The sequence below is a fragment of the Mustelus asterias genome, chromosome 2, assembly GCF_964213995.1.
Source record: "Mustelus asterias chromosome 2, sMusAst1.hap1.1, whole genome shotgun sequence".
Taxonomy (NCBI): domain Eukaryota; kingdom Metazoa; phylum Chordata; class Chondrichthyes; order Carcharhiniformes; family Triakidae; genus Mustelus; species Mustelus asterias.
The window spans coordinates 117,979,315-118,191,409 of NC_135802.1; the positions used below are offsets into that span (position 1 = coordinate 117,979,315).

Genomic DNA, 212,095 nt, shown 5'->3' on the forward strand with positions numbered 1-212,095 from the left:
TTCAATCTGGCAACTTCCAAACTCTTGTAGAACTTCTCAACTATGAACTAGGTTCGTCTGGAAATGAAAAATCAAGTCAAGCTGAGTGGAATGGCAAATTCATCAACCCAGGGTCTTGAGGGTCCTTGGTTCCTGCTGTTTTTTTCATTACTGCAACAACTGGATGCTCCAGTTCCCCATTTACAACTGGGATCCCCACAACCAATCCAGGCGGATCTACATGTACTGCTGGAATCACCTGTTAATCCCTTTTGTCAGGCACTATCTCCTTCTCAGGTGGTCGACATGTTTCTCGATGCAACATCATTGCATCTCTACAATATAGGAAACCAGTCCTGAACTTTCCACGACCTTACCAGCCACCCATGCCAGTCCTGCTGCAAAATTTCTGACCATGACTAAATCCTCATCTCTGAAGATTCTCGTTCTTCCTTGAGTTGTGATTTTCTTACTGAGAGGCCTGCCTAGCATCCACTCTCCCCACCAAATTTGTAAATATCATATCCAAACATGTCCTTAACAATATCCCATTAGCAACTCAGATGGTGTGACCCCCATAGTCACATTTGGCGTGGTGTTACAAGACAACAGAAAGCTGGTAATCCTTAAAGGTAGAGGCCTATTTACTTATTTCTTCATTTCTTCACTTTCTGCTAATCCATTTGGTGCAGGGCAGTAAGGTGCTGACGGAACATCTGACAGAGGGGTCCGCGGTGCAGTAACCGAAGAGGAAAGAGTCGAATGGGACTCCTCCGGAAGGCCACTATCCTCGACTCGACATGTATGCCCAAGCCACTAGGAGGTGCGTCAATGTCAGATTCATTAGCGGCACGCAAAAGACAGCCCTGAATGTCACCCAAGCACAACGCAATGCCATCCGCGCTCTCAAGACCAACCGCAACATTGTCATCAAAGCAGCAAAGGAGGGACCACTGTCATACTGAACAGAACGGATTACTGCAAAGAAGTGAACCGACAACTGAACAATGAGGAACACTACAGACAGTTACCCACAGATTCGACCAAAGAACACACCCCCGTCAACTCAACAAACTGATCAAGACCTTTGATCCGGACCTTCAGAGCACCCTCCGTGCTCTCATCCCACGTACTCCCCACGTTGGAGATCGCTTCTGCCTCCCGAAGATACACAAGGCCAACACACCCGGCCGTCCCATTGTATCAGGCAATGGGACCCTATGTGAGAACCTCTCCGGCTACGTCGAGGGCATCCTGAAGTCCATTGTACAAAGAACCCCCAGCTTTTGTCGTGACACTCCGGACTTCCTCCAGAAACTCAGCGCACATGGAGCAGTTGAACCAGGAGCACTCCTCGTCACAATGGATGTCTCAGCACTCTACACCAGCATCCCCCACGCCGTCGGCATTGCTGCAACTACCTCAGTACTCAATGCCAACAACTGCCAATCTCCAGATGCAATTCTACAACTCATCCACTTCATCCTGGACCACAACGTCATCAGACTCACCATGGACTGCTCTCCAGAATCGCTTGCATTCTTGGACACACGCATTTCCATCAAGGACGGTCACCTCAGCACTTCACTGTACCACAAGCCCATGGATAACCTCACGATGCTCCACTTCTCCAGCTTCCACCCTAAACACGTTAAAGAAGCCATCCCCTACGGACAAGCCCTCCGTATACACAGGATCTGCTCAGATGAGTAGATTGCGACAGACACCTTAAGACGCTGAAAGACGCCCTCATAAGAACAGGATATGGCGCTCGACTTATCGATCGACAGTTCCAGCGTGCCACAGCGAAAAACCACATCAACCTCCTCAGAAGACAAACACGGGACACGGCGGACAGAGTATCCTTCGTCGTCCAGGACTTCCCCGGAGCAGAGAAGCTACGACATCTTCTCCGGAGCCTTCAACATTTCATCGATGAAGACAAACATCTCGCCAAGGCCATCCCCACACCCCCACTTTTTGCCTTCAAACAACCGCACAACCTCAAACAGACCATTGTCTGCAGCAAACTCCCCAGCCTTCAGGAGAACAGTGACCACGACCCCACACAACCTCTGCAAGACGTGCAGGATTATCGACACGGATGCCATCATCTCACGTGAGAACACCATCCACCAGGTACACAGTACATACTCTTGCAACTCGGCCAATGTTGTCTACCTGATACGCTGCAGGAAAGGATGTCCCGAGACATGGCACATTGGGGAGACCATGCAGACACTATGACAACGAATGAATGAACACTGCTCGACAATCATCAGGCAGGAGTGTTCCCTTCCAGTTAGGGTACACTTCAGCAGTCACAGGCATTCAGCCTCTGATCTTCGGGTAAGCGTTCTCAAAGGCGGCCTTCACGACACACGACAACGCAGAAACTGAGCAGAAACTGATAGCCAAGTTCCGCACACATGAGGACGGCTTAAACCGGGAACTTGGGTTCATGTCACACTATCTGTAACCCCCACGACTTGCCTGGGCTTGCAAAATTTCACTAACTGTCCTGGCTGGAGACAATGCACACCTCTTTAACCTGTGCTTGGCCCTCTCTCCACTCACATTGTCTGTACCTTTAAGACTTGATTACCTGTAAAGACTCGCATTCCAACCATTATCTTGTAAATTGAGTTTGTGTCTGTATTTGCCCTGTTTGTGAACACAAGTCTTCACGCACCCGATGAAGGAGCCCGAGACTCCGAAAGCTAGTGCCAAATAAACCTGTTGGACTTTAACCTGGTGTCGTGAGACTTCATACTGTGCTTATCCCAGTCCAATGCTGGCATCTCCACATCATTCCTGTCAATTACAGCCCCACTTCCCCTGCAGTATTAATCTTCTCCAATTTTCCTTGTCTTCAGCTCTAAGGAAGGGCCACCGTGACTTAAAACATTGACTCCATTCTCTCTCCACAGATGCTGTCAGACCCGCTGAGATTTTCCAGCATTTTCTGCTTTTGTTGCAACCCATGAGAACATACCTGTTAGCCAGAACTATTGGCAGTGGCCTTTCACACTCATTCTGCCTAGTCCCATGCAGCGTGAGATTGGGGCAGGGTGCGAAGGCAATAACTTTGTCTGACCTCTTTGTCCACTCTGCGTGAGAGTCCTCTTGGCCTCATGGCGCTTATCACCACCCCATTTCCAAGCCCCCACACTGCTCATGCAGCCTGGCATTTCACTGGACCCCATCCTGTGCTGACCCTGTGAATTTACCTGCTCCCACCCACTTCCTGTTGTCACTCTAGAAATCATAGAAGAAATCATAGAAACCCTACAGTGCAGAAGGAGGCCATTCGGCCCATCGAGTCTGCACCGACCACAATCCCACCCAGGCCCTACCCCCACATATTTACCCGCTAATCCCGCTAACCTACGCATCTCAGAACTCAAAGGGGCAATTTTTAACCTGGCCAATCAACCTAACCCGCACATCTTTTGGACGGTGGGAGGAAACCGGAGCACCCGGAGGAAACCCACGCAGACACAAGGAGAATGTGCAAACTCCACACAGACAGTGACCCGAGCCGGGAATCGAACCCGGGACCCTGGAGCTGTGAAGCAGCAGTGCTAACCACTGTGCTACCGCGCCGCCCTAGAAAGGCTATCCCTCCGAGGAAACACTGCCTGGACACCAACAAGGGAGACCCAAGAAGTGCAAAATCCACACCAAACAGCAGAACCATTGGAGACCGAGAGGATCAAAATAATAAAGTCCCACTAAGGTCTCCAGGCAGCTAACCCTCCCCCCTCCAATATCTAGACTCAACACCTCGGCGTGACATCATGTTAGCACGGAATGAATATTCAAAGAGGGTCTAAGTCCCGGCGGGATGGCTTGCAAATTAGATGTTAATGTATTGAAATGAAGTTCCCTACCCTCTTGGGCAGGAACTTCATTATGTCATGAGCGAAGCACATGGAAAATTGGGAAACAAGATCTCGCTGGCAATAATCTCGTTTCCTGACTTTGGACCAACACTGCCATTTATGCTGACACGGGCTCAAGATTCTGTCCTTAATCTTTTTCCATTTACACACTTTGTGGAGTGCATGCTATCCCAAAGGGAACAATTTTCTATATAACATTATACTGGTACAATTTTCCAGTTCTTCCCTCATAGAATTTCCCCTAACATCTTTGATAAAAAGGATGCTATGTCAATTGCCTTGACATGCACAAGACCCTCAGCAGCCATTTTACTATTCTCCTTATTTTCTCGACTTCCCAAGCCAAGGAGCAACTTTTCCTATTTTCACCCACAAGAAACATTATAAAACACACTGCATTTGAAAACCCATCACAAAGGTTTACACAAGATCCCTCACTAAAAACAAACAATTTAATATTCTTAGCATCATCCAAAAATGTAAATTCCAGCACATATTATCGTCTTTAATTTTCAAGATGTTTTGTTTGCCCATAAAATGTCCTGGATCTTGGGATGTTTCATTATAATACTCAGTCCTAAGACATCAAAACTTACATCCAGCTTTGTCTGTGTGCCCAGCCAGTTCAATTGTCCAACTAGACTTTGAAGTAGGTCTGTCGCAGCTTTGAAAGCATCTACATATTTTTGTGAGGAGCTCGTCTGATTGATTGCGATAAAGTTAACGATTTCTAAATAAGATTGTTGGTATGAAGTTGCATTAAAACTACACTGTTTCATTTCATTATATTTAAATGCCACTGAAGCCCAATTCCAAACTTTAACTTCTGTTCTAATTCTGTCAACAACATTGTTTTGAAACTTAGTACCACCCCATAAGAAGTCATCATCATGCATCATAAAGATGCCTGACAGTATCTCACCATGGCACTAGTAAAACATAACACCGATCTAACTGAAAATACCATACTTTGAAGCATTGTTCAAACTGTAGACACACTTATTTAACTACCAAAGTATTTCTTATACATCTGGTGCGTCCTCAGGAGGTTTGAAAAACACTTCCCTCTTGATATGATCCACTTGTAAAAATGCAACTTTTAAGTCCATTGACTTACACTCCAAATAAAATGTTGCCAAAAGGGCCAAAACAATTTTCAACATTACCTTTCCTGCTGTGAGTGAGTCCACTCTGACCCCATTATTTTCACGCATTCTTCAAAACCCTGAGTCACTAACCTAGTCCTGGACTTGTTAGATCCATCCAGTTGGACATTTTGCGTGCATATCCATTGATGCAATAATGCTGGCTGACCCTATCTCGGATTCTGAATACATAAGAAAACTCTCTCTACCTAACTCTTTCTGTTTAGCCTCCCATATAGCTTAATCACCTAATTTGTTGGCCATCACAAAAACTTCTCAGTTTTTATTATTTCTACTTTTATACTTTGTTGTGATGATTCTGCATTCTCCACTCTACTGTGTCAGCTTGTTAGAAAGCATCCTCTACTTGACTGTCAAAACCTTCCAGGCTGTTACTGATAAACCCCCTGTATACCCTAATTGAGGCCCTTTCTACTGGATGTGAACACTTCCTTATCCAGGATTCATTACCCGTACCATTACTGTAACTTGATCTATGCTCCCTTACTTTCCATTCTCATTCTCCATTCTACCCGTCCATGGCCTTCACTGCTTACCCATCGTCCTGGACATTGAACCAATTCTTATATTTTCCAGTAGATTTCCGTGCCCTTCCTGCTGTTGTCAATCTTTCCAGTTATTCAATCCTTATGGGCTATATGAAACCCAAGAACCCACTTTGGGCAGCTGACCTCTCGAAACAATAACTGTTTCCTGTTCATCACGTTCCACTTTTCTACCAGTATCTAACTCCTGATCTATCATATCCTGTCCCTCCAGCTCTGCCCTATAAAATATATGAGCATGCAATGTACATGGTGCTTCGCCATACCCTATCACATTGGTATCTGAAAATTCATAATTTATTCCAATGATACGTGAGGAATAGGTTTATATTGTTTGATTCTCATGTTGAATTCTCAGTTTTTCCCTCATGTCCTATAACTTTCTCTGGGACTTTCCATTCTCTATGCTCCTCTCTCTTGTAATAAACCAGATCACTGAAAATAAAGACTCCCTCAGATGGTCTTATGCAATGTTGCAACACTCTCGAACTCTTTTCTGAAACTTCAGCCTTGATAAAAGCTTTCCTGCCTGGATGCAAGGCATTCAAATGGGCAGAGAAAATAATTCTAATGGTTATTCCTTCTAAAGCAGGGGGAGCATCCAATAGAATAGAATAGAATAGAAACCCTACAGTGCAGAAGGAGGCCATTCGGCCCATCGAGTCTGCACCGACCACAATCCCACCCAGGCCCTATCCCCAAATATTTACCCGCTAATCCCTCTAACCTACACATCCCAGGACTCTAAGGGGCAATTTTTAACCTGGCCAATCAACCTATCCATCAACCTAATAGCACCGAAGGCAACTTTGGATTCCCACTATACACAAATTAGTGTGGGTTCTACCCCTCAACCATTTGCAAAAATGTTTCAGCATGTACTGCCCATGCCAACACTGTGTGCAACTTGCAAGCCAATAGGGCGCATGGTGGCTAACATTGCTGCCTCACAGCACCAGGGACCCTGGTTCAATTCCGTCCTTGGGTGACTGTCTATGTGGAGTTTGCATATTCTCCCTGTGTCTGCATGGGTTTCCTCCACGTGCTCCGGTTTCTTCCCACAGTCCAAAGATGTGCAAGTTAGGTTGACTGGCCATGGTATATTGCCCCTTAGTGCAGGGGTTTAACAAGGTAAATATATGGGGTTATGGGGATAGGGTCTGGGTGGGATTGTTGTCAGTGCAGACTTGATGGATTGAATGGCCTCCTTCTGCACTGTAAGGATTCTCTTCTATGATTCTCATATCTTATGTAACATAATGTCAATGACTGCATGACTCCTTCACATAAATCATTAGTGAACAGTCTCTCAGCCACAGTATTGACTATAATATTCAAATTTTCATATATATGTTGGAATTCATCATTTGTAAATTCTCTGCAATTATCCATCAAAAATGTTGTTGACATTCCTACGTCATTAAATTAGTGGCTAGTGGAAAACTTTCAACAGAGTGTGTTGGCGTTCTCCAGTATTTGACACAAATATCACACTGAGATGTGATTTGTTCAATAAGAGTTTCATATTCCCAATCAACTATGCCAGCATCCTGCAACAGTGCTTTCAACGTCTGTGAAGGACATGTGAATTGTCCATGTAATTTGCAATTTTTCTGGGACTTTCCATTCTCCATGCTCTTGTAATAAACCAAATCACTAGAAAAGAGACTCCCTTAGATGGTCTTATGAGATGTTGCAACGCTTTCCGAATTATTTTCTGAAACCTCAGCCTTGATAAAATCTTTCCTGCTTAGACGTAAGGCATTCAAATGGGCAGAGGAAATAAAGCAAACTCTTGTCAACCAAACTTTTATTTCTCAACACATCAGTACACTTTTCCACAAGAAAAATCTGGCTTCCTCAATGGTATGCAGTAATGCTCCAATCAAGTGAAATGTAAATCCACAGTTCCCCTGAATACAAGTGCTTTGTTAATTTCCATGTCTAGTTTCATCTGTGGTTTTTTTTCGGACTTTTTTAACGACAGAGGTATCTCAATGGAGACCACATCAAAACTAATGAAGAGACTTCTGCCAACTATCTTTCATGGAGAGGTACTCTTTTGATATACTTTCATGTATTTTCTTCCCCAAACCTAAAGCAAGTAGAGCTTTTCTACTCTTTAACCTTATTCTGATCTTGCTTGTCAAGAGATTCCAAGTAGCACTTGAGCCAACCCACCCCACACACTGCAGAGATGCAACTGCTATCCATCAGTTGCATCTCTGCAGTGTGTGGGGTGAGTTGGCTCAATTGCTACTTGGTGGGTTGCTATCCAACACTGCACAGTTGAATGACTCAGCAATCAAAATACTCATCAATTGATTCCCAGTAAGCAACAGTACAATTTCTTCAGGTCAGTCATCATCACCTTCTCAGTATTGGCATTGTCTGTTCCATGCCTTCTCTAAAAGACATGATTTTTCTAGTTCAGGCACGGTAGCACAGTGGTTAGCACTGCTGCTTCACAGCTCCAGGGTCCCGGGTTCGATTCCCGGCTCGGGTCACTGTCTGTGTGGAGTTTGCACATTCTCCTCGTGTCTGCGTGGGTTTCCTCCGGGTGCTCCGGTTTCCTCCCACAGTCCAAAGATGTGCGGGTTAGGTTGATTGGCTAGGTTAAAAAAATTGCCCCTTAGAGTCCTGGGATGCGTAGGTTAGAGGGATTAGCGGGTAAAATATGTGGGGGTAGGGCCTGTGTGGGATTGTGGTCGGTGCAGACTCGAATGGCCTCCTTCTGCACTGTAGGGTTTCTATGATTTCATTTGATATTTTTATAATGATATTTGGAATCATAACAATAAGCCCTGTTAATCATTCCTAGTGGATTTCTATGGTTCAAGCACTTATGATCACCATCGTAGACCCACTTTTTATCTTGATTCTGAAATTGGCTAAAAGTATGTCAATTTCCAGACTGCCTACCATCAACCCCATTTCTGTATTCAACCCTGCATCTAGTATTCAGGTGATTTTGACATTCAGCAACCATGTATTGCTCCATTCCTTACATCCCTGCAGAGTTGCCTGTATTTGATTTGAAAGTAGCTAGCAAGGGCTGCTTTCCCATAATGTTTTAGGGCAGCAGCCATTTGGTCCAAGAGAGAGACTTTTCCATGAAGTTGAACCCCTGTCAATACTAGGAATCTGTGCACAAACTAGTAACTTGAATGAAAGCACAATCTCGAGGTGAAACTTTGTCAATGTCTTATACAAGTTATCACTCTTCCATGAACTGATTGTCTGTTTTCTTAAATATACAAAATATTGGCCATGCTTTGTAGGCTTCCAACAGATCATCTTTCTTGTAAAACCCATCTATAATTTGTAATAAAATAATTAATCCATCCTTGATATCCAAGTCACCTATGTCCTGTTCCAAAATTACTTTCCTTATAACCAATTAATTTGCAAAATTAAAAAAAGAACCTCAAGGGGCAAACTTACCTTCTCGTCCCACTGGTTGATGGGTGGGGCGAGCTGGCAAGATCGTGAGAGAGGCAAAAAAATTGATTTCTTGCTTTTCGCTTACCAGCACTGGATATCCAGCGAGGTCAGCCTCATGCCCTTTCGCAAGACTTTTTGCACAGAATGGCATAAGATTAGACTTGTGGCTTCACTGAAAAAACAGATCTAAAACTCTGCTGTTATCATGTTCGTCCGGGACTTAGAATCTTTTTATAAGATCGCCCCCTCAGTGTTTGGTGTACTGACTCAATGACAATTAATGTGGTCTTAGATTATTGTCTCTACTGGTGGTTGCTTGAAGATTGGTTGTCGTCTGAGCCTTTTTTGAAAATAATGTTGTAATACAATCGGGCATTCCTCCTATATTTAAAAAAGATTGGGACTTGTTTGATGAACCTCTTCAATTACCACCCTCACTACTCTCATCAATGTCCTGTAAAATTGTAGCAAGACATCTTTGTCCCTGTACTCCTATCCCCTTGCAATAAAGGCCAACATACCATTTGGCTTGCTAACTGCTTGATGCACATGCATGCTAACTTTCTGCGTTCCTTGTACAGGCAACACCAAACATTTTTGAACATCGACATTTACAAGTTTCACACCTTTTACAAATCCTCTACTTTTCTATTCTTATAATCAAAGTGAGTAACCTCACACTTCCCCACATTATACTCCATCTGCCATCTTGTTGTCCACTCACTTAACTTGTCTATATCTCTTTGCAGCCTCGCGGCGTCTTCCCCACAGCTTATCTTTCCACCTAGCAATGTATCACCAGAAAACTTAGATATATTACTCTCTGTGTTCATCCAAGTAATTTATATAGATTGTAAATAGCTGTGGCCTCAGAATTGATCCTAGCAGCACTCCACTAAGCCAACTTAAAAATGCTCCATTTGTGCCCACTGCTTCTTGTCCCTTAACCAATCCTTTATCCATGCGAGTATATTGCCCACAACTCATGAACCCTTATTTTGGCTATTGACATTTAGTGTGCCACTTTATTAAATGGCTTTTATAAATCCAGGTATATAATTACATCTATCAGCTCCCCTTTTGTTCTACCCTACTAGTTACATCTTCAAAAAGCTTGAATAAATTTTTCAAACAGAATTTTTCTTTTGTAAATTCTATGATTCTATTGATCTATTGATTCTATGATTCTAAAACCATTTGACTTGTTCTAATTATGCTAAGCTTTTCTAAGTCTGTTTTCAACACTTCCTTAATGATAGATTCCAAAATTTTCAGACCAATTGTTGTTAATTTAACTGGCCTGTAGCTATCTGTTTTCTCTCTTCCTCCTTTCTTGAAAAGCAGTGTTACATTTGCTAACTTACAGGTTCATCATTCTTTTTTCTGTCTGTTATTAAATCCCACATGAACCACAGCAACCAGATCCTTCCCCTTGCACCTCAGGTTCATCTCCAACCACAGGAGTGGCACCAGGCATCACATTTGGAGCTGCCAGTCATGGTTGCAGAGATCTATAGATGAACAGTATCCATCTACCTGACCATATTTGATTTATTGTCACATGTATTAGTATACAGTGAAAAGTATTGTTTCTTGTGCGCTATACAGACAAAGCATACCGTACAAAGGGAAGGAAAGGAGAGAGTGCAGAATGTAGTGTTTTAGTCATAGAGAAAGATCAACTTAATGTGAGGTAGGTCCATTCAAAAGTCTAATGGCAGCAGGGAAGAAGCTGTTTTTGAGTCGGTTTGGTACTTGTCTTCAGACTTTATATCTTTTTCCCGATGGAAGGTGGAAGAGAGTATGTCCGGCGTGCGTGGAGTTCTTGATTATGCTGGCTGCTTTTTCAAGGCAGCGCGAAGTGTAGACAGAGTCAATGGATGGGAGACTGGTTCGTGTGATGAACTGGGCTTCATTCATGACCATTTGTAGTTTCTTGTGGTCTTGGACAGAGCAGGAGCCATACCAAGCTGTGATACAACCGGAAAGAATGATTTTTATGGTGCATTTGTAGAAGTAGGTGAGAGTTGTAGTGGACATGTCAAATTTCCTTAGTCTCCTGAGAAAGTAGAGGTGTGGTGGGCTTTCTTAACTACAGCGTCGGCTGTTGGTGATCTGGGCACCTACAAACTTGAAGCTCTCGACCATTTATACTTCGTCCCCATTGATGTAGACAGGGGCATGCCCTCCACTATACTTTCTGAAGTTGATGACTATCTCCTTCATTTTGTTGACACTGAGGGAGAGATTATTGTTGACGCACCAGTTTACCAGATTTTCTATCCCTTTCTTGTAGGAAGTCTAGGATCCAGTTGCAGAGGGAAGAGCTAAGCCCCAGGCAATGAAGTTTGGAGATGAGTCTCCTGTCACTATACAGTCTCCTATCACTACCACGTTCATTTGTGCTTCACCCACTTGAATGGCCTCCTGTACCATGATGCCATTGTCAGTCCTCTCATCCATCCTGCAGCCCTCCTCCTCACCACAGAGGTAGCAAGCAACTTATACCTTTTGGACAAAGTCAGGAGCTAAGGCGCCTTTTGTTCCATCTACCTGCCTGACTCGCAGCCACATATTATTGTCCCTGCATATTGACCAACTCTGAAGTTCTACTTAACCTAAGACTGCCTCCTGAAACAAAGTGTCCAGATAACTCTCCCTCTGCTTGATGTCCCACAACGTCTGCAACTTAGATTCCATCTCAGCAACCTGACCTAAAGCTACACAAACTGCAGAGATTTACTGCAGATATGGTTGGCTGGGATTGCAGTACATTCCACAGATTCCAAAATTCTTCAGTCATGGCACATCATCATCCCTGCCATGCCTGTTTAATTAATCAATCAGTCGTTAATATTTATTAATTTACACAGCAAAAGTAGTAGATTAAAGTCTCCTGGCTTATTCACAAAGAAAACTCACCTGCCACTGCAAGAGGGCAGAAATGGTGACGATAGATCATGCGTCGGCCAGATTTTTATTATTTTAGTGGTGACCAAGGAGACTCAATAGGAGAGGGGATCTCCCAACGTTGTGCATTGTTTCTCTATATCCTGCGTGTAACCTGAACCATCCCCTCGTGTAGTTGACTTGCTGGAGTGGCTGTGCATTGGCGCGCGCTCTGCCTTTGACTGGAGTATGTGCGCCGGCGGAGACCCCGCCCGCCTATGGGGCGCGTGCGTGTGTGCGCGCGCGCGCGGGGGAGGTGGGAGTGAGACGGTAACTGCGCCACGGCTGAGAGCGGAGCGAGCTGAGTCGGGCACGGTGCCCTGTCGGAGATAGGCGGCTGTCCATCCATACATCCGGAGTGCCGTGGCGGGGCGGCTGAACAGTGACCATGAGGATGTCGAGGAGAGCACAGCGCTCAGTGAAAGGAAGCGGCACCGGGGCCGGGGAGGAGGAGCGGGCTCGGCTGCCGCCGGTCAGGAATCCCTTTGTACATGACATCCGCTTCTCGGCGCTGCAGAAAGTCCAGGTGAGGAGACAGGGCAGCGAGCCCGAGCCGCCGGCCTCGGCACCCACCCTGCTGCAGAGCCCGGCCTCCCCCTCTCATGTTGCTCTCCTTTAGGCCCTGACAGTGATATCGCCACAACTGATGAGAGAGCCACAAGTGATGGGAAACAATCTCCTCAGCTCATAACCGCCTTACTTCAACCTCTCAGTTGCTGCAAACACAGTAGTCCAATTGTAGACGTGGGAAGAGTTGCATTTTTTAATTCATGTCAGCTTATTGTGATTTAGATCTTTTAGTATCTATAAAAGCATGGGGAGAGATTTCTGGCATAGATTGCAATTCATTTTTTTTTAGCCTAAAGCTATGTAAGGTGTCTTGTGATAGATTAAGAGAGCTATTATTGCCCAGTAAATAGCACAGACTTATAAAGTCTGAGTAGAAATGTAAAAGCAGCTGCGGTACATCCGTTATGTGTCTTGTAGTACTTGAGGCTTACAGCTTGTTTCCTTAAGGAAGCTCCCAGCTGTGAATAGTGTCCCTCTGGGAAACCAATGCGCACAATATTTAGCTTCCTGTTGTAGCACCAGATCATAGCGACGCCATTGCGAATTGCTTCACTAATTTTGAAGACATGACATTCTTAATTGGGTATTTACAATTTAAGGTATGTACGGTGGGCTTCTGACACTGCAACTGAGTGCAATATTTACCTGTTGAGGTTCAGGTACTCGGCGAGGTTTGATTATAACTGTGTGGTTTGTGATATTGCTATGGTACTCATTCGCGGAATAAAATCAATAGTGCATCTGTGGATTAAATTTCGTAGCCCCATATGTTACCTTATGTTCCTGAAAGGTAAGCTGCTAATGCATAATATCGTTAATCAGCCTTTACATGAGTGATCAGTTAAAGGCATTTGTGAGGCTCACCGTTTATAAGAGTAATAGGAGAATCGTTATTTAACAATGGTAATATTCTCATGGGATGTCATTTAACTGCAAATATGTTCTTGCTGATTCAACTGTGTGTGTTGATTCCATCGGCTTAGGGAGTTGCAGCTGGTGCTTCAGCACACTTGTAGATGCTGGTGACTAACTGATACGTGCACCATGCATTAGGTAAAAATATGAATTGACATTGTACAAATATATAAAGTACAAGAATAAGGTGTTGGGAATAAGAACAAAGAACAATACAGCACAGGAACAGGCCCTTCGGCCCTCCAAGCCCGCGCCGCTCCCCGGTCCAGGATTGAATTCTGAATCCAGGATCCCCGCCCAATTTTCCAGCCTATCTACATCCTAATATCCTATCCACCGAGCTGTCCCTCACAGCTACGATGCTTTGTTCTTCACAACCTATTAACTCACCCCCACCCCCCCATTCCAGACCATGTGATCTCCAGGGAGAGGCGAAAACCCAGAGTAAAAACCCCAGGGCCAATATGGGGAAAAAAAAATCTGGGAAATTCCTCTCCGACCCTCTGAGGCGATCGAAACGAGTCCAGGAAATCACACTGGCCCTGATCGGAAAATGCTTCCCAACCCTATTCATTTCCACTTCTGCTTTATGAACACCATCTGAATTCCCTGCCCCCGAGACAGGTTCCCAACTATCCGCAGTCTCGCTCTGTACTGGCACCAGCAAGATGATCATAGAATGAAGCCTTGAAACGAGAAACAAGAGAACAATTAGCCCGCGCCGCTCCCTGGTCCAAACTAGACCACTCTTTTGTATCCCTCCATTCCCACTCCGTTCATATTGCTGTCTAGATAAGTCTTAAACGTTCCCAGTGTGTCCGCCTCCACCACCTTGCCCGGCAACACATTCCAGGCCCCCACGACCCTCTGTGTGAAATATGTCCTCCTGATATCTGTGTTAAACCTCCCCCCCCTTCACCTTGAACCTATGACCCCTCGTGAATGTCACCACTGACCCGGGGAAAAGCTTCCCACCGTTCACCCTATCGATGCCTTTCATAATTTTATACACCTCTATTAAGTCTCCCCTCATCCTCCGTCTTTCCAAGGAGAACAACCCCAGTTTCCCCAATCTCTCCTCATAACCAAGCCCCTCCATACCAAGCAACATCCTGGTAAACCTCCTCTGTACTCTCTCCAAAGCCTCCACGTCCTTCTGGTAGTGTGGCGACCAGAACTGGACGCAGTATTCCAAATGCGGCCGAACCAACGTTCTATACATCTGCAACATCAGACCCCAACTTTTATACTCTATGCCCCGTCCTATAAAGGCAAGCATGCCATATGCCTTCTTCACCACCTTCTCCACCTGTGACGTCACCTTCAAAGATCTGTGGACTTGCACACCCAGGTCCCTCTGCGTCTCTACACCCTTTATGGTTCTTCCATTTATCGTGTAGCTCCTCCCTACATTATTCCCACCAAAATGCATCACTTCACATTTTTCAGGATTGAACTCCATCTGCCATTTCCTTGCCCAAATTTCCAGCCTATCTATATCCTTCTGTAGCCTCTGACAATGTTCCTCACTATCTGCAAGTCCTGCCAGTTTTGTGTCGTCCGCAAACTTACTGATCACCCCAGTTACTCCTTCTTCCAGATCATTTATATAAATCACAAACAGCAGAGGTCCCAATACAGAGCCCTGCGGTACACCACTAGTCACAGGCCTCCAGCCAGAAAAAGACCCTTCCACTACCACCCTCTGTCTTCTATGACCAAGCCAGTTCTCCACCCATCTAGCCACCTCCCCCTTTATCCCGTGAGATCCAACCTTTTTCACTAGCCTACCATGAGGGACTTTGTCAAACGCTTTACTAAAGTCCATATAGACGACATCCACGGCCCTTCCTTCGTCAACCATTTTGGTCACTTCTTCAAAAAACACCACCAGGTTAGTGAGGCATGACCTCCCTCTCACAAAACCATGCTGACTATCGTTTGAGTTTATTCCTTTCTAAATGCGCATACATCCTATCTCTAAGAATCTTCTCCAACAACTTCCCCACCACGGACGTCAAGCTCACCGGCCTATAATTACCCGGGTTATCCTTCCTACCCTTCTTAAATAACGGGACCACATTGGCTATCCTCCAATCCTCTGGGACCTCACCTGCGTCCAGTGACGAGACAAAGATTTGCGTCAGAGGCCCAACGATTTCACCTCTCGTCTCCCTGAGCAGCCTTGGATAGATTCCATCAGGCCCTGGGGATTTGTCAGTCTTTATATTCTCTAACAAACCTAACACTTCCTCCTTTGTAATGGAGATTTTCTCCAACGGTTCAACACTCCCCTCAGAGACACTCCCAGTCAACACATCCCTCTCCTTTGTGAATACCGACGCAAAGTATTCATTTAGGATCTCCCCTACTTCTTTGGGCTCCAAGCATAAGTCCCCACTTTTGTCCCTGAGAGGTCCGATTTTTTCCCTAACAACCCTTTTGTTCCTAACGTATGAATAAAATGCCTTGGGATTCTCCTTAATCCTGTCTGCCAAGAACATTTCGTGACCCCTTTTTGCTCTTCTAATTCCCCGTTTGAGTACTTTCCTACTTTCTTTGTACTCCTCCAGAGCTCCCTCCGTTTTTAGCTGCTTGGACCTAACATACGCCTCTCTTTTCTTTTTGACCAGTCCCTCAATTTCCCTGGTTATCCACGGTTCTCTAATCCTACCCTTCCTATCCTTTTTTACAGGCACATGCTTGTCCTGTAGCCCTAACAACCGTTCCTTAAAAGACTGCCACATACCAGATGTGGATTTACCCTCAAACAGCCTCTCCCAATCAAGAGCTGCCAATTTCTGCCTGATCCCACTAAAGTTAGCCTTCCCCCAATCCAACACCTTACCCTTGGGACACCACTCATCCTTTTCCATCACTATCCTAAAGCTAACAGACTTGTGGTCACTATTTGCCACATGTTCCCCTACCAAAACTTTGAAGACCTGACCGGGCTCATTCCCCAGTACCAGGTCCAGTATAGCCCCCTCTCTAGTCGGGCTGTCTACATATTGTTCCAACGAACCCTCCTGTACACATTTTACAAATTCCTCCCCATCCAGAGTCCCTGCCCTCAGCGATTTCCAGTCTATACCAGGGAAATTGAAGTCTCCCACTACAACAACCCTATTTTTCCTGCACCTATCCAGTATCTCCTGACATATCCATTCTTCCACTTCCCTTGGGCTGTTGGGGGGAATCTGAAATAAAAACAAAATGCCATAAATGTACATGTCTGGCAGCATTTGTGGAGAGGGAAACAATTAATTTCCAGATCGATGATCCTTCATTGAGATTTTTGAATGTTTATGATGTGATTTTTTTTTTTGGTATTCATTTGCCAGAGCCTTTACCGTATCACTAACTCGGTAGGCTGGAAAACATTTTCAAAAGTTCCAGAATCTTTTTGACTAGTAGCACGGTAGCACAGTGGTTAGCACTGCTGCTTCACAGCTCCAGGGTCCCGGGTTCGATTCCCGGCTCGGGTCACTGTCTGTGTGGAGTTTGCACATTCTCCTCGTGTCTGCGTGGGTTTCCTCCGGGTGCTCCGGTTTCCTCCCACAGTCCAAAGATGTGCAGGTTAAGTTGATTGGCCAGGTTAAAAATTGCCCCTGAGATGCGTAGATTAGTGGGTAAATATGTGGGGTAGGGCCTGGGTGGGATTGTGGTCGGTGCAGACTCGATGGGCCAAATGGCCTCCTTCTGCACTGTAGGGTTTCTATGATTCTATGAGTTCTCAATGTTTTGTTTCAAAATTGTGTTTGCAAACTTAATCCATTCGCAGCAAGTGAATGGCAAGGAAATTTAATGAGGACAAGTACTGAGTATAGGATGGAAACGTGGGCAGGCCAGATGATGAAACAACTTGATAAAATTGAAAGATACACAAGTCTCAGTAGACTTGACACTATGACCATCCAATGCGCAGAATAGCAATCAACAAAATTAATAGATCAATGAACTATATAAGTGATCAAACTGTATAGTGCTGTGGTAAGATCAAAACTTGAGTCCTGTGCCCAGTTATGGTTACCAAGGCACAAGTGACATAGTACAGAATCAAAAACTGCAAAGAAAACCCATGAGCTTCAATAGTTTGAACTACTAAGAAAGATCGAAAAATCCAAGTTTTTTTCTATCTTCGTGTGTGAGACTTGATATGTGAACTTAATGGCATGTGAAGGATGATAACTGGAAAATTATTTGAAATTCAATTGAGAATAGGAGAAGGAACTATAGGACTTGAGGATATTTTGGTATGGACATACAAAACAGGCTTGGCACGGTGACACAGCGGTTACCACTGCTGCCTTACAGCACCAGGGACCTGGGTTCAATTCCGACCTCGGGTGACTGTCTATGTGGAGTTTGCACATTCTCCCCGTGTCTGCGTGGGTTTCCTGCAGGTGCTCCGGTTTCCTCCCACAGTCCAAAAATGTGCGGGTTAGGTTGATTGGCCATGATAAATTGCCCCTTAATGTCACTGGGATTAGGAGGGTAAATATATGGGTTTTTTGGGGATAGGACAGGACCTGGGCGGGATTGTTGTCGGTGCAGGCTCGATAGGCCAACTCCTGCACTATAGAGTTCTATGAAAGTATTGTTTCTCTATTGTTTCTAGATTGTTTGGCTTTTGTCTGTAATACATTTATGATTTGTTACTATGGATTTTGTACAGCAAACAATATTTTGCTCTCTATTTTCTTTCATTATTCAAGCAGTATTGGTTTTGTTACGATTTTTTAAAAATGTCACAACATTGCCTTTGCTTTCCTGTTGGTGTAAAATTGATAATGAAAGGATAATTGTACTACGACAGATGGTGCAATTTGAATTCATTAAAAATCTGAAATTAAAAGTTGAATGACCATGGAATCATTGTCAATTGTCGTAAAAACCTACACGTGACTCCAGACTCACAGCAATAACTCTTCAATGCCTTCAGTTGTACCCAACCACAATGAAGTCTACAAAGGGAATGAAACCAAACCGACCACCCAGCATTGACCTAGGCACCAGAAACAACAAAGGCAAACCCAGTCCTGTCGACCCTCCAATGTCCTCCTTACTAACGTCTGGGGGTTTGTGTTAAAATTGACTTAAATAAAGCAACAGCTTAACATAATCATGCTGGTGGAATCATACCTTGCAGGTAACATCACCATTCCAGCAGATGTGGCAGCACAGTGGTATACAGTTGGGAGGTAGTTGCCCTGGGAAACATCAACATTGCCTCTGGGCCCCATGAAGTCTCAAAAATAGAATCACTATAGTGCACAAGGAGGCATTTTGGCCCATCGTGCCTGCGCTGACAACAATTCCACCCAGGCCCTATCCCTGTAACCCCATGTATTTACCCTGCTAATCCCCCTGACACTAAGGGGCAAATTATCATGGCCAATCAACCTAACTCGCACATCTTTTGGAGTGAGAGAAGAAACCAGAGCACCCAGAGGAAACCTGGCCAGACACGAGGACAATGTGCAAACTCCACACAGCCATCCTAGGCCAGAATTGAACCCAAATAGTTAGAGGTTTACAGTGTGGAAACAGGCCCTTCGGCCCAACTTGTCCATGTCCCCCTTTTTTTTCAAACCACTAAGCTCGTCCCAATTGCCTGCATTTGGCCCATATCCCTCTATACCCATCTTACCCATGTAACTGTCTAAATGCTTTTTCAAAGAGAAAATTATACCCGCCTCTACTACTACCCCTGGCAGCTAGTTTCAGACACTCGCCACCCTCTATGTGAAAAAATTGCCCCTCTGGACCCTTTTGTATTTCTCCCCTCTCACCTTAAACCAATGCCCTCTAGTTTTAGACTCCCCTACCTTTGGGAAAAGATGTTAACTATCTAGCTGATCTGTGTCCCTCATTATTTTATAGACTGCTATAAGATCACTCCTAAGTCTCCTATGTTCCAGGGAAAAAAAGTCCCAGTCTATCCAGCCTCTCCTTATAACTCAAACCCGGTAGCATCCTTGTAAATCTTTTATGCACCCTTTCTAGTTTAATATCCTTTCTATAATAGGGTGACCGGAACTGGACACAGTATTCCAAGTGTGGCCTTACCAATGTCTTATACAACTTCAACAAGACGTCCCAACTCCTGTATTCAATTTTCTGACCAATGAAACCAAGCATGCCGAATGCCTTCACCTCTCTGTCCACCTGTAACTCCACTTTCAAGAAACTATGAACCTCCCTGGTGCTATGAGGCAGCAGTGCTAACCACGGTGCCACCATGCTGCTAATGGGCAAGGCAACCTCCTGCTGATTACCTCAATTGATGAATTAGTTGAACATCACTTGGAGTGAGTCCTGAGTGTGGCAAGGACACAGGATGTACTCTGACTCGGGGGGGGGGGGGGGGGGGGGGTGGGGGGGGGATTGCAGCGACCATCTACAAGAGTGGCTCAGTAGCACCACGACTGACAAAGTTGGTCCTAAAGGACATTACTGCTTGGCTGGATCTGTGGCAGGTGGTGAGGAACCAACAAGAGGGAAAATCATACTTGACCTCGTCCTCACCAACCTTCCTGTCACAGATGCACCTATCCATAACTGTATTGATAGGATTGACCACTGCAAAGTCCTTGCGGAGACAAAGCCCATTTCACATTGAGGATACCTTCCATCATATTGTGTGGCATAAATTTCGACCAGATCAAGCAACTCAACACTGGGCAACCATGAGGGTGTGAGCCATCAGCAAGAGCAGAATTGTACTCGACCACAATCTGTAATCTCATGGCCTGGCATATTCCCCCAGTGTCATTACCACTAAGCCAGCGAGTCAACTTGAATGAAGAGTGCAGGATTGCTTGAATCAAGAGTGCAGGAATGCAGCACCAGGTATACCTAAAGATGAGTCTTAATTTGGTAAAGCCACAACACAGGCCTACTTGCATTCCGCCTAGCATAAGCAGCAAATGATGGACGGAGCTAAGCAATCCCACAATCAACATTTCTGATTTAAGCTCTGCAAGCCTAACACATCCAGCTGTGAATGGTGATGGATAATTAAACAACTCATTGGAGGTGGAGACTCCACAATATCCTATACTCGATGGGGAAGTCTAGCACATCAGTGCAAAAGATGATGCCGAAGCACTTGCTACAATCGTGAACCAGAAGTGCCGAGTGGATGACCCATCTCGTCTGGAGGTCCTCAGCATTGCATGCTAGTCTTAAGCCAATCCAATTCACTCCGTGATATCAAGAAATGACTGAACACACTGAATTCTGCAAAGGCTATGGGCCCTGATAGTATTCCAGCAATAAGACTTGTGCTCCTAGCCATGTCTAGCCAAGCTGTTCAAATACAGCCACAACACTGCATCTACCCAGCATTGTGGAAAATTGTCCAGCTTTGTCTTGCACACTAAAAGCAGGACAAGTCCAACCTAGCCAATTACAGCCCATCAGTCTAATCTTGATCATCAGTAAAATGACGAAAAGGGTCATCGATAGTGTGATCAAGTGGCACTTGCTTAGCCGCTTAGCATTAACCTTCTTACTGACGTTCAGTTTGGGATCTGCCAGGGGGGCGCCTCAGTTGCTGACCTCATTACAGTCTTTGTTCAATCATAGACAAAAGAGCTAAACTCCAATGATGAGGTGAGAGTGATTGCCCTTGAAATGAAGGCTACATTTGACTGAGTGTGGCATCCAGGAGCTCTAGCAAAACTGGAGTTAATGGGAATCGCGGAAAACTTTCCACTTGTTGGAGTTATAGCCAGCACAAAGAAGGATGATTGTGGTGGTTGGAAGTCAGTCATCTCAGCCCCAAGACATCACTGCAGGAGATCCTTGGGATCTCAAGGCCCAACCATCTTCAGCTGCCTCATCAGTGACTTTCCTTCGATCATAAGCTCAGAAGTGGGGATGTTCGATGATGACTGCGTAACATTCAGCACCATTCATGACTCCTCAGACACTGAAGCAGTCCATATCCAAGTGCAACACCACCTGGACGAAATCCAGGCTTGGGCTGACAAGTGGTAATATTCGTGCCACAGAAATGCCAAGCAATGACCCCCTCCAACAATAGAGAAGCTAACCATTGCCTCTTGAAATTTAATGGCATTACCATAGCTGAATCCCCAACTATCAACATCCATTATCATTAACTAAAAACTGAACTGCACAAGCCATATAAATACCCTGGCAATGAGCAGAGGCTAGGAATTCTGCAGCGAGTGATTCACCTCCTGACTCCCCAAAGCCTGTCCACAATGTACAATAAGAAGTTTAACAACACCAGGTTAAAGTCCAACAGGTTTATTTGGTAGCAAAAGCCACACAAGCTTTCGAGGCTCTGAGCCCCTTCTTCAGGTGAGTGGGAATTCTGTTCACAAACAGAACTTATAAGACACAGACTCAATTTACATGAATAATGGTTGGAATGCGAATACTTACAACTAATCCAGTCTTTAAGAAACAAAACAATGGGAGTGGAGAGAGCATCAAGACAGGCTAAAAAGATGTGTATTGTCTCCAGACAAGACAGCCAGTGAAACTCTGCAGGTCCACGCAACTGTGGGAGTTACAAATAGTGTGACATAAATGTGACGCTGAAAGATGCCCTCATAAGAACAGGATATGGCGCTAGACTCATTGATCAACAGTTCCAACGCGCCACAGCGAAAAACCGCACCGACCTCCTCAGAAGACAAACACGGGACACAGTGGACAGAGTACCCTTCGTTGTCCAGTACTTCCCCGGAGCGGAGAAGCTACGGCATCTCCTCCGGAGCCTTCAACATGTCATTGATGAAGACGAACATCTCGCCAAGGCCATCCCCACACCCCCACTTCTTGCCTTCAAACAACCGCACAACCTCAAACAGACCATTGTCCGCAGCAAACTACCCAGCCTTCAGGAGAACAGTGACCAAGACACCACACAACCCTGCCACAGCAACCTCTGCAAGACATGCCGGATCATCGACACAGATGCCATCATCTCACGTGAGAACACCATCCACCAGGTACACGGTACATACTCTTGCAACTCGGCCAATGTTGTCTACCTGATACGCTGCAAGAAAGGATGTCCCGAGGCATGGTACATTGGGGAAACTATGCAGACGCTGCGACAACGGATGAATGAACACCGCTCGACAATCACCAGGCAAGACTGTTCTCTTCCTGTTGGGGAGCACTTCAGCGGTCACGGGCATTCGGCCTCTGATATTCGGGTAAGCGTTCTCCAAGGCGGCCTTCGCGACACACGACAGCGCAGAGTCGCGGAGCAGAAACTGATAGCCAGGTTCCGCACACACAAGGACGGCCTCAACCGGGATATTGGGTTTATGTCACACTATTTCACATAAATATTTCTGCTTTTTTCCTCCTGAGTCTTTATCATGCGATCCTAGAATCAGAATTTATGTCACACTATTTGTAACTCCCACAGTTGCGTGGACCTGCAGAGTTTCACTGGCTGTCTTGTCTGGAGACAATACACATCTTTTTAGCCTGTCTTGATGCTCTCTCCACTCCCATTGTTTTGTTTCTTAAAGACTGGATTAGTTGTAAGTATTCGCATTCCAACCATTATTCATGTAAATTGAGTCTGTGTCTTATAAGTTCTGTTTGTGAACAGAATTCCCACTCACCTGAAGAAGGGGCTCAGAGCCTCGAAAGCTTGTGTGGCTTTTGCTACCAAATAAACCTGTTGGACTTTAACCTGGTGTTGTTAAACTTCTTACTGTGTTTACCCCAGTCCAACGCCGGCATCTCCACATCATGACTACCACAATGTACAAAGCATAAGTCAGGAGTGTGATGGAATACTTGCCTGATGCAGCTCCAACAACACGGCAACAACAGCTCCGGTGGCACGGTGGCATAGTGGTTGCACAGCACCAGGGACCCGGGTTCGATTTCTGGCTTGGGTCACTGTCTGTTTGGAGTTTGCACATTCTCCCCATGTCTGCGTGTGTTTCCTCCGGGTGCTCTGGTTTCCTCCCACAGTCCAAAGATATGCGGGTTAGGTGGATTGGCCATGCTAAATTGTCCCTTGGTGTCGGGGGGACTAGCTAGGGTAAATGCGCTGGGTTATGGGGAGAGGGCCTGGGTGGGATTGTAGTCGGTGCAGACTCGATGGGCCGAATGACCTCCTTCTGCACTGTATGATTCTATAACACTCTAAGCTCGACACCATCCAGGACAAAGCAACCTGCTTGATTGGCATTCCTTTAACAAACATCCACGCCCTCCACCACCAACACAGGATAGCAGCAGTGTGTATCATCCATAAGTTGCACTGCAGGAATTCACCAAGGTTCCTTAGGCGGCACCTTCCAAACCCAGGACCATTACCATCTGGAAGGATAAGGACAGCAAATACATGGGAACACCATCTGGAAATTCCCCTCCAAGCCACTCACCATCCTGATTTGGGAATATGTCGCCATTTTTTCACTGTCGCTGGGTCAAGATGCTTGGAATTTCCTTCCTAACAGCACTGTGGGTGTACTTAAACCACATGGACTGCAGCAGATCAAGAAGACTGCTCACTTCCACCTTCTCGAGGGCAACTGAGGATGGGCAATGAACTCTGGCTTTAGCCAGGGAAGCCCACATCCCATCAGTAAAAGTGGATTAACAAAGTGTAGAAATAATTTTGGTCACCTTTTACTATTTTATTATGTCTGTTTCTCATCCAGTCTTAATGTCATTGGTGATGTCGTGCAAAATGAGGGGGGGGTTTATGTGAATGGTTCATAGCCACTTGAAATTGCAAAAACATTGTTTTCATCTTGAACCGAGCACTTTTGGCTCAAGTGGTTTCTATGTACTATAACTTCAGAGTTTTGAGATTGCATTCTTTAACAGTTCCTTTTGCAAGGTTATATTCCAACAGTTTAGGTTCAAGTTTGGTTCAGTGGCTTCATTTATGACATTGAGGATCGCAAGTTATTTTCTATGTCTGGCAATCTATTCTTACTGTTGACATTACCATATTGCCTCATGAATACATAGCAGACTTCCAAGAGTGACTAATGGACTCGGCTCAGTGGGCCGGCTGTTTACTCAACCTAAAGGAGACCGCTACCTTTGTTTGATTTACAGTTTTATGAGAGTGTAATAAGTTTATCTTTCTTTTGAAGTGGTTTTCAATGTCTGTTTGGACAAATTAAGAGGTGTTAAGAGAACTGAAAGTTTCTTCAATGCGACTTCCACTGTCTGACAGTTGAGAATGTGACAGTTTTATGAGAATGTAAGAGGAACAATGTTTTTGAAAGGATTTTTGAATGGCTGACTTTCTCTTAAATTCATGGTGTTTCAAACACTTGCTGTCCCAGTAAACTGAGGTGGGCCTTCTAACCAGATGGCCCTGTCATCGCCTGCCTCTGTTGTGACTTCAGGAGGCGATGATCCCTGCCTCCCTGGATTGAGATTATGGGGAGTGGAAATACCCAGGAGTTGCGGAATTGGAAAAATTCTTGACTCCCGATTCCTGCACCAAAGATGAAAATCCAACCCCTTGTATTCCAAGGCCAAGCAATAAATATGTAATGCCAGCATAGACGGAAACAATAGTTACAGACTATATAGATTAGTTTACCCTTAATTTGAAGTCAACTAATTAAAAATATCTGAAAAACCAGAAAATATTTGTTTTTTTGCATTAAGTTTTGACTTTATATAGTTTTTGTTCAAATTGTATTATTCACATTTTTCATATAAAAAGCACTTGAATTTAGTTTACTGTAAGGAGTGAAATTGAAGCAAAATCATAGAGTAAATGGAAATGTTTTTGTCTCTGGTACATTTAATTGTCCTTTCTGACTCCACTATAAATGTTTTTTCACAGTCTTGGTGTTATGCATTCTCTGGAATCCATAAAACTTTAATACGTGAACATGGCTGCAATGATTTGGACATGCAGTGCAAATGAATTATCTGCGTGTTCTGAGCTAAGGACATAATCATATTAATTTTCAGCTTCTAGCTATGGAACTGTTGATCTAAAGAGAAAAGATGTGCCATGTTAATGAGCGCCAACACCTGAAAATGCTAATAGAAATGCAATGTGCACCTGCTCTGCTGTACAAACACAGAATCGTCTTGGCTAATAAAACTTTTGTTTATCCTTTTGATATGCAAGTGTCAGAATGTCACCTTCAGGGAAACGTAGATTAGTGAAATGGGAAGATGTGTGGCAGCCAATGCTTGATGCAGAAACGGATAAAGTGATACAATTTGGAAGGAAGAATGAGAGACAATATAAATTGGGTGGTATTATAAAGGGGGTGCAGGAACAGAGAACTAGGGATTCACATGCACAAATCTTTGGGAGATGGCAAGACTTGTCAATAACAAGATTTCTAACAGAAACCTTTGTTTCTTCGTTGGCCACTGGTGAGGTCCCAGAGGATTGGAGGATAGCCAATGTTGTCCCATTATTTAAGAAGGATAGCAAGGATAACCTGGATAATTATAGGCCAGTGAGCTTGATGTCAGTGATAGTGAAACTGTTGGAAAAGATTCTTAGGAATAGGATCGATAGACATTTGGAACTGAAAGGTCTTGTTAGCGACAGACAGCATGGTTTTGGACGGGGGAGGTCATGTCTCACTAATTTAATTGAGTTATTTGAGGAGGTGACAAAAATGATTGACGAGGGAAGGGCTGTAGATGTTGTCTACATGGACTTTAGTAAAGCATTTGACAAGGTCCCTCATGGCAGGCTGGTGCAAAAGATTAAATCTCAGGATCTGGATGAACTAGCTAGATGAATTCAGAACTGGTTTGTCCATAGAAGACAGAGGGTAGCGGTAGAAAGGTGTTTATCTGAATGGGAGTCTTTAACTAGTGGCGTTCCGCAGGGATCAGTATTGGGACCTCTGCTGTTTCTAATATATATAAATGACTTGGAAGAAAACATAGCTGGTCTGATTAGCAAGTTTGCGGATGATACTAAGATTGGCAGAGTTGCAGATAGTGATGAAGATTGCCAGAGAATACAGCAGGATATAGATAGGCTGGAACATTGGGCGGAGAAATGGCAGATGGAATTTAATCCAGACAAATGCGAGGTGATGCATTTTGGTAGATCCAATTAAGGTGGGAGCTATAAAATAAATGGCAGAACCATCAGGAGCATAGACACACAGACAGATCTGGGAGTACAGGTCCACAGATCTTTAAACGTGGCAGCACAGGTGGTGAAGAAAGCATATGGCATGCTTGCCTTCATTGGACGGGGCATTGAGTTTAAAGTTGGCAAATTATGTTACAGTTGTTACAGTTAGGCCACATTTGAAATACTGTATCCAATTCAGGTCACCACACTACCAGAAAGACATGGCGGCTTTGGAGAGAGTACAGAGAAAGTTTACCAGGTTGTTGCCTGGTGTGGAGGGTATTAGCTATGAGGAGAGATTGAATAAACTGGGAATGTTCTCCTTGGAAAGGCGGAGGCTGAGGGGCCACCTGATAGAAGTTTATAAAATTATGAGAGGTATAGATAGGGTGAACAGTTGGAAGCTTTTTCCCAGGGCAGAAATGACAATTACAAGGGGCACAAGTTCAAGATAAGGGAGAGAAAGGTTCAGTGGAGATGTGCAGGGGAATTTTTTTTACAGAGAGGGTGGTGGGGGCCTGGAACGCACTGCCAAGTGAGGTGGTTGAGGCAGTTACGTTAGCCACATTTAAGACTTATCTTGATAGAGATATGAGCAAACGGGGAATAGAGGAATATAAGCAGTTGGTTTAGATAGGTAAGTGTGATCGGTGCAGGCATGGAGGGCCGAAGGACCTGTTTCTGTGCTGTACTGTTTTTGGTTCTTCTCTGTAAAGCTGATAAAAGTGACAAGTTCTTGGATTTTCAGTAGAGGCATAGAGTATAAATACTCTATGCCTCTATTGAAAGTTGATGGAGTTAGACTAATTCTTTATAAATCGCTAGGCCTAAGCTGGAATATTGTGTCCAATTCTGGGTTCCAAACCTTTGGAAGAATTCCAAAATCTTGGAGAGAGTGCAGAAGAGATTTACTAGAATGATATCTGGGCTAATTGTGTGTAAATGCCAGAGAGGCTGTATATGTTCTCTTTTGAGCAGGCAAGCTATAAGGGAATATTTGATGATAATCAAAATTAGGGAAGGTTTTAATGCAATAAGTTAGGAGAAACCTGTTTTCACAAACAGAAGACTCAATTGCCATAAGAAACAGATTTGAACTAATTGGCAAAGAACTAATGAATGACTAGTTTTTTATGCAGAGAATTACGAAGTGTAATGCGCTACCTGAAGTGATGGTGGAAGCGGATGCAAAAATAACTTTCAAAACCAAGTTGTATATATGCTTGGAAATTAAATGTTTGGAAGAATATGGGGAAAGAGCAGGATGTGCAACTAGTTGTGTGTAGTTCTTTCAAAAAACTAGCATGGGTTCTATGGGCTGAATGGCCTACGCTGAATGATTCTATAATTCTTCAAAAAAGTACAAAATCCACATTCTTCAGAGTTAGTGACAGTCAGTATACATTAACGTGTTTGCCCCAAATACATTTTTGACAACTAGGTAAATGCTTGAGGGAGCAAGGAATAGAATATGTTGATGGAGTTAGCTGAAGAAGGATGAGAAGAGGCTTGTGTGGAATATAAAGATAGGCATGGTCCCATTGGACTTCTTGACCTGTTTCTGCACTGTAAATGCTTATAATTACACCAAGGTCCCATCTGCCCACCTTAGTCATCATTAAAGGTCTTCTTGCATGACCTAAAGGAATATTGAGTTCTCTTGCTGTCCTGAGCAGTATCTTTCCCTCGCAGCATAATCAGAAACCGATGAATTAATGATTCATCATTTGTTTTGTGTAAAATAATTGCCATGTTTACTTCAGAGCCATTAGGGGCCATATCCCAGAGATAGAAAGCACTTTGGGACGTTTTGAGACGTGCAACTAGAAATATATAAACAACCTTATTCTTGACCTTTATGAAAATCTTGATTCTTTAACATATTAATATAAAATTGATTGTAAGCTTGCAAAATGCCATAGAATCTGGAATGTCCCAATAGATTGGAAAATAGCAAATGCAAAGGGAGGAAGACAGAAAACAGGAAACTATAGACCAGTTAACTTCACATCCGTCATAGGGGAATTGATAGAGTTCATTATGAAGGAGGTTACAGCAAGATGCTTGGGAAATAATGGGATCATCATAGATGCCACATCAAAGGTTACTGTGCCAAATAAGAATGTTTGGTGCAGGGAGGGGTACGATATTAGAATAAAAAAAGGATTGATTAGCTAACAGGAAGCAGAGTATAGGGGTAAATAGGTATTTTTCAGTTTGGCAAGTTTTAACTGGTGGGATGCCACTATTTACAACCTGTGTCAATGACGTGGATAAAGGGACCAAATTAGTGGGTGCTGATGACACAAAGATGGGTAGGAAAGTAAGTTGTGACGATGAGGTAAAAGGCCTACAAAGGGATATAGAAAGGTTAAGTGAGTGGGCGAAAAATGGAAGATGGAACTTGTACCCACTTTGGCTGGAAGAACAGGAAAGCAGTGCACTATTTAAACAAAAAAAGATAGCAGAACCAGGTGGTACCGCGGGATCTGAAGTCCAGATTCATTTACCAGAATCCTGATACATATATCACAAAAGGCGAACATGAAAATGGATGTTGGTGTTTATTGAGAGGAGAATGGAATATAAAGTAAGGACATTTTACTGCAGCTATATGGGGCTCTGGTGAGACCATATCTGGAGTACTGTGTACTGGTTTGGTTTCCTTATTTGTAAAAGGATATAATTGCATTAGAAGCAGTTCATGGAAGGTTCACAACTTATTCATGGGATGAAAGGCTTACCTTGTGAGAAGTGGTTAAGTAGGATGGGCCTTTAACCGTTGGAGTTTAGAAGAATGAGAGGTGATTTATTGAAACAAAACATACTGAGAGGAGTTGACAGGATGGCTACTGGGAAGATGTTTCCTCTTGTGGCAGGAGACTAGAACTAGGGGCACAGCATGCAAATAAGAGGTCTCCTTTTTAAGGTTGAGATGAGAAGACTTTTCCTTTTGAGGATATTTGTCTATGGAATTCTCTTCCCCAGAAAGCAGTGGATTACTGAAATTATTGAGTTGAATTAGATAGATTTTTGATGGAGGAGGGCCATGGGGGACAGGCAATAAAGTGGAGTTCAGGCTACAATCAGGTCAATTATGATCTGAATGAATTGCAGAGCAGGCTCAAAGGGCTAATACTGTGAGCATATGTGACACTTTTTCAGTGAAGTGCTGAACAATGTTGTGTACGTTGTTAAATTGATAAATTACAAGTCATTTGCATATTTTTCACTAAATCCAGTTTGAATTGACCGTTCTGAACAATGGTTAAAATAAATCGTGATAAATGTTGCATCAGATAATGTTTTGTGATGGTGTGAATTATTAATTGTGGAATTGTTCAGTTCATGAAGTAATCCATGGCTGATGCATTTGATCAAATATCCATACTTTCGCTTAAAATATATTTATCTGCAGATTTCCAAAACACGTCAAAAGAAAGGAAAATAAATAAAATAAGAGAATTGATACTGAAAAAAAGTGATGCTTAATTGCATCCCTGCTGACTTTGCATCTGTTTTCATTGCATCTATTTGTAAAGCACTTTGGGACTTCTGGTTGCAAATGCGCATACATGTGCAAATTGTTATTGACCAAGTGATGTTGAAAGTCTGTTGTCCATCTACAGTATTAGCAAAGACCAAAATAAATCGGACCAGATTGCCATCCAATTTTTGCTTGCATGAATATGATTTTTTTTTCCCCGATCAGCTTTTTAATGACTTTCTAGTTATTACCCGACAAACAATGACACATTTCCATCATTTTGTAGAGTCCAACATTGACACTTTGAAAATCCACCATTTAAAATATATATGTTCTGACCTTCATGGCCAGTATGGGGCTTAAATAAAATTTGTACCGTATCATTTGGTGATTATACAAAGTTAGGCAGGAGGGTGGGCTGTGAGGTGGTTGCAAAGATGCTTCAGTGTGATTTGGACAGGCTGAGTGAATGGGCATATGCATGGCAGATGTAATATAATGTGGATAAACGTGAGGTTATCCACTCCAGTAGCCATAATAGGAAGGCAGATTATTATTTAAACGGGTGTAAATTGGGAGGTGGATACTCAGCAAGACCTTGGTGTCCTCGTGCATCGATTGCTGAAAGTGTGTGTACAGGTACAGCAGGCAGTAAAGAAGGCAAGTTGTATGTTGGCCTTCATAGCAAGAGGATTTGAGTATAGGAATAGGGATGCTTTATTGCAATTGTATAGGGCGTTAGTGAGGCCACACCTTGAATATTGTATGTAGTTTTGGTGTCCTTATGAGGAAGGCTGTCCTTTCTATAGTGGGAGTGCAGGGAAGGTTTACCAGGCTGATTCCTGGAGACAGACTAAGTCGGTTAGGATTGTATTAATTGGAGTTTAGAAGAGTGAGGGGATTTCGTAGAAACTTATAAAATCCTAACAGGGTTTAACAGGACAGATTCAGAAAGAACGTTCCTGATGGTGGGAGAGTCCAGAACTAGGGGTCATAGTTTTAGGATAATAATAGATAAACCTTTTAGGACTGAGGTGAAGAGAACTATCTTCACCCAGAGAGTGGTGAATCTGTGGTGTTCACTACCACAGAAATTAGTTGAGGCCAAAATATTGAGATTTCAAGAAGAAATTGGATATAGCTCTTGGGGCTAAAGGGAGCAAGGAATATGGGGAGAAGGCAGGATCAGGATATTGATTTTGATGATCAGCAATGATAATGAATGGCAGAAAAGGCTCAAAGCTGAATGGCCGCCTCCTGCTTTTATTTTCTATATTTTTATGTCGATGTAGAGCCATGATTGGAGGAGAAGCTAGCACACGAGCGATGGGACTGCTCCTCCAGTCTCGGATTCTGTCTCTCTCATGCTGGTTGCTCTTTCTCATCCAATCACAGGTTCCTTCTGTTCCTGCTCTTACAGCAGCATGGGCATGAGCAGGAAGGAAGGAATCTGTGATTGGAAGACCTGGAGCAGTTATTCCGGCTGGTCCTGCAGCTGCTGTGCAGGAATCTTTCACTGCACCACCACTAGTCATTTGACTTCTATGGGGGCTGAGGAGAAGAATCTGAAAATTAGTAGGAGTGGGTGTGGAAATCTCAGTCAGTAATGATGCCAGAGCAGGGGGTGGAAAAAGAGGGGATGAGTGAGCATGCTTAGGTGGGAATAAAGAAAAGGGTTGAGTGAGTGGGTGGGGGAGGGAGGGCATGAGTGGGAGGCTAAACGGGGAGAGGAGACCTGAGTGAGTGATGGGGAAGGGGTTTGGGAAGAGGTTGTTTTTTCAAATGGTACTTAGTGCACCGAAAGTCTCATTGAAAAACAAATATTTAAGACATGACCACACTATGGAATTGAGGGGCCATCTGATGCCCCCCTCCCTTTTGGCTTGGTCACTTCCTAGCAGGGCTCACCTATTTTCATGTTTCTATTTTATTTGTCTTTGACCCAATCATGACTCCTGGGATTAGCATCTTACCTAACCATTTTCTTCTTTTGTTTGACGTTGGAATCATATTTGACCTTGCTGCTTTTGAACCACAGGAAGAAAAACTTTGCATTCTCTGGTATTGACTGCGCAGTGATTGATGTTGAAAACATAAAAACACCTTGTTTTGCGAGGCTGGTTAAACATCCTGAACACACAAATAAATAATGTCAAATTGTTCTCTCACCAAGAGAACTGATGTAAATTTGCTTTGCCTGGATGAATACTTAACTCGCCCAACAATAGTGCAATTTTTTTTTGTGTTGTACACAACTATAGCTAACACACTTGTACTGTTTGGCGACACTTTGCATAGGATGTTAGCACCACTGGCAAGGCCAAGCATGTGTTCAACATTCCTAATTGTTCCTTGAGAAGATGAGCCACTTTGAACTGCTGCAATCCGTGTGGTGTTGGTGCTTCCACAGTGCTGTTTGGAAGGGAATTCCAGGATTTTGACCCAGTGCTGGTGAAGGAATAGTGATATAATTGGAATCAACAGGTGCTGGTGTTCCCATTGGTCTGTTGCCCTCCTCCCCCTACATGATAGAGGAGGCAGGTTTAGAGTGTACTCTTAAAGGAGGCTTGTTGCTGTGCATCTTGTGTATGTTTTGCACTGCTGTCACTTGAGGTAGTGGAGGGAAATAATGTTTAGGGTGATGGATGGGGTGCCAACCAAGCAGGTTGCTTTTATCCTGGGTGATGCTGAGCTTCCTGAGTGTTTTTGGAGCTGCACTCATCCCATTTAAAGTGGAGAAGTATTCCATTCCACTCCTGACTTGTCCTAACATGAGCTTTGTAGATGGTGGACCATCTTCCTTTGTGCTAGGTATAACTCCAACCAGTGGATAACCCCTTTCCCGATTTCCATTGACTTCAGTTTTGCTAGGGCTCCTTGATGCCATGCTCAGTCAAACACTGCCTTCACATGAGCAGTCAATCACTCCTTGTTCAGCTCTTTTGTTCATGTTTAAACCAAGGTCAGGTACTGATTGGCAATTCAAAAAGTGTAGTTACGTAATTGTATAGTTATTGGATGAACCCTGGACTTCCATCTAATGACCAGACATATTCCAGCAGCTAATGTAGAAGTTGATTTAAATCATCTATTATAGCAGACATCCAAAGTAAATAGATTTATTGAGCAGCATTTATACACATCTATTATTAAATGCCCTCCAGTTCAGTCCACTGCCCATTTCTCACTTCATTAACTTTCAATGTCATGATTTTTGTAATACATTGTGGTACGCTGACACATGATGACTGAAGTTGTGCTTAGCAGAATGCTGATTCTCCAGTTTAGTCTTCCCACTGGAGTTTGTCACCCAGCAACCTTCGTTTAAAACTCATCTACAACTATCTGCAAAAAGTGATGTTTTTATTAAAGTTAAGATTTTAATACTGAAAGTTGTTTCAAAAATCTGTTCCATTTTAAAATATAAAACTCTCAACAAATTAACCTAATGAAATCTTTTACGTTGAAAGCTGTGCCCCTCTATTTGTTGAAAGCTTTTCTGCTCGGGTCCTATCCCTGTCCATGCCTTGTTCACCTGTCTCCCCTGTCCTTGCTAATTTATTTTGATTTCGAATTCCCTCATGTCTTCTGTTTAATATAATATGTTTAATATAGTCACCCTCCTATTTAAATCCCTTTAGGGCCTCCCTTTTTCTTATTAATAATATTCACAAACTTACTTTCTCACCTGCCTCCTGCTCTCAGAAGAACTCTCCCTTTCTTTGGCTTCTTGTGTATCGATCGTTAGCTTTGTCCCAACATTTACACAGTAAGAAGTTTAACAACACCAGGTTAAAGTCCAACAGGTTTATTTGGTAGCAAAAGCCAACATTTACAGCCATACCTTCAGCCATCAGGGCCCAATGCCTGGAATTTCCTCCCTAAATGTCTTCACCTCGCCAATCCCCTTCACACTTTAGTCTCTCCTTAAAGCCCATCATCTGTTTAACCAAGTTTCTGGTTATCCTGCCAAATACATTATTTTTGCCTACGTTCGCTTTCAGAAAGTAGCTTTGGAAGTCTTTGGCCGGAATCTTACCACTGTTTACACCAGCAGAATTTTCCGATCCCGCTGTAGTCAAAGGAGTTTTGGCTGGCTGACAAATTTTCCGACTTCACTGCAGCGGGAGTTAAGTAGCATGAATGGCAGTTAAGATCACACCTTTTTTGTTTAAGGTGCTACATAAATACTGTGGGTGCTTTATCTTTTCATCGAATTGAGTAAAAATACTGATCCGCATTTAATTTTTATTGAAATCTATACTACAGTTTGACAGAAAATTCTGTGCATTGCTGGATTCAAATCCACTTGCTCTGGTGAAAGGTTTTATTTTTGTGGAAGTTTTTTTCTCTCGTTTGTTTAAGTTAAACTGTGCAGGAAGATTTCTTCCCAGTTTATAGAGTATATTTTGTTATTCACTATGCTTGTCCCTGCTTTCTTAAGTTTCCAGCAAAGTTTACTTATTTTTTTCAAAACTGTTTCCCGCCCTGCATGTTTTATTTTGCAAATTCACACTCGGTGTATGGAATCACAAATTAGGGATAACAGCACAGTAAGCTGTTCATTTAAACTTTGAGCTGCAAGAGAGCTTGCTAGTGTGAATGACCAGAAAAAAATTAAATTCAGCTTCACTGAGCTGTAGTTGACAGAGATTTTCCACAAATAATATTTATGTAGAGTAAATAAAAAAGTTTCATTCTTGGAAGGATTTGGTGTTAGTGGGTATTCAGGCCACTTAGATAAAAGGGATGACAGTGCAAAGAAACTTTAAGTGTGCTATAGGTGGGCAATCATGTATCCTCAATGTATCCACGAGCAGTGCAGTTTCACTAAGGGCTGAATTTTCACGATCAAGGTGGTTAGTTCAAGTCCATATATTTCCTGACATGGCCTTGAAAAGGGCCCCTGCCGACCACACTCCCATTTTGGGCTGGAGTTGGATCCACTAATGTGGCCTTGGAAGCAGACTAGTGCCATAGCAGGATTTTGAGAAGGCCTGCCTCCACGCTCTGGGCTTAGTTGTAAAAAAAACTGTTCGGCCCACTAATCCACACCCCTGTCACCCCCCTCCCCTATCCCACGCCACCTCCATGACATTTCCATTATGGGGAGACCTCAGGAACCACGTGGAGATGGAAAAAAATTTAATGTCCAACAATTTGCGAGAGTTCACGTTTGTATGTTTGATACTGAAAAAATTCTCATTCATGGAACCCATTCAAAAACTTAAATCTTCTCAAGTGGTCAAAGTTTTGTAAAAACCTCTATTTACTAACCACACCAAAGACAGCTAATCCTTTAATAGCCTCTTAAAACTGTCAATGAAAATGTGAACACCGCCCACTTGCTTTGCTGAGAAAAGTCATCTAATCATTTATAATAGGCTCAGCTATAATAACAACCCTTGGGAAATGTCAACAATGAAGTCCATTGAAACTGCAGGTCATATATAGAATCATACCTATTAATGCATAGGAAACCATTTGGCCCATCACGACTGTGCCACCCCTCTGTAGAGCAATCAAATCTATCCCAATTATCAGGAAAGTTAATTGCTTAGGAGCTGAATTGGAAAGGGAATTAGTTGTCATAAAAATTTAATTTAGAGAAGCCTTTGGGGATGTGGGATGGGGTTGAAGGGAAGATGGGGTTTGGTTGTGTGGCACTGATTGGGAGCAGGGAAAGAGCAGTGGGATCGATGTGGCTGGACTCAGTCCTGGCAACAAATAAATCCATGAATTGTTTACACTGACAAAGGATGTGTGGTTGAAGAGGTTTGTGAAGTAGGATTTTTCGGAGCTGGTTTGTTATGGATGCCTGGGTTGTCATCACCATCCAAGATAATTCCAGAATAATGTAATTTTGGCTAAGGAGAGTGAGACATGGTGGAAGTTAAATGGTTGATGAATGAATAGGTCAAATGTCACTGGATGTGCATTCAGATTTGTGACTCTTGAACATAAGAAAGTGAAAATAACTGTGCCGGGGGCTGCTAGGAAAATATAGTGAATGGGTTGGTGTTGACCAGGGTATCAAAAAGCTTCAGTGAGGGAATCAAAATTGTCCTACTTTTAGGATTATGGGGCTTTAAAAAAAAGTGAGTGTTTGAGTGAAGGAGTGGGTGACAGTTCTTCAGAGTGAGAGATAAGAGCAGTGAAGTTGGATTAAAGTAGGGAAATGTAGAAGTAAAGAGTAGTTTAGGTAGGGGTAAGGAATCACTTTGAAAATGTTAAGGAAGGAGTTTTTTGGTACTGAGAGGGTGGTATCACAGAATCATTCTATGGTTACAGCATTGGAGAAGTCCATTCAGCCTGTCATGTCCATGCTGGCTCTCTACAAAGAGCCACTCACCTACCCTCGCTTCCCCAGCTTTTCACTGTAACCCTGCAGATTTTTTTGCTTCAAATAATTAGCCTATTCTCCTTTGAAGGCCTTGATTGAATCTGTCTCCACCAAACAATGAGGCAGTGGATTCCAGATACTAACCACTCACTGCATATTTTTAAAAAACTCTTCCTTATGTCACAGTTGCTGCTTTTGTCAATCGTCTGAAACTCATGTTCTCTATCTCTCCACCAATAGGAATAGTTTTTTCCAAGTACTCTGTCCTAACTCCTTGTTATTTTTAACAGCTCAAGTCTACACCCAATCTTCTCTCCTCCTTGGAGTGTAGCCCCACTTTCTCCTGTGTCTCCATTAGAACTAGTTCCTCATCTCTGGAACCATTCTTATGAATTTTTTTCTGTATCCTTTTGTGCCTTCAAACTCATCCTCAACTGTGGTGCTCAAAACTGGACACAATATTTCGGTTGAAGCCGAATCAGTGCTTATGGTAACATGCCTGCTTTTGTACCCTACCCCATTTACAAAACCCAAGATCCCATATGCTTTATTAACTGCTTTCTCAACCTGCCTGCCTTTCAATGATTCCTGCAGATATAACCCAGATCCTTCTGCTCCTATATCCCCTATTTAGATAATAGGCAGGCAGCATATTGTTTCACAGTGAGATCATAGACAGCAGGATTCTAGTTAAGAGTGGTTGAATATTTGTGAAGGTGTTGGGTAATGGGAAAAAATTTAACTCTAATCTGCTCTGGGATGATTGCCAGATTTGAGAGGATATGACCTAGCTGGTGATGGGTGTCATCGCCTACCAATAGAAGCTGTGGGTTCGTTCAAACGGGACCATTTGTAAAAACTAGTAGCAAAAGAGAAGGCTGGGAAATTATGTTGAATAAGAATTGAAGATCCATTGTGTTAGAGGGAAGAGAGGTAGAAGGATGTGTGACTGAGGAAATGGGACAAAAGTAGATGAACAAAACCAGAAGTTGCAGCATAGCTGAACATACTAAGTCTCTGGCCAGAACTTGGGCAGTAATACCATCATGTACAGTTAAGGAGCAGCAACGCAATTATCAGCATTTATATTATTTGCACAAAGTTAAACTTACCCTCAGCATGCAGTTGACGTTCCACTATTTTTCAGCACTTATACATTGTTTACCTTGTGTTCACATTCCAGTCTGTGAGGTTTTGCTATGCGCTAATGAGCTTGGTTCTTAACATTTGAGTTGAAGATTTGTATGCAAGACATGAATCCTATCAACAACATTTTTTTGTCCCTAAAAAATAGTTTTGAGAACCTGTGGGAACTTAAGCAAAGTGACTCCGCATGCGGTTGTTGTAAGAGTATTTTGTCAGAAATATGAGCCACTTTGTAGAGAGTGTGTATAGATGGGTTTTTTCTAAATGGAGGTCGGTCACCAGTGGTGTGCCCCAGGGATCTGTTCTGGGACCCTTGCTGTTTGTCATTTTCATAAATGACCTGGATGAGGAAGTGGAGGGATGGGTTGGTAAGTTTGCCAACGACACGAAGGTTGGTGGGGTTGTGGATACTCTGGAGGGATGTCAGAAGTTACAGAGGGACATAGATAGGATGCAAGACTGGGCAGAGAAGTGGCAGATGGACTTCAACCCAGATAAATGCGTAGTGGTCTATTTTGGCAGGTCAAATGGGATGAAGGAGTACAATATAAAGGGAAAGACTCTTAGTACTGTAGAGGATCAGAAGGACCTTGGGGTCCGGGTCCATAGGACTCTAAAATCAGCCCCGCAGGTGGAGGAGGTGGTTAAGAAGGCATATGGTGTGCTGGCCTTTATCAATCGAGGGATTGAGTTTAGGAGTCCGGGGATAATGATGCAGCTATATAAGACCCGCGTCAGACCCCACTTGGAGTACTGTGCTCAGTTCTGGTCGTCTCATTACAGGAAGGATGTGGAAAAGATTGAAAGGGTGCAGAGGCAATTTACAAGGATGGTGCCTGGATTGAGTGGCATGCCTTATGAGGATAGGCTGAGGGAGCTCGGTCTTTTCTCCTTGGAGAGACGTAGGATGAGAGGAGACCTAATAGAGGTATATAAGATGTTGAGAGGCATAGATCGGGTGGACTCTCAGAGGCTTTTTCCCAGGGTGGAAATGTCTGCTACGAGAGGACACAGGTTTAAGGTGCTGGGGGGGTAGGTACAGGAGAAATGTTAGGGGGAAGTTTTTCACAGAGGGTGGTGGGCGAGTGGAATCGGCTGCCGTCAGTGGTGGTGGCGGCAAACTCAGTAGGGTCTTTTAAGAGACTCCTGGATGAGTACATGGAGCTTAATAGGATGGAGGGTTATAGGTAGGCCTAAAAGGTAGGGATATGTTTGGCACAACTTGTGGGGCCGAAGGGCCTGTTTTGTGCTGTAGTTTTCTATGTTTCATTTTGCATCAGTTTAAAAGAACAAAGAAAATTAAGGCACAGGAACAGACCCTTCAGCCCTCCAAGCCTGCACCGACCATGCTGCCCGACTGAACTAAAACCCCCTACCCTTCCGGGGACCATATCCCTCTATTTCCATTCTATTCATGTATTTGTCCAGACGTCCCTTAAAACTCACTATCGTATTTGCTTCCACTACCTCCCCTGGCAGCGAGTTCCAGACACCCACCACCCTCTGTGTAAAAAAAAACTTGCCTCATACATCTCCTTTAAACCTTGCCCCTCGCACCTTAAACCTATGCCCCCTGTGCCCCCCTAGGGGGCGGCACGGTAGCACAGTGGTTAGCACTGCTGCTTCACAGCTCCAGGGACCTGGATTCGATTCCCGGCTTGGGTCACTGTCTGTGTGGAGTTTGCACATTCTCCTCGTGTCTGCGTGGGTTTCCTCCGGGTGCTCCGGTTTCCTCCCACAGTCCAAAGATGTGCGGGTTAGGTTGATTGGCCATGCTAAGAATTGCCCTTAGTGTCCTGAGATACGTAGGTTGGAGGGATTAGTGGGTAAATATGTAGGGATATGGGGGTAGGGCCTGGGTGGGATTGTGGTCGGTGCAGACTCGATAGGCCGAATGGCCTCTTTCTGTACTGTAGGGTTTCTATGATTTCTATGATTGACTTTTCCACCCTGGGAAAAAGCTTCTGACTGTCCACTCAGTCCATGCCCCTCATAATCTTGTAGACTTCTATCAGGTCGCCCCTCAACCTCCGTCATTCCAGTGAGAACAAACCAAGTTTCTCCAACCTCTCCTTATAGCTAATGCCCTCCATGCCAGGCAACATCCTGGTAAATCTTTTCTGTACCCTCTCCAAAGCCTCCACATCCTTCTGGTCATGTGGTGACCAGAATTGAACACTTCCAAGTGTGGCCTAACTAAGGTTCTATAAAGCTGCAACATGACTTGCCAATTTTTAAACTCCATGCTCCAGCCGATGAAGGCAAGCATGCTGTTTGCCTTCTTGACTACCTTCTCCACCTGGGTTGCCACTTTCAGTGAATTGTGTACCTGTACACTCAGAATCCTCTGCCTATCAATACTCTCAAGGGTTCCGACATTTACTGTATATTTCCTATCTTTAAGAATGAGAGATGGTGGCATAATTTTGATGTGCACAATTTTCTCCCTTAATTTCAACTTTGAGCTAAGGATTAAGATGGTATATGTTTATTGTGGAGATAACCATAGTACTTTAGTGTGATATTTCAGCCAACTTGTATCTTACCTATAGCAGTGAGCCAGCACAGACATGATCGACCCAATGGCCTCCTGTTTTACAACCATTCTAATTTCTGATTTCCTCTTTTAACTGTGTGTGCATGGTCATTGGAGCTTGCTCTTTGATTTTGCTTTTTATGAAGCTGGATATTTTATAAAGTTGGATACTGTTGTTACCATTATATCCAGCATTTTTATCTATTTGACGAATTCTAAATTTCTCTAGTCTGGCAACAGTTTACAATACCTGCATGTTCATTAACTATCTTACTGTCTTACCACCTTATTGGTCTTAAACTCAATTTCCAGCACTTATTCATGCTACAAAATGCTTGGTCTGTGTTTTCTTTTCCCTTGGTGCCTGATGTTTACCATGCTATTGCACTGCAGGCTGTTTTTCTTTAGATATTTCTGTCTGGTTGGGCAGGACATGCTTGCATAATGTCTAGGAAATCCCTAAGCATCTGTTTTGATCACTGGTATATTGTAATGATGATTATTATGTTTATAAACCATGCTTTTACAGGAAAGGATTTATTGATAACTGGGGTTGAAGGTCACATTCAATTATTATTTTCCATGGGCTGTAATAAAGTACCTTCTATATTCTTGGTCTTTATGCTTTCCATGTGAATTCAGGAGCATGCATGTTTACATATCCATTGTTGGAAATATTTTGTAACAAAAGCCCAGTTTCATATTGATTTGTTTATATTACTTTCAGCCAAATACATTTTTTAAGATATGGGCTAAGTTTTGCTGTCAAAATAAGAGGCCAATGACTCTGAGCAAATTGTGTAGCAACTTCAGGAAAGGAGCAGATATGTGGTTAACCAAAATATCCAAAACATTTCTGCCTCAGTTGTGTTACATAAAAATGGCATCTCACTGTCTGTATCATCATTTAAATGCGTCACCTGCATTTAAGGAAGGTTGTGGGGCCCTTTGATGTATTTGTGAGATCATTGTGAACTAAACTTGCTGCAGAAAGTTAGGTCTTGTCTTTTCAAGTGTAATTACCATTTTAACAAAATGAAGTAATTATAGCTTGTCAATCGCTGGCCCGGAAAATTAACCATTCCAAGTGTGCAGCCTAATTTCCTTCAAGTATTAATTGCAGAATATTTAAAATTTTAAATGTAAACTTTTTAATTTATTTTTCTTATTTCTCTTCTCCACCTGAACTCACCTATTCTAATCTCCATTCATTCGGTCCTTGTGCTGTTTCACAATCATCAATCTGGTTAAGGTGTTACACATTGGTTGTCCATATCACTTACTGTCCTTGCTGCCCTGGATCAGCTTGTATGTTTGGCAGCTTGCAATGCACACTTTTTTAAAAGCCTAAAAGGGCAAGCCAAAATAATGGCTGACAGAGTTGGATGCCATGTTACAGCAAAATCTGAGCTTGGAAGGAATTTTGTTACTTCATTTTCGGAGACTTGTCTTTCCCACTGATTTGTTCAAACAATGAATGAAGGACTACACAAAATTGTTAGGAATTGCAGTTGCTAATGCTGTGGAAAAACATCTTTTGGAAGCTATCTTTCATTGGGTCAAGTAGCCACTCTCAGTTGAGAGATTCTGGAGTAATCTTCTTTTCATGTCCGTCTTATTCTAGAACATAGAACATTACAGCGCAGTACAGGCCCTTCGACCCTCGATGTTGCGCCGACCAGTGAAACCAATCTAAAGCCCCTCTAATCTACACTATTCCAATATCATCCATATGTTTATCCAATAACCATTTGAATGCTCTTAATGTTGACGAGTCCACTACTGCTGCAGGCAGGGCATTCCACGCCCTTACTACTCTCTGAGTAAAGAACCTACCTCTAACATCTGTCCTATATCTCTCACCCCTCAATTTAAAGCTATGTCCCCTTGTGTTAGCCATCACCATCCGAGGAAAAAGGCTCTCACTATCCACCCTATCTAATCCTCTGATCATCTTGTATGCCTCCATTAAGTCACCTCTTAACCTTCTTCTCTCTAACGAAAACAACCTCGAGTCCCTCAGCCTTTCCTCATACGATCTTCCCACCATACCAGGCAACAGCCTGGTAAATCTCCTCTGCACCCTTTCCAACACTTCCACATCTTTCCTATAATGCGGCGACCAGAACTGTACGCAATACTCCAAGTGCGGCCGCACCAGAGTTTTGTACAGTTGCAGCATGACCTCCTGGCTCCGAAACTCAATCCCTCTACCAATAAAAGCTAACACACCGTACGCTGCCTTAACAACCCTATCAACCTGGGTGCCAACTTTCAGGGATCTGTGCACATGGACACCCAGATCCCTCTGTTCATCCACACTACCAAGTATCTTACCATTAGCCCAGTATTCTGTATTCCTGTTACTCCTTCCAAAGTGAATCACCTCACACTTTTCCGCATTAAACTCCATTTGCCACCTCTCAGCCCAGCTCTGCAGCTTATCTATGTCCCTCTGTAACCTGCCACTTCCCTCCGCACTGTCTACAACTCCACCGACTTTAGTGTCATCTGCAAATTTACTAATCCATCCTTCTACCCTCATCCAGGTCATTAATAAAAATGACAAACAGCAGTGGCCGCAAAACAGATCCTTGCGGTACACCACTAGTAACTAAACTCCAGGATGAATATTTCCCATCAACCACCACCCTCTGTTTTCTTACAGCTAGCCAATTCCTGATCCAAACCACTAAATCATCCTCAATCCTGTAAATCAATGAAAAACGGACACGTTTTTAAAAAGCAGAATGGAAAATGGGCAATTTACCTTGGAAACAAGATGGACTCAAGGTCGGAGGTGACTTACCTACTTGTCTTCAAATATACACAAAGTTGTGCAAAGCTGGAAGTAGCCCAGCTTGTCTGGCCAAGACATTAAAATGTAAATGGCCTTTTGGAACACATTCCTGAGAAGACATTAAAATGCGCAAATCTCTCCTGCGGAGTTAACAGCCACTATTGTTTGAATGCTTTCAGAAACCTTTTTCAATGGCATCTCAGACTTAGTGGCTGCAGATTAAAGGAAAAAGCCCAGGAAGCAAACCACAAGAAGATGCAAATGACCAAGATTCAAATCCCATTGCGTTGATGCTAACATCAGGGCAAGCCTTACGTACAATGGGAAGATCTATACTGTGTCACCTGATGGATATGAGCCTGGGTCAAAAAATACTTTATTAAAATGTATCTTGAGAGCACCCGGAGGTCAGTCAATCCAGGAGACAAAAACACTACAGAGGGAGAAGACCTTTACAGGTAGAGAAGTGGGGATAGCTAATTCCGATATTATTCAACTCTTTTGCTTTCAGTCGATAGCCAGTCCACCCACCCACCCCACCACATACTGACGAGGGACTAAGATCTCACCCTGTATATTTTTAAATAAAATTATAGATATGCTTATTGCTATCCTTAAAATAAAATTCAAACTAGGGAAAGACCTAAAGTGGCTGAATCTGTGTTTGTCTCTGTCCCTGAAAAAAAAGCTACCTGGCAGAATTGGGCAATTCGCACATCGTTATCCCTGAAGAGCCACTATCAAACCCCTGTGGGCTGCAGAGGCCAAATTAAAAGAGGGCTATACAAAGGCCATCTGCATGTCATAACCCAAAATGGCCAACAGGAGTCTGTTCATCTGCTGAGACATAGGGCCCCACAACCTTCCTTTTAATTCTTAATGGTTGAGACATTTAACAATTTCTGACCCAGACGAGGGATACATGGTCTTTGTCAAAGGCAGTGTGTGGAGAGATGCGAGTCATGTGATATGGACCTCTGGGTTGGGAACCAGTAATATTGCCTTGCTGAACTGCAGAGTCTGTTTTGTTATCATCTGAATAGCAGTCTTACATGCAAGGAGATCTAGGTCAGGACGGACACCTGGGTCCATCAGCACTGCTCGCACTGGAAATTCATTACAATCGCCGACAAGACTGATCCATCTGTATGTGCCAATCTCATCGCATGAAGTCAACCTCATTCAAAAAATGAATTATCCAACATTGTTTTTCACTGTCTTTGACAAGAGAGGCTTCCTTAGTGAAGACACATGCAATGTACTCTTTACCTCAGCTATGCCTTCTACCTCTATGCATAGAACCCCCCTGTGATCCCTAATTGGTCCCTCTGCCCCCTTATCGCTTTATTTTTTATGCTTGTAGAAAACTTGGAGTCTCTTCTATATTGTCAATCTCTTCTCATACTCTCTCTTTGCTTCTTTCTTTTTTGCTTCCCCTCTGAACTTGAGAAATTGAACCTGATTCTCCTTTTAATTATCAACCAGACATTTATTATGCTGCTTCTTGCTCTCAATCTCTTTCATCATCCAAGTAGCAGTGACTTTGATTACCCTACATTTCCAATTTGTGGGAATGTACCTGTAACACCATCTCTTTAAAGGCAGCTCATTGGTTGGAACTTTCCAACTGTTCATGCTGGCAGAATCCATTGACAGCACACTTCTACCGTGGTAGAGTCAGTGGGACATCCCATTAACAGCGGTGGGACCGGACGTTCCTGCTAACGGCGTGTTGCCTCCCATCGTGAGAAGGATGCCGGGGGAAGGCCAGAGAATCCCACACATACTGCGGATAGTTGGGAACCTGTCTCGGGGGCAGGGGATTCATATGGTGTTCGTGGAAGTGGAAATGACTAGGGTTGGGAAGCATTTTCCGATCGGGGCCATTGTGATCTCCTGGACTCGTTTCGATCGCCTCAGGGGGTCGGAGAGGAATTTCCCAGATTTTTTTTCCCCATATTGGCCCTGGGGTTTTTCACTCTGGGTTTTCGCCTCTCCCTGGAGATCACATGGTCTGGAATGGGGGGGTGGGGGTAAGTTAATAGGTTGTAATGAACAAAGCATCGTAGCTGTGAGGGACAGCTCGGTGGATAGGATATTGGTATGTAGATAGGCTGGAAAATTGGGCGGGGATCCTGGATTCAGGATTCAATCCTGGACCGGGGAGCGGCGCGGGCTTGGAGGGCCGAAGGGCCTGTTCCTGTGCTGTATTGTTCTTTGTTCTTTGTTTGTTCTTTGTTAGTTTCTTCATAGTTTTACCTGCCAATCTTTCAATCCAACTTGGGAAAGATCAGTTCTTGTTCTACTGAAATTGTTTCTCCCACAATAAATTGTTTTTTACCCTGGATTGCGCTTTTTCCTTTTCTATAGCTGAATCAAACCTTATGATACTACGACCACTGTCCTCCAAATATTGCTCTACTGGCACTTGATGCACTTGTCCCACCTCATTTCTGAGAACCAATGTTCTATATCTTTTTGACTATTTGGTGGCCTATAGAATGTGCTCAGTATAGTGCTGCTTTTATTGTTTCCTAACTCCAACCAAATAAACTCTGTCCTTGACTCATCCAGGACTATCTCTGTGCCTAGCACTATAATGGAGCCTTGAGAGAGAACAATTGCTTTAAAATTTTTATATATATTGATACAAAAATCTAGTTTTATGATTCATATGTCTTTTAGTTTTGGAAATGTGAATAAGTAGATAAATCCGATTGAGAAACTGGGATGCAAATGCAAATCCAACCAGCCTGAGTTAATTGTAGTTTACTAGTAACTTGTGTATGTTCAATAAGTTCAGAGTTGTTAGTGAGAAACCTAAACAATAGATGACCATTGTTGTGACTTTGGTAGAGGCAGAAGGCCGACACCATTGGTCTCCAACCTTTTAAAGCACAAGATCTACCCTTAATTCGACTTTACTAAACCACCCCCCTAAATGTACTTGTGCATAACATTAACCTATTATGAATGTGACACCTGTGCTTGCACACTGCGAGTGCTGTGAAGCCTGGGCCACAGTTTGTGATGGCCAGTCCTACAGGCCATTAGATGGGCTTCCATGAGATGAGAGCGATACTTAGACTTGATGATTTTCATCTGAGGAAAAAATCCACCAAAGTACCAAAATAAGCTTTCACCTTGAGTGCACATAATGCCAGGAGAGGGTACTTCACTCTGTTTGCAAGTCCCCAAAAGTCTTTGTCCCTTTCCCTAGCTCTGTCATTTTGCATGATGATTATTTCCATGTCAAGTCCACTGACTTGTTCACTTGCTGAAACTTTGCTGTCAGTTCTCCAATGTCCACTTAAAGAAAAGAATTTGAGACAGACATCATGACTTGTTCCATCATGTCTAACTCCTGAACTCATTGGTTAAATTCCTTTTCCAATTTGTTCAGGACACAGAATTTGTTTGGATTTCACCTGATTTTCTTCAGATTTAGGAAGTGCTCAATAATTTTGTTAATTAGGAGGGCCCAGTTTCAACTTAACAGTCATTCCACTGATTTGTATGTGACAAGTCTCTGTCCCTCCCTTGCAGTTTACGGTTCAGCTCATTCAATTTTGCACTTGTGTCCGTTAAAAACGGCAATTCTAGCAACCCACGCGTTACTGACAGCTCACTGTACACCTTATTTCTTGATTTAAGAAAAGTGACAATTTCAGAGAGCAAATCTGAAAATCTCTGGAGGACTTTTCCTCGACTTAATCACATAACATCTGCATGAAGGATTAACTCGCTGTAGATGGCATCAAGCTCATTGAGTAAGGAATTGAACAAGCGAAGTTGCAGAACTCTGGCATGAACTGAGTTGGCGATTTTGACAACAGCTATCAAGACATGAGAACAACTTGCTCACTAGCATTTGTTGGTGGATAACACAGTAATAATTGACAAAGGAGGGGAATTCGGGATCAAAGTTTAGCAAAACCTGCACTCATGATGCACCAGTTTCTTGATCGGAATTTTTTTTCAGTCACGTACCTTTTAAATTTGTTGTCGACGTCCTCGCCTCTTGTCCTCCCTTTTAGTGGCAAAGTGAGGAAGTCCTCCTTTGAATGCCATGCAAACAAAAATAATCAGCTGGGCCGTATCCATCATGTTTACTGACTCACCAAACTGCAATGAAAAACATTCACTGCCAGATAAGTCTTGATGTATTTGCTGAGGCACATCCTCAGACAACAATTCCACCCTGATGACGACTGTTAAAGCACTAAGCGGCATGCTCTTGGTAGTTGTCAAAATTTTATCTTTGTTTTTAAAATCTTTGAACAAGGTGTTGGCAGCAACCATCATAGTCTCCTTGATAACTTTGCCATCAGTGAACAGATTGTTTTTCCAGCAGATAGCTAATGAGAAAAGAGGCCTTTTTGCTAGCCTTGTCTTTAGCCACAGGTTTTGAAAAGTGACTGTTGAACTTGCAACATTCCCTTTAACTCCACAACTTTCTTTGTACGAAAGATGCTACTTAAAGGGACATTTTCCTGAAACTCTGTATGCATTGTCTTGTGATACCATTCCAAATTACTTCTTTTACTCAAGGCTACACTCTGTTGACAAATGGTCTTGCTGTTGACATTTGTAAAAATAAATTCACTTTCCCATTCTTGGTGGAAATGGTAGGTTTTTGCCCTCCTTGGAGGTCCCTGACTCCTCACTCATTACTCATCATTTTGTCTTCACCCAGCTTAGTCTACGTTTGGCGCTTGTAATTTGGCTGTCAATGAGCTGAGTTCGTTATCCGAAGAAGTCTAAGTTCCATGTTTTTTCTGCAGTGGTTCGGTAGCCAATGAGTTGATTTGCTCATCATCATGAGAAACCTGAGTCATGCAGATTTTTGGCAGCGGTTTGGTACCAACGAGAGTCGACTTTGAGACTGCAGGCATGACCTGTCAATCACGATCGACTATTTGGAGACCATTGGTCTACACGCTATCAAAGATTAAATTATTCATGTCACTCTCAGAAGAAAAGTTGGGAGCAGTTTGTAAACGTAGAGGCTCCTTTATAGGATACAGCAGGGAAGGAGGGTAACCATATTCATTAAAATTTATGAATTATTCATATGGGTGACAGAATCAGAGAGTTGTGTTGAAGGTAGAAAGATAATTAGTTCACATTTCTGTTTGGAACATCCTATGTATTCTATGTTATCAGGAAGATTGTCATGGGGGTTGGAATGTTCCTGTTAAATTTATCTGGATATTTCTCTTACAAGACAATTGTAGATTTGGTTTTGTGTAGGTTGCAGCTTACTTTGAATTCATGAGAGGAAAAGAGAGTGGAAGATTTGCCTAGCTTGGAGCTAAAGGATTAAATCCACAGTGATCCTCACAGTGAGAACAAACCATTTGCTTGGAGAATGCAGTGCACCTTAACTTTGAGCTGAGGCATCCATAGTTGTGAACTTTTTACAAAATTGAAGGATTGCTTAGCCAAAAACTAATGGAAAGATCCCGTGAAATTTCATACCTCGAAGAATAGCTGGGACACCTGAGGAGAAGCCAGTGAATTTTGGAGGGCTTTTTTTGTGGCATATCTCGGGGTTTAAGACTTCACTGTATATTTTTACTATATACCTAGATGTATCTTAGCATGGCCAATTTATAAAATCTTTTAAAAACTGAACAGCGGTTTTAGAATAACTGAAGCCATTTTTGGCTATGACTTAAATCAAACAAAAGGAACCCTTTCAGAAAAGCTGCCTCATTGTTATCTCTAAAGAGGTGCTAATTATCCTTGTGACTATGAAAGGTAAAATCCAAGGGAATTATACAAAGACAATTTAATTTTGAAGGCTAGGCCCAACATCAGCCTTTCAGACAAAGGACCCCTGAAATCTCTCTTGAAATTATTAATGGTTGTAAACTTTACCAATCTCAAGAATCCAGCCTAAAGAATATACATTCTCTGTCCAAGCGACAGTAGAGAGATGGGAGTTTAATCATTGGTGGGATATGGGTGTCGCTGGCTGCCCAGCATTTATTGCCCATCCCTACTTGTCCTTGGAGGGCAGTTGAGAGTCAACCACATTGCTGTGGCTCTGGAGTCACATGTAAGATGGTAAGGGCGACAGATTTCCTTCCCTAAAGGACATTAGTCAGCCAGATGAGCTTTTCTGACAATTAACAATGGTTTCATGACGATCAGTAGATTCTTAATTCCAGACATTTTTTTATTGAATTCAAATTCCACCATCTGCCATGGCGGGATTTGAACTCAGGTTCCAGAACATTTTCTGGATTAATAGTCTAGTGATAATAGCTGCTGCAGCCTATAATATTACCTGTGGAACTGCACAGCTCAGACTGCAATCTCCCATCAACCAAGCAATAGTTCAGAGCAATGGCTCAGTCCAGGTTAATGCTTGGCACCCAACTTCACTTTCTGTACCAGCGCCTATGAGACTATTTTATCGCTACATGCCTAGCCCATCACAGAAGTCATCTCTACTGGAAAAGTTAATTATGCAGCATCAGTCTTCAGCCTGCTGACCTCTGACAGAATTGGCCCTTGCTGTTGGCCCTTGATTCTAGACTCCCAACTCAAATGAAACAATAATTATTTATTTTGGTCCTATACCTCTTTCTTTCTCAGTCTCTTATTGAATGTACCTGGGGCTACTTAATGACACACACACACACCCTCCTCACATGCATTTGAGTGTGTGCAGATAATTAACCCTATTATTTTGCCCAACCTTGAGTTTGCTGTGGGCTTTTTAAATGAAAATTGGATCACACCAAAGCTGAGGGCTTGGGGAAAATACACCGCCACTTATAATGGGGGAATTCAAAATCAAACCACCTTTCTGTTCGTGGACTGGTGATAAGAGGAGAAATCAGGGCTGTTTAAATTAAACCCCCTCCTGTCTGTAACACATACCTTTGGCTTGGTCCCAGGAAAAGTAAATGAGCCTTCAAGATTTTTGTAAGATAAGGGAACTTTTGGGATGGGTGGGGAAGTCAAAGTAGACGTGACTTTACAGCATATGTCTTTGCTAGCTATAGTGTTAAGTATTTTGTATTTGCTTATTTTTATATACTTTCAGAAATCTTGTTGCATAGTTGTCTCCGTTATACTAGGGTGTTTAGATTTCTCCAAACATAAATGGTTCTTAACAGTATTGTAACAAGATTGTCTTTGTTATTTTTACTTCATTTCAGCTGTGGACAAAAGTTTGTTGCACGAATCTGTAATTGTCCTTTAAATGCTTAACAGTACTGACAACCTTTTCATGTCTTTGCGGCAACCAATCAAAATAATCCTTCTGCTCTTAACAGTTGCTGCACACCTGCTGATATTTGTTTTGTATTGACTTCCTGAGTTCGGCCCCCCCCCCCTCCCCCAGCCCAAATAGGTGGAAGGAAGGAGGCACTTAATCTGGCAGGTGGCAACCTTGCCACCTCCACCCCGAATAAGGCTGTGGCAGGTAGGCAAGGCCTTCCAGCCCTCCTGCCAATTGAGGTCCTTAACTGGCAATTAATGCCCATCTAGGGGTCTCTTTCCACTGCTACTGGCATTAGGCAGCAGGCAGGGCTCATGACAAGCAAACTCTGGCTCAAAGGTTCCCAAGGAGGGGAGTGGTTCCTCGGCACTTACAACCTGATAGAAGGACTTCACTTTGGCACGGTGAGGGCTTGCTGAGAGTCACCCTCTCCCACCATTACTCATCTGTGACTTGACATTTAGCAACAACATTAGGCCTTGGGTGGTAATCATAGAATCCCTGCAGTGCATGAGGCGGCCATTAGGTCCATCAAGCCTGTACCAGCCCTATCCTTGTAACCCCACGTATTCTGTTAATTCCCTTGACATTCTGGGTCAATTTAACATGGCCAATCAACCTAACCTGCATATCTTTGGACTGTGGGAGGAAACCAGAGCACCCAAACGAAACCCACATAGACATGGGGAGAATGTGCAAATTAATACTAGCGACCGGAATTTAATTGGCTGGATTGGGTGATGTTGATTTTGAAACTGGCACTAATAAAGCTGTGGAAAAGTAAGAAATTGGGTGGAAGAATGAGACCAGCAACCTAGAATGGTGACTGCTGAAAAGAATACAAGAAAACTGTCTTAGAGACAATAAAATCTGAAAGTGATACAGCATGAGAAAGAATGAGAGTAAATGAGGAAAATTAAATCTCTGTACAAGGATGTCGAGGAGTGTTCTGAAGATACAATTTGCACATCATGCTTAAAATTTATGAAGTGTTGATGCTGTCCTATACATCATGGGTGTCTAATATGCAGGTCATTATTGAAATAACCTTCATGATCAGTTATTTGCAACATCTTCACGTTCATCTTCATGTTAAAGTATTAACTGGAGATTATGATGACTTTGGACTGTGCGAAATGGGATCAAAAAAGATCAAAAATCACATGTCTGCCTCAAGGGTATTTGAAAAATGTCACTTTTTTTGGTTTAGAACATATTCTGGCCTTTCTTGCTACACTGAATAGTCAGTGGGTGAAGGATAGAACTGGAGCCTCATCTTTATAGTCATAGAGTCATAGAGGTTTACAGCATGGAAACAGGCTCTTCGGCCCAACTTGTCCATGCCGCCCTTTTTTTTTAAAACCCCTAAGCTAATCCCAATTGCCCACATTTGGCCCATATCCCTCTATACCCATCGTACCCATGTAACTGTCTCAATGCTTTTCAAAAGACAAAATTGTACCTGCCTCTACTACTACCTCTGGCAGCTTGTTCCAGACACTCACCACCCTCTGTGTGAAGAAATTGCCCCTCTGGACACTTTTGTGTCTCTCCCCTCTCACCTTAAACCTATGCCCTCTAGTTTTAGACTCCCCGACCTTTGGGAAAGGTTGCTGTCAGCAACCATGCTGTGACTGCCAGGCTGTTTAGGGGAGTCTAGCAGAGTGCTGTTGCAGGAGGTGGTGCCAACATAGCGTGAGAACCAGGCCAACGCTGCAAGGGTGGCGACCGCAGTGTAAAGTCTGGCTCAGGGGTCTGTCCTCATGGGTGACAGGGTCCAGCCATCCTGGACAGCGGGCCACAGGCGAGGGTGTTGCAGGCATCCAGGGAGCACATCGTTCCATGGCCATGGGTGTCCGGGGCATGTGGGAGACACAGCAGGCCGAGGCTGGGACTCTCGCTGGCAGCCTGGAGACACAGCAGGCCGTGGCTGGGGAAATCGAAAGGTCTCAGGACAAAGAACAAAGAAAATTACAGCACAGAAACAGGCCGTTCGGCCCTCCAAGCCTGCACCGACCATGCTGCCCGACTTAACGAAAACCCCCTACCCTTCCGGGGCCCATATCCCTCTATTCCCATCCTATTCATGTACTTGTCAAGACGCTCCTTAAAGTCACGACCGTATCCGCTTTCACTACCTCCCCCGGCAACGAGTTCCAGGCACCCACTATTCTCTGTGTAAAAAAACTTGCCTCGTACATCTCCTTTAAACCTTGCCCCTCGCACCTGAAATCTGTGCCCCCCAGTAATTGACTCTTCCACCCTGGGAAAAAGCTTCCGACTATCCACTCTGTCCATGCCTCTCATAATCTTGTAGACTTCTATCAGGTCTCCCCTCAACCTCCGTCGTTCCAGAGAGAACAAACCAAGTTTCTCCAACCTCTCCTCATAGCTAATGCCCTCCATACCAGGCAACATCCTGGTATGGAGGGCATTTCCCCATCAAATGAGGGCAAATGAATGAATGTTGCTGCCGGCGACCCCCGGAACCGCCAATCGCGTGCGAGGAACCCGTTAATCTACCCCGAATGTTCAAACAGCACCCCCTTGTTTTGGCCTCACCCACAAGTGGAAACGTCTTTTCCACCTCCACCTTCCCAAGACCGTTCAGCATCTTAGAAACTTTAATCCAGTCACCCCTTCACTTTCCTAAACTCCAGCTGAAAGAAGCCCAGTCTGTCCAATCCAACCTCATGAGAAAACCTGCTCATTCCAGGTAGCAATCCAGTAACCACCCACCGCCCCCACCCTGACCTGCCTCCAGCTCATTTACATTCACAGTCATGTGGTTCCATAGTGTAGTATGCACCGTTATAAACTTTTACTTACAGAAGTGTACGTTACAAACATATACCTACAAATCCAACCACCACTATTTCAGTTTTAGTACCCATTTACAACTAAACTAATAATTCTCTGCTCCAATGTAGTAGCACAAATGAATCTCCAGTTAATGGCCACAATCTGAATGCAATCAAATTCTGAATTTATGTAGAATAGGTAGCACAGTGGTTAGCACTGCTGCTTCACAGCTCCAGGGTCCCGGGTTCGATTCCCGGCTCAGGTCTGTCTGTGTGGAGTTTGCACATTCTCCTCGTGTCTGCGTGGGTTTCCTCCGGGTGCTCCGGTTTCCTCCCACAGTCCAAAGATGTGCGGGTTAGGTTGATTGGCCAGGTTAAAAATTGCCCCTTAGAGTCCTGAGATGCTTAGGTTAGTGGGATTAGCGGGTAAATATGTGGGGGTAGGGCCTGGGTGGGATTGTGGTCGGTGCAGACTCGATGGGCCGAATGGCCTCCTTCTGCACTGTAGGGTTTCTATGACTTCTATGAATAGCATTGTTTTTCAGCACCTTTAAATCCAAGCATGCTCTACTCCAATTTTTGATTGTTTTTTTTAGCTGCCTAACCAAAAGTCCATGGTGATGCCAGTAACAAATGGGCAAGTTTTTTTTTTTAACCTTGGCTTGATGTGGAACCAGAGTGTCAGAAGTGCTACTGCCCGACCCATCGCATGGTTCCTCACACTCAAAACTGAAGAACTGCCTGTAATTGAAAGCAGAAATTTTGGGCAAGCATCAAGTTTTTCAACTTCTAGCACTCCCAGTGTGTTACCTATCTGGGCTGAATAAAGGGCTTAGTCCAATTTCTAACCATTTGACAGATAATGTCAGTAAAAATTAAATGCATGTCCGTGTATAACTGCAGGAGAAATGAGTTGCATCCAGATATATTTAACCAAACACAGGATGATGTCTCTTCACTTGTTTGTCTCCGTTTGATTATCCCTATCAGAGGTAATACATAAGATTTAGAGAAACTATCAAATCCTTTTAACATTTTAAGCATGCAATCAGATTGCCCCTCATTCTTCCAATACTAAAGGGCATGCAAAGTTAATGCAATCTGTCCTGATGATTTAACCTTCTGTACTCTGATAGTATTCTGGTCAATCCACTACCTCTCCAAGTATTAGATGATTTGTGTATCTAGAGTCCCAAGTTTCTGCTCCTTTAGTTTCTCAACATTTAGAAAATACTCCCAATTTCTCTCTCTCGGTACAGAGTTGCCAACCTCATATTTGCCCATGTTTAATGTTAGCAGTTGTACTTTTGTGCACATACTGTAGTCATCCCTGTTGTAGCTACAAAGAGGGAGCTCAGAAAAAGCAGTAGAATTTTAGTCAAACTGCAAATGTGGTGAAGTGACTGGGATCTTCCCAGTCAGTCTACTAATAGGTAGAATAGGCTTAATTGGATAAGCAGCCGACAGTTTAGTTGTGCTCTGTACTGGACACATTGTTGCGAAATATTTCAGTGTATAACAGTTCCTTGAAGCAAGGAGGATGTTTGCTGGGGAGTACTGTGGCAAGAGTTGCACATGGAGCCTGTTGCACTGCAGCTACCACACGGTTCTGGCTGACCAGGAAACGCATCCATGACGGGTAGTAAAAGTGTGAGTATTTGAAGGATTTACAGGTTAATAATTAACCTGTTTGGCCACGTTATGAATGCACCTTCCTTCGCCATCAGGTTCTGGCATGGGACTCTAACCCAAAACTCTGACTTAGAGGCAGAGATGCCACCCAATCTGCCAAGATCATCTCTTTGTCTTGACCAAGGAATTCCTGATCTTTAACTGTTGCCAACTTGCTATTTGGCTCTCTGGTTGTACATTCCATATTCAAGAAATACATCAACTTGACTTGGACATGCACTGTCTGTCCTCATTCGTCACTCGATCAATCTCCTGGATTTCCTTACCGATCACCATTGTGGGAATTTTGATCAAAACAAGGTGAAAGCTCCCCATTAGAAACTCTCCAAAAAGGAAATAAAAATGTGGCTTTGCCACCATGACTGACTTTTGAGAACAAATAATTTAAATTCTTCTAAAATGCCTACATACATTCTGCACATTTGTAACTAATTTATCTAGAGTGGTGATAAACTATTTAGTTGAAAAACATTCTACCTGCAGAAACATAACCGACACTGTCCAAGTTTTGAATGTTGTAGTTTTGATTTTGATTGAGAAAATGCTTAAATTCAAAATATTAACAGAAAAATTCATACCTATTTATTTTCACAGTAATTAAATCCCTTTTCTGTTATACATGTATGATGGAGTAACTGAACAGAAAACTGGATTAGAACAGAGAAGTATGAAAAGAGCAACAACACAGCACCCTATTCTGCCAAGTCTAACTTGCCACAGAGTAATAATGAGTAAAATGTGAGAGTAAGTAGTGAGCAATGACAGTATATTGAGTGCAGTATAAATGTGGCCACTTGATTATTTTAACTGATTTTTTGACTGTACAAAATTAACCATGACTTTTTTGGTTAATAATCCCTTTGTCCATGATGTGTTGTTTCATTATTCACTACAATTGGCTAATTGATATAATCCAAGCAAATTTAGCATTATGAACTTCACTTGTACATTTGATGATTGCCGTGAGAATATTGCTGATGCTGGACTACATTGCCCCATCTTAATCTGCTGTGGCACAACAATTTCTAACCTTGCAGATAACACCCAATTTTTGGGGGATAGTCAATATTAGGGAAGACTGCAACAAGTTACAAGAGAACATTAATAATCTTAGACTGGTTAAATAATTAGCAAATTAAGTTCAACACAGATAAATGTGAGGTAATACATTTTTTGGTAGGAAGAATAAGATTTTGCTGCTTGTTTGGAAATTGCAAATCCAGGTAGAGGAACAAACGGATTTCAAAGTACAAATACACCCATCCTTAAAAAGTTGCATCAAAGGTTAGTCAGGCCATTTTTTAAAAAAAAACAAGCACTGGGCTTTATTTCCAGAGGAATAGAATTGAAAAGTCTGGAAAACAGACTAAACCCATTTTGAACCTTGGTAACACCACATTTTGGGTACTTAGATGAGGAAAGCTGGGAGGATACGCCAGTGGAGTATGGACACCAGCATGGACTGGTTTGGCTTAATAACCTGTTTCTGTGCCCTATATCTCATGTAACTATGAAACCATGAGGTATATATTCCAGTATTTAACTTGAAAAAATTGTGTAGAAGTGCAATAAATGCAGATAATGTAACTTGAGTTGTTACACCAATAGTATTTATGTGCTTGAGTGCATATTCTAAATGAATACATTTGTACAAATAGGCTTCCGGAATGTATAAAGATGTGTAGCAAAGAAGAAAATGTCTCAGCATTTAGAGCAGAACAAGAGGAGGATTCTCCGGGGACCAATGGGGGAACATAAAATAAATTAAAAAGAAAACCCTATCATGGTTCCTGCAGTTGATATCTTGCACAACTCTGGAGGAAAGTTAGTGCTGAAATAATTAGGTAATAACGATGGCCAAAACTTTGCAGGATCTTTTGGAATGGTTGGGGGTGGGGGGTGGATTTCAACATAATTTCTGTATTTTGCTGATGGAGGTTGATATGGAGGGCAGACCTGTGCATTGATGCACTGGGATCGTAATTATGCCCATTAACTGACCAATGTGCATCAATTTTGTATGGCTTTTAAAATGTTGCTATCGTGAATGGGGATTCAGAGCCATGGCAGCTTAAAAGAGTTGGCAAGCAAATGGGAGCTCGTTGCTGGCTTTCTCTGGCAGCCATCGAGAGAGCCAGTGTAGCATGCCGGAGTGTGGAGCAGTGAGGGCAACAACAAATAGAGCCAGGAGGGGAGACTGGGAGGCTGAAGGGATTTGTCCGGGTGCATCAAGGCAGTGACACTTCAGCAGAAGTGAGTTTGGGGTTGTTGCGCATGTTTGCATAAAAGGCCTTGGATGCAAAGAGGGGTTGTGTGCCATGGGCCTCACTCAGCCACAGGGGTCCTGAAGTCTGATGAGGAAGAGCACCAGAGAAGGAAGCAAAGGCAACAAGACATCAGCAATCTCAGAACTAACAGGTGGGCATGCCGCAGGGAAGGGCGACGAGGGGTATGCCAACAACCTTCAGCATACAGAAGAGGCCATCCTCCAGAAAAGGTCTGTTGTCCAAAATTCAAGTATCATCTCTCCAAGCAGACTGTCACTGATCTGTGTGCAGTGCTACTGAATGAGCTGAGCCCTGTGGGATGTGGTGGTCAGTGTCAGTGATGCTGATGAACACTTACCTTCAGATCTTTTCAGGAGTCCACTGCAGATATTGTGGGATGTGGCAGTCTGCACTTAATCGACTGTCACTACCTTGATGCAATGTTGCCCTTTTCAAGAGGGCTGATGATTGCACATTTCTGCACCGATCAAGCCACTCAAGCTGAGTATACCATTGGGTTTAGGGGCCATTGTCGGATTCTGCTAACTGCTGGGTGTGGTTGACTGACATCAAGGCTCCCAATCCCCAGACAGCAGCCTTCAACCGGCAGGGTTTCTATTCACTCAATGTGTATCTGGTCTTTGAACAGCTTGGAAGGATCCTTCAGGTGTGTGTATGGTTCCTGAGAAGCAGCCATAACACTTGCATACTTGAGCTGTCCCAGGTGCCGCAGCTTTTCTGGTCCCTCATGCACCTTCAGGGAAAACTGTTCAATGACTATGACTGCCCATTGAGAACATGACGACTAATGCTTGTGAGGACCCCACACACGTAGAATATATAAATATATTTGAAACAGTTCTGAGACAGTTTACTTGACTGATACCTGGGATGGGTGGGCGATGGGGGAGGGATTATCTTGTGCAGAAAGGTTGAGCAGATTGGGCCTCTATCCATTGGATTGAGAGGCAATCTTTATGAAACATATAAGATCCTGAGGGGACTTCATACCGTGGAATCACTGCAGTGTAGAAGGAGGCTACTTTCCCCATTGAGTCAGCATTGACTCTTTGAAATAACATCTTACCCAGTCGTCCACCACCCATGCAGATACTGGGAGAAAGTGCAAACTCTACAAGCAGTCACCCAAGGCCAGAATAGAACCCGGGTCCCTGGTAATGCGAAGCAGTAGTGCTAACCATTATTGACTCCTGTTGACAGGGTGAATGCTGAAAGGATGATTCCCCTCGTGAGAAAGATCAGAATAAGGGAAAAAAGTTCAAAAATCAGAGGTCTCCATTTAATACGGAAATGAGAAGAATACTTTTCTCTTGAGATAGGCAGATGGTAGAGTTGAGGCCACAACTAGATGAGCTATGTTCTTATCGAATGACAGCAGGCTTGAGGGGCTGAGTGGCCTACTCCTAATTTGTATATTCGTACCACCTGCTGCAAAGCAATCAGAGTGAGCATCGAGCAGACCATTGGGTCTCCTGAAACGGTTCAAGTGCCTTGATCCTGTGGAGGTCAGTCGTATGCTCCAACCAATTGTCGTGGTCTATTATGAAATGCACAGGGTGGAGGAGGCACTGAATAGTGAGGATCTTGTAGATCGTGGTGCCTCCGATAACAGTGAAGATGGCCAGGTGATGTAAAATAAAGGACTCCAGGGGCCACAGGCAAGGCGCAAAGAGAAACATGAGGGAGACATGCGAGGCACGAATACATACATTTTATGTGTCCCGTTGGAATCATACCAATAAATCTTTAACTTTACGCAGCCCTGCAGTTGATTTGATTGTCCAGTGCCAGGTGCACATTGCATGGTGGAAAGGCTGGAGCATTGACTACACGCAGTGCAGTCTCTTTTGAGGGAGTCAAATCCTAAAGAAATGAAACAATATGTAGCGTAATATATTAATCTTGAATTAAGTGACACAATGCACAGCTTAAAACTGATAAACTATTCACCTGTGAACCCCCAAGTGGAGCTAAATTTTAATTCTCTGACAAGTGCTCCTACATGGTGCTCCCCTGGACTTTGAGATGAGTTAAAGGCAAACTGCTGACTTTTCTGTATAATGGCTTGTGATGGCATTGATAGTACAGTACTCCTCTGGTTGCCTGAGGCCCGGTATTTAAAGGTTGCAGCTTTTTGTGGCACTGGCAGAAGGCTCTGAGGAGCCGGACTCTCATACTGAGCAGCCTGAGATGATCTGCTAGATGCACATGGCAGACAGTACTCCCTTGCAAGGTACACTTGCATTATTCTACTTAGCAGAAAGTGCAAGGGCCTGATGGAAACTCTAGGTGCTCTGACTGCTTTCGCCATGCACTGTTGCATTGAACTAATAAATGGCTGATGGCTTGTAGGTTTGTGTGCATCTCTGGCATCCACTGACTCGTCTGTTGGACCTGGCTCTCATTGAGGATGAACAATATAGCGTAGGGCTCAGGATTAAACTGGGCTCCCACAGCCCTCAACTGTCAGTGGTCTCGACTGTTACAGCTCCATCAGCTGCAGTAGTGTGTCTGTGCTGTGCTCATCATGTTGTGTTCCTGAACCCACATATGAACAAATATCTGCACGGTGGAGGGTGTGGAGGAATGATGTGGCACTGCATCCTTTTCAGTTTCCTTTAACCCCCCCCTCTCAGTAACAGTTAGCTTTTTAGCAGTAGATGGTGAGTAGCCGTCCATCCTAATGTAACTGTGATTCATGGGAATAGTGTTTATAAGTCTTGCAGTTATATTCTGATCTTAGCAAAGTTAAGATTGTATTAGCCTAAGTTTAGAAGAGTAAGAAACAACTTAATTGAAAAATAGAAGATCGTGAGGGGTCTTGACAGAGTGGATGTGGAGTGGATATTTCTTCTCATGGGCGAATCTAGAACTAGGAGTCACTATGTAAAAATAAGGGATCGCCCAAGGCAGAGATGAGAAATTATTTCTGAGGACTGAAAGTCTTTGGAACTCGCTTCCTCTAAATGCTGTGGAAGCAAAGACTTGAATATTTTGAAGGCAACAGTGGATAGATTTTTAATAAGCAAGGGGAAAAGGGGGTGAAATGTTATCTGGGGGGTAGGTGGGAATGTGGAGTTAAGGTTACAATCAGATCAGCCATGAGATTGAATAGTGGAGCAGGCTTGAGGAGCCAAGTGGCCTACTCATCTTAATTCGTATGTTCATATATTAAATTGGGAGTTAACAACAACGTGCATTTTCTGTCGAAGTTAATAGAACATTGAATTTTCTTAAACCAGCCAGAAATACACATTTAATTTTTGTCATGCTAATTTTGTAAAAGGCCAAACACATCAACATTTCAAAATTGCTGAAATGGATTGATATTTTTGGTTTATTAACAGGGATGTTGACAGAGAAATATATTGAGTAGAGCTTGGTGTCTCCTTCAGAGTGCAAATTTAAGTAACTAAGACGACAAATTAGCTGAACAGCTGTGAAATGTTGGTTTGGAAAATAAAACTCAACAAGTTGTCATGACCATATGTTGTACTGAGAAAGTCCTTTCTCATTAGTATTGTACATTCTTATTTACCATCTGGCCAGGTACAGTAACATAAACTTAGAGGTCTGTGCAAATCCTATCAGTGTAATTTGAGAATATCAATTCTGTTATTTAAAGGTAATTGGAAATCAAAAAAGCTGATATTGAAAAGTAACTATGACATACTGTCCACCTGTTTCACTCATGTAACATTTGCAAGACTGAAGGTATCTTACCACATTCACTTTAAACTCAATTCCATCCGATCTAGCTGCTCAGGCTACTTTGTCATCCTCAACTCTGAGCTAAATGCTCATATTGCAAATCCATATTTCCACCTCTTATCACCTGCTTTCATCCCTGCTTACCACTCTGATGCTGAAATCCATATTATGCCAGTCACATCCAGTCCTGACTTATGCAATGGTATACTCTGGCCATCTTGAAGTCCATGTTATAAAAACTGCAACCAATCCAGAACTCTGCTGTGTGAATCTTCCATGTATCTATACCCCTTCATAGAAATCTTAGAAACCCTACAGTACAGAAAGAGGCCATTCGGCCCATCGAGTCTGCACCGACCACAATCCCACCCAGGCCCTGCCCCCATATCCCTACATATTTTACCCGCTAATCCCTCTAATCTACGCATCCCAGGACACTAAGGGGCAATTTTAACATGGCCAATCAACCTAACCCGCACATCTTTGGACTGTGGGAGGAAACCGGAGCACCCGGAGGAAACCCACACAGACACGAGGAGAATGTGCAAACTCCACACAGACAGTGACCCGAGCCGGGAATCGAACCCAGGTCCCTGGAGCTGTGAAGCAGCAGTGCTAACCACTGTGCTACCGTGCCGCCCTCATCTTGTTAGTCCCCTGACCTGTTTGTTAATTTCAAAATCCTTATCTTCATTTACACATCCTTCCAAAACTACACTCCATCAAATTCTGTAATCCTACAGCTTTATCCTCTTGTTTGTACTTTGTCCTGCTGTCTGGTCTACTGCTGTTTGTTCTCTCTCCACTTTCCACCACTGTCAGATGTGTTGAGCCTGCAGTTATCGTGGCTGAGTTTTGGAAGTCTCTCCCAAAACTTCAACACTTTTCCACATCTTCAAAATCCTCTCATCACTTATTTTGGACATATTTTCTAATCCTTGAAATCTTCCTTCATTTGCCTCCAGCTCAAGTGCTTTGGGATGTATTACTGTATTATGAATACTGTCAAATACCAAGTTGTAGTGTTTTATTTTGATTTCCACCCCTTACTAATATTTAGGCAGGCTGTTTTGTTCATTTACTCTGGAATTCTATGCTAAGCATTGATAAGTAGTTTAAAACAAATCCCTTTGGTGAGCCATTGTGTGTCTGGTGCACTCAGCTGCCTAGTAATGTTACATAAGAATGCAGTGAATTGGCTGGATGATGTTATCTATGACATTAGAGACATCAGGAAAAGGCAACATAGGTTCATTCATTCTGCATATTTGGCTGGAAAAGTTTGAAAAAAATTATCTTGCATTCAAATACTGGGCTTCACCGTGGTTGAGAATGAGAATGCTCATCTATATTAATAATTTGGAAGAGGGAACTAACTGTCTCTAAATTTGCAGGTGAGCTGTGAGGAGGATGCAGATGTGCTTCAGCATGATTTACAGGCTGAGTAAGTGGGCAGATGCAGTATAATGTGGATAAATGTGAGGTTACCAACTTCAGTAGCAAAAATAGGAAGGCAGATTATTATTTGAATCGGTGTAAATTGAGAGCGGTGGATACTCGGCGAGACCTTGGTGTCGTCTTGCATCAGTCGCTGAAAATGAGCACACAGATACAGCAGGCAATAAAGAAGGCAAATGGTATGTTGGCCTTCATAGCAAGAGGATTTGAATATAGAGATAGGGATGTTTTGCTGCAATTGTATAGGGCGTTGGTGAGGACACACTTGGAGTATTGTGTGCAGTTTTGGTGTCCTCATCTGAGGAAGGGTGTCCTCATCATAGAGGAAGTGCAGCAAATGTTTACCAGGCTGATTCCTGAGATGGCAGCTCTGTCATATGAGGAGAGACCAAATTGGTTAAGATTATATTCATTGGAGTGTAGAAGAGTGAAAGGGGATCTCATAGAAATTTATAAAACTCTAACAAGATGAGACAGGGTAGACTTAGAAAGAATGTTCCCAATGGTGGAGGAGTCCAGAACCCGGGGTCATGGTTTGAGTCCTTTTAGGACTGAGGTGAGGAGAAATTTCTTTATCCAGAGAGTGATGAATTTGTGGAATTCACTACCACCGAAAGTAATTGAAGCCAAAATGTTGTGATTTCAAGAAGAAATTAGGTATAGCACTTGGGGCTAAAGGGATACAGGGAGGAAGGCAAGTTCAGGATTTTGATTTTGATCAGTGATGATCAAAATGAATGGCAGAGCAGTCTCAAAGGGCCGAATGGCCTACTCCTGCTTCTACTTTCTATGTTTCTACGTTCATGAAAACTCTTTATCTCACATTCCTGGCTGTAGTATGCCAAGTAAGAAGCTTAACAACACCAGGTTAAAGTCCAACAGGTTTATTTGGTAGCAAAAGCCACACAAGCTTTCGGAGCTCCAAGCCCCTTCTTCAGGTGAGTGGGAATTCTGTTCACAAACAGGGCATATAAAGACACAGACTCAATTTACATGAATAATGGTTGGAATGCGAATACTTACAGCTAATCAAGTCTTTAAGAAGCAAAACAATGTGAGTGGAGAGAGCATCAAGACAGGCTAAAAAGATGTGTATTGTCTCCAGACAAGACAGCCAGTGAAACTCTGCAGGTCCAGGCAGAGTCTGGAGACAATACACATCTTTTTAGCCTGTCTTGATGCTCTCTCCACTCACATTGTTTGTTTCTTAAAGACTTGATTAGTTGTAAGTATTCGCATTCCAACCATTATTCGTGTAAATTGAGTCTGTGTCTTTATATGCCCTGTTTGTGAATAGAATTCCCACTCACCTGAAGAAGGGGCTTGGAGCTCCGAAAGCTTGTGTGGCTTTTGCTACCAAATAAACCTGTTGGACTTTAACCTGGTGTTGTTAAACTTCTTACTGTGTTTACCCCTGTCCAACGCTGGCATCTCCACATGTAGTATGTCGATGCAGCTTTGCTGTGATCTGTTGATTGTGGGATTTTCTTTTGTTTCATATTCAATGTATGTGTGTTACTATGTAGAAGCTTCATATCTGTTTCTGAGATATGTTTGCTACTGTCCCTGACATGGTCTTCTACATGCTGCATTGAATCAGGATTGATCTTGTTGCTTGGCAGCAATGAAGGCATGATGCATCTATTGGGCAGTAAGTTATGGTTATGATGGTATGCTACGCTGTTCTTGAAAGCCCACTGCATCTCCTGGATCCCCAGTTTTTGGCTGTATCTATTTCATCAGTCCCATTTTAGACAGTCTGGTACAACACTACATTCTGGAGGATTTCCGCACAGTGGACACAAGAGTTTACCTTCATGATGAGTATGCAGTGGTCACTTATACCAATTCTACAGTGGAGAGACCAGTTTTCTAACAAGCAAGATGATATAAAGACACACTGGTTATTCCCCCTTGGTTACTTGCCAGTAATACAGGCAAGGTCTGGCAGCCCCGTCTTTCGGGCTTTGCTAAATATGTAATCACTGATCCACCCTTAAAAGGAGTGCTCCACTCAAAGTGCATTCATGTTACCATTGGAACTTCCCCAACTGACCATGAGGGAGTAGGTTTTGAGGTTGTAGGTGGTGATCAGAATGCTTTTATGACTGTTTAATTTGAAGCTGTGAAACTTCATGGGATCTGTATTCTCTTATGACTCGTCAGCCCACTCCTACCTCCATCTCACTTTTAACTAGAAACTATTGTAAATCCACTCGCAAGTAGGATAGGACTTGCACAGAAACAAAATACTTCTTTAATTTATGCAACACCTCTCATGACTTCAGAGTGATCCAGAAAGCCTTAGGGATCACTCTTGAAGTGTTGTCAGTGTTGTAATCTAGGAAATATAGAAACTAATTTATGCCAGGCAATATGCCAGGCAATATCCCAGCAATGAGATAATGAGCAGATCTGTTTTGGTGGCCAGAACAATAAAGCTGCCGTGCTGCTCTTCAAGTAATGTAATGGGAATGTTGTGCATCCACCTGAACGGCCAAATAAGGCCTCAGTTTAATATCCAAAAGACCTCTGATGATACACCACTCTCTGTTGCACTGGAGTGTCCATCTCTTTTATATGCTTAGCCTTTATGTTTGGTCTTAAACCCACAACATATCTGACGCCAAGACGAGAGATAAAACAGTGACTACATTTCAAAAAGTACTTCATTGGCTGGAAAGTACTTTGGGCATCTAGTCATAAAAGATACTATATAAATGTAGTCTTCCTTTTCCTCTCTGCTTCCCTCCCTCAGATTCCCAGGGGCTGGTGAATCAGGGCTCCCAGATGCTAGTTATTTTTTTCATTCATTCGTGGGACATGGGTGTCGCTGGCTGATCAGCACTTATTGCCCATCCCTAATTGCCCTGGAGAAGGTGGTGGTGAACCGCCTTCATGAATCGCTGCAGTCCATGTGCTGTGGGTTGACCCACAATGCCATCAGGGAGGGAATTCCAGGACTTCGACACAGCAATTGCGAAGGAATGGCAGTATATTTCCAAGTCAGGATGGTGAGTAGCTTGGAGGGGAACATGCAGGTGGTGGTGTTCCCATGTATCTGCTGCCCTTGTCTTTCTAGATGGAAGTGGTCGTGGGTTTGGAAAGTGCTGTCTAAGGATCTTTGGTGAATTGCTGCAGTGCATCCTGTAGGTGGTACACATTGCTGCTACTGAGCATCGGTGATTGAGGGAGTATATGTTTGTAGATGTGCCAATCAAGCGGACTGCTTTATCCTGGATGGTGTCAAGCTGCTTGAGTGTTGTTGGAGCTGCACCCATCCAGGCAAGTAGGGAGTGCTTCATCTCACTCCTGACTTGTGCCTTGTAGATGGTAGGTAGACTTTGGGGAGTCGGGAGGTGAGTTACTCGCCGCAGTATCGATAGCCCGTGACCTGCTCTTGTAGCCACTGTGTTAATGTGGCGAGTCCAATTGAGTTTCTGGTCAATGGTAACCCTAAGGATGTTGACAGTGTGGAATTCAGTGATGATAACACCATTGAATGTTATGGGGCAGTGGTTAGAAAGTCTCTTATTGGTGATAGTCATTGCCTGGCATTTGTGTGGCGCGAATATTACTTGCCACTTGTCAGCCCAAGTCTGGATATTGTCCCGATCTTGTTGCATTTGAACATGGACTGAGTATCTGAGGAGTCGTGAACGGTGCTGACCATTGTGCAATCATCGGTGAACATCCCCACTTCTGACCTTATGATGGAGGGAAGGTCATTGATGAAGCAGCTGAAGATGGTTGGGCCTAGGACACTACCCTGAGGGACTCCTGCAGAGATGTCCTGGAGCTGAGATGACTGACCCTCCACAACCATCTTCCTATGTACCAGGTATGAATCCAACCAACAGAGTTTGCCCCCTGATATCCATTGATTCGAATTTTGCTGGGGCTCCTTTATGCCACACCCGATCGTATGCGGCCTTGATGTCAAGGGTTGTCATTCTCACCTCTGGAATTCAGCTCTTTCGTCCATGTTCAAACCAAGGCTGTAATGAAGTCAGGAGCTGAGTGACCCTGGTGAAACCCAAACTGGGTGTCACTGAGCAGGTTATATCTGCGCAGGTGCAACTTAATAGCACTGTTGTTGACCGCTTCCATCACTTCACTGATGAACAAGAGTAAACTGAGTGGTGATTGGCCAGGTTGGATTTGTCCTGCTTTTTGTGTACAAGACACACCTGGGCAATTTTCCACATTGTTGGGTAGATGCCAGTGTTGTAACTGTACTGGAAGAGCTTGGCTAGGCGAACGGCAAATTCTAGAATACAAGTCTTCAGTACTATCGCTGGAATTTTATCAGAGCCCATTGCCTTTGCAGTATCCAGTGTCTCCAACCGCTTCTTGATATCACGTGGAGTAAATCAAATTGGCTGGACACTGACATCTGTGGGCGGCACGGTAGCACAGTGGTTAGCACTGCTGCTTCACAGCTCCAGGGTCCCGAGTTCGATTCCCGGCTCGGGTCATTGTCTGTGTGGAGTTTGCACATTCTCCTCGTGTTTGCGTGGGTTTCCTCCGGGTGCTCCGGTTTCCTCCCACAGTTCAAAGATGTGCAGGTTAGGTTGATTGGCCAGGTTAAAATTGTCCCTGAGATGCGTAGGTTAGAGGGATTAGCGGGTAAATATGTGGGGGTAGGGCCTGGGTGGGATTGTGGTCGGTGCAGACTCGATGGGCCGAATGGCCTCCTTCTGCACTGTAGGGTTTCTATGATGATATCAGAGCAGTTGATGTCGTATGCATGGATTTTAGTAAGGCGTTTGATAAGGTTCCCCATGGTTGGCTCATGAAGAAAGTAAGGAGGTGTGGGATAGAGGGAGATTTGGCCGATTGGATAAGTAACTGGCTATCTCGTAGAAGACAGAGGGTGGTGGTGGATGGAAAATTTTCAGACTGGAGACCAGTTACCAGCGGTGTACCACAGGGATCAGTGCTGGGTCCTCTGCTATTTGTGATTTTTATCAATGACTTGGAGGAGGCAGCTGAAGGGTGGGTCAGTAAATTTGCTGATGACACCAAGATTGGTGGAGTCGTGGATGAGGTGGAGGGCTGTTGCAGGCTGCAAAGAGACATTGATAGGATGCAGAGCTGGGCCGGAAAATGGCAGATGGAGTTTAACTCTGATAAGTGCGAGGTGATTCATGTTGGGAGGACAAATTTAAATGTGGATTACAGGGTCAACGGCAGGGTTCTGAGGAATGTGGAGGAACAGAGCGATCTTGGGGTTCATATCCACAGATCTCTGAAGGGTGACACTCAAGTGGATAGAGCTGTGAAGAAGGCCTATAGTGTGTTGGCGTTTATTAACAGGGGATTTGAGTTTAAGAACCGTGGGGTTATGCTGCAACTGTACAGGACCTTGGTGAGACCACATTTGGAATATTGTGTGCAGTTCTGGTCACTTCACTATAAGAAGGCCGCGGAAGCATTGGAAAGAGTGCAAAGATGATTTATCAGGATGCTGCCTGGTTTGGAGGGTAGGTCTTATGGGGAAAGGTTGAGGGAGCTAGGGCTTTTCTCTTTAGAGCGGAGGAGTGGACGTTCAGACAGTTCAGAGACTATTTCCTCAGGTGGATGTAGCTGTTACTAGGGGGCATAACTATAAGGTTCATGGTGGGAGACATGGGAGGGATGTCCGTGGTAGGTTCTTTACTCAGAGAGTGGTTGGGGTGTGGAATGGACTGCCTGCTGTGATAGTGGAGTCGGACACTTTAGGAACTTTCAAGCGGTTATTGGATAGGCACATGGAGCACACCAGAATGATAGGGAGTGGGATAGCTTGACCTTGGTTTCGGACAAAGCTCGGCACAACATCGAGGGCCGAAGGGCCTGTACTGTGCTATACTGTTCTATGTTCTATGCTGGGGACCACTGGAAGAGGCCGAGATGAATCATCCACTCGGCACTTCTGGCTGAAGATTGCTGCGAATGTTTCAGCCTTATCTTTTGCACTATGTGCTGGGCTCCTCCGTCATTGAGGATGGGGATATTTGTGGAGCCTTCTCCTCCAGTGAGTTGTTTTGTCCACTGCCATTCACGACTAGATATGGCAGGACTGCAGAGCTTAGATCTGATCCGTTGGTTGTGGGATCCGTCTATCACTTGCTGTTCATGCCGTTTGGCATGCAAGTAGTCCTGTTTTGTAGCTTTACCAGGTTGACATGTCATTTTTAGGTATGCCTGGTGCTGCTCCTGGCATGCCCTCCTGCACTCTCCATTGAACCAGGGTTGAGCCCCTGGCTTGATGGTAATGGTTGAGTGGGGGATATGCTGGGTCATGAGGTTGTAGATTGTGCTGGAGTACAGTTCCACTGCTGTTGATAGCCCACAGTGCCTCATGGATGCCCAGTCTTGAGTTGCTAGACCTGCTTGAAGTCTGTTCCATTTAGCACAGTGATAGTGCCACACATGATGGAGGTTATTCTCAGCGTGGAGACGGGACTTCGTCTCCACAAGGACTGTGATGGTCACTCTTACCGATACTGTCATGGTCAAATGCATCTGCAGCCGGCAGATTGGTAGGGATGAGATCAAGTGTGTTTTTGCCTCTTGGTTCCTTCACCACCTGCTGCAGACCCAGTCTAGCAGTTATATCCTTTAGGACCCGACCAGCTCGATCAGTAGTGCTGCTGCCGAGCTACTCTTGGTGGTGGACATTGAAATCTCCCACCCAGAGTACATTTTTCTTCCTTGCCACCCCCAGTGCTTCCTCCCAAGTGTTGTTCAACATGGAGGAGTACTGATTCATCAGCCGAAGAAAGACGGCATGTGGTAGCTAGTAAGAGGTTTCCTTGCCCATGTTTAACCTGAAACCATGAGACATCATGGGGTCCAAAGTCGATGTTAAGAACTCCCAGGTCAACTCTCTCCTGACTGTGTACCACTGTGCTGCCTACTCTGCTGGGTCTATCCTGTGGGGGGGGGCAGGACATATCCTGGGATGGTAATGGATGGTCTGGGGTGTTATCAGTATGATTCCGTGATGATAAGTATGATAAGGTATGATTCCGTGAGAATGACTGTCAAGTGTTGCTTGACTAGTGTGTGAGTCAGCTCTCCCAATTTTGGCACTAGCCCCCAGATGTTAGTGCAGAGGACTTTGTCGGGTCGACAGGGCTGTTTGTTTTTGCCGTTGTCTTTTCTGGTGCCGAGTTCGATGCCAGGTGGTCTATTTAGTTTCATTTCTTTTTGCCTTTGTAATGATTGATGCAATTCAGTGGCTCACTAGAATCATAGAAATCATAGAAACCCTACAGTACAGAAAGAGGCCATTCAGCCCATCGAGTCTGCACCGACCACAATCCCACCCAGGCCCTACCCCCATATCCCTACATATTTTACCCCTAATCCCTCTAATCTACGCATCCCAGGACACTAAGGGGCAATTTTTAGTATGGCCAATCAACCTAACCCGCACATCTTTGGACTGTGGGAGGAAACCGGAGCACCCGGAGGAAACCCACGCAGACACGAGGAGAATGTGCAAACTCCACACAGTGACCCAAGCCGGGAATCGAACCCAGGTCCCTGGAGCTGTGAAGCAGCAGTGCTAACCACTGTGCTACCGTGCCGCCCACTAGGCCATTTCAGAGGGCAGCTGAGAGCCAACCACATTGCTGTGACGCTGGAATTGCATGTAGGCCAGGCCAGGCCAGCAATGATGGCAGATTTTCTTCCTTAAAGGACATTAGTGAACCAGATGGGTTTTCCCGACATTCAACAATGGTTTCATGGTCATCAATAGACTCTTAGTTCCAGATATTTTTTCTTAAATTCAAATTCCGACATCTGTCGTGGTGGGATTCGAACTCGGGTCCCCAGAGCATTAGCTGAGTTTCTGGATTCATAGCCTAGTGGTATTATCAGTAGACTGTTGCCTCCCCATTATTATTGCATATGTGGGAATGCTCCTCCACTGTGGAAGTCTACTGAGGAGGATTAAACAGAGTTGACTGAACTGAGATTGCCTTAGCCACAGCCTAATGGGATGCCGGAACAATTGGTTATGGGTCCATCTAACTTTTAAACATTTTTTCCTTTGCATTTTTCACTTCTGTTTGAAATATTGATCTCAGGTTTTCCTCTGCCAAAAGCAACAAATGTTAAGACGTTCAGCGCCATTGAGGGTACAACAGTACTGAAAGTCCGGTGATCCCACTTGTGACCTGCAATTTGGGTTGCTTGCCCAGTGATTCTATCGGTTTGCTTAAAGTTGATATTAACTGGCACAGAGCCTGCTCTGGGCATACTGCACTATTACATTATGAAAGCAATAGAATGCTTTTTTAAATTTTATGCAATAATGAGAATTAATCATGCAATCTATACATGTAAACGTTCTTATGCAATTCTCAGAAAAGTATCCTTTGATCTTCTTTCATAATACAAACAAGAAAGTGGTTTCAAGAGCTGGTCATAGACATGCCGCTGCTCTCTCATTCCCACTGCAAACCAGTAACTATGGATTGGTGATTTATTTCCAGGCGGTTTGGTTGTGTTTTACCCCTCCCATTGGTTTTATATGAAGTGCTGCTTCTTAGCTTGACAGGAAGTGCAGTGGAGTGGGGGAGGAAGGAGGTGGGACAGGAGCAGAAAGCATAAATGCACACTGTGTGTGCGTGTGTGTGCGTGCCTTCCTTACTCAATCTACTCCCATATTCCTCTCTGGATCTGGTGCCTGTCTCTCAATCTATCTGTGTCTAGGATCTCTGCCTTGACCTCTGTCCCTCTGTGGCGCACTTCACTCTCTCTCTCGCTCTCTCTCTCTCTCTATGTCTCCCTTTCCATGCATCTGTCTCTCTTTCTCAGTCACTCTTTACTTCTCCTTCTGACTCAGTACTTAAAAGTTTATAATATTTTAAAAACTGTTAATGTTAAAAGTATTTATAAATTTCTACCAGTTTGGAAAGTGTCATAACTGTTTTAATATATTTGAAGTTGTAAAAGCACTGCTGTTGAGCTGACCAGTGACCTCAAGGGGCAGGTCTTCAGCTTGTAATATTACTAGGAAGTGTGGTTTCACCAGCAATGTGCTACTCGAGAAGACTGCTGTTTTCATGACACTAGGCCCTACTGCATCAAGAAGAGGAAGTTGTCAGTGCAACAAACAAACCCAAGTCTGTACTTTGTGCAGTCAGCAGCTAGTAGACCACATCTTCACGACTGACCACAAAATGTGGGCCATTATTTCCAACTTTGTACTGTATTCACAGTGTATGCACTAACTTGTATTTTAGAAAGCTTGTCCTTTTTATTGTTCCCAGTAGATATTAAAGTAGATTATTTGACTAAAGAAAACTCTGAAAGGCTTTTCAGCAGCATCTGTGTCCTGTAAGTGCTGTTAGTTTTCCTGCTTATATATAATAACAGCTTTTCTATTTTCATGCACTGATTCATTTCTAATTTGAAGAGTCTTGATCTCCCCATGTCTATTATTTGCATTTTACATCTGTGCAAGTAAACGGTTATGGCACTTTAAAAGCAGCCACAGAATTTCAGTAAAACTTGTTCCCCCAAAATGATTATTACAGTACACTGTTTTAGTGAAAATAACACATATAAAAAGTAAGATCTTTATAACAAATGAGGCATGATTTATACTGAGCAGCTGCTGTCACCTGTTTTGTAATGTTGACTAAGTACCTGGTATTATACCAAATATTGTAATAAACTACAGAAAGTCCTCTCTATAAGTTGGCCCACTTTAAGTCACTTCATTATAACATTGTTTACTCTTTAGGATTCCCTTCAATTTGCATCACCATTTTTAATATTACAACATCTGCACTCTGGTGCTGCCACCTCCTCCACACTGCAACTTCTGGGCAAGCTGCCTCCATGTACTGATGCCAGAGCCTCAGCCATTGTCATCAGAGGCCCAGGCCAAGGGGAGGATGAGATCTGGGATTCAAGGAGCATGAGCGCAGGGACGGGAAGCTGCTGGCCTGAGAATCCAAATTGGGCTGAGAACGCACCACACCTCAGCAGTTTGTCTGGCTACCACTTCTCCCCACACCTCCCCAGTTCTTTCTGTGTTGTTGGCACATTCTGCTGTCTTTTATTCCACTATCTAGACCTTCTTTGCTCTTTAACATTAGCACTCCTTTTGTGTTCCATGACATATTTGTCAAATCTCTCCTGAGCCCCCAGACCTATTTTGCTCCACATTCTTTTAAACAATATAAAATGCATCACCTTTCTCCCCCACTTTAACTCTGAAGAAGAATCACATTGACTCAAAACATTAACTCTGTTTCTCTGTCCACAGATGCTGCCAAACCTGCTAAATTTTGCCAGCATTTTCCATTTTTATTTCAGGTTTCCAGCATCCACACTATTTTGCTTTTATTTAATTATAAACCAACTGACTGCTACAGTTACCTCAACTATTATCGCACCTATTAGTTTGAGGCCTGATATCTAGACAAATAATAAACCATGGGGTCAGTGGTAGTAAACTAACTGGAACAGTGTATTAGCACGTCTTAACCCTAGCACAGTCAACACAAGACTGGCTAGGCAAGCTCCACCCCTGGTCCCCCGACCCGTTCTCTCAAAGGGACATCCCCAACATGCATAACAACAACCTATACCCAACAGTACCTTTGAGATGCCTTTTTTTTCCCCTCAACTGAGGATTCCTCCCCCACTTAGTAGATAGGACCCTCAACTGTCAGCCACATTTCCCATACTTCTGCTCTCTCACTTTCCCTTCCCTCCTAGAACCACAATTAGTTCTCCTTTGTCCTCACCTTTCACTTCACCTGCCTCTGTATTCAGTGGATCATTTTCTGCCACCTCCAGCGTGAAAACCATGATCAAAAACATCTTCCTTCCCCTTTTCAGCATTCCAAACGTTTTGCTTCCCATTTAATACCCTGGTTCATTCCTCGGTCACCCCCAACAACTCTTCTCCTTCCCAAGGCACATAGCAGATGTAACATGTGGCCCTTTTACCTCCCCACTCCTCACCGTCCATGGCTCAAACACTCCTTCCAGGTGAAGCAGCAATTTATGTGCAATTCTTTCCATTTAGTATGCTGGATTTCCTGGTCACAATGTGATTGCCTCTGCTTTGGGGAGACCAAACACACAATGCGTGACCGTTTGCATGACAGCTCCATTCAATTCCTAAATGTGACCCTGAATTTCCACTGGTATGTCATTTTATTTCTCCACCTTGTTTACGACTGACATCTCTGCCCTTGGCCTATTGCATTGTTCCAGTGAGGTTTGACGCAAGCTTAAGGAGTGGCATCTCATCTTTTGATTAGGTGCTTTACAGCGTTCTGCCAGCCCCACCCCATGAAATCCCTTCCTCCGTGATTTATGTCTGCCCTGAGCCACTCTTTAATCCTGAATCTCCTGGTTCTGTTCTGGCAGCAGCCACCATCTCCCTGGTGGTGCCGATGAGCAAAAGAACTGTCGGCTTTGTTTGCCTCGGTGGACAGCGTTGCCCCTCGGATACCGAGTCAACTGACGTTACGGACAAAGACACTCAAACTCAAATTATTATACAGCAATCTCCTTTATTGTAACTTATGAAGTTTCCACAAAAGTATCAAAACTCCACTACAAAAGGTATCAAAGTTTTATTCCATACAAAGTATCTAACCCCTGTCTTACTTTGTTATACACAAAATATTCGAATGGTATCAGAAGCTTCGCAAAAATATCCAAATTCACAACTTGGACTTGGATACTACCCAAAGCGAGATGCGTTTTGTTCTGATGTCTCCAAGCTCCAGACACGAGGTCTTGTTGGTTGAATGTTGTTCCATTGTTTAAGAAGGGCAGCAGGGATAATCCAGGAAATTATAGGCCGGTGAGCCTTACATCAGTGATAGGAAATTATTGGAAAAGACTCTTAGGGACAGGATTTACTCACATTTGGAAACAAATTGACTTATTAGTGATAGACAGCATGGTTTTGTGAAGGGGAGGTCATGCCTCAGTAACTTGAAGTGACGAAAATGATAGATGAGGGAAAGGCAGTGGATGTTATATACATGACTTCAGTAATGGTAGAGTGGTACGAAAGGTGAAGTCACACGGGATCAGAGGAGAGCTGGCAAGATGGATACAGAACTGGCTTCACCATAGAAGACAGAGGGTAGCCATAGAGGGGTGCTTTTCTGAATGGAAGGCTCACAGACGACACAAAAATTGGTTAAGTTGTGGATAGTGAAGAGGATTGTCAGAGGATACAGCATGATATAGACCAGTTGGAGACTTGGGGCGGAGAAATGGAAAATGGAGTTTAATACAGACAAGATAATGCATTTTGGAAGGTTCAATGCATGTAGGAATTATACAGTAAATGGTAGAACCCTTAGGGACTATTGACAGGCAGAGAGATCTGGGTGTACATGTCCACCAATCACTGAAAGTGGCCATGCAGCTGGATAAGGTAGTCAGGAAAGCATGCTTGCCTTCGTTGGTCAGAACATTGAATATAAAAATTGGTGGGTCATGCTGCAGCTGTACAGAACCTTAGTTAGGCCTCATTTAGAATATTGTGTACAATTCTGGTCGCCGCACTACCAGAAGGATGTGGATGATTTGGACAGGGTACGGAAGAGGTTACCAAGATGTTGCCTGGTCTGGAGGGTATTAGCTATGAGGAGAGGTTGGATAAACTCAGTTTGTTCTCATTGGAACGACGGAGGTTGAGGGGTGACCTGATAGAGGTTTACAAGATTGAGTGGCATAGACAGAGTGGATAGTCAGATGCTCTTTCCTAAGATAGAAAAGTCAAGTACTAGGGGACATGGGTTTAAGGTGCGTGGGGAAAAGTTTAGAGGAAACGTGCGAGACAAGTTTTTTTACACAGGGATATGAATGTCTGGAACACAGTGCCTGGGGAGGTGGTGGGACCAGGTACGATAGCGGCATTTAAGGGGCAACTAGACAAATACATGAATAGGATGGGAATGGAAGGATATGGACTCCCTAAGTGCATACGGTTTTAGTTTAGGCAGGCATCATGGCTGACGCAGCCTTGGAGGGCCGAAGGGCCTGTTCTTGTGCTGCACTTTTTTTTGTTCTTGTTCTTTGTTCTGCGGTGGTTGGCCCTAGGTTACCACTAATGTGCCTTCAGTCACATACACAAAGGACAGAAACTAATAAATTACTGTTTTGTGTTCACAAATGCTTAAGGAGTCGTGTCCCTCTCGAGGTTTTATTTGTTGCAGGAGCATGATACGCAGGGGTCTGTGTTCAATCACCATCTTTTTGAGACATAGTAATAACCAGTGTACAATCAGCTCCTGTGCCTGTTCGCCAAAGCCATCCCCACACCACCACTTCTTGCCTTCATATCTGTAACCCCCACGACTTGCCTGGGCTTGCAAAATCTCACTAACTGTCCTGTCTGGAGACAATACACATCTCTTTAACCTGTGCTTAATGCTCTCTCCACTTGCATTGTCTGTACCTTTAAGACTTGATTACCTGTAAAGACTCGCATTTGAACCATTATTTTGTAAATTGAGTTTGTGTCTTTATATGCCCTGTTTGTGAATAAAACTCCCACTTACCTGACGAAGGAGCAGCGCTCCGAAAGCTAGTGGCTTTTGCTACCAAATAAACCTGTTGGACTTTAACCTGGTGTTGTGAGACCTCTTACCCTGTTCTTCAGTGCAGACTCTCACAGCCTGCTACTCCCTACTAATACAGAATGAGCTCTTTTAACCATCAGGCTTTGCTGGTATCTTTATGGATACCCATCAGGTTACAACAGGATTTCCATTCCTGAGGTCCTTGATCCCAGGGAAGACTCACCAGTGGCCAATATAACAGTGGACCTTCCCGGAAGAGGTCTCTTGCCGACTGCCTAGCCGGCAGGTGAGACCCCGATGCCTCTAAAATTCCCCTTGCACTAAGCCCTAAAATATCAGACAGAAATTTCAAATACTGAACGTTTGCGTGAACCACTACAAATATTGAAGGAAATAAAGCACCTCCTTTTCCATCTGTATCACATTCCCAACTTTTGCTCTCTGCTTGCGATACTCTCTGTACCAACCTCTCTCCAGCCACAAAGCCCATGACGGACTTCATAACATTTATCCAAAAATGCTTACCAAAACATCTGTGACTCTTGAGATGTAGAAGTGAAACCAAGAGCAATTTTCACTCCTTTCCAGTAATCCTTTGCAGCTCTGCTGATGGAGTTCCTGCAAGTAAGTACATGTTACCTTTAACATTCACTTTTATAACTTGAGGCACATTGTTGACATCAGAAGGATATGTTTGGTTAGCTGTTTTGGCTCCCTTGGCTGAAAACATGAGCAGGTTATGTGTAGAGCGATGGAGCTTGCTTATCAGCTTTTCCAGCACTAGGTCATGTTGCCAAAATGAGGTGAGTACTGCTGGAGAAGACGAACATGCATTGAAAATTCAGGGATGTAATTTCGAGACTTTTCGATTATACATGGGAGGAGTTGGGCGAGACGGTGGTATTTTGTACTTGGGTGTATTGACATCTTTTTTGGACCTGTATCAACCCTATCTTGTTGCTTCTGTTTTTTGCTTCCCTGATCTGAATATTGTTTGGAGTCTCTGCATTATTGTTTCTGAGAATGGAGGGGATGACAACTTTTTTTCTAGTAGTATTGAAATTGTTTTTAAGGTCTTTATGAGCTTTTTTCTTGTAGAACGCAACTAACATTTTGCCTCTGTTTGTCTGATGAACAATTCAGCCCCTTTGCTTGTAACGCACACTTGTGTGCAAAGGGTGAAGAATGGATACAAATGCGACTCAGCATTTCAGTTGACTGGAAGTCTGTGTTATTTGGACCAAACCTCAGTACCATCAAACTTAGCCTTGTATCATATACACAGTGATAGGTGGTAGAGGTTTGTTTACCACTTTGAGGGGTAAATTTCTTTTGTCATGGCCAACATTCCTCCCTCAATGCCAGCAGAAAGTCAGAAAATGCGAGAAAGATTCCACAGCTCAGTCAGCATTTGTTGAGAGGAAAAAAACAAGTTTTTTTTTGGGCGGCACGATAGCACAGTGGTTAGCACTGCTGCTTCACAGCCCCAGGGGCCTGGGTTCGATTCCCGGCTTGGGTCACTGTCTGTGTGGAGTTTGCACATTCTCCTCGTGTCTGCGTGGGTTTCCTCCGGGTGCTCCGGTTTCCTCCCACAGTCCAAAGATGTGCGGGTTAGGTTGATTGGCCATGCTAAAATTGCCCCTTAGTGTCCTGAGATGTGTAGGTTAGAGGGATTAGCGGGTAAATATGTAGGGATATGGGGGTAGGGCCTTGGTGGGATTGTGGTCGGTGCAGACCCGATGGGCCGAATGGCGGCCTCCTGCACTGTAGGGTTTCTATGATTTCTTCTATGAAGTTATTGTCTCGGATGTAAACTTCAAACATCTGAAAAATTTTGTAGAAGTACAGCATTTAGAAACATCTGGGCAAGAGGAAAGTGCAAGTAGAACATCTTGTAAAATGCTTGAAATAAAAAGAGGCTATGGCTAAGCTGCGAAAGTGAAATTAACATCAGACAATAGGAAGAGACTCTTAATGTTTAACAGTTGAGGTCTGAAATGGGAACAAGAAAAGCTGGCAAAATGGAGTAAAGTTAGTACCCTGTGAAGAACAAAAAGTAATCTGACAATGCAGACTGTGCTCTGCCAGCATTTTGTTCTGATCCCAAGCACCAATCTGAAAGGTTGCATCTGAAGCATTAACTTGTCTGTTGTCCCTATAGAAGATAACTGACCTTGATTTTTATTTATTTCATTCCCAACATTTGCTGTTGGAATAATAGAATGTTTACTGCACAGAAAGAGGCCAAATGGTCCAGCGTGTCTGCGCAGGCCAAAAAAGGAGCCACCTGGCCTAAACCCACTTTCCAGCATCCCTAATCGTGCTATTGAGGTGCACATCCATATGCCTTTCAAATAAATTGAAGGTTTCTGCCTCTACCCTTTCAGGCAGTGAGTTCTAGACCCCATGACCCTCTAGGTGAAAGCAATTTTCCTCAACTCCCCTCTAATCTTTTCACCAATCACTTTAAATCTTTCCCCACGTGTCACTGCCCCCTCTGCTAAACTAAATCGACTCTTCCCATCCACTCTGTCCAGGCTCCTCACAATTTTATTTGCCTTTATCACTGAAAATGAGCTAAGTGGCCCTTCACAATAATACTTATGCATTTGCTTTAAACAAAATACATGATCGAATTATAACAACTTTAAAGGAATTTATTTCATGTGAAGAATTTTGAACTGTTTGATACATGAAGTACCAAATAATTGTCATTCTATGCATTATTGTAAAACATTTTTTGTTGAACTGTTGTGAAAAACTCAGTGCCAACACTCAGATCTTTATACTCAGTTGTAAGTTTAGCTATTTCTGTGATTTTCGTTCTAATTACAATGCTGATTTTCTTTGCTCTTCAGGTATTCCATTACGAAAAATAAATGACCCTCCATTGTGTTGGACTTGCATTCTACAATTGCAAGTCCTACTTGATCTTTCTCCTTAATGCAAATTTCTGCAAATGGAAAAGTTAATACTTTTAGTTTAACTGTCAAATTGGAAAATATCCTCTTCCTTCCGTAGCAGTTAATGAAATTTTGAAACTTAAGGCTGCTGGTATATGGTCACTTGAGTGTTTGCATTGCTGTTATACCACCTATGAGTGGTTTCAGTTCGGACCAGCAGCTAAAATAATGTTATTTTCTGCTTCTCTCAAATTTATAGTTAATAAAACGCATTAGAACTTTTAAACATCTAATTATTATGTGAATTGAAATATTAGTGGAAAGTACTCGTGATTATCTTGGACCAGGAAGTTACTCTGTCTTCTATTCCAACTTTGTGTGTTTTAAATTTTCAGATAGCAATCATGACTGTGACTCTGTTCCCGATTCGTCTCTTGCTAGCTGCTTTCATGATGTTGCTGGCTTGGCCATTTGCGTTTCTTGCTGCATGGGGGCGTATTGAAAAAGAACCTGAGAAACCAATGAATTTATGGAGAAAGTAAGTTTTCCTATGAACAACTAGTTGGTGAGACCTTGTTGATCAGTACTTGTGTGTACAAAGAAGATGAGATTAATTATGTGAGCCACAACATTTAAAATAAGGAAACAAGACAAAATGGTAAAATGAGTAAAATAATTATTTTTCAAAAGATGGTTAAGAGGAGGATGCTTGTGTTTAAGTTGTAATTTTTGAATGTATTTGCATTTTTGTGATTTCATAGAATCATAGAGGTTTACAGCATGGAAACAGGCCCTTTGGCCCAACTTGTCCTAAGCTAGTCCCAATTGCTCGCATTTGGCCCATATCCCTCTATACCCATCTTACCCATGTAACTGTCTAAATGCTTTTTAAAAGACAAAATTGTACCCGCCTCTACTACTACCTCTGGCAGCTTGTTCCAGACACTCATCACCCTCATTGTGAAAAAATTGCCCCATTGGACTCTTTTGTATCTCTCCCCTCTCACCTTAAACCTATGCCCTTACACTCCCCTACCTTTGGGGAAAGATATTGACTACCTAATTATCTGTGCCCCTCATTATTTTATAGACCTCTATAATATCACCCCTCAGCCTTCTACGCTCCAGAGAAAAAAGTCCCAGTCTATCCAGCCCCTCCTTATAACTCAAACCATCAATCCCGATAGCATCCTAGTAAATCTCTTCTGCATTCTTCCTAGTTTAATAATATCCTTTCTATAATAGGGTGACCATCTGTGGATGTGTACTCCAAGATCTCACTGTGTGTCTATGCTCCTGATGGTTCTGCCATTTATTTTATAGCTTCCACCTGAATTGGATCTACCAAAATGCATCACCTCGCATTTGTCCGGATTAAATTCCACCTGCCATTTCTCTGCCCAATTTTCTAGTCTATTTATATCCTGCTGTGTTTTCTGGCAATCTTCATCACTATCCGCAACTCCGTCAATCTTAGTATCATCCGCAAACTTGCTAATCAGACCAGCAATGTTTTCTTCATTGATGTATGTTATTAGCTTGTCGTCATTTCAATTTCTTTTTGATATCTAATTCATAGAATTCCAGATTCACTGTTGCCACAAGTGATGTCTTAGTTTAATTAATTATACATGATTTTCAGCAGTACTGTATGCTTTTGGGGTCAATATGCAGGCTATGTATTTTTTTTCCTAGCTTTATTAGGGCCTTCCTTCACCATCCATTTAAGCATAGTAACACCATACTCGGGCAGCACAGGACCAGTTTGCTTGAGGCTGCATTCAATGCACCTGAAATCAAGAACTTCAGTGTGGCTGCTTGAACCAGCATGCCTTCTCTTCATTAATTTGCATCTGCTCACATTTTCCATATGGTCTTAATTATTTGGGGATTTATAAAATAAGACAAATGTAAGAAATGATCATGCTCTGCTGCTTGTAGCTTCTCCTACCAGGAGATCTGCTGTTATATGTCATGCTCATCTGCCTTGTGTCATCCTTGTACATCCACTGTAGTTCTGCAAATATGCTGTGATATTCATCAGCCAACTATGCCTTGGTCTCCTTCTGCTTTCCACCACTTTGCCATTTGGACGAGATGCCTAGGTTTTGAAATACTGGCAATTTTCTTTCTCGATGTCTACTTTTTCGAATTTTCTTCTTGCAGTTTCAAGCACTGCTTCATTAGTATTATTGTCTGCATATAGAATTTTTGGCGTACACCCTAGCATCCACTTTTCAAAAGCCTCAATTTCCTTCCACAGATCTTTTTATTTTCCAGGTTTCTGATACAGACAGAAAAGTGGATAGAATGTAGTACCTTATGAGATTTTCCCTTGTTGCAAGTTTGAGTTTTCTTGTTAAAAACACCCCTTCATTTTCACAAAATTACTTTTGGCTATTTCTGTCATCCTCCTAATTTTGACGTTGCATCTGCCAACTTCTGTATCATTTGACCTAAATAGATGTTCCATGTGACATCATCCACTTCAATCTTCACTTCAATTTTTTCTAATGCATTTCTTCTAACTATCGTGAACAGTAAAGGAATTAAGGGTTATGGTGAGCGGGCAGGTAAGTGGGGCTGAGTCCACGAAAAGATCAGTCATAATCTTATTGAATGGGGGAGCAGGCTTGAGGGGCCAGATGGCCTACTCCTGCTCCTAGTTATTATGTTCTTATCATTGCTTTTATATTTTTGGGTGTTCATGTTCTATCCACATTCTAAACTTCTAGATTTTACTTGATCTGTAATATTTTGTATTCTGATTCTGGAAATAGCACTGTCATTAGCAAGTTTATGTTTGTGCCTCCAATTTTTACCCAAGGAAATGCATCTAATTTTCAGAATATTTGTTCTCTATTAAGATTGAATAATTTTGAGCACTGTACACTGCCTTGTTGTACTCTCTTCACTTTTAAACTCATCAGATTTTGCATTTTTTTAGATGTTCATTTTGTGGCTCCAATATAGGCCTGCAGCTTTACTGATAATGTTAAGAATTTCTTTTTCATTTCAACTTCAAGACTTGATCTCTTCCAACCTTTTGGATTCTTATTTCTGTTATCCTGACTGTTCTATTCAATTATAGACAGAAGAAATTCCCAAACAACTCGATGACAATCTACCTCATTTTTGAGTTGTGTAAGAGATCAGCAAGCTTGCCCCATACCATGATGGCTGAAGCATCGTAGCTAAACATTTCATGTCAACTCGTACCCCTTCCCTTCATAGATCACTAGGTTCACTTACAAAAAAACTTGAGTTTATCCTGGGACAATGTATGGAGAGATAACAGAGAATTTTAGTTGCATGCAAGTGGGATCCTGTGCCTTTAAGCAATCAACTGTTTTTGCTTTGCAGTTGGAAGAATGTCTTGATTTTGCAGCCATTCAAAACAGGTATTGGTTGTATACTTCAATGTATAATGGCAATTATGACTGAAAGGGTCCCAGTTTGCAATACACTTAAAACTATAATGTGTACTTTTTTGTTGTGGTGATACAACCTGTGTCAAAATGCAAGATTTAGGGCTTGGATTGAAATAATATAAATATCAGACTAACTGTCTGATTTGTTATTACTCGTGACTTCCATTTAGCAAAATATTAAAAATTGGTGCAAATTTGATCCCTTACTAGTATACAGTGAAAAGTATTGTTTCTTACGCGCTATACAGACAAAACATACCATTCATAGAGAAGGAGAGAGTGCAAAATGTAACATTACAGCTTCAAGGGGATTTTCTGAAAGCTTTCAGTAAGTTCCACATGAGATCAATAAATAAAATCAGTGTCCACAGGTTTGGGGTATTATACTGAGTAGGTAATTCTCAGGTTGCCAGGCTGTGATTTGGGATTCAGCAAGGATCAGTGCTGGGACCCAGCTATTCAATGTTTATAGATGATTTGGACCAAATTTGTATCTTAAGTTTATTTATTAGTGTTACAAGTAGACTTACATTAACACTGCAATGAAGTTACTGTGAAAATCCCCTAGTCGCCACACTCAGGCACCTGTTCGGGTACACTGAGCGAGAATTTAGCATGACCAATGCACCTAACCGGCAAATCTTTCAGACAGAGGAAACTGGAGAAAACCCATGCAGATGTGAGGAGAACGTGCAGACTCCGCACAGACAGTGACCCAAACTGGGAATCAAACCTGGTCGCTGGCCCTGGGAGGCAGCAGTGCTTACCACTGTATCACTCCTGCAAGTTTTCTGATGGCAGAAAACAAGTTGGGAATGTGAGTTGTGAGGAGGATGCAAAGAGGCTTCAAGGGGATTTAGACAGGTTAAGTGAATGGGCAAGAACATGGCAGATGAACATGAAAAAATATGAAGTTATCCATTTCAGTCGGAAAAACATAAAAACAGAATATTTCTTAAATGGAAGTGTTGATGTTTAAAGAGACCTGGGTGTCCTTGTTCATGAGTTATTGAAAGCTCACTTGCAAGCAATTCAGAAGTGGTATGTTGGCCTTCATTGCAAGAGGATTTCAATTCAATAGAAAATATGTCTTGCTGCAATTGTATAGAGACCTAGAGTATTGTGTACGGTTTTGGTCTCCTTGCCTTGGAGGGAGTGCAGCAAAGATTTACCAGACTAATTCCTGGGATGATAGAATTGTGCTATTATCATGAAATGGTAAGATATTATTAAAATGATTTTATTTTGCGCAAGTAAAATCAAATTGCCATGTATTTTTGTAAACCATGTCTGGACAGCATCTGAGAAATGGAAGAATAGAGAGCAAGTGTTCTTTGCAATTGATACAATTAGTAGTTGGTGTGAGCCAGGAAGTAGTTAGACACGAGGTGTTGAAGAAGCAGCAGCAAGAAAGAGAGAGGTGCAGCAATCTTCAGAAAACAACTCCACTAGAGATGAAGTGCTAAAGGCAAACCAATTTGTGCAAAATATTGTTTCATTTGCTGAACTGAAGACCATTCCCAAGCTGTATGGTGTGGTAATCACTAGCTAGATTGGATCAATAGTTTTATGATTGTTTTGGAAATGGGATCTAAGCAGAGTTTAGATATGGGAAAAACGGATGCTTTTGGGGTTTTCAGTCTTTGAGGGATTAAGTGCTTGCTGTTAATTTTCTAAAATGTAAGATTGTTCTTTGCAGTGTTTTATTAGCTTCTACTTTAATAAATTTATTTACTCAACAAAAGAGAGGATGAGTTCTCACTGTTTCCCCAAGCGTTTCTCGGTAATTTAAAAAAAAATCATATGAAGCCAGTGTTGGAACACTTCTGTAAATAACATCAGTGGGGTTTCATCGCACTGAAGAGAAATTGAAGAAACTGGGCCTGTATTCTCTAGATTAAAAGAGTAAGAATGAAAGGCGATCTCATTCTTGAAACATAGAAAATTCTTGCAGGGCTCAACAAGGCAGCTACAGAAAAGATGTCTTCCCTGTGTGGGTGGGGTGTCTGGCAACAGGAGACATGGTCTCTGAATAAGTAGGCAATTTAGGAATGAGACGAGAGGAATTTCTTCAAAGAGTGGTAAATCTTTGGAATTCTCTATCGCAGTGGGCTGTGAAGGTTCAGTCATTGAGCATGCCCAAGACAGTGATTGATAGATTTCTCAATATTAAAGCTATCGAGGGATATGGGGATAGTGCAGGAAAATGGCATTGGGTTGATGATCAGTCAGGATCTAATTGAATAGCAGAGCAGGCTCAAGGGGCTGAATGGCCTACTGTTATTTCATATGTTCCCTCAATTCTCTTCCCAATCCTTCTGAGATAGAAATTTAATTTAATGTATTTACCCGAGAAAGCACTTTAGTTTCATTATCCAAACAACTTTATTTCTCAACTCAAAATCATGAATCCACTAATATAACATTGCACAAAATAGATTTCCACTTGTTGTTCATTACCATTTATTTCTAACTGAGAATATGCAAGTTTTAAGTCTAATGGTATCCTAATGAACAGTCCAATTATTTTCTCGAATGGTGAAGCTACAGAAGGCTCCCTTCATAACTTCACTTCTGAATTATCTGGTCATGATTACTTGTGGAGCTGTTTACAACATATTGCAGATCCCTAGCACTTGATCCTGCTGTCATAATTACTATCTTCTGAAACTAACACATTCTGGCTCTAATGAAAGAAATAAGAACGGCAAATGTGGTTGCAGTTACAATGATAGACCTCTAAACATTTACCGTTGGAATTGAAATGCCAGGTCTAAGAGTCATGGAGAGTCACTCTTTTGGTGTGCCAGTCAGCCAATCGAATCCAGGCCATCATCTTGAGAGGGCAAATCCCTCCATGGAGGCCTGTGGTGCAGTTGTGGCAATCTCTTAATCATGGTGTTGTGGAGCATTTGGGTGGTAGAGATTTTTAAAAAATGCCAGTTGGAGTCTACCACTGGAACGCCAGCCTGGAATTGACCTCTGGTTAGGAGGGTTGCAGCTAAATGCCAACTGGAATCTGGCAGTGACTTAATAGTAGATCTGCTAGTGAACTTAATTAGTTACCTGTTGCTTGTTTGAGATGGGAAGATGCCAGCAAACAATCATGCTGGCCAACAGCAGAAAATTCCATGCTGATCCACCTCCGTCGTCCTTTCAAAATCCAGCCCATTGTGTCAGTTAATAGTTGGTGGGAACTACCGTAAATATAACCTTCCAAAGTTCTCTTGATTTAGGAGCCCAATGTCACAACTATTTAAGACAAGAAATGGAGACACACCAGGTAATTATAATGCTAGAGCCCATAATTAAGGTTAGGGTAATTGATTACCTTAAAAACATCATGGATTTATAAAAGTAGATCATACCTGACATTTGAATGTTTTGAAGAGGTAACTAAAATAGTGAACAAGAGAATGTTTGTATATTATTTGTGTACTTCTAGGAATTATTTGATAATTAAGAGATTTGATAATACCAGACTGTTAGCTAAAGTTGAAGCTCATGGGATTGAAGGCTTCATATTGACCACAGCAGAAAATTGTCTGTAAGCAGGAAACAGAGCAGAGAAAATGGACAGTTACTGGAATTGGCAGGATATTACTTGTAATGCCCTCTAACGATCTATATTGGGGCTTTGATGATTCACCATATTCATTTACAACTTAGACCACAGGACAGAAAGCTGCATATATAAATTTTCCAATAATGCAAACATAGGCAACATTGTAAGCAATGTAGACAGAAGCATCAAATTTAGAAGATCTATTTCTAGATTGAATGAATGGGGAAAAGCTGTGCCAAATTTCAGTATGGGCAATGGACCTAAAGAAGATTGAAAACCTAAAAAAGATCCACTTTGGACCTCAAAATAGAAGGTCTTTGAAATGACTAAAAGCTAGAAACTTTGGAGACCCAAAGAGACTTGGGAGTCCAGATATCAGATCATTAAAATGTGAACAGCTGCAGAAAATATTCTGAATGGCCAGGAATGCTTAATGTATAGAATGTTAGAATACAAGGAGGTAGAAGTCACGCTTTAGCAATAAAAAAAACCCTGTCAAACCACAGCTCGGATATTTTGAGCAGTTCTGGTACCACGTTTTTAGAAAGATTATGGCAGATCACTATTTTAGCCATCCAACATCTGATCTGGTTGTACTAGAATAAGACATTATCATGCTTTGCTCCCGTCGCCTGAAACTGCTTATTATTCCAGGTCATTCACAAATAACTCATAGAAATCATAGAAACCCTACAGTGCAGAAGGAGGCCATTCGGCCCATCGAGTCTGCACCGACCACAATCCCACCCAAGCCCTACCCCCACATATTTACCCGCTAATCCCTCTAACCTACGCATCTCGGGGGCAATTTTAACCTGGCCAATCAACCTAACCCGCACATCTTTGGACTGTGGGAGGAAACCGGAGCACCCGGAGGAAACCCACGCAGACACGAGGAGAATGTGCAAACTCCACACAGACAGTGACCCGAGCCGGGAATCAAACTCAGGACCCTGGAGCTGTGAAGCAGCAGTGCTAACCACTGTGCTACCGTGCCACCCTTAACTCCTGACTTATTTTCTTTACTACAAATCATAATGAATCCTTCTTCCCATCTCCTACACTCTCATCTCCAACAAAGTGCAAGGAGCTCAATGACGTGATTGTCACTAAGATTGAGACCAACCTATCAAGCTGCCTTTACCAGTGTTCTTCCTTCCACTAAGCCACTAAACCAAACTTCTTAGGCCTTTGCCCTAGCCCTGAACTCGCATCTGTCTCTTGCTTCTCTCCTATAACCCCCTCATGCCTTCTCCAACTTCTCTTGTCTATGAGACTCACTTCATGCTCCCTCCACCCTATTCCCACTAAACTCAGTGGGACTGCTCTTGCCTGATTCCATTCTTCACCATGTAATTGCAGCCAGTGAATCACTAGCAGTGGCTTCTCAGTCCTGCTCCTGTACCCTTGCCCTTCACATCCTTCAAGGATCTATCCTTGGTTCCCTCCAAGTACATGTACTTGCTGCCCCTAGTTGGCATCATGAGAAAACGCGTTAGTTTTCACATATATGCTGATGAAACCCAGCTCTGCTTCACCATCACCTCTCTCAACTCCACTATTGCTAAATTATCAGACTTCTATCACAATCCAATACTGGATGAGCAGAAACTTATTACAATTAAATGTTGGTCATATTGAAGCCATTGTTTTCAGTTCCCACTCTAAATCCATTCCCTAGCTATCTACTTAATCCCTCTCCCCAGCAGCTGCCTGAGACGAAATCAAATTGTCGCAACCTTTGTATCATATTTAACCCTAGAATGAGCTTCCGACCTCTTATTTGTTTTATTTGCTATGATTGCCTATTTCCATCCACGTAACTTTGCACCTGCGTCAGCTCATCCAGCACTGAAACTCTCATTCATCCCTTTATTACAGTCCAAAGATGTGTGGGTTAGGTGGATTGCCTCTTAGAGTCAGGGGGACTAGCTAAGGTAAATGCATAGGGTTAGGGCTTGGTGGAATTGTGGTCGGTGCAGACTCGATGGGCTGAATGGCCACCTTATGCACTGTAGGATTCTAAGACTTCGCTATACTTGTGCATGCTTGGCAGGACTCCCACATTTTGCTGTGTAAGTACGAGGTCACACAAAACCTTGCTGCCTCTATCTTAGCTAATATGAGTCCCATTCACTCATTATCCTTGTACTCCATTAACCAAAATTGGTTCCTGGTCAAACAAGATCTTTATGTGAAAATTTTCATCATTATTTTCAAATTCTTCCACTGATTTCCCCTCTCTGCCTCCAGTCCCACAACTCTCTTGAGCTACCTGCACTCATCTAATTACTGGTATCTTTGAGTATCTGATATTAATCATTCCACCTTTGGTGGCCATGCCTTCAGTTGCCTAATCTTTAACTCTGGAATTTCCTACCTAAGCCCCTTCACCTCTCCTGTCTCATTTCCTCCTTTAAGACACTTATCATTTCATTGACCAAGCTTTTAGCCGTCTACCTTTTTAGCTTGTTTTGTGATTTATACTTTGCTTATAAAAGCTTGGCATCTTTTATAAATTATAAATTAAAAGCACTATGTTGATATAAGTTTGCGGCGACACATACTGAAGCAGTTATGTTCATATGCAGCAAGACAATCAGACTTAGGCTGATAAGTGTTAAGTAACGTGTGCCAGGTAATGACCAGTTACAATAAAAGAGACTCTTTCCATCTCCCCTTGAGATTCAATAACATTAAAATTGCTGAAGCCCCCACCATCTACTTTCCTCCGAGTTATCATTGAGGAGAACTTAACTCGACCAGCTGTGAAAATACTGTGGCTACAAGAGTCGGTCAGAGACTGGGAGTTCTCCACTTGTCTAGATGAGTAGCTCCACCAAATCTTGGAGTTGAACATCATTTGAGAACAAAGCAGCCTGTTTTATTGGCACTCCACCCACCACCTTAAACATTCAATTCCTCCACCACCGGCGCATATTGCTGCACTACATATTGTATAGAACATACATTGCAACACCTTGCCAACCTTCCTTTGATAGCACTTTGCAAATCAGCAACCTCAACCACCTAGAAGGGCAAGGGCAGAAAAGTGCATGGTGGGAACGCCACCACTTGCAAGTCCCCCTACAAGCCACTTATCATTCTGACTTAGAACTACATTGCGGTCCTTCACTGTCACATTTTTTGTTGAAATCCTGGCGCTCCTTTCAAACAGTGCTGTGGTATAACTACATCAGATGGACTGCAGCAGTTCAAGAAGGCAGCTCACCGGCACCTTGAGGGCAATTGGAGATGGGCACCGAATGCTTGAATTGCCAGTAATGCACACTCCTCTTGGAAAATAATTATATATGGACTCTTGTGGGGGGAGGGGAGGGGTGGCTGCAGTGTAGATTTACCAGGTTTATGCCTGGGCTTCAGGGGTTAAATTACAAAGTAATTTTACACAAATATTGGTTGCATTGCCTGGAATTTAGAGCACTACGCCTCAGTCCTTAAGCCCAGGATTACTGCTGCAAATCTTTGCACCCTTTAAATTGCTCTGGCACTGGATTCAATTAATGGTTCTTAGCAAGGTGAACTCTGGGGCCTTTGCTGGTCTGTAAAGCATGGTTCCATTTTAGAGAAGAGTGAGCAGGTCTGTAGGATTAACTTTATTTGGTCTCTCAAAAGAGCCAGTACAACATTCTTCTATACTGCAAATGTCAGTAGTTCTAAATTAAATTTTTATTTCAGGTTTGCTGAATTGTTTAAAGCTCCTGATAAAATACGTTGCTAAAGATGTTTGTAGATATATTCTATACAAGAATCTTGGTAGAGCCGAATCAAAATATGAGAAGTATTTGAGCAGCTCTACATTAATAGCAATAGGCAACAGTGTAAAATGAGCGTTCTTTTGTTTGACTTCATAATTTGTAGCACTGGAAAAGCAAAATGAATATGGCAAGAAGCACTGACTGTTTAAAACTTTAAAAAATCTTCACATTTTATATTGAAAAGGAACAAAATCAAATAAGTCCTCACTTGATTCACTACAATAAATAAGGCATTAATAAAGAATAGTTTTTCGACAGAACAGGTTAGTGTATGCAAATGAATTTCTGTGCAAATCCTTGCATGGTCATGTTTAACCACGCAATTTCTTGTTTTGCTTAGGATTATGTTCCTTCCTGACAGAAACTAATGGGTGCAGACATTTGAAGTGCTAAATCAACATTGCAGTCTGCATCAATGGAAGGGTTTCAGACCTAATGACTTGTGCCACATGTTTAAGGTGGAGCAGAGATGTAGGAGGATTGTAGAGCGGTAAAACAGCTGCTGAGAGTCAACATGTGCTCTGTCAGTTATAACTATGATGTGGAGATGCCGGCATTGGACTGGAACTATAGCAGTAATAATCTGAGTGAATTTTGGTACATTATTTTCTCCATGGACCCAGGTAAGTTGGGGAACAAAAAGTTTAGTGAAGTTGATGAATATGTTATGAATCTTTCTCCAAAGCTCCATTTCTATTTATTTTGCTGCAGTCTGTGTTTAGCTGTTCAATTTGATGATACTGTGGTTTACAAATTCCCTTATTTATGCCACTCTTTGTTTGATGGATTTAAGGTTTATCCACTAACGAGGGTGGAAGCACTGATCGCAGCTGTTTCCTAAGCAACTGTAGGTGCTTAAGGCAATAAAACCCAGATCAAGTCATAAGCTAAAGCTGAAATCTACCATCCATACTGCTACTCTAGAGGGGCTTCAAGAGGGTCCCATGAGCTGAGGGGGAAACTGAAGGAAACCATCTAGATTGTTGGTGTCACAACTCTAAATACAATGAGGAAGAACACTGCTAGTCCCTTCTATGGAATGTGTCAACTTTGATTTTTAAAAAATGACTGGAATTGCAAAGCAATAATAAAGCATTGTAGTTATGAATTATTTTAGTTTATGGAAGATTTCATTTGGAAGATAAATTTTAACAGGTTTTTCAAATTGTTTGGAAAGCAATATGGCAGCCTCACTTTATACTCCTTTGGATTATACCCAAAATATCTATTTAGATTACATATTCACTTCAAGATGCATACTTATTTAATATACACTTATTCAAGATATTTTAAATTATCAAAAATAATATTTGGTACTTTTAATCTTCATTCATATTTTGAAGGCAATTTTCTGGCCCTACCTGTCCCATTCTTACCATGCACATCCATTCCACCTTCTACTTTAAAAAAAATAATTTTATTCACTCAACACAAGAAATAGAATCCGGAGTAGGCCACCAGGCCTTTCAAGCCTGCCCTGCCATTCAATACAATCATGGCTGATCTATGCCGTCCTCAACTCTTTTTCTGTGCCATTTCCCCATAGCCGCCTATTCCTTGATCTATCAAATATTTATCCACCACCTTCCTCAGTTACAAAACCAATGCGCAAAGTGGACAGGGCAAGCCCTTAATGCATCTCCTTGCTTGCTCCAAAAGCAAATTCAAATTGAATCTTAATTCACCATTCCCACAAAAGGAGATGTACTAGATCCAAGCTGACAAGAACAGGCATTACACCTGCTCTTGAGCTTGATCCTACACTTGATCTTAGCTGAAAGTCCACGCATCAATCTTCATCTACATCTCTATCAGCCAAGATAGCCTGAGGGTTTCCCATGGTCAACTTTGAACAGGAATCCAGTCTCCAATCACCATCATCCTCCACCACCTGACTGCTCTTGTTCGTACTATAAACAACTTCTACATTTAATCCACTCACTCCCTCTAAATGAAAGAGAACCTATGTAGGTCCTGCGGCATTCTGTGTTCCAGTCCTACTGCGATCCCCTTCCTCACCCCTCTTTCTGGTACATGAATGACTGCATCAATACATTTCCTTTTCACCTGAACTGGAAAATCTAGTCAACTTTGCTTCCAAATTCCATCCTCCTTTTGCCTTCACATTGTGCATTTCTGACTTGCCCCTTTGTTGGCTTCACTCTCTCTTCCTGGGGATAGGCAATTGACCATATCTATGATGACCCCACTGACTCCCACACCTATGGGCGGCATGGTGGCACAATGGTTAGCACTGCTGCCTCTCAGCGCCAGGGATCCAGGTTCGATTCCCAGCTTGGGTCACTGTCTGTGTGGAGTTTGCACATTCTCCCCATGTCTGCGTGGGTTTCCTCCGGGTGCTTCGGTTTCCTCCCACAGTCCAAAGATGTGCGGGTTAGGTGGATTGGCCTGATAGGGAGTGGGATAGCTTGATCTTGGTTTCGGACAAAACTCGGCACAACATCGAGGGCCGGTACTGTGCTGTACTGTTCTATTTCTAAATTGCTCCTTCGGTTCAAGGGGTCTAGCTAGGGTAAATGCATGGGGTTATGGGGATAGGGTCTAGGTGGAATTGTGGTCAGTGCAGATTCAATGGTCCAAATGGCCTCCTCCTTCACTGTAGAATTCTATGATTCTACCTTGATGACACTACTTCATACATGACTTATTGTTAGGACTCTATTCCATTTTCCCAGTTTTTCTGTCTTTGTCACATTCGTTCTGATGATGACACCATCCATGCTCATAATTACAATGTCTTTTTATTCCTCATTCAAGGTTTCCCACCATTATGGTTGACAGATCCTCGATCCTGCCTATTCCTGGCCCTGCACTTTAGATCTCACTCCTTCAACTCACACCCAGAACTACTATAGGATTCCTCTTTTCTTCAATTTGCACCTCACCACCTTTCATGTTCAGCAAAACCCCTCTGCCATTTCCAACATCTCCAGCATGATGCCACCACCAAGGATATCTTTGGCTCCCCTTTCAGCCTTCCATAGGACCCATTTCCCCAGTGACACTCTGGTCCACTCATTGATCATTCCCAACAACTATTCTTCCTGTGCCAGTGCAGTAAGTGCAACATTTACCTTATCAAATCCATGAAAATTGCAAGGAGTAGAGCATGCCTGTCTTTGCGGTGGAGGCAACCAGGTCATGAACATTAGATGTGGGCTTTTTACAAGAACCAACCCGCATTGTTTAAAGGCACTCCCAGAAATCAGACAACCAGTGAATGGGATGAGGAATCCTGGAATTGGGACCCGCTTGCTATTTTTAAAGGACTCCTGAGTCATTCCAACTCTGAAAATCCAACTGGATTTTCAGTCTGAAATTCATTTAATTTATTTCTTGTACTCCATGAAATTGTATAAAGAATGCTTATTTGGGCAACAAACGCTCACTGTCCTTCTGCTTTAATGTTTTACTAAAGTGTGAGAGTAGAGGGAGTGGGATGTGAGACAGGAGGGAATGTGATGGACAGAGAAGGTGGGAGAGGAGAATTGGGCGAAATGTGAGAGATGGGGAGAGACTGAGAGGAGACCGTGCGAGAGAGGGAGAGGAGAGAGAGAGGATGTGGCTGCTCAGTCATTGAATGTATTCCAGGTAGAAACTGATGGAATTTTGAATACTAAGTAATAATATGGGAAGGTGAAATTATTCCTTGCCATTATCCAGTGCCAGAAACTTGTTCCAGCTGAAATAATGATTTACTTGCATTTTCAATTCTTTGAATCATGGACATTTATGTTAACTTAATCTTACTTGCTAGCTCTTTAATGTTTGTACAGACTCAGTGCAAAATAAAGTACTTTTTAAATCTGATGAGGATTTCTGCTCTATTACCCTTTCAAACTAAGTTCCGGATCTTAATTCTCTTGATGAAAAATATTCTCCTAAACTCCCTTCTAATCCTTCTACTAATAACTTAAATTTATTCCACTGGTTAATGACCACTCTGCTAAGGTCCTCCCTATACCCTGTAAACTTCTCATTTTTTATATAGCTCAATTAAATCTCCCCTTTTCCTCTTCTGTGGTGGATTAGACGCCCTGGACTCTGAGGGGGATAAAGGAGGTAAGTACCATCTTGAAAAAGCTTCAGTGGTGTACAGGAGGCTTATTGCAAGGAGTATGGGGGGGTAGTCCTGGGGGAAAAGACTTGACCTGGCCGGGGGAGTGGGGGGGGTAGTCCTGGGGGAAAAGACTTGACCTGGCCGGGGGGGGGGGGGGGAGGGGATTTACCCCAGGACGGGGCTCCCATGGCAGGACTTGCCATGGGATGGTGGGAAGTCTCTGGTGAAATTTGAATTTCAGGCCCCTTAGCGTTGATATTGATGTTTCGTATCTGTTGCATTTTAGAGTTATAAAGTCTCCTGTTTAGATGGAAATGCATCCCTGAAACATCTGTGACTGCACTCCATTCATTTGTTGGATAGCCTTTCTTAATTTCAGGAGCCACAACTGTTAGGAGAGGTCTCTGAAATCCTTTGACAGAAAGGCGTCTGTTTCCCTTGCTTATGAGGTGTGGTTTACCTTAATCCTTCCACCTAGAATGTCACAAGATTGCTTCACCTACAGCCCAAATCATATCGAAGTGGGTTTACATAAGGACAGATGGAGCATGAGCTGCTAAAAGCTTATTGACTGACAGCTACAGGGGAGATCAAAGCTTGCTTTGTTGATACAATCATCTCGCACCTCATTAACCCTGAAGTGATATCTCTTTTAAGCAAAGTTGTTTTTGCCAATTCCTTGTTTTCATAAAATCTTGTTCCTAACTCTCTGAGCTTTCCTAGAGAGAAGGAAGGCTTTCTAGTACTTTGTGGACATGATGGAGAAGGAGGAACATGCGTCATTGTCGGAGGACCTGGACGTGCTTGAGGATAACTCAGAGGATGATGGGGAGGCAACAGCCTGATGACCAGGGAGGTGCTCATAGCCTCTAGGTCCGCCGCATCATCCGTTAGGCATCACACCAGGATAATGGACTGGGATGGCTGTGTTAATGGGACCTTCCTCAGGTCAGGAATGTAGTGGTGCTGTTCAGAATTTGCTGACATCTTACTCCTGTCTTTATGACAGCCCACTCACCTCCCGGCTCATGGGGACATGCTGTTGAGAACCAGAGTCAAGAGGTTGAGGGTTCTAAGACTTGTCCTCGTGGAGCGGCAAGGCTGTCATGCAAGGTTGCCTAAGACTGGTTGCCTCATGGCCTCTGACTTCTGGGTGAGCCTGAAGGACAAGTGGGAGTTTTGGAGCTCAGAATGGAAAGAAAGATCCCCCCCCCCCCCCCCCCCCCCCCCCGTCCTGTCGTATCCCATTCCCACCCCCCTGTCCGTCTGTCCTCCCCATCCCGTTCTACCTTGGGTAGGCATTATGAATGAGAAGAATCTCAGTTCTGATCTGCAGGCATGTATAATAGTGCTTATTAACAATCAGTGCCCTTGTCTTCCTAACTACATCTGTGTTCCTTCACCCATGCCAACTCGGTGCTAATCTGTTTTCTTCGTTTTCCTTGTCCTTCAGCTCCTCCTAGGTGTGTCCCCAGATTGCATAGAAGTGGGTGCGGCCTGCTGTCTTCCATGCCCTTTGACCTGTGATGTCTTTGGCGGACATCTTCGAGAGGGCTCCAGCTGACATTCAGGTGTCCCCTGTTCTGCCCGATGCCTGTGAAATACAGTGTTGACAGGTGGTGAAGTGAATGGTGGAGTTGGCAGAAGACTACCAACGTCTCCTTGGTGGAAGGCCCCAGGATAGGCTCTAGTGTTAGTCCCTCTCGGGAATGCTTACTGGCCCCCTGGGCTACTCCATGGGATGGAGGGGTAGCTTCAGTGAGCTCCGGAAATCCTCAGCCATGCTTCTCTGTGACTGGGACAAGCTGGCAATGCCCTTAACCATAGTTCTCTGTGACTGAGAAAAGCTCTGGAGCACAGCGGCAATGTCCACCAATCCCTGGGACATGTTCTTTTGTGACTGGGCCTTGCTATCTTGTGCTCAGCCATGGATGTCATAAAGTGATTCAGGCTTTGAAAGTTGTCACCATAGTTTTGTTGGCCTAGGTGCCATGCGTTATTGGCACCATGTCCTGTGACAGAAGGCTGCCGGACTCCTCTGGCTGGCCTTGTAGTTGCTGGAATGTTGTTGATACCCCATACTGTAAAGCTTGGCTTTGTATCCGCATCTCCACCAGTGATGGGAGAACCTTTTCTAGAGGCCTGACATCTGCCTTAGGGGTAGCCAGCTCCTGCGATCCCGCAGATTTCTGCCTGCCCTTGGATGTTCCTGCCTACTCCTGATGTGCTTCAGCTTCAATGTAGTGCGCACCAGATAATGACCCAGAAGCTTGCTCCACCAAGCTGAGAGTCTCTGCGCTGGTGCTTGGTGCAGGTGAAAGCAGTGCCGAAAAGTCAGTGTCCGCCGGGGTTCTTTGAGGGGTTGGCTGTGGGGGAGCGACCATGGATGGGCCGACGTCATCTGATCGAGCTTCAGAAAGATGAAGGACATGAGGTCAGCGTTTAGCAAAGACCAGGGAGCAGGAGAACAGCAACTCACTTGAGATATGTCACCTGGATGATGGGACAGAGGAGTCTCACTTCTGTGCTGCATGCTGACCTCGCTGTCTGCCACAGCTTGCTCAGGAGCCTCCCTCACCCTCTCCTTGAAGGGGGTCAGCATTCTGACCTCTGGAAATCCCCTGCCAGTCTTGGTCTGCTCCTTCCTGTTGAGTGCGAGCTTTTCTTGTGGGATCATAAAGATAACATTTCAGACACTTGTTTGGCAGCTGTGCGGAATTCCATCAGGTGGCATATGTGGGCACAGCACTCAGCAGAAAAGTTGTTGTGAAGGGTATGGAAGAGTGTAACCCTGCCCATTCACCCACCCAACTGCATGGGGCATCCGGTCGAGGTCAAAAATTCACTAATTTTGAAAGAATCAACCGTATCTATAGATTGGGATGCATTGTGTCTGAAATTTCTACTATAGAAAGAATTTGAAGATGGTTAGGCCTGAACACTCTCCTGAGGAAATCCTGCAGCAATATCCTGGGGCTGGGATGACCGCTAACAAATACTATCATCTTTGTTTCTGTGAGATGTGACACCAACAGTGTTTTCTCCTGATTCTCATTGAGTTCATAGGCTAATCACCTCACTTAGTTCCCTGAACTACCATGGTCAATCCTATGAAGCATTTCTTTGATTCTTGGGGTTAATAGAAATATTTTGTCAACTATTGGCAGCCTCTTGCTGTTTTGATAAACTAATTTGCATCAATTTCAAAAGCAAGCATTTTATCCCACATTGTCCTGGAATTTGGTTCTGAAACTCAGCTTTCAATTAATTAAACTATCAATTTTCTTACATAGATTCTACTTTGAGCCAGACAAACTAAGAAAGAGGGGGAAGAGAGCTTAATATTTTTCTTGTAAGTTTATTTCCAATATGATAGATTCGGGAGGAATAAGTGCTTTTTTAAAAAGCCCAGGAAAATAAATGGTGCACATTAGGACAAGCGGAATTTGTGTCCATATCCAATTAAAATTATGCATGTGCTTTTCTAAATTAAGGATGAATATTACAATAATAAAGATATTCATGATATTTGAACAGCTTTGACAATTATTTGTTTCAGCGCAAGTAAAGCTTGTAATGCACAAGTTGAAAATTCATAGAACTATCTATCCTTAAAAGTTTATAATTGTAATTGTAAATTACTGTCATTCTTGCTTGTGGACACAATGGCATATATATAAATTCTGTTCTGAATTGTGCAATTAGTTTATTTTATCATTTTATCTGAAAAAAACTATTTGGTATGTTTCTGAATTTTAATGTTATTCTGGTCTCTTGGGAGCTCTTGCACTGGAATAGTTTCACTCACTTTTATATTTTTACATTCTTTTTGTCCCGTGCATATTTTTTCACAATAATGGATCCAAAATTCCCATGATGTGGACATGAGTATTTTTTTAAAATCTGAGATGTGTGCATTGCCTGGCCAACGTTTTTTGTCGATGTGCGGGTTAGGTTGATTGGCCATAATAAATGGGACCCTAGTGTCGGGGATTAGCAGGGTAAATATGTGGGGTTATGGGAATAGGGCCTGGGTGGGAATGTGGTCAGTGCAGACTTGATGGGCTGAATGGCCTCCTTCTGCCCTGTAGGGATTCTATGATTCGAATTGTCCTTGAGAAGGTGAAGGTAAGCTACCTGAACTGCTGCAGATCTTTAGGTACATCCATGGGAACAGAGTTCCAAAATATTGACCCAGTGGCAATGAAGGATCAATGAGAAATTTCCAACTAAGGATAATGTGAGACTTGGAGGAGAACTTGCCATTGATGGCCCATGTGTTTGCTACCCATTTTCTTCAAAGACCAATTGTTAGGCATGTTTGAGGAAAAAATCTCAAAGGTTGCTATATTGTCATAAAATTCATTGATTCACCCATGTTCTTCTGCCTTAAATGCTTTTGATGGCTATGAAGTGACAACGAAAGCTGCCCCAAATTAGAACTCTAAGAATTCCCTCCCTCCCACTGCGGCAGCTCAAGGAGAAAGCCCAATACTATCTTTATTGGCTCTAGCAAGTTGAAGAATTAGTTAAACCACTCCCACCATTTAATTAGAATATGGAACAATTAACTATATTATTTTTCTCTAAGTTGATTTGTTAAGTGAATCTGGGACTAGTTTGTTTGCTTTCCCTATGAAAGAAACAAGTTAGCTTTGATTCAAGTTTGGGAAGAAGTTCACAGATCACAGAATCACAGATTACTATAGTACAGAAGAGGCCCTTCGGTCCATCGAGTCTGCACAATGCATGAAATGCCCTGTCCTGCCCATCTAATCCCACTTGCCAGCACTTGGACCAAGGCCTTGAATGTTATGGCGTGCCAAGTACTCATCCAGGTACTTTTTAAAGGATGTGAGGCATCCCGCCTCCACCAGCCTCCCAAGCAGTGCATTCCAGACTGTTAGCACCCTCTGAGTAAAAAGGCTTTTCCTCAAATCCCCCCTAAACCTCCCACCCCTCACGTTTAACTTGTGTCCCCTCATAACTGACCCTTCAACTAAGGGAAACAGCTGCTCCCTGTCCATGCCCCTCATAATCTTGAATACCTCAATCAGGTCACCCCTCAGTCTTCCCTGCTTCAACGAAAACAATCCAAGCCTATCCAACCTCTCTTCATAACTTAAATGTTCCATCTCAGGCCGCATCCTGGTGAACTTGTCCACCCATTTGACCATATCGTCTATATCTTCCTGTAACCCAAAACACTCAACCTCACTGTTGACCACCCGGCCAATCTTTGTGTCATCGGCAAACGTACTGATCCGACCCCCGACCTAGTCATCAATGTCATTTATATTGATGACAAATAATCAGGGGCCCAGCACAGATCCCTAAGGTACGCCACTGGTCACTGGCCTCCAGTCACTACAGCAGCCATCTGTCACCACCCTCTGTCTCCTACCACTAAGTACAGCTAAGCCAATTATGTATCCACCTTGTTAGATCACCCTGTATCCCATGTGTATTAGTCTTCTTAATAAGACTCCTGTGTTGATAGAAAGTTGCTGAAAATTTGTACAAATTCTGTTGTTTCTCAACTGTTGCGTTCTAAGTACATCATTCACTTGTAAACTGTAGTCTTTGACATATTTATATTTTGTTTTGTAGGACATTGGATTTTTTGCTGAAAGTGATAATGAGAGCGATGTGGTTTGCAGGTGGCTTTCATTGGATGAGTGTAAAGGGACGCCGTGCTTTGCCCACAGAAGCACCTATAATGACATTAGCACCACATTCTTCATATTTTGATGCTATTCCAGTTACCATGACCATGGCTTCTATTGTAATGAAGGCAGAAAGCAAAGACATTCCTATATGGGGAAGTAAGTAATTATTTACTGAACATGATATAGTAGATGAAAAATTTCAGGAAGTCATCAGAGTGCCTTTTAGCACGAGGCTGAAAGTGTTGTATCTGTACTCATCATTTATTATTATGCATATGACGTGTGTAAATCTGATTCGTATTGATTTCAGATATTGACATGTGAATGTCAAATAACCTCTGATTTTCCAATTCTACTTCTGAAGTGTTACTGTGAAGTTTGTGTAACTATTGCCATGTAGTTAATTGTTTATAAAAATGTCACCTTTTAGTTTAGTTTTTCCACCAGTCATTTTTTTACCAATAATATTTTTGCACCATTCTGTTGAGACATTAAGATAAGCCAATCCAGTCCCCGAAGTATTGTAGTTTAATTTTAGAAAACTTTTAGATTGTGTATTCATCTTTTAATATAACCATTTAGTTTTAGTTAAGTTCATAGTTAAAGAAAGATTTTTATGGCTGCTTTATCATAGAAGAAAACATCATAGAAACCCTACAGTGCAGAAGGAGGCCATTCGGCCCATCGAGTCTGCACCGACCACAATCCCACCCAGGCCCTACCCCCACATATTTACCCACTAATCCCTCTAACCTACACATCCCAGGACTCTAAGGGGCAATTTTTAACCTGGCCAATCAACCTAACCCGCACATCTTTGGACTGTGGGAGGAAACCGGAGCACCCGGAGTAAACCCACGCAGACACGAGGAGAATGTGCAAACTCCACACAGACAGTGACCCGAGCCGGGAATCGAACCCGGGACCCTGGAGCTGTGAAGCAGCAGTGCTAACCACTGTGCTACCATGCCGTTGGTGCCATCCCACCGTTGGAAACATTCTTTCTGAATCTACCCTGTCTAACCCTGTTAGAATTTTTTATAAGTTTCTGAGATCCCCTCTCTCTGTCCTAAACTCCCGTGAATATAATCCTAACTTAGTCTCTCCTCATGTGACAGACCTGCCATCCCAAGAATCAGCCTAGTAACATTGACAATTTTACAGTCAGGCATACACGTACATGTTTTGCTTCATAAAAATATTCTAGCATGAAAGTGCCCTGAAGACAGTTGAAATCCGATAAATATTAGTGTTGCTAATGCCATATTTGTATTGCTGACTAAATTGAGTTATACTGCTGTAACACTAGTAATCAATTTTCTTCTCTGCACTGATGCATACTCTGGGCATATTGTAATGCTTATTTATTATTCAGCTTTTGGGAATTGAAAGTAATATAAATCTACTTCCTAGAATGCTTAACAGTCAGTACATTCATTGTTGGGTTCAGGTAATGATGTAAACAGGTTGAAGTGTTAAGGTCATGTCTTCTGATGCCACTAAGCTGCTTGATAAGATTATAGAAATTTAGAAACTAGAAACAGGAGTAGGCCATTAGGCCCTTGGAGCCCATTCCACCATTCATCCTGATCATGGCTGATCATCAAATTCAATATCCTGATTTCCCCCCTCTTCCTCCCATATCCCTTGATCCCTTTATCCCCAAGAGCTATATCCAATTTCTTCTTGAAATCAGACAACATATTGGCCTCAATTACATTCTGCAGTAGCTAATTCCACGCATTCACCATCCTCTGGGTGAAGAAATTTCTCCTCACCTCAGTTCGTATCCTTAAACTATATGACCCCTAGTTCCAGACCATCCCACCGTTGGAAACATTCTTTCTGAATCTACCCTGTCTAACCCTGTTAGAATTTTTTATAAGTTTCTGAGATCCCCTCTCTCTGTCCTAAACTCCCGTGAATATAATCCTAACTTAGTCTCTCCTCATGTGACAGACCTGCCATCCCAAGAATCAGCCTAGTAAACCTTTGCTGTACTCCCTCTATAGCAAGGATATCCTTCCTCAAATAAGGACACCAAAACTGCACACAATACTTTAGGTGTGGCCTCACCAAAGCACTGTATAATTGCAGAAAAACATCCCTATACTCAAATCCTCTCGCTATGAAGGCAAACATACCATTTGATTACTTTACTGCCTGCTGTACCTGCACGCTTATTTGTACCTATGCACTTACTTTCAGTGACTGATGCACGAGGACTCCAAGGTCTCATTGCGTATCCACCTCTTTCAATTTACACCCATTAAAGTAATAATCTGTCTTCCCATTATTGCTACCAAAAGTGGATAACCTCACATTTATCCACATTATATTGCATCTGCCATGCAGATGCCCACACACTCCACCTGTCCAAATCATGCTGAAGCATCTCTGCATCCTCCTCACAGCTCCCCTCCCACCCAACTTTGTATCCTGCAAATTTGGAGATAATACGTTCATGTCCCTTCCAAATCATTAATATATAATAATGGTTGGGGTCATAGCACTAGTGCAGAACCCCATCAGTCACTGACTGCCAACCGGTAAAAGACCCATTTATGCCAACTCTTTGCTTATCTGCTAACCAGCTTTCTATCTATCTCAAGACATTACCTGCAATCCCCATGTGTTTTAACTTTACATAGTAGTCTATCATGTGAGACCTTGTCGAAAGCCTTCTGAAAGTCTAAATAAACCATATCCACTGATTCTCCTCGGTGAACTCCATTATTTACATTCTCAAAAAATTCCATTAGATTCATCAAGCATGATTTCCCTTTTGTAAATCTATGCTGACTTTGTCTAATTTTGCCGAGTTATGAAATCCTTGATAAACTCTAACAACTTCCCCAGTACTGACATTAGGATAATTTATATTATATTTTATACATATATTATTTATATTAAAATTTCAATCATTCATATCTTCAGTTTGGAATTTATTAGGCGAGCTGCCTAATTTGTATAATGTAAAGGCTGTAACTTTTCTATCCTATTATGCTCAGTTTTAAGATTAATCATTCTCCAAAGTATAGTTTATATGTAAAACAGTACAGGAGTCAGAGTTGCATGGTGCATGTTTTGTGCCTGTAGGTAGTATGGAAATTGGATCAACTTGGCGAAATTATCAGGTAACTACAAACTTTCAAAATATTTGCACTAACAACAGGGATACAAAATTGGCTGAATAATAGGGGCTTAGAGAGGTGAATAAGAGGGGCTTAGAGCTCCGAAAGCTTGTGTGGCTTTTGCTACCAAATAAACCTGTTGGACTTTAACCTGGTGTTGTTAAACTTCTTACTGTGGATAATAGGAAGCAGAGAGTAATTGTCAATGGATATTTCTTGGGCTGGACGAAGTTTTGTAGTGATGTTCCCATGGGGACTGTATTGGGACCCTTGCTTTTCCTAATGTATATTAATGATCTAGATCTTGGTTTTCAAGGGACCATTTCAAAGTTTGCAGACAACACAAAACTTGGAAGTGTTGTAAGCTGTGAAGAAGAATGTCGAACTTCAAAAGGGCAAGTTGGTGGAGTGGGAAAATAGGTGGCAGATGGAGCAAAATGCAGTGAAGTGTGAGGTGATGCATTTTGGTAGCAAATACATGGACAGTATAAAATAAAGGGTAAAATTCTTAAAGGGGTGCAGGAGCAGAGGGACCTAGGCGCATATATATATATAAATAAATAGATCATTGAAGGTGGCAGGGCAGGTGGAGAGATCAGTTAGTAATGCATATCATATTCTGGGCTTCATTACTAGGAGCATAGAGTACAAAAGCAAAGAGGTTATGCTGAAATTATACATGGCTCTAGTTAGACCTCAGCTGGAATATTATGTACAGTTCTGGATGTCACATTATAGGAAAGATGTGAAAGCATTGGAAACAGTGCAGAAGAGGTTTACAAGAATAGTTCCAAGAATGAGAAACTTCAGATATAAGGATAGGTTGGAGACGTTGGGACTGTTCACCTTGGAGAGAAGGCTAAGGGGAGATTTGATGAGAGATGCTCAAAATCATGAGGGGGCTGCACAGAGTAGATAGGAAGAAACTGTCGCCACTCTTAAAAGGATCAGGAAAGAGAAGGCGCAGATTTAGAGTGATTTGCAAAAGAAATAAATGTGATGTGAGAAAAGGCTTTTCCACACAACGAGTGGTTCAAGTCTGGAATTCACTGCCTGGAAGTGTGTTGGAGGTAGGTTCAACCAAGACATTCATTAGATGATTGATTCTATTCAGTTAATGTGCAGTGTTATGGGAAAAACACAGGAGAATGGCACCAAGCCATGATACTCGTTTCGAAAGCTGATGAGCCAACTGGCCACCACCTGCGCCATAAAAATCCTGTGATTCTGTAACATACCAGCTAATCTCCAGTGCTTTCCATAGAACCATAGAAAATTACAGCTCAGAAACAGGCCTTTTGGCCCTTCTTGTCTGTGCCGTACCATTTTTTGCCTAGTCCCACTGACCTGCACTTGGACCATATCCCTCCACACTTCTCTCATCCATGAACCCGTCCAAGTTTTTCTTAAATGTTAAAAGTGTTTACCACTTTATCCGGCAGCTCATTCCACGCTCCCACTACTCTCTGCGTGTAGAAGTCCCCCCCAAATATTCCCTTTAAACTTTTCTCCTTTCACCCTTAACCCATGCCCTCTTGTTTTTTTTCTCCCCTAGCCTCAGTGGAAAAAGCCTGCTTGCATTCACTCTATCTATACCCATCAGAATCTTATACACCTCTATCAAATCTCCCCTCATTCTTCTACGCTCCAGGGAATAAAGTCCCAACCTATTCAATCTCTCTCTGTAACTCAGCTTCTCAAGTCCCGGCAACATCCTTGTGAACCTTCTCTGCACTCTTTCAACCTTATTTACATCCTTCCTGTAATCAGGTGACCAAAACCGTACACAATCCTCTAAATTCGGCCTCGCCAATGCCTTATATAACCTTAGTAAGAAGTCTCACAACACCAGGTTAAAGTCCAACAGGTTTATTTGGTAGCAAATACCATAAGCTTTCGGAGCGCTGCCCCTTCGTCAGATGGAGTGGTTATCTGTTCTCAAACAGTGCAAACAGACACAGAAATCAAATTACAGAATACTGATTAGAATGCAAATCTCTACAGCCAGCCAGGTCTTAAATGTACAGACAATGTGGGTGGAGGGAGCATTCAACACAGGTTAAAGAGATGTGTATTGTCTCCAGACAGAACAGCCAGTGAAATTCTGCAAGCCAAGGAGGCAAGCTGTGGGGGTTACTGATAATGTGACATAAATCCAACATCCCGGTTTAGGCCGTCCTCATGTGTGCGGAACTTGGCTATCAGTTTCTGCTCAGCGACTCTGCGCTGTCGTGTGTCGTGAAGGCCGCCTTGGAGAACGCTTACCTGAAGATCCAAGGCTGAATGCCCGTTACTGCTGAAGTGCTCCCCCACAGGAAGAGAACAGTCTTGCCTGGTGATTGTCGAGCGGTGTTCATTCATCCGTTGTCGTAGCGTCTGCATGGTTTCCCCAATGTACCATGCTTCAGGACATCCTTTCTTGCAGCATATCAGGTAGACAACGTTGGCCGAGTTGCAAGAGTAGGTACCGTGTACCTGGTGGATGGTGTTCTCACATGAGAACTCTTGCAACTCGGCCAACGTTGTCTACCTGATACGCTGCAAGAAAGGATGTCCTGAGGCATGGTACATTGGGGAAACCATGCAGACGCTACGACAACAGATGAATGAACACCGCTCGACAATCACCAGGCAAGACTGTTCTCTTCCTGTGGGGGAGCACTTCAGCATTCACGGGCATTCAGCCTTGGATCTTCAGGTAAGCGTTCTCCAAGGCGGCCTTCACGACACACGACAGCGCAGAGTCGCTGAGCAGAAACTGATAGCCAAGTTCCGCACACATGAGGACGGCCTAAACCGGGATGTTGGATTTATGTCACATTATCAGTAACCCCCACAGCTTGCCTCCTTGGCTTGCAGAATTTCACTGGCTGTTCTGTCTGGAGACAATACACATCTCTTTAACCTGTGTTGAATGCTCCCTCCACCCACATTGTCTGTACATTTAAGACCTGGCTGGCTGTAGAGATTTGCATTCTAATCAGTATTCTGTAATTTGATTTCTGTGTCTGTTTGCACTGTTTGAGAACAGATAACCACTCCATCTGACAAAGGGGCAGCGCTCCGAAAGCTTATGGTATTTGCTACCAAATAAACTTGTAGGACTTTAACCTGGTGTTGTGAGACTTCTTACTGTGCTTACCCCAGTCCAACGCCGGCATCTCCACATCATTATATAACCTTACCATAACACTCCAACTTCTTTACTCGATATTCCGATTTATAAGGGCCAATGTACCAAAGGCACTCTTTACGACCCTATCCACCTGTGACGTCACTTTTAGGGAATTCTGTACTTGTATTCCCAGATCCCTCTGTTCAACTGCACTCTTCAGAGTCCTACCATTTACCCTGTACGTTCTACTTTGGTTTATCCTTCCAAAGTGCAATATCTCACACTTGTCTGCGTTAAATTCCATTTGCCATTTTTCAGCCCATTTTTCTAGTTGGTCCAAATCCCTCTGCAAGCTTTGAAAACCTTCCTCACTGTCCACTACACCTCCAATCTTTGTATCATCAGCAAACCTGCTGATCCAATTTACCACATTATCATCCAGATCATTGATGTAGATGACAAACAACAATGGACCCAACACCGATCCCTGCGGCACACCACTATTCACAGGCCTCCACTCAGAGAAGCAATCCTCCACAACCACTCTCTGGCTTCTTCCATTGAGCCAGTGTCTAATCCAATTTACTACCTCCCCATGTATACCTAGCGACTGAAACTTCCTAACTAACCTCCCATGAGGGACCTTGTCAAAGGCCTTGCTGAAATCCAGGTAGACAACATCCACCGCCTTCCCTTCATCCACTTACCTGGTAACCTCCTCGAAAAACTCTAATAGACTGGTCAAACATGACCTACCACGCACAAAGCCACGTTGACTCTCCCTAATAAGTCCCTGTCTATCCAAATATTTGTAGATCCTATCCCTTATCACACCTTCCAATAACTTGCCCACCACCGACGTCAAATTTACTGGCCTATAGTTTCCCTGATTTCTTTTGGAACCTTTTTTTAAACAACGGAACAACATGGGCCACCCTCCAATCATCCAGCATCTCCCCGGTGAATACTGACATTTTAAATATGTCTGCCAGGGCCCCTGCAAATTCAACACTAGCTTCCCTCAAGGTCCGTGGGAATACCCTGTCCGGTCCTGGGGATTTATCCCCTCTGATTTGCCTCAAGACAGCAAGCACCTCCTCCCCTTTAATCTGTAAAGGTTCCATGACCTCCCTACCTGTTTGCCCTATTTCCGTAGACTCCATGCCCATTTCCTCAGTAAATACGGATGCAAAAAAACTATTTAGTATCTTCCCCCATCTCTTTTGGTTCCATACACAGTCTACCACTCTGGTCTTCAAGAGGACCAATTTTATCCCTCACTATCCTTTTGCTCCTAACATACCTATAGAAGCTCTTTGGATTTTCCTTCACTTTGTCTGCCAAAACAACCTCATGAAGTCTTTTAGCCCTACTGATTTCCCTCTTAAGTAGCTTCTTGCACTTTTTATACTTGAGTATCTGATCTGTTCCTTGCTGCCTGTACATTTCATACAACTCTCTCTTCCTCTTAATCAGTGTTACAATCTCCCTCGAGAACCAAGGTTCCTTATTCCTATTTACTTTGCCTTTAATCCTGACAGGAACATACAAACTCTGCACTCTCCAAATTTCTCCTTTGAAGGCCTCCCACTTTCCATTTACATCCTTACCAGAGAACAGCCTGTGCCAATCCACACTTCCCAGATCCCTTCTCATTTCATCAAATTTGGCCTTTATCCAGTTCAGAACTTCAGCCCGGGGACCAGATCTATCCTTATCCATGATCAGGTTGAAACTAATGGCATTATGATCACTGGATCCGAAGTGTTCCCTCACACTCGCATCCATCACCTGCCCTAACTCATTTCCTAATAGGAGATCCAATATCGCATCCTCTCTAGTTGGCACCTCTATATACTGATGTAGAAAATTCTCCTGAACACATTTTACAAACTCTACCCCGTCTAAACCTTTAACAGTATGCGAGTCCCAATGTATATGTGGAAAATTAAAATCCCCTACTATCACAACTTTGTGTTTCTTGCAGATTCTCGCTGACTATTTCATAATCTGACCACTCAGTGCCCAAAGGCTCAGGGAGGGGAGAGAGTATTTTTGGTTAATGAACTGCTAATTCAGATACATTTTTAAACAACAGTAGATGTCTCGATACCTCACCTGATTTTCTTCCAAGATTTCTAAACTTTCAGTCCCTCATGCCAATAGAGACGCATAGCCTGCTGCTCACAAGATCATAAGAAATTGGAGCAGGTATAGATTATTCAACATGTTGAATCTGCTTCACCAATCATAGATGATTCCTGCAACCGCACAACCCTCAACTCCCTTGCCAACCAAAATTTTGTCTAACTCAGCGTTGAATATGTTCAATCACTCAACCTCCACAGTTCCCTATGGAAGACTAATTACTCTGAGGAGAAATTCATTCTTGTCTCTTAAATAGGAGGTGTCTTATTTTGAAACTGTGCCCAGTTCTAGATTTCCCCATGGCTATCCTGCCAAAGCTGCTCAGAATCTTATGTTTCAATAGGATCACCTCTCATTTTTCTTAATTCCAATGAGTACTGGCCAAACTTGCTCAACCTTTCCTTCAACCCTTTCATCCCAGGAAAAAAACCTAGGGAACCTTCTCTGAACTGCTTCCAACGCAAGTATATCCCCCTTGGATAAGGAGACCAAAATTATACTTCGTACTCCAGGTAGGGTCTCACTAATCACCTGTACTGTTGTAACAAGACTTCCCTACTATTATATTCCATCCTGCTTGCATTAAAGGCCAACATTTAATTTGCCTTTATTTATTTTCTGTGCCTGTATATTAACTTTGGGATTCATGTACAAGGATACTTAGATACTTCTTGATTAGCAGCATTCTGCAGTGTCTCTACTTAAATTATATTGCTGTTTTTCTGTTCTTCCTGCTCACATTTTCCCACATCATTTACACCTGACAAATTTTTTGCCCACTCATTTAATCTATCTATGTCCTTTTACAGACTCTCCTCTGTATCACTTTACGTCTTGCTTTCTTTGCATCGTCAGCAACATTGGCTCAATATAGTCGATCCCTTCATCCAAGTCATTAATGTAGACTAAATAGTTGAGATCCTAGCAAATAGTTAATCCCTTTGGCATTTCACTAATTGCAGATTGCCCACCTGAAAATGACCCATTTATATCAACTTTCTGTTTCCTGTTAGCAATTCTCTATCCAAGCTAACATGTCACCCCCAACACCATGAGCTCTTACCATGTGCAGTGAGCTGTTAGTTGGCATATTGTCAAATGCCTTTTCAAAATTCAAATGCCCTGTATCTAGTGGTTCTCTTACTGTTCTTGTTTTATAAATGTCCTGCTCCTCTTGATCGGCGGCACGGTAGCACAGTGGTTAGCACAGTGGTTAGCACTGCTGCTTCACGGCTCCAGGGACCTGGGTTCGATTCCCGGCTTGGGTGACTGTCTGTGTGGAGTTTGCACATTCTCCTTGTGTCTGCGTGGGTTTCCTTCGGGTGCTCCGGTTTCCTCCCACAGTCCAAAGATGTGCGGGTTAGGTTGATTGGCCATGATAAATTGCCCGTTAGTGTCCTGAGATGTGTAGGTTAGAGGGATTAGCAGGTAAAATATGTAGGGATAAGAGGGTAGGGCCTGGGTGGGATTATGGTCGGTGCAGACTCGATGGGCCGAATGGCCTCTTTCTGCACTGTAGGGTTTCTATGATTTCTATCGGCACAGTGGTTAGCACTGCTGCCTCACAGCACAAGGGACCCAGATTCAATTCTGGCCTCAGGTGACCATCTGTGTGGAGTTTCCACATTCCCCCATGTCTGCGTGGGCTTCCTCCGGGTGCTCCGATTCCCTCCCACAGTCCAAAGATGTGCAGGTTAGGTTGATTGGCCATGCTAAATTGCCCCTTAATATCAGGGGGTTTAGCCCGGTAAGTACGTAGGGCTGCAAGGATGGAGCCTGGGTGGGATTGTTGGTGCAGGCTCGATGGGCCGAATGGTCTCCTGCACTGTAGTGATTCTATGACCTTCATAGATTCTAGCATTTTCTCAATGTCAGATGTTATTCTAACTGGTCTATAATTTCATGCTTTCTGTCTCCCTCCTTTCTTGAACAATGATATATTTGTGGTTTTCCAATCTGCTGGGACCTTTTCAGTGTCTGAATCTTGGAAGATTACAATCAATGCATTAACTATCTCTGCAGCTATTTCTTTGAAGAGCTCATGAAGCAGGCCATCAAGTCCATAGGAATTGTTAGCCTTTACCCTTTAGGTTTTCTGACTATTTTTGATTGTTTTAATTTTCTCCCTTTTACCCCATGCTTTTCTGCTATTGTTAGGATGTATTTTGTGTCTTTTACTTTTGAAGACAGATACAAAATACCTGTCAAAGTCGCTGCCATTTCATTGGTTTGCCATAATTAATTCCCAAGCCTCACTTTGTAAGGGGCCATTTTAGCAGCTCTACCTTTTTATGTATTTGTAGAAGCTCTTTTTTTGTGGGCAGACTAAGACTTCATTCTGTATATTTTTATAAAATATATAAATATCCTCATAACTAGTTCCAAAAACTGGATAAAGATCTTTTAAAATGGCTAAATCTGTGTCTGTCTGTGACCCTTGAACAAAAGGAACTATCTGGCAATATCCATTATACTTGCATCTCATTATTCCTGAAGAGAGCTATACGAAGGCCATCGGTATTCCTAACCCAGGTTGGCCAACCAGAGTCTACTTGTCTGCTAGGACAAAGGCTCCTGCGACCTTACTTTCAACTTTTGGTTGAGATATTTAACTTCCCTTGTCATAGACAAATTGGAGAAGTGGGAATCATATGACATGGATCTCCACCTGGTGGAACCAGTTATATTGCCTTGTTGCACTACAAAGTCAGCCTGTTGTTTACCAACCGACAAACAGCCTCATGGAAAAGGGGCTCCACGCAGATTCAACTCCTGGCTCCATCTGCACTGTTTCGGCTGGAACCTCTCTACCCTTGTCTACAGAACTGATGAACCTCTGCATGCCTACCTCATTGTGTGAAGCCAACACAACCGAAGAAGTAAGTTATGTTGCATTGGTTTTCAGCCCATCAACTTCCGTGCAGGAATATCTCATTGGACTTTGAGTCTGGATGCTGGACCCATGTAAAGCAATATTTCTTTTCCTGTGGCCTCTGCACCATTAATTCTTTATCCCACCTTTACTGTATGAATGGAAAGGAGACGACGTTGTCACCCTCCACCCACTGTTTTGAGTGTGCAGATAAACTAACCCTTTGAATTTAGCCTCTCTCAAGGTTGCCATGGGGTTATTAATAGAAAATTGAATCACAACAAAACTAAGGGGTCGGAAAACAGCACCATTTATAAAGGGGAAGCTAATCAAAAACACCTTTCCATTTATCAATGGGTAGTGAGGGGGGAAATCAATTTCCATCCATAACATTTATATTTCTTGCTAGATATCTCTCTAACCATAAATTTTTGCCTCATACTTTTTTGGTATCTTTTGCTGGTTTTGATGTTTGGTGGTTTCCAAATTTTTCCCAATCTTTTGGACTGCCACTGATCTTTGCAGTATTGTATTACCTTTTCTTTCAATTTGATACTATCCTTAATTTTCTTCTTGTGCGTCTTATCTATCTTTCTCAGTGCAATGTATTTTTGTTGAGAGTTATGAAATATCTTCTGCCATCTAACCTTTTATCCTTTTCCCATTCTATATTAGCCAACTCTGACTTCATACCATTGTAGTTTCAGACCAAAATTTCTCACCTTCAAATTGAATGTATAATAGTCACTCTTACCTAGAGTATCCTTCACTATGATGTAATTATTTAATCATATCTGATTGTACGCTATCAGGTCTAAGGTAGCCTATTTCTGGTCAGTGGTAACTTGCAGGATATTAATAGTGGAGAGACTGAGAGATTAAATGTCATGGGGAGGTGGTTAATTTTGTGTTCTCATTTATGATGATCACTGCTGGTACTTGTGTGACAAGCATGCTACTTGCTACATAATAGCCCAATTCTGGATGTTATCCAGGTCTGTTGCATATGATCATAAAATCCATTATTGAGGAATTGAAACTTGAGGTGAATGTATCAGCTAGCAGCCCAACTTCTAACTTTAAATGACTGTCCCTTCACTATATGAAGCAGCAGAAGATAATTTGGTATGTGTACTGCCCTGAGACTTCCTGCATTTGTGTCCTGGAGCTGAATTAATCAACCACAATGATCTTCTTTCACGATGACTCTAGCCAGTGAAGAGTTCCCTAAACCCCCATGGACTTCAGCTTTACTTTGGTTTCCTGGTTTCAGATTTAGTTGACTGTTGCCTTTTATGTTAAAGGGAGTTACTCCTAGTTCACTTTGCTTTATCCAACGTGTACAGCCATTGTCCTTACTATTCTCCTCCTAGACATCAGCCAAGCATTGTGAACAGTGTTATTAATCAACAACCTGTTCACTGATGCTCAGTTTGGATTTGGATCTCATAGTCTTGGCCCAAACATGGACACAAAACATGAATTCCAGAGATGGAAATACTTTAAGTCTGGTGAGGGAAAATTGATGCCTGTAATCAGAAGTAGGAAAAGATTTTAAGCAAGTGGAAGGGAGAAAATAGGACAAAGGGAAGGCATGTGATGGGGTGAATGGCAGAGAAATATTACATGACAAAAAGTTGATCTTGCATGGCTAAAAGAATGATAACAGAAAATGATGCCAGAGAAATCTGGCAAAATCAAGAACAGCTGCTTCAGGAAACACAGAAATGAGAAAAGAACCAAAACCAACACAGAATAAGGAAGCAGGTTACCATCTGAAATTGTTGAATTTCTACTTTGTGATCTTCTGAGGGCAAATCTTTGTCACAATTGTCCTTCTGTCATCTTTTGTTATCAGGGTCACCCACCACCTTTGCCATTCTGTCTGTTTTTCCTAAATATTGTGTGCCTTGAAATATTTATTTCCCACTTTTTTGTCTCTATTGGCAGTTAAATCTAAATCATCTTTAATTGTGCCGCTACTTTATCTTTTTTCTGATGTTTTGTGCATTCAAATAAAGAATATTTAATTTAAATGTTTTACTTAATTTCCTGCAATGTTCTTATTCGCCAATTTAGAAATTTATGTTGGACTCTTTATCCCTTCCTGATTCCCTCTGCTGTCTTTACTTGCATTGCTACACCTCCTCCAAAGGTACCCAACATCACATACGCCAGTCTTCAGTTAACTTGGTTTGTTGTGTGTGATATCAAGAAATGGTTGAAGGCACTGGATACTGCAAAGGCTATGGACCCTTAAAATATTCCAGCAATAGTACTGAAGACTTGTGTTCCAGAACTTGCCATGTTCCGAGCCAAGCTGTCCAGCAGACATTTGTCAGGACAAATCCAACCTGGCTAATTACCACCCCATCAGTCTACAATCGATTATCACTAAAGTGATGGAAGGGGTAATTAACAGTGCTATCAACTGGCACTTGCATAGCAATAACCTGCTCACAGTCACTCAATTTGGGTTTCTCCAGGGCCACTCAGGTCCTGACCTCATTACAACTTTGGTTCAAACATGGACAAAGGAGCTGAACTCCGGTAATGAGTTGAGAGTGGCTGTCCTTGACATCAAGGTGGCATTTGACCCAAATGTGGCATCAAGGAGCCATAGCAAAACGGGAATCCATGAGAATTGGGGAGAAAGCTCTCCACTGGTTATAGTCATACCTAGCACAATGGAGGATGGTTATGGTTGTTAGAAGTCAATGATCTCAGTTCCCGAACATCACTGCAGGTATTCCTCAGAGGATCCCCAGCATCACAGATGTCAGTCTTCAAATAATTCAATTCACTCCACGTGATGTGAAGAAACGGCTGAAGCCATTGGATACAAAGGCTGTGGGTCCTGACAATATTCCAATTCAGCCGTCTTCATTTACTTTATCAATGACCTTCCTTCCATCATAAGGTCAGAAGTGGGGAAATTCCCTGATTTGTTCAGTACCATTCACAACTCCTTGGGTACAGAAGCAGTCCATGTCCAATGAAGCAAAATCTGGGCAATATCCAGGCTTTGGCCGACAAGTGGCAAGTAACATTTGTGTCACACAAGTGCTGGGCAATGACCATCTCCAACAAGACAGAATCTGACCATTGCCCCTTGATATTCAATGGCATTATCATTGCTGAATTCCCCATTATCAACATCCTGGGAGTTACCATTTACCAGAAATTGAACTGGATTAGCCATTATAAATACTGTAGCTACAAGGGCAGGTCAGAGGCTAGAAATGCTGCAACAAGTAATTTGTCTCCTGATTTCCGAAAACTTGTCCACCTTCTACAAGGCATAAGTCAGGGGTGTGATGGAATACTTTCCACTTGCCTGGATGAGTGCAGCTTCAACAACATTAAAGAAGCTTGACATCGTTCAGGATAAAGCAGCCTGTTTGATTGTCACCCCATCTAAACACTCACTCCCTCTATCACTGATGCACAGTGGTAGCAGCGTGTGTACCATCTACAAGATGCAATGCAGAAACTCAACAAGTCGCCTGAGACCACACCTTCCAAACCCATGACCACTGCCAACTGAAGTACAAGGGCAGCAGATGCATTGGAACACCACCACCTGGAAAGTCCCCTCCGAGCCAATCACTATTCTGACTTGGAAATATATCGCCATTCCTTCACTGTGGCTGGGTCAAAATCCTGGAATTCCCTCCCTAACAGCACTGTGTGGGTGTACTTCCACCACATGGATGCAATAGTTCAAGAAGGCAGCTCAGCACCACTCTCCCCGACAGCAGTCGGGGATGGGCAACAAATGAGCCAGTGAGGCCCAAAAAAATCCCATCAGTGAATTTTAAAAAAACACATCTGAAACCTCGATCTTTCTCTTTGGATTTCTAAATCTCCCTTCAATTGAGCCCTCCTTTTACCTGACACTGGTACCAGCCTGGTTCAAGTGGAACCCATCTTAACCAGAATAGCTCACTGTTCACATCATATTGATGCCAGTGCCTCATGAATAGAAACCCCTTCTTCGTTCTCTCATCACTCTTTGGGCCATGTGTTTAATTCTCTAATCTGCTTGGCCCTTTGCCAATTTGCACATGCTTCAGGTAACAATCCAGAAATAATTACCTTTGACGTTCTGCGTTTAATCTTTTCCCTAGCTCCTCAGATTCTCTTGAATAGAACCAGGAATAATGTGCCGCTATGTTGTTGGTTCCTACATGGACTGGATCCTCCTCCTTCCATTTCAGTTTTCTCTTCAGGCATGAGGATATGTTCTTAATCCAGGCACCGGGCAACTTTTGGAGCTCCTGATCATGACTGCATAAATCAGTATTAATCCCCTTTCACTACCACATTCCTCTTGGCTCCCCCCACTAGAATGGCATCCTTCTCCATAATGCTCTGTGTAGTCCACTCATCCACCTTGCAATCCTTCTTCTCATCCACACAGGTGGCAAGCACCTTATACCTTGGACAAAGCATGATCTGAGTTTCCTCCATTATTCCATGCGGGTTTCCCTTACCTGCCTGACTTGCATTCACACCCTCCTGTCTCTGACTATTAACCAACTCTAACTTCAGGGGTGTGACTGATTCCTAGAACAATGTATCCAGGTAACTTTCTCCTTCCATAATGTCCCTCAATGTCCTAACTCAGATTCCAGTTCAGATCTCTGAATCAAAGTTGCCTCAGTTGCAGACAATTTCTGTAGCTATGGATTGTCCAGGATTGCAATGCATTCCACAGATTTCCACATGCTGCAGTCACAGGACACCACCAGCTCTGTCATTTCTGTCCAGCCTCATTTACTTAATTTACACAGCTAAAATAATCAAAGGTTTCAGTCACTTAGCTTGGAAGAAAACTTGCTGCCTGCTGGGAGCAGAAAAATAAGCACTACTTTGTCCCTCTGCACCAAATTTCCACTTGAATCAAATTCCCAACTACTCACTCAATCTCCATCTTATTTGGGTGTAATCTCGTGTCCGCATGCTCATCTCCATTACACACAGTTTCTAGCTGTCAGACGTTTACTGAAAAAAACTAAAAGCAACATTGACTAAACACTATTTCAACAGGCAACTTATACTCTAAACTACAGAAAAGTTGCCTGATTTAACCTTTTTTATTTTACTCTGTTCCTTAAGTGGACACGTTCTCCATATAATTACATAACAATGAGTGGCAGGTCAGCTGATTGGTCAGAATATAAAGAACAGCAGAGAATGACTAAAAGGTTTATCAGGAGAACAAAATCAGAGTATGAGAGGAAGTTGGTTGGGAATGTATGAAGAGATAACAAGAGTTTCTATGGTGTTTCAACAGGAAAAGAATAAGTCAAGTGAGTGTTGGTCCTTAGCAAATATAATCCCTCTATTCAAGAAGGGAGGGAGGCAGAAAACAGAAAATTATAGGCCAGTTAGCTTAACATCTACCATGGAGAAGGGGTTAGAATTGATCATTAAAAAGGTAATATGGCACTTAGACAAGCTCAAGGTAATTGGAAAAAGTCAGCATAGTTTTATAAAAGGGAAATCATATTTAACCAATTTACTAGAGTTATTTGAAGCAGTAACATGTGCTGTGGATTGGGGGAAGTGGGGGGGGAGGCTGTAGACCTACTGTATTTGGATTTGCAGAAAGCATTTGATAAAGTGCCACATCAAAGGTTATTGCAATAAATAGGGGGTAACACATTAGTCTGAATTGAAGATCGACTGACTGGTTGAAAACAGTATACATAAATGGGTTTGTGTCTGATTGGCAGGATGTGATGAGGGGGGTCCTGCAAGGATCTCTGCTGGGCCTCAACCTTTTACAATTTATACCAATGATTTAGATGAGCGGAACAAAAGCATGGTAGCTAAATTTGCATACTGTAGGAAAATATGTTGTGAAGTTGCAGATGCTTATAGATAGGTTAAGTGAGTGGGCAGAAATTTGGCAAATGGAGTCTAATTTGGGAAAGTGAAGTTGTTCACTTTGGCAGGAAGAATAAAAAAGCAGAATATTATTTGGCAAATGACTGCAAAATGCCAAGGGGCAGATGGATTTGGATGTCTTCATGCTTGAATGACAAAATGTTGGTATGCAGGTGTACTGTGTAATCAAGAAGGAATAATATCATTTATTGCGAGAGGAATTGAAAATAAAAGCAAGAATGTTATGTTTCAGTTAGTAAGAAGTTTAACAACACCAGGTTAAAGTCCAACAGGTTCATTTGGTAGCAAATGCCACTAGCTTTCGGAGCGCTGCCCCTTTGTCAGGTGGAGTGGAGAAATGCTCACAAACAGATGTACAGAGACACAAACTCAATTTATAGAATAATGATTGGAATGCAGTCTTTACAGATAATCAAGTCTTAAATGTACAAACAATGCGAGTGGAGAGAGCATTAAGCACAGGTTAAAGAAATATGTATCGTCTCCAGACAGGACAGCCAGTGAGATTCTGCAAGTCCAGGCAAGCTGTGGGGGTTACAAATAGTGTGACATGAACCCAAGATCCCGGTTGAGGCCGTCCTCATGTGTGCGGAACTTGGCTATCAGTTTCTACTCAGCGACTCTGCGCTGTCGTGTGTCGTGAAGGCCACCTTGGAGAACGCTTACGCGAAGATCAGAGGCCAAATGCCCGTGACCGCTGAAGTGCTTCCCAACAGGAAGAGAACAGTCTTGCCTGGTGATTGTCGAGTGGTGTTCATTCATCCGTTGTCGTCGCGTCTGCATGGTTTCCCCAATGTACCATGCCTCGGGACATCCTTTCCTGCAGCGTATCAGGTAGACAACTCGGCCAATGTTGTCTGACTGAGTTTGCAGTTTGTGATTTTTAAACTATTGTGATTATTAACCCTTTCATTCAGATTGACAAATTATGCTATGTGCTATTCAACAAGGATCAGTGCTGGGGACACGATTGATCACTATTTGTATAAACAATTTATACTTGGAAACCTGAAGCGCAACTTAAAATTTTGCAATTTAAGGAAAATTGAGAAGATATAATTTATATAGAGGAGAATTGCAAGGAAAAATATAGGAAGACATCAATAAACATGCAGAATGTGTGCATTTGTCAAATGAGCTTCAATATAGGTAAGTGAGGTTTTTTTGGTTTTTGGCCGCCTCATTTTTGGTAGGAAAAATGAGGAGGCCAAATACTTGTTGGAAAGTAGGTGTCTAAATATACTAGAGAAACAGAGATCTGGGGGCAGAGATGCAGATCACTAAAGGTAGTGACGGGGATCATTAAAGCCATTTTAAAAAGCAACTCCTGAGATTTAAGGATAAAATTGAAAAGCGTTAAATGTGTACAGAACCTTGGTTAGAGAATTCTTGGAGTAATGTGAACAGTCCTGGTCTCTCTATTTATTAAAAACTGCATTAATGCACTGGAGAGAGTGTAAAAAAATTACCCTAGAATGATAAACGAACTGAGATTCTACGCATCAAGAACGTTTTTTCCCTTGAAGAGATAACCAGAACGGTGACGACATGAAAATATTTTTATAGTTTTATTAGAGTAAATGTGGAGAACATGTGTCTACTTCCACTGACCAGAACAAGATGTCATAAACATAAGTTATTTTAAATTCAGAAGTTTCAGGCAAAAACATTTATTCCGAGAATATTCAGAATGTGGAATTCATTACCATGAAGTATTTTAGAGGGAAATTAGATAAGTGTATGTAGGAGAAAAAAAATCAAAAGATATGTTGATTGGGGTAGATATAGTGGGATGGGAGGCCGTTCATGTGTAACACAAACACTGGCATGGGCCTATTGAGTCAAATAGTTTGTTTCTGTGCTTTGAATACTTTGTAGTATTATATTGGCTGACTAGCCTGGTGGATTAAAGCCATTATTAGGAATGTAGCACATTTCCGCTTGCATATTTGATTTAATCATACAGATCTAGTTTTACACAAGATACTGACATTGCAGTAACAAAACAAATGCTGAAGTGTAGTTTTTTTGTCTTTTAGGTATTAGCTGGAACAACAGAACTGAATTGAACTAGAGTTGGTTCAATGTGACAACAGAATACTATGAAATATGCTGGATGCCTATTTAATGATGATGATTATTCAGCCCAAATTAAAGATGAATTGAAATCAAAAGAACTTTATGGAAATAGTGAACTAATAATCATCTGAAAGAGAAAAAAAATGAACAATTGAAGTCATATCCCTCATTATTTCTGTTTCTTTCTAAATTTGACTTTGCAGATCTTTGGACACTTTATATGATTATTAGTGTTTTCAATGTACCTATTTTCTAAGTTTTTTTTGTTCTCTTCTTACATTATAGCTGAGTATGCCAAACAGTTGCTACACCAAAGTAAACTAAGGGTGTTTTGTCATCTGAGCGATCCAACATGCAGAACTACAGCAGCCCAAAAACCACTTGCATTGTATTCAACTTTTAATAAGGCAAAATGTCATAAAGAATGTTTTAAAAAAAGCATAATTCTTTCTCAGAATATTATTAATTGTCCATTGAGGTGAAGGTGCATCACAGAATTTGTAGTGGATTAGAATTTTTTAAATAAGATGAAGTCAAGGCCACACCAGAATGCAGGGAAATTTGCAGTGAGAACCCTAAACAATGGAAACTAGAAAGGTATGAGAGGCAAACTGGCTGTGGTAGATTGGAAGACTTAACTAAAAGATATGATTGTAGACAGGCAATAGCAAGCATTTTTTTAAAAATACATTCCTTTGAGACACAAAAACCATCAGGAAAAGTAATCCAACAAAGTGATGCTAACAAGAGAAGTTAAAGATTGTGTTAGGTCAAAGGAAGAAGCTAATGAAGTTGCTAAAGAAGCAAATCAGCCTGAGAATTGGAAACATTTTAGAATTCAGCAAAGGATGACGAAGAAGGGAAAATATAATATGGAAGTAAACAAGCAAGCAACATGTAAACGGACTGTATAAGCTTCTATAGGAAAGTAAAAATGAAAACATTAGCAAAGACAAAACTGGGTGCTTTACAGAGACAAGAGAATTTATAAGGTGGAATAAGGAAGTGACAGAAACTAAACAAATACTTTGCGTCTACCTTCACAGAGGAAGATGCAAGAAACCTCCCAGAAATGCTAGAGAACAAAGGGACGAGCAAGAATTAGGAACTGAAATTAATTAGCATTCGTAACAATGTAATACTGGAGAAAATAATAGAACTGAAAGTTGTTAAATCCCTGGAACTTATGATCTCCATCCCAATGTGATGAAAGAGATAGCTGTAGACATAGTGGATGTGTTGGTGGTCATCTTCCAAAATTCTATAGATTCTGGAATGGTTCCTGGAGATTGGAAGGTAGCAAATGTAACCCCACTGTTTAAGGAAGGAGGGAGATATTAAAGATATCACAGGATATGGGGATATTGCAGGAAAATGGCATTAAGGTAGATCAGCAATGATCTAGCTGAATGACGAAGCAAGCTCGTAGGGCCGAAACCGCCCCCCCCCCCTCCTGATGTTCCTAAAGCAGAGAAGAACATAACATTTCCCATGTTGCATTTAACTTCCCAAAAAAAATAAAGCCAATGTAGTTGGATTTTCAAATTACTGTCCTATGAGATCTCTTAACACCCAAGATTTCAATGATAGTTTTTTTTAGAGATTCCTTTAATTGGGAAATGAAAAGACTTTTTATGAATAATGTGGGCTGAATTGAATGTTGTTGTTTGTTTTAGAATGGTGATTGTCTCTGCTGCTGTGGTGGAATTTAACACAGCTGTCAAAATGTAAGCTGAGTTTTCAGAGCAGGTTGTTGCATGTGGATTGGCTTGTAGCCTCCTCAGTGATGAAAGCTTTTAATAATAAGGATCTATTTCACAGAGCCTCAACCAGGTAGGGGAAAGAACCTCAAGAAAGAGCTCAATGTGACGGGGATATGCGCCCTACTGAGTACCCTATTCTCTTGTTCTCAACTATGACTGCAGGAATGTAATCAAACAAAGTTGATGTTTTTTAAAGAGAATAGTGGTTTGCAATCTGTATAATCGCTAATAAAATTGTTACCCACAAACTAATCCTATTTACTGTGCTATAAATGTCGATGTGTGGGTCTGGAGATCTACCTCATCAGAGAATGGCTTCTGGCACAAGGATATGCAGAACAGGAAACAATTTAAGTAGCTTCCAGTGTTTTTTTGTGGTAACCATATATTCATGATTGCATGATCTTGTAATAAGGAGTAATATCCTTGTTAAGTATGATATCGTGATATCACTGATTGTAATTTACTTAAGAATATGCAATTGAAATCTCAAAATTATACTACATGTCAATTTTTAATTATTCCATGGTGGGCAGCACTGTGACACACAAAGTTCTCATGCTTTTCTTTAATTAGGGTTTGTGACATTTTTTCCACCAGCCTTAATCAAGTACATTCAGCCAGTCTTAGTGTCTCGCTCAGATCAGTATTCTCGCCGGAAAACAGTTGAAGAAATAAAGCAAAGAGCTCTGTCTCAGGGCAGATGGCCACAGGTGATTTTCAATTTTGTTCAAGTTTATACAAACTTTATTAAAATTTACAAAGTTGTATATGTGATGTGAATATATAAACTAAACTGGAATCACAACTGGTTGGGCAATGCCTGCAAAGGAAAACTAGGTTAATTTTGCATGTGAAATACCAAGTTTCTTTTCTGGATTTTATCAATCAGTGTTAATTTTTAATATTGTGTATTTGAAGCTTGATATTTCTCTCACTGCCTTGTGGAAGTATATTTTAAGGAACTGTGCTCTTCATGAACATAGGATGCAATTACTGCAACCAGATTGATCTAGCAAGCCACTCAGTTCAAGAGCAATTTGGGATGGGCAATAAATGCTTGCCAGAAACGCCCATATCCCATGAAAATTTTTTTTAAGACCTTTCGATTGCTAGAAAATGAGTTCATTGAAGTATAACTTGCAATATAAATCCAAAGTTGGGAATTAACCTAACCTTCTTTAAAAGCCAATTGCCTTACCACTGGTTTGATTTAACACCATGTGGAAAGTACCTTCAGTGCCATGTCAAAAGTACTCTTAGAAATTTATTTGAACTACCTAAAGTCGATTTTAATTCTTTTTCAAAACATTTAAATTCTGGTTGCCATTGGGATAGTTAGCAGCATTGCATCGACTGCACTTCTGAACAAGGATGAATGTTAAAACTTTAACTCATAATTCTCTTTACTGATATTAGAAGGCTTGCTGTATTTCCATTATTTGCTGTAATATTGCAGGCTTTCTCTGTAAACAAGGTATTCTGTGGTTGAAAATCATTCTGCAACTATCAGTCTGAGTGCTGCATTAAATACATCCCTCGAGCACAATATTGAGTTTCTGGAACATGTGACTTATTGATTTCAAGCAGTCTATAGTTTGTTTTAATTATTTGGACACCAAGGTTATACAGACTTTGTTTGGATTTCACTCTTTCAAACCACCAATATCTTGGATCACAAAATGTACTGACCTTTTGCTGCTGTAAAGGAAGTGTGGCTATTTGATTGAATGATATAAGTAGAGAAAGTTAGAGGGTGGGGATGAGGAGTGTCTTTAAAAATAACTTCATTTTCTCTGTTTGACAGTCCCATCAGAAAGCTTGAGAAGACCATATTTATTGTAGCAATCAATGTGTAAATTATTGAAGCTGTTAGGTCTTTGAAAATTGTAGATAGAAGGTGTAATAGCTTAGACTTCTTCCAAAGCTAAGCACCGAGTCCTATGGGCAAGTCATTGATCCAGTTGAACCAGAATATGTCTTTATCTGCCCAATAGTTGGGCAACTTTCAATGCACCTGGAGGGCAAACTGAGAATGATCTTTATTGTAGCTTGGCTCACTGGATACATTATATTTGATCTTCTTTGACATTGAGAAGTGGAAAATACTTTATGGCTTAGGTTAAAGTTTGCTGAAGAGATTTATTGAGCAGTAAAATGGCAAGTGGATTGAAGGAGTGGCACACTAAATTTGTAGTAGGTACAAGCGTAACATTCCTACCTTGGAATATAAAAAATGTTAATCATACTGACTGCGCTGAACTGTAGTGCAAATTGGCCTGGACTAAGGTCCCTGAATAGTGATTTTTATACTGAGGCATTATTTCGCTGACTGTAGTGTCTTTTGGGCTAACTTATCTTCTGGCAATCGACAGATAATTCAACTGAATAGGTCAGAATTTTCCAGCTCTTCACAGTGCCAGGGATCCGGGTTCTATTCCGGCCTTGGGTAACTGTGCGGAGTCTGCAAGTTCTATCCTGTGTGTGTGGGTTTCCTCCGGGTGCTCTGGTTTCCTCCCACAGTCCGAAAGATGTGCTGATTGGCCATGCTAAATTCTCCCTCAGTGTATCTGAACAGGTGTTGGCAACCAGGGAATTTTCACAGTAACTTCATTGCAGTGTTAATGTAAGTCTACTTGTGACACTAATAAATAAACTTTAAACTTCTTAAAAAAAACTTTAAACAATGTGATCATCTGGTCCCGCTCATGTGCACGGAAAATCGAATGGCTCGGCAGTCCCACTGCAGGAAAATCCTGGCCATAGGTTGAGAACAATTATATTTTGTAAATAATAAGGAACTGAAGAACTTTAAATGTCTAAAATGCTAAACATGAATAAAACCTGTTTGGTGCTTGTATTTGAATTAAATGTAGCTTTGCCTCCTCCATTTGAGATCTGGTTATCTATACTCAGGATTCATTGTATTTAAACAAGCTGTACCCTTTTTGATCTCTTTTGAAGTTCTATATACACTATGATAAAGAACAATGACAAGAAAAATGTTACATTTTTGTCACATTGGGGTCAAAAAGTGCAACTTTATAATTTGGTTAAAGGTTCCTAATGGCAGGCTGATACAGAAGGTGAAGTCATATGGAATCCGGAAGGTGAGCTGGTAAGATGGATACAAAACTGGCATGGGCATAGAAAGCAGAGTAGCAGTGGAAGATTTTTCTACCTGGAGGTCTGTGACAAGCAGTGTTCCACAAGGCTTTTTGCTGGGACCTCTGTTATTTGTAGGAGGAAAATGTAGGTGGTCTGGTTAGTAAATTTGCAGAAGACACAAAAATTGGAGGAATAGCGGATAGTGAGGAAGATTGTCAGAGGATACAGCAGGATATAAGTCGGCTGGAGACCTGGATCAAAAGATGACAGAATTTTAACCCAGGCAAATGTGAGGTGATGCAATTTGGGAGGTCCACTGCAGAAGGAAAGTATACAGTAAATGGTAGAGCTCTCAGAAATATTAGCAGAAATATTTGAGGGAGTTTGGTGTGCAGATCCACAGTTCCATGAAGGTAGCAACTTGGGTGGACAAGGTGATCAAGAAGGCATATGGCATTCTGGCTTCAGTCACGGCGCTAAGTATAGGAATTGGAAAATCATGTTTGCAGCTGTACAAGACTTTGGTTAGGATGCATTTGGAGTATTGTGTACAATTCTGGTCGCCACACTACCAGAAGGATGTTGATGCATTGGAAAGGGTGCAGAAGAGATTTATCAAGATGTTGCCTGGTTTGGAGGATATGGCCTATGAAGAAAGTTTGAACAAACTTGGATTGTTTTCATTGGAGCATCGGGAATGAGGGGGGACCTGATAGAGGTTTACAAGATTATGACAGGCTTGGATAGAGTGGATACTCAGCCTTTTTCCCAGGGTCGAAGGGTCAATTACTCAGGGGCATAGGTTGAAAGTGAGAGGAGGAAAGTTTAAAAGAGATGTTAGGGGCAAGTTTTTCTCGGAGGGTGGTGAATGCCTGGAAAGCACTGTCAGAGGAGGTGGTGGAAGCAGATTCTATAACAATGTTCAAGAGGCATCTGGATCAATACATCAATTGGCAGGGAATAGAGGAATATGGACCATGTCGAGCCAAGAAAATATTAGATTCGAGAGGCATCTGTGTCAGCACAGACCTGGTGGGCTGAAGGGCCTGTTCCTGTGCTGTACTGTTCTTTGTTCTTTAAAATGTCCTTCATAATTATGAGTAACACAGAGATGCACTTTTGTGCTCTTTTTAGTGCTAAGAAATTGGGCATTCTCCCACTTAGACATCGGCTGTAAGTGTCAAGGAGCCCTAGGTTTTGCATGTTTAAATGTAATATATAGCATGACAAATGTAGAGCAGGGCTCTCTGCTTTGCCCTCTTAATCTTGGGTATCATTTGCTTCATCAATGTGCTGTCTTTCTCCCAATAACAAATGTACTCTAACCTGTGAGATGGGCAGATTGTAGATAAGGAACTGGTTCCTGCATAAAATGAATTTGAGCACTAACAACCCAAGAATGGAAATTGGCATGGCCACCTGTTTTGGCTAAATTCAAATCCACTACCTAGAGGTCAGGATGCTAAATTACTGAATCGCCTTTTCCTAAACTGTATTTTTTGCTGAAGTATGCTTCACCTTTATTGTGAATTATCCTGCTAACAATTTTTTTTATCTGTGTATTTTTAAAACTTTTTCAACTTACCACATGCTTATTTGGAAATAGTGAATGCACTTACAAAGATAAATGATTCTGGTGCTTTTGTTTTTGAAGAAGTGGTTGTTAAATAATGTGTGCATTCTGTTGAATGGTTCATGATCTTAATTCTAGGTAATGATATTCCCAGAGGGCACATGTACAAATAGATCCTGTCTGATCACCTTCAAACCTGGTAAGGCTATAATTTAATTTTTCATCAGAGTTTTAATAAAAGCATAATTGACCGATAGAATATTTAAAATGTGACTACTTGAACTGTGAATCACTTATCATAGAAAATCATAGAAATCATAGAAACCCTACAGTGCAGAAGGAGGCCATTCGGCCCATCGAGTGTGCACCGACCACAATCCCACCCAGGCCCTACCCCCACATATTTTACCCGCTAATCCCTTTAACCTACGCATCTCAGGACTCTAAGGGGCAATTTTTAACCTGGCCAATCAACCTAACCCGCACATCTTTGGACTTAGCCGTATAATTTTTGGGTAGTACTGGAGAGAATATTTCAATTGGCTTAACATTAGATTTGAGGTGTAACTGATTACAATTCTATCACTATTGGTAGAAAAAATTGAGCTGAATTAGGAATACCATGTTAGCATAAATTATTACATAGCTTATTTTTTGGATACAGTATTTAACATATTAACATAATAAGCCACTTAAAATAACTTCTGATTTTAGGATTTATAAATTGTGTTTATAATAGCCCACAGTTTATCTACATTTGGTGATGCTCACAGCTTAAAGCAGTTTTGTAAATACTGCAGTTTACCTTACTGAATACTTTAAACTAGTGTTTCCTGGCCATTTATTGTATGGAACAACTTCAGGAAGTAGTAGAGTCTTAGGAACTCTAAAGCTGTGAAAACCCCCTCCATTTCAGAGCAGTTCAACAGCAACTGGAATGAAATACTCAATGCACAAATTCATACACTTTTAACTAAATATGGAATTCCTGTTTCTGTCCTTCTTCCTCACCCACTGAAACATAGGAAGAAACAGGCCATTCAGCCCCTGGAGTCTATTCCACCATTCAATTAGATCATGGCAGTTCTGTATCTTGACTCCATCTAGCCACCTTGGTTCCATATTCCTTAATCACACCAAACAAAAGTGCATTAGTCTCAGTTTTGAAATTATTAATGAACCTAGGCTCAATGACTTTCCAGAGAAAACTTCCTGATATCACTACTGCATGGTCTAGCCCGAATATCGATGCCCCTTTGTTCGGTCTACTCTTTTGAATCCCTTAATCACCTCAGTTTGATCATCTTTTAATCTTCTAAACTCAAGGGGCTACAAATCTAGTCTATGCAATCTGTCCTCAAATTTAACCTTTTCAACCCTAGTATCATTCTGGTGAATCTACTGCAACCCCCCCTGAGGCTGGTGTACCCTTCGGGGTGCAGTGCCTGGAACTGAATGCATGTGCGAGGTGCATTCTAAGTAGAACTTGATACAATTATAGGATGACTTCCATCCCTTTGTTTTCCAGCCTCCTTGACATGAAGGCGAACATTCTGTTACCCTTTTTAATTATTTTTTGATTGACCCTGTCCATCAGTCTTTTCAGTTCTGATGAAAGGTTTTAAAACTGAAATGCTAATTTTCTCTTTCCAGAAATGCTGTGTAACCTGAGTACCAGCATTTTATGTTTCTATTTCAGATTTACAGCAACTGCAGTACCTTCCACCATCCCGTCTCCCCTGCAAGGTGGCATCAATGTGTTTGCTGTCCACTAGTGTCTTGTGTATCCCACTGTTCTACCCAGTCTCTAAATTATTTGAGTTGTCAGACTCTGAGCTAGTCCTGCGACAGTGGTAGCAATTGATGCAGTGCCTTCTTCCTTGGACTTGTTTTTCAAGGAGCATAATGGCTCTTCCTATCATCATCCATTTTCTCCAGGGAACAAGGTGGACTTTGCTCCTCGGAAACTGCAGTGATAAAGCTAGAAGGTAGTGTGTGTGCCTAGTACAACAGGGCGTGGGTGAGGAGATCATACAAAGTTTTTGAGTACTGATGGGTTTGGAGGATTAAGGATCATAGATGTTTATGCTTAAAGAAGCTGTAGTCATAGCCACATATCTTTGTGGTGTGTGCCCTATTCATACTGTGGCCACAGCATCTGCCATTCCTCTCCCCACTAATGTCAGCACCAACTCCTTAAGGGAAGTACTCTCATGGGATCCTGCCTCCACATGCATTTTATCCTGGAAGAAAAGATTATGAAGTAGTTTATTGGTAGTTGTATTTATTTGCTTGTGTGTATTTGAGGGAGTCTTCTGAATGAACCATTAAATCTAGGCCTTGTCAGTTTACTAAGGAAAAAGTGTAATTATTTTTTCTTGTTGCGACATCATTTTAATGCCCTAAACTTCACATGACCCCAGAGTAAACAAATTGGGGGATATGAGAATTGTTGAGGCCATGAGGGAGGTAAGTGATCTTCAGCTGCTGAGCAGGGTGAGGTTGGGCTTCATCTGTTACTGGTATTATTTCCTTCCTGCAATGCAAGAATATGCTTTATGTACAGCACAACATAGTTATCGTTTCTGCACTTCACACTTCTGCACTTTTTGTAATGCTTGGCTGTAATTAGGAAGTTTAATCCAGTATGCTTAATGCAATCAATAGAATTCTGCAATTGCCCAGTTCAAATCTAGCCTCCCCACACACATCAGTTCTGAGTAAACTGTAGACGTAATTTGACTAAGCCTTATCTTTCTAAGACTAAAACCTTTTTTAGCCACATCCACCAATTGAACAACAGCGAGGATTTAAAGGGGCCTTGCAGTTGGGAAATCTTGACATAAAAGATTCCATTTAAAAAAGAGTTTAAAGAGGGTTTTAGTGTCCTGAACAATCATTATTCCCCCAGTCAATATAACATAACAAACTATTTGGTCATTTAGAAACCCTACAGCACAGAAAGAGGCCATTCGGCCCATCGAGTCTGCACTGACCACAATCCCACCCAGACCCTACCCCCATATCCCTATATATTTTACCCACTAATCCCTCTAACCTATGCATCTCAGGACACTAGGAGGCAATTTTAGCATGGCCAATCAACCTAACCCGCACATCTTTGGACGTGGGAGGAAACCGGAGCACCCGGAGGAAACCCACTCAGACACGAGGAGAATGTGCAAACTCCACACAGACAGTGACCCAAGCCAGGTCCCTGGAGCAGTGAAGCAGCAGTGCTACCCACTGTGCTACTGTGCCGCCCGGTACGGTCATTATTACATTGTGCCTGGTCATTATTACATTACTGTTTATGAGAGTTTGCTTTATGCAAATTGTCTGCCATGTTTCCAACATTACAAGAGTGATCTCAGAAATGTACTTAGTTGGCTGTAAAGTACTTTTAGGCTTGGGTCCTGATGTAGTAATTTAGTTTAAAGTTTGTTTATTAGTCGCTTACATTAACACTGTAATGTAGTTACTGTGAAAATCCCCTAGTCCCCACATTCCGGCACCTGCTTGGGTACACTGAGGGAGAATTTAGCGTGGCCAATCCATCTGGCCAGCACATCTTTTGGAATGTGGGAGGAAACCAGAGCACCTGGAGGAAACCCATGCAGACACTGGGAGAAGGCGCAGACTCCGCGCAGACAGTGACCCAAGCAGGAATAGAACCTGGGTCCCTGCCGCTGTGAGGCAACAATGTTCACCACTTGCCACAGTGCCGCCCTGTGTGGTGATAAGTGCTATAGGAATGCAAGCCTTATATGGGTGGCAAAGTTGAGATATCTGTCTGAAGTGGAAGCTTTGCCCATGAAGGATGCAATAACCTAATTTATATACAAGCAAGTTTATAGCTAGATGTAGGATGAGGTTTGTGTGGTTGCGAAACAATTCACGTATGGTTGTTGAGAAGTCTGTTTGAGATAGAATCCTACTTTGGCCATTTACATTAAATATTTTGTGCTGTTGGAACCATGTCATGGGAGAGGAGCTCCTGGCTGGGGCCTCCTCCCACATTAGTTGTCTCTGTGGCCTTGTTCGCCTCCTGTTGGTACATGGCTTCCCCAATCTGTTGTACCTTTTCTACCAAAACCTCTGGTGCTGCCCCTAAGCACCTGCAAGCCCTTTTCATCCGTCCCTCAGCCATCTTGACAAGTTCCTTAAAATGCAATCCAAACCTTCACTGGAAGTGCATGCACAACTTCAGGTACATTTAAATCATGGTACTGTTATGAACCCCCACTGATGTTGCGTGCAAGACTTAAATACTGGTTTTGTATGAAGTATTTTTTTGGGCATAAGCGAAAAACATTTGCAGAAGCAGTAAGAACTCAGACCTCTCTCTCGATAACTAAAAGTATTTGTTAAAGTGGGAAAAAAAATAATAAAACACTACAAAGAACTATCTTGTGTTTTACAAATTAACTTCGTCCTTCAAAGACTGAAAACCCAAAAGTTTATGTTTCTCTTGTGGTGACCCCTGTTTCCCAAACAACAACCATAAATCATAGAAACCCTACAGTGCAGAAAGAGGCCATTCGGCCCATCGAGTCTGCACCGACCACAATCCCCACCCAGGCCCTACCCCCATATCCCTACATATTTATCCACCAATCCCTCCAACCTATGCATCCCAGGACACCAAGGGCAATTTTAGCATGGCCAATCAACCTAACCCCCACATCTTTGGACTGTGGGAGGAAACCGGAGCACCCGGAGGAAACCCACGCAGACACGAGGAGGATGTGCAAACTCCACACAGACAGCGACCCAAGCCGGGAATCGAACCCAGGTCCCTGGAGCTGTGAAGCAGCAGTGCTAACCACTGTGCTACCGTGCCGCACTTGTATGTTGGTCAGATCTAGCCAGTGATTACCGCACCACACAGCTTAAGTGACTAGGAATTGGCTAGCTTGCCTTCAGCCCTTCCTCTCTAGCTGAGCTGTTTACTGAGGATGGCTGCTTTTTCTTGCTGCTGCTTCTTTCAACACCTCATCTGTGTCTAAATACTTCCTGGCCCACAGCATTCTGATTACTAATCGTATCAGTTGCAAAGAACACCCTGTTCTCTATTCTTTCCTTTCTCATTGGTGCTGAACAGACATGATTTACAAAATACATGGCAGTTTGATTGAGCTTGTGCAAAAAAATTCATTTCAATAACATCCTTCCATTTTGTGACAATACTCAACAGTTAATCCTAATATTGCAGACCAAATCCAGACTTTTTAAATAGATGTGTTTTATTTGCATACCATCATTTGACGCCTATTTCCACCCTTTTGAAGTAACCTCCACTAATTTTACAAGGATAGTAGGGTTTAAATGAAATATAATGACTGCATGCACAAGATTCTGTATTGTACTTGTGATAGTGATGTTATACTATGCTTGTACATATGAATTAATTTGTAATGAGTGGGTCACATCAACTGAAAATGTAATAAAGGTCTTGTCCAAGTGAGATTTGGTGAGTTGGTTTTTGGCCAAAATTCCCTTTTATTTAGCAATTTTCTCCATTAACTTGGATTGGTAGAGTTTGTTAGTGGTATTCTTGTACAGGAACACACACTTGTGGCAATTTGATCTATGATGTTTACTTTGCGATAACCTGCACGTTGATAAGGGCTTTATTGTTGATTCTAGTTATTAAAGCTGCTGAGGAAGCTGCACTTGAGTAGCTATTCATGACCTATTGACTTAATTATTTGATTAAATACCGATCACTAATACGTTGATTTTCTTTTTCAAATGAGCTGCTGTGTATAGATGTTACTGCGTCTTGTTCTTTGTTGGTATTTCACAATGTTTTCAGTAAGTCACAGATTAATATAGTAATGAAGCTGTCAGAAATGCACAATTAAACTAAAAAAATGTCATTCTTGATTTGTATATTCAGTTGACAAATACAAGACTACCCACTAATTTCATTAGAGGAGATTTAATTTTGGGATAAATAGGATCTTTGGGAATCAAGTGCCTTTAAATCTTAATATTACCTGTATTTGTTTTTAACCGTAGTTATTTTCTATATTTCTATCCCGATTCTCAAAAAGCAGTCAATTTTAATACTCCTGTGCATAATTGTTTAAACCACTATTTATCACATTATGTAAAGTTTGAAAGATAAGAGATCCTAGTTTTGAAAGCTTCCATATATGGTTAGCTGAATCTATGAGATGCCACTTAGCCTGACTATTGACCACCTTACTAACTGCTCAACCCAGTTGATGAACCCAGCAACCACAAGTCAGTTCGCTTGGTGGTGGAGATGCTTTGAGAAAATAATCTGGGACAAAATTGATTGCCACTTGGAAAAATATAGTTTAATAAATGAAGCTCATGTTATTCAAGTTCAGTTTTAAGTTAAGAAGTAGACTGCATCTAGCTGTGGTGCTAACCCCGAGTCAAAAACCCCTATGTCCATTCAGTATCTAGGCTCACACTTGAATAAAGATTTGAACGAGGCACTGAAAGGCAGTTCTACCTTTATCTTCCCAGTAAAGAGTAAGGAGATGTGGTGACATGCTGACGTCACTGGACAAGTAATCCGGAAACCCAGTGTAATGCTCTGGGAACCTGAGTTTGAATCCCACCATGGCAGGTGTTGGAATTTGAATTTGATTTAAAAATCTGGAATTAAAAGTCTAATGATGATCTATGGAACCAGTGTCAATTGTCGTTAAAAACCCATCTGGTTCACTAATGTCCTTTAGGAAAGGAAATCTGTCATTACCTGGTCTGGACTAAATGTGACTCCAGACCCACAACAATGTGACCCTTAGCTGCCTTTTGCAATGAATAGGTGGAGATCAGAGAGGGAAAAATGATGGTACAATTATTGTTTCATATTTTCATTTCAGGTGCATTCATTCCTGGAGTGCCTGTGCAACCTGTAGTCTTGCGTTATCCCAATAAAATGGTGAGTGTTTTATAAAATATGCGAAAAGCTGAATTTTTAAATCCACATTACATTTGTCATGATTACATTCTTAGTATCTGGTTATCTAACGTAAATTGTTATATCAAATCATTGTACGATTATATTTAAATAAGGTTTTACTAACTGAAATCTGTTTTGTCTGAGTATTTTTCTGAGCCCAGAAAATGCCGTCCTTGATTCTTGGACGAGCATTGCCTATTTCATACTGAGAATCCATTGTGTGCGTCCACTTTAAAAAATATTGTTGTACGTTGCAAAATAGATACGTGAAACATAATGTCCTAATTCTGTGTCCTAAAAAGCCCTAGAAAATGCACTATTTTATTAGGGTTTTCCCTAACTATGGGTTCTTTGCTAATTGGACTGAATCTTTCCACAGTCTTTCTACAGAGGCAGGTGAATAGACAGATGATTAATTCAGTATGTTTAGTTTTTGCATCCTTTTTCAGGTTTCCCAGGAACCCAAAATTCTAACAGTGCCTTAAACGTCCAGAAAATATATTTCATATATATTTTCAAAGGAAGCATACAAATGAAAGAAAAGTTGGATCCTATGGTAGCCCCAACAACCAATAGTCCTTTCATGACTAAATAGTAAAATGAAGCCATCAAAAAAACAAAGGGGGTGATTTAATGGCCCCGTTTCACACAGTTGCAAATCTCGTTATGGCCAGAAAGTCTTGAGAAAGGACCATAATGGAATTTACACCAGGAGGATCTCACTCTCACTGCTGTCCCTCCCACCCCGACAAAGACATCATCAGGATCATGCCCAACACGGGCATGAACCTGAATACCATTCATTTAAATGTATTTAAGTATTCAAAACCAGCTTAATTTAAACAAATTCTTTAAAAAGGCACCCCGATCTCCATGCGCATCACTTGCTGGTGTCTTCAGGCTCCACCCCTCACATTGAGGGTGCAAAATACACCCCCCGCTTTAAAATGGCAAAGTGTAAGAATATCTGGATGGAAATCCTGTTTCTTTGGGCAGTAACACACTGGTCTTCAGGACCTACACTTTTGCCATTTTTTGGGAAAATTCCACCCGAAGTATCACCATACAAGAGGAAAGGCTAAATTGGAATTTTACATTGGTTTGATCATGCAAGAGATCCTTGAGCATCAAAACAAAATAACAATCTTCATAAATGAGTAAGCAACACCTGCCACCGTTCTTAAAAATATGAAAAATACAATTGTTCACAATTTTTGCTTAAGATTCTTTTTGCCTAAACCAGGTACACCATTTCCTACATTTTCCTTGGGTTCATGAATCACACCTGTAAAACCTTGTTCCCTACAATATTCAGAACAAAATCAATAAACTTAATCATTCCAGCTAAGCCCCGATCATACTAAGATTGTCAGCCAGAGTAGACAAACCTCAGTGAAATAGAGTGAGAACACAATCAAGAAGGAACTCGGAACTTGAGTATTGCTGAAAAAAGGCACTTTGTTGAAGCTTTTTATTATGTACTCATCAGGGCGATAGCAACAATACCAATGTTAGAGAAGACAACAACTTTATACTGTATGAGAAGAGAGTGCTGAGTCGTTGGCAAGTGGATACTGAATTGAGAGTCCGAGAGAATGCACCAAATAATGATGACTGACAGTTAACTGCCAAACATTGTTTGAAAATTTTAAACCAGGCAGTTTGATTCTGGTCACAGCATTGCCCTGAGGAGTAAAAAAGAGTCAACTCCCACTTCCCAACCAATCAGCACACTCTTCTCATTCCGTATAAAGTTGTTTCCCCAGCAATGGTATTCTTGTGATCATTCTGATGAATGCAAGATGAAAAACTTTGTCAAAATGTCTTTTTTTCAGCAATACTAAAGACATTTCTATTTGGTCCTTCACAAACAATCAAAGGGATTCTGATTGCTTTACTTACCTTAAAACAGGGGCTCAAGACAGAGTGGCATAGTGGCACAGTAGTTAGCACTGCTGCCTCACAGCGCCAGGGACCTGGGTTCGATTCCCGGCATGGGACACTGTCTGTGTGGAGTTTGCACATTCTCCCTGTGTCTGTGTGTGTGTGTTCTGGGTGCTCCGGTTCCCTCCCACAGTGCAAAGATGTGCGGGTTAGGTGGATTGGCCATGATAAATTGCCCCTTAGTGCCAGGGGGACACGCTAGGGTAAATGCATGGCGTAATGGGAATAGGGCCGGGTGGGATTGTGGTCGGTGCAGACTCGATGGGCCGAATGGCCTCCTCCTGCATTCTATGATTCTATACATTATCACAGAATATCCCCACAATGTGCCAGACCTATAAGTTGCTTTTTGCCATATTGCCACACAAGAATCCCAATAGAGGTTCCTTGCCTTCTGTTTCAAACAAATTGTTCTCCTATTGCTTTTCCTTGGCACTTAAGGTTTTTAACTGTGTATTTGAATAATCACAATAAACAGCAGAATGCTGTGACTCCCATCTGTACATGAAGAGATATTATTTTCAAGTTCTAAGTTTGTTATTATACACGTCAAACTTTGGAGCATCATAAGACATGAAGTTCTAGGTTTTCCTTTTGTAAAATATTTTTTCAGCACAAGAAGCCATGCAATCAGTCACTTAGTCTCATTAGTCCCTTCCCCCTTATCTAAGCACTTATTTTTCTTATTTATTTCCCTTTAAAAAGCTGTATTGAATTTTGTTGTTTACTGTTTCTTGTAAAACATTCCATCTTCCAACAACTTCTTCCACATATATGTAAAAAGAAAATCCCATAATTTCTCCCTTTGTTGCTTTGATCATGATAAATATGAACCACCTAGTTGTAAAAGCACTGATCAATGAAAATAAATTTCTCCTGTTTTATCAAAACTCCTTATAGTTACCAATCCATCAGATCTCTTCATAACCTTACATTCCGGTGGAGAAAAAGCTTCAACCTTGGTATTATCTTGGTAAATCTAATCTGCTTAAAGTTCACATTCTTCCCAAAACTAGACACCAATTTGATTTCAACTTTACCTTAGGATCGCCGCTTCAGCCAACGCCCAATTGCAGAATGCACAGTTCCCCCCACCACAGGGCCCCTCTTGGCACTGCCAAGGTGCCAGGGTGCCTGGTGGGCAGTGTGCCAGTACTGCCAGGGGCACTGTTTCTTTTCCCCCACCCCCACCCCAACCCCTCAGGGGGCCTCAATGGCCTTCAGTCCCACCAATGAAGCCATGATGTCAGGTCCTTGTTGGTGGGGACCACACATGATCCTCGCCGATGAGGACGTCCACCAGCGAGGCCGTTAAGTCAAGTGAGCCTAGACGATTCTGTCCTGGGTGCTCCAATCGCATCAAAATAAATACTTAAATATTTAAATCAGCCTTGCGCCCACAGTGCAGGGCCAGTAAGATCGCAAGTGGCAGGAAACCAGGCACGAACCCGGTTTTTCACCTCTCTCACTAACGTACCTGCTCGCCACGCTGATCAGCATGACAAGCCGGTAAGGTTGCCCCCTATAAGTTTAGCACAGCTTCAACCATTAATTATTAATCAATTATTTTTGATTTTGAAATCTGTCAGAGCATCCCACGGAATTATCCAAGTGTTTTTTACTTTTGGACCAATAAGTTGACGGTCCATTGAATACATCGCCATATAAGTCAGAATTATAACCTTATTTTAACTGTATTTGGATATATGAAGAGTTCTTGTATTTGTCTAGACAGAGCAGTTAAGGCAGCCTTCACAGACTTCCCCCTTGATTTAAATTCATACCAAAGGTAGATAGTTTTGAGAGTTGAGATTATACAGTTACCTCCTGCTTCTAAGTGTGTTCTACTTTAGTACTTTCCCAAGATGTGGAAAAAGGTTAAAAATGCATTAGTTATAAGATTTTCTTTTGTTGATTGACGTGCATCCTTTTGCACCCTAAGATTATCTATGCAATCTTGCAAGGGTTTAGTTGGGGAGTGAAATAAGTGGTTAGTTTTTAACTTCAAATTAAAATAGACTATTTCTAAAATCCTGCTGTTTCACAGGAGTCCACATGAATGCCATCTGTTGGCATAGACTTGTAGCTGAACTTATTCCATATGTGGCTTCCACTGAACAAGCTAGGTTATATTCCTGTGAGGGATGTATCTTATTCGAAAGATGAAAAATCTTCTGTTTATCTAAATCTGCTTTCCAGTTCGAGGATAGTTATCATCAATTAAATGGAAAACTCAAGTCAAAAACTATTTTGACGAAAATAGGGAAAAAGAGGAATATGAGTGACTAAGTCATGAATAGGCTATTGCAGCCTTGTCTTTCCTTCATTGTTTGCTATTTCACCGTTACTTAACTTTTCAGAACGGTATTATTTTGACATGTCACATTCTAGTATTGCGCTCTCTTTTTTCTTCATACCTTGGTTTCTTAATGAAGTTGAAATGAAATGTATCATGTTTCATGGACCCCTGCTTTGCTGGCTTTTTATGCTGAGTGAGGTTTTTCATGATCATTTAGTAATTGACTGATTAGATATGTTACATTAAACATTTTATTTATAAATATGACCACAGGTAAAGAGAGACCTAGGGTGATCTGATTTAAAGAAAAAGTCATCCAAGCCAATTTTATGTTCCTTTTAAAGAGTAGAACTTCCTTTTAATTTGCTTGTAACTTGAGGACCATTTTGACTATCATGTCTGTTATAGTTTATCTTTTGTATGGTGTCCTGTACACCTTGGTGAGTAACGTCCTATTGTTTGAGTTTGCGGACCAGAATAAACCATTATTTTACTCGTCAAATTGATGACAGTATTAAATGTTCCTAAATTTCCTTATTGAGGTCATTAACTTTACACCTTGGTTCAGTAATGTCCTTTAGAGAAAGCAAACTGCCACTCTTTCTTAGACTGGCCTACGTGTAACTCCAGACCCACAGCAATGTGGTTAACTCTTAGATGCCTTCTGAAATGACCCAGCAAGCCACTCGGGTGCATAAAACCATTACAAAGTCTGCAACAAAAAAAAAAACTGGATGGGCACCCTACATCAACCTAGGTGCTGGAAATGACAATGACACATCTAGCTCTGTCTACCCTGCAAAGTCCTCTTTTCTAACATAGAATCATAGAATCCTAGAGTGCAGAAGGAGGCCATTCAGCCCATCGAGTCTGCATTGACAATAATCCCATGCATGTGCCCCAGCTAGTCTCCCTGATACTAAAGGGCAATTTAGCATGGCCAATCCACCTAACCCGCACATCTGGGCGCTTATGCCAAAACTGGGAAAGATGTCCCACATACTAGTGAAGCAACAGCCCGACATTGTCATACTTACAGAATTAATACCTTACAGATAATGTCCCGTGCACCATCATACCTGGATATATCCTGTCCCACCGACAATATTGATTTCGGATCCCATTAAGGCTCATGCCATGAGGTTCAATTTGTCCAAGGAAACCTACTGCTGCTTGCCACCTACTGTCCCCCTCAACTGATGAGTGAGTACTTCTCCACATTGAACACCATTTGGAAGAAGCGTTGGGGGGGTGGCAAGGACACAGCGTGTACTCTGAGTGGGGCCTTCAACAAAAGTAGTTCGGCAGCACCACTGACTGAACTGGCCAAGCCCTAAAGGACTGCTAGAGGTTGGAAATTGGTGGGGGAAATAACAAGAGGGAAAAACATACTTGACCTCATCCTCGCCAATCTACCTGTCACACATGCATCTGTCCAAGACGATGTTGGTAGGAGTGACTACCACATAGTCTGGGGAGACAAAGCCCATTTTCACATTGAGGACATCTTCCATCATGCTAAATGTGATGGATTTCAAACAGATCTAGCAACTCAAAACTGGGGCATCCATGAGGTTCTGTCAGCCATCATCTGCAGTAGCAGCAGAATTATATGCAACCACAATCTGTAACCTCATGGCCTGTCATATCCCCACTCTACCATTCCCATCAAACCTGGTTCATTAAAAGGTGCAGGGGAGCATGACAGGAACAGTACCAGGCATACCCAGATGAGGTGTTAATCTAGTGAAGTTACAAGGCAGCACTACTTGCATGCCAAACAACAAAGGCAGCAGGCAAACGACAGAGCTAACAATCCAAAAGCCAACAGATTAGGTCCAAGCACTGCAGCCCTGTCACATTCAGTCATCAATAGTGGTGCACACTAAAAGAACTAACTGGAAGCACAAACCTAGAAATGCAGTGACAGATCTGACCTGACCAATTATTGCCCCTTCACTTCTCTCTCAAGCATCAGCAAAGTAATAAAGTCTCATCGTAAGTGCTATCAAAAGGCATCTACTCAGCATTAACCTGTTCACTGACCCCTAACCTGGGTTCCACTAGTGCCAGTCAGCTCCTAACTTCATTATACCCTTGGTCCAGACATGGACAAAGAGCTGTACTCGAGGTGAGTGACTGTCCTTGACATCAAGGCAGCATTTGGCTGTGTGTGGCAAGGAGCTCTTGCAAAACTGAAATCAATGGGAATCGAGTGAAGCTCTCCACTGTTTGGAGTTCATAGAATCGTAGAATCCCTACAGTGCAGAAGGAGACCATTTGGCCTATCGAGTTAAGACCAACAACAATCCCACCCAGGCCCTATCCCTGTAACCCCACATATTTATCCTGTTAATCCCCTGACAGTAAGGGGCAATTTAGCATGGCCAATCAACCTAACACACATACCTTTGGAGTTGCACAAAGGAAAATGGTTGTTGGAGGTCAATCATCTCAGTCCTTGGACATCGCTGTGTGAGTTCCTCAGGATACTGTCTGCGGCCCAGCCATCTTCAGCTGTTTCATCAGTGACCTTTCCTCCATAAGATCAGAAGTGGGGATGTTTGCAGATGATTGTACAATGTTAACCATTTGCCACGCCTCAGCTTCTGAAAGTCTGTGCCGTATGCAGCAAGACCTAACAGCATAGATACTTGGACTTGTAATGGTAGATAACATTCATGCCACGCAAGTGCCAGGCAATTGCCATCTCCAGCAAGAGAGAATCGAAGCATCTTTCCTTGGCATTCAATGACATTGCTATCACTGAATCCCCCATTATCAACATTCTGAGGATTACCATTGACCAGAAACTTACTGGACCAGCCTTATAAATACTGGGCTACAAGAGTAGGTCAGAGTCTGGAATTCTGCTGCGAGTAATTCATCTCTTGACTCCCCAAAGCCTGTCTACCATCTACAAGATACAAGTCAAGAGTGTGATGGAGTACTCTCCACTTGCTCAGATGAATACAGCTCCAATAACACTCAAGAAGCACAACATCATCCAGGGCAAAGCAGCCTGCTTCATTGGCACCCCATCTGTCCCTATCACTATTCACTCCCTGTGCAACCAACACACAGTGGCAGATGTGTTTACCAGCTATAAGATGCACTGCAGCAGCTTTCCATGGCTCGTTCAGCAGCACCTTCCAGACCCATGACCCCTACCACCTGGAAGGACAATGTCTGAACACCATCAACTGCAATTTCCTCTTCAAACCACACGTCATCCTGATTTAGAACTATGTCACTGTTCCTTCACTGTCACTGGGTCAAAATCCTGGAATTCCCTAACAGCACTGTGGGTGTTCCTACAACACATCGACTACAATGGTTCACGAAGGCAGTTTACCACCATCATCTGGAGGGCAATTAGCGATGGGTAATAAATACTGGCCGAACCAACAACGAACAGAAAAAATGTCGTGCTCTATTTAAATCAAGTGAATGGATGTTTTATGAAGAAATTCAAAGTTAAATCATTTTGCAGGAACACAGCCACAAATCCTTTTCTAATCCAAGAAAATATTTAGAGTTGTTTAATATGTTATATAGCCATAAAATAATCTCCAGTTCATCTTGTAAACATTTGGCTTGTGCTGGTGATTTTTTTTTTAAACAAATGTTGCAATGCTGTGCATCATACCAGCTGGACTTTAATATCTGGCTGTTTCATTGATCAAGAATTGTTTTAAGCTGATGAATAATAGCATGCATTAAACCAAGGCAGCTAAGCGGATTGAAATTTCTTGACTTTTGCTGTTGAATCTACTAAAATTACCCCGGCTGAAATCAAATCTGTGGAATGTAGATATCAAGCTTTGAAATACCTTGCAGTGCACTGTGGCTATTTTGGATCATTCTTGACTGTCGTATAGCTCCTAGCTTCCTCCATCCTAAGGATTGGATTTTACATATATTACTGCAAAAAATATGCATCTGTTTTCTTAAAGTTATAGGTAATTCTGATAACTAAGTGAATTTCTATAGTAACATTTGCAACCATATAATTGCTGCTTTCGTCTGAAAATTAAACTAATTTAGCTGCCAGTGAGTTTTGAAAAGTGTGATTCTCGCTGGCACGGTGGTGTTTGCAATTTTGGACCAGGCCTACTGATGCGGTGAATATGCCAGTGATGCAGAACATGCACGGAAAGCCAGGAAGCTCATCTTAATACATTAGCATCTCATATAGAGCTTTACTTGCATCATAAGGGTCAGAAATGGGAACAGTCTGCTGACAGCATTCCATTCGTATAATGAAGTCCTTGCCTGAATGCAGCAAGACTCGGCAAGCATTCAGGCTTGGGCTGATTGACAAGTAACATAAAGCCACTGCCACCTATTGACATTCAACAACAAATCCTCCGCCACTGACACATCATGGCCACAATGTGTAGGCATACGGCAAGCAGAGTGCAGTTACTTGCCAAGGCTGCTTCAACAGCGCCTCTCAAATCCATTTTGTTACTTAGAAGGAAAAGGGCAGCAGGTGCATGAAAACTCCACCATGTTTAAATTCCCTCTAGGTTACACGCTACCCTGTCTTGAAAATATGTCACTGTTCCTTCATCATCACTGGCCATATTCATACCGATTAGGATTTTGAGAGTACTTTCACCATGTGGATTGCAGCGGTTAAAGAAGGTAGCTTACTATTACCTTCTCGAGGGTAAATAGGGATGGCAAATTTCCCAACTCCTAAATGAAGCAAAAAGGTATGAGTAAAGCTCTGTTAGACCACATAAGTATTGCATTAAGCTCTGGGAAGTACCTTTTGGGAAGAATATATTGGCCTTGGAGGGAGCGACAGGTGGGAATGTGGAGTTGAGATTGCAAACAGATCAGCCATGATCTTAATGAATGGCAGAGCAGGCTCAAGGGATTGAGTGGCATACTCCTGCGAAGTTGTGTGTTCTTATCTACTGTCTCCATCACAGGTTGTGTACCTTTGCCACTGACCACCTTCTCTATTGTGTCATAGTCTAAAGCAAATTAGTTGCAATCTTGGTGCTGTTGGACCTCAAGATGAGCTTCTAATCTTATGCCATCTTTGTCACAAAGACAGCCTACTTCCCCATCACACCTGCCATCTCTTCTATATCAACCAACATGCCAGTAAAACTCTAATTTGCGCTTTTGTCATCTCTGAACTCCATCGCTCCAATGCAACCAAGCTAGCCTGCCAGCCAGCCTCTAAATGTCAGTGCACCTGAATCTCCTCTGCCCCATTTTCATTCTGCACCAGATTCTGCTGACCTCAAATCCTTTTTTTCTCAGATCTAGGTTGGTTGCCAGTCCTTAAGACTTAAAATTTTAATTTTTCCATGACCTTGGCCCTCTCTATCTCTGGTAATCTCCTCCAGTCTTATAGCCCTCCTTTCTCAAGCACTCTTTTCCACTAATCCAGCTGCCTGAACAGTTCCTTCACCTTGTCACTGACAGCAATCCATCCAGCCACCTACATCCTATTCCCTAGAATATCCTATTCTAATTCCCTGCTTTCTCATCCTTTGTATTCACAAAGGAGAGGGATGTGTTGACTGGGAGTGTCTCAGAGGGGAGTGTTGAACCGTTGGAGAAAATCTCCATTACAAAGGAGGAAGTGTTAGGTTTGTTAGAGAATTTAAAGACTGACAAATCCCCAGGGCCTGATGGAATCTATCCAAGGCTGCTCAGGGAGATGAGAGATGAAATCGCTGGGCCTCTGACGCAAATCTTTGTCTCGCCACTGGACGCAGGTGAGGTCCCAGAGGATTGAAGGATAGCTAATGTGGTCCCGTTATTTAAGAAGGGTAGGAAGGATAACCCGGGTAATTATAGGCCGGTGAGCTTGACGTCCGTGGTGGGGAAGTTGTTGGAGAAGATTCTTAGAGATAGGATGTATGCGCATTTAGAAAGGAATAAACTCATTAACGATAGTCAGCATGGTTTTGTGAGAGGGAAGTCATGCCTCACTAACCTGGTGGAGTTTTTTGAAGTGACCAAAATGGTTGACGAGGGAAGGGCCGTGGATGTCGTCTATATGGACTTTAGTAAAGCGTTTGACAAAGTCCCTCATGGTAGGCTGGTGAAAAAGGTTGGAGCTCTTGGGATAAAGGGGGAGGTGGCTAGATGGGTGGAGATCTGGCTTGGTCACAGAAGACAGAGGGTGGTAGTGGAAGGGTCTTTTTCTGGCTGGAGGCCTGTGACTAGTGGCGTTCCGCAGGGCTCTGTATTGGGACCTCTGCTGTTTGTGATTTATATAAATGATCTGGAAGAAGGTGTAACTGGGGTGATCAGTAAGTTTGCGGACGACACAAAATTGGCAGGACTTGCAGATAGTGAGGAGCATTGTCAGAAGCTACAGAAGGATATAGATAGGCTGGAAATTTGGGCAAAGAAATGGCAGATGGAGTTCAATCCTGATAAATGCGAAGTGATGCATTTTGGTAGAAATAATGTAGGGAGGAGCTATATGATAAATGGCAGAACCATAAAGGGTGTAGATACGCAGAGGGACCTGGGTGTGCAAGTCCACAGATCCTTGAAAGTGACGTCACAGGTGGAGAAGGTGGTGAAGAAGGCATATGGCATGCTTGCCTTTATAGGACGGGGCATAGAGTATAAAAGTTGGGGTCTGATGTTGCAGATGTATAGAACGTTGGTTCGGCCGCATCTGGAATACTGCGTCCAGTTCTGGTCGCCACACTACCAGAAGGACGTGGAGGCTTTGGAGAGAGTACAGAGGAGGTTTACCAGGATGTTACCTGGTATGGAGGGGCTTAGTTATGAGGAGAGATTGGGTAAACTGGGGTTGTTCTCACTGGAAAGACGGAGGATGAGGGGAGACTTAATAGAGGTGTATAAAATTATGAAAGGCATAGATAGGGTGAACGGTGGGAAGCTTTTCCCCAGGTCGGTGGTGACGTTCACAAGGTGTCATAGGTTCAAGGTGAAGGGGGGGAGGTTTAACACGGATATCAGATGGACATATTTTACACAGAGGGTGGTGGGGGCCTGGAATGCGCTGCCAGGCATGGTGGTGGAGGCGGACACACTGGGAACGTTTAAGACTTATCTAGACAGCCATATGAACGGAGTGGGAATGGAGGGATACAAAAGAATGGTCTAGTTTGGACCAGGGAGCGGCGCAGGCTTGGAGGGCCGAAGGGCCTGTTCCTGTGCTGTATTGTTCTTTGTTCTTTGCTTTCTGTTCCCTCAAAACTAACTTTGGTTAGACTTTCTTAACTCAAGTACCTTGGGACATTTTTGATGTTTATGGTACTACACAAGTGTAAGTTATTAATTTAAAACATTTTATTACTACTTTCATTGTTAACACATGTTTATATGACACATTTACCTACCCCTAGTTAGAGGTAAGAAGCACATGAAAAGAGAAAGGGCTCTTTTGGTTTGTCAAGGTCAATCGATATGCTGAGCAATTTAATTGTTCTTGTGCAGTCTTGGCTGGCCTCCCAAAGTCTACCCTCTGTAAACGTGAGATCGTCCAAAACTCTGCTGCCTATGTCCTCGCACCAAGTCCCATTTCCTATGTTGCAAGAATGAATACATTTCAAAAGTACTTCATTGGCTTTAAAGCACTTTGAAATGTCCAGTGGTCATGAAAGAGGCTTTATAATTGTACGCCCTTTTTCATCCTTGTGTCCACTGATTTACGTTGGCTCCTAGTCGAGCAGCACCTTGAATTTAAAATCTTTATCCTTGTACCTCCCTACCTCTAATTGCCTTAGTCTTTCAATCCTCCTAGAATCTGCACTTATCTCACTCTGGCCTCTTGAGTTTCCCTGATTTTAATTGGTCCAGTATTGGTGGCCATACCTTCAGCTGCCTAGGCCCAAAGCTCTCGAATTCTCTTCCTAAACTGCTCCAGTTCTCTACCTCAGTTAAGATGTTCCTTAAACTCTTTAATCAAGCTTTTGGCAATCTGGACTAATATCTCCTTGTGTGGCTCAACATCTAATTTTCCTTTATAATACTCCTGTGAAGAACCTTCAGATGATTCATTACACCAAAGACACTATGTAAAATATAAAGTATATAAATGTGAAAATCTCTTGATTCCATCAATCAGAACAGTATATTCAAACTACCCTTATTTGCCCCTATAAAACTCAAACCAGTTTGCATATCTGTCTATAGTAAATATTTTGAACTAGATTTTCATTACTTTTAATTCTAGGATACAATTACTTGGACGTGGCAAGGACCTGGAGCGTAAGTTGACTTAATTTTTCTTTTTCCTTTGTCATCAGATTGATATTTATTTCGCACACAGTCGTTGTCATCTAAAGGTTTTAAATGTGAAAATAATGGAAATTAGTAAGATTAAAGTTTTGATTGAATGCAAAATGTCACCAGCATGATTTATGTTACATTACAGTTTTCATTGTATCATTCTTGGAGGTAAATACTAGTGAAGATTTAAGAGTTGGCATGACATGAGTCAATGAATCAGGAACTTGCTGAGTAATGGGCAAGGCAGGGACAATATGCAGGTTCTTGAGATGACTAGTGAGGAATCTCCAACTTGAAATGATACTTTCAGAGATCCTTTGAAAGGATGTGAACTGCATCTCATGGTGTTTGCTAAAATCTATGCATCATTTTTCAAGGTGGCAGATAACCAATGTCTGCTTTATCTACAATTTGCCTTTAGCGGAGAAGTGAGTTGTGCACATCTTCATACCACTAATAGCTAAAACTGGGTAATCACATAACAAGTAATAGGAACGTGCCCGGCAATAAATGTGAGGATAAAAGAATAATAGTGACTTGGAATTATTTTCCTTTTGCAGCAGTTACTTAATTCAAAGTCATGTTACAATAAGATTTTTTGGTAAAGGTGGTTTCACAGTTTAAAATGTAGCTGCATAAAACTTTTCCAATAAGGAATGCTTTCTTTGCAAACTAATTCAAAGAAACATTTCACTCTTTCAAATATAGTTGACTCATTGAACCACCTTCCTGCATCATTCAAAACAAGCTGTTATACTGACAGTATATCTTGCTTGCTTTCTTGCATAGCAGAAAGTGAAAATAATTTTGACAGACAGGAGAGATGTATGAGAGATCAGGAGAGGCAGCACTATGACACAGTGGTTAGCACTGCTATGCCCTCTGATGAAGGAAATGTCTGAATGGTGTGCCGGTTTGGTGGGTGAGATTGAGAAAATCAAGGAGAGCAATCAAGTTGATGAAGACTTGAGGTTAAAATAGGAATTGAAGCTGCTTAAGCTTATGTCACTCAGTTCAGAAACAGGGAGGATAGGAAGGAGACATTTTTGGCATACCTGAGTTTTAAGCACCTCATAAGAAATAGGCAGGGTGGTTAAAAAGGGCGAAGTGCTTTAAAGCTGAGGAAGAACTCTGGAAACAGGATAGACTAAAGTGGGCTTGTCATTTAAACAGGGTGACATGGTGGTGTTGAGTCTTGGAGAGGAACTGACAATGGTAAAATGGGTAACTCGTAGGAGGGCAGCCCATTCTTCTGAAAATAGGTACTTTCACTGGTTCAGAAGGGGTTATGAATCTTTCAGAAGCTGTTCATTGGAGATGGGGAATATGTTCTGGATGGTGCTTAAATTCAAATAGGCTTTAGGCATATCAAGGAGAAACAGGAGCCTTGAAATGAACAGGAGAGAAGTAGAACACTACACAGTATCCTGGGTAGCTAACATTATGAACCTCTTGCATGGTTCCTTAAGAATGGCAGGGACACAGGCTGGGAAGGAAAGGATCTATCTGCTCTTTTGATTAGTAACGATGCAGGGAAAACCAAAGAAGAATTTATTCTAAGTAAGAAAACCCTGATAAAATTATTAAAACCAACCTCAATCTTAAGCATTCAATACCAGGAGTTAGCTGCTATATTACATTAAATTCTTAAGTGTCGGCCATTGTAGTTTATTTGTTAAATCATAACTTTATCACTGGATAAATCTGACAGATTTATGTCTGTATCAAAACTGAGACATTCTACCTTACTGAGTCATAAAATGGATATGCTTGCATTTTGTAATCCATGAGTTAAAGATCAGAAAATCTATGGAGTATTCCATATGTCCATCAGACTATTCTGATGTCCGCTTAAGCGTTAGTGAAAGTGTTATAGTCAAATCAGTATTTTGACAGATTTACAAATCATCTTCCAATTGGCAATTGTGTGTGTGCATTAATTTTTCTAGTTCTGAAGTCCTCATCTGCTTTTGCTGGCCCCACTTCAGAGGTACATGCTCACAAGCATGCGTGCTTGTGGGCATGTACTTCTAAGAAAATAGTATTTTTACATAATCAATGGAGGGTAGATGCAGCTTGTAACCCCAAAAATTTCAACTTTGTCACTTTTAACTGTTCTTAATTCTGTTCCTTACAACTTTGGTTTTTAATTTGGTCCATACATATGACGAGCTGGAAAATTCCTGTGACCTACTTCCAATTCACTGGTATAAATTTGCCAAAAGTGCAGTATACACCCTAGTTAGGTGTTTAAAAGGGATTTCTGCGTACTTGTTGTGAAGTAGCACCAGTGAAAGCTAAGCAGATTCAGTAAGTTAACGCTTTGTGTAACTAGTTTAAGCAACTTCACAGGAAAATTGTGAGCCTCCCCCCTCTTCAGGTTCAAGATGAGTAGTATGCAGGATGAATAACCCTTTCAGACAGAACTAAAATAGGCCAATGGTTGGAGTTGAACAAGTTGTAATGATTCATTGGGTTGATTTGGAGGAGGTAAAATACAAATTAAGAGCCAATGAGTTGACATTCAATTATTAATTTGTTTCTCTATTTATATATTATTTATTAATTTATTCCCTCTAAGCATCTTAAATGCAATAGTTTGAAGATGTCAAAGGAAAATAAAGATGCTCTTTTTCACATTTTTAAAGCGGAGCTTTCTTCAATTTGTTATTCATTTATGGCAGCACATACCCGAGGTCTCATGAACACTTAAATAAAAAATGTGAATTACGTACAGCAATAGGAAACTAATTTTTTCACCAAACACATTTAAACTGAGTTGTATTCAAAGCACCTGTAAGTTGGAAGATTTTGCAGGGGAAGCCTGATTTTCAGCAAGAACATAATCATGATTACAATCTAAGGCAGCACGGTGGCACAGTGGTTAGCACTGCTGCCTCACACATCAGGGACGTGAGTTCAATTCCTGCGTTGGGTGACTGTGGAGTTTGCACATTCTCCCCATGTCTGTGGGTTTCCTCGAGGTACTCCAATTTCCTACCACAATCCAAAAATATGCAGGTTAGGTTGATTGGCCATGCTAAATTACTCCTTGGTGTCAAGGAGATTAGCAGGGTAAATACGTAGGGATAGGGGGATAGAGCCTGAATGGGATTGTGGTTGGTATAGTTTCAATGGGACAAATGGCCTCCTTCTGCATTGTAGGGATTCTATGTATCTATGTGTTCTATTTTATGGTAAGAAGTCTCACAACACCAGGTTAAAGTCCAACAGGTTTATTTGGTAGCAAAAGCCACTAGCTTTCGGAGCGCTGCTCCTTCATCAGGTAAGTGGGAGTTCTGTTCACAAACAGGGCATATAAAGACACAAACTCAATTTACAAAATAATGGTTGGAATGCGAGTCTTTACAGGTATTTCTATTTTATGTGCAGCTTAAGTGGATTGGCCTTGCTAAATTGCCACTAGTGTCCAAGGATGTGTGGGTTGGGTGGATTAGCCATGGTAAGATGTGCAGGGTTACAGGGAAGGGACGAAGGGCCAGGGAAAGATGCCCTTTTGTAGAGATGGTGCAGACTCGATGGGCTGAACTGTAGAAATTCTATGAACCAGTATAACAGTTGAAGGGAGTACATCTTGCATCTTATAAATATGTTGTTAGAAATTTCATGATTTAATATATTTTGGTAACATTACTAGCAGATACTATCATGTTCATATAATTTCCACAGAATGCAATCTTATTTTTCAGGTTAAAAATCCTTTGGCTCACATTGTGCCAGCTACACAATAATGTGGAAATGGAGGTTAGTTTATGTTTTGCCTTCCTGAGGGTTAGAACCTTTGTCATTTCATTATGTGGCTTAAATTTTAAAAATACCTGGCCAGAAAATATTAATCAGTAAGTCAGGATAGTATCTTCTAGCACAGGTTGTGATTTAATGATCTTGCTTTTTTGTATAACCTTTAAGAAATAGATGGAATATTACCAAACAAATATGTCTGATGGGGGCATAATCGGATTTCATGAGACTCATGATCTCTCTGATCCTGTGCTGCATTTAAAAACTCCAACCACAGACCAATTTCTAGTTTTGTTTCCTTCTGTTCCTTTCCAAATAAGAGGAACAATGAATGCTCTTTGAGATTTTTTTAAAATGCCAAAATTGGCAACCTAGTTTAGCTTTGGCACTCTTGGCTTGATCAGCTACACTTTTAGACTCGCACATATCCCCATCGATCAAGGACAATTACATTTAAATGAGAAGTGCTTTGCACTCAGCAAACTAACATTTTGTACACTTTATCAAGACTGTCATTAATTAAAACAAATACAGCCATTGCAATTTCCCAGTTGTGCAACTGGAAAGTGATTTGAACTTTTGAAATGTAATATGCTTCAGACAACTTAAATCAGTTGGAAATCCTGGTGCATATTTTTACAAAATTGAATGAAAGTTGTTTTGAATATAATTTTTTCTTCATTAAAATGCAATGGATAAATTGGATGAATTCATCATCTGTTGCAAATAGCTGTTAGTGGGCACACGCCACATTCAGTCAAACTGAAATTTAGATTATTAAAACAGTTTTGCATTGCAAATAGTTCAGAATGGCCTGTGAATATGGTTAGTTTTTTTTAAAAGAACTGATCAATTTCTTAGTAATTTATCACAAAACTCTGAGATTTTTTTTAAAATTCCAGTTTAGTGGCCGATTTGTGGAATTCCTTCATTTATTTTGCATGAATGGATGGTTTCATTACAATTCACAATGTCTAATATAACTTTGGAGATCAAACAAATAACTTTGGCAATTATTTGTTTTAAAATGATCAAGAATGTAGAATTTTAAAACCAGTCATTTCAGTTGAAAGATTCAGTAACCCACCATTCTGTACATTGTTATTTGTATATTATTTGGCTGTCAATTAAAAATAATTTTGACACTTCAGAGAGATTTTGATTTTGTTTTCAGTTTCTGCCAATTTATACACCTTCCGAGGAAGAAAGAAAAAACCCCATTTTGTATGCAAACAATGTCAGAAAGGTAATGGCAAAGTAAGTATAATAATACTTATTAAAAGTAAAATCAACACATCTATAATTTATCTTCATTGACATTGGCAAGTGTTTTGGAGCACTGGAAAAATTGTTTTTCCCCCCCCCCCTAATATCTCATTCCTTATAACTTCTGAATGATGCTGATATCTTAGTGATGATTGAGAGCAATCTTGAGATTTGAATCCAGGCCCCCAGGGGGCTATTTGCTAAAATATCGTGGAAGTCATATACTTATAAATACTTCCAATCTTAAAATGCCCAAGGAAGATAATTGCACTCAAGAAAATTAATATGTTTTATTAAAGGTATAAAACACCCGAAAAATTATCTGAACTGAAAACCACTAAAACAAAATCTAGAGCATTAAATCCTATAGAAACAAGTGAGATGTATGGTTTGACATCTGTACAAGATGAATGATGAATAAAAATGTATACCGTGCCATGTAGACACTCAAGTTTTATAATGGTCTGGTTGAAACTAATGAATTCATGATCTTACTCATCACCTCCTTTGTTGTGCTAACATTTTTCTAATGGTCTCTTTTGTATCAAAGTAGCTAGGCCCCCTCCCCTTCTCTGTGGGAATGTTCAATTTCTACTAAAGACCACATAACAAATGTGGCACCACAAATCTGCTTTTATCATGTCTTGTGTAGATGTCTAATGTAGTGGTCAACCTGTTGCTTTATGTTTATTTTTTAAGTGCTTTGTCATATCATTTTTGAGGTGGTTTATGCTGTTGCAGTTCTTAGTGGAAGGAAGTGAGTAGCGATTATCTATTGCGTTTATTATTCATTGATGAATGAGATTCAATGTAGTTCATTGTTTTGTACAAACAAAAAGTTCAGACTCTTCAAAATATTTCCATCAAAATCACTGTGCTCTAGCCAAGTCTGAAGCACGTTAGTTAATATACAATAACTTTTCCCATACTTTTACTTTTGAACTGTTCCTGGTAGAGCTCTTGGTGTTCCTGTGACTGACTACACATTTGAAGATTGTCAGCTTGTAATGTCTGACAGCCAGTTGAAACTTCCTGTGGATACCTGTCTACTAGAATTTGCAAAGCTTGTCAGAAAACTCAGGTGAGTTTTGTTTTACTTTTTTATGATGATAGCCACTCTAAAAGAAAGAAAGCAAACTTATGATGGCTAATTTAAACCTTATTGCTTACCTTGAATTTGTTTGTAATTGTATGTCTTTCGGTTTGGTTTACACTTGATGCGGAATGTGTTAAATTTATTGACAAAATGTTCAACTAATATTTTGGGCAACTTGGAATCTTCTTTTCAAAATGTTTGTGGGATAGGGGTGATGCTGGTGAAATTGTTTCCAGGTTTCCCTGTAACATTTGTCTAAATGCAGCATTTCTTAATAATCAATGGGATTATAGGAAATTATGCACAACTTTTTTGATTTGATTTATTATTGTCACATGTCTCGGTATATAGTGAAAAGTATTATTTCTTGAAGGCTATACAGACAAAACATACCATTCATAGAGTACATAGGGAGAAAGGAGAGCATACAGAATATAGAGTTACAGTCAGAGTTAGGGTGTAGAGAAAGATCAGCTTAGTATATGGTAGGTTCATTCAAAAGTCTGATGGCAGCAGGGAAGAAGCTGTTCTTGGTACGCAATCTCAGACTTTTGTATCTTTTTCCCAACGGAAGAAGGTTGAAGAGAGTATGCCTGGGGTGCGTGGGTCCTTGATTATGCTGGCTGCTTTTCTGAGGCAGCTGGAAGTGTAGACGGAGTCAATGGATGGGAGGATGGTTTGATTGATGGACTGGACTGCGCTCACAACTCTTTGTAGATTCTTGCGGTCTTGGTCAGAGCAGGAGCCATACCAAGCTGTGATACATCCGAAAAGGGTGCAACAGTAAAAATTGGTGAGAGTCATAGCGGACATGCTGAATTTCCGGTGCCTCCTGAGAAAGAAGTCGGTGGGCTTTCTTAACTATAGCATCAGGGTGGAGGGACCAGGACAGCTTGCTGGTGATCTGGACACTTACAAACTTTTAAAATTAATTTCAGCAGCCACAGGTCAGACCAGTGTCTTCAGTTGACTGCTGGTCGTCAGTTGAGTAATTTTTCTGTAACAGCAGATTTTTGCCTGATTGCTGACCAGGAGATTTATGATGATAGATTCATGTACTATGTTTGCATATCTGCCTGGGTGCAATGTGTTGAAGCACACCAAGCAAGTGCAATTGGCTGAAAGTTGCTAGTCTGACTTGTAGAGATGGTTAGTTTTGTGGGTGGTGACTGGTTTGAATAAATACTGTGTTAAATGGACTTGTAAGTTTGCAGAGATTTGGGTGAAATGCGCACACATTTTTGTGCTTAAAATTCAGCATTTTCTTTGCTTTTTAATTTGATTCCACCCAAATTGAGCTTTTTGGGCAGAAATCATGTGAAAACTCCGCTACAATTTTTTGGAATTGTTTCAACTATAAACTGGTCACTTTGTGAAAAATTTACCATTTTAAAAATTCAATTTTGGAGAGAGCCTTTCAGAGTTTTGCAAAATTCGGTAAAGAAACTAAGGATTTTAGTTTTTCAATTTCAGCAGTGAATGGCTTAATCTATAAACCACTGCTCGAATACTAAGGTGATGGAGTTAAGGCAAATGACATGTGTTTTTGTCAAAATGTATCTTGTGAAAAACTTGAGCGCAATATATCGACATTGCAGTAACAGTCTGCTTTCCCAGAGTGGAGTTAATTCAGGAGTTTGAATGTTTGACAGCTCAGCTGGTTCATGATGCAGAGCGATGCCAGCAGTGCAGATTCAATTCCCGGACCAGCTGAGGTTATTCATGAAGGCACACCTCCTCAACCTCCTCAACCTCCTCAACCTCAGCAACCGGGGGAATGCACACAACACAAACCCCAAGCCAGTGCTGACTCCGGACCAGAAGATCCCCCAAACCCCTGCGCCCATGCAAGCCCACCCACTCCATCCCACGCATGGGAGCGGCTGAGACTCCCCTCCCCTCACCCCAGTGGTACTCACATCCTCACTCGCTCTTGCTACTGCTGTGCCTGAACCAGACTTTTATAGAGCAGTAATGGTGTGCACCAGTGACATTACACCAGTGAGGTGGGGAGATTCTGTGAGGGAGAAGGGTGGTGATAGAGTGCCAACCTTGCTAATAATATTGAAATTCATGCTAATAATTCTCGTGCCCATTTTGGGCACAAGGTAGTTTGTGCCTGTAAAAGGGGGCTGGGACAATAGCAAACTGTTTGGCACCGGGTGCAAATCTGATTTTTTTTTTGCTTCGCATGCTATCTTACCACCTCACCACACTGGCCAACGGTTGGAACAAGGTGGTAAGATCACGTCCTGGGTCGTTGTTTTTTTGACATATTGAAGAACTGCACTAAAGCTCCTATGCAGCTTGAGAATGATAACTTTTGGAGCAAAAAGTTGGAAAACAAATTAATTCATTTCCATAGGTATCTACATGGATTTATTTTTCAGTAATTTGGGTACTTGAAGACTAACATCCAAACTTGTTTCTATAACCCATCCACCTTAAACAATACAGATTTAGTTTTTATTTCCCACGAGTCAACAGAAAATTACAGGGTCTGCTGCGGCAGTGATCACTAGATAAAATGGCATTCTGCACATTTTAGTTAATCCATCAAGAAAGGCCTTATAATTCCTTTATTGAAGTATCCAGTTGTTGAATCATTCCCTTTTATGATTCCATTACCCTATCTGGAAGTCTATAACATGCGTTTATTACTTTTCCTAATGTTTGTCAAGATTTGTTTTTTATAATTTGTACAAATGGTCCCTAGCCCCTAGTTTAATTTGAATTATTGACATGCAGAATATTTTTTCCATGAAATTTTGTGTTTCTTATGCTTCTGCAAATGATATCTGTCACCTCATTTCAAGATTGGAAAAAAAACAAATTCAATCAGTCTTTACTTTTAACTGGCAGCACCAGGAAATTAAAGGATCCCACTTAGAATTCACTCAACCATTTTAGGTTGCTGCTTGAATATGTGCTGTGCCCTCTAGTGGTTATTGCTGATGTTCTCAAAAGATTTTTAAAAACTTGGATTTCTATTGCAATTAAAATGTTTGCATAGAAAAAATATGTTGAAGAAATTGTATAAATGGATTTAAAAAGGTGCCGAGTTCTTGATTTTTTTTCCTCTGGGGTTACTTGCTGCTCCTCAACAGGAAGTTTTAAACTACATTGAACTAGATCTGATCCAACTTGTTCCCATCCTGCTGTAGATTTTGCTCCTCTGCTGCAGGATGATCTGTTTTCCACTTGGCTCCCATGGCTGCTTTCTCTACTTATCCATCAGAACTCCTGCCACTTTTTGTTGGACTGTGTTTAAATGATTTCTCAGGCTTTTCCAGCTGCTCCCAATCTTGCGCGTTGCCACACTCTACAGATGGTCCTTGGGCCAGTTTCCTAAGTTGCACCGATCCTGTGGATTTATCTGCTACCATTTCCTGACTTTATGGACTTCACTGAGTTTCATCCACATTGCTTCTGTGGAGCGCACAACAAACACCAGAGTATACTGTGCATCTTTACTGAACCCACTAGTTAAACCTGCTGGTTCAGGTTCAACTCTTAAGTATGCCTTTCCACTTGCAGCTGCTTTGCGTCCCACCTTTCTTCCCCTCCCCTCCTCTCCTGCTGCACCCACCACATAGTTCCACATTCATTTTGTGGTTAAATTGGCTTTATTAGAAAGTTTTTGTGAATTTTCCATTAAAAACATACCACTCACTTGAGTGAGACTGAAGAAAGCCATTGTATTTAGTGCGCACTCATTAGAGAATGCATTTTCCCAGACAAATTATAATTCATCGGAAAGAACAGCTGTGGATTTTTAAACATCTAATTTAATTCAAAACATTTTAGAGATGTGCATGAGGCAAAATAGCATTTACATTCAATAGTGACCTCACTACACAAATATTTAAGAATATAATTTACTTTTGGTAAGGTGAAGCTGTTACCATTTTCTATTTACCTATATCACTGTCTCAGAATTTTGAAATTAACACTGTGTGGTGATTATAATGTTTTCATTTACAATTTCAGTTTAAAGCCTGATAGAGTTGAAAAGGAATTGGATAGACTTGCAGAAAGTGCCAAAAAAGTGAAAGGAGAACGGATAACTTTGGAAACGTTTGCTGATTATTTGAAGTTGCCAGTTTGTGATGCATTAACAGATATGTTTGTACTTTTTGATGAGGTAAGCTATATTGGCAATAAATGTTATCCTAACTGTGTAAAATTTGCTAAGTTTGTGAATTTGTATTAATAATGGATGAATTTGAATGTGCATTTATATTCATTTGTGCCCCTTACATATTGTACCAACATATTACCAGTTATTGAATGTACTGTACTTTTAAGAATAAACACATTTATCTTTCCTTATATTTACATGCAGTTGCCCCCTCCCAGACACTGCTTCATGACCTCAAATAGAGGGCAAGTTGGCATATTGCTTCCATTTCTTGAATGATGTTGGTCCCAGCTGCCCAACAGGAAATGTGTGCCCAAAGGAAAAGGTGGAGGCAAGCTGGTGAAAGCAGCCGACTGTTACTGTCAATGGCTGTGTCTAGCTTCAGTTACGTATTAAGTATGATTGTCCGAACAACTCTATTTATCCTACTGCTCACCTGGACACTCTGAAAACCATCACTCTCAGTCATTGCCATGCAAGTGTAATAATGTCTGCAAATTTGACTGCTGACATCTTGGATATGGTCTAAAGGCTGTTAATTCTTGCTGTAATGTTCATGCATAGCATGATTGGCCACGTTCACCATGCATGTCATCATGAAGAATGTGCTTCTAAGGAATCGTCCACCATTACAGTTAATCAGACTTTCGTATACCATATTTATGTCATTGGATTTTTATAACAATCTAACCTAGAAATTTTTGAGCTTCTCCAAATTCATCCACTTCCTCTTAAGAGATGTAGCTCCAAGGGGAAAGGTGTCTGAACACAGCTGGTGCATTGTTATCTGTCTGATGTCCTTTCACTAGTCTTGAAAATGCTTCCCGTTCATGCATTCGAGTTGGAGAAACCATTTGTCACACTAAAGAAACTGTAACAAGAAAAAAAACCAAAGGAATTATCACAAAATTCCATGAATACCCAGGTGGAAAGCAGGGTAAAATCAAAGCAAAATAGAGATTTAAAATGATTCATTCAAAAGGAAAAGTAGAAAAGAGGTTTCACCAGCACCTTATACTCTGGCTGTCTTTGAAATTGGTATGTTTTGCACTTGGCACAATAGCAACATGATGGCTAAAAAATGATGGAGGCATTTTCTGTGTTCTTTCGCTATTGTGACACCCTACCATATTTGGATGGAGTTGGAATGGGCAGAGAACTGTTATCAGGCTTCTATCCCCATTGCCCGCTATGTTATGCCCATAAAAAGCCACACACTGTTGAAATAGACATAAAATTTACTCTTGATCGCGGAAGTGTACAGAAGATCATTTACATTGTAGATAAGAGAACTGAGAAGTACTAGATTACATATAAATTAAATTAATATTACAGTAATGTAATAATTTAATGTGATTTGTCTGAGCGTATCATGTTGGCTGAAGGTATCCAAAAAAGAAGGGGTGGCAGTATTGATCAAAGAAACAATGTTAGCACTGGAGAGAGGAGTTGAGAGGTGAAAGACAGTCTATTTGGTTCAAACTGAGCACCATATAGGAACTATTACACTTCTAAGTGCATACTACAGGCCACAAATAGCGGGAAGGGTATGGAGGAATAAAGGGAAAGATGCAGGTAGATGCAGAGTATTGAGAAGAGATTTCAGTTATCTTACCACATGTTGGTATGGTAATAGTTCAAATGGTAAAGAGGGGAGGATTCTGAAATGTGTACGAGATTACTCTTTTTTTGATGTGTTTCCAGCCCAAGGGAAGCCGTGCTGGATCTAGTTCTAGGGCAAATTGAATATGTTACAATGGAACAGGGCTGGAGGAGGAGGGGAGAGCATTTGGGGAACAGTGATCATGATATAATCAAGCTTAGTATATTTATGGACATGTTACAGTCATGCATAATAAAATCAATAAAACAAAGAAGATAGCCATCGACTTCAGGAAATATAGTGGAGGACATGCCCCTGTCTACATCAAAGATGATGAAGTGGAGATGGTTGAAAACTTTAAGTTTCTAGTTGTTCAGATCACCAACAATCTGTCGTGGTCCCTCCATGCCAACGCTATAGTTGAGAAAGACTTCTACTTTCTCAGAAGGCTAAGGAAATGTGGCATGTCCACTGCATGTCTCTCCAATTTCTGCAGATGCACCATAGAAAGCATCCTTTCTAGATGTATCATAGCTTGGTATGACTCCTGTTCTGACCAAGACCACAAGAATCTATAAAGGGTTGGGAACATAGCCCAGTCCATCTCACAAATTAGTCTCCCATCCATTGACTCCATCTACACTCCCTGCTGCCTCAGGAAAGCAGCCAGCATAATCAAGGACGCCTAATACAGCGGACATATTCTCTCCCACCTTCTTCCGTCAGAAGTAGTACCAACCAATTCATGAAGAGTCTCTTCCCTGCTGCCACCAGATTTTTGAATGGTCCTATCACACACTAAGCAGCTCTTTCCCTTCACCCTATCGGCAACTGCAATACTAGATTTTGCACCCTATCCTTTCCTTCTCCCCTATGTACTCTATGAATGGTATTTTTTGTCTGCAAGAAACAATACTTCTCATTGTATCCCAATACATATGATAAATCAAATCAATTCAAAAAATACATAACTGGAGAAAGAGTGACTTCAGTGATCTTCAAATATTGGTAGATAATGCAATAATACGTCAATAAGCATGGTTTCTTGCAAACCACATAACAAGGGAAATAGGAAGGGCTCCAAACTAAATTGAGGGGTGGGGGATGGTTCTGGAGAGGATATATGTAGTCATAGAAAGCAAAACGATTTGGCAGCATTACAAAGCAGCTATTTAGGTAGTGAGACCCAGAGTGTGACAGGAAGGGACAGAATGTACAAAAAAAAAGCAGCAAATAGGATAAAAAGGGGGAAAATGGTGAAAAGGTAAAATTAATGGCTCTTTATTTAAATACGCGTATTTAGCACAAAATTAATTAACAGCACAATTTGAGGCTAGTGGTATGATCTTATAGCTGTTACAGAGATATGGTTACAAGGAGATCAAAGCTGGAACTAAATATTTAGGAATATGTGACTTTTCATAAGGACAAGCAAGATGGAATAAATACAATCACAAGAAATTATCTTGGATCAGAAGATGTAAAATCCATGTCAGTGGAGTTAAGAAATAACAAGTGGAAGAAGGCACTGGTGGGAGTAGTCTATAGGCCCCATAACAGTGGCTATATGGAGAACAGAGAATAAATCGGGAGATAATGAGGCTGTGACAAAATGTCAGTATTTAATCATAGGTGACTTTAATCTTCATGTGGATTGGGAAAATCACCTTGGCAGTGGTAGCCATGAGGAAGAATTCCAAGAGTATATTTGGCACAGTTTTGTACAACAATATGTTGTGCGTCCAAACAGGGATCATGCTAGTTTGGATCTGTTAATGTGTAACAAGGCAGGTTTCATAAACAATCTCAGTGTAAAAGATCCCGTAGTGACCACAACGTAGGTAGAACTTTGCATTCAGTTTGAGAGTGAGAAGCGTGGATCAGAAACAACTGTGCCAAACTTAAAAGTAATTACTTTGGAATGAGAGCAGAGTTGGCTGGAGTGGAGTGGGAAAGTTTAGCAGAAAATATGGTCGATCAACAATGGCAGACGTTTATGAAAATAGTTCATGATTCACAACGGTGGCGCAGTGGTTAGCACTGCTGCCTCACTGTGCCAGGAACCCAGGTTCGATTCCCGACTTGGGTCACTGTGCAGAGTCTGCAAGTTCTCCCTGTATTTGCGTAGGTTTCCTCCAGGTGCTCCGGTTTCCTCCGAAAGTATGCTGGTTAGATGTATTGGCCATGTTAAATTCACCCTCTGTGTACCTGAACAGGCGCCAGAGTGTGGCGCCTAGGGGATTTTCACAGCAACTTCATTGCAGTGTTAAGGTAAGCCTACTTGTGACATTAATAAATAAACTTTAAAGCTGCCAGAGGCAGTAGTAGAGGCAGGTACAATTTTGTCTTTTAAAAAACATTTAGACAGTTACATGGGTAAGATGGGTATAGAGGGATATGGGCCAAATGCGGGCAATTGAGATTAGCTAAGTGGTAAAAACTGGGCAACAAGTTGGGCCAACGGGTCTGTTTCCATGCTGTAAGCGTCTATGATTCCAGCAAAGGTGTATCCCGGTGAGGATTCTAAGAAGGGGAGAAATCAGCCATGGATAACCAAGAAAGTTAAGGATAGTATTAAACAAAGAAAAAACAGACACACATTAGTGGTATTGCAGAGAATTGAAAAAGTTTTTAAAAACAAAAGATGACCAAAAGAAAGGAGGGAGAAGAAGAACTATGAGAGCAAACTAGCAAGTAACATTAAAGTAGATAGTAAGAGCTTCTTCAAATGTATAAAAAGGAAGAGAGAGGCCAAAGTGAACATAGGCCCCCTTAGAGAATGATATTGGGGAAATAATAATGGAAACGGGTCATGCTGCAGCTGTACAGAATCTTAATTAGGCCTCATTTAGAATATTGTGTACAATTCTGGTCATCTCACTACCAGAAGGATGTGGATGCTTTGGAGAGGGTGCAGAAGACGTTTACCAGGATGTTGCCAGGCCTGGAGGGTATTAACTATGAGGAGAGGTTAACTATGAGGGTATTAACTATGAGGAGAGGGCAGCACGGTGGTTAGCACTGCTGCTTCACAGCTCCAGGGACCTGGGTTCGATTCCCGGCTTGGGTCACTGTCTGTGTGGAGTTTGCACATTCTCCTCGTGTCTGCGTGGGTTTCCTCCGGGTGCTCCGGTTTCCTCCCACAGTCCAAAGATGTGCGGGTTAGGTTGATTGGCCATGCTAAAAAAAAATTGCTCTTAGTGTCCTGAGATGCGTAGGTTGGAGGGATTAGTGGGTAAATCTGTAGGGATATGGGGGTAGGGCCTGGGTGGGATTGTGGTCGGTGCAGACTCGATGGGCTGAATGGCCTCTTTCTGTACTGTAGGGTTTCTATGATTTCTATGAGGTTGGATAAACTCAGTTTGTTCTCACTGGAACGACGGAGAATGAGGGGTGACCTGATAGAGGTCTACAAGATTGAGTGGCATGGACAGAGTGGATAGTCAGATGCTCTTTCCTAGGATCGAAAAGTCAAGTACTCGGGGACATAGGTTGAAGGAGCGTGGGGAAAAGTTTAGAGGAGATGTGTGAGGCAGGTTTTTTACACAGGGTGGTGAATGTCTGGAACATGCTGCCTGGGGAGGTGATGGGAGCAGGTACAATTGCAGCATTTAAGGGGCAACTAAACGAATATATGAAGAAGATGGGGATGGAAGGATATGGACTCCGTAAATGCGTACGGTTGTAGTTTAGACGGGCATCATGATCGGTGCAGGCTTGGAGGGCCGAAGGGCCTATTCCTATGCTGTACTTTTCTTTGTTCTTTGAAACCAGTAAATGGCAGAGCAGTTAAATAAATACTTGCGTCAGTCTTCACTGTAGAAGACACCAATACCATTCTAAAAATACTAAATAATCCTTGGGTAAAAGTCGGGGGAGGAAAGAAATACAATAACTATTACTGGAGAAAAAGTACTCGGGAAGCTCCTGGGGCTAAAGGCCATTATGTCCCCTGGACATGATGGGTTGCATCCTAGGATATCAAAGGAAGTCACTACAGAGCCAGCGGATGCACTATTAGTAATCTTCCAAGAATCCTTAAATTCTGGAAAAGTCCCAGAGGATTGGAAAACTGCCAATGTCTCTTATTCAAAAAGGGAGGGTGACAAAAACTGGTAACTTATAGGCCAGTTAGTTTAACTGGGAAAATGTCCATTATAAAGGATGCAATAGTAGAGATTTTAGAAATACATAATATAATCAAGCTGAGTCAGCATGGCTTCATGAAGGGGAAATCATATTTGACAAAGTTATTAGATTTCTTTGGTGGTAACGAGCAGAATAGATAAAAGAGAAACAAAATATGTAATGTACTGGGATTTCGACAAAACATTTGATCAGGTACCGCACAAAAGAGTCAATGGTGTTGATGGTAGTATATCAGCATGGATAGATAATAGAAGACGCAAGAGTTGGGATATGTTGGGCATTTTCAGGAGTGTCACAGGATTCCATGCTGGCGGTACAATTATTTACAATGTACATTAAAACTTGGATGAGGGAAATAAATGTACTATTGCCAAGTTTGTGGAAGACAGAAAAATAGGTGGGAATGCAAGTGGTGAGGATGACGGTGTCTACAGAGGGATGTAGACAAGTTAAGTGAGTGGGCAAAAATTTGGCAGATGGAATATAATGTAGGAAAATGTGAAGTTATGCACTTTGACAGGAAGAATAAAGGAGCTGAATATTTTTTGAGGACGTCATACATAAATCACAAAAAACTAGTATGCAAGTTCAGCAGGTTACAATGTAGATGCAGAGGTAGTTTCCCCTTGTGGGAGAGCCAAGGACCAGAGGGCATAATCTCAGGTTAAGGGGTCATCCATTTAAGACCGGGATGAGGAGGAATTTCTTCTCTAAGGGTAGTGAATTCTTTACCGCAGAAAGCTATGGAGGCTGGGTCATTAAGCATGCTCAGAGCTGAGATAGACAGATGTTTAATCAGTTAGTGAATCAAGGTTATGGAGATGAGGTGAGAAAATGTAGTTGAAGGTTATCAGTCGTGACCTTGTTAAACGATGGAGCAAACCCGATGGGCCGATTGGCTTACTGCTTCTCCTACGTCTTCTGGGCGGTCTTCAAAGAGGGTCTGATTCAGAGATGAGGCAAGCACATCCCAATGAGTGGGGAAGGAATGTCGTCAAAGACTTAGCACTGTGGATAATTAAACATATAGAAGTTAAAATGAAACAAAAAAAGGCTTATGACAATTATAAAGCTAATAATACGGTGGGGAATTATTTTGAATATAGAAAGAATAGAGGAGATTTATAAAAGTAGGAAGTAAAATGGGTACAAAGTATGAGATTAGATTAGCACCTAACATAAAAGGTAACCTGAAAGTATTTTTGTAAACCTACAAGTGGTTTAAAAAAAAATAGTCGAATGAAGGATGGGCCAGTTAGGGACCAAAATGGAAATCAAACTAAGTACTTTGCACCTGTCTTTACTGGAGAAGATGATGTGGGATGGGATAAGAATAGATAAAGAACTGAAAAAATTTGCCACTCTGAAAGAAGAAATGTCACCCAGCCCAGATTTCATCCTGGATTACTGATGAAAATAAGGGTGGAAATTGTGGAGGCTCTTGCCATAATCTTCAGTCCTATTTGATTATTTGACTATTTTTTAATTCATTTATGAGATACTGTGCCAGCATTTATTGCCCTTGAGAACATGGTGGTGAGCTGCTGCTTGAACCGCTGCAGTCCCTGTGGTGTAGGTACACCCACAGTGTGGTTAAGGAGGGAGAGACCCAGGATTTTGACCCAGCAACAATCAATGAACAGTGACATATTTCCAGGTCAGGATGGTGAGTGACTTGGAGGATTCCAGGTGGTGTTCCCATGTTTCTACTGCCCTTGTCCTTCTAGATGGTAGTCATCATGGGTTTGGAAGCTGCTGTCTAAAGAGCCTTGGTGAGTTCCTGTAGTGCATCTTGTAGGTGGTACACATTTCTTCCAATGTTCATCAGTGATGGAAGGAGTGAATATTTGTAGAAGGGGTGTCAATCAATTGGGCTGTGGTGTCAAGCTTCTTCAGTGTTGGAGTGGCAAGTGGAGAGTATTCCATCGCGTTCCTGATTTGTGCCTTGTAGATGATGGGCAGGCTTTGGGGAATCAGTAAACGAGTTACTCTCTGCAGGATCCCTAGCCTCTGACTTGTTCTCATAGCCATTGTATTTATATGGTCAGTCCAGTTAAGTTTCTGGGCAATGTTAACCCCCATGATGTTGCTAGAGGGGGAATTGAGCAATGGTAATGTTATTGAATGTCAAGAGTTAATGGTTAGATTCTCTCTTGTTGGAGATAGTCATTGCCTAGCACTTTTGTGGCGCAAACGTTACTTGCCACTTGTCCACACAAGCCTGAATGTTGTCCAGATCTTGCTGCATTTGGACATGGGCAACTTCGGTATCTGAGGAGTCATGAATGGTGCTGAACATTTTACCAACATCCCCGCTTCTGACCTCCTAATGAAAGTAAGGTCATTAATGAAGCAGCTGAAGATGGTTGGGTCCAGGACTACCCTGAGGGCAGCACGGTGGTTAACACTGCTGCTTCACAGCTCCAGGGACCTGGGTTCGATTCCCGGCTTGGGTCGCTGTCTGTGTGGCGTTTGCACATTCTCCTCGTGTCTACGTGGGTTTCCTCCGCGTGCTCCGGTTTCCTCCCACAGTCCAAAGATGTGCGGGTTAGGTTGATTGGCCATGCTAAAAAAAAATTGCCCTCCGTGTCCTGAGATGTGTAGGTTAGAGGGATTAGTGGGTAAATCTGTAGGGATATGGGGGTAGGGCCTGGGTGGGATTGTGGTCGGTGCAGACTCGATGGGCCGAATGGCCTCTTTCTGTACTGTAGGGTTTCTATGATTCTATGAACTCCTGCAGTGATGTTCTGGAACTGAGATCATTGACCTCCAACAACCAGAACCACCATCTATCTTCCTTTGTGCCAGGTATGACTCCAACTAATGGAGAGTTCCCCCGCATGATTCCCATTGGCTCCAATATTGCTAGGACTCCTTGATGCTACACTCGGTCAAATGCTGCCTTGATGTCAAGGGCATTCACTTACCTTGTACAGCTCTTTTGTCCATGTCTGAACCAAGGTTGTATATAACGAGGTCAATAGAGAGTGACCCTGGTGGAACCCAAACAGATAGTCAGTGAGCCGGTTGTTGCTGAGCAAGTGCTGCATGATAGCATTGTTAATGACTCCTTCCATCACTTTACTGAGGATCAAGAGTGGACTGATAGGGCAGTAAATGGCTGGTTGGATCTGTGCTGTAGTTTGTGTACAGAATATCTCTAGGCAATCTTTCACATTACCACGTAGGTGCCTATGTTGTAGCTGGACTGGAACAGCATGGCTAGGGACATGGCAAATTCTGGAGCACAAGTCCTCAGTGCGGTTGCCAGAATATTGTCAAGGCCTTTGCTGTATTCAGTGCCTTGAGGTGTTTTTTGATATGTTGAATTGGTTAAAGACTGGCATCTGTGATGCTGAGGCCGAGATGGATCATCCACTTGACACTTCTGGCTGAAGGTTATTGGGAGAGATAAACCTGCAACTACAGGTCAGTCAATCTAAGAAAAATAAAGACTATTGGATTAAAGAGTATGAATTTTTTTAAAATAGCTCGGAGAGTAATAATTGCTTTACAGATTGGAGTAAAATGTGTTGAGTTCCCATGGGTCAACATTAGGACCACTGCTCTTTTCAATATATTACTGATTTAATGCAGAGAAGTGTAAAGTGATGCATTTTTATAGGAAGACTGAGGAGATGCATTATGAACTATATGGTGCAATTTTAAATGCATGAATCTGTTGTACAAGGATGTTATTTTTCCAAATCTGTAACATAGTAGCACTTTAGAACTGTCAAATGGCCTTTGAAAGTCCATGTGCACATCAATTCCACTATCATCAACCACTCTTACCATAACTTCAACAAACTTGATCAAGTTAGTCGAACAGATTTTGCCTTCAATGTGTTGCCTTTTATTAGCCCATAATTTCCCAGGTGCCAATTAGTTTTGTACCAAATTGGTGTCTCAAATGTTTCCCCACCATTGACCTTAGATTGACTGACCCCTTGTAGTTGCCAGGTTTATCTCTCCCAATAATCTTCAGCCTGAAGTGTCAAGTGGATAAATATTAGAAGGTGACAGGACCAGTTGAGAAGGTTTTTGAAGGGATATAAAACACTGGCTGGGCCTCAGCTGGATAACTGTTAAATTCTGGGCACCATGCTTTAAGAAGGATGCACCCTGGATAGAACATAGAACATAACAGTGCAGTACAGGCCCTTCGGCCCTCGATGTTGCGCCGACCAGTGAAACCAATCTAAAGCCCCTCTAATCTCCTCCATTCCAATATCATCCATATGTTTATCCAATAACCATTTGGATAGGGTGCAGAAGAAATTTACTAGAATAGTGCCAGTGATGAGGAACTAAATCTATGTGGAGAGACTGGAGAAGCTGAGCTTATTCACACAGCGGAGACTAGTAAGAGGAAATTTGATGAAGATGTTCTAAATCACAAATGACTTTGACGAACGAGAAGAAACTGTTTTTGTTGGCAGAAGGGCCAGTAACCCAAGGACACCAATTGAAGGTAATTGGCGAAAGAGTCAGAGGCAACGTGAGGAAAATTATTTTTATACTGTAAGTTGTGAACTGAAACGCATTGCCTAAAAGGGTGGTGGAAGCATATTCAGTAACTTCCAAAAGATAATTGGATATATACTTCAAAGGGAAACATTTACACGGCTATGAGAAAAGAACAGGAGAGTGAGATTAGTAATGAATAGCTCTACCAAAGAGCCAGCGTAGGCATGATGGGCTAAATGGCCTCCTGCACTGTATAATTCTATGATTCTATCTTGCATTGACCTTCTACATTTTCCCATTTGTTTTATAATTTCCTGTTAATTAATGAAGAACATTTTATGGGGCAAAAGGTGCTGTTTCTATTTTGTGATTCATAGAATTGTCATTGGTTTCAGAGGATTTTTGAAAGATACAGTACCCAAGTTGTACAACCAATATTATTCCACACTTCACATCAGGCAGGTTCCCACAGAGAGAAGAGTAGCTGAATCACTCTGGATTTCCCTTGCACACCCGTTAGAAGGTCGTTTCGAGTAACTGTCATATAGAAAAATATTGCCTGACTGCATCCCAGTAGAAAAGTGTGTAGAAAGATGGAATTTTATTTGAAATCACTTGCTGTCTCAAGTAAGTTTTAATGACCTTTTGCTTCCCTGGGTAATCAGTTGCCCATAAAAATCCTGCCATTGGTAAGTGATTTAAAAAATACATATTAGAATCAAATTCCCCTCGCTCACATGAACTTAATCAAATCCATATGTTTATGTCCACAGAATTTGGTTTTAAGGCTGTAGTCAACAATCTGAAGTTCACAGTATTCCCTCAACTTTGTGAATTATATTGCAGAATACAAATCATGATTTGCTAACTTAAAAGAAAATAGTTAACTTATGAACAGCATATTTTATGGCTTAATTTTGTAGCCCCTGATTTTTTTGTAAGAAATTCTTTAAGTTTAATTTAAATTTAATTTAAACATAATTTATTCTTTGGTAATTTGCCATTGTTTTCCCCTGTGTATACCAGAGTTGCTGAACTATTCAGTTAATGAGTGAGGCTGGAGATAAACTGGCTACAGTACAAATTTCCTAGAAGAATTCTTTTAATCATAACTGTGATCTGGAAATAATTGGTTTGGAGGGTCATTGTAACTAGTTCGAAATACTGGCCACAATAGTTTTAAAAGTTTTGGGCATGGAGTATGCAGGATCATATGTCACAAATCTAAATGGTTAAAAAAATTGAGGGTAGTTACAGAAATTGTTGTGAATAAACTGTAGATGCTCAATATACATGGTGTAAAGCCTTCAAATGAATCTTGGGGTAAGCATTGTTTCTGTTTATTGCAGAGATGTCTGTTTCTGTGATTCTTCACAAGATACCAATATGTTTGAGTAGCATACAGCACCCTCTGCTGTCTTCATTTTAGAAATCTTTACAGTTCATTTTATCATTGTATGAAACATGGCCATTAACATTAGTCATAGTGTTTTGTTCTCCATCGAGTTTGTAGACATGTCACAGTTTATTGAACTTAATTATTTCTCCTTTCAGAATGAAGATGGAACAATTGACATCAGAGAGTATGTGATTGCCTTGTCTGTAGTATCAAGACCATCTAAAACTCACGAAACTATTAAGTTGGCATTTAGGGTGAGTATCATTGTGCCAATTTTGATTGGACTTGCAATCAAAAATGATTGTCTGCAGTATAATTTTATGAAGCTGATTGAAATGATCAGTTTTTGGCTCTTGTACCAATGTACCTTCTCAAATGATTGGAGGAAATTGTTCGGTTTCAGTACAAAATTAAAGTCTCTTGAAATTCAGCAAAACGTATCTATTTTAGTCTTTTAAAAAAACCATTGACGTTGCAGCAATTAATGCATACCACAGTAGTTTCATATTATGAATAATTTAGTATTTATGCTTGTGTTATGATGTGCAAGGGAAGAGAGCACAGACACGGATAGACCATTTGATCCATCAAGCCCAACCTTTCACGGGTCTCAGACAATGTACTCTGTCAAAGACTCTACCCAACTATGTTCTTTACTATGAAAGAAAGATCTGGGGACAGGACAGTGTTCCTGTTTCCAAACATAATTGGCCAAACTCCCAGGATATTTAACCTTGCAAACTTCATTTTTAACCCTGGTTGGATTGTCTTGCAGAGTTGAGATATCCATGGTTCGAGCACCACTGGAACCATCATGTGCCATGGAGTATTTATTATCTCTTATTATCCTTATAACCTGCAGTCCTATTCATCATCCAATAATTTCTCAAACCTTTGTAAAAAGTTAATCGATTTAAATTAATTGTCTTTGCTAATGTTTGTTCTGTGTTAATATAAAAATTACTTTCTTGGTAGGACAGTTCTAACTGTAATCTTGCTAGCTTTTCTGCTTGTGGTTGTAATGCTGCTTCATCAGTGCATGCCAAACAGGCTGCCTACATCTATATTACCTTTGCAACTCTGCCTTTTGTAGCCTTGGAATATATTCCTTTCTCTCTCTTTGAGGGTGGAGGGTTCACGTGAGGGAAGACTTTAATGATAACCATAATTTAACAGAAAAATACAGCATACAAACCAATGAGTGCACCAACAAATAGGGTCAAAGTAAAAAAAAATGGTAAAAGTACAGAATTAAAGGCTGTTTATCTGAATGCACTTAATATTTGTAACAAGATGGATGAAGTGGTTTAAGAGATGGTGGATGCATGAGTACAAATCTTCCAAAGTTCCTAGACTCGGGAAAGGCACTGGTGGATTGGAAAACTGTATTCAAGAAAGGAGGAAGACCAAAAGCAGGAAACAATAGGCCAGTGAGCCTAGCATCTGTCATTGGGAAAATGCTGAAATCCAGAATTAAGGAAGTAGCTGCAAAATATTTAGAAAATAATAATCCAGTAGAGCCAACATAGCTTTGTGAAAGGGCAATAGTGTTTGACAAATTTTCTTGGCATTCTTTGAGGATATAACGAGCAAGATGGATAAAGGGGAGCCAGTAGACTTAGTGTGTATTTAGATTTCCAAAAGACACTCATAAGATGCCACATAAAAGGTTCTACACAAATTAAGAACTTGGGAGTAATATATTAGCATTACTAGAGGACTGGTTACCTAACAGGAAACGGAGAGTTGTACTGAATGGATCATTTTCAACTTGGCAAACTGTAACTAGTTGAGTTCCACAGGGATCAGTGCTGGGGCCTAAACTGTTTACAATAAAAATTCATGACTTGGAAGAAGAAACTAAATATTGTAGCCAAATTTGCTGACAATATGATAGGTAGGAAAGCAGGTTGTGGGGAGGACACTGTAAAGAGTCTGCAAGGGAATATGATAGATTGAGTGGGCAAAATCTGCCAAATTAAGTATAATGTAAAAAAAACTGTACTCCCGATACTCCCCACGTTGGAGATCTCTACTGCCTCCCGAAGATGCGCAAGGCCAACACACGTGGCTGTCCCATCGTATCAGGCAATGGAACCTTGTGAGAGAACACCTCTGGCTACGTCAAGGGCATCCTGAAACCCATTGTACAAGGAATCCGCAGCTCCTGTCACGACACTATGGACTTCTTACAGAAACTCGGCACCCATGGAGCAGTTGAACCAGGAACGCTTCTCGTCACAATGGATGTCTTGGCACTCAACACCAGCATCCCCCATGACGATGGCATTGCTGCAACAGCCTCAGTACTCAATACTGACAACTGTCAATCTACAGATGCAATTCTACAACTCAACTGCTTCATTCTGGACCACAACATCTTCACCTTCAACAACCAGTTCTTCATCCAGACACGAAACAGCCATGTACACCAACGTCTTCATGCACAAATTCAAACAAAACCTCTCCACCGCACAGGACCTCCACCCGACTCTATACACTAGATACATCGATGACATTTTCTTCCTTTGGACTCACGGCAAGAATCACTGAAAAGGCTACATGATGACATCAAGTTCCATCCACCATCAGACTCACCCTGGACTACTCTCCAGAATCTGTTGCATTCTTGGACACACGCATCTCCATCAAGGACGGTCACCTCAGCACTTCATTCTACCGCAAGCCCATGGAAAACCTCACGATGCTCCACTTCTCCAGCTTTCACCCTAAACATATCAAAAAAGCCATCCCCTACGGACAAGCCTTCTGTATACACAGGATCTGCTCAAATGAGGAGGAACGCAACAGACATCTACAGACACTGAAAGACGCCCCCGTAAGAATGGGAAATGGCGTTCGACTCATCAATCGACAATTCCGAAGCACCACCGCAATAAATCGCACCAACCTCCTCAGAAGACAAACACGGGACACAACCGACAGAGTACCCTTCGTCGTCCAGTACTTCCCCAGAGCGTAGAAACTACAACATCATCTTCGGAGCCTTCAACATGTCGTCGATGAAGACTAATATCTCGCCAAGGCCATCCCCACACCCCCGCTACTTGCCTTCAAACAAGCGCACAACCTCAAACAGACCAAACAAACGCAGCAAATTACCCAGCCTTCAACAGTCGAGGGCATTCAGCCTCCAATTTTTGGGTAAGCGTTCTCCAAGACGCACGACAATGCAGAATCACCGAGCAGAAACTGATAGTCAAGTTCTGCACGCATGAGGACGGCCTCAACCAGGATCCTGGGTTCATGTTACTACATGTAACCCCCACCATTTGGCCTGGGTTTACAAAATCCTATTCACTTTCCTGGCTTGAAACAATTCACACCTCTTTAACCTGTGATTATCCCTCTCTCCATTCACATTGTCTGTAATTGTAAAGACTTGATTACCTGTAAAGACTTGCATTCCAACCATTATTTTGCAATTGAGTTTCTGTCTATATATGCCGTGTTTGTGAACCCACCTCTCCACTCACCTGTTGAAGGAGCAGAGCTCCGAAAGCCCATTATACCAACTAAACCTGTTGGACTTCAACGTGGTGTTGAGACTTCTTACTATACCCACCTCAGTCCAACGCCGGCATCTGCACATCATGAAAAATTGAGAGGTTGTCCACTTTGGCTATTAAATACATTAACAATTTGGAAGAAGGAACCAAAGGCGCTGTTGCTATGTTTGCAGATGATACAAAGATATGTAGAGGGACAGGTAGTATTGAGGAAGCAGGGGGGCTGCAGAAGGACTTGGACAGGTTGGGAGAGTGGGCAAAGAAGTTGCAGGTGGAAAAGTGTGAGGTTATGCACTTTGGAAGGAGGAATGGAAGCACAGACTAGTTTCTAAATGTTGAAATGCTTAGGAAATCAGAAACACAAAGGGACTTGAGAGTCCTTGTTCAAGATTCTCTTAAGGTTAACGTGCAGGTTCAGTTGGCAGTTAGGAAGGCAAATGTAATGTTAGCGTTCATGTCGAGAGGGCTAGAATACAAGAGCAGGGATGTACTTCTGAGGCCCTGTATCTAAGGAAGGATGTACTGGCCTTGGAAAGGGTCCAGAGGAGGTTCACAAGAATGATCCCTAGAATGAAGATCTTGTCGCATGAGAAACGGTTGAGGACTCTGGATCTGTACTCGTTAGAGTTTAGAAAGATGAGGGGGGATCTTATTGAAACTTACAGGATACTGCGAGGTCTGGATAGAATGGATGTGGAGAGGATATTTCCGCTAGTAGGAAAAACTAGAACCAGAGGGCACAACCTCAGGCTAAAGGGACGATCCTTTAAAACAGAGATGAGGAGGAATTTCTTCAGCCAGAGAGTGGTGACTCTGTGGAACTCTTTTCTGCAGAAGGCTGTGGAGGCCAAGACATTGAGTGTCTTTAAGACAGAGATAGATAGGTTCTTGATTAATAAGGGGATCAGGGTTTATGGGGAAAAGGCAGGAGAATGGGGATGAGAAAAATATCAGCCATGATTGAATGGCGGAGCATACTCGATGGGCCAAGTGGCCTAATTCTGCTCCTATGTCTTATGATCTTATGGAGAAATAGAAAAGCTGATTTTTTTTTTAAGTGGGGAGAGACTGCACAGTGCTGTGGTACAGAAGGATCTGGATGTCCTCATGTGAATCTCGGAACGTTAGCCTGCAGTTATAGAAAGTAATTGGGATGGAAATTGTATATTTCCCTTTATTGCAAAGATCATGGAGTATAAAGTAGGAAAGATATGCTTCAGTTAACAGAACACAGGTGAGATCTCACCCAGGGTACTGGTCTGCTTCCTGAGGAAGGATACATTTGCATTAATGGTAGTTCAGAGAAGGTTCAGTGGATTGAATCTTGGAATTAAAGATCATCTTGTGAGAAACTGTTGAGCAGTTTGAGTCCATACTCATTGGAGTTTCAAGCAATGAGAGTAATTTTATTGAAATATAAAGATTCTAAGGGGGGCTTGAAATTGTCGATGCTGGGAGGATGTTTCTCCTCGTGGGGAATCTAGAAGTAGGGGGCAGAGTTTAAAAATAAGGGGTCTCCCATTTAAGACAGATGAGGAGGAACTTCTTCTCTTGAGGTCCATTAATCTTTGGGAGTCACTACCCCATTGTACAGTAGAGGCTGCACCACTGATTCCCTAGTAGATCAAAATCTATCTAACACAACCTTGAATATATTCAGGAGGAGAGCCAGGAAAGTGGAATTATGGTCACAATCAGCTATTGAATGTTGCAGCAGGCTTGCGGCCAAAGGGAGAGTGGGCAAAGAAGTTGCAGGTGTCTTCTGCTCCTATTTCATAAGTTCTTATTGCCTTACACTTGCATGTGCACGAAAATCCAGCAAATTAAGATAACCCTTAATTCCAAGATTCAATCCACTGAACCTTCTCTGAATTACCACCAATGCAAGTATATCCTTCCTAAGGAAGGAGACCAGTACCTTAGGTGAGATCTCACCTATGTTCTGTAAACTGAAGCATGTCCTTCCTACTTTATACTCTATGACCTTTGCAATCCAATGGTGAGCACTGCTGCCTCACAGCGCAAGGAACCCGGGTTCAATTCCTGGCTTGGGTCATTGTCTGTGTGTAGTTTGCACAGTGTCTCTCCGTGTCTTGTGTGGATTTCCTCCGGGTGCTCCAGTTTTCTCCCACAGTCCGAAAGACATGCTGGTTAGGTGCATTGGCCATGCTAAATTCTCCCTCCGTGTACCCGAACAAGCGCCGGTGTGTGGCAACTAGTGGATTTTCACAGTAACTTCATTGTACTGTCATTCCCTGTCATCAGGGATGTCTGGTAAGTGGCAGGCTTTCAAAAGTGTGTTAACCAGTCTTCAGGGTAGGTACATTCCTCTTTGAGTGAAGGGCAAGGCTGGCAAAAGTAGGGAACCCTGGATGATCGGGATATTGAGGCCCTGGTCAAGAAGAAGAAAGAGGCACATGACATGCATAGGCAGCTGGGATCAAGTGAATCCCTTGAAGAGTATAGGGGGTGTAGAAGTAGAGTTGAGAGAGAAATCAGAAGGGCAAAAAGGGGACACGAGATTGTTTTGGCAAATAAGGCAAAGGAGAATCCAAAGAGCTTCTACAAATACATGAAGGGCAAAAAAAGGGTGGCACGGTAGCACAGTGGTTAGCACTGCTGCTTCACAGCTCCCGGGACCTGGGTTCGAATCCCCGCTCAGGTCGCTGTCTGTGTGGAGTTTGCACATTCTCCCTGTGTCTGCGTGGGTTTCCTCTGGGTGCTCTGGTTTCCTCCCACAGTCCAAAGATGTGCGGGCTAGGTTGATTGGTCATTCTAAATTGCCCCTTAGTGTCCTGGGATGCATAGGTTAGAGGGGTTAGTGGGTAAAATATGTAGGGATGTGTGGATAGGGCCTGGGTGGGATTGTGGTCGGTGTACACTCGATGGGCCGAATGGCCTCTTTCTGCACTGTAGGATTCCATGATTCTAAAAAAGTAACAAGGGAGAGAGTAGGGTCTCTTAAGGATGCACAAGAGATGGGTGAGATCCTAAATGAATATTTCTCATCAATATTTACTGTTGAGAAAAGCATGGATGTTAGGGAACTTGGGAAAATAAATAGTGATGTCTTGAAGAGGGTACATATTACAGAGAAAGAGGTGCTGGGAGTCTTAATGCGCATCAAGGTAGATAAACCCCCGAGACCTGATGAAGTGTATCCCAGGACGTTGTGGGAGGCGAGGGAGGAAATTGCGGGTCCCCTAGCCGAGATATTTGAATCATCGATAGTCACGGATGAGGTACCTGAAGATTGGAGAGTGGCAAATGTTGTGCCTCTGTTTAAAAAGGGCTGCAGGGAAAAGCCTGGGAACGACAGGCCAGTGAGCCTCACATTTGTGGTGGGTAATTTGTTGGAAGGTATTTTGAGAGACAGATCTACAGGCATTTAGAGAAAAGGACTGATTAGGGACAGTCAGCATGGTTTTGTGAGTGGAAAATCATGTCTCACAAATTTGACTGAATTTTTTGAAGGGGTAACCAAGAAGGTAGATGAGGGCAGTGCAGTTTATGTTGCCTGCATGGACTTTAGCAAGGCCTTTGACAAGGTACCACATGGTAGGTTGTTGCATAAGGTTAAACCTCATGGGATCCAGGGTGAGTTATCTAAATGGATACAAAATTGGCTTCTTGACAGAAGCCAGAGGGTGGTTGTAGAGGGTTGTTTTTCAAACTGGAGGCCTGTGACCAGCGGTGTGCCTCAGGGATCAGTGCTGGGCCCGCTGTTATTTGTCATTTATATTAATGATTTGGATGAGAACATAGGAGGCATGATTAGTAAGTTTGCAGATGACATCAAGATTGGTGGCATAGTGGACAGTGAATAAAGTTATCTCTGATTGCAACGGGAGCTTGATCAATTGGGCCAGTGGACTGACGAATGGCAGATGGAGTTTAATTTAGACAAATGCGAGGTGATGCATTTTGGTAGATTGAACCAGGGTAGGACTTAGTTAATGGTAGGGCGTTTGGGAGAGTTACAGAACAAAGAGATCTAGGGGTACATGTTCATAGCTCCTTGAAAGTGGAGTCACAGGTGGACAGAGTGGTGAAGAAGGCATTCGGCATGCTTGGTTTCATCGGTCAGAACATTGAATACAGGAGTTGGGACGTCTTGTTGAAGTTGTACAAGACATTGGTAAAGCCACACTTGGAATACTGTGTACAGTTCTGGTCCCCCAAATATAGAAAGGATATTATTAAACTAGAAAGAGTGCAGAAAAGATTTACTAGGATGCTACCGGGACTTGATGGTTTGAGTGATAAGGAGAGGCTGGATAGACTGGGACTTTTTTCTCTGGAGCATAGGAGGCTGAGGGGGTGATCTGATAAGAGGTTTATAAAATAATGAGGGGCACAGATCAGCTAGATCATCAATATCTTTTCCCAAAGGTAGGGGAGTCTAAAACTAGAGGGCATAGGTTTAAGGTGAGAGGGGAGAGATACAAAAGTGTCCAGAGGGGCAATTTTTTCACAGAGGGTGGTGAGTGTCTGGAACAAGCTGCCAGAGGTAGTAGTAGAGGCAGGTACAGTTTTATCTTTTAAAAAGCATTTAGAGAGTTAGATGGGTATAGAGGGATATGGGCCAAATACGGATACTTGGGATTAGCTTAGGGGTTTAAAAAAAAGGGCGGCATGGACAAGTTGGGCTGAAGGGCCTGTTTCCATGCTGTAAATCTCTGTGTATGACTCTATCAGTTTACTGGTCCAGGTCCTTGAATGTGGCAAGTGACCTTTATAACAGTGAAGATCAAGAGACACAAAACAAAACCTTTAGTGGTATCTGTTGCTGCCTATTCCAAAGCCAATTTTCAATCCAACTTGATTGCTTCTTAACAATTAAGTCTTAAATTTTAACAGGCTGTACATGGAACTTTCTTTAGTGCTTTCTGAAATTCCCAATTATGTTTACCAATAGCACTCATCCTGTAATTTTGTTTCTTCCTTAAAGAATTCCACTTCGTTTACATGCACGGCCCATGACTTAAATCTAAATTGGCTACAACTTAGTTTCTGCACAATTTGGAAGAACACAGTACATGATGTTGCAAAATACTCTTGTCCATTTTCTCCTCTGTCATTAAGCTCATCTGAATTCTTTTCAAATAGAATTTTTGTTCCTTCTCAAATTACTCAACTGTTATTCTTTCTAACTCCTTCACAAGAGGCTTGCTAAAACAAAGACGAGTCTGCATGCAAGTGGAGAAGTGGTTAAATTATTTTAATTGGGGAAATCTGTTCCTCTCTGCAATAGATGTGCAGTTTCAGCCAATCATACTCCTCGTCTACAGAGAGCAAACACATTTTAATTAAGGACTCGTCATTATCCTTTTCTGTTGTCGTATAGTTTTGTATTTTAAACAAAGTTTCCTTCCTGTTTGATTTAATTTTCTTGTCCCGGTGAATTTGGTTTTGGTAGAAGCACACTTTTATTTGAGAGAGTAAAACGATCCTCACTTAAAGCTACACCAAGAATTTAGGAAACAATGTTATGAGTTAGTAGAAGACCTTTTATTGCCATTTTATATGTTCTTGGATCGCTTCTTTACTGTTCTGCAAGTTTGCTTCAGTGCATCCTGTTCTGTTTGTCACTTATCATTCCACAGAGATTGAATCTTCCCTAGCAATCAAATATTTTGTTTGATTTGATTTATTATTGTCACATGTATTAACATACAGTGAAAAGCATTGTTTCTTGCGCACTATACAGATAAAACATATCGTTCATAGAGAAGGAAACGAGAGAGTGCAGAATGTAATGTTACAGTCATAGCTAGGGTGTAGAGAAAGATCAACTTAATGCAAGGTAAGTCCATTCACATGTCTGACAGCAGCAGGGAAGAAGCTGTTCTTGAGTGGGTTGGTACACGACCTCAGACTTTTGTATCTTTTTCCCGAAGGAAGAAGGTGGAAGCGAGAATGTCCGGGGTGCGTGGGGTCCTTAATTATGCTGGCTGCTTTGCCAAGCCAGTGGGAAATATAGACAGAGTCAATGGATGGGAGGCTGGTTTGCGTGATGGATTGGGCTACATTCACGACCTTTTGTAGTTCCTTGCGGTCTTGGGCAGAGCAGGAGCCATACCAAGCTGTGATACAATCAGAAAGAATGCTTTCAATGATGCATCTGTAAAAGTTGGTGAGAGTCGTAGCTGACATGCCAAATTTCCTTAGTCTTCTGAGAAAGTAGAGGCGTTGGTGGGCTTTCTTAACTATAGTGTCGGCCTGGGGGGACCAGGACAGGTTTTTGGCGATCTGGACACCTAAAAACTTGACGCTCTCGTCCCATTCTACTTTACCCCCATTGATGTAGACAGGGGCATGTTCTCCTTTACACTTCCTGAAGTCGATGACAATCTGCTTTGTTTTGTTGACATTGAGGGAGAGATTATTGTTGCTGCACCAGTTCACCAAATTCTTTATCTCATTCCTGTACTCTGTCTCATCATTGTTTGAGATCCGACCCATTATAGCGGTGTCGTCAGCAAACTTGAAAATTAAATTGTTTCATCCTATCAGACCCTGCTGCATCTTAACCAAGCATCATTGTAATATTTGCATTTTACCTACTACAGAGTTGATGATATTTTCAATAAGCTGTTGTTTAGCACTATTTATGCTCTAATTCTAAAACTCCAAATGTTTCAATTTTGACTTTAATAGAAATACAATTGTTATTCACTTCCATCACAATTGAAATGGTAAATATTAGGAAAGAATACAAACATCCATGTTGAGCACGATGCACGAGCAGAAACTCAGTCCATATTGTGGTATTTGGTCAACTATTCACAAAGTCACAAGACAAATGCAGATGCGAAAGGCTATCCAGCCCATTTACCCTGAAAGACCCTACCCATAGTTGCCCATCTTAAAAGGTTCCTGGATAATCATCCCAACCATCCCAATTGGAATAAAATAAAAGCAAAATACTGCAGCTGCTGGAATCTGGAATAAAAACAGAAAATGCTGGAAAATCTCAGCAGGTCTGACAGCATCTGAGGAGAGAGAATAGAACCAAATTTTCGAGTCTGGATGACCCTTCGTGAGAGCTACGAGAAAAAATCAGAAAAGATTTATACTATGAGGGTGGTGGGGCTGTAATAGGACAAAGGGAATGTAAATGAGGATGAAGGAGGCTGGGAGAGGTGCTAAAAGTGTCCAATAAATGATCAGAATATGTGAATGATAGAACAGAAGTACAGATAGGCAGTTGCCCTTGAAAAAGCTAAGGATCCTTCCATAACAATGCAGTTTTCTATTTCATTAGAAACTTTGGGCATCCATTTTCCAGCCTCAATGTTCCTGGAGATCAATCTTCATTCTCAGGGGTACATCTTCTGGTGTCGAAGAGTGCTCCTGAAGATCGTTTTCATTTTCAGGCAACCCATCACCTTTCTTCAATAGTGGGTCAGTGAAGTTGGACACTTTTCAATATAGCACCCAGATATTGGGCGGCACGGTAGTACAGTGGTTATCACTGCTGCCTCACAGCGCTAGGGACTCGGATGCAATTCCCGGTTTGGGTCACTGTCTGTGCGGAGTCTACATGTTCTCTCTGTGTCTGCGTGGGTTTCCTCCGGGTGCTCCGGTTTCCTCCCACAGTCCAAAGACATGCTGGTTAGGTGCATTGACCATGCTAACTTCTCCCTCGATGTACCTGAACAGACGCCGGGGTGTGGCGACGAGGGGATTTTCACAGTAACTTCATTGCAGTGTTAATATAAGCCTACTTGTAACACTAATAAATAGGAAAAAAAAGAAACAACAGTAGACTATGTCATTCAGGTGTGCCCTGCCACTGAATATGGCATGGAAAACCCAGGTGCATAATTAATAGATCAGTGGTGTGATTCCCTGCAGCGTCCACATTCCCACCCCCACACAGTCTCAAAATAGGAAAATTCACCCTTAATTTCTTTCTAAGTTGGAAGAATATTAGTTCTTTAAATTTTTAGACTCGTTTCATCGCTGTTTTTTCTAACAATAGTTTTAGCAATATCAGCTTTGGCTGCCTTCATTTCCATTTGAAGTTTGTTTTGCCCCAGCATCCATTTAATCTACCTGGAATGATTAACCATAAATGACAGCAAGCGTAATTTCCTTTTTAGATTAACTTTCCTTTGTTGCCTGATATTTAAAATATAAAATAAGTTACATTGATTCGGTGTAAAATGTCACAATAGCATCAAGTTCATGCAATTTCCAGTTTTCCAATTTTGCAAGTTTTGTTCAGTTTCAGGGTGGAATGGATTATATTTTATATATAAACCTTCTTTAAAATCAAGTTATAAATCCATGAGGAATTCAAGAAATTAGTTCGCCTCAGCCATGTATTATCTAACGCAGTGGAACGAACATACAGTAAAACGCCTCTACATAATTGCTTAATTGTATATATTTGTGGCACATTGCTATTTTGTTCTCGTGCATTGTGTATTATTTCTGTTATCTATATGGGAACATTTTACATTTCTTTAATAGATGTATGAATCAGCTGAACAAACTATAACAGAAGATGACTTGGCCTGCATTCTGAAGACTGCTTTGGGGGTAAATAAGCTTGATGTATCAAGCTTATTTGAAGTTATTGATGCTACTCAGAAGAAGAAGATCAGTTATAGTAAGTGTATATCATTCACCTGATTGAAGCCAATTAAAATATATATTAACAGTTAAATCTCTACTTATCTACTCATAATGTAACTAGATTTCTGTCAAATGCTGTGAAGTTGCTCCTGATGATTTACTAGTGCATGATTTTTGTCAGCTCCATAATTATGAAATTGTAAGGTAGCCTGCCCCACTCCATGCAAAGCCATTTATCTTCTATTTTTACGAATTTAGATTCCCAGAATGAAATATAATTTGTAAATTTCAGCTGAAAATTGTCAGATTACTAACTTGTTCAGTTCCTCAGAATTTGGGATTTCAAGATTTTTTTCTGCATCAATAGAGAGATGGTTTGACATGTTTCATTTTCAATCAACAGCTAAAAATATAATTTCATAAATTATCAAATCAAATGAAAACCAGAAAAGGCATATTTAAAAGCCAAATTAACAAATTAGATTGAATTCTGAAAGTTTACATATTTTCATAATTTTTTTCTCAACCTAACCAGCACGTCTTTGGACTGTGGGAGGAAACTGGAGCACGCGGAGGAAACCCACGCAGACACGGAGAGAGCATGCAGACGTGCTCCAGTTTCCTCCCACAGTTCAAAGACGTGCTGGTTAGGTGGATTGGCCATGCTAAATTCTCCCTCAGTGTACCCAACAGGTGCTGCAGTGGGGCGACTGGGGATTTTCACAGTAACTTCATTGCAGTGTTATTGTAAGCCTACTTGTGACTGATAAATAAACTTTATTAAGCTATTTTATAGTCTTCCAGAGTCGAAATTGAGTGAAACAATTTTTGATCATAGTCATTGAATGAGAAGTGCTGGTAATGATTCTTCTGCTGATTAAATCACTCCTGCCACCCACCCTATCACAAGCCTACAGACCTTCCCTTTTGTTCTTTCCGCTCCTCGCCTCTCTCCTTTCTCTGCACCTACTCAATACCTAATATATCTATAATGTTTTCCAATTCAGAAAAAAAGTACCAGCAATAAAATATTTACCGTCCATGTCTCAAGATGCATGCAGTCTGGCCTGCTGCGTACTCCCAGTATTCCTATATGTCTCTTGTATTGTTATACAGTGACCCAAGCCTGGAATCGAACCTGGGTCCCTGGAACTGAGGCAGCAGTGCTAACCACTGTGCCACCGTGTTGCCTCCCAGATGAAAGATGAGGTGCTGTTTTTCCAGCTTCCGTTGCCTTAATTAGAATAGAGTAAGAGGCCAAGGCCAGAGATGGATTGTGTAGGGGATTGAAGTGACAGAGGACCAGAGGCTCATCATGGTTGCAGAATAAATGGAGGTGTTAAGCAAATCTGTCACCCAGTATGGGTTAGATCTCCCTATAAGGAGAAGACAACAAACAGAAGTATAAGTAAAATCACAGTTCCACCCTTAAGGAGTGTTTGAGGCCCTCGGCAGTGCTGGGGGAGGAGGTAATACTCTTGTGATTGCAGGGAAAGATGCTGCATGAACGGAAAGGCATATTGGAAATAATTCAAGAGTGGACATTGTAGTCACAGGGAAAATAAATTTGGCGGGGAGGTGGGGGTGTTGTAAGATGTATTTGGTGGCATCCCTCAGGAGGTGACAGGAATTGACTATGATTGGATTGAACGTAGAACCTGGTGTGGCTAGAAGGTGAAGATACCCGGAAGCCCTAACTTGGTTCTGATAGAGAGGGGAAAGGATGAGAGCAGAAGTGTGGAAAATAGGACAGACATGTTGACTGCCCAAGGTGAAAAGGAATCTTTGGTTGACGAAAAAGATTTACATAGCAAAAGCAATAGTATTGAGGATTGTCAGAACAGATGTGATGGAGAAACTTAAGAGTATGGAATGGAGTCCTTACTAGGGTCAACTTTAGCATGGCCAATCAACCTGACCCGCACATCTTTGAACTGTGGGAGGAAATCAAAGCACCCAGAGGAAACCCATGCAGACACAAGGAGAATGTGCAAACTCCACACAGTGACCCGAGGCCGAAATTGAACCAGGGTCCCTGGCACTGAGAGAGCAGTGCTAACCACTGTGCTATCATGCCACGTGTAGTTGAGCAAATTATCAACTGCTGAAGTATTGTGGCAAATGGAGGTCCAAAGGCTATACAGTTTGGAGTGTAAGAATGTAGTTGTAGTGGACATGCATGGAAATGGGGTTTGGGATTTTTTTTTCATTTCTAGGATGTGGGCATCGCTGGCTAGGCCAACATTTGTTGTCCATCCCTAACTGCCCTTGAGAAAGTGGTGATGAGCTGCTTTCTTGAACTGCTGTAATCCACGTAGTGTAGGTGCACCCACAGTATGGCCAAGGAGAGGGTTCCAGGATTTTGACCCAGTGACAGTAAAGGAAGAGCAATATATTTTCAAGTCATGATGGAGAGGAACTTGCAAGTGATGGTATTGTGTGTGATGCAAGGAAATGCTTGGAGATGGCCTGGTCTGAAGTAAGTCCATGGGAGAAGAGAAGCCGAAAGGGATATGGTTTGCATGGAGGGAAAGGTTAATGACAGTTAGAAGGGCAGTGAGAGGAGTAAGGGAATGAGGATGCTGCGATTAGATGCTGAGAACTAAGCTATCACTATGACAGTTTCTGCAAGGTAGTTGATGGAAAATGTAGCTAAACAAGGAGGTTTCAGTAAAGGGGGACATGCTACTGAGCACAAAACGTATCAGTGCAGTCATTCACATTAAGGCTATGGATAGTACCAGGCCTTAACTCTCAGACTTCCAAAGGGAATGAACAAGATAGAGAAATTCAACAATAGACAACCCAACCATCTCTTGACATTCAAGGCATTACCATTGCTGAATCCCAGGGGTTACCAATGACCAGAAACAGAACTGGACCAACCATTTTAATACTGTGGCTACAAGAGCAAATTAAAGACTGGAAATTCTGAGGCCAGTACTTCACCACCTGACTCTCCAAACCCTGTCTATCATCTATAAGGTAAAGTCAGGGGTGCGATAGAATTTTGTTTCTTACCTGGATGAGTGCAGTTCCAACAACACTCAAGTTCCTGGACAAAGCAGCCTGCTTGATTGACACCTAATTCTCTTCCTCCACTACTGACATACAGTGGCAGCAGTGTATACTATGTACAAGATGCACTACAGGAACTCATTAAGGCTCCTTCAACAACACATTCCAAACCCATGACCTCTACCACCTAAATAGACAAGGACAGCTGATGCATGGGAACACCACCATCTTCCAAGCCCCTCACCATCCTGACTTGGAGCCGTATCACTGTACCTTCACCATTGCAGCATCAAAATTCTGGAATTCCTTTCCTAGTGGGTACCTGCACCAAATGGATTGCAAAGACTCACCACTACTTTCTCAAGGGCACTTGAGAAATATTGGCCCAAGTTCTGTGGAAAAAATAGAAACAGAAGGATTTTGGTGAGATTAGGTCCCAGCAGGCATGTTGATCAAGAAGGTCAGGGAGAAAGGAGAATGACCATTTTGAGGTTGCTGCTTGGAAGAAGGCAGTGATGGAAACATTGATGGACACTTTGGACAATGCCAAGAGATTTGAAAATGGCAATTAGTGGTCTTGTACAAAGAAAATTCAATCCTGAGATGGAAGCAGAGAGATAGTGGTGAATTAGAATACAAATTTTAGTTGTAAAGAGAGCAAAGAACCCCTGTGGGGTGATTGAAAAGAAGCACGGATTGGTGATAAGCAGAGGAAAATGGAGATAGAAATAAAGGGTTCAGATCCAGAGATGGAACCAAAATTGATACAAGTGGATGCTGAGCGAACTCTAGTTAAAAATGTATCATTAAGGTTAAAAGAAACATCTCTCTCGATTATAAACAGGGCACTGGAAGAATCTGAGCTTAAAAGGTTTAGGTTGAAGTTGACTTGTAGACCAGATGGCATCAGCTTTGAGTATTGAAGGAACAATGTCCCAATTCAGAGATCATTGTGGAGAAGGAATGAATCCAGGAACTGTTTGATGTTCAGTGGATTCATGGTTATCATTTGATAAATAGAGAGAGGAGGTGGCATTAATAATCAGCCAGGAGCTTGATATAAGTGACCACTGGAGGTGAGCAATGGTGTTGGTAGCAAACACCCACAGATCCAGCAGAGGAATTAGGGCCAAGTGAGTGAAACCCAAGAACCAATAGCATTGAAATCCTGGTGTCCTGACCAACATTTATCTCTTCACCAACATTGAGGGGGGGTAGTTATAGAACCGATGTCAGGGGTAGGTTCTTTACCCAGAGGGTGGTGAGGGATTGGAATGCCCTGCCAGCATCAGTAGTAAATGCGCCTAGTTTGGGGGCGTTTAAGAGATCCGTAGATAGGTTCATGGACGAAAAGAAATTGGTTTAGGTTGGAGGGTCACAGTTTTTTTTTTTAACTGGTCGGTGCAACATCGTGGGCCGAAGGGCCTGTTCTGCGCTGTAATGTTCTATGTTCTATTCTATCAGTAAATGGGATTACCTTGTCATTTATCTCATTACTGTCTGTTGGACCTTTCTGTGTGCAAATTGATTTCAACATTCTCGACTTTACATCAATGACTAAATTTCAAAAGTATTTCATAGAATCATAGAATTCCTACAGTGCAGAAGGAGGCCATTTAGGCCAGCAAGTTGCTCCGACGGAGTGTCTTAACCAGACCCTATCCCTGTAACCCCACAGATTTATCCCCCTAACCTATACATCTTGGGACACAAAGGGACAATCTAGCATGGCCAATCCACCTAACCTGCACATCTCTGGACTGTTCCATGGCTTGTGAAGTGCTTTTTTTTTCATTTGTGGGACATGGGCGTCACTGGCTGCCCATCCCTAGTTGCCCTTGAGAAGGTGGTGGTGAGCTGCCGCCTTGAATCGCTGTAGTCCATGATCTGTGGGTTGACCAACAATGCAGTTAGGGAGGGAATTCCAGGATTTTGACCCAGCGACTGTGAAGGAATGGTCATATATTTCCAAGTCAGGATGCTGAGTAGCTTAGAGAGGAACTTGCAAGTGGTGGTGTTCCCATGTATCTGCTGCCCTTGTCCTTCTAGATGGAAGTGGTCGTGGGTTTGGAAGATGCTGTCTAAGGATCTTTAGTGAATTGCTACAGTGCATCTTGTAGATTGTGCACACTGCTGCTACTGAGTGCTGGAGGGAATGGCACGGTGACGCAGTGGTTAGCACTGCTGAATCACAGCGCCAGGGACCCAGGTTCAATTCCGACTTCGGGTCACTGTTTGGAGTTCGCACATTCTCCCCGTGCCTGCGTGGGTTTCCTCCGGGTGCTCCAGTTTCCTCCCACAGTACAAAGATGTGCAGGTTAGGTGATTGACCATGCTAAATTGACCTTGGTGTCAGGGAATTATGGGGTTACGGGGAATAGGGCCTGGGTGGGATTGTGGTCGGTGCAGACTCAATGGGCTGAATGGCCTCCTTCTGCACTGTAGGGATTCTATGAGTGGATGTTTGTAGATATGGTGCCAATCAAGTAGGCTTCTTTGTCATGGGTGGTGTCAAGCTTCTTGGGTGTTGTTGGAACTACACCATCCAGGAAAGTGGGGAGTATTCCATCACACTCCTGATTTGTACCTTGTAGATGGTGAAGGCTTTGGGGAGTCAGGAGGTGAGTTACATGCCACAGTATTCCTAGCCTCTGACCTGCTGTTGTAGCCACTGTTGAGTTTCTGGTCAATGGTAACCCCAAGGATGTTGACAGTGGGGGATTCAGTGATGGTAACACCATTGAATGCCAGGGGGTGGTGGTTAGAGTGTCTTTTATTGGTGATGGTCTTTGTGTGGCGTGAATGTTACTTGCCACTTGTCAGCCGAAGACTGGATATTGTCCAAATCCTTTTGCCTCTGAGCATGAACTGCTTCAGTGTCTGAGGAGTCGTGAATGGTGCTGAACATTGTGCAATCGTCGGCGAACATCCCCACTTCTGACCTTATGGTGGAGGGAAGATCATTGATGAAGCAGCTGAAAATGGTTGGGCCTAGGACACTACCCTGAGGAACTGCTGCAGGGATGTCCTGGAGCTGATATCATTGACTCTCCACAACTATCTTCCGATGTACCAGGTATGCTTGCAACCAGTGGTGAGTTTGCCTCCGATACGCATTGATTCCAATTTTATTAGGGCTCCTTGTTGCCACACTGGGTCGAGTGCGGCCTTGTTGTCAAGAGCTGTCACACTCACTTCACATTGGGAATTCAGTTCTTTCATCCATGTTTGAACCAAGGCTGTAATGAGGTCAAGAGCTGAGTGACCCTGGTGAAACCCAAATTGGACATCTCTGAGCAGGTGCTGCTTGATAGCACAGTTGTTGACCTGTTCCATCACTTTATTGATGATTGAGAGTAGACTGGGTGATAATTGACTGCATTGGATTTGTCCTGGTTTTTGTGCACAGGACATACCTGGGCAATTTTCCACTTTGTTGGGTAGATGCCAGTGTTGTAACTGGGCTGGAAGAGCTTGGGCTAGAGGAGCAGCAGGTTCTGGAGCACAAGTCTTCAGTACTATTGCTGGAGTGTCATCAGGGCCCATTGACTTTGCAGTATCCAGTGCCTCCAACCATTTCTTGATATATGGAGTAAATCAAATTGGCTGGAGACTGGCATCTGAGATGTTGGGGACCACTGGAGGAGGCCAAGATGGATCATCCACTTGGCACTTGTGGCTGAAGATTGCTGCGAATGCTTCAGCCTTATCTTTTGCACTATGTGCTGGGCTTCTCCACAATTGAGGTTGGGGATATTTGTGAAGCCTCCTCCACCAGTGAGTTGTTTAATTGTCCACCACCATTTATGAGGGATGTGGCAGGACTGCAGAGCTTAGATCTGATCCGTTGGTTGTGGGATCGCTTAGTTCTGTCTATCACTTGCTGTTTATACCATTTAGCATGCAAGTAGTCCTGTTTTGTAGCTTCACCAGGTTGACACGTCATTTTTAGGTATGCCTGGTGCTGCTTCTGGCATGCCCTCCTGCACTCTCCATTGAGCCAGGGTTGATCCCCTGGCTTGATGGTAATGGTTGAGTGGGGATTATGCTGGGCCATGAGGTTGCAGATTGTGCTGGAGTACAGTTCCACTGCTGTTGATGGTGCACAGCCATCATTTGAAGTGCACACCAACTTGTTAAGATGCTAAGACTACTTGAAGAAACGAGCTATTATACTTCGGTGAAGATCTAAAGCAGAAGTCATCTTGCAACAATTCCTTATAGGAACTTGATGTGTGAAATATTGTCTGCTATATACTTTATAGTACTTGGAAAGTACTATGGATGCCCAGTCTTGAGTTGCTAGATCTATTCGAAGTCTGTTCCATTTAGCATGGTGATAGTGCCACACAACACGATGGGGGTTATTTCCAGTGTGAAGGCGTGAGTTCGTCTCCACAAGGACTGCGTGGTGGTCACTGTTACCAATACTGTCATAGAAAGGTGCATCTCCAGCTGGCAGATTTGTAAGATGAGGTCAAGTATGTTATTTCCTCTTGGTTCCTTCACCACCTGCTGCAGACCCAGTCTAGTAGTTATATCCTTTAGGACCTGACCAGCTCGATCAGTAGTGCTGCTGCTGAGCCACTCTTGGTGATCGACATTGAAATCCCCCACCCAGAGTACATTTTCCACCCATGCCACCCTCAGCTTCCTATAAGTGTTGTTCAACATGGAAGAGTACTTCATCAGCTGAAGGAGGACGGTACGTGGTAACCAGTAGGATGTTTCCTTGCCCATGTTTAACCTGAAGCCATGAGACTTCATGGGGTCCAGAGTCAATGTTAAGCACTCCCAGGGCAATTCTCTCCTGACTATATACCACTGTACCTCCACCTCTGCTGGGTCTGTCCTGCCGGTGGGACAGGACATAACCAGGGCTGGGAATGGTGGTGTCTGGGTTGTTATCTGTATGATTCCGTGAGAATGACTATGTCAGGCTTGACTAGCCTGTGAGACAGCTCTCCCAATTTTGGCACTAGCCTCCAGATGTTTGTAAGGAGGACTTTGCAGGGTCGACAGGGCTTTTTTGTTTTGCCATTATCTTTTCCGGTGCTTAGGTTGATGTCAGGAGGTCAGTCCGGTTTCATTTCTTTGTTGAGACGTTGCACTGATTGATACAACTGAGTGGCTTGGTGGGCCATTTCAGAGGCCAGTTGAGAGTCAACCACATTGCTATGGCTCTGGGGTTACATGTAGGCCAGACCAGGTAATGATGGCAGATTTCCTACCCCAAAGGACATTAGGGCAGCATGGTAGCACAGTGGTTAGCACTGCTGCTTCACAGCTCCAGGGACCTGGGTTCGATTCCCGGCTCGGGTCACTGTCTGTGTGGAGTTTGCACATTCTCCTCATGTCTGCGTGGGTTTCCTCCGGGTGCTCCGGTTTCCTCCCACAGTCCAAAGGTGTGCGGGTTAGGTTGATTGACCGTGCTAAAGATTGCCCCTTAGTGTCCTGAGATGCGCAGGTTAGAGGGATTAGCAGGTGAATATGGGGGTAGAGCCTGGGTGGGATTGTGGTCAGTACAGACTCGATGGGCCAAATGGCCTCTTTCTGTACTGTAGGGTTTCTATGATTTCTATGATAGTGAACCAGATCGGTTTTTCTGACAATTGACAATGGTTTCATGGTCATTTGTCGACTCTTAATTCCAGACTCTTTTTTTAACTGAATTCAAATTCCACTACCTGCTGTGGTGGGATTCAAACCCGGGTCCCCAAACAATCAACTGAGTTTCTGGAATAATAGTCCAGCGATAATACCACTAGGCCATCGCCTCCCCTCTGATCTGGTGAAGCCACAAAAGGCACTATAAAAACACAGGTGCTTTAGTTTCAAATTGTAATTTATTTATATAAATAAAGTATTTATTTATATTAAACCAAACAAAAATAAACTTAAAACATGCAAAATAAGTTTAATACATACTGAAAGTTTTGAAGAAAAAAGGGGTGGAACAGAGCAAGCCAAAATGTGCTTGATAGTGCCACCTGGTGCCCGCATGGTATAATTAGTATGGCAAGTTTATGTGTGGAGATTTTTAAAGACGCTAGGAATTTCTTTTTACAACTGCAAAGAGATCAGTATGTATATGATTAGAACTATTTGGCCATGTAAGATATTATACATAGAGTTAAGAATAAATTGAATTTGAATTCTAGTCCCTGTGGTGTAAGTGCAACACAAAACCAATTATTTGATTGCAATGCAAAATTTCAATAACCAGAAGATTGGGTTGTTTGAACTATAAATGTCATTAAGATACAGTAGGAGTAACAATTCAGATTGCCTCGCCTCAATCCAACTGGAGCTTTATGCATCATCTAAGGCATGCTAGCACCAGATGAAATAAGTACTCAAAACAAAGAAAAGAAATTTGTAAAAAGAAATGTAGACATGTCAATATCAAAGGTCACTAATGCATTTTTAAATTTTATTTTTGATAAGGGGCTGAAGGGTAGATCAGTAAATTTGCTGATGACACCAAGATTGGTGGAGTAGTGGATGAGGTGGAGGGCTGTTGTAGGCTGCAAAGAGATATAGATAGGATGCAGAGCTGGGCTGAAAAATGGCAAATGGAGTTTAACCCTGACAAATGCGAGGTGATTCAATTTGGTAGGACAAATTTAAATGTGGATTACAGGGTCAAAGGTAGGGTTCTGAAGAATGTGGAGGAACAGAGAGATCTTGGGGTTCATATCCACAGATCTCTGAAGGTTGCCACTCAAGTGGATAAAGCCGTGAAGAAGGCCTATAGTGTGTTAGCTTTTATTAACAGGGGATTTGAGTTTAAGAGCCGTGGGGTTATGCTGCAGCTGTACAGGACCTTGGTGAGACCACATTTGGAATATTGTGTGCAGTTCTGGTCACCTCACTATAAGAAGGATGTGGAGACACTGGAAAGAGTGCAAAGGAGATTTACCAGGATGCTGCCTGGTTTGGAGGGTAGGTCTTATGAGGAAAGGTTGAGGGAGCTAGGGCTTTTCTCTTTAGAGCGGAGGAGGTTGAGAGGAGACTTGATAGAGGTTTATAAGATGATGAGGGGGATAGATAGAGTGAACGTTCAAAGACTATTTCCTCGGGTGAATGGAGTGGTAACTAGGGGGCATAACTATAGGGTTCATGGTGGGAGATATAGGAAGGATATCAGAGGTAGGTTTTTTACTCAGAGAGTGGTTGGGGTGTGGAATGGACTGCCTGCAGTGATAGTGGAGTCAGAAACTTTAGAAACATTTAAGAAGCTATTGGACAGGCACATGGAGTACTTCGGGATGATAGGGAGGAAATAGCTTGATCTGGGTTTCAGACAAAGCTTGGCACAACAACATGGGCCGAAGGGCCTGTTCTGTGCTGTACTGTTCTATGTTCTAACTATGTTACTTTTTTATGATTATGTAGTCATTAGTCTGTCTTATTTGTATAAACTTAGATGGTTAATAGATATACAAACATTACAATGTCTGGCTATCATGTGCAGTACCTACTATAAACTAACAGCAAAAGTTCTTGAGGCGTCAAGTGAATACCCATCCCAAATCCCAGGATTAGATATTTTCATTGATGTGGGAGTGGCAGCAGCCCAGATTGTTGCCACTAACCCATGTCTCAGTTGGTTGAAGTAGGAGCTAGTGGTAACAGCAGGAAGGGGAACAAACTGTTCTAGTTGAAGATAAGCCACAGAGACACAAATAACTTGCATTATGAAACTGGCATTTTTTTTTAAAATACACTTTTGCCAGAATCTGGCCCTTTATAGAGTCAAGCTTTGAACTGGGCAGTATAGATGGGAATGGTATGATTTCTTCCTTTCTCATTCTTGAGAAGTCAGCATCACTGGCAGTATTGGAATTTATTGCTCGTCTCTGGTTCCCCTGGGAAGGCGTTGGTGGGCTACCGTTATTCTTAGAAGTAGTTTGATGCAACTAAGTGACATGCTGAACCACTTCACCTGGTGAGGCTGGAGTCACATACCAGGGAAGGACAGAAGGTTTCCCTTCCATAAACAGCATTAGCTATTGAGTTTTTGTAGTACTCCAGCAACTTAATGAATTTTAATTCTAAAACTGAAATTTTAACTTGCAGTCACTGGATTCTTAGTCCAGACCTCTGGATCACTAAAGCATAATGGGTGGCACAATGGTTAGCAATGCTGCCTCAAAGCGCCAGGGACCCGGGTTTGATTCCAACCCTTGGTGGCTGTCTGTGGGGAATTTACACTTTCTCCCCGTGTCTACATGGATTTCCTCCCACAGCCCAAGGATGTGCAGTTTAAGTGGATTAGCCATGGTTAATGCATGGGGTTATGGGGATAGGGTGGGGAGTGGTCCTGGGTAAGATGCTCTTCCAGAGAATCAGTGCAGGCTCAATGGACTGAATGGTCTCCTTGTGCATTGCTGGGATTCTATGGATCTGTACCTACTGATATACCTGGACTGTGATAATTCCAGTTAGTGCTGGCCTTTCCAGTGATATTCACATTTACGAAATGAATAAAAACAAGAGTATCATAACTACACAACCATAATCTTCTGCTGACAATGTAATTCTTCCTATTCTGATAACATCCACATGGAAGGGATGGTGGATGCAAGAAATTTCTTCCCCAATTGATGGTAGAATTTGCCAACATCCACAATGATAGGGCCCCTTTGCCAAGCCAAATATGCTACTTTTTCTTCTCTCCACGTCCAGCCCAAAAATGTTTGAGGTCTAGGGATGTAAAAAATCTTGGGATGTAATACTTCCTGCCACTGTTTGGTATGGTAGTTAGGAGAAAAAATAGAGAATTCATAATAACATGTTTATTTTTCTAACTTCAGTGGACTTCTGCACGTTTTCATGTATGAATCCTGATTATGCTGAAGAGTATCTTTACCTGGACCAGATGATGGGTTTTACAGGCTGCATGGAAAACCAACTTGCTCCTACTGCGAATGGATTTTGCACAGACTTCTCACCTGATGACCAAGAGGAGGGAAAAGATGATAGCACCTTGGATAAAAAGCTTAACTAACTCCTTGGGTATGTTCCTTCTCCTGGTGAGAGGGGTGGACCAATTTAAGGCACACACATTACTTCTGTTGACCTGACTAAATATCCTTTCCTGTATGAACTTACTGCCATTTTTCTCTATTCATCATCTCTCCAGTATAATCTGAGTTGAGCTTGGTTTTTAAACAAAAATTCAAATGATGTTGGAAGCCAAGATTGTGAAAATACTTATTATTTGTACTTGTACTTGAAGGGAACCAAGCACCTATTCATTCCATTTTCATATTTATGGTATATGTGTTATGGTGACTATGCATGTTTAAAACTTGTAGCTGCAATTGTGCTAGCGCATTTTTTGTTTTTATCATTTCCAGTCCATTTATCTTGCATCTGCTTAATTTTACCACAAAGCAGCTTTTGAAAAAGATGTTTGCAGAAGATGAGAGTATCATATTTTCCTACCAATGTTACAGTGTAACAAACCTTTTTGGCGTGGTGCGGTCTGTTCTCTAATGATGTGCTAAGTAGGATACTGTTGCTTACTTAATATTTTAAGCATCATCACTGCTCCTTGCTCTTGCTGTAATAACTGGAGAGAGGAAACTGTTTCTAATATGAATGAAGTATAAAGAACATGAGGGTATGCATTAGTGTTCAGATTAACATTTGACTAATTTTCTGTATGTAACTTCATTGTAACCCCAGGTTTTTTCCCATTATAATTGCATAGGAATTATTTTTAAAGTCTTGCTTTGCTATTTTTAGTGTACCATAAAGCAAATTAACTTGAAAGGAACAAGAAAATAAGTATTATAATGGGCCAATAAGCAGATGACATATGAAGCAAATTAGATTTCAAAATTTTGAATACAGTGATCCATGCCAAAGGCTGAACAGTTTGTGCAGTCTGTGAAAATAGCCACCCTGTCTGTAACTTGGGAAGGCAAAGTTATTTCTCTGATTCTAAAATAGGATGGAATTTTCTATCAATATATGAACCATTGATGTGTGTGCTAGCCATGAATATTGCATAGTGCATTCACATTCTGGCTTATTGTATGAATACATATCTAATCATAGTGTAGGATTACCTATGTTGATTTTTTCAAAACATTTAAACCTATAAAAGGGAAACAATAAGAAATAATATCTCTGCCAACTTGAAAAGGAAGGGACAGTACAGGTTATACAGTAGAGGTGGAAATCTTGGACATTACTTTTTTTTGTAAAAGACTAAATAGAAATTCCATAAAGTACTTTGCCAGGCCACACAAAATTAACTCAAAGGAAATTGGAATAATATTTTATATCTAGCTGGTGCTCATTCATGTTCTGTCATGTAGCTAATTCTGCTGAAAGTAACTTCACACATTATGGCTGGAATCCTAATGTTTCCCATGGTAATGTCTAGAATGACCATTAATATTGCAATTCCTGAGCGATCTGTATTTATGTGGCTATATGATTGACTTGCAGCTAACAGCCACAAAGAATAATAGGTAAGGATGCTGCATGTATAATGGGTGGAACTTTCATTAAAATGTTTGACTCGCAAGATTTCATCCCACACATTCTCAGATTATTCCACTGAGGATTGGACGCATCATAATTATTGCTATTTCAACTTGGGAAGCAGGTAGGACATATGATCTGCATCAAAAAATCATCCTTAGTCTGGTAAATTGTTGTTATTGAGATGCAGTGGAAATTCATATAGCTGGATCAGTGTTGAATTGATGCACATTACTGACAGGGTTGGTTCCCATTTACCTCTTATTACAATTGTTCAGTGTTGGGCGATGGTCATAAGTCTTGAGTATTGTAGATTGAGCACTACTGCCAGAGAAAATCGGATCATCTGGGGATGCTGATGTTTCTGCTTTTCGCCAGCAAGAAGATGGAATAAATGTACTGAAAGTGTGTAGTTTATATGTTTTTCTTGTTCCTTTGAAGAGAGTGAGTGAGAGGGAGGAGCAATTAGACTGTCAAGTTATAAAATGGAGAAAAGTGGTTTCCAACAGGGGGAGGACAGAAATTGAACTTTTCCCCTTTAAAGGTGTTTGGTCTTGTCAAAACAAGAGACAGTTAAGAAAAGTTTGTTTGCCTTGTAGCGTCTGAAGTTAAATGGCTGGAAACATAGTGTATGTTTGTAAGCAAAATTATAATTCATCTATGTCTGAATTCTGTTAAAATGGTGAGGGCACAGGAGTACAGGAAGCCTTCATTTTGCCCATACAGATTGATTTTACACATCCACTCCCATTATTGAGTGTGAAATAAATGTCCTAAGTAACTCTGCCACTTTACATTAGTTAGCTTCTTAGTTTTTTTTGCCCATGGTGCAATTTTATTCAATGGATCTATATGTAAACAGTGTTTGAAAAATATTACTACACTGCTTTAGGAGTGGTAACATGGCATTGTGTTGACTTTTAAGCTATTGTCCGCTCTTTATCTCGAAGTATTATAATTGCAGTTGTTGGCTCTACCCTTTTGGCTGAATGATGGTGTATAATAATAGATACCCTGAAGCCAATGAATGGGACACCTACAGCTGGACTTGCTTAAGTGTCTTAACTTGCTATCAGTCTAAAGTCTTCGTATTTAACATGGAACTTGAGTAAGTTAATGCTGAGTAAGGACAGTTAACTGAGAATTATGCTGAAGCTCATTATTTAAAACAATTGTGCATTTTAAATTTTGGATAACATCACAGAGGAACAATATAAGTTAGTTGACAGAATATTGTTTGATGTATTCTAAAAGGCACCTTTTTGTTGAACACATGTTGGATGATATGAAGCATTTATTGATGAACATCCAGCAGTGTTAACATGACCATTGACTTAATCAGGAAAATTTTCAAACTGAAGTGAGAAAAAACAAAATTGTGGATACTGTGATGAAATACATTAGCATAATCCTGCTGAATAATACACATTGGCACTGCCACTTGTATAATCAAATTGTCTTCAAAATTAATTGCGACTGTGGCATAATTGTGATATTTTTTAGAGTTAATATATGCATGTAAATCCTTCCATGTGAATACTGGTGAATTAGAACAAAAGTTAATAAATCTCGGTACTGTACACATCGTATTCAGTGTTGAAGATGTTGAACTTGAGATTCTTTTTCCAATCGGGTTTGTGGCTTACAGAAAAAAATACACTCCAGCACAATATGTAATGAGCCTCAATGAGGATTACAGTGCAATGAGAAGAGTTTGGACTTGTCCAAATTTTGTGGATAATTCCAGATAAATCATTAATTGTTTTTGCGATATTCTTTGAAAAGTATTGTACTCTGAGGACTTTTTGACTTTATTTTGTATGTATATCTTACTGAACAGCTATTTCCAATTCCCCTTTTATATGTTTCAACAAAAGGTGACTGCATCACATGATTTTGAAACCTGGGATCAGTACAATTTCACTTCAGTGAGAATGAATGTTTTCAATCATGATTTAGAAAACTATGTATGTAACATAAGAAATTCTGGGAAGGTTGGGCATTGTGTATTATGAAAACTGGTCACTATCAACACCGAGAACTCAAGATTTACATTCAACGTACACCATGATTGAGATTGTTGGGATTATAGTTAAAAGGAGATAAATTACCTGTTTTTGAATTAACTTCTTCAAGTGACTGCATAAATATAAATCATGTCAGCATTTACAGATGTCTAGTTACAGTGTTTTAACTGCATAACATGTAAATGAAACATTAATAACATTTACAGCATCAGTATGTAACTCCATTATCTGACATAGGTCACATTGGGTTTTGTAAGCTTTTTAATGTGTATACTTCTATCAAAAAAATACCTCAGTAGGCACGCTATCCTTGGTTGTCTTTCAAAGGATTCATGAAATGTGCAGAAGGCTGCTTTTTTACTACCTGTTTACTGCTGTATTTTACATTTACTTTGAACAAAATTGGACATGTTACTTAAAGTTTCATGATGGATTATGTATGGAAATCTGTTGCAATAACTGATCATATTTTTTCAAGTTTTCTTTGTACATAAAGGGATTACTGCTCAAACTTGCATTGGACTTTGTGTTTCACAGTGAAATTATTTGAGTTGTCTGTATGAATAAACATCAATAAGAATTGTGTTTTTTTGCTAATGGGTTATTGGGCACAAAACAAAATAATTACATAATGATTTTTTAACTTCAGAAACCTGTGCATCCAGATTTGCCCCTGCAAGATGCACACCAAAAATGCGCTAAATAAATGGAATAGTCTCAAGTATTTTGCCATGATGTCTATCTTTGCCCTGCTAATAAAACATTTTTGAGGTGGACAAATTTTGACTTCCTTTTGTTGTCTCCGATTAAACAACAAAATTGCCTTAAACCCCCTATCTAGTGCTCAGCCCAAGTCTACGCAAATTCTGCTGATGGGTAGGGCATTTGAATGGTCAATACAATCCTAACACAAAAGCGACTGAATCCATCCATGGATGGAGAAGCCAGATATCCCTGTCTGCTATTTAAACATTAAGTCAAGTAGTATGCGTAATAGGTAATGAGAAGCATCAACTATTTATTAAGCTATGGTCTAAAATAGTTACAATAGTGCACTGGCTGAAAGATAAAGAAAATTAATGTTAAGGAACATTCATATCATTCAAAGGTACAAAAATCTTTCCGAACACAGAAGGAAGGGAAACAAAGCTGGAAATGGAAGGCAGAAATGTGCAAAGCAGAGGGGGAACAGGCTAGAAAACAGACAACAAAACATTTGTTGGTGCTTAAAAGGGCCAGTCACACTACTGGGAATGTATTTGTAGTTCCAACAGTCCAAGAGATGGAAGACCAAATAGGTGGAAAATTTCTGAAGTGATAAAACATAGGGCAGTATCATGAAATTTTAACTGTCCTAAATAATTGGATCGTATATATAGATAGTATTAAACAGTGCAAAAGATATTGAGTGCTCAGAATTATTAAATGCATTCAGGAGAACCTCTTAGTCAGTATCTAGTTTATCCAACAGGAGAAGGGGAAGTTACTAATTATTAATTTGGGAAATGTAAGTTTTGGGTAATGTAACTGGGCAGGTGGGAGGGGTGTGTTAATAGTAGTGCTCTGAATTCTATTAAATTCTGTATAGTCATAGAAAGGGACAAGGACGCACCAGGAGTAAAAGTTTTCAATTGGGGAAAAGCCAATTTTACTAAACTGAATGCTCGTGAGAAGGTGGTGGTGAGCCATGATCTTGAACAACTGCTAGTAGTTGCAGGATTTTTGTCTCAGCAACTGAAGGAACGGCAATATTGTTCCAAAGCAGGATGGTGAGTGATTTGCAGGGGAACTTGCAGCTAGTGGTGTTTCCACACAGCTGGTGCCCTTGTCCTTCAAGATTATAGAGTTCGAGGATTTGAAAGGTGCTATTGAAAGAGCCTTGTTGAGTTGCTTCAGTGCATCATGTAGATAGTACACACTGCTGCCATTACATCAGTAGTGGAGGGAGTGAATGTTTAAGGTGGTGGATTAGCTGCCAATCGAACAGGCTGCTTTGTCCTGGATGGTGTTGAACTGCTTGTATGTTGTTGGACCTGCACTCATCCAGGCAAGTGAAGAGTTTTCCATCGCACTCCTGACTTGAGCCTGGTAGTTGGTGGACAGACTTTGGGGAGTCAAGAAGTGATTTACTCAACACGGATTGCCCAGCCTCTGACCTGCTCTTGAAGCCACAATATTTATATGTCTGGTCCATTTCAGTTTCTGGTAAATGACAATCCCCCAGCATGCTGGTGGTAGGAAATTCAGTGATGGTAATGCCATTTACTGTCATGGAGAGATACTCTCTTGTTGGATATGGTCATTGCTGGGAGTTATGTGGCACAAATGTTACTTGCCACTTGGCCTGGGACTGAATGTTGTCCAGGTCTTGCTGCATATGCATACATACTACTTCAGTATCTGTGGAATTGTAAATGGTGCTGAACATTGTGCAATCATAAGAACATAAGAAATAGGAGCAGGAGTAGGCCATCTAGCCCCTCAAGTCTACCCCGCCATTCAATAAGATCATGGCTGATCTGAAGTGAATCAGTTCCACTTCGGATTGGAGGCAGGTTGCTAGCGGAGTGCCGCAGGGATCAGTGCTTGGTCCTCTGCTCTTTGTGATTTTTATTAATGACTTAGAGGAGGCGGCTGAAGGGTGGATCAGTAAATTTGCTGATGACACCAAGATTGGTGAAGTAGTGGATGAGGTGGAGGGCTGTTGTAGGCTGCAAAGAGACATAGATAGGATGCAAAGCTGGGCTGAAAAATGGCAAATGGAGTTTAACCCTGATAAATGTGAGGTGATTCATTTTGGTAGGACTAATTTAAATGTGGATTACAGGGTCAAAGGTAGGGTTCTGAAGACTGTGGAGGAACAGAGAGATCTTGGGGTCTATATCCACAGATCTCTAAAGGTTGCCACTCAAGTGGATAGAGCTGTGAAGAAGGCCTATAGTGTGTTAGCTTTTATTAACAGGGGGTTGGAGTTTAAGAGCCGTGGGGTTATGCTGCAACTGTACAGGATCTTGGTGAGACCACATTTGGAATATTGTGTGCAGTTCTGGTCACCTCACTATAAGAAGGATGTGGAAGCGCTGGAAAGAGTGCAGAGGAGATTTACCAGGATGCTGCCTGGTTTGGAGGGTAGGTCTTATGAGGAAAGGTTGAGGGAGCTAGGGCTGTTCTCTCTGGAGCGGAGGAGGCTGAGGGGAGACTTAATAGAGGTTTATAAAATGATGAAGGGGATAGATAGAGTGAACGTTCAAAGACTATTTCCTCGGGTGGATGGAGCTATTACAAGGGGGCATAACTATAGGGTTCGTGGTGGGAAATACAGGAAGGATATCAGAGGTAGGTTCTTTACGCAGAGAGTGGTTGGGGTGTGGAATGGACTGCCTGCAGTGATAGTGGAGTCAGACACTTTAGGAACATTTAAGCGGTTATTGGATAGGCACATGGAGCACACCAGGATGACAGGGAGTGGGATAGCTTGATCTTGGTTTCAGATAAAGCTTGGCACAACATCGTGGGCCGAAGGGCCTGTGCTGTACTGTTCTATGTTCTATGTACCCGCCTGCTCCCAATAACCCTTAATTCCTCTACCGATCAGAAATCCATCTATCCGTGACTTAAACATATTCAACAAGGTAGCCTCCTCCACTTCAGTGGGCAGAGAATTCCAGAGATTCACCACCCTCTGAGAGAAGAAGTTCCTCCTCAACTCTGTCCTAAACTGACCCCCCTTTATTTTGAGGCTGTGCCCTCTAGTTCTGGTTTCCTTTCTAAGTGGAAAGAATCTCTCCACTTCTACCCTATCCAGCCCCTTCATTATCTTATATGCCTCTATAAGATCACCCCTCAGCCTTCTAAACTCCAACGAGTACGAACCTTATCTGCTCAATCTCTCCTCATAATCTACACCCCTCATCTCCGGTATCAACCTGGTGAACCTTCTCTGCACTCCCTCCAAGGCCAATATATCCTTTCGCAAGTAAGGGGACCAAAACTGCACACAGTATTCCAGCTGCGGCCTCACCAATGCCTTGTACAGATGCAGCAAGACTTCTCTGCTTTTATATTCTATCCCCCTCGCGATAAATGCCAACATCCCATTTGCCTTCTTGATCACCTGTTGTACTTGCAGACTGAGTTTTTGCGACTCATGCACAAGGACCCCCAGGTCCCTTTGCACAGTAGCATGTTGTAATTTTTTTTCCTTTTAAATAATAATCCAATTTGCTATTATTTCTTCCAAAGTGAATAACCTCGCATTTGCCAACGTTATACTCCATCTGCCAGATCCTCGCCCACTCAACCTATTCAAATCTCTCTGCAGAACTTCCGCTTCCTCCACGCAATTCACTTTCCCACTTATCTTCGTGTCGTCAGCAAACTTTGTTACCCTACACTCAGTCCCCTCCTCCAGATCATCTATGTAAATAGTAAACAGTTGAGGCCCCAGTACCAATCCCTGCGGCACGCCACTAGTCACCATCTGCCAACCAGAAAAGCACCCATTTATTCCAACTCTGCTTCCTGTTGGATAGCCAATCCACGCTAACACCCTACCCCCAACTCCATGTGCCCCAATCTTCTGCAGCAACCTTTTGTGAGGCACCTTATCGAATGCCTTTTGGAAATCCAAAAACACCACGTCTACCGGTTCCCCTCCGTCAACCGCACTAGTCACATCTTCAGAGAATATCCCCACTTCTGACTTTAAGATGGAGGTAAGGTCATTGATGAAGCAACTAAGAACAATTGGGCCAAGGGCACTACCCGGAGGAACTCCTGCCGCAATGTCCCAGGACTGAGACAATTGACTCCCGAAAACGACAACCTTTTCCTTTGTGCTAGGTGTGGCTTCAATCAGTGGTGAATTATCTTTGAATGCCATTGACTCCATATTTGCTCGGCACCTTGATGGCACACTCAAGTCATATGCTGCTTTGATATCAAGTAACTCATTCACACTTAACTCTCGAGTTCAGTTCTTTTGTCTATGTTTGGACCAAGACTGTAATGAGGTCAGGGGCTAGGTGGCCCTGGCAGAATCGAAACTGTCAGTGAGCATGTTAGTGCCGAGTGAGTGTTGCTTGACAGCACAGTCCATTATTTTGCTATTGATTGAGTGTTGATTGATTGGGGTGGTAATTGGCCGCCTTGGACTTATCCTGCATTTTGGACATATCTGTGCAACTTTCCATTGTTGCTGGGTAGATGCCAGTGTTGCAGATGTTCTGGAAGTGCTTGGGGTGTGGCTAGTCTGGAGCACAAATCTTCAGTGCTATTTAAGATTGCTAACTATGGTTAAATTGTTGAACTTTGTTGAAGGTTTCATAACATAATTTTCCCCCACATGTTTGTCATTAGTTGGCCAACCCATCTATCCTTTTTGAGGTACGGCCTTCGTACTGGAAAGCAAAATAATATGTCAAGGAATTGAAGATCAAATCTAATCCCCTCTTAAATGCCTCGATCAAACCTGCCTCTGCCACAGTCTCGGGCAGTGCATGCCATGTGCTAACCGCTCGCGTGAAAATGTTTGTTCTATATTTTGCTTCTTTTCCAAATTACCTTAAATCTGTGTCCTCTGGTTCTCAATCTTTCTGCCAATGGGAACAGTTTCATCCTATCTCTCCTGTCCAGGCCCCTCTTGATTTTGAATACCTCTGTCAAATGTCCTCCGTCTCCTTTCCTCTCAGGAAGGGTCCCAACTTCTCCAATCAATTTTCAAAGCGGAAGCTTTTCATCCCTGGAATTATTCTCACTCTCCACTCTTTCCAATATCTTCACATTCTGCCTAAGGTGTGATGTCAGGAAATACTTCAGCTGAAGTCTAATGAAAATTCAACATAACCTTTTTGGTGTTGTACTCTATGCTCGTATTAATAAAACCTACGATACTGTACACTTTAACCACATGTCCTGCCACGTTTAATGACTTCAGATTTGCACATCCAGGTCCCTCTGCTCCTGCACCCCCTTTAGAGTTGTACCCTTTAGTTTATATTCTCCCTGCAATCACCTCCCATTTCTCCGTAGTGAATTTCAGCTGTTACCTATCCATCCATTTCACCAACTTGGTTATGTCCTTTTGAAGTGCATTCTCCTCCTCAGTTTACAATTCTTCCAATTTTGTATCATCCACAAATTTTGAAATTGTTTCCTTTACACTAAGATCTAGATAATTAATAAATCAGAAAAGACAAGAGTTCCAATACCCTCCCCAGGGAACATTCCTCTTGCCAGATAAACATCCATTAACCATTACTCTCTGTTTTCTGTCGCTCAGCCAATTTTGTATCCAGTTGCTACTGTTCTTATTCAAAGCTATAATTTTTCTCGCAAGTCTGTTGTATTGAAACTATAAAATGCCTTTATGGAAAGCCATATACACCACATTAATAACATTGCTCTTATCAACCTTCTCTGTTACACCTTCGAAAAACACCAAGTTAATTAAAATAATTTTCCTTCAAGAAATCCATGCTAGCTCTCCTTAATGAACCCACATTTGTCTATGTGACTATTAATCCTGTCCCGAGTTATAGTTTATAGGAGTTTCCCCACCACCGCAGTTAAACTGACTGATTTGTAGTTGCAGGGCTTATTCTTACATGCAATTGTGAACAACAGTGTAGTGTCTGCAATTTTCCAGTCCTCTGGCACTACCCTTACGTCTAAGGCAGACTGAACAACTAAGGCCAGTTGTTTTGAAATGTCTACTCTTGCTTCTATCCGTATCCTTGGATGCAGCTCATCCGGCACTGGTGCCTTGTCAACTTCAAATGCAGACAGTTTATGCAAAACCTCCAGCCTTTCAACCCTTCTCATGACTGAATTTTCTCCTCTTTCACCATGGCCTTGATAGCACCTTCTTCTGTGGTAAAATCAAATACAAAGTATTCATTAATATCTCAGCCATGCCCTATGCTTCCAAGTGTAAATCTCCTTCATAATCTCTAATCAGCCCTACTCCTCCTCTCACCACCCTTCTGTGCCTATAGAAGACTTTGGTATTTCATTTTATGTTACATACATTCAACTGTCCAATTTCAATATAGGATGAAGTTGTGGTCCAAAGAATAGCTATTCCAGGGGTTTCTACCTGGAAACGAGAACCATGTGATTTATGTTGCTATGGAGATGAGCTTTAGGAAGGAATAGTCCCCAGGGAACCATTGTAGGTTTAGGTTGCAGGTTTTCCTAAGCTACCCTTGAACATCACTGACACAGTCAGCCTGCAAGAAGCAGAAAAAGAGGGAGAATGAACAGAAAGGTGGGAGTACCGAGCCTCTATTGTTCACCATGTAGCATGTATATGGGAGCTTGAGCTCAAATTGAACAGACCAAATTTGTGAGTATTCAAATGCGGCAGGTAGACTTAGCTTTAGCTAGGGAGGAAACTTCTCTAGAGTAATCCTCACTGTGAAAGCTAGTTCAGGAATTGAGATACCTTGCATGGTCAGGAAAAAGGAAGCAAGCCAGTGGGAGCGGAGAATAGCTTTAAACAAAATGCCTATGTGGAGTTTGCACATTCTCCCCGTGTCTGCATGGATTTCCTCCGGGTGCTTCAGTTTCCTCCCACAGTCCAAAGATATGTGGGTTAGGTTGATTGGCCATGCTAAAATTGACCCTCGTGTCAGAGGGATTAGTAGGGTAGATGAGGGTTATGGGACTAGGGCCTAGGGGGGATTATGGCCAGTACAGACTCGATGGGCCAAATGGCCGCCTGTACTGCAGGGTTTCTATGATTCTATAAAGACCTGGGAGAATAAAATGTCACAAGTAAGGCTTACATTAACACTGCAATGAAGTTACTGTGAAATTCCCCCAGTCGCCATAGTCTGTTTGGGTCAATGCACCTAGCCAGCACATCTTTCAGAATGTAGGAGGAAACCGGAGCACCCTGAGGAAACCCATGCAGACACAAGGAGGACGTGCAAACTCCACACGGGCAGTGACCCAAGCCAGGAATCAAGGTCCCTGGCGCTGTGAAGCAGCAGTGCTAACCACTGTGCTACCGTGCCGCCCATAACAGTCTCCTCAAGGGATAGGGAGAGTATAACCATGGATGGGGATTTTCAGTCATTTTAAAAGTTAAATGGGGAAACATTTTGCAGGTTAGAGTAAATGTTGCCTACTAAAATATTATTTAGTTAATGTTGCTTTGAATTTATTTGTTACAGTAAAAGCTTTAGAACTTGAGATATTGTATGATCCAGTCAGTCGCTGGAAATATTCATATTTCTAAAAGTTGCCAAATTGTGGATTGTAAAACAGGAATCATGTCCCATTACATATTAAAAGTCTGCAGTACATCAGAGCCAGTCAACCTGACTGAAGGGAAAGGAGGAGTATGCGGAATCTTCTGCCAACATTTAAGGGGGGAGCGAAAGAAGTATAATTCAGGAACAAAGAACAATACAGCACAGGAACAGGCCCTTCGGCCCTCCAAGCCTGCGCCGCTCATGTGCCCAACTAGACCATTTGTTTGTATCCCTCTATTCCCAGTCTGTTCATGTGGTTATCTAGATAAGTCTTAAACGATCCCAGCGTGTCAGCCTCAATCACCTTGCTTGGCAGTGCATTCCAGGCCCCCACCACCCTCTGTGTAAAATATGTCCCCCTGACATCTGTGTTGAACCTTGCCCCCCTCACCTTGAACCCGTGACCCCTTGTGTTCGTCACCTCCGACCTGGGAAAAAGCTTCCCACTGTTCACCCTACCTATGCCCTTCATAATTTTATACACCTCGATTAGGTCGCCCCTCATCCTCCGTCTTTCCAGGGAGAACAACCCCAGTTTACCCAATCTCTCCGCATAGCTAAGGCCCTCCATACCAGGCAACATCCTGGTAAACCTTTTCTGTACTCTCTCCAAAACCTCCACGTCCTTCTGGTAGTGTGGCGACCAGAACTGGACGCAGTATTCCAAATGTGGCCTAACCAACGTTCTACACAGCTGCAACATCATATGCCAACTTCTATATTCTATGCCCCGTCCAATAAAGGCAAGCATGCCATATGCCGCCTTGACCACCCTCTCCACCTATGCTGCCACCTTTAAGGATCTGTGGACTTGTACACGCAGGTCCCTCTGTGTGTCTATACTCCTGATGGTTCTGCCATTTATTGTATAGCTCCCCCTTACATTAGATCTACCGAAATGCATCACTTCGCATTTATCTGGATTAAATTCCATCTGCCATTTCTCCGCCCAATGTTCCAACCTATCTATATCCTGCTGTATTCTCTGACAATGTTCATCACTATCCGCAACTCCAGCAATCTTTGTGTCGTTGAGTTAGGTTGAACATGGAAAAGGAACCAGTTTTAAGTGGGTGGAATTGTGTTTTAGAACTTCAGAATGCAAACTCCCGATAATGGTCTAGCAACCTGTGGGAGCAACAGACAGGTCCCTTGTCCAGAAATCTCTCGCAAAAACTAGCTAGTTGAGTTGGAGACTGGAAAAAAGATTGGATGGGTCTCGGGTTTGCTTGAAGGTAGAACCTTAAAATGCAGTAATTGTTCAGACAGCCAATGCTATAGTTCCACAGAGAACACTAGTAACATGCTAGTGGAAGTTCCAGAGAGTGGTAACAAGATGATGTCTGAAACTCGCTGGAGAACAGATTTCTGGTTCGGAAAACCAAAGATGAGAGATCAGTTGGTGAGAAATACTCGAAAAACAATTTTTTCCAAAAGTACCTCTACTGGGTGAAATGTTTTTATTACTGTGTGAGAACAAATTGTAACAGTGATTGGGACTTCCAAAAGTGATGTAACAGTGTAATCGTTAAGGCAGTGGAAGTCACAAAGAGCTGGTCCAAAGTCCTGGCATGGAATTGCTGCTAAAAGTGAAGTGGAAGCTCTGTTCAACCGCTCCTGTTGGAAAATATGAACCGGATTTAGAATGCAGATAATTAAGTGACTACTTTGTTGCAAGAGAAGGTTTTAAAGCCTGTTCCTGGAAGTGGAGTTTAGACCCCCTCACATGACAATCACCTGGCGGAATTCTGAGGAGAAATCCACAAATATTGACTTTGTGCTGATGTGATGATTGTAGCTTCAAATGTATTTTGTCACCTTTATTAATATTAAATCTGTTTGTAAGTGTTAAGTTAAATAGAAAGTAGTGGAGTATTGTTTTATAATCCATTTTTATATTTAATGTTTTCTTAAAAATTAATCAGTAGTCTTGTGACTCTGTTTCATCGACATTTGATTAAAGAATAAATAAAAATAGCTTACGATCTTTTGAGCTAGGGTTCCATTCTGGGATCCTCCTGTAAAGTTATAACAACACAGAGATTGTTACCACTGATTGGGGAATCCAAAAATAGTGGCACAGTCTCAGGACAGAGGGTTGATCATTTAGGACAAAGATAATAAATTACTTCACTCAAGATGTTATCAATCTTTGGAGTTCTGTACCCCAGAGGATTATGGATGCCCCATCATTGAATACACAAGCCTGGGATAGACAGATTTTTGGTCTCGCAGGTAATTAATTAATGGATATTGGGGGTAGGGGGGTGGGTGGAGTTGAAGCCAAGATCACCCACGATTGCATTGAGTGGTGGAGTAGACTCAATGGGCCATATTGTTTACTGTTCCTATTTCTATTTTTCTTGTGTTCTTGAATTGCATTTATTTAGTGTTTTTCAGAACCTCAGAATGCCCCATTGGCATTTACAACAAACAAAGCACTTCTTTGTGATTTGCACCTACCAGTGGTCAGGAGTCATATTGACTTGAGACATTTTGGGGAAGATTATTTGAATATTGATGAGCAAAATCATCTGTAAAACAGATGGAAAGCTGAGGAAAGCATGCAAATAAGAATGTAGCCTTTAAAAAGACAGTTCTGGTTGATCACTACAGCAACAATCATCAGGGACAGCCAGGTAAGGAAGCTTGGTGGAAGCAGAAGCAATTAGTGATTCCATAAGGAAATTCGGTGGGTACTTGAAGAAAATGGGCTTGCAATGCATTGGGGATTCAGCAGGAGAACCACACTGACTGGGTCATTTTGCAAGGAACCAGCATGACTATAATAACATCTTAAAAACTGTCAGTTAAACTTTCTACACAACTCCCTGCAGAGAAAAGTGGTTATGTAGCTTTTGAAACTCGGGTAGGCAGTCACAATGGCCCCGACTATTAAACAAACCAATAAACATCCATGGTGCCTATAGAACTGGTGAAAGCAGATTTTTCTAAGCTACACTATTAGGGACCAGGTCTGAAGCTCCAAAGTATATTATGAAGTTAGCCTAGATCCTAACTTTTTTTGAATTTGACATTAGGATGAATGTAACGTGTTTTGCTCCAGATATGATTCAATTGATGCACTAGGAACCTTTTATTGAAACAAACTTTATTTAAGAGCACAGTTAGAATATAGCAAAAAGAATTAGCATAACTTACCAATTAAAATACTTAAACATGAAAGTATAATTCTTAACTATTCATCAACAGACACAGGTGAGGTGCCTGAAGATTGGAGGGTGGCAAATGTTGTGCCTTTGTTTAAAAAGGGCTGCAGGGAAAAGCCTGGGAACTACAGGCCAGTGAGCCTCACATCTGTGGTGGGTAAGTTGTTGGAAGGTAATCTGAGAGACAGGATCTACAGATATTCAGAGGGGCAGGGACTGATTCGGGACAGTCAGCAGGGCTTTGTGAATGGAAAATCATGTCTCACAAATTTGACTGAGTTTTTTGAAGGGGTAACCAAGAAGGTAGATGGGGGCAGTGCAGTTGATATTGTCTACGTGGACATTAGCAAGACCTTTAACAAGGTACCGCATTGTAGGTTGTTGTATACGATTAAATCTCACGGGATCCAGGGTGAGGTAGCCAAATGGATACAAAATTGGCTTGATTACAGGGTGGTTGTAGCATGTTGTTTTTGAAACTGGAGGCCTGTGACCAGCAGGGTGCTTCAGGGGTCGGTGTTGGGTTCACTGTTATTTGTCATTTACATTAATGATTTGGATGAGAATTTAGGAGGCATGGTCAGTAAGTTTGCAGATGACACATAGTGGACAGTGAAGAAGGTTATCTCGGATTGCAACAGGATCTTGATCAATTGGGCCAGTGGGCTGACGAATGGCAGATGGAGTTTAATTTAGATAAATGCATTTTGGTAGATCAAACCAGGACAGGATTTATTCAATTAATGGTAAGGCATTGGGGAGAGTTATAGAACAAAGAGATCTAGGGGTACATGTTCATAGCTCATTGAAGAAGGGAAAGGGTTAATGTTTTTTGTACTCAATGTATTTTGTACCTAAAAGGTTGAACTTTGTACTTGGAATGTATCACAAGCATAACCCTTCATTATGGCTAATCCCCTTGTTTATACTGCTTCTGACATTAATATAAGTTAACTTTTATTCTTATAACAGTAGATAGTCAATGTAAATGTGAATGTGTTTGCAGATGTGCAAGTCTTACCTTTTCTACAGGCTTGCGTGGTAAATGTAAACGGAAGAAAGCATTACAAGATGTGGGGCATGATAACGGTCGTTTAAAGGAGGACTCCCGCTGGGCCAGCTACAATTATGCCGGTAACTTCAAAGGAAGGGCCGTGGAAGAGCAGGAAACCTCAGACTGTATCGTGACTACAGCTGCCAGAGAACTGCTGCTTCGTGATCAAGGACTGTTGTATGGACTTTGATTCATGACCAGACCAATGTTTGTGTCGTGACTGGTGCTGGGAGCCATAATGTATATATATCCCCACTTTTCTGTGTTCAGAGAGAACTTTGGCTTCCGCTTTCAAGGGGTCAGGTTCTCCCGCAAGCTTGTGAGAATAAAGCCTTACTCTATTTTGATTCATACCAGTCTCGAGGGGTATTTTTACCGACTACACTCATTGAAAGTGGAGTCACAGGTGGACAGGGTGGTGAAGAAGGCATTCGGCATGCTTGATTTCATTGGTCAGAACATTGAATACAGGAGTTGGGACTTGTTGTCTTGTTGAAGTTTTACAAGACATTGGTAAGGCCACACTTGGAATACTGTGTACAGCTCTGGTCACCCTATTACAGAAAGGATATTATTAAACTAGAAAGAGTACAGAAAAGATTTACTGGGATTTTACCAGGACTTGATGGTGTGAATTATAAGGAGAGGCTAGATAGACTGGGACTTTTCTCTCTGGAGCATAGAAGGCTGAGGGGTGATCTTGTAGAGGTCTATAAAATAATGAGGGGCATAGATCAGCTAAATAGTCAATATCTAGGTAGGGGAGTCTAAAACTAGAGGGCATAGTTTTAAGGTGAGAGGGGAGAGATACGAAAGGGTCCAGAGGGGCAATTATTTCACACAGATGGTAGTGTCTGGAACAAGCTGCCAGAGGTAGTAGTGGAGGCGAGTACAATTTTGTCTTTTAAAAAGCATTTAGACAGTTAAATGGGTAAGATGGCTATCGAGAGATATGGGCCAAACGCGGGAAATGGGGACCAGCTTGGTCGTTTATATAAAAAAAAAGGCGGCATGGGAAGTTGGGCTGAAGGGCCTGTTTCCATGCTGTAAACCGCTATGACTCTCTCTTTATTGTTTCAATGTAAGCAGTATGCTCATAAACAAAAATACTACTTCAGAACTAATCAGCACCAAAAACAGATGCTCACGTGGATGCTAGATTTCCAGCCTTTTAATCCCTCTGGACACATACAGAAACAGACCTGCCTTCTGATTCGTATACATCAGTTTTCAGAGACAGATCTATCTTCAAACAGCAGACATTTAGAGAAAGAGACCTAGCATCTGGCAGATCCCAGTCTCCAGACTTCAGAGAGAGGGAGCGCTACTTCTCTAAAGATTCCAAACAACAACTGAGCTGTTTCTCTCTGTGAACCTAGCCCCACCCAGTCACATGATGTTTTCTGTTGAAACCTAATCAAGCCCCACTTTGAAAAATCCCAGGGGGGAAGCACTAAAATAACAACCCCTGCAGTAGTCCAGATTAAAATAAACATTGTAACCATTAAGATAAATTATGCTGTTCTAGTAACCCCAGGGACTGCCCTGTAAGGACAGAACAGCATCGATACTTGGAACTGCCTGCTAAAACAAATCCTGCACAAGATACAAGACACAAATACATTTCATAAAGGCACAGTATCATCACAACACCAAGTGGCCTGTCATTCAATGCAGTTCGAGAACAGATGTGTGTTTTTTCTCTCTCAAGTGAAAGCTGCAGAGCAGTTTTCTTTTCAAATTTAAGTGGTTTTGGACATTTAAATCACTTCAAATCATGACAGTAGTGTCCCCAGACAGTCCTTTCTTTATTTTTTGATGCATAATAGCACGTTACCAAATGGGAAAAGTACTCGAATGCATCTCAACACATATACAATACTGATAATGTACTGGTCAATTAATCTTTGCAGGCAAGAGCCCTAGAAACAATTACTGCAGTAAAAACTCATCTAACTTACTGTTACACAGCTTCTTTGATATTCCACCTGTTAGTGTATTTATTACTTTGTTTTCTTAAAGTAACCAAAGTCACAGAATTGTTCAAAAATGGTTTAATCTATTGCTCTAGGACTCTGAACTGTTATCAAGGCCAGCCAGAGTACGTAATTTAGGAATACATGTGCAGATATAGTTTGTTTCATTTACAAGTAATTAACATAACCAATAAGTTATTGGAGTTATCTCTATCCACTCATAACTATTGATTAAGGTTACATCATGCATAAGACACAGATATTAAAACTAATCACAATCATTCCATGCCCACTTCAATATAAAATCCAATCAGCATGAAGACTTAATTATGTTAGCTGATCTAATTCCTCCTCATTGTTACAAGTTATGATTGATATTCCAGCTTGTGTCTGTTTTTGTGGATATCACTCCCTCCTCCTATGTCTAGATGTCGGATTTAATAAATTCTCTCAAACTAAAGGCCTTGATGCTTATCTGTGTCGGCTTTTATAGAGACTTCTGGTTTCTCTCATATCAGCTTATGTGATTTTTAAATGTGAGAGATTATTAGCCCTTTCACTTACGATACATCATCTAACCATTGAAACTGAAATAGCTGTTTTTTGTGTATAAAAGCCTGTAAATTAAAGAATTCTAGGAGCAGGTGACTTTTTGTCATTCCCAAGTTGGGACTCGTGCTCCCCCAGTTCACTACTTTTCTAAGGCATCATGAACCAAGTATCCTTATGGAAAGGATCTGACTCCACAAAGACTGCAGCAGTGGAGAGTTGAATTGCCCACCCCCACAATGGAGCTGGCAAAGACATGAGTTCTGCCTGTGGTGAGTGGGCTGCCCGCACTCTTACCTCATGCCAACAAAGGTGACCAGAAATGGCAATGGAGGCAGGAGTCTTGGAATCGTGTCCTACCTGTCATTTTTAATTGATTCAAGTCTACCTGATCTGGTAAAAATCCAGGCTCTTATCTCCATAAGATTAACCCAGGCCTCTAGATTACTAGTTCAATTTTATAATCACTATGCTACAACATCCAAATTCAGATCTCATTGAAGCTTGTGGAGAAAAACACATTTTCTTTAATGAGAGACTTTGTTTTTACCCCAATCTGTAGAATATAGAGTAGTTCATTTCAGAAAAGTAATGGATTTCTTGATTTCATGTCAAGTAGTTTTCTGGAGTAACATGTTCTAGAACTATCAATTGGGCCGATTAAGCTCGATTTACCAGTGAGTAATCAACCACACCTAGTTAATGATCCAATTATAATATGATCACATTTAACATTCGATTTAGAAAGGAGAAAGGTGTTGTGAGACTTCTTACTGTGTTTACCCCAGTCCAATGCCGGCATCTCCACACCAGTATTTTGGACCAACACCTTTTGGTTTTCTCTCCTCGACTGGCTTTACTGTTTTGAATGGCCACAATTACTTTAATGTTCAAGTCTCAGATTCTTATTATTTCAAATGTTTCAGTTACCTCTTAATGTCTGCTCCCTACTTTAAATCTAGTTAAATGCAATTGTCTCTTTAACTCAGAGCATTTGATTCCCTTTTTCTTGAATACTCCTAAACCATAACTTAGTCTTTGTTGATTTAACTTCAGTTTTCTGAAATTTTCTTTCTGTCACAGTTCCCTGGGTCTCTGGACTGTCCACTAATCCCTTTGGAGCTGGTTTTCTTGCATATTACTCCACAACTCCCTTCCAGGCACAGAAACATTAAATTAAACCTACCTAAGATGATACCTTATTTCTACTGTCTACCCCATCCAAACATGAATTCCTTAAAACTACCTTTGGTTTCCTAACATTAGCATGAAATTAAAGAGATAAATTTAAGTGCAAAAAATCATGTGAATCTAGGGGACTGGAAGAGAGGTAAATAAAAGCAAAGGAATTCAAGGAAGTTAGTAAAAGGCGCAAAAGAAGTACATGGAAAGAAACTTGTGAAGAATATCAAGATCAATGCAAAATATTTTCACAACTACATTAAAAGAAAAATGGTAGTCAAGGGTAATATTTAAAAACAAATATGGGTAACATTGTGATCAAAAATGATGAAATTGCAGACTCATTGAATAATTACTTTGTGCCAGTTCTCACTGCGGAGGAATAAGAGTAGCACCTGACATCCTGGGGAAACTAATAATCAAGGGCTGGAACATACAAGTATGTATAAGCAAGAAAACAAACTAGAAAAGAAAGTATGAAAGACAGGTAAACTCCATGGACCTGAGAGTTTCAAAAGAAATAAGTGAGTTTATTAGAGATACTCTAACCATAATCCTTTCAAAGTATGTTGATTTATAAATTGTCCCTTTAGATTGAAAAACTGCAGATAAAACTCTATTTTTCAAGATAGGCAAGGGAGAGAATCCAAGAAATTATGGATCTCTTAGTCTAACATCTGTTGTGGGAATGTTATTGAAATCTGACTGAGCTCTTAGGAAAATTTGAGCTGATCATAGAGAACCAAAATGTTAAGTACATCATATCTAATGAACCAATTGAATTTTTTGAAGAACTAACAGAAGCATTAGATAACAAATTGCTTATGGACTTCCAAAAGTGATTCAATGGAGGTCCATGTAAGAGAATGTTAGCTAAAGCTGAATGGAGTTGAAGACAACTTGTTGACTTGGTCAGAAGATTGGTTGGACTGTAGAAGGCAAGCAGTGTGGATATGGTTACTTGAATTTGAAGTAAGTGACCAGTAGTTTCCTACAAGGATCTTTACAGGAGCATCAACTATTTATTATGTTTATTCATAAATCAGTTAATACTGTAAAGAGAGCCATATATTTAGGTTTACCAATGATATGTAGATTGGTGCTATGGGAAGTACTGCAGGACAAAGATCAGCAATATTTTAACTGAATTGTAAAACAGGCTTGAGGATCTGTATTCTTCTTCCTATCTTCCGTGGAAATAAGTCCTGTAAGTTTGGTTCTATAATATGGTTATATTTTTGCACATGATATTCAAAACCTTGAGGAAAACAGTCATTTTAATTTGCTGTTGATCAGAATTAATGTAGAAATAGAAAACAGATGTTACATTATGTTGGTCATGGTTTTTGAAACAAATATGCACAAACATCAAAGGTTCATACATAACAGTTTTTCCATTCATCTACTGAATCAGTTCTGAATTAAGTAGGGGATATATTGTGACGATAAAGCAATACTCGATGGCATCCTTGATATTATTTATAAATACTCTGCTTCAGAGGATGTTTCCTTACAAAATAAAATCATTTATTTATGGTCAAATGTTGCTTATGAAGTTCAGTCGGGGAAACATATCTATTTAAATAATTGCTGTTGTCTTCATGGCTAATGAGTCCAATTTAAGTGAAGAAAGTAGGATCAGAAGACAGATGTCTAAATTGGTGAGAATGGTCATTTTAAAACATATTAAGAATAGTAGGTTGTTTTCATCATCAATGCTCTCAATATAGATCTTGGCACAACATGATGGATGTCAAGAATTCAGGCACATACAATTTCCCATCCCCAAAAACAGAATAATGTTTGAAATAATCTGCCAAAGTAGGTGTAATAGCAATAAAAGTATAATTAATGCTGAAAAAGTTACAGAACTTGAGAAATGAGCTTCAGTAACAGAAAAAATCCTTTACCAAGCTTGACTTCTTAAGTGTGTTAAAGAAAGATGGCTTACCTTGCACTTTTCATAAACAGATGGCACCCCATAGTGAACTATCTCAATTTAAATATCTTCTTAGCTTCCTCTGCTCAGGTGGAAGTAGTGCCAGTGACTTGCATCTCCGCTCATAGCTATATTTTCCCATTCCTAGCATCATCCTGCTGGATTTATGCATAACTTGTATTAAGATTTTCAATATCTTAAGTTGAGAC

General features: G+C 41.9%; 1 protein-coding gene across 1 annotated transcript; it reads left to right on the top strand.

Moving 5' to 3' along the window:
• The first annotated feature begins 12,225 nt into the window (after positions 1–12,225).
• Positions 12,226–194,535, top strand: lpcat1 (lysophosphatidylcholine acyltransferase 1). Its single transcript, XM_078240535.1, has 14 exons — positions 12,226–12,514; positions 78,938–79,080; positions 99,009–99,223; positions 120,695–120,807; positions 124,914–124,974; positions 131,642–131,700; positions 144,153–144,187; positions 147,919–147,973; positions 149,145–149,227; positions 150,192–150,317; positions 154,323–154,476; positions 166,250–166,348; positions 178,106–178,244; positions 190,048–194,535. The coding sequence occupies exons 1-14, from the start codon at positions 12,377–12,379 to the stop codon at positions 190,239–190,241; spliced, it is 1,614 nt and encodes a 537-aa protein (XP_078096661.1). The 5' UTR covers positions 12,226–12,376; the 3' UTR covers positions 190,242–194,535.
• Positions 194,536–212,095: the final 17,560 nt, after the last annotated feature.

Excerpts from the sequence above, each read along its gene's own strand:
- lpcat1 (XM_078240535.1), top strand. The coding sequence starts at position 12,377 with ATGAGGATGTCGAGGAGAGCACAGCGCTCAGTGAAAGGAAGCGGCACC. Across the intron at positions 120,808-124,913 it reads CTCAGGGCAGATGGCCACAG|GTAATGATATTCCCAGAGGG; the intron begins GTGATTTTCAAT and ends TCTTAATTCTAG. Across the intron at positions 147,974-149,144 it reads ACAATAATGTGGAAATGGAG|TTTCTGCCAATTTATACACC; the intron begins GTTAGTTTATGT and ends TTTTGTTTTCAG.